The sequence below is a fragment of the Hibiscus syriacus genome, unplaced genomic scaffold (assembly GCF_006381635.1).
Source record: "Hibiscus syriacus cultivar Baekdansim isolate YM2019G1 unplaced genomic scaffold, ASM638163v2 tig00110482_pilon, whole genome shotgun sequence".
Taxonomy (NCBI): Eukaryota; Viridiplantae; Streptophyta; class Magnoliopsida; order Malvales; family Malvaceae; genus Hibiscus; species Hibiscus syriacus.
Genome location: NW_024062758.1, coordinates 730 through 289,087, shown reverse-complemented (window position 1 = coordinate 289,087; position 288,358 = coordinate 730). Strand labels below are relative to the sequence as shown.

Here is a 288,358-nt window from a genome sequence, read left to right as displayed (position 1 = left end):
GCAGTCACCATAACCACTACCCATCAACTCTGACTAGGAACCAAACGAACCTTTAACGACCATTTCCTAACAAAACGATTTAGATAGTTCAATATCTAGACCCATAACCCATAAAAGAAACCAAAAACAGTCTTTCACCGACCCCTCAAGCAATCCTAACTTAGTTTAACAAAGAGAACAAAAGCTACCTTTGAAGGTTCTTGACTCAGATGAATGACGACCATCCTCTTGGAATGGAAAGGTAAGTTTTTACTTGGCTTTTTTCTTTTCTCTAGCTTTTTATCTTCCGACCGAATCCGCCTTGGTTATAAATCGATCCATGTTACGACCTTTGACTGATTCTATACTCGTCTCCGGTTACGCCATACCAACGACGACGACTCCGGCAAAACCACCTACAAAATCTTTCAAAAATGTTTTCTCTGTTAACATGTATTGCTTGGTTTTGCTTCTGTGTTGGATCATTTGATTTTCTGCTCCTGGATTGTTATATTTTCTATCGTTTTTTTCTGGTTATATTCTGTTAACGTTTTTGTATAGAAAAAACATAAATGGAACAATTCTCCATTGCTTTTTATTGATTTCCAAAAATGAAGGGAGGAAAACCCCTTTCTTTACACTGTTTTTCTTTTTCTTTTGGTTCTTCTGGTTCTCTCGGGTAATTGTTGATGTCTCTCGGCTGGTTCCTTTTTTCCTTCTTTTTTTCTTCGCTCCCCCCCTTTTCCAGTGGTTAATACTCTCTAAAAAACTGTCCCGTTGATAGTGGTCTTTTTCCAATAAACCAACTCCCCCATTTACAGTTTCTAGTGGTTAATTCCTAATAACTATTTTTTTGTTTTCCAGGACTTCACGTGGAATGCGCTGTCGGGTCATTGGTTTGGACCTTAAACTGGTTTGAGTTCATCTAGGCTCTCATTGCTTCGGGTCTGCTCCGACTTGGCCCCGGACAAATCGGGTATCTACAAAAAGTAAACATTAAAAGTAGGAAAATGGTCATTTCAATAATTTAGCCAAAGAAGAAAATAAAAATAAGAAAAACGAACGGATAGGAGATTAAATTATAATGTGAAATTTATGATCCGTTAAACTATGCAAGCCCAAAGACGCTAATTAATGAGCATATTTCTTTTACGAAACCTCTACTTTCAAAGTCTAAAGACTTTGCAATAACAACCAAACTTTAAATAAAGCAAGAAAGGAACTACTTCTAATTATCAACAATGTACAAATTAATTTATGTACGCAAGTCTTTCAAATGTATAAGACTCCTAAAGTTACCCAATAGGATAAATGATTCAAATATCCTACAAAAATAAGATAATTTGAAATACAATTAAAACTATAATATCCTAATAAAATAAATAATTTTCTAGCATAACAAAATTCTAAATGCTTGAATTCTTGTTCATATTTTATTGAGATAAAACTTGAATTCTCATAAAATAGTTTTAAGAATGAATTTAAATAAATTTCAAGATCTTGTGCTCATATATTGTTATTTGATTCTGAAACCTTATGATCATGCATAAAATTATACATAATTATGGATGCGTCAAATATTAATATTTTTCTTCATTCATGGAAAAGCAAAGAGAATGAAGCATATCCCATTTAAGTGAAGAAAACAAGTTTAGGAATAGATGACAAAAAGTTGATTCTGAAATATGTTTTTTTCTGCAATCTGCTGAAGCATCCAACTTTGATTTTTCCATAATTTCATCCACTTTTGGTGCAAATTTTGCATCAATTTTGGGCCGGCTTAGCTAAAAGATAATAAGAAGCACGTCCATTTGGATCGGATATATATCAACTCTCGACCTGGTCCTTAAATTGTAAGGTTAATGTCCTTATTGCATGTCATTTCTGTCTGACTTTATTCTTGAAAAAGAATATTATTTATGGATTTCTTGGTTTAGGGTTTTTTTCTAAGAAGTGCAAGTGTGGGCATTTCTGCAAACCACGTGGTTTCTTCAAATCAACCTTTATCAAACTGAATTACGTCCATTAGCATTACCACAGAGAGGAATTTAAGCTATTTTTTCAGTTTTCTTCATATTCATATTTATATTTTTTTATAGGGATATTCATATTTATATATTTTTTTTATAGGGATATTCATATTTATATATTTGTAAAAAAAAATCAACTTCCCAATGTTTGTATATATGGATAGAGTGAGGAACGATCAGGGCGATTGTTACATTTTAAAATTTTATATATTTTAGATATTTTTTATATCTTTTATTGACAATCTATTTTTATCCTTAAAATTTAGAAGTTTATCTTTCTCTAAAATATTATAAATTCGTCTCTGTTTGTATATAATTATATTATTTGAAGTTTTTTGTTTTTTTAAGAATACTTATTCTCCTTTTAGATACACTTATTTTAAAAATAAATGAATATATTCATATCAAAAATTTATTTTAATTAACATTTTTCACACCAAGTTAATATATTGACATATAAGATAGGATCCAATTATATAGTGTAAAGTTCTTTTAGTTTTACATAAATTTAGGATCGGTTGATGAGTGAAAATAGACAGTTAAGATTAATGGTAGGAAATGAGAAGATATTCACCGAAAAAATAAGGAGTTAATCTCAGTTATCTATTTTCACTTATCCAACGATTCTAAATATGTGTAAAAACTAAAAAAAATACATATTGTAAGTGGAACCTAACTCTTAACATATTCTTAAATAAATAATTATATTTTAAACTTATTTAGTGACCTCAGTAGTAAAAAATATTATTCTCTTTAAAGAAATTTCAGTTCGAGCCGTTGTTGTATTTATAAGATACGTACGTATCAATAGTTAAAAAAATTAAATAAACGTAGTATTACTTTTAAGCACTCAGGTTATTCACATATAAGAATCATATTTAAAAAAAAGTACAAGATTAAATAAATAGAGCGTACAAATTTGGGTAAACCCTAAGCTAATAAAGCTTGAACTGAGACGTGACTTTTAACACGAAAGCTTAATGCCAGCGTAACACTGTCTTCTCAAATTTCAACACTACCAGTAGGTCATGTCCTCCCCTAAAAGCAAATATTTAGGCTACTCCAAATCATGTGGTTTAGGAGGAGTATTTATTTTGTAAAGAAAGAGGGCTTTGCATGGATTTGTGGGGGTTTACAATTTAATCATCTTCAACGACATATTAGAATAATATGGATGGCAACAACTTTCATGATTGGAAGTTAATCACATGATTAGTTTAAGTTGAAGCTAATCATATGTTATTGTTATTTTAAATGATTAAATAATGATGTGCCATCGTTTTCTTTTCTCATTCTCAATTATATTGCATCTCCACCAACCAAACATGCTTCCCACATAAAAATCCTCTCTAATAACAATTCCGATTCTTTTTCGAATTCCAACCCTTGTTTTTATTAAGTTATAGGCTAAATACACAAATGGGCCGGACTATAGGACGTTGGTATGTTGAGTTACCGACTATTAAAAGTTACAAAACGATCCCTCGATTAGAGGGTGTTGCTTTGTTGAGTCACTGACTATTAAAAGTTACAAAATGATTTCTCGATTATATGGCGTTGATTTGTTGAGTTCATCAACCATTAAAAGTTACAAAATGATCACATAACTATTTATATATTCCAAACTCGTCCTTTTCTGTTTAAAAATTGATGGTCGTTTGAGTTAGATATACTTAACATATTGATTGGGATATGATAAAATCTGATCTCATAATCGTTTGAGTTGTATTTTATTAATCAACTCTCATTTTACACTATGTCATCGAGTAAGTTCTTGAAATATTATGTCGTCGAGTCAATGCTTGAAAGAAACGATAGTTTCATTAGACATCATTAAAGTATGATTTTATCATATCTTAGTTGGTAGGTTTAACTTCTAGCACAAATGACCGCCAATTTTTTAACAGAAAATGATGAGCTTGAAATAAATGAATAGTCAGACATCTATTTTGTAAGTTTTAATAATCGAGATACAACTCCATATAATCAAGGACCATTTTGTAAGTTTTAATGATTGGGGGACCATTTGTATATTTTATCCTAAATTATAATAATTAACAGTGGTTGATTAAAGATAGATACGTCATTTCAGTAAATCCGTGCTTCTAAACACGTGCATTACAACACGAAGTTAACTGAAAAAACTGATTAAAACAATAATACAACTTTGCTTAGCAGTTAATCACATGGTGACCAACTCATCCGGTCACGTTGGTCGACAATGCAGGACCCACTAAATGCTCCTACAAACCAGAATACTGAAAGCAATGAAGAAAAAAAAGCGAGGGGAAGCTGGCTTTAAACAATGTTTAAAGCACTTTCTAGGGGAGAGAGACAGGGTTTCACAATCACATCTGAGGAGTCGCATGATCTACGACTGGGATTCATCTTTGATGAACATCGAACGGGCGGGAGTTGTTCCGACATTTGATCACCGATCACCCAGGGTAGGGGTGAGTTTAGATTGAATCGAGTTGAATTAAAAAAATTTGAGTTATTCGAATTGATGCGTCTCATTTCATAACTTAAATTTTATTTAAAATATTTTTAAAACGAATCAAATTTATAAAATTTGAGTTGAGGTGAAGATTTCGAGTATTTATTTAATTTTAATTATAAATATTTATAATAGTATGATACTATAATATACTATTTGATTCTTATTTAAATAATTTTTATAATTGCATACAATATATAGATATATATTCATATCTTTTTGTATGAAATATAAATATAATATATACAATTGAGAATTGAGAGATTTGATTTAAATTTAAAAATCAATTTAATAATTATTAAAAAAATTAAATTTTTCAAATTTTATTTTATAACTTAAATTTAATTTTTTTTAAGTCAATTAAGTTTATAAAATTGTGAGTTGAATCAATTTAATTTTTTTTGAATGGAGTGATTTTAATTTTCCTAACCGAGGGAGCCCGGTAAAGAAGGTGGGGGAAGGGTATATTTGGCATGGGAAATCAAATAATAGAAGGAATAATAATAATTCACTAATAAGGAAAATGATTTAGGTTTGACCGTTGACTAGGATCCAGCAAAGGAGAGGTAACTTTGTCCGAGAGTGCACGTGTGAGCAAACAATATCCACGTGTCTTTGCTGTCTGTCGGTTGCAAGGAAATTCGTGCGCCATTGTAGATTCCACATGACTTGTAACAATGGATACGCAACTTGGGTTATTGATTAATCACAATTTAGAAGATGGTCGATTTGAATATCAAGAGTGGTTATATTAATTTATTTTAAATAATAATTTTTAGAGTAAAGTACACATGTAGTCTTCGATTATCGAGTGTTATTTCATTAAATTTTTTTATTATTAAAAGTTATAAAATGATTCTCTGATAATATAATATTATTTTATTAAATGTATTCACTATTAAAAAGTTACAAAATAGTCACTAGACTATTCATTATGTTTTAAACTCGTTCTTTTACGTTAAAAACTGAATATTGTCTAAATTAGACGTTAATATGATGTTTCAGATATAATAGTCGATTGAGATTCTATGATCATATTTTATCATATCACGGTCAGCATGTTCATGTTCAGCTCAGAATACCATTAATATTTTAACAGAAAATGATGAGTTTGAAACATAATAAATAGTAGAGTGACCATTTTATAAATTTTAATAGTCGACAGGCTCAACAAAGCAACACTCTATAGTTGGAGGATTATATTGTAACTTTTAATAATCGAGGGACTTAATAAAATAATATAGTCGAGGGACCATTGTGTACTTTACCCTAATTTTAATAACATTTATTTATGACCTTTTTTCACATGTTTTTGTGGTACATTTTTTGTTTTTTGACATATATTTTTATCGTTTGATCATTATTTTCATTTTTCTGTATAGTTAGATTTGATGTCGTCACAACTAATCAAGATAGTAATTATTTATTATCATGTTGATATTCCTTATTTTGGGCTCTCAAATTAGATTTGAATATGCGATTTGTGTTCATGAATATTTTCGCACTTCTTTCACTTTTGATTTGCGGTTTCTTATGATCTTTTAATAATTTGATATCCTTTTATGGTTCATTTTCTAATTGATCGCGTGTAAATAGATAGTCATGTGGCACGTAATTATGCGTAAGTATACACAATCAACCAAGTAATATAGTGAGTGAGTATCGTCTCCACATGAATTGGAGGGTTTTTAAAAATATGTTATAGCAAATAAATGTCACTAGGTAAAAATATAAAAGGTATGCACAGTGAGGAAATTTATGTCTTTTGCAAGAAATGGTATGAACAAATGGAAAATTATGTCGTGGAAAGAAATTCTATAAACACTGAAGCAAGTATAATAAAAATATGCCACGATAAGAATTTATCTGAGCTTTGGAAACACACTAATAATCTCACACAAACAAGCTTCTATGGAGTAAATGGTTGTGTAACATCCCGAAATCTGGGTCAGCGAATAAAATGAGAAAATTTTAAATTTGGGGATCAATTTAGGAAAATTAAAAAGTTCAATAACTTAAATAGGAATATTTCAGTATTGGATGAAATTGTAATCGGGAAAAGATTGAAAGGGTATTATGATCTTTGTCCTTTAAAAGATATTTTTCCCCTTATATAAGAGTGAAAAACATGGGAAGAGAGCTATCTGGAAGCTTTCTTCTTCTTATTCTTTTTGCTTTATCTTATTCACGTAGGGTTTAACTACAAAAGGTGAGCTTAAGGAAATTTTAAGTGGAATGTGTATTATATGGTATGTACATGCATTTATTAATTACATATGTATTTACATATCTCACTAAGTCTATAACTTAGCGTGTAAGTATCTTACGCGTAGGTGTTGATAAGCAAGAGGATAAAGCCTAGTACCAGCAGAACAACATATCTCCACTCAAAGATCAGATCAGAAATATTTTGTAAAGTATGTTATGTTATGTAAATTAGTATGTTGGCATGTAAAATAAATTATTAAGTATGTATGCTCTGATGGATTTTGATAAAGTTTTGAACATGTTTTATGTAAAAAGAATAACTTTATAGAATGGAAGTTTTAATTTTTCTATGATTTTTATAAAATTACATGTTTTGATTAGTCAATGTGACATCTCAAATTCGTATCCGAATCGGATACGGGTTGGGGGTGTTACAGGTTGAACTTGCTATGGCGATAAATTATTCTATGCCTGGATGACCGAGTACCTTATATGAATGATGCCCGACATGATTTTCTAAAGTGTGTTCCTAGGCAATCTCTAGTAAGGAACCTGATAAACTTTTGTCACGACAATACCTCTCAGCGTAAACTATGAACCTAGCCTATCGGTTAAGTGTTATCCCTTTTAGTCGATTGAAACCACCTCCTTATCTCTAAGTCAGATTAGAACCTTACCATCATGGATTAGTTCATTTGTTCACGTAGATTTAACTAACTCTATCGATATTAGGTATAAACACTTATAAAACAACTATCTATCAAAAGCTCTTACAATGCCTAAGCATGTTAGGCTATGGCAAATGACAATCTCTCAAAAGCTCTTACATTACCATGGTATAAAGTTAAAACATTGAATAAAACAACAACTTTAAACATACACATACTAAAAAACATCCATTAACATGAAATAAAATATCAATCATAATAAATCCAACACCAAATAGATTAGTTCATGGTGTGGTTAAGTTCAAGCAAGATAATCCTTAAAAACAATCCCAACAAAGATAAGAAAATGAAAAGAAAAAGAGAATGAAACTCCCAAAATGGGGATTCTACCATGACACTTAAACCACCACCATGACTGCTCCAGCAGGCTAGCCTCTCTCGAGGGCCTAGCGGCTACCCCGATAAAGCTCGGCTATGGAGGTTACCACCAAAAAGGGAAGAAGGAATAAGATAAAGAAAATTGTGTTGTTGCCTCCAAAAGCTCAAAATATGGAAATTATAGGGACCCTAAAAATATAGGCATCATTTTTTAATTATAGTGGGGAATTTCTAGGGTTTTATGCCCTTGAAAGTCCCTTATTTACCCTTGTAATCAAGCCCAAAATGTGATTTTAAGGTAGCTAGCGGTGGTCCCAAAATATCAGTAGGGACAAGAAATTCACGTGAGGTTCTTTGGACTACTGGTCGAACGACGTCAGCTACTTTGTCTTGTACTGCTTCCAGACTTGTAAGAAAAACTTGTCGCGACTAAAAATTCCTTATGGTCATCATCTTCAGTTCTTTTGGCCCTTGTACAAAATTTGTTTCGATAAATATTTTACTCCTCGATTATTTCCTATCACCTGCATCATCATAACCAACACACAACACTTCTCATTGGCAACATCAATTATATATATATATATATATATATATATATATAACTAGTCGATGCAAAACTTTTCCATCACATGCAATAAATATCCTAAATGCAACTATATGCAACTAAAACGTTATGTCAATGGCTTTTAGATAATAAATAACTTAAGTAAAAAGCCCCAAAATATAATTTTTTTTACGGAGTTATCTGCAATCAGATATATTCATATTGTCCAAGTTTGTTAATTAAATTTTTAACATCTTTTTATATGGTACTTGCATATTAGGTACTTGTATATTATTAAACAACTAATTTATTAAATCAATGGTTATAAAAGAATGTTTTCTTGCATGAAGTGTCTTCCACATACATGACACAAACTATTAAAACTCTTTAATTGAGACTGAAATAAAACGAAAAAATATGAACAAAAATTGTACACATTTAATAATAATAAAACATGCACGATAAGATGTTTTGTTGAGTCCCCAACTATTAAAAATTATAAAATGATCATTTAACTATTCATATTCTCCAAACTCATCATTTTTCTATAAAAATTACAATCTATTAAATTGGACATTAACCTGATAACTGGGATATGATCAAATATGATTCAAAATCTCAAACGACTCTACAACTCAATGGTTATGAGATCAAATTTTATTGTATTCAAGTCAGCAAGTTAACGTCTAACTCAGACGATCATCAATTTTTAATGTAAAACGAAGAGTTTGTAATATATGAATAGTCAGATGACTATTTTGTAACTTTTAATTGTCGAGAGACCAACAAAATAGTATTCTATAGTTGTAGACCATTTTATAACTTTTAATAGTTAAGGAATTCAATAAAACGTCTTATAATGATCATCTGTGTACTTTATCCCATATTATTCATCAACAAAAAAGTATATACTAAAAAAAATCAAACACAATAACTAAGTCATTACAATCACCTATTGAATCACGAGTTAATTTTATGTTTTAATAATTGTAAAAAAACAATAACAATGGTAACTGGATTTCATTAATAATGAAATGAATGAGAATTAAAATACATCAAAATATAAAGAGAAAATTTGAGACAATAATAACCAAAATACTCGTAGAAAAATAAAACATTAAACCTAAATATATGAAGACGAAAAAAGCATTCCATTTAGAATGACTACCAACATCAAAAGAATCTAGTAAACTTCATAAAAGTTTTATATATATGTCGAATGAGACATTTTACGAAGTGATAAATGAACGAGGAACAAACCAAACAATGTGACAGGTTGTTTCTCTACAAAATTATGATTATATCATCAAACAACCTTTTACCAAATAGAGGATCTGACTATACATGACCACCGATAAACCAATCAGAAAATAAATGTCGTGATACTTTTTGTAGGATCACCAAATCAACCGCAAATGTATGCAAAAAACATATTAAAAATCGAAAGGATCGTGCCACAAGAGTAAAGAAAATGTGTGTCATAAGAGCAGAGAAAAAATTGTCACGAGGATAGAGATTATTATTCAAAATTAAAAAGACTAAAAACATAGTATAAAAAATAAGAAAACTAATAATCATCGACGATCGACAACCAATACTAAAATTAATACTACTGTCAGTTAAACAAAAAAAAAAGAAAAAGATCACAGAAAATATTAAAATAAAAATTAGGTTAAAAAAAGAATTGTAACAGTTTTTTTGTTGGCAAAAAGAAGTATATAGAGGAATTCGATAGCTACACTGTGGGCAGAAGTCTTCCACTATTATTATGTCTCTTGACAAAAGCATGAACATGCATCAAAATTAAAGTGGTATGCGGTTGTTTTATTATTGAAACAAAAGATTTATCGTTGAGATCCCCCCCCCCCAATTTTTCACCTCATTTATTAAAGTAAGCAAAGCATTGATTGCAAAGACATGAAAAGACATAATTTCACCTCTTCCTCGGCACATGTTGGTTAATTTGTCAACCAATATGGTGAGGATGTCAAGAAAACAAATGATGACACTCATCTTACCATCAACCTTATTTTCCATCATCCATCATCCATCATAACAACTCTGGTCACTATGAGATATAGTCCAACTTTATCATCAACTTCAAAAAAATCTAATTTAAAATATTAATTTTTACCCAAAAATTATTATCTACCAAGTTAACCCTTTGAATAATATTTATAAAAATGTCACAATTTCTAATGAAAGCAGATTAAAACAATATACATTGAATAAAATCATAAACATACTACTTTTAATTGAAAGTTTTAGTTATTGTAATCAGAAGTTTTAGTCATTGTAATCAGTAAAATCGTTAGAAATAATATTAAATTCTTCAATTATTCATGTTTTTTATTCATGTTTACCGTAGATAAATTGATACTATGCTTCCGGGTCTCTATCATCTATTTTTGTTTCTCATTCATCTACCTTTGTTTCTTCATTATCTACCTTTAGTTTAGTATTCAAACTAGAAGCACCATTATCAACCTCAACGAACTCTACATACAACTCCACATTCGATATAGAATGAGATCTGTATGTGTCAACCATATCAACAATGTCAACATAATGGTTTATAGAAAACTTTGTGTGTGACATTGACAATTTAAAATGTAACGAAGATAATCTTCTATTTTTTCTCGGTTAAATCTTTCTTTCGATCTTTATGATCAATTAGTCTAATTGAATGTTTTTCAAAAACATGTTGAAAGATTTAAAATCATAAAAAACAATTGCAATAAAAGTAGTCATGTAAAGAAAAAAAACTAAAATTTAGAGGTGAATGACAAATTTTTTTAGATGGTTTATTCTTCAAGTGAGAGTAAAGCATTTCACACCCATTTATAGCCCCTCATGTAAAATAACACGTTTATATTTTTATTCCCTAAAAATATTATATTACTATTATTTTGGCAACTTAATCAATACTTTACAAATTAAGTCCAAAATTTAATGTTAAAAGTTGTGTTGAAAATTTTCGAACATCTTATTGGTGTTAAAAGTTTTATTCATATTTTTTGGATGATTTTTAGTTCATGAGTTCAAGTACCAACAACAACATGTCATTTGAACCTAAACCTTAAATCGCTAATCCTAATCCTACCCAACTTGTAATCACCCTAAACCTTGGAAAACAAATAAAACATTAAAATTTAAACCCTAAAACTAGAGTGGTGTTATTAGGGGGAAGACGTGGTCAGTAGAATGTACCTTTCACGTGGGCTTCCAAATCATTATAAGATGCGTTCTATAAAACGTGTCTTTAATTACCATGTATACCTAAGGTGTCTTTTATAAAACATACTTCACTAGAAAACGTGTCTTTACCATGTATACCTAAGGTGTCTTTTATAAAACATACTTCACTAGAAAGGATAATATTTTGATAAATATTGGTCTAAGGGTGTTAATTAGATAAATAATAATTTTATGTTAAAATATAAAATTATAAAAGAACGAAAATAAAATTTTATTCATAAATATAAAAATATATAAGAATTTAAAACTTTTTAAATGAGATATCATTGTCACCCGCTCCCTTTTAATCAATCCCTGTGCCGTTTCCAACCAGCTCTGTCCTTTGCCTTGTGGGACTTTTTTAACTCAACATTAAACCAACAAATTATGTCTACTCTGACCACTGATTAGAGTATGCATGTTACTTTTGAATTAGGATCGTTGGTACCGCACAATATAGGTAACAAGTTATTGGTTTACTACTGTAATTTGTGCGACTTTGGAAACCCTATATATTCTTTTTAAAGTTGGAATTAAAAATTACAGGAGTAAAGAATAAAAAAATTTAGATTTTGAATTAATTGAATTAAATTATATAATTTGTTTAGTTTTTAGATTGAATTATTTAATTTTCTGAGTTTAAACTAAGTCAAATTAATAAATCAAACAAACTAAATAAAAACTACTATAAATACTTATTTTTTTTAATAGTGTCAATTGACATGAACCAAGTGAGCTTATTGGTAAATGAATTGTTGTTATTTTTTAAGACCCAGATTCGAGCACCATGAATGTCAAATGTGTGAGTGTTCAATGTCAAAAGGTTGAGAGTTATCTTTGAACAAATATTGTCTTGTACTTACCTCAAATTAATTAAAATAATAATATTGTCAATTGGTCTCTCTAAAAAATTAATAATAGTTTAAAATTAACAGAAAATCAATTTTTTTATTAAAAATATATAAATTATATTTAAAAAACGAAATTAAGGGCTTTATGCAATTAAATTATTAAATTATATTTATTATATTAATTCATCCTGTTTTTGTCTTGTTCTTTGAAATGGTTTTCAAATATATACCGACTTCAAGTTATGTTTTTAGCCTGGAATTTAATTTTTTTTAATAAGGTTTTAAAAAACAAAATGGCATTCACGTAATTTTGAATAGTGGTGTTTGAAGTGCTGGGAAGACAATGCTAGGGATCAAGTTGCATGGAAACCTGGAGATAGAGAATGGTGATGCCGCGTGGGAGAAAGTGAAAGGGGAGGGGGAGTTTCAAATGATTGTGAGGGGAGAGTGTTTGTCAGGGGGTGAAGGGACACAGTGAGGCGTGTGAGATGGGGTCCACATGAGCACGTGTCCCCAGGCAAGATATGTTGGTTCAGGTGAGTTATGAGAGAGAGTTTTTCTATCGCACCACGTGTAGAGATGGGAAAGATATTATTTTTCGACACGTAATAATAAAAATAATTTTTATTTAGTAAAATAGTGATTTAATTAAAAAATAATATATAAAAGAATATTATTATAATTATTTTTAAATATATAAAATAAAATTATATATTTTTTGGATCAGGTCAGGTCAGGTCAGATATTTTTACCTTAAATCTAAATCTAATTTTTTAAAAATCTAACTCAATTAATTCAAATTGGATAGAACACGTCAAGTTTGAGTCTCATGCCCATCCCTAACCACGTGAACTCCACTCTGCCTGTCTCTACTCTCTTCTTCACTTGCCTAAATACAATTGGGGCCAATATGATTAATCATGGATAAATCTTTAAAATTTGTAATATTTATTTGATAAGATAATTTATTTAATAATTTATTTTGATATCTAACATTAATAATATAATTTTATTTGCAGAATTTTCCAATTATTATTAATTTTCAAACTTTTCTAAACAAATCAGAATATGCCAAAATCAATAATTGGTGTTTTGTTGATAATGAACCGACTTATATTGACAGCCACCAAGCCGCATCCTCAAGTTTCATACACAAGTATTAAGGACCACCATATACTCCTACACTCCGTACCGACGCACTCGTCCCCGCGTCAGATCACGCTTCAGTGTCTCGCGATACGATCAATATTCGTTTCATCGAGCGTGAATCTTACGCTACATGGTGCGCATCGGACAACAATAGCAAAAAAGAGGAAAAAAGAATGAAAGAGTTTGTGTTGTAATAGAAAAGGTTAAGAATGCGACGCCGTTGCCCACCTCCCATGAGAGCGTATTAGATTTTTCTGAGAAGGATAATGGGTGGTCCTGATAATAAATGGATGGATTTGATCTGTCTGGTTCCAATCATGACCGTCCACTCACGTTTTGATGGTTGTCCGGAGAATCACATCTGAGAGGCTGGCTTTGATTCCCAAACAATGCACAGTACCGCAGAAGATAACATGCGGCCATTCTATCAGGCAATTACCCAAATAACACCTAACAACAAAATATTATCTGTCAGACACCATTTCTCCAAATATTATTAATCTAATACCATTTCTGACAAAATATTGATTATGAGACGCGTTTTCGTAGAGATTTGTATGAGTTGGCATCTCGGTGCAAAAACGAGGATCATGAAGAGCGTCTTCGCGGGATTTTGTTCTAGTTGGCACCATGTAGTGAAGGCGTGGATCATGAAATGCACACTCGCTGAGAAATCTAACACGTTGTATTATTTTTATTTTATTAATTTTTTATTTTTATTTTTTACGATTGTAAAATGAAGGCGAAATCATATCTCGATATATTTTGTTGATACAGTAATAATATTAAATTATGTTATTTAAATTATTATAGTTTTTTTATTTTTAGTATTAGTTTATATTTTAATTCGTATACTATTTATTTAATTATATTATTTAAATTGTTGTGAATATTTTTTATTTTTTAACCTTAATTTATATTTTATTGATACTATTTATATAATAAAAAATGTAGCTTTTAAAAACTATAAATATAATTATCTAAAATTTGATAGAATGATATATAAAAAGAAGAAATAAAATATTTTTTATGTGATATAATTATCGGATGAGAGGTATTTATAGGGAAGGGAACTGGCGATATTTAAGGTTGGGATTTAAATGAATAAGATTCATGGTGATATCATTCTACATATTTCCTGCTCTGGTCTTTCTAGTTGGGATTCGGAAAGACAAATAATGAGAGTAATGCCCCTTGCATTTACTTTCTTGGTTGGTTCGCTGCCTACCAACACAATTCACCCCTACCCTCGTTATTGTATCAAATGAACTTCAATAATTTGTTTTTTAATTTTAGTGGTTATAATATTTGTTAAAAATTTCTCAGTTATTTAAATTAATGTTTATATCTTTGACATGCGTAATATTTAAATTTAAGATCTTAAGAGATAATTATAAATATTTTAATCACTGAAATCATTTTATTATTGTTTGATTTATGACTTTTTAATATCAAATAAACGTACAGATTTAATATAAATATGATCATGTTTTAAATGAGATGAAAAGATTTATTAATGACATTTTTAAATTTAAAATATATAAATCTTTAATGATCTCTATCAATTTGGGTAGATGATGTTCTTTCAATCATATTGATATTGAAAATGGTAAAGGAGAAGTATGTGTGTAACATATGTTCTTGAATTGAAAATGGTTAGTTTTGAATCTATCATGTGATTTTAATATTAAAAAGAAGTAATAATTTTTTTTTTGAGATTTTAGTTTTGAGATGTTGGGTTTGTAAGCATGAATGAATCAAAGGGATTGGGTGGGGACATTTACCTTCAGAAAATTTAAAATTCTTATATATTTTTTATATATTCTATTAAAAACATTTTTCACCTAATAAAAATTTATGAATATACTTTTTAAAATTTTATATATTTGTCCATTTTATCATCAAATCATACGTTTGATTTTATTTGTAAAGTGTGTGTAGGCCTGTAAACAAATCGAACCGTTCGGCGAGAAGTTCGTTTATTTATTAAACGTACGAACATGAATAATATTTTGTATTCGTTTAATTAAATAAACGAACATGAACAGAGGGCTCGTTCGTTCATTTACGTTCGTGAACGCTCGGTAATATGTTCGTTTATTTATGTTCACTCGTTTATGTTCGTTTATGCGCGTTCATTTATATTTAGTCCAATCTCTCTAGACCCATTTAAAATATTAAATCCCAATAAATTTTAATTTGATACCTATAAATATTTTAAAATTCAATTAATTTTAACTACAAATAAAAAAAGGTCAAAACAATTAAATAAAATATAATCCTAATATTGTTAGGAAAGAAAAAAATATATTTTCATTTATGTTCGTTTACATTAATTTATGTTAGTTTATTTGTGTTCGTTTACATCCGCTCATTTATGTTCGTTAATTTGTGTTCATTTATCATTTAAATGAATGAACACGAACAATCCACATTCTTTAACGAAAGAACACAAACAAGCCACATTCCTTAACGAAGGAACACGAACAAGAAATTTTTCGTTCGTTTATGTTCGTGTTCGTTCATTTATTCGATTAAAATTAAACGAATGAACATAAACATACCCCATTTATGTTCGTTCGATTCGTTTACATGCCTAAGTGTATGCGTTATCAATTTATTATAAATTTTAAACAGATTTTAATGTATTATAAATTTTAAACAGATTTTAATGGACCACCGAAGGTTGTTTTAAAAAATGAATTGTTCATATTTTGACTTCATGAAATTAAAAACTAACATCATTATTTTAAAAGACCCATCACATTTATAGTAGTCAATGTTGCGAATCATGCCATTAATAATGCATTTATTTGCCAAAGATTTTAATGGGCCACCGAAGCGTGTTAAGTGCCATCCCCCGATAAGAATCTTGCATGAATTAGAATGGAAAGTTACTCCAATTAAGTTTGGTTGTCAATTAGGTAGACAGATACTCAATTAATTAACTTGCCAAAAATTAACTAAAAAAGCTAAAAATATTTACTTTTTTGTGATTTATTTTGATTTTTGATTTTTTGTATAATTTAAATTAAATATAAGATATTTTTTTATTAATTTTTATTATTATTATTTAATAATAAAATTTTATGTGATATTCAAAATCATGATTTTAAAAAATAACAATTACCGTTTAGTCACTAAAATAATTTGAATTTTTATTAATATAATAATGGGATAAATATGAAACTGCAATAAATGGAATGCAAATCGTATTTATAATAAATAGCATTTAATATGGTAAATTGTTAAAAGGTGAAAGGAGAAATAAGGTAGGTATTATTGTGGGGGCAAATGCTATGAATAAGATAGTTGGCCTTGGCCTCCTCAGTGATATGTCGTCATTGGACTTTCACTTGCACTTCATTCTATATAATACCCCTTTCCTCTCACATCCACAACTCATCATTCTTTTCCCTCTCCTTTCCCAAAGCTTGAATATTTTTCTTTTCCAGGAAAAAACTGTTTGTTTGGCAGGAAAGAAAATGATGGTGGGAAAGGAAGATCTGGGTTTAAGTCTCAGCTTGGGTTTTCCCCAGAATCAACAATCTCTGCAGTTAAATCTAAGGTCTTCTCTGATTCCATCCTCAACTGATTCTTGCTCTTCCCCTCCGAAATTCTCATGGAACGATGTTTCTGCTCCACTAGGTTTGTTTTCGTTTTCGTCTTTTATTGATTTTCTATGGTTCAACTCAAAACATATTATTACTTTCTTGTTTGCTTTTTTCATCATGTTTCAATTAACTTTTTTGACAATCGTTTTCATAATCTCTGTTATCATGTTCACATGCAAAAAATAAAAAAATGGCTTTAAATCCGTTACTTTATATCTAGATCTAAGTGTGAAAAATCATTTATCTTTTCAGAATCTTTCCGGGCCGAGACAAGATCGTTTCTTAGAGGAATCGACGTGAACAGTTTGCCGTCGACGGTCGACTGTGAAGAGGAAGCCGGAGTTTCGTCTCCCAACAGCACGATATCGAGTGTGAGTGGGAAAAGGTCCGAAAGAGAAGGCACTAATGGAGATGAGATCGATATTGAAAGAGCTTGTTCTCGTGGTATCAGTGACGAAGAAGATGGTGATACTTCAAGGAAAAAGCTTAGACTTTCTAAGGATCAATCTGCTATTCTCGAAGAAAGCTTTAAGGAACACAACACTCTCAACCCAGTAAGTAATTTAAACATGTTTGGTTCCAGAACGCAAGAAAAATATTTTCCGGGTAACCAAACAGAAAATATTTATGTCTGCAGAAACAAAAGATGGCCTTGGCTAAGCAGCTGGGATTACGACCCAGACAAGTTGAAGTGTGGTTCCAAAACAGAAGGGCAAGGTAATCCAACTTTATTACATTCCGAAATGAATTTACTTTTATGCCCCTTTTGCATGTTTACTAAATATGGGACGTTGACTCCGTTCTGAAGGACCAAGCTGAAGCAGACTGAGGTTGACTGTGAGTTCCTGAAGCGATGCTGTGAGAATCTGACGGAGGAGAACAGGCGGTTGGTGAAGGAGGTTCAGGAGCTGAGAGTACTGAAACTTTCCCCTCAGTTCTACACCCAAACGACCCCACCAACTACCCTCACCATGTGCCCATCATGTGAGCGTGTGGGCAACTCATCCTCCACCGTTGATCCGAGATCCCACAATCTGACAGTACCGATCAACCCTTGGGCCCCTGCTGTCCCCATCTCTCATGGACCGTTCGATCGTGATTGTAAGTGACACAGCAGGCTAATTTTGTCGATGTATAAAAGCATCATTGATGAGTAGTATCAAGGGGGCTTTTGTTTAGAAGGTCTAAAGATATGGTTGTTAGCGTTGTGATTTTGGTGGGGCATCATGTTTTGTATTATTTGACTCACCCCTAATATTGACATATTTCGTTAGTTTAATTTGAGTCTCAACTAATTACTCTTATTATATCACTTCAAATCAAATATCGTTGATTTTGGTTCTAAGGGGAATTTCAATTCTTAATTATTAAATTTGACTTTCAAATCAAATATTGCTTTTCCAATTCAAGTCTCTGTTTTATTTTAATTAACGAACCAAGAGTTTTGGGATTGAGTGGGGCAATTACACCTCTGTCTGAACAAGATTTATATGTTTTACTTCTCGGATTAAGCTCGTATGAGCTTCTCGAAAATTGCTAATTTGTCGTTATGATGTAAAAATTGCTGAGAACCTGGTCAAGCTCACGTCCTTTGTTCTACTTCTAATCCTCATTCTATCCAACTCCGTAGCCACCACGAACGGTGAAAAGTACCAAATGAACTTGGTCATGCTTCGTTACGTATGGTGCATGTATTTAAGGTTAAAGTAGAGACTATTGGCCGAGGAATGAGCGGAACAATCCTCTGCAAAACAACATGAAACCCAACAATAATACCTCCAGAAAAAGAAAAAGAAAATTAAATCTTTGCGACTTGGGTTGAAAAAAAAATCACTCACTCGAAAGGAACGTCAAATTACCCCCATAAAATAATAGGTGAGAGATTAAATAGGTAATTTATCTTTTTTAATTATATTTGAATTTATAATTTTAGGTCGCAAGTGCCTCTGCAATTTTGCCTAGGCTCAGGACTGGACTGCTAACGGTTTCATTTGGCAGTTCCTATTTCTCCAACACTCGCACCACTATGACCGTGCAGATTTAGGAGATGAAAGCAAAGCAACTAATAATTAAACCATCTGAATATTTGGTGATACTCCTAACAAATCTAAAACTTTGCACACTAGTAATGGAATAAGTTGGGCGCATTAAGAATGAAAATGAAGTCAACAGCATCACAAGAGCTCTGACATTAGTTGCAGCAAAAATCACAATAGCACATAGCCCTCCAGACTACTGCTTTTAGATCGATCACGGTGGATCAAGATCATACTATGAGCAAATACATAATGAAAGAAACGAAACATCCGAATCGTTTTCAAGCATTTGCGTGAAACTTGTGAAAATCGATAAACCTTTGAGACATGGTTGCCAGAAAATGCTTACCAGAACATGCTGGATGATCAGGAAGATGTCCAACTGCAATAACCTGAATGCTTTCTGGAAGTAGACAATAACAAAAATATTTGAAGAATGCATTATAAACCTTAAAAAATCGAATATGATACTTTTATAACCATGCCATAGGAGTATGCAATCAAGAGCCGTTAGAAGTCATCTTGTTCGGTAAATTAAGCACAATACAGCTTGTTGGATTACACTAAAGTGAAAGCAGAAAGTTTCATCACCTAACTGAGCCAGCCTATTTACCCATCTTGGAATAGGCTTTCCAGTTAGTTGGATGCACACTTCGTTGGAGAACTGGTTGCAATTCTTTGCGATCAAATGATAAGTATCCCCGGCCATGGTATTTCTGCGAAAGCTGTTCCATAAGTGATCGAAATTCTGAACGAGGCAAGTTAGTGCTGCCCAATAATATCGATCGTCTGAAGATGAAACCGGAACAACTTCTTGGTTCCACTTCAAATACCCCACTTGTGGGGTACTCATGGGCTCCAAATTCATACTCCAAGCCATGTACTGATAAGCAAAGAAGGCAAAACATGTTAAAACCACAGAAGTTGCAAAATCAAAGATTAACATTTGTGGACATTAGTCGACCACTAGATCCCATTTCGATGTATATAAACAGTTGTGGAACAGAAAACAATATCCCATGCCTGTATGCCGAAAGCTACTTATCAAATAACTAAACTTGGTGTCCGAAACTAACAATGCCACTCCACTGAACAGTTATCACTATCCGGTATCCACATATATCTGAACAGCACGAATGAGTATAACTACAAACAATCCAATTATAAAAAAAATGATACCTTCCCCGAGTGGAAGATCCCGATTCCAAACCATTAAAGGTAGTTATTTATAGGTGTGAGATGTTGGTACTTGGTAATGCTAAAACACTATCTCACATTGAGTGGGAAATACCACAAGCTTGGGTATTTATACTGTTCATTATTCTTTTCTTTGTTGAGAGATAGAGAATGATTGGAAATCTCACACAACTATCCATGTTGTCTTGTGGCTGTTAATAAAAAAAATTTAGAGAAAATTCGTAAGAATTTTTCTCAAGCATAAAAAGATTTGTGAAAGAATGTTTTTTTTATTTATAGGCTGATGTAAGATTTAATTTTCAGAGGGTAACAACTAATTAATCAGTTGTAATTTTGATTTCTGAAAATTAAAATTTTAAATTGTTAGTCTATGAATCCATATCTGTGAAACGTTGAATGAATCTTGACAATTATTCAGCTCTGTTCAGAGTGTTTATTGAGCCAGTTACAGAGTGATTACAAGAGTTACGAAGTTAATTACCTGAAGTTACAAACGACTGAGTGTTAAAGCACGGACCTAGACTGAATTGAGGTTAAATTCATCCGCTTATTGCAACAGTTTCAAATACGATTTTATTTCAGAAATTAATCAGATTTTATATCTGATTTACGTTAGACAATTTCACCCCTGAAACTTAGCCTATAAATAGAGAGCTTCATATCACTCTCAACTCACAGTCAATACTATCATATCCTCTCATCTAAAGATATTTTGAGTTATTCTCTCTACTGCTATTAGAAGAGCAGTACCATCGACAGTCCACTTTGATATCTGGTGTATGAAATTTGGAGCGACCGTGTTAAACTCAGGGGACAATCCGCCTGAAGCAGCGATTACACACATCGGGACGAATTTTTTTCAAAGGTAGTGGTTTTCACTACGACACGGTTTCGATTGTTTAATATATTTTGAGTTTCGATTGTTTCTAAGTAGTCCTAGATTCGTCGAAGGGGATGGGTTTAAAGCCCATTGGTTGAGGAATTCACATGGATACCTAACTTAGTTATCTAAGTTCAGTGATGAGCTTGATTGCTTTTAATGAATTCATACCCAGGGTTTGGGTGGTCTTAATGAGAAAGACTTGATGAATTTATCGATTTTAGCTGAATATCTATTCTTAATAAGTTCATAACCCAGAGTTGAGTGGGTAGTCCTAATTGAGAATGACAAGATGAACTTACCACCAGAAAATGTTGTGTTTTTGAGGAAAACTCTTAATGAATTCAAATGCAAAATTTGGATGGTCCTAATGAGAAGGACACATTGAATTCACATACTAAAGAGGTTGAATATTTATTCTTAATGATTTCTTATCCTAGAGTTTGGGTGGTTCATTGTAATGAACTCAAAGAAAATCACCATAACCTTTTAGAGGTTGACCTCTTGTAAAAGGCTCTTAATTATTCCATAACTCATTTTAGTGTGGTTAATGTTGAGATAAACTTGATGAAATAACCTACTTAAGTGATAAGGATTAGCCACCTTCTATGAAAAATGTTGGGTTGTTTTTCTATAGCACTTACTAGAATCCTGAGGTAAGTTGGCCAAATATACACTCATGTATATATATCTTACACATTGAGGACTTTGGTGGATGAAGGTGTTAGTTGTGTGTTATAAGTTTACCCTTATCTTAGAAAGTTCAAGACTAGTTTTACTTATCTAAGAGATGGATTTTTCATCATCACTTTGTACTAGTTCAAGATAAGTTCACTAGTGCTTAAGCATATAATTCCGTTATTGCTCTTCTGAGAAGGTTATATTTCGAGTTTCAGAAGAATTCTTTCGCATTAGTGGAGGACTATTGTTGGTAATGCTAAAACATTATCCCACATTGAGTGGGAAATACTACATGCTTAGGTATTTATAGTGTTCATTCTTCCTTTCGTTGTTGAGTGATAGAGAACAAAGGGAAATCTTGTGTGCCACCACTGTCGTCTGTCTCGGATCGTGCTCGAGGTCGAGGTTGAGGCTTGTGGAAATATGTGTCTTTGACACATCCGCACGGATATTATCTTTTTAGATAAAATTTGAAAGGATTTTTGTCTGATATTTATATAATGTTGTACAATTTAATTTTCAGAGCGTAACAACTAATTAATCAGCTATCGTTTTGATTTGAATGAATCTTGACAATTTTCCTCTGTTAATTACCTGGAGTTCCAAACGGTTGAGTGTTAAAGTACAAACCTAGACTAAATTGAGGTTAAATTCATCTGCTTATTGCAACAGTTTCAGACACGATTTTAATTATGAAATTAATCAGATACTCTCAACTCACACTCAACACTCTCATATCCTCTCATCTAAAGATATTTCGAGTTATTCTCTCTGATGCTATCAGAAGAGCAATACCACCGACAGTCCGCTCCGATTTCAGGTGTACAAAATTTGGAGCGACCGTGTTAACCTTGGGGGACAATCCACCTGAAGCAGCAATTACACACATCAAGACGAATTTATTTTTAAGGAAATGGTTTTCACCACGACACAATTTCGATTGTTCAATATTTTTTTTATTTGTCTAGTCAATTGCCAACGTCTCATTTTGCCGTTTATATTTGCAACATGAGGTACAACAAAGTTTGGTTGCCTCCGTCCTTATTCGAACTCGAATTTGAAGGAAACAACCACATTGTTCCCTTAAGTCCAACCCGGATATATCACATGCTCCTCATCCTCTACACCAAACCAAGCAAAACAAATATATGGATTGAATAAACAAGAAGTCAAAATTAAGTCATTAACAAATAATTCTCGACTACTTAGAAATCTAAGCATATGAACCTTAGAAAGTTGAAATCCCCAAGGATTAATTATGGTCACAAAGCAAAACAAATGAAAAGCAACAGCATTTGAGTGTTGGGGTTTTCCAATTTGGATAAACTCATGTATTTTTTCAGTTAATCCGAAAAGAAGATACGAGCAAATCAACCAACGTGTGCATGAAAAAAAAAATAACTGCAAGAAATGAAAGCATAAGTAATAAAATCTTAGGGGAAATGATTGAAGCTTGGCGGATTACCAGACAAAGGGAGCTTAAAGGATACAGCTTTGGGGCAGAGATGGATGAATGTTTCACAGTTAGAGTGAAGTGGAAGCTTAATTGGTAAAAGTAAAAAACTCTGGACTTACAGATTCTTTTACTATTAGTATTTTTTTTTTTTGAAAATCTTTTACCATTAGTGTTATTTTTTAAGATATAAATTATCAATTATTTGTTTTTTTTAATGAAGGGACAGGTAAGGGTGTTCAAATGGTAGGTTTGGACACCGAATTGATCAAATATCTATTAACCGAATTAATTAAATTTTTTAATCGTTAATTGAATCGTTTTTTTAATATTAACCGAATCAAATAAAATTTGATTAATTCAGTCTGTGATTGAATTAATAAAAAAATTTATATTTTTTAAAATTATATTAATACGAGTTTAATTTTTTTTAGTTTGGTTAATATTTAGTTAGGTCTTGATAATCTAATGAGTTTAATTTGGTTAAAAAATAATTTGGTCTTGAACATTGGTTCAAGTGGTAAGCAGTTTGATATTACTTAAGCAATGTCTCAGGTTCGAGTGTTTTGTGTACGCAGAAAATCCCCGAGGAGACTCACCTACCAAAGCTAAATGTGAGACTCAGGTCGGTGCACATATTAGTCAGGGCGAATCACTTGAACCGGAGGGCAACCAAAAAAGAATAATAAGATCTTAATTCTTAATGGATTTTAGCTTAAAAATGTGTATTAATAATAATTTGGTATCGATTCTTATTGGGTTCGATTAAATTCGAACAATGAACACCCTAGGGACAAGTAGACTAATCGGGATTAAGAAATTAATCGATGGTTTTTTCTAACTTATAGGGTCAAGCCGTCAATGGAAATGATTCTTATATTTCATGAAATTCAATGAAAACTATAACGTTAGGTTTTTACATAAAATTTAAATATTTTTTATTATTAAATTTTTTATATTATATACAAGTTTTAATGACATGTGATAGGATTATATTATACATTAATGTATAAAAATATAATTAGATAATATTTATCATACTATATTAATATAAAACTGTGTACCATTATGATTCGGAATGATTTTAACCAGCGTAGAAATTGCTTCAAGGAAATGACAACATCATTTTTGAATCGTAACAAGTAAAATCAACTCATACGTGTGGAATCATCAAGAATGGTAATAAATAGTGTATGGCCAAAACTTATAGGGTTCCCAGAGGTTTACGTGGAAAAGGCTTATCACACCCGCAGGAAATGGTAACCTAACTTAAATAGAGCAAGTATGAAGGCCCTCATCGTCAAGTTTAATCGATCCTAATAAAACAGCTTTATGTGGATTTTTAATGGACGCATGACCTAAACGGGCATACTTCCAAGTGCCTGCCATTGCATTCGGAGGATCTTTCTAGTGAACTTAAAATCTGGAGGGAAGCCAATAAGCCGGTTGCAATTTTCTTTCTTGTGTCCCTTCACTTTACAATGCTCACAAACACCGCCAAATCTTCGACAATTGACGCTACCAGAAGCATTGGAAAACAGATCAGTTGCTTCTGAAAACAAGGTGCCCTCCAGCCAAACGCGACTCTTCCTACACAAGCATGGAATATGCTTGATTAACTGAAGGTGTGCAGAAGGTGGCATGGTGAGAGAATTTGACTCCGGAATGATCCATAAGTCTCGTTGAGACCTATGAGAAACTAAAATAATTGTTGTTGAGCAAGATGTTGCCAAGTCCTTTGAATAACATCACAATTTCAGGTTGCAAGAGGAATCAAAGTGTTATACTCGTGTCGTCCCACAGAAGTTTGAACAGAGTCGAGTATGTTGAAACAGTAGCCTCTCCTTGACTCATCAAGGCAATTTCTCGGTTAAGAAAGAAGAACCGAGATCCATCAACCTTATCGAACCTTTCTTTTAGATATCGCCAAACACATGCAGCGCTGGAAGCAAAAACTATGCCGATCGAGAGTTCCTTGCTGACTGTGTTCAAGATCCATGAAAGCACATCGCTCTCACCGGGATTGCAAAGCTTCAGGATAGACTTCCTTCTTGCAATCACCATCAACTAGACCGAATTTGTTCTTCGCAAGCAAAGCCATTCGTATCGTTCGACTCCTAACATTAGTGGAACTAAAGCATCTGGAAAGTATTATCTCACATTACTTCAAAGAGTACAGTAATTCACATTTCGATCCCGAAGCTGTTCATAGTTCGCAAGGCTGGTTCGATGCCGTATCCCTGTCAGAGAAAAGTACAACAAATGTAAACATTCCCTGGAAACTTCAATTACATCTCATGATCTTTCATTCAGAGTCATTAATATTTACATTACAAATATATGTGTAATTACAGGTTATAGATCTGGTAGTTCTCATTTCTCAAGCCCCCCATGGATGAGGAACACATTCACAAGACAATGTTTGCAGTGACATAGAATTGTTTCAGTTGCCTATACAGTTGTTATGTTGCGAGTCAATGACATTATAGTACAGAGACGATATCTTTCCATCAAATGTCGAAGCCAATTGATGTACCGATAGTCCGCAATAACGCTTTCCCAGACACGCAATGCAGATATCGATTACTTTCTTGAACATACAATCTTGTTGAATCAATGGTTGCTCCACAAACTCAACTAGTGGCATCCACTGCAATAATACTCTAATATTAACACAAGTTAACTGGTTTCATAGAAGTAAACATCTCGTTTCGGATACGTAGATGGAGCAAGCATTGTATAGAATAAGAAAACAGACAATGTACATAGGTACTTACTTTGGCTGCTTCAATTTCATGATCATCAACCATAATCTCAGTAGATAGAGGCTTTAGTATGCAGATGAAGAACAAATCAGACTTTTCAAAGGCTACATTGTGCACATGCCTGCCAAATATCCACAAGTTTATTACATGGATTAGAATACAAAAATTGTTCGACCGATTCGATTACATAAAAAATATCAGTAGTAATCTGTTACCTGAATGCTACTACTTCCACAAACTCAGTGTCGATCTGCAATGTCGAACAAGTGCAATGCATTATTAGCAAAATCAGACTCTATGCACTTTGAACTGAGATTAAGTTACTGATATTGATACGATTAAATCTTATTGAGTTGAAAATACTTACCCCAGTTTCTTCCTTGACTTCCCTTACAGATCCTGTAAATATCTCCTCTGACTGCCAAACCGAAAGTAAACGTTCATTAATTGAAAATTTGTTGCTTTGATTTTAGTTCTAGTTTCCTTGTTTGGTTTAAAACTTTAAACCTATTCAATCAAGTTTGAATCAGATAGCCATATATACCTCAACAATGAAACCTGTTGGTATTTTCCAAAGTCCAGAAAACGGAGGAGCACAGTATTTCTCTTGTACTACAAGAACCTGTAATTGATCATTTGCTAATTACTGAATCATAATTCAATTTATAACAATAGTGCTTCTCTTCCTCAGTGTTGACTGGAGCTCGAGTGATTTGGTACCTCATTTTTGTCGTTGATGACAAATCCTCCAACGCCTACTTGATGTGAAGCATTAGCAGGAAGCATGCTGGGTCCTTCAGGTAGCCAGTAAGTTAACATCACGTAACCTCTCTCCGCATGGTGATATTCGAATCCTTCCTGCATCAAAGAGTAAATATGGGGTATGATCATCCGAAAACGCTTCAAAAGTATTAAGTACACTCATGGAAGTCACAGGTTCATATGTCACACTTGGTGAATCCGGTGAACTATATATGCATACATATATATGTCTGCAGACATGATTTAATGTATGGAGCTTGAAGATACCTTGACAGCAACCGGAACGAGATCTGATTTTTCGATGGGCAACTTAAGCCAAACTCCCTTCTTTCCCTGCAGATTGATGGCTTAATATCAGTAACATCCTAAATTTAACTCTTCTGTTATGCCATCAAGAGTTAATTTGATTCATTGGTACCTTTGCTTTCCAGTGAGAAACTGAGAACCTAAGCATGGAAGCAAAGACATTTGGATTAGCCGGTAATCGTTCCAAATCAACAATGACTCCACCATATTCATCATCAAAAGCATCCAGCATCCTCAAATTCCTTGAGAACAAACTCGAATTCGTTCCGTTAATCTGATACAATAAATTCCCTGCTCCAAGTTTTTGTCCATCAACTGAATCCATGGATTTCTTTGGCACATAAGTGTTGTTGGGAGTACTTGAATGAGATGCCTTTGCATACATACCTGAAAAACAGAATCAAAATATGCAAATTTGTTTCTTTGACCATGAAAAAAAACAGGACAGATGATCCTCAACTTCATGTTCTGTTTTTACAACAAATATTGAACTGACTGATCATAATCTGTTTAATTACCTCTGTAAGAACAGAACAGTGGGGTGGATTTAACTTGGACCAATTGCCTGACACTGGAAAACTGGCTTGAATATGTCTTTTCAATCTGGGACATTGTCATACACTTTGAACTAGAAAATCTACACTCCATTTTAGATGACTAATCCTGACCAGAAACCCCACTGGTTTAGGTAAAGATGTGTATAACAGAACAAAACAATTGTAAAATAATGTATGATTCCAGAAAAACAAGAAGGATTTATAGAATTTAACGTCGGCAAAGACAAACGGATTGACCAAAGAGATTAAAACATCAGGCTGATAATGAAGTAAGGGGATAAAACAAAGAGATGAAGCTTGATGGATGGAATCCTTGAACAAGTTTTAACAAGCCTATAAATCTCTACCTAAATTAAGCAAACCAAAAAAGAAAAGTTGAAAATAATTAAGGGTGATGTGTTGGTGAAGATGTGGTGAGCAATGGGTGACGGATGAAAAGCTAAAGATTATATGAAGATCTGCAAATTGATTCACAGCTAAATATGAAAGAAAAAGAGGGAAGTGCATGTTTAAAACAACAATAATTAATATTAAGTTGTATTGTTTTTTGGTCCTACACACGCCTTGCGAGGAAAGCGTGGAAGTGATGCGGTTTTTTGTGGGGGAGGAAAAATAGTATATTTGAAAATCATTTTATCTATTATAATAATAAAATATTATTTGAATATATTTTTTAATATACAATATCATGTTTAAGATAATTATTTATCTTTTCGGAACACGTACTAACAATAATATTAAATATTTATTTTTTTGAAGAAACAAATATTTAAATCTTAAACTAAACTTTTTGAAAGTATTGTTTAAATCAAACTTAAATTTGTGATTATATTTTTAGTTTCTATGATAGAAATTTACTTCATTATTACTTTTAGGGTGCGTTTAGTTCACGGAATGTAAGATTACTAGTGGGAATAAAAGATTACCAGGGAATAGGATTACTGAGAATGTTGTATTTTTGTGTTTGGTTGGTTTAGCAGGAATGTAAGATTACCATGTTTGGTTAAAGGAATAAAAGATTATTGGAATGTATATTTGACCAAATTATCCTTATTATATATTTGTATAATATTACAAATTGTAAAATTTTTATATATTTTCTTTAAAAAATTAAATTCATAATATTTATATATTTTTTTATACAAAATTAAAAATATAAAAAAGGTTTAATGAAAGGGTAAAAAAAATTTTAACCCCTGAACTTTATATAAAATTTTAATTATAGATTTTTTTTGTAAATCTAAAATAATTTAAGGATAAATTTGTAATTTAACATTCGTAGAATTTTTATTATTCAATGACAGAATAAGGATATTTTTGAAAAAAAATAAAAATTTAAGGGCATTTTAGTCCAAAACGCCGGTAATGTTGCAATACCTAAGGGAATGGAGGTAATGACATTCCCGGTAATATACCCTAAAAAATCTACTATTGGTAATAAAACATTACCGGGAATGAGATTCCCGGCCAACCAAACATAGGAATGTGGGATTCCCATCCCACAATCCTTGAACCAAACACCCCCTTAAAAGGAATGTTTATAGAAGTGCTTTTGACTAAAAATTCCGTTTGAAACATAAAACATTTCTCAAACAATTTATTTTCAGTTAAAAATTTACGTTTAAAACGTGATTATTGATTCAAACCAAAAAGCTAGAAAAATGATATTTTTGTGTTGAAAAAAGCTCATTAAAATAACTCGTTTGGAGAATCATTCTTATAATCTATCATTCAATACTAGTTTTAGATGATTTAAAATTTAAAAACAATTTTAAATATTTTAAGTTAATAACTAAAATGTTAATTTATAAAAATTATAAATTAATAAATGAACATAAGTATATACTCAACGAAAGAAAAACTTGCAAAATTTTAAGAAGCCCAAAAAGTCAACTTTAATTTTATACTAGTTAATTAATTAATTATTGTTAACTATTGAAATAATAAAGATAATATTATTTTCATTATGCTTCTGAAAATTTTGGAATTAAAATTGAATACAAAGTTCGTTAAAAGTTATCATTTAAATCGTTTAAATTTTGATATCTACGGATTAAGTAAACTGAACAGAGAATTGTTCCTACTAGATCTATATAATATATGATTCGAATTAATTAATTAATAGATCAAATATCAATAATTATATTAAAAATCATTATTTAGAAAAAAATCAATAAAAAGAGAACTAATATTCAACATTGAGTTATATAACAATAAATTTAGTTCAGTTTTAATTGAGAGGCGTGACGTGATAATTATTACTCACATTGACAGACGAAGCCATGGTTTAGCCGAAGGGACTACTGCCCCCTAAGAAAATACATTAAAAAATTATTTATTTAATCCTTCTAGTTTTAGTTTAGTTTGATTTTGTACCTCCCAACTTATATTATTAGTTATAGTTTGCCCATTGAGCTGCTCCTCCCTTGATGACGAGGTTGGATAATCCATTCGGTGAAATTTCTAAAAAATCACCAGTGATCGGTATATTTATCGATCTAACACCGGTCAGATTATATTTCTCGATCTAACACCGGTAGCAATAAAGCGCGTCCCCTGAACCGCGCTATATGTTGATTTGGCGCCACGTGGAGTATAGCGCGCCCCCTGCACCGCGCTATACGCTGACATGGATTACACGTGGGTATAGCGCGCCCTCTGATCCGCGCTATACGCCACGTAGGGGTATAACGCAGATCAGGGGTCACACTATACCTGGTTATCTGACACGTGGGATATAACGCGGTACATGGGGCGCGCTATACCTTTAATTACCCACCACTCCACACCCCAATCCTCCCTATAAATACCCTCATCCTCAATCACTTTCATCACACCAAATTCTCTCAAATTCTCTCAAATACTCTCTCTGTTTAATGTATATTTTATAATATTTTTAATATTATGTATTTAATTTATTTAAGTATTTTACTTTATTTAATATTTTACTAATATAATTCTTTTGCAGATATATAATAGAAGGCAATCTACTTCGCTTGGATGGAAATCATATATCTCGACACTTTGTTGATACGATAACATTTTAATGTTTTAATTTAATTTAAATTATTAGTAATAATTAGTTGATTTATTTAATGGATGATTATTAGATTAAGAATTAATTTTTGTAATTATTTATTTTTAGGAGAAGGACCGTGTATTAGATCCTTTTATTAGGAATTTTAAGTTAATGATACCTAGCCGTGTCTTGCCGTATTTAGTAGAGGTTGGATTTGGTTACATAGGTAGATATCAGGGTCACTGTAAGATAGAACCAGACCTTATTTATGCCTTAGTAGAGCGGTGGAGGCCGGAGACCCACACATTCCATTTTTCGTGCGGAGAGTGCACAATCACGCTTGAGGATGTTTCTATGCACCTGGGGCTTCCGGTGGATGGAGATGTGATATCAGGGATAGCTTCCAGTTTTTGGACTACTTTGTGTTGGGATAATCTAGGACGTGTCCCGGAAAGTTTTATCGGAGGTAGGATACCGTTAAATTGGTTAGATGCCAATTTTCGGGAGTTGAGCGCAGACGCCTCTGAGGATGAGGTTAAGATGTATGCACGGGCATGCATATTACAGTTGATAGGAGGGTTGCTGATGCCAGACAAATCACGCAACCTAGTTCACTGCATGTGGTTGCGACATCTTAGCGACATTCGTCTCGCCAGATCATTCAGTTGGGGCTCGACAGTTTTGGCCTTGTTATACATGGAGATGTGTGGAGCCACTGACTACAGGCGTAATGCTATCGGCGGATGTCTCCTACTGCTGCAGTCTTGGGCATGATATCGATTGCTCTTTTTATGTCCCGTTGTGAAGAACACATTCGTATTTCCACTTCTTCTGAGGTAATTATAAAACTGATTTTGTATATTAATAATTTTATACAACGTATAATAAATTTTTTTCCTTGAATAGCTGGTCTACTGATAGAAAAAATCATCAGGAGCTACCTGATGATTTAGAAAAAAATTAGGGTGCTAATCGATCAAAAGGCTGGCACACAGGTATGAATTTTATTGTTTAAAAATCGATTTTAGATTATAGTTATATAATTAGATTATTATTTTGATAAAAATTATATATTATTTGTTTTAGTTTGAATGGGTGCCATATTCTACTGATAATGTGAGGGCGGTGATCCCACCTGAGTTGAGGGGTCCATCAGATGTTTGGACGGCGATGGTCCCTCTGATCTATTATGCGACCGTCGAAGTGGCACTCCACTGATCACGTGCTCCGGCAGTTTGGTTGTTTTCAACCAATTCTAGAAGCACCTCGCAATATGGACAAGTTGCATAGCTTATATAGACGCATCAAGACAGATACAGATTGGCTGGTGAGGCATCATGAGTGGGTCGTGTTGTAGGAGGATCGATATCGGCGTCTTTCCCGTAGAGAGCCCATTTTTGATGACCTCTTGATGTATGCTGACGGTTATTATGAGTGGTTCAACAGTAACAGGAAACTGTTTCTACTTCCCGAGGATGCACGAGGGCAGACCTTTCTGCGACGTCGACAGAGATGTGATCCGACACAGCACCATCGTCCCCCGACTCGTGGACGGAGAGCAGGTGCTTCCGGTTCATCCTCAGCTGCACCAGCAGGACCTTCATAGCAGCCACCACAGCCATTTATGATGTCGCAGCCCCATACGATGCCGCCATCACCTTTCCATTACCAGATGCCGCCGCCACCGCCTTCACCTGGTTTTATGACCCCGTCGCCGCCACCGTCACAGATGACCCCTCCTGGAGGCTATTATGAGTCTATGTTTGCATATCCAACTTGGGGTTCATATGCTGGATATTTGACGGGTTCAGCCTCATCACCCATGGCCGCAGCATAAACACCTCATGTACAGTTTTCACACTCAGCGATGTCTGGGTTTTCCCAGTTTTCTAGTTTTCGCAGGCCGGTGGGATAGTCAGTCATACACCTCCAGGGTCCTTATTCTATGGAGGTATTTCATCGTCATCAGCTCCTCATCAACCTAATGTACCTGCTCAGGACGACGACGACGACGACGACGATGATGATGAAGGTGAGGAGTTAGAACCAGTGATAGGAAGAAATCCTCCTCGAGACCGACAGCCACCGCCATGCGGAACACATTCGTGACGCATGCATCGATAGATTTTTTTATTATATTTGTATTTACTTTATTTTGTTTAATTTTAATTTTTTATTATTTCTCATTTAATACTTACTTTATTTTGTTAAATTTGTTGGACTTTTTTTTAATATATTTCAGTTAATTTTGTTTATTACCATTTAATATCAGTTATTGTAATTTGGTTATCATTTACCATTTAATTCTTATTGTAAGTTTGTTGTATTTAAATACCAAATTGTTATTAGTTTGATAAAATTTAATGATTGTGTTCGTTTTTTTAATCTTCATCAGCGATTATTGAATGACATTAACTTGAAGTAAATACAAATTAAAATACAAGAATTATTATTTGATAAACAAATACATCATTTCCTCATCAATTGTTACTTGATGACAACAGAAGTGGACATGTTTTTCTAGTGTGTCATGGGTTTCTACAATGACCACATCTTCTGTCTTGTCTAGATCATTCTCGAATATCCATATCGCAATGAATTCGATTGGATTTTGGACGACCACGCTCCCTCAATAAACTCATATTTGGTACAATCGGAAACCAATCTTGAATCTCATCAGGGTCTTTGTCATTACCTATGGGGGGAAACTCAAATTCGTATACCTTAAAAACTTCAGATAGTAGGTATATGGGATCCACAAAATGGTTATAGTCTTGACGTGTATGCGAGCAAGCTGCTATCACATGAGAGCATGGATACTTCAGAGCTTGAAAAAACCCGTAGTCGCACGTTCTGTCCCTTAGATTTACTCTTAACGACACAGCTTCAATCACTTGAAGAGGTCGCGACAACTCTGTAACACGAAACATTTCATGCCTTCTAGAGAAGCTTGTTACAGACATTCCATTTGATGCAGCAATTTTTTTTCTGTAGATATGTAATTAATTTAGGGTGATAGACATGACCGCCTTGTATCCAGGTTTGAGCTTGTCCCTCGAGCATCGTAAAAAATGCCCCAAACGAAAATATGTAGTTTTTACCAAAGCCGGTACAGGTAAGTGACGTGCACCCTTTAAGGTTAAATTGATTGCCTCAGCCAAGTTGGTCGTCATGTGTCCATATCGATATCCACCATCATATGCGTTCGTCCACATTTCTTTATCGATGAGGCTGGTGTAATCATATCCTTCCTCGTTCTTCGCCCGTAAATCTTGAAGCATTGATTTAAACATTCGAGGAAGTAGTTCGTAACCTGATCAAAAAATGTATAACTTACTAACTTACTTTCACTTACCCATGCGCACAATTAATTGACGCTCATCATTCTTCTTTTACCTTCCATGATAGTTCGCAACAATGTGTCGGAGACAATACCTATGTTGGACAAAGGGTGGTTACCACATTAGACCCAAAGACTCTATTGCTTCTTTGATCCCAGCTCCGCGATCTGAAATGACACAAATATTTTCCCTCGTGATAACATGTGCACGTAAATTTCGGAGGAAAAAAGCCCAAGAATCTGTATCTTCTCCTTCGACAAGAGCAAAAGCAACTGGAAGTAGGGATGGCAAACGGGTACAGTTTCGTGAATTCCGCACCGCATCCGCTCCAATTGGGGCGGGGATGGGTATAATTTTAGCGGGTAGTGGGCGGGTGTGGATTTAGAAAGTGGTACTCGTCGCGGGTGGTGGGCGGGTAATGGGTTTGAGACATTACCCGCCTCGCATCCGCCCGCCCCACATCCGCCCGCCCAGCTAAATATCCATTAAATTTTGGACCATTATGAATTTAGGTGTAATTTTAGAGACTAATTTATAAATTCTAATATTGTATAAGATATAACATGTAATTTATCCAACTCTCCAACAAAAAGAAAAGGATATTTTGGGCATTCCTGTCCCCACTGTCCCATCAAAATCTGCATTCAGTATAGGTGGAAGAGTAATTGGCCCTTATCGTAGTCGACTACTTTTGGAGACGATTGAAGCATTAATGTATGCTCAAAATTGGGTTTGGGCCGATATTAAAGGTAATATTATTATTTAGTTTATATTAGTTGTCAAATTGTGCTTAATTATCTTATTAAAGTTTAGTTACTAACTTATATTAGTTTTACTTTCTATTATATATGTAGGTAGTAGTGAATTTAAATTGGAGCGCTCTCAGTTGGAGGAAATAGAGAATGATGATTGTAATACTGGAATATTATATGTCACAAATATTGTCTGAAATTTTAGAATGTTGTGCCAAAGAACAAAAACATTATGTGTTTGTCATTTATGTTTCTAGACTTTAATTATGTCATTTATTATGGTGTTTTATGTATTTTAAGATCTATATTAACACTTAACTTAGATAATCCTTGGATTATTTTATTATGTTTCTTAATGGACATGTTTTTTTTTATGTTTGTTGCTTATGTATAACTTAAGTTTGCTGTCAGGCGGGTCCAGACGGGTACGTCGCTAGTAGGTAGTGGGTGTGGGGATAGATTTGAGAATGTACCCGCGTGGGCGGGTGTGGATTTGAAAATTTGTACCCATCATGGGTGGTGGGCGGGTGGTGGATTGAAAAATATGAGGTGGGTATGGGGATGGGGGAGGGGGTATCCGCACCCGACCCGCCCGTTTGCCATCCCTAACTGGAAGAATGTTGCGATTGTCATCTTGGACAACTGCCAATAATAAAACTTGCTTGTATTTTCCATACAAGAAAGTCCCGTCGATCTGGACCACAGGCTTGCAGTATTTGGCAGCATTAACGCACTGTGGGTAACTCCAAAAAACCAGGTAGAATTGGCTTCGATCGTGAAGAACTCGATCATTATGTATGCATAGGAGGTTTTGAAGTCCATAATTGTCCTAGGATTCAACGTCCGCACCAGCCTAAACCAACCTGGAAGTTCGTTGTAAGATGCATCCCATTCGCCATGAAGTTTGACAATGGCATTTTGTTTTGCCAACCAAGCTTTTTATAGGATACAGTGTACCCATACTGCGATTGTATAACTGAAATCAACAATGCAACAACTATATGAGAGCTTGCTTTTACCATGGGCATGATGGCTTGGCATATCACTTCAGAGTCTAAGTTGGGATGATCTTGGTTGACCTCTCCAGCACAACATGTGTGAGGACCGTTATATACTGTTAGTTCTCATATGTTATTTTTCCTCTTCCTTTTCGATACGCGAACCATCCAATTGCATCCGTTTTCGCGTCGGGCATAGTAGCATACATATTTTTCGGTTGTGGATCGGTTGACTCTGGACTGAACAGAATTACGGATATTGTAATTTTTTATAGCCATCACCGCTTCTTCTTTGCTTGAGAACTCCATGCCTAAAGATAACTCACCATTATTTATTGATGAGTAATATCCATAGTCACCGAGATGAGGCATATCCGCAAATTCTGGCCCGTACATTGCACCATAATCAGCTTCATACATATGTGCAGGAGGGTCAGTTTGTGCCATATTTCCTGGAACTTCATCATCATCGGAGTTGAATTGCGGTGATTCTGGGTGAATGAATAGTCCAGTCTCAGCACCATCTGCACCAGGCTCACGAAGCGGTTCTTCTGATGGAGATGATGGTTCCTCCATGCTCTCCACATTTAGGTCGAAGAACCTACTACTTGCACGCATTCCCTTTGAACTGGAAGGCATATCAACATTGAGATCGAAAAAGCTCGCAGTCGAATGCCTCCCCTGGAGCTTGAAGCCATCGTGTCAAATGGAAACTGCACAGATGGTTGCGTCGAGGGCATCTCCATATAGTCAAAGAAATTTGCAGATGAATTCCTTCCCCTTGAACTGGACGCGCTGTTGCCATACGGATTGTTCGTGGACCCACCTCGGTACATATCGTAAGGAGTTGCGGATGAATGTCTCCCCATTATGGCATTAAAATCATTACACATTACTGTAGTCGGGCTGTCAACTTGATCAACTTGTTCAGCCAGCCCATAGTGTGAGCTTAAAGATTGACCCCGAACAGAACACACTTGAACAAAATGTGCATACATCTCAATGGTGGCGTCTGAATAATTACTTTGAGCTTCAACCATCATTTGAACATCATCATTGTTCGAAAGCTGTATAAGTTAATGGCAACAATGATGTTGGAAATCTGTACTGCAACGTCGACATTCTTCTACTACTTCCAACATGAATCTTCCTCGAAATCTTCGTTATCAGCTCCTCAAGAGTTATATTTCTCTTGAAAGATATTTTAACACGCTCATTTGATACGAAAATAACACCGGTTTCATCTTCTCGAATTTCATCATCATAATAAACAATAGCTGAAAGTCACGCCATTCTTTGAGTTTAAAAGTGCAGCAATATTATATCTCTAAAAAAATAACTGAAACAAACCTGATTAAATAAATTATATATGAACAAAAATATAACACAATAATTTTTTTACACATCAACGTAAATAATTTAAATAATATAATTTTATATTATTACTTGCACCGCATAACTATTTCGACGTATGCTCCCGCTTTTCAATTTTACAAACATAAAAATTAATTGAAAATAATTAATATAATATTTTTTCATATAATGATAATAAACAATAAGTATAATTAAAAAATTATAACAAAATTACCTTATAACGAAAAATCGCACTAACTTCTAAATCAAATATGAAAAGATTGTCAGAATTATTACTCGTTGACGGAATTGTTATATTAATTTATAAGTTGAGAGGAGAGATGAGAGGAGATGTGAGAAACTTAACCGGCGGAGAAGGGTATTTATAACATATAAGGCGCGGTACTTGCACCGCGCTATATGTAATTATTCAGATAAAAGATATAACGCGGACCAGAGACCGCGTTAAATATAATTCACCCCTACGTAGCGTATAGCGCGCCCCCTGATCCGCGCTATACCCTACGTGGCGTATAGCGCGGATCAGGGGGCGCTATACACACGTGTAATCCATGCCAGCGTATAGCGTGGTGCAGGGGGCGCTATACCCCACATGGATCCAAATCAACATATAACGCGGTTCAAAAGGCGCACTTTACTGTTACGGGTGTTAGATCAAAAAATATAATCTGACCGATATTAAATCAATAAATATACCGATCACCGATGATTTTTCGAGAAATACACCAATCTATTCAAGGAAAATGAAAGACAAAATAGAGTGGTATTATATAACCGCGTGAGATGCACAATCTCCTGACGCGTGGGATAGTTGATGTCTGTTTAATTTTTAATTATTTATTGCCTTTGGTGTGTAAAAAATGCGTGGATAGCATTTCCGCACGTGAATTTCTGATGTCTGGCTGAAGCTTTTGAGTGGATGGATTTCTGGACTCATGTCCAAATTATCAAAGAGTTCTGATCCCATACGGCTGCAACATTCTATTATAGTGTACACTTTGCATTTACTCATCCCAATTTCTGATGAATCTCATTAAAATTCAGGTATCTAAACAAGCAGTGCTAGATTCATTTTAGGAATTTAATATTTAAACAAAATCATGAAAATTATAAATTTATTATTTCATTATATTTTAATAATTCAATTTAATAAAAAATTAAAATCATTATTCATCCACTACAAGTGTGGAAATTACAATTTATTTAATTATGAAATAATTGAAGCTTTGTGGAACTACATAAAAATTTGGATAAAGTAGTTTGTCGAGCTCCACACGTAATCATCGATGGTGACCATATACAAAAATAAGTCCATAACAGCTAAAGTTTAGGAATGTGCTATATTCATCTACCTAATTATAATCTATTTTTATTATTTTAAAATTTTAATATAGGTTGTTTTCAGCGATAAAAGAGAATATTATTTTCTTTAGAGATCTTGAGTTCGAACAATTACGTCTACATGATGTATCGTCGATATGTTAAGAAAGTTCTGAACAAATACTATCTTATAATCACTTACGTATGAATTATTTTTCAATGATATTTTTAACGTATCTTAAAATGTCTTAATCGGATGTCCAAAATTCAAGATATAACATTTTTAAAGAATACAACACGAATAGAAAATTAGATACTCGTCTAATACAATATTTTTGAACTATTACAAAATTTTAATTGTTTTATTAATTATTTATAATTAAATTTAATATAAGACTTTTCATTATTTATTTTTAGTTAATTCAGGATCATGTTTACTATATTAAGATTTATTTTATTAATCCAAAGTAGATTTACTTTATGTTAAAAGAATATTGATTTTTGTCTAAGACACTACTTTTTTTCCAAATAAATTTAGTATTAATATAAAAGAAATCAGTTTTTTATATTTTAAAATATTTTTGAAGTCTATAAATAGACAATCTTCTTATTTAATATAATAATTCAATAATCAATAAACAATTCTATTGTAACACCTAATCTAATCCAACTTGAAGATCAATGGATTAAAACATTACACGAAACCACTGATGTGACTAACTTAAAATTTTATTTTAAAACGACATCATAATCATCATAAAATGTCATCATTTGAAATCATATATAGAAAGCATAAGCATAGCAAGTTTACAAAGCGGGGAGCTCCCGAACACATCCCAAAATAACATCTTAATAATTGTATCAAAATATAGTTATGACTCAAATACACAAAAGTCTATGAATAGTACATATCTTCTAAAATGACTTAAGACGTACTCTAGTGCCTCCAACGATCTAGAACACAAACTAGGCAATAATATCTTCCATGAACCTCCTAAAAATCTACGCATGAAAACAAACTCCAAACATTGAGCTCACAAGCTCAGTGCCCCACAAATAACTCTACTATACTATGTGCATTCATCACATGGACATGCTAACATGTATTGTCATAAGCATACAAGAACGTTAAACATAGAAACTAAGGTAAGCGTCACAGTGTGGTTGGAGGGTTTACTGCATCTCGAGACCCACACCCCTCTAGTCTATCTATGGTACCCTCATGTACCTAAGGTGAGATTTGGAATTTCTACATCGAAGATGTACACCCGATTAACTTACTCCTTGTGAATACTCGAGGCATCTACAATCAAGTACAGATTTAAGTGCCTTGGCACTAATTGAGGTATATCTAGATATTTCCAAACAAGCAAGACGATCATCATACTTACTAAAGTAAGTCGGTGTCATTTATGTTTCCCAAGCATTACACAAGGAATAAGTTTTATGACATCTTACTTCATAACGTTCTTATGCTTGTATCTGATTTATTTTTTTGTTCTCACTTGCAAGCTTATTAGAGAAGTTTTGGTAATCCTAGACCTTTTTCCCGAGCCCTTAAACTAAAACTGGGATTCTTGTGAAAATATGTATGATCGTACAAATACTAAGTCTTTCAGTATCAAAGCTAATCCTTGGGTATCAGTACTTACCCTTGGTATCTCTATAATTTTTATATTCGATGTTTTGAAAAAATCTTACAGTATCGATACTCTTATATGGAGTATCAGTACTTCTCTCTTAGGACCGATACTGTCCTAGATATTGATATCAAATTTAGATTCGATGTTGGAGAAAATAATTAAATATTGATACCCTTATTTAGTGTATCGATACATCTTATTTGGAGGTATCGATACTATCCAAGTACCAATATCAAAATTGGTTACTGAAATTTTTAATTTAGTGATGATATTGATACCTCACCCTTTGGAATCAATACCTGAAGAACAATATGATACTCTATGAACATAATATTGATACTTCCCAACCAAAAACTCCTTGTTTTGGTTATTTGAAGAACACGACTCTGTTCATCCAATATCGTACCCAAACCTAGAAATGCTCTAGTTTTCACGAAAATGTCAACACTACAACAAATTTACTTATTTATGGCATTTGAAATATTGTCATTAAAACTTACAATTACATCACTATATGAAATTTATAACATAAAAGTTGATGTCATGATGAACGTTACCATAGGTGTGTCATTAAATGTCAAATGTGACGATATAAATATTTTCGTCACATATTGTTAAATGTACAATGACGTTAATAAATAACGTCACAATATAATTTGTATTCAATGACAATTAATTACGTCGCAAAATAATATAAAATTTCATCATTAATTGTTCATATTATCATCAATAGAACAATATTTTTTTATTATATAGATGGAGAAAATAATACCGCCACAATTCTTTATTGAAATTTCAAAAAAAATATTACAAATTAAATCATGAAATTACAATAAAAGTATTTTTACAACATATAATAAATGTATATTTTTTTTATAAATTACAATAAAAGAATAAAAAATTTATAAATTACTTTAACGGACCGAACTTTTATAAATTACATTAAAGTAAAAATCCTTTATAAATTACAATGAAGGCAAAAGTTTTTCATAAATTACAATAATAACATACTTTTTTCAAATTATAATAACAACCATACTTTTACAAATTACAATAAAGATCCAAAATCAAACAATCATTACATTAAAATTATTTCAGATGAGTAATTTGTTCATAAAACTGAAGTAGACTAAAAGCGGGGAATGAGTTCAATACTTGAAGATCAACATTCTACATTCAACCCTCGTTTTCGAAATCAGGACCAACAACAGCTCTAAGGACATGTCATGGACTTAACTTGTTAAAGTTGAAGCTTTTGTGCTACTTATGATGAGCCTTTTTAGACTTATTAGTAGGCAGGTGAGCATGAACCTTCATGTAGAAGGACTCGGGTTATCTGCTTCGATTCCTCTCTTGAGAATCGCCATAAATGTACTTATCCAAGTCTACAAAATAACAAAACTATAAACTATGCCAAAGAAAAGGGATGGATAGTGATATCATTAAATTCAATAAAAGAGAAGTAACGAAATGGATAGTTTTTTATATGAAGTAACTTGACCACATAAATATTTGTTTACTTAAAAGGGTTTTTTTTTGGTCGATGTAATGAAAAGGGCCTCATCACCTAAATACCATTTCGTATGCTGAAACCCCAAAATTCGAAAAAAAGCCTGAAGATTTTTAGGACCAGGCCAACATTCAACATCCAACCGATACATGCTTTTTGTGTTTGACTATGTCCATTAACATATTTGTTTCAAAGTGCTTTCTTATTTACCACGTCAACCCTTCAATATATAATATTTATTCGAACGTAATCGAGGGTTTGATGCAATGTATGACGTCGATTTTGTCGGAACCGTCTTTCGGGTGGGCCCGAAATTGGTTGATCGGATACCTCGATTTCTTACCTGATCTGCATATTACCAGCGATATGTTGGATTCAAGAGTCGGTTTCAGTCAAGGAAGGGTTAGCACCCTTGAACTGCTCTTTCGGTACTACGTAATTTTCAGTTGTCTTTAATTAAGAAAATTATAATTTAAATTATAAGGTAAAAGAACGATCCAAATTACTTACCTTCAATGAGTTTACGAAAATACCCTTAAAAGATCAAAACAAAGTGTTAAAAAATAAATAAAATAAATAAAAAGTCTATAATAATAATAATAATATGAAAAAAAGAAATAAAAACTAAAACAAAGAAATAGATAAAACAAATAAGAATAAACAAAAAATAAAAACTAAAATAAAACAAATACGAAGAATAATAATAAAAATGAATAAAATAAAATACATGAAGATAAAATATATATACAAAAAATAAATATAAAAAAGTAAAGTGTTAAAAAATAATAATAGGAGAAAAAATTCAAAAACAATAAGAATAAATAAAATAAAATAAATAAAATAAAATAATAATTATATATATATATATATAATAAAAAATGATATAAAAATATATATAATAGAATAAAATACTAAAAAATAATAATGAATAAATAAAAAACAGAAAGAAAGAGAAAAAAGAATAAAACGAATAAAAAGAATAAATAATAAAAATATAATTAAATGTATATAATAATAATAAGGGATTAAAATTAAAAAAGAATAAAAAGAATAAAAAATAAAAAATAAAAAATATAATTAAATGTATATAATAATAATTGAAGGTCGATTTTAAGAGAAATTTTGGACAAAAATTGATTCTGAGGGGTCAAAATGGAAGTTATAAAAATGGGGGACCAAAACTATAATTCCCCCCTTTTTAACAAAATCGCGCGGATCCAATGTGGGTCGGAGCGAGTCGTGGGTCGACCAACGGGTCCAGTATATAATTCAATAAGTACAAACAACATTTCATTTTTAAAACACTCCCAAAACTGATTGAAAAAGCCCTCATTTTCTCTCTTATGTTATTCAAGAACGAAGAACATCCACCACGGTTTCCAGAAACTGGTGGCCCGCCGCCTCGACGGAAAAATTAAAAATTTATTTTACCATTCGAAAGCCCATCATTCCCTTATTTCGAAAATCACAATGGTTTTCTAAAAATCGCCTCGGGGAGAGTAGATCTAAAAAAGAAGTTTTGAACACCCTCATTCCTTTTCATCGGCATGTATATTTTTAAAAAAATAGAAAATAGAAGAAGAGGATCATGCAAGCAAATCAACCGAACCAAAGGTAAAAATTATACCTTTTTTTATTTCCTTGCTTTTGAAAACCTTACAAAAATTGCTTGTATTTCCTTGCGTATTTCACCAATAATTTCTTTTGGGTGCTCGTATTTCTCTTGTATATTTATTTCGAATGTTACATGCGTATTTATAATAGAAAAACATTATTAGTTAGATAGAATCCTAATGGAACTAAAACTCGTTGTTGTTTGTTGTTGGTTGCTGGTTGTTGGTGTCCCATGCATCCACGTTTGTTGGTGACCGAGAAAGGTGGTAGTTTGATCGAGACAAATGGCCGGTTGAAAGGTCTTCGAAGATGGGTTTGTGGTGCTGAGGATTAGGGTTTGAAAAAAAAGCCTAATTTGCACCGGGTCGGTTCAGGCTCCAATGGACTGGTTCGCGTGTCACTGGTTCGGGTTGGACCACTGTTTTCGGGTCACGGGTTGTTCCTTGGACTGCTGCATATGGGCTTGGCGTGTTTTTATTTGTATTTGGGCCTAGGGCCTGAAAATGTAATAAAATAAACAATGAATATATATAATTATATAATATAATTTGTAATATTATAACATAATAATATTAATTAAAACGGACAAAATTAGGTGTTTTCAGATTTCATGTCAAGAAATCACTTTAAAATTAATACATCTTTTTCAATATTAGAAGATTATCAGTTGAAAATAAAGAGTCAGATTGATTAATTAATATCAAATTTTAAGGATTTCTTAGCCTTATAGTATATGTTTTACTTTCGAAGTATCTTATTATTTTAGGGAATCTTTGTTCTTACATTCCCCTATAGTGCTTCTTGTCATCGGAGTTCGATTTCTTCGGCTCTAGCCGAGCTAAATCTGGTTTATCGAACTAAATCCATTCCACCTAATGTGGTAAAGAGATTTTTAGCGACGACTTTCGAATCTTAGAGTCAGCCATATATTAAGTCTGCCACACGTGATCATTTCCCATAACTCGAGGGAAGTTCTACGGTGCGACACCCTTAATATACAACTAAAAAAAGGTGTTATCGGTTTTGTTATTATTTAAATAAAAAAACCGGTAGAAAATTACCTAAAACATTATTATTTCTACCTAAAACATCAATGTTTTTTAACATTTCCGGTAAAGTGTCCAACAATAACAAAACCGATAGAAAAAATAACAAAACTAGTAGCACTTTATCGGTTTTGTTAACAAAACCGGTAAAACACCTAATAATAATATAACTGGTAGAAATAATAATGTTTCCAGTAATTTTTTATCGACTTTGTTATTTAAATAATAATAAAACCGATAACGCTTTTTTTAGCAGTATATTAAGGTTATCGCACGTTATCATTTCCCATAACTCGAAGAAACTTGAGTGATTTGAGGTTTGGCTTCAAATTATAGGGAAATTACGTTGGATATTAGAGGCGTAGTTGTGAGATCTATCGTTTGAGGTTTTGACTCAAATTCGAAAACAATAATACTGTTTGGCTAGAATCCTGGGAAATTGGGAGAAAATTTAAATAAATCATCTTCTTCAAGACAATTAAAATTAGCTTCAGTGAGAGAGGAACCTGTTATGGTTGGAGAAGAAGAGTGACGAGGAAACATCGAAGAAGAGGGACGAGGAAGCAGTGAGGAATAATTGGGAAATGAGGATTGAGGGTTAGGGATTGGGAATTAAATCACGTGAGATGCACGGGGAAACTTACCACAGCAGAGGAACAAGCCTGGCAAGGTAAATGTATGTTGGAGCAGCCCAAACACGAAGACCCAGTACCTGAAGAAGAAAGGAAAGAGAAGAATCATTCTGTTAGTTAGTTGTTATGAAGCATATACAGCTGGTATGAATTGTGTGGCTATTGTAACTAAATAATTACCAGCCTAGATTGTAAAACTTCCTTATGCAATGAATGAATGACTACTTCTTCTCTAAATTCTCTCATTCTCTTCTCGAATCTCACTCTATTTCTCTAATTCCATAACAAATTGGTAATCAGAGCTTCGATTCGGGCAAAAATTTTCTTGTGGGCATGCCAAAGAAGAGCCAATCTATGGAGGAAACTAATTTATCTGGGATCCAAAAACATATTGAAGACCTAGCTGCATTGGTGAAGCAGGGGCAAGATGAAACTAATCCACCTAAATGGTGGGAGACTCAAGAGAATAGAATCACTGCATTGGAGTCCAGAATAGCTACTAATCAAGGTTATGTGGCGGAACTGTTAAAGATTCTGATAGGCAGAAATGGGGAGCAGGAGCATTCTACTGATGAACATGTACAATCTCATGATACTTCTAAAAATAAGGAGAAGAATCTTGTTTTAGTGACTGTGGTGAATGACAAATCCAGATTCACTTACAAAACAAATGAACCTGAGATATTAAAGACTAAACCTGATGCTTGTTTAGCTTTTAAGAACAATTCTAGGCCTGAAAATCAAATGGGTGAAAACAGTGAATCTAGGCCTATTATGTTGGGATTGGAAGTTGAAAAAAGGGGTCCAGGGGGTTCTTTTAGCAGTTCAGGAACTATGTGGCACAGACCTAAAATAGAACTTCCTTTCTTTGAAGGGGTTAATCCTAGAGGGTGGATTCAGAAATGCTTGAAATATTTTTCTATTTTTAGTGTGCCTGTGGAACAGAGAGTGAAGGTTGCAATACTCCAAATTTTGGTTAATGACCAAAATGTAAATTTTGAAAGTTTGATGGTCAAAGTAGTAATTAGGAAAAGTTTGAGGAAATTAAGTGATAAAGTTTCTAAAAAGAATTTTATGTCATAAATAGATAGTTTACTTTTGAAAGTGGGGTTTTATGGAAATTATATTTTGGATAAGAGAAATTTGGTCTGGAAATGTGCAATTTTTCAGATTTAATCGAAACAGTGGAATTTAGTGACTAAAATGCAAGTTTTGAAAATTCATGGGAAATTTCTTAAATCAAAGTCAAAATAATTCATCTTTGACTTTGAAAGATGATAAGGATGAGGTGTATAGGTTTTATGGTGAATATGGAGAATCATTAATGGCAAAAATGGAATTTCATATTGATTTGAATAAAAAATGCCATTATGTGATATTATGCCATGTGATGGATTATTTTAATTAGACTATCAATAATGGAAGAGTATTTTCAGCTTCTTCCTCATCCAAGCTTGTCGTGGGTTTTCTCTTAAGGTAAGAGAAAACTTCAACTCAAATTTCAAGTAATTTACTTAGGATTTTGAGTAAGTTGTAAATAGAAAATTGTTATACGTGAAAACTCCATCTTTTGGTACCAATATTGCATGGTAATCTTGTTGGTGTTCAAAGATCCCAAATTTAAGGAATTGTGTTCATATAAGGGATCATGAAATTGATGATGAATAAGGATGTTTGTGAGGTAGTTTATTCATATTCAAGCATGTATGATGATTAGAACATGTTTAATATTTCTAGAACTTGTTCTTTATGTTTTAGTCATGGATTGTTTGAGTGAGAAAAATTATGGAAAAATTATATATGGGTTGAAATGATGAAGGAAGTATTCAACAAGTTTTAGAAAAATTTGAGGACTATTTCATAATTTTTGAAAAGTTAGAGATCAATTCGTAAATTTTAGAAAATTGAGGGGTTGTTGTGTAAGTGTTATATAACTGATGTACTATGCTGGAATTTTTGGTATTAAGAATATAAGTGATAAAATGGTGAAGGACCATTTTATATAAGTTGGAAAAATTGGTGACAAGATTAAAGAGAATTAATAAATGTTTAAATATTTGGTGGAAATTGAGTTCAAGTATATCATGGAGTTGTTATGGGATATGTTTATGTTAGTATAATACTAACATATGTATCGTATGAATTTGTGATTTATTCAGATCGTGATTGATTTGTGATCGAAGCAAGTCAAATAGAAAGGGTTTATTGTGGACAATAGTGAGGCACATATTTTCAAAGATATAAAGTGTCAAGGTGAGTGCAATACATGCATGAAATTAAACAAGGATGCTTATATCAGCATGATACTATGTTATATTTTTATAAATTGACATGACATTGATATGTCATAGTATGAAATTATAATGCATTGATTTTGGAAAATGTGATATTTTACCATGAATGTTTTCGGGTATGAACTGCCCAATGTTAAATATTGATAATATATTTTGCCATGGATAAATCGAATAAAATAGAGTATATGCTCAAGTAAGTCATTGAGGGACATGGTATAGTTGGCATGCCATAGAGTATAGCAGCTGCAGGTTTATAATACACTTCAGTGTATATGGTGGGCACGACCTTATGTGTAATACACTTCGGTGTATATGGTGGGCACGACCTAATGTGTAGCACTACGGTGCAAATAGTACTTGAATACCCAGGGTCCTCAGGGTTGTATATTGGGCTATTGTATATGGTTTTATAGATTATTGGTTAATGAATGGTAAGCATGAAATTAAGCTTACGATCTTAAGGAAATAATGGCAAGTATATTGGTAAGGAATTTTATACTTTGTTATATTATTTTGATCATGGTAAAATATTGGATATGCTGATAATATGATTTTAAGGTATTTGGTTTTTATAATGAAATTATGCATGAATTGTATTGCACTGTTTATTGTTTTAATTGCCTCACTAAGTATATACTTAGCGTGTGATGATTTTCACGCGTAGGTAAAAAGCCAGTAGTGGAATAAGGAGTACAAAGTGACATCAAGCATCAAAAAGTATATTTCTATATCATTAAGACATCCTAAGATGTAATGTTGACTTTATTAGTGGCATGTAACTATTAATGTTTTAATTGCTTTGTTGAACAAATTTGGAAACAAAATGGTATTTTTATGAGTTTTGTATAATGCTGAAAATATTGTAACAATTACTGTAGTACTGTAGCAGTGCATCGATGTACAATTATATTTTGAAATGTGGTGCATCGATGCAGTGCATCGGTACACTGTTCATCACAGTTCACGGTACTGTTCATCACTATTCATAAAAAAATCTTTTGAATAAAATTTGCTCTAACAAAAATATAAATTATATGATATGATATTTTTATAATATCAATTACCATTTTGAGAAAATAAATTTTAAATCGCTTTTAAATTGGAAAATGGTTTTAAATAATTCGGGTGACATCTATAATTTGTATAAGTATAATTATACGGGTTATGGATGTTACAGAGGTAGCCACTATGTATTTAACATGCAAAGCAGAAATATGGTTTGATGGTTATATAATGCAGAAACACCATGTAACATGGCATGAATTTGAAGCTGATATCTGTCATAGATTCAGTGACATATCATTTTCTGATATTGTAGAGGAGTTTACTAAATTAACACAGAAGGGGTCTGTAGAGGATTATCAGGAGAAATTTGAGGAGCTACAACTTCATATGCTTTTACAGAATCCTACTTTGACTGAAGAATTTTTTGTGTCACTTTTTATTAGTGGACTCAGAGATGACATTAAGCATAGGGTCAAGGCTTTAGACCCTAAGAACTTGTCTGAAGCATGTAAACAAGCCAAGCTCTATGAACTATCAGTGGAGTTTGAAAATAGAAGATTCAGGCCTTCTTTTAAACTCCCACCCAACCCAAACCCCGTAACTACATCTAAGACAACTACACTGCCAGTAACTACAAAGCCTACTTCAATACCAAATCCAAAGCAAAATCTTATGGATTATAGAAGGCAAAACAGTCTCTGTTTCAAATGTGGTGAAAAATATATTCCAGGTCATCAGTGTAAGACTATGTAGTTAAATATGATTACTGAAGAAGTTGACACTTCTCCATTAGAAGTCTGTCCTACTGATGCTGAGCAATCTCAACAACAAGAAGATGAAAATCTGGAAATTTCTATGAATGCTATTACTGGTTGCATTGACCATAATACATTAAGAATCCAGGGCACTATTCAGGGAAAACCATTGAATATCCTAATTGACAGTGGCAGTACACACATTTTTTTGACTCCTAAATGGGCTGATGCTGGCATACAGCTTATTACTGCTTATCCTTTGGCCATTAATGTGGCTAATGGCCAACAATTATTTAGTTCTGCTAGATGCAACAAGGTAAAATGGGAAATGTAGGGACATACTTTCTCACATGATTTTAGGTTGCTTAAATTGGGAGGAAGTGACATGGTCTTGGGAGTTGATTGGATGAAGTTATTCAGTCCAATTTTGATGGACTTCAATAATATGACTCTAAGTTTTGACCATGAAGGGGAACAAATTTGTATTCAAGGTCAACAGCCCTCAACTGAATTACATCAAATATCAGGAGCTACATTACTTAAAATGAGTGCAAGGGATTTATGATATTATGGGCCATATTGTCCTATTGACTATGGCTGGAAACTCTCCTTTTGTTCCTATTGAACTGTAACCTATATTGGATAAATACAACAAGGTTTTTGCTGAACCTGAAGGCCTACCTCCTCAGAGGAAACATGACCATGTAATTCCACTAATACCTAATGCCACACCTATTAATCTAAGGCCTTATAGATTTCCTCACAATCAGAAGGCTGAAGTTGAAAAACATATAGCTACTATGCTTTCTTCTTCTGTTATTCAGCCAAGCAGGAGCCCTTTTGCCTCTCCATGCCTTCTTATTAAAAAGAAGGATGACACTTGGAGGTTTTGTGTGGAATATAGACAACTAAACAATTTGACCATCAAAGATAAGTTTCCTATTCCTATAATGGAAGACTTATTGGATGAGTTACATGGGTAATTTATTTTTTTAAGATTGTTTTGAGGTCAGGTTATTGGCAGATTAGAATTAAACCATAAGATATTTACAAGACAACCTTTAGAACTCGTCAAGGGCATTATGAGTTTAAGGTAATGTCTTTTGGAATTACTAATGCACCTGCTACATTTCAGGCTCTCATGAATGAGTTGTTCAGTTCTTTTCTTAGAAAATTTGTTTTACTCTTTGATGACATTTTGGTATACAACAGCAGTATGCAACATCATGTTAAACATTTATAGCTTGTTTTGGAAGTTTTGAAAGTGAACCAGTTATTTGCAAAATTGTCAAAGTGTTTTTTTGACAGACTAAGGTGGAATATCTTGGTCATATTATTTCTGCTGCAAGGGTGTCAACTGATCCTAGCAAGGTAGAAGTTATGCAGACTTGGCCTCAACCTAAAACCCTTAAATATATCAGAGGGTTTCTAGGTCTAACAGGATACTACAGGAGATTTATCAGAAACTATTGTATTATTAGCAAGCCATTGACACAGATGTTAAAGAAGAATGAATTTCACTGGATTTTTCTAAGACATTTTATCTAAAAACATATGCTAGTTCTGGAGGTATAGGGGTTGTTCTGTCCCAAGAGGGAAGACCTATTGCTTATTTGAGTAAAGCTCTATGCCCTAGACACTCGGCATTATCTATTTATGAAAGAGAATATCTTGTTATTCTCTTGGTTGTTTCTAAATAGAGGCATTATTTGGAGAGTGGAACATTTGTTATTAAGACTGACCATGAGCCCTTAAAGTTTCTATTGGAACAAAAGTTGACTATAACTATTCAAAAGAAAGGCTTGACAAAATTATTGGGATTAGACTATACTATTCAGTATAGAAAAAGGGAAATCAAATGTGGTTGTTGATGCCTTGTCTAGAAGATGGGAGGATCAAGCTCAATGTTTGACTATGGGAGTGACAGTTTTGATATCTAGTTGGGTTCAGGAGATTGAATAAAGTTATAAGGGTGACTTTTTAGCTCAGATTTGGATTTCAATTCTAACTATTAATCATGTGGCTGACAGTAAGTGGAAGTATTCTAGGGCTGTTCTTAGATATGATGGGTGAGTTTATATTGGAGCTACTAGAAGCCTTAGATTACAGATTATACAGTATTTACATGACTCTCCTCAGGGGGAAATTCAGGGCTCAGGCTACATATTATAAGATTAAGTCCAATTTTTATTGGCCAAATCTCAAATCTATGGTTGTTGCTTATGTTAGATGTTGTCAGACTTGCCAACAAACTAAAGTGGAACATTTAGCAAAGCCTGGATTACTACAGCCACTGCCTATTCCTAACCAGGCTTGGGAAATAATTACTATGGACTTCATTGAAAGTTTGCCTACTTCACTCAAGAAAAACTGTATTTTGGTAATTGTGGATAAATTTACCAAGTACAGTCATTTTCTACCTTTAGCTCACCCCTATTCTGCAGCAGAGGAGACTAATCTCTACTTAGACAATGTGTACAAGCTACATGGCCAGCCTAAAATGGCCATTTCTGATAGGGATAAGACATTCACAAGTATTTTTTGGAAGGAATTCATGAAACAGTTAGGCACCAAGACACTGTTCAGCACTGCTTACCATCCAGAAACAGATGGTCAAACATAGAGAGTTAACCAGTGTTTGGAGCAATATTTAAGAGGGTTTTGTTTCTATCAACCTAAACAATGGGCTAAGTGGCTACCACATGCTGAATGGTGGTACAATACCACTTATCATACTGCCCTCAAGTTAACTCCTTCAGGTTTTATATAGGTATAAACCACTTATTATTGTTTGGCCCACAGAGTCTACAGTACACACTATTGCAAAAATTATGAACAGTAGAGAGGTTACTAGACAATTACTTAAAACTCAACTACAGATGGCAAGTAATCGCATGAAGTAACAACAAGATAAAAACAGAACTGAAAGGGTTTTTGAGGTTGGGGATATGGTTTACCTGAAATTGCAGCCCTACAGGCAAACATCTATCACCCTACAAAAGAATTTGAAATTAGCAGCGAAATATTATGGGCCTTATCGAATTCTGGAAAAAATTAGAACAGTCGCTTATCGATTAGACTTACCAGAATCCTCTCGATTGCATCCAGTTTTTCATGTGAGCCTTTTAAAGAAGTTCATCGGCGATTCGATGATTGATGTCACTGAACCTCCTACAATAGATGAAGACGGAATGTTACAAATCAAACCTTTAAAGATTATGGCCAGAAGAATCATAAATAGAAAGGGCAAACATGTGACTCAACTTTTGGTTCGCTGGGAGAATATTGCTGAAGAAAATGACACTTGGGAGGATTATTCGACTCTCAAGGGCCAGTTTCTTGCGTTCGATCCTTGGGGACAAGGCTCGTCTCGAGGGGTGGGTATTGTTATGGTTGGAGAAGAAGAGGGATGAGGAAACATCGAAGAATAGGGACAAGGAAGCAATGAGGAATAATTGGGAAATGAGGATCGAGGGTTAGGGATTGAAGATAGGGATTGGGAATTAAATCACGTGAGATGCACAGGGAAACTTACCACAGCAGAGGAACATGCCTGTCAAGGTAAATGTCTGTTGGACCAGCCCAAACATGAAGGCCCAATACCTGAAGAAGAAATGAAAGAAAATTCCTTATGCAATGAATGAATGACTACTTGTTGTTCTACCTAATTTGTCCATTGATTTTTATTGGAAAACTTGCACAATCCCATTGGAGGAAATTCATCAAGTAATGTTTGATATATTGAAGCGCGGCTGATACTTCACTGTTTGTTTTCATAGTCAATAAATTAAAGGGTAAACTACATGGTATACCACTAAAATATGGTCAAAAATCAATTTGACCATCGAAGTTTCAATTAAATCAATCAAACCACCCAACTATTTAAATGTTTCAATCAAACCTCCCGCCGTTAATTTTTAACCGAGGTGGTGACGTGGCCATTAAAACGTTTTGGTATAATTCACAATTGATCCCTATAACTTATATATTATTTTAATTTGATCCTAATTTTAATAAATTAAAATAAATTTAACCATCGAATCAGGAAGTGCCACGTGTCATTAGTGACACCTTTCATGATATGTCTTTATTCGATTGGGTGACTAATTTTTTTTTAATTTTTTTTAATTTAAAATAAATTCGCACAAAGGATGGGTGAGAGGAATTAAACCGAGGTTGCTTGGCTGGAATATTTGAAATCAAACTATTAACCTAAGGCAACCATTTGATATGTTTTGGACAACAATAATATATATATTGTACCTTAATATAAAAATGCTTTACTCAAAACTAAAGAATATTTTATATATCTTAAATTTTAAAATTATATTTTATTTTTGTTTTAACTTATTAATTTTTTTTCTTAGCTTATTAAATATATTTATTTTTATTTTAATATAAATATATATATTTTATCTTTATCATCACTTAAAATATATTTTTTAAAATATTTTAACTTAAAATATATTTTTTAAAATATTTTAACTTAAAATATATTTTTTGCGTTTCCGATTCTTATTGACAAAAAACGCAAAAGAAAGCGTCTACCAACATAATCCCTCTCCTAGTTAACCGGCGCGGACAAGAATCCTACTTGGAATAACCTTCCAAGTGAAGGCTTGCTACCTTAGGCAGAACATTTACCTCCCAAACATACTTCCAAACTTCGTCCTTCGTCGCAACATGATCAACCTCGCCAAGACAGAACGTTCTAGGAGAATAGATGCCGCTAGGAGAACCCTTCCAAACCAGCATATCCGAAGAATTACTACCAAGAGTGGCTCGATTTAGAGTTCCAATAAAATCTTCCCAACATAGAACTTCGGCGTCCGAAAGTGGTATGCTAATTTCTATGGACCAACGCCATACACCATGAAATTTGCTATCAAACTCATTAACGTAACCAGCTTTGTTTAAGGCCAAATCATAAATCAGCGAAAAAGATAATCTCAACGAAGGAACTTCTGTCCAGAAATCATTCCAGAAGTCTACCCCTGAACCATCTCCTGCTAGTAATCAGAATCTGCTTACTGTTGGATTACTTGGGTCACCCACCAGACTAACTATACTCCTCCACACCCAAGACATCTTCCTAATTAGGATATGCGAAGGTAGCACGGCATTATGTTGATAATGGTTTTTTGCACTCACGACCACTCTCCAATAATTGTTTGGTTCATTGCCGTACCTCTACACCCATTTCTTTAGAAGGGATCGATTTTTCAACCGAAGATCGACCAAACCAAGTCCCCCTAAATACTTAGGTTTGCAAACTTGCTCCCAACTCACCCAATGAATAGGCCTTCCACCCGACGATCCCCATAAGAAACTTGAAATAAGGGATCTCAACTTTGTTTCCACAGACAAAGGCATTTTAAACATAGATAGAAAGTAAAATAGAAGATTGGCTAGCCGAACGGATAAGTGTAATCCTTCCCCCAAACGAAAGTAGCTTACCTTTTCAACCTACTAGCCGAGTTTTAACTTTATCAATTATGGGATTTCATAAATCTTTCGAATTCCTTTGATTACCTACCGGAAGACCAAGATAGGACATAGGTAAACTATCTTGCGAACACTGTATGAGAGAAGCCCATTATGCTGAAATTTCTAGCGCTACATAAATTTCGACTAGCTTTGCTTTCTTCAGATTGAGACTAAGACCAGCTGCCATTTCAAATATTCTTAAAATTCTCTTCACATTCACTAGCAAGCCTTCATTAGCCTTTCAGAAAACCAGCAGATCGCCCGCAAACTGAATGTGTGAAACTACTACATCTGAGTTGCCCACACTAACGCCTTTAATTAGATCTACATCCAACGCTTTCTTGAAGAGACGGCTAAGAGCTTCGCTAACCAAGTTGAACAGCAAGGGGGACAAAGGACACCCCTGCCTCAACCCTCTCTTGGATGAACTTCTCAAAAGACAATCCATTCACCAAAACAGATATAGTAGCAGAAGAAACATAATACCTAATCCACTTTCTCCATCTTTTACCGAACTTCATTCTTCTCTTAACGAAATCAAAAAAATTCCAGTCAACTGAATCATAGGTCTTTCTGAAATCCACTTTTAATATGGTTGTTTTCCTCTTCCTTCTAATAACATCATTAACAACCTCGTTTGTAATTAGATTGCAATATGATATCTGTTTACCGGACATAAAGGCAAACTGAGTCACCCACAACTTCTTTAACATAACCAGCTAGTCTCCTTGACAACACTTTTGTCAGGATCTTATACAGGCTGCCCACAAGGGAAATCGACCTATAATCCTCTAAAGTTTCTGAAGTAATTCTTTTTGGGATTAAAGCAATGAACAAGTGCCCCAAAGAATCATCAAGCTGCTTCCCTTTGTAGAATTTTGCTAAGAAGAACATAACATCTTCTTAGACTTCGTTCCAAAATTTCTTGTAAAAATTGAGGTTAAAGCCATCTGGACCCGGAGCTCTCGATCCGTCCATATAACTAATGGCATTCCATACTTCGATCTCCGAGAAAGGGACCTCCAGCGCACGCTTAGATCTTGGCCGAATAGTACTCAACCCAACATTCGACTTCTTTACTGGAATGGTTTTGACCTCATTCAAATTACTTTTAAAATGGTTCTTGAAAGCCTTAGATATCTTTTTCGGATTCTGGACCACAATGTTCTTGAGTCTTACTCATGTTACCGAATTGACACGGCCTCTCCTTGCTGCAGTAAGATGGGTGATCGCAACACGAAATTTTTCCATCTTACTGCAGCAAGGAGAGGCCGTGTCAATTCGGTAACAAGAGTAAGACTCCAGCCACAATGACTGGGGAACTCAAACCTGAGATAATTTCTGTTAGATTCATGAACAGTACCCTTCCGGTTGCTTGATCCGAAGGAGCATAAATGTTAATAAAAGTGATTGACACCTCTGATTTCACTAACGAGTCTTCCAAAACAATAAAAATATTGTGCAACAGTTGCCTCTCCAACCTAAAGAAGTGATAATCCCACATCGAAATGATCCTCCCTGCATCACCTACTAATGGAACAAAACAGAATTTATCAAATCTGTCGCCACAAAGACTCTTAACCAACGTTTGCCTCTCCTCTGCCAGTTTAGTTTCTTGTAGAAATACCATTTTCGAACTACTGGATCTAACCAATTTGCCTGTAGCTCTCGTTTTTACTCCTTTCCCCACATTCCATGAATCGGATTAAATATTTTTTCCCATAAATTCAAACTCGACTCACTTTTAGAATAATTTTTAAAAAATTCAACCCGATTTGAACCTATAACTTCTTTAAAAATTTTGATCTAATAAAGGTCATATCAAAATTTGTCGTATTCAAGTCTTATACTCATCCCTATGTACAAGGCTGATGGATGAATAGGATAGGGATGCATAGAAAAGAAACACGTGGATCTGCGGTGCTTTCCTTATGGGTGGCTTCAGCTAGACCCTTCATTTCCCCCAAATTTGGCTAAACAGGTATATTTAATTTTTAATATAATTTTCAAATTAATTAAAATTTTATTTATAATTACTTCAAATGTCATTCTCGCAGTGAATTTTAAGTGATAGGGGAAACGAGTAAACCAGTAAAAAAATCAATTCTCTCATAATTGTTATAATTATTGTCCTTTTCTAGTGATTATTCTTATTAATATTTTTTTCGTGAAAGAAAAATGCAAGAGCAAATAATAAACCTATTGAAGCATGTTAAATATATTATTATATGAATGTTATTTAAAAGAGTGTGTATTATTTGAATGTCTAATTTTTTAACTATTTATCTCTATTAATCAACCTTTCGTGTCTTAATTCCATCGAACTGAGATTAATACCCTCATGCGTGCAAATAGATCATTCTTGTCGTCAATAGTTTGAAATGTAAACCTTTGAAATTAGCTGACCCTTATTCTTAAAATGTAATGGGATAAGGAGGAGGTAGGATAGTAGGCTGCCCTCAACGTCAGGTTGATTCTTTAATATTTTTTCGTGAAAGAATGCAAGAGCAATAATAACTATGAAGCATGTTAATATATTATATGAATTTTTAAAGAGTGTGTATTATTTGAATGTCTAATTTTTTAACTATTTATCTCTATTAATCAACCTTTCGTGTCTTATTCCACGAACTGATTAATACCCTCATGCGTGCAAATAGATCATTCTTGTCGTCAATAGTTTGAAATGTAAACCTTTGAAATTAGCTGACCCTTATTCTTAAAATGTAATGGGATAAGGAGGAGGTAGGATAGTAGGCTGCCCTCAACGTCAGGTTGAGGACAGCTTTCGTAGAAGACCTCCGAATTATGAAATATCCTCCGCGGGGCTCGATCTCACGACCTCAAGCTTAAGAATCTTGTGCTCTACCAACTGAGCTGGATGGTCATTCCAAACATGTCGTCAATAGTTTGAAATGTTGAACCTTTGAATATATCACAAACATGTTATTTATATATAACGATATTTGTTTATACAATGTAAAATTTTTAAATAAATATATTTTTATAAAAAATGAATTATTCTCAATTTAAATATTTTTAATATCAATTAATAAAATTAATTAATTTAATGATTTAAAAAATTATATAAAACTTAAAAGTTGTATAAGTATAATGTTGCATTACATTGTTAAAGTTTGGGTTCATTCATAATTTAAATAATAATAAAAAAGTCTTGGGCTGCTGTAAAGTAGTCGTATTCGTATAAAGAGAGAATTGAATAATCAAATAACAAAGCAATAATTAATTGGAAATATTAGCGACAAATCCTTTACTTTTATTTATATATAAATATACCTTTTGATTACTATGCACTGCTCATTGGTTTTCTCCTCCTCCATTTGTTTAATAGTTTCGAAATTCAAACATCGATTTTAAAATATTAATCAATTAGGAAAAATCCAACCTCAATAAGCCGCAATATTTGAGAGCTTAGATTAGACACAGATGATTTAAGCCCTTAATTGTTGTCAAGTTAATTAACAGGGACCTACTTAATTTCAAAGTTTAGGGCATTATTCAAATATTAATTAAATCATAAACGCCGCGAGTACAAAGATTATTCACACCTGGATTTTTTTTTATATAAGAAAATAATCTAACGTACGCTCCTACTATTTTTAAATGATAATTTAGTCCATTTTTCGTTAATCCTGTGATGCAATGCTGATTATTAATATGCATCATGTGTCCGGTTGTGAAACAAGCTTCCTATCAATATATTTCTCATCTCATAATTACAATTCAGACATACTATGAAATGTTCATTTTTAATGATAAAATTGATATTTTATAAATTTAAAATCTTAAATTTTAGTCGTGTTATAGATAGGTTCTTAATCTATATTTTATTTTTATTGATGTGAATGCTTGTGCATTATAATAAATAATTTTAATCATATTTATACAAATATGTTCACTATAATTGTATTTTCATTTGTACATTATAATTATACTTTCATTTATAATTACAATTGCCACGGGTCATCAAAAATTTATAATTAGCAAAGAAACCATGAATAAACATATTTCTTATTCTGTAGAATTAATAATGAAACAAAAATAGCACTCTCTCTTGCAATCTCGGTTTTCTTTTAATATTTATGTGTCGTTTTTTTTTCTTTGATTTTCGTTTTTTCGATGACGACATCAATCTTAATGTTGGTTGTTAACTGTGGGTGATTATTATTTCTCTTGTTATTTCATACTATATCCTTTGTTTTTCTTTTTTCTTGAGTTTTTTTTTTCAATTTTAAATAATGATCTTTATCCTTGTGGCACATTTTTTATGCTCTTGTGACACAATTCTTATGACTTTTGGTACATTTTTCGCATACATTTAATGTCATTTTTGTGCTCTCACAAAGACCCTCACGACATTTGTTTTCTTATTGTCTTATCGGTAGGGCTGGCAATGGATCGGAGATGGGTCGAGTGGAGCTTCATCCGCCCCATAACCCGCGGTCCAAATCTACATCCACACCATCCATCACCCACAAAAAATTTCATCTATATCTGCTCCATCCATCATCCGCGGGTGGAGCGGATGAGAAATGGATGATACTATGAACAAAACCTATTTTTACATCCTAAGCTCAAATTCTTCTAACATTCATAGAAACCAAACATTGATACTCAAACATTCATAGAAACCAAAACATGAACAAATAAATTTTGATCAAATTCAAACAAAAACAAAATGGAACACAGTTTATATAGTCTTGTGCACTATGTTTGTGATACATTTTTTAAGTGAATAGATGAATCGTGTATAGTCTTGTACACCAAATATAATCTTCAAATGTTCATCAACAAACTATCACTTCTCAAAAGTCCTCTCCATCCTAGTATCAATAGGGATAAACCAATATTAAAAAATTATACATATTTTCAATGGGATAAAAGTTAGAATTAAGAGAATAAGAATATTTACCGAGTTAGCATCTGCATCAAGCACTACACTTGATGAACTTCTCTCGTCTTCCACATCAAAATCCTCCAAGATAGTAGCACATGCATGTGCATTCTCAATAGAAGCTTCTGAAATCATATATCAAACAAGACATCTGAAAATTCAAAATTAAAATATTAAAATTCCTATGTATGATTCTAAATAATCACATTAAAAGGCTATTCTACATAATAAAGTAAAGGCCATGTATAATAAAGTAAAGTATATTTACCTGCATAATGTCCATGGATCCAATTTTGAATACACATAAGTGCCCCCACTGTGTCAGCATGAAGGCTCGAACGATGGGGACTCACTTTGTAACACCCCCAACCCGTATCCGACCCGGATACGAGTCCGAAGTGTCACATTGTCTTTTCAAACATTTATTCATATAAAATAGTGAGTAATTTAAAAACTTTTATAACATTGAACTTATTCAAAACGTTTACAAAACTATTCAGAGCTTATACAATATATTCTTTTGATTACATGCCAACTAAAACTTTATTTATTAAAATATGTATTATTCACCTCTTTTCTGATCTAACATTTGGTAAGGAGAACTGACCTGTCTTGCTCCATATTGCTCTTTACTCTTCTCGAAACCTACGTGTAAAACAATCACAAGCTAAGTCGTTGACTTAGTGAGGCATATAAACATATAATAAAAACCATAGAACATTTCATATAACAAAACACATACATGTACAAATACTATCATTATCATTAACATATCTATCATATAATATCATACATTTTTTCCAATCAATACCCATTTCATCTGATGAATATGTATTCTAAATATTTGATCATGACATTTCAATATGCATGTATCTATTACACTATAACATATATAATCATATCATGCACATACGAAACTTACCTTCTTGTACCACTTTCACTTTAAAGTTTGTATTTCAATTGCCCATGTATATTATTGAGAATAGAGGTATGTAAGTACATTGAGGTTGTGCACTAATGCTGTCACCACAGCTCGTATCAATTCCCTCATGGGGCACCGAACCTTAGTTCATATTCGTCCCGTAGGACACTGTATGTCTCGTAGGACCACTATGTCCTGAAGGACTACTTCTTAAGAACCACATACATAATACAATAGCTCCAATAAGTGTACCGAAGTACTACATATAGGTTCCACATAATTACATACATGTCCCGAAGGACCACGTAGAACCCTCGACTCTTGGCATGCCAACTATACCTATAACTCTCATATCATATACTATGGGCATTATTCTTATGTTTCATATCACTTGTTCCTTTTCTTCTGTCACATACCATATGTATGTGTGAACATACATCTCATATCATATAACCTTTATCTCAAGTGCATGTAATCACGTATTACATGTAATCACGTAGATCATTTCATATGGATTATATCATTTCTCATTTTTCATGTAAACACACATGTCATATCTTATTCACATATGTTCATATATACATCATATATCACATAGAATAACATATAAACTTAAACATATATTCATGTACATACTTTCATATAGTTCGTATATCAATGCCCTATAACTTATCTCACATTATTTATATCCTAGTTTCATATATTTACTTAATTCAATTTCACATAACTTGTACCTATATATATTCTTATAACTTATCATCACATTAATCCCTTTTACTTACCATATTCATATCAATACACATATACCCATGCACACATATAAATCATAACAAACACTTTTATGAATTCATGTTTTTCACTATTGGAAATAGACTTATCACAAGTCTTATTTTCCCTTGAACCTCATATACTAGAGAATGTGCACTCACCTTAGCTTTGCTTTGATTCGATTATAATCCTTCAATTGATCCGGAACGGAATCACGTTCTATATCATCATACTAGATCTATATTAGTATTATAACTAATATACTCTAATGGTTCACTCTTTAGACCAAGAGAAAAGTCAATTTCATCTTTTAATGAAGGTATGCATCGATGCACTACTGATGCATCGGTGCAAAATGTATTTGATGTTGTATTATTACTGGGATGCATCGATGCATGACTTATGCATCGATGCACTAATTGCATTCGATGTTTCCTTATTAATGGGATACATCGATGCACTACTTATGCATCGATGCACAAATTGCATTCGATGTATTTATTTAAAAGAGTGCATCGATGCACTACCAATGCATCGATACACCTTCAAATATTTCTGGGTTTTTTAACATTGATGCATCGGTGCACTATGAATATGCATCGATGCACTCTGCCCATACCTCTTTTTGAACCCGAAAAATCCTTCTTTTTGAATTAAATCCTTCATATTTCAACCCCTTTCATATTCCTAACTTTCATATACATAATTAAACTCATTAATATTCATTATCTCATCTTTAACCTTAATATCCTCTCCTCTTTAGGAATTTCAAGAATCATACCCTATTTTCCACATGTTTCAAATCCAATTCTAACACTTAATACTTCTTAATTAAGCTGATGGCAAGTCAAATCCAACTTTAGAACTTCAAAACCTTTCTATAACAAAAGTTTATTTATAAACCCTTAATAGAAATTCCTTTCTAATTCTATCTCTTTGGTGGTTTAAACTTATAAGCTTTCCTTAAGCTTATACCCTCAAAGACTCAAATCCAACTTAAAACTTTCAAGAAATCAAAGCTAAAAAACTTACCTTTGCTCTTGGCTTCCACGTGAAGAAGAAGAAGAAAGGAGAAGAGACTCTGGAGAATTCTCTCCCTTTCCACGTGTATATAATTCCATTTTTTTATTCCTTAAATGATCAAATGACCATTTTACCCTTTATTTCCTTTAATAATTACTAAATAACCTTCATCATATATATCCAATAATCATTGAACTACTTCATTCTTCTACTTTAGTCATCAAATTCTGAAACTTTACAATTTGGTCACTAACCCATAATTTGGGATGTTACAAATCTCCCCTCCTTTAAAAAAAATTCGTCCTCGAATTTTCACTGCACATCCTGAAAATGACATATCTTCTAACGTTCTCATGCTGCTTTCTGAACTTAATCTTTTGTATCATCTTTAATAACTTGGTTCTTATCTTTTCAATTATTCGACTACCTTTTTACTTTATATCTCCTACCATGTCACTTATCAGATAGACATAACATTATTCTTATTACTCAAACTCATAAATCAATCAAATTCCTTGTCAATCTTCAATTGTCTTTCAAGAATCACCAAACTTTTATTTCATCCTTACTTGACTGACTCCAAAACTTCCTTAATACATATAAATCTTTATTAATTTCTCTAACTACATCCACTTGACCAAGAAACATAACCTTAAATCTTCATCATAACTGATTAAACATACACTTTGCATAACTAAACAATTTCTCATATTACCTGACATGCCTTTCTTACTTCTGGTTAAACTTATAACCTATATCTCAACATAATCTTTATCACATCTAATTATTTAAACTTCATCCTTTCATTTTCTTCATAACTCAAAATATTCTTATACGCCAATCATATCTTTCTTTCATGTTCACATACTCTTTTCCTATCACTTAAACTTATCTCTGATTACCAGTCTTTATTATATCTTTATAATTTTTCTAATCAATTTCACTTATACAAAACCTCATTCTTATCGTATCTTTCTTGTATTTTCTTCCTTCAAAATTTTCTTTAAAACACATAAATATTTATCTCCTTGCCTATATCATATCTATATGATCAAAATATACAACCACATCCAGATTTGTATCTCATTTGATTAACTTAGTTTATGTTTCCTTCAAATCTGATAATTCTAACATCCATGCCATTACAGCTAATTAATAACAACTTTTCAATCTAGGGCGTAAGCCCTGATCAAATTAATCTTACACATCATTTCAGTTAAAATCAACCCAGTGTAATTCACTTATTGAACCCATACTCTCATTCATATACAGTATTATGCCTTGTCTCCTTTATTACCTTCATCGAGCCCACGCTAACTCTTTCCATCTTAAATACAAAAACAGTATCTACCTCACTTGATACCTTTAAAATACTTCTTATCCTTCACATTATTTAATTTCTAGCAAAACACTTAATCCATTCCTTGATCTTTATCCATAACTATCACTCCTTATCACATTTTCATTACTTTGATAGTCAACTTTACTCGCACAAAACCTTATTCTTTACCATTCTTATACTTATGTTTTCTCCACTTGTTTTAAAAAAAATCACCAGATTTCAATACTTTTTCTACTTCAATTATAACTTCTAAAAGAGCTTTAACCAATTCACAAGGGTTGCTTAACCCTAACTTATCTCATTAACTCTTTGTTTAATCTTTCAAGATCAACCCTACTGTTGGAGTCTGTCGAACTCTCATCTGATTTGATTCTCTGACGGAGAATACAACTAATTCATGTCTGGTTTAAAGTTGAACCATAATCTCTACCTTTCTTTTATGGTGCTAAAATTCTATGAAGCACTAATTCTCTTAATCATCTAAGATTTTATTTCTCCAAACTTTTCGTTCTGAGCTTTTTTTTTCTCTTAAAGCTTTAACACAATTAAACATTTCTTGAACGATAACAAATTCAAACCAGTAACACTTTTTAATTTAAGGCGCAAGTCCTAACAAAATATCACATGTATCATTTTCAGTCGGAATTAACTCAGCATCAATTCTGCTTAGCTTAATAAACTTATAATCATACTCATACAAGGTGTAATTCCCTTGTTTCAAGCTCGTGTATTCCAGTTTCATCTGTTTTATAAACTAGTCATCAATGCACTTATTCTTGAACTCTTATACAATTCCAATCACATCATTTAATCTTTTAACGTTCTTATGGTGACAATTGTCCACTATACTCTAACTTACCAAAGTAGTAACAAAACTACTCAATTCAACATCTCCACTTTGAAGAAATGAAACCTTCTATCATCATTCAACCAAAGGTCTATAACAATAGAACCTTCCTCAAATCTACCCTTGAACTTGGGTGCTCGCAACTTTATCAACTAATTTGATACATTCATTCTATGAGTTAAAGAAGTATAAATTGAAAACACATCAGAACATTCTTCAATCATGAAGAATAATTTTCCAAATTTTATACAGGCATTTCCTGAGGTGTTCGCTCTTCTCCCTGCCTGGCCAAGGCAGGTGAATGCTATTACCTTCAGATTTATTACCTTTCACTTCATTCGAAAGCTTATTATCATACTTCTATTATCATAATAATCTATTTTTTTTATTAGCAAGACAACATACTCCTTACACTATCATATCAGAATTTTTCACTTTGAGTTGGCATGTACACTTTTTAAAACACTTCTAACTTCGATTTAAGCCTAGAATCGGCTAAACCGTAGCTCTGATACCATTAAATGTAACACCCCCAACCCATATCCGACCTAGATACGAGTCCGAAGTGTCACATTGTCTTTTCAAACATTTATTCATATAAAATAGTGAGTAATTTAAAAACTTTTATAACATTGAACTTATTCAAAACGTTTACAAAACTATTCAGAGCTTATACAATATATTCTTTTGATTACATGCCAACTAAAACTTTATTTATTAAAATACGTATTATTCACCTCTTTTCTGATCTGACATTTGGTAAGGAGAACTGACCTGTCTTGCTTCATATTGCTCTTTACTCTTCTCGAAACCTACGTGTGAAACAATCACAAGCTAAGTCGTTGACTTAGTGAGGCATATAAATATATAATAAAAACCATAGAACATTTCATATAACAAAACACATACCTGTACAAATACTATCATTATCATTAACATATCTATCATATAATATCATACATTTTTTCCAATCAATACCCATTTCATCCGATGAATATGTATTCTAAATATTTGATCATGACATTTCAATATGCATGTATCTATTACACGATAACATATATAATCATATCATGCACATACGAAACTTACCTTCTTGTACCACTTTCACTTTAAAGTTTGTATTTCAATTGCCCATGTATATTATTGAGAATAGAGGTATGTGAGTACATTGAGGTTGTGCACTAATGCTGTCACCACAGCTCGTATCAATTCCCTCATGGGGCACCGAACCTTAGTTCAGTATTCGTCCCGTAGGACCATTGTATATGTCTCGTAGGACCACTATGTCCCGAAGGACTACTCCTTAAGAACCACATACATAATACAATGGATCCAATAAGTGTACCGAAGTACTACATATAGGTTCCACATAATTACATACATGTCCCGAAGGACCACGTAGAACCCTCGACTCTTGGCATGCCAACTATACCTATAGCTCTCATATCATATACTATGGGCATTATTCTTATGTTTCATATCACTTGTTCCTTTTCTTCTGTCACATACCATATGTATGTGTGAACATACATCTCATATCATATAACCTTTATCTCAAGTGCATGTAATCACGTATTACATGTAATCACGTAGATCATTTCATATGGATTATATCATTTCTCATTTTTCATGTAAACACACATGTCATATCTTATTCACATATGTTCATATATACATCATATATCACATAGAATAACATATAAACTTATACATATATTCATGTACATACTTTCATATAGTTCGTATATCAATGCCCTATAACTTATCTCACATTATTTATATCCTAGTTTCATATATTTACTTAATTCAATTTCACATAACTTGTTACCTATATATATTCTTATAATTTATCATCACATTAATCCCTTTTACTTACCATATTCATATCAATAACACATATACCCATGCACACATATAAATCATAACAAATACATACTTCTATGAATTCATGTTTTTCACTATTGGAAATAGACTTATCACAAGTCTTATTTTTCCCTTGAACCTCATATACTAGAGAATGTGCACTCACCTTAGCTTTGCTTTGATTCGATTATAATCCTTCAATTGATCCGGAACGGAATCACGTTTCTATATCTACATCATCATACATAGATCTATATTAGTATTATAACTAATATACTCTAATGGTTCACTCTTTAGACCAAGAGAAAAGTCAATTTCATCTTTTAATGAAGGTATGCATCGATGCACTACTGATGCATCGGTGCATAAAATGTATTTGATGTTGTATTATTACTGGGATGCATCGATGTATGACTTATGCATCGATGCACTAATTGCATTCGATGTTTCCTTATTAATGGGATGCATCGATGCACTACTTATGCATCGATGCACAAATTGCATTCGATGTATTTATTTTAAAAGAGTGCATCGATGCACTACCAATGCATCGATACACCTTCAAACAATTTCTGGGTTTTAACATTGATGCATCAGTGCACTATGAATATGCATCGATGCACTCTGCCCATAACCTCTTTTTGAACCCAAAAAATCCTTCTTTTTGAATTAAATCCTTCATATTTCAACCCCTTTCATATTCCTAACTTTCATATACATAATTAAACTCATTAATATTCATTTATCTCATCTTTAACCTTAATATCCTCTCTTCTTTAGGAATTTCAAGAATCATACCCTATTTTCCACATATTTCAAATCCAATTCTAACACTTAATACTTCTTAATTAAGCTGATGGCAAGTCAAATCCAACTTTAGAACTTCAAAAACCTTTCTATAACAAAAGTTCATTTATAAACCCTTAATAGAAATTCCTTTCTAATTCTATCTCTTTGGTGTTTTAAACTTATATAAGCTTGCCTTAAGCTTATATAACCCTCAAAGACTCAAATCCAACTTAAAACTTTCAAGAAATCAAAAGCTAAATCAAACTTACCTTTGCTCTTGGCTTCCACGTGAAGAAGAAGAAGAAAGGAGAAGAGAACTCTGGAGAATTCTCTCCCTTTCCACGTGTATATAATTCCATTTTTTTTATTCCTTAAATGATCAAATGACCATTTTACCCTTTATTTCCTTTAATAATTACTAAATAACCTTCATCATATATATCTAATAATCATTGAACTACTTCATTCTTCTACTTTAGTCATCAAATTCTGAAACTTTACAATTTGGTCACTAACCCATAATTTGGGATATTACACACTACCCTTCCACCCATACTAAAAGCGCTCTCAGAGGCCACTGTTGATGTAGGAATGCCTAAAATATCCTTAGCTCTTTTTTCAAAGTTGGATATTTCAAATCAACTTTCCAATAATGAAACACGTCAAATGCACTACTCTCTGGTAATGCATCATCCTCAGGATAGTGGTCTAGCTCACATCTCACATTTACCTTCTTTTTCTTATTGTTCTTAATTTGGGTCCATGTATCACCTTCATCACCACTACCGAAAGAATCACTTCCAGCTTGTCGTTTCCCAAGTGACACACCATCATAACTAGAATAAGAATGAAAAGAATCTCTGCTTACTTTATCCCGGTACTTATGAAGAAGATCATATAATAATCTTTTAATCCTTTCAATTTCAACAGATGCGTCATTACCATAAAATATGTTAAAATAGTGCTCCACACATTCTAACTTATTTATAGGGTCCAAAATAGCTGCAATTGCTAGAATTCCATGGGTACTTATCCAATACTTGTCGAACTTCTCTATCATCTTTTCACCCATATCCTTAATAAGTTGCTCTTCTTCACTATCTTGCCACTTCTTCGATGTCATTTTAATCTCACATACTTGTCGAAAAAACAAATTGGCAGTAGGATATTTCCTACCAGAGAACAACTCAGTGATTTTGTGAAACCTCTTTAACTTATCACATATTATTTCCGCCAACTCCTAATCACGTGGAGTAGGAACAATAAACTTAAGCATGGGGTTTTGAATTTTCAAGTTACCAAAGACATTCTTATATGACATAACACTAACAAGCATCAAATAGGTCGAATTCCACCTAGTTTTACAATCAAGTTGCAACTTTCTAGAACAATCAATTTTCGAGGCTCTAGCCTTATCCTCAAACTTTTAAACTCTACTAGGAGTGGTTGTCTAAAATACAACACAATTACGAATCTTTTCAATTCCACCAGCAATTACTTGCAGACCATTTTGCATAATGAGATTTAGTATATGCACACTACAACGTAAATGCAAAAACTTACCATCCAACAAAAAACTATCAGGATCAAATTTCTCTTGTAAAACATCAATCATTGCATCATTTGTCGAACAATTATCAAGAACCATAGAAGAAACTTTCTCAGTTATATTATACATATTCAGAGTATCCACCAAAACTTGGGCAAGCATATTGTCAATATGTGGACAAGGGACATAAACAAACCTATGGATTTAACAAATAAAAAATACAAATCAATTGTGACTCAATGAAACAAATATAGTATTTTAGAACAATAGTGATTGGCTGCAATATTTATAAGAGTAAAATAGCATAATAATATAATGTAATCCTAAAAGCACCAACTATGTTAGAATAATAATGAATGTCTATTGTTAATTTACGAGAAACTATCTTATTCACCATTAGAAGTTGTAGCCAATTAATTATATTACATGATAGTCTACTGTTGTAGCCAATATAAATAATTAATTCAGTGACCCATGTTAATTTTTTGGGTAATTAGAGTTATTAAATTAAGACTTAACTCACTTAAGCATTATGATAGTCTACTGTTGTAACCAATATTTTAGCTAAAAAATGTACGCCATTAGAAGTTGTAGCCAATTATCAAGGTTGTCGAGTGTTTACTGAATAAAATTATATTACATCTGCAAACATGAAAAGAAGCAAAACCACTATAAGCCATAAACTATAAAAAATGAATACCTCATAGTCTTGTTCTGCAAAATCCAATGATCGTCAATGAAATGTGATGTAACAACCATGTATCCCTTTTTCTGATTCGACGTTGTCCACATATCACTAGTAATAGCCACTATTCCAACATGACCATCAAAGAGCTTCTTCAAGCTTGCTTTCTCACTGTTAAACATCTTCATGATGTCGCTTTTTAAGGTATTACGGGTAGTTATCTTAAAGCTTGGATTCAAGCTATTGACGAATCTTCGAAACCCAATATGATCAACAATGGATATTCATGTAGAATAACCATGTTAACGAGCTCCTTTCGTGATGCCTCTTGAGAAAACACATGGTTCTCAAGTTGTGATGTTGAATTTTGTTTACGATTGATACACAATAGTTTTTGGCTCAAATCAACATGTGCACTATGCTTTCTACTGAACCTTAGTTCAATATGATCTTTCAGATGAGAGGTACCATTTTTGCCTTTGGCATAGTAATATCGGCTACAATGCACACATTTTGCTTTCTCTTCACCATTCACTGTCACCTTCTCGAAGTGATTCCAAATTGGTGATGTAAATTTTCTGAAAATACGAGGTAGTATTTGAGATGGACCCATGGTGGCCATTGAGGATTTGTTTTGAGCATCATCTGGAGCCACTTTTGTTGCAGTTTCAGGTACCTCCTCAATTAGTTTCGGTTCAGGGCTTACACTAGGAGTTGGAGATGAATATGGCATGAGAGTATGGATGTCAGGAGATGAGCCTTGAGTTAAAGGAGAGATGGCATAGGATTTTGAGGTGCTACTATCTGATGTATCTCCCATATCCATGACTAAAAAAACCAAAAACAAAACTCAAACTAATTACTAAACAATTGCATATTGAACTTACATGAATATAAAACTACAGATTGAACTCAAGTGAATTAATAAAAGAGGAGAGAACTTACATGAATGTGTGTGTTGAGAAAGTGAAGCATTGAAGCTTGAGAATATCAAGTTTCAAACTTGGTAAAGTGAAGCTAACCAGGAGAGAGAGGCGGCTAAAGGCATTAAGGCAACAGAATGAAAAGATAAAAGATTAAAATTAGGGCTTTCATTCTTTCAAACCTAGTCATGTGACAATCATGTTTATTTTTTTAATATAATATATATATATATATATATATATATATATATATATATGGATGGATATATTAATGGGTGAATGGATGCTGCGGGTGATTGGTTAAAAAAATTTCATCCATATCCATATCCGACCCGATCCATCCATCACCCGCAAATCATCCGTTTCACAACGGGTTTTCATCCATTTATTCGGGGCGGGTGGATGGATAATCCACTCACCCATGGATAATTGCCAGCCCTACTTATCGGTGGTTACATATAGTTACATCGTTTCTTTGATAAAAGATTACTTATCAATATAATCAAAATTGTGTAACGAATCAGCCTACCACATAGTTTGGTTCACTCACCACTCCTTTATCACTTTATAAAACATCTAGTTCAACAGAGACAACGAGTTTTTATGAAGGTTACTGAGTTCTTTTGATGTTAGTCGTCGTTTTTAAGGGAATGTTTTAATTGTTTTTGTATAATTGGGTTTAATATTTTTATTTTTATGTGAGTTTTTTTAGTAATTATCGTCTTCATTTTTCTCTTATATTTGGATGCATTATAATTCTACTTTCTTTAATTATTTTTATTAATAAAATCAAGTTATCATTGTTAAAAAATAATGAAACACAAATATTAATATTATACTATAATTAAACAAAATAAATATTTTTAAATATATTTTATAAAAAACATCAGTTCTAAATAAATAAGCTTAATTGTTAATATAAATAAATCAAATATATATATATATTTCAATTCGTTTATTTGATTAAACAAATATAATTTATATGGATTATAATTCAATTAATTTAACTATAACAAAATTGATCGATAATATATTCATTTACAATTCTACATGTATGTTGAATGTCGCATTAAAACCTTATCTCATTTACAAACATTCGGTTAGTCTAGTGGAATAAGACATTAAATTTTTTAAGTAAAGTTAAAAATTCAATTCATGATAATTTTCAATAGAGTATATTTAAATACTCAAATCCCTGAAATTCAATTTATTCCTCATCGGTCACTTTCCCTTTCGTTAAAAATAATAATGCTTATAACGTTATATATCTGAATTGATTAAAAAAAAATTTAATCTTCTAAATAAAGAAAGAGTATAATTTAAATAATTTTTATATATATTAAATCGTAAATTAATTGCTCAGTCTTATATTATTTGGAAGTTGAATAGCAGTATTAGGGAAAGGGGCTGATTTTGTCGTGTAGTAGCCAAAATGACTCAAACGTTGCGGTGGAAAGTGGAAAGGCGCACGTGGAGATGCTCACATTCACTGCTCTCGCCTTTGTTTTTTTATATCCAAATTTAGAAAGTTGACTTTTTCTTCACCCAAATTTGTTCAATTTCAAAGGCTGTGGCCATCTTCAATGTAATCAAAACTCATCCCTCTCTTAACATTATCCATACCATTGGAATTTCACTATCAAATATCTTCATTGTTCTTCCTAATCTACGACTTGGTGAAAACCTTTTCCTACCTATATTTAAACTCAATGGTTCACTTTAACCAATTGAGAGGACGTTTATTAACGATTATATGATTTAATGTGACGAGATAATAGATTTTTAAATGAGATTGAGACTTGAATCTTAATAATTACGAATAAAATAAACTAAATTGCGAGGATCATTATCATAATTCTATAAAATTTGATCTAAATTAATTAATTAACTAATTAATCGTTAATTTAAGAAATTAAGAGAGTGTTTAATTAAGTGGGGGCACTATAAAGTAACCTCACCTTCATGGAAGGAACATAAAAATGCAAGTTGAGAGGAACAGTGGGTCCATTCCCAAATATGTTATATTTATCCAAAAATTATAATTTGTTATTATTACTTTTCAGTTTCTATTTGGTTTAGCCTAAGACCAACGTATCCCTTTTGGACAAGGAAGATCTAAGTCTTAATATTTTTCTTCTTTCAATGCCAAGCGTTTTATAATTCATCAGATAATAATCCTTTAAACAATGTATAAATTTTAATTTATTTTGCAAAAATAGTTTATTGAATCTTGTTTAGTTAATAAACTAATATTTAATAAAATTTTAATTTGTACTCTGCGATTGAGCAAGTGGGCAAAAAGGCCAGCAAAACGACAACCGTCAAAATTATTCATCACGTGTCTAAATATGAAGTTTCAAAGAAATTCATAATTAATCCATAAATAAAATCCCACCTTTATTATAATATTAAAAAGAACAGGCAGATGAGAAAAACCGCCGATCCAAATTCGTGTATCTAATTCCCTATATAAACCCAATTTCTCTTTGCCATCCAAAGATTCAGACTCCCTTTTATTCGTTTAATCTTTTTTCCAAACAAATCCCATAAATTATTAACTTAAGATTTAACAGTTTTCGTAATGGAGATGTATCCAAGTAGCAGCAACGATTCCGATTTAGCCATTTTGGACTCAATTCGGCGGCATTTACTGGGTGACTCATCGGACTTCCGATTCGATGCTTCTACCGATTGTACCGCCGCCGCCGCCGTTCCTCCCATGTTCTGCAGGAGCTCGAGCTTCAGCCGCTTGTACCCTTGCTTGACTGAAACCTGGGGTGACCTCCCTCTTCAAGAGAACGATTCCGAGGACATGCTCGTTTTCGGGTTCCTCCGAGATGCTTTAACCGTCGGCTGGGCCCCCTCCGACAACTCTTCAATGAATTTCCCGCCGGTTAAACCGGAGCCCCAAGAGATTTTAGTCGAGAGGAAAGTGGATACGGCTGTTCCCGCCTTGGTTCAGCCCAAAGCGAGACATTACAGGGGAGTCCGGCAGAGACCGTGGGGGAAGTTCGCGGCTGAGATAAGAGACCCGGCTAAAAACGGGGCCCGGGTTTGGTTAGGTACTTTCGAGACGGCTGAGGACGCGGCTTTGGCTTATGATAAAGCGGCTTATAGGATGCGCGGGTCGAGGGCTTTGTTGAATTTTCCACTGAGGGTGAATTCCGGGGAGCCTGACCCGGTGAGGGTAACGTCAAAGAGGTCATCGCCGGAGCCGTCTAATTCTTCTTCCTCCGGCTCGCCGAAGAGGAGGAGAAAAGTGGCAGCGTCGGCGTCGGCCCAAGCCGAAGTTAAGTATGAAGTTGGATCGTGTAAAAATGAGAATCAGCTATTAATCAGTTATAGATGACGTTGTAGTTGATTTTAGTAAGTTGCCCGATTTAGGAAGGAATATTAATAACTTCAAAACGAAGAATGAGAGTTGTTTGGCTGTGTATACAAAGGTTCTTTATTGTTTCATTCGTACACCTTTTCTTAAATGGAAACTTTTTTCTTCTTCTTTCGCATAAATTGGGTGATTTTGTGGTACAACTTAAATTCGGTTAAAAAATAATAAAAACAAACTTCATAAAAATATTATAAAAAACCTAACATTTTAGATTTAGATTTTATGAAACCTAAAATATTATCTTGTTTGTAATATTTTAGACATAACATTTTAGAATGGACACAACCTAATATTTTTAGTTAGTGTCGTAACGGCTTTTGAAAACATGAGAGCCACCACCAATCATTTTTAAAGTGAGATATGAACACTTAAAATCGAGTAATTTTAATAAAATATTTTTATTTTATTAAAAATTTACATGTTTCGGTATGTGAAATCAGAATTCATGTTAGAGAGTCAGTTACGCGTGAGGATGGATTAACACCCAACAACACTAAAAAATTTGTTCCTAGTCGATTATTCTATGTTTTAAAATTTTAAAATATGAGTTCGAAGTTTTATTTAATTTAAAACATATTATGTATGCAAATTTAAAAAGGATATTAATTTATTATGAATAATAACGAATACCCTCAAGCACAATTAGAAGTTTCATTATTAACCCCAATAAATAAATATTGCCTTAATAATTTAAAAAACATGATACAAGATTTTGAAAAAGATGTTGATTTACTTCGGGAATCAACAGTGGTCACCCCGAGAATAATGCAGACAAACAATCAATTATTGAACCTAATTAAACTAAGTTAGTTAATTAAGGCTTCCCTCCAACTAAAGTGTCAAATTATAAATTTTAAAAGACCTAATGGATTAAACCTAAAATGTAGGCTCTAATTTTAGCACCTTATTGAATCAATTAGTTAAAATGGAACCTCCATAAAAGCGATGACCATATTAAAAATTCTCTTAAATAAAAGGACTATGATGAAATTAGACCCTATATGAAGGCTCTAATATTAAACCTAATCAATTTTACAATTTGTTTAATCGAATAATTAATGCGGAACCTCGGGCATAAAAGCAATGTCAAATTAAAAATTCATCTAAATTACAAGACTAAGGTGAAATTTATCTAAAATGAAGGCTCTAACTATTAATCCTAACCAAATTTAACATATGATTAGATCGTATAATTAATATGGAACCTCAGATATAAAAGCGATGACCAAATTAAAAATTCACTTAAATTAAAAGACTAACGTAAGTTTAAACTAAAATGAAGGTTCTAATTATTAATCCTAACCAATTAAACTATGACTAAATTAAAAGATTAGTAAAATACATATTGAAAGGAGAAAAATTTAAACATAGCAAGGATTAAATTAAAGCAAATTAAAAATACAACTGAAATTAATAAAAATGAGTCTAAATAAACCCTAAACCCTCTAAACCCTCGATTCACAGCCTTAAACTTGGATTTAAAGCTTGAACCACCAAATAAAGCCTTCAAAGACCCCCCGGACCACCCTCGACCCTGAACCAACAAATTCTTCAATAGTTATCTAAATTTACTAGAATCATTTTAAATTCAATTATAATATAACATTTTAGTGACATATCTAAAAATATTTCTACGACACGAAAGCAATAATATAGAGTAAAACAAATTGAAGCAGAAGACCGTAGCATCAGATAAAGAACGGATTTAATAATGTATAATCATTTATGTTGATCGCGTAGCAATGACATAAGAAATTAAACAGATGATAAAAAAAGAAGAGCACGTCGACATGGAAAGAGCATAAGGCGGCGTCAACCTGCCTGAAGGAAGGCGCACGAGCGTTGTACGGTCAAACGACGGTTCATATTTTGCCTGTAAGTACCGCCTATCATTTATTCTAAGTTGACTCTTACTTTCATATTTTCACGTTCCAAACTTCAACACTATATTTTAAAAGTTGTGTCATAGAAATAGAGAAAAATATATCATAAAAATATAAAAATAAAGATTTTTTATTTTATTTTAATACTTGTTGTTAAAAACTTAAGTCTATGTTTCATTTTAGATGTTAAAATGAACAAAAACTTATATTTTAGATAACAAATGCGTTAAATTTTTAACAAGATACCAAAATGAAATGAAAGACGAAACATTATGATTTTGAAAAAAACTTAAAAGTTTAGATACTAAAACGGAAAATTGATATCTTATGTACTAAATGCATAGTTTAGCCATAAAGAATAATACCATTACCAAACAATTCTTAACATTTTTTTTTAACATTTAAGATGAACAGATGATATAAATCAGGGAAATTATATGATAAAGGCAAGCCAACATCCAACCTTGTTTGAATTCCAAAAGATGTAATGAAAGCTGGGAATTTAATAATTTGCAGTTTTCTCTTGCAAATATTATTCATTTATAGAGGAAGCAAATTCTAATATCCTCTCCAAACATTAACACGCATTGTTGAGAAACAAAAACTCAAACTTTTGATTCACCAAGTTTCATACTATGCTGCAACAGTTTTGAATTGGTGACTAAACTGTAGCTGCCACCTTCGTAAGTGCAATGACATTGAAGTTGAGCGACTCTGGATTTTTCTGGATCATCCCCTTTATCACTTTCGCAGCATCCTGTTGTTATCACACCAGTTACACTCAAAACACACTCCTCTATACCAATATATTTGCCATTCAACTACTTTTGAAGACGCAAATCGAATTTACTTTTTAACATCGACACAAACCTGCAACAAGCTACTCGGCGAGGAAGGACCGTGGGATACTGGTCCAGACTTTCTTCCATCAAGTTCATAAAGTTCCCCTACGTTAACGACACAAAAAAGTTTAAGACCGAAGCACTGTAAACAACTACAAGTAAGATCAGAATCAACTCTGATCAAGCAATTCAAATCGTCTTTTCCATTCATTTTCTGTTTCTTTATATTTGAAATGAGAGACGATATGTACCATCAACACATGTGAAGCAGATAAAGTGAGTGTCCACATTGTCAGAAGCCTGTCGAAAAATTGGCAAGGCAGAACAAAGGACATGGGATTAGACAAAATACACAAGCGTATATAAACCGTATTGCTCGAAAATAAAAGAATCTTGATTACATATTGTACAGAGCTATATCTACCCAAACGTCGAAAAATGTACTAATTTAACACTTAAAAGGAATCAAGCAGAGAAAGAGATTACTTGGAATAAATTTACCTCTGTTTCACCAGCAGAAGCTGCTACCGAGTGAGCAACTTCCATTTCCACCTGTGTTTTAAAAGGCGTGAGGCGCTCCAAGGCGATTAGCTACCCGAGAGCCTCAATTTTTTGAGACGCTTTGAGGCGAGAGATTCACGTACGCGAGGCGCTTAATTTTACAAAACATTTATAAATATTTTATAACCATATCTCAAACACACAAAACAACTTAATAAGCAAAAACACCAAGTAGCATAGGTATACTATATTTCCTCCTCGGATCAATTGCATCATCAGCGGAACCGATAGCATCGTCGGTGGCCATTTTAGAAAAACAATCTAACTATCTAAATAAACATAGCAGCAATCTATAAAAACATAAAATACAATACATAGCAAAAAATACATAACAACAAAATGTATCAAAACAGAAAACTAACAAATTATATATTTATAAACAGAATTTATATGATGTGTATGAAGTAAAAACAGATTAGCAATAGACTGAAAACAGAAAACTAACAGATTATATATCTATAAACTAACAGATTAGCAATATAAACAGTAAGCTTTTTTTTTGGAAAAGCATAAAAAACAGATTATAACTAACAAATTAGCAATAAAAACAGTAAACTAACATATTATAACTAACAGATTAAAAACAGAAAACTATAAACAGAATCTATAAATTAAACAGAATGCATATTGAGCAGGATTATCTATAAACAAATTACATATTTACATTGTGCTTAAAAGCCTAAAATGAGTAAATTCTATATTTCTATGAACAGATTATCTAAACAAATACCTTAATGGCGAAAACCTTAATGATTATATATTTAAATTCTAAACAGATTACCTAACAATTAAACATATTATAGATAAACAATTAAACAGATTACCTTAACAAAAATAACAAGTAAGCAGATCGCCTTAACAATGAAGCGGATTATATATCTACAGCTGTGATAACCGATAAAGAAAGCTTGTGTCTTCCAATATATAAACAATTAAACAAATTACATTGAAGATGAAGCAATTAAACAAATTACAGTGAAGTAAATTAACCATGTAGGAGTGGAGGGGAAAAGAAAAGCAAATTGTACATACACTACAGTGATACAAATTTTAAAATTAAGACTTACCTTAATGGAGAAAATCGAGAAAGGAGATAGGAGAAACTGAGAAAGGAGTCTGCTTTCAACTTCAACGTAGAACATTCGCTGAATTAAGCATGAATGGAGGAGGGAGAGAAAATTTTAGGAGGGAAAAGAAGCTCCAGGGTATGCATCGGAGAAACTAGAGAGCTTGGATCATGATTTATGGACATACAGTAATTAAAAAATTGGACGTTAGAAGGTCAAGAGACAGTTCAAAGTTCCAGGAATACATTAATGTAAGTAATTGGAATTTAAAAGGTCTGACTGTTGGAAGATTAAAAGGTCTGACTGTTGGAAGAAAATCGAGCCCAGACCCAAAATTTAAAAATGGGTCATTGTACGTGAATCGCTAAAAGCGTCGCCTCGTCGCCTCTCGCCGCCTCCGACGACTGAATCGCCGCCTCATGTACTCGCCGCCGCCTTGGTGGTCAGAGGCTTTTTTCTAAACGCCTCGCCTCGCCTAGCGCCTCAGGCACGCTTTTTAAAACACAGATTTCCACATCTTTCTCAAGAAACGCAGCACGCTGTGGAAGCATACACCAATTTGAATTCAGCAATCAGATATCACATAAACATGCAGGGAAAAGCACACACCCGCGTGTATGCAGAGATCAGAGAGAAGTAGAAGTAGAACCTCCAACGGATCCATGGTTGCTGTAGATTTAAAAAACCTATCCAAAAAGGATCCCTCTTCTGAAAAAGACAAGAAAAAATAGGATAATAACTACCAAGTACCCTTAAGTTCAGGGTTCACAGGAAGCATTGATGTTAATACTACATGCTTTGTACCTAGAGGCTAGAAGAACTCAATAGAATTCAGTTCTTCATTTTAAGAAGAAAAATGAAACAGTAAAGAAGTCTACTCATGGACAATGGACACAACATGTCTTAAAAATATCAAACTTCCATCAACGATTATTCCATCCCATGACAGCATGAAAGCAGACACATCCCTATTAAACTGATATATGTAAAAATGAGCAAACATCACTAAGCACGCTTCGTGAATGACAATAAGACGAATATGAAAATGAGCGTTATTCCTCAATAAACAGCGAATATTAGACCCGACTTACGGAGCTTGATTTCTGATGTAATATTTCCAACACTGTGAAGAAGCCCAATTGTTCCACAAGCGTTTCCCACAGTTTGTTTCATGAAATAAACTTTACTGCTAACATTCTACAACCAAAACAAAAAAGATAAACAGATATAATTGTATCATACATAGTTCTGAAAAATGACAAATCATGTAGTACATCTATTATTTTTGTTTTAGGAAAGTCAAGAAAAAAAAATTAAACTTTGAACTTAAAATTTTGCATTCTCTTAAGAAAGCTTTCCTATTTCTCTTTTTCAGTTCAGCACGTTGTATCATCTAATAGTGTAGCCAGTCTAAATATTGTACTTGAGTGATCTTTTACACGAAGAGACCATAACCTCTAGCAATTATAAGGCATAACTAACAGTTTGTACAAGATTTTCATAGTCTGGGATGATTACAAGGTAGTATATGTTCATAATCTTACTTAGCAATTGACAATGCACAGAAGCCATGTAGACGCAGCTGCTCAAACCCAGGAGAGAACAAAAATTCCTTTAATCACTTAGGCCATTCAATGAGTTCCAGTTTGTACAATTTAAATTACAATAATTCATGGTCTAAATATTTCTGAATTCGGAACCTCATAGAAACAGCTAGATACAAAACTGGAGCTAGAAAAGAATATCAGATTATAAAACAAACCGCATTGCACTTACCCTTTTCTCATTATCTTGGTGCAATCTCTCTTCTTCAGTCTGAAAAAGAGAACCACAGAAACAGAAAAAAATATTGTATCGTAATTAAGTGTATAAGTGAAGTTATTTAGAAGAAGAAATGGCCCGACAACTAAGCTGGAGGAAGGAAATAATTTTTTCAAATGAAGACACCTGAGAAGTTATTGGATAAAGAAAAAGCACAGCAAGAACAGGCTGAGGAACAATTGCTAAGAGTTCATCATCCAAGCCGTAAACATCGCAGCACTCTGTCACAGTCTCTGGTATACCCAGATTCCATAGAAACTGCAGAAATACAAATACTATGATTTTCTTGGAATTTACACTAAATGCAACTATCAGCGTAGAATCGTAAAACCCTAACTCCCTATCCAGTTGCCGCAAATCCAGAAAAAAAAAAGAAATACGTGTTCTTAAATGTTCACTTCATTTTCCGATCTTTTCTCGGTAACCAAACATTACAAGTAAAAGAACCTGGTTCATGACATCAGGGTTAGCTTCGAGAGGAAGCCATCTCTTAGCAGCAGGACTTTCTTCTGGAGTTGCCATTTTCTTAGCTAGTGGTTTCTGAGTTTTGTAAGCGTTTGAGAGATGGAGATGAGATCGAAGAGAACGGGAAGTCTGGAACACGAGTCGGTTGATTCTTTTTCTCTTGCTTTATATATTGTTTTTTTCGATTTTCATCATCTGCCCTGCCTGGTTTTTTAATCTTATTAAACGCTATTCAACTTAAAAAAAAAAAAAAAAACTTTTAGTTTTGAGTTATTTAAATCAACTTAAGTTATTTAATTCAGATTATAAATTTGATTCAAGTTAAAATTTAAAATTTTTGAATGACGCAATAAATTAAAAATCTAAATTAATATTTTGACAGTTTTACGATTTATTTTTTAATTTCCTTATTTCTTCAATTACTCTTTTAATTTAAATTTATTTTATAAAATTTGACACATACTTTTAAACTATCGTAAAATATTTATATACCTTCAATTACTTTTATTGATGACAATGATTTATTTTTAATTTAGTCCTTCAATTTTTTATAATTTTCTTATTTTTCAATTCATCATTCGTTTTAAGTTTGTTTTGATTAAATTCGAACCATATGCTCCTATATCACTATATAATACCTATTTAACTTCAATTTCTATTTTTACTAGAATGTACTCTTTTTATAGTTCAGTCATTTAATTTTAAATTTTACTTAATTTGGTCTTTTGATTGTAATTGTCTACATATTCTTTTTTCCCATCAATTCATTGACTCATTTATACTCTCATCAATATTTTACTCTCAAAATATCTTTTTTAAAATATAATATTGTAAATATATTTTGTAAATTTAGATTCTATTTTATACATAAATAACATTATGATGTGAAAAGAATATGAAGTTATATATATCGTATATGGTTAGAGTCAGAGAATTAGAATCGATTTGTTTCATAATATTATAAATAGTTATAATTAAATTTATATAGAAACTCAAACAACTCGATTCGACTTGAAAATTTTCAAGTTACCTTTAAGTTATAAAATAAGACTCGTCAACTTGAATGAATCGGATGCTCACCCCCAATTACAAGTGAAAGTGAAAACATAATGGTAAATTACTAGATTGGTCACCCATCTTTTGGCTAGTTTCATTTTCATCACTCAATTTTTTCCTATTTTCTTTTCCATTTCTCATCCAGAACTTTCAATTTGTTCATAATTTAACACACATCTATTCATGAGTTATATTGACCTTGCGAAGTAATCATTTGGACTTACATGATGTAGACTGAAATAATAAGTAATTAAATTCTGACTTTTGGTCTATTAATTACACTTTTGTTATTTAATTCAATGAGTTATTTCACTAAAGTATCATGATTGAACTTCCAAACATATGAAATTATTAAAAAAAAAATTACTTGTAACTTTTATCTAATATCTTGTCATAAAATATCTCTTTGGGTTTCATATGTGCATCTCGTGTGATCATTTTATATCAATGTTCCATTATAAACCACAAAATAAAAACGTTTTTTTAAAAAAAAAATAAAAAAATGCATAATAAAAAATGGTTATGACAATAATAATTACATAATTTTTCTTTACAAATGACTCATAACCACGTTTCTTTTCATAAATAAAATATAATTTCATTGAGATTATACTTTTTAACTCTTTGATTGAGTTATAATTTCATATCTATAAATACATCTACTTCATGTATGGATTATATATCCAACATACAAACAATCAACTTATTACTTCGAGAGCCATCGTTTCTTAATATATGAAAGCATGCAAATCACACATGCATACTTCTACATCTACTCAGGACTAAGGTAAACATAAATTAAGACTTCCAAATAAATGATTCTCTAAAGAGACAGTCTTTTAAAAAGACAAGATTAAACTTGATGTCTAGAGAAATGATCTTAAGAAAGATGAGATCGAGGTCTCTAAAGAAATAATCTCTAAAAGAGACAAAATTAAACTTTCTAGAATACAAACCCCAAGAGAGTCGATATTGAAATTACCAGGAGACATGTTCTAAGAAAATCAAGAATGATGTTCCTTGAAGAAAAATCTTAGAAAATACAAAGCTAAGGTTTCTATGGAAACAATCTTGAGGAAGACTAAATTGAACTTTATAGGATAAAAGTCCTAAGAAAGTCAAGATTGAGGTTCCTAGAGGAACGGTCTTAAAAAAGACCAAGCTGAAGTTTATAGGGAAACAATCCTGAGAAAGACTAAAATGAGTTTTCTAGGATACAAGTCCTAACAAAGTCAAGATTGAGACTCCTAGTAGAATGATCTTAAAAATACAAGTTGAAGTTTCTGGAAGTCTCTATAAGAAATTTTAAGCGTGTAAGAAAATCTTTTTATGACATTCTACCCTCAAACAAATAGTCATTCGAAAAAAGTTTCTCAAATAACTTCTTTAGCAAGTAACCCTTATTTTCCTTAGAATTCTGTTTCCAAATTTAAGTTTCTTTCAATAGATTATGAAAGATATACTTAGATCTTACGGAACCAATTTTGAGTCAAGAAGAGAGAAATTTGAGCCTCTAATCAAGTTTCAGTTTCAAATGTTTTGTTTCAAGTGCTTTATTCATATTAGTGTTAGATACATCTCTGTTAATCTGAATTAAGAGAAAACCAAATGTTAGGCTTGAATCTCTTTGAGAAGCGAAAGAGAAATTTCTTTAAGCCAATGATTAGTTAAAAGTCACCTTTGTAACGCCCGAAATACTGATCCAAATGGGTTATGGATTAACAAGGTAGGCTACAAGAAAGCACTGAGCTAAGTTTGGGCTTAATTGGATTGAAAATTGAGCCAAATAGTCGTAAAAGAAGATTTTTGAATTGAGATTAAATGAGGAAGGACTAAGGAGGTAATTAACTCGTTAAGACTTGTAAAGGCTGGTCTCTAAGTTATTAGCTAATATCACCTGTTAGAAAGACCATAACCCTTGTATTCTTCTTCATATTATCTATTCTTCATTCTTGTGGCTGCATCAAAGGTGAGAGCTGTGTTGTGGGTGTTGAACGAATTATGGAAGGTAAGAGCTGCAATCTATATTTCTAGACCTTCCATTCAAGCTCTCATTCTCAAAGTTTAGTCATGGTGGCCATCGTTGAAGTTTTAGAGAAGTTTTGAGTTTTAGGGTCTCAGAGTGATTTCAAACTCGTTTTTAATGTTTAGAATTCATTTTAATACTTCCCTTGAATTCCTAGATGAGTTAGTTACTCATTCCTTGCTATGTGATTAGTGAAAGACGTGAGGGAAAACTCTAAAGGCAAGAGTAAGGAAAAACTTATACTTCGTTGAGCTTGAGGTTGTTTTCCAACAGTTAGGAGTAAGATAACACACCTCTAAGGGTGTGTTTGGTTGGGGGAATGTGAGTTTCCCATGGGAATGGAATCCACATTCCCCCGTTTGGTTAGCCGGGAATGTCATTCCCAGTAATCATACATTACCAATAGTGGATTTGTTGGGGTATATTACTGAGAATGTCATTACCTCCCTTTCCTTAGGTATTATTGGATTACCGACGTTTTGGACTAAAATGCCCTTAAATTTTTTTCTTTCAAAAATATTCTTATTCTGTCATTGAATAATAAAAATTCTACGAAGGTTAAATTACAAATTTATCCTTAAACTATTTTAGATTTACAAAAAAAAAATCTATAATTAAAATTTTATATGAAGTTCAGGGGTTAAAATAAAATTTTATCATTTCATTAAACCTTTTTATATTTTTAATTTTGTAAAAAAATTATATAAATTTTATGAATTTAAATTTTTAAAGAAAATATATAAATATTTTCCAACTTGTTCAAAAAACAAATATATAATAAGAACAATTTGGTTAAATATACATTCCAACAATCTTTTATTCCTTTAACCAAACACAGTAATCTTACATTCCTTTAACCAAACACAGTAATCTTACATTCCTTTAACCAAACACAGTAATCTTACATTCCTTTAACCAAACACAGTAATCTTACATTCCTGTTAAACTAACCAAACACAAAATACAACATTCTCAGTAATCTTATTCCCTGGTAATCTTTTATTCCCACTGGTAATCTTACATTTCGTGAACCAAACGCACCCTAATTATTTTATAATATTTGTAGATCAACATGTGTAATTTGCTTGCTTGTATGACTGCATGGAGCACAATATGTGCATGGATGAAATATGATGTTTTTGATGTTATTCATGTATGGAAAAGACATATTATGATCCATTTTAACTCTCATAAGATTTTAATATCGTTTGAGGGATTATTAGAATTTATTGGAGTAATTTTCTTGTTAAAAATAAGATATTTATGAGTTTGAGTATCGATATTTAACAAATAACATTGATATCTTTCTTGAGAAAGTCAATAATGGGAGTTTTGATTGAGTAGTATCGATATTATGTTCATAGGCACCGATACTTGATCAGCAGGTGAGATGTCACCGTGATTAGTGCAAGCGTACACCCGTTGACTACAAAATAGTGATAATCTTTCGGATAAGGATGTCAAATCCCATATGAAACGAAGCTATTGAGTCTAAATTTTAAAAATTGTTTAACCAAGTGAACCATTATGGTAAAGTTCTAAATGGAATATTTATTATGGCAGCCAATTTATTGATAAATTCTATTTATGGAAAACAAAATTAGGGTATGTTTGTTTGCGTAAAATGAATTACGGAATTTGTTTTTTTTGAAATCTCGTGTTTGTTTCACGTAATTTATTTTTCGGTTTCACGTAATTCATTTTTCGGAAAATGTTTTCCAGTGTTTGGTTGGAGGAAAACTGGTTGGTCAACGTAAAATATTTTCCTGTTCAACAAAATCTCCTTTGTGTTTTCTGGAAAAAGACTTACGGTCTGATTTTCCGTAAGTCATTTTCCGAACTTTTCACTTCAAATAATAAATACTTAAAATAATTTATTTTATGAATTTAATATTAATAAAATATTTTAATATCATTTTCATCAAAATATTAATTATTAAAATATTTAAAATATATTTATTAATATTTCTAATAATATAATATTATATTTTTAATATTATAATAAAATAATCAATTATATTATAATAATATAAGATATTATAGTTTTATTTTAATAATATATAATAAATTATTTATATATTTAATGATGAATAATATTATTTATATATTTAATGATGAATAATATTATTTATATATTTAATATTAATATAATAATCTAATAATATTTTAATAAAGATATTTAAAATATACTAATTAATATTTTTAAAATATAATATAACACTATTACTTTAATAAATAATTAATATAATTTATAATATTTTTATTTCACTAAAATATACCAATATTAATATTTTTATTAATAAAATTTTAAAAATAATATTTAATAATAAATATTTTAATTTAATATTTTAAAATAATAATATTAAGTTTTATGATAAATAATATTATTTATTTTATTTAATATTTGTAATAAATAATTTTTTTAAAAAAAACTTATCAACTAGTGGAAAAAATGTTTAAACAATATATTCCAAACATCGTAAAATGTTTTCCAGATGTTTTTTCAGAAAAATGTAATTCATTTTACGGAAAAATATTTTTCTAAAAACTTTTTCCAGAAATGTAATTCATTTTCCAGAATTCAAATTTCAGTAATTCATTTTCCAGAATTCAATATCCAGAATTCAATTTCCAAAAAACCAATTATAGCCAAACAAACATACCCTTAATTCCATTGGATAATACCATATTTCAAATAAAAACATATTAAAAAAGTAACTGCTTTTCTATCAAAGATAAAATATTTTTTCTCATCTAACTTGGAACAAAAAGCCAAACAAGATTGAAGTCCCTTCTTAGTAAACGCTTTCACAGTTGTACATTAGGTTATGAGAAAAATGTCACATTTTTTTCCAAAAAATAATTTAATTTTATTTAGTTAAAAAATTAATTTTTAAAAGTTAAATATTTTTACATATTTCATTTTTAATAATTAATTGGCAATAAAATGACAATAATAGTGGTAAAATTATTGTTTGTTGGCACTAGCAGTCATGTTCAAGTTTTTTTTCTTTCAAAATTTAAAAAAAAAATACGTTAAGTCGATCAATAGATCGAATGCCGATGATTATATAAAAAAATTACATTATATTAAATAACTTATTTTTAATTTTGAATGGCGACACTATTTTTTTAAAATCAACTAACCCTACATATAAAAATAAATTTTTAATGATTGTCGCTAATTTTTTTAAGAATTTTTATTTTCTTATAATGGGCAATACTTTCAATAAAATCGCTGAATCCAATTTTTGAAGGCATTGACTTTTTCCAAGAAAAGATCTCTATGATTTAGTAAAATTGAAACACTTTGCAATATATAGTTACATGCAGTGTAACGTTATTGCCTCGTGCTGGTTTTAGTATCTGAGCAGCTTCAAAGGACGATCTTTCTAAAGTTTAAACCCTAACTCAAATTTTCATCAAAAGAGGTAAAACATGTATTTTTGAGATCTTGAATCTGTACAATTTTATTATTTTCTGTTAGATTTTAATTTATATTCATGTTGAGATTTTTATTTTATTTTCTTAGCTTGTAAATTTAGGCAATCGCAAAAAAAAAAAAAGAGAGTTGTGTCTTAATTCCTTAAAAATTCCTTATGGACATTTTTTTAATTTGTTCTCTATTTAAAAATTCCTTAAAAATTAAAAGAAATTTTATAATATCCGAATAAAAAGGAAGTCGGGATTTCAGGAAGAACTGCCGTACGATATCCTTATGGATCTAGTACTTCCAAGTCAAAAAGTAAATTTGGGTCTATAACTATATATATTTGTATAAATATATGTGTTTTATGATTCATATATTTACCAATTGTGTCTTAATTCGACTAATAATTTTGTTACAATATGTTAAAAGTTGTCTTGGTTGATAAGTTTGGGTATAGTTTTGGAAAATGAAGTGGTCTGGCATGTTGATGGACCGTCGGGAAATATACTTGGTGAAGGGAAAGCTAACGGGGAGGAATCACATGTAATTGCTGTTCTCTTCTGGTTATGGTGGGAGAGTTTGAGGTTCATGCAGGCAGGAAAACCAAAAAGCCTTACCAGCATGTAGTTCTAGCAGGGTCTCAGCTTTCCTTGTTGGACTGCCAAATCGAAGCTTGGGAAGACGAGGATGAGCAAGAAAGGCACAAATTCAACGACATTAAGCCCGCACCGAAAGCGACGATGCCTGTATGATTTGTGCTGATGGAGGGGATTTGACCTTACCAGCATGTAGTTCTAGCAGGGTCTCAGCTTTCCTTGTTGGACTGCCAAATCGAAGCTTGGGAAGACGAGGATGAGCAAGAAAGGCACAAATTCAACGACATTAAGCCCGCACCGAAAGCGACGATGCCTGTATGATTTGTGCTGATGGAGGGGATTTGATCTGCTTTGAAAAATGTCCCTCAACATTTCATCCCAAGTGTATTTTCATGCAGAGTATTCCGCAAGATGACTGGCTATGCTTTTATTGTGTCTGCAAATACTGTGCCACTGATGCTGGCATTTTAAACAAGTGTACCCAATGTGAAAAGCTATGTATGTACTTAATTCAACCCAAATGTATGATAGGATTTCAATTTTTGGATTCATAACTTGACACTGATTTTACAGATCATGGCAAACGTGGAGGTGAAAAGCTGGACCTGATGAACACTCCAGCTGCCTTGTTCTGTGGAAAAAGCTGCAGGAAGGTATCCATTTGTCTTGAATTCAAACACATTTCCCACCATCGTTTTCTCAACTGATTAACATTGGTTTTGCTTTAGATTCTTAAAAAGTTGCAGAATTTGGTCGGCCTTCGAAACGATCTCGGTGACGGCCTTTCATGGACTCTAGTCAAAGGCACGGATCAGCCATTGGATGGTTCCAATGAAGATGATGAGTACACCAGAATTGAGTGCAATTCCAAGGTTGCTATCGCCTGGCTGGTAATGAAAAAGTGTTTCTTGACAACCATCGACCGCCACACAAGAGCCGATATCGTCCAGAGCGTCGTCTACAACCGCGGCTCCTACTTTACCCGAATCAACTATATTGGCTTTTATACTGCTGTGCTAGAGAGGGAAGAGAGATTATCAGTGCTGCATCAATAAGGTCTCTTTTAACTTGATTCAAAGCTATCAACTAATTAACCATTGGGATTCACTTCACTCAAACTGCTTCACAGGGTGCATGGGAAAATGTTGGCCGAGATGCCCTTCATCGGAACCCGTCGGCAATATAGGCGTCAAGGGATGGCTCGAATACTGGAAACCTGTGTCGAATCGGTAATTAAACCAAACCATTATTAAATCAATGGAAAGGATACTGACATTGATACGTAGTTGATGAATGTTTCAGGCTCTTAATTCTCCGGAGATTGAGGAGCTGGTGATTCCATCGATGAATGAACTTACAGGGATGTGGATGGGCAAGTATTTGTTCCAAAGGGTTGAAGAAGAAAGCTTGAAGCAGGCACTGAGCGTGTACAATACACTGATGTTCCCAGCTCGAGTAGCGAAGCTGCACAAGACCTTGGCCAAGCTTCCAAAAAATTTGTGGGTTACAACTTACAACCCGGCACATTGATAGAGGTGCCTGTCAATGGGGATGATTTGGAAGTGTTGGAAGAGTTTGAGGACCACCTGTCCGGCATAGGTTTCCTTAATGTTTACTTGAAATAGTAAAAGGTCCAACACATATATTTCATCAATGAGAGCATTTAATAGAGCGAAAGAAAGATTAGAGTGAATTCGTTAAAGCATATATCGAAAGTATAGCATACTTGGAAAGACGTTTTTTGTTGTTGAAAAGCTTATAAAGTAATAAAAAAAAATAGTAAAGATTGTTAAAGTTCTTACTAAGCCGACTACATGTTTAGTTTTTAGATTCGAGTCTAAATTAGTGTTGATCTGATCTCAAGTTGGACCTAATAATTTTGGATCTAAACCCGACGTGTATCCGACCTGAATTTAAATTGAATCTGATAATGTCATAATCGAATCTGACCTGCATCTGACTTGATATGAACTCGAACTCGAGATTGACCGATAAACATTTGAAATTATGAATTTATGATAATATAGTGTGACAAAATATTTTTTTACTATTTAAGGTACATGATTAACTATAATAATTAAATTAGTATGTTCACTTTTTATATTTATAAAATTATAATCTATAAATATACTTAAAAGTTCTGTTCAATTAATAACTTATGATTGATATAGTTATTAAAAATATTTTTTCATAATTTAAAAAAAATTATTAATTATAATTTTTTGATTAGTAAAATTAGTTATAATCATTATATTAATAAATTTGTTTTCTATATTAATTATGATCATTAAATTATTAATTATAATTATGATCATTTGATAAATTTTTTATTTATAATCATTAAATTAATTTTACTAAAATATTCATTTATTGATTATTTTTTATTATAAGTACAAGTTAATATTTGTTCAAAGATAATTCTCAATCCTTTGACATTTAATACTCACACCCTAGCATTTCTGGTGCTCGAACTCGGGACCTCAAGGAATAACAACAATTCTTTTACAACTAAGGTCACTCGGTTCGTGCATTAATTATTAATTTTATTATATTAGAAATTAAATTATATAAAATGATTTTAAATATCAATACGTTTAAATCATTATTATGATGTAATAATTTCACTTAAAATTTTAATATATATATATATATTGATTAATTTGAGGTAAATACAAAACACTATATGTTCAAAGATAACTCTCAAACATTTGACGTTAAATGCTCACACCCTTGGCATCTATGTTGCTCAAACCTAGATCCTCAAGGAATAACAACAATTCATTTACCACGGAGGCTACTTGGTCCCAACTTGACATTTACTTGACTTATAAGTTCTAAACTTTTAATTGATAACTGATATTATAATAAGACATCTATCAAAATAATTTTTTATCTTTAAGCACATAATTAATTATGATGATTAGATTAATAAATTTATTTTTATATATTATATATATATATATATATATATATATATATATATATTCAAAAGTTTAATTAAACCAATAATTTATGATTGATAAATATATTAAAAAATAATTCTTCACCATTTAAGGCACATAATTAATTATAACCATTAGAAAAATAAGTTTAATTATGACCATTAGATTAAAAAATTTACTTTCTATAAATGTAAATTGTAATAAATAAATCGTTTATATTTTTATACCACTAATATAATAACTCTAAATTATTAATTCTTTTCCTTAAATTGTTTTAGTTAAAACATTCATTTATTAATTAATAATTTTATTAGATTATACATTAGACTATATAAAATGATTTTTAAATATCAATAAGTATAAACTTTATTAATGATGTATAAAATTTAATTAATGATGTAGGGAGGGAAGAGATAATAGAAGATTTTCATTTTAAAATTTTACTAAAATTTTAAAAATTATGAAAGGAAGAGAGAAAAGAGAAGGTTTTCATTTTAGAAATTCACTAAAATTTTAAAAAGTAGAGTGAGAAGAGGATATTTTTCATTTTAAATTTGACATAATGCAACAAAGAACTACTAACGTTTGACAATAGTGTCAATTTGGGTTCTATTCCTTTTTTGAGCAAATTATCCTAAATATTTCATTTTGGATCAAAAGACTCTTATTAGATGAAAACCACTAGTAAACTGACAGTCAACACATGAATATGACATAACAAGCTTATATAACATCACACATTGATGTAGTAGTGTCGCATATGCAAAGGTGATGACATGTCAAATGCCACGTCAGTAAAAAAAATCAAAATTTTTCTTAAAATAATTATATATTTTTAATAATTGTCAACCAATGCAATGATGACAAATGTCATAATCTTATTGAGTTAAATATAAAATTGCAAAATTTGCATTTGTTGAGTATTGAACTCAAGTTGCTAGGGTTAAAGCCTCTTACATGTTACCACTAAACCAAGTCCGAAACTTGGTTAATTTTTTGTCTGTAAAATTTAATACCCTAAATTTTTCTGAACACGTCAAATTAGATTACAGACAGTCAAAGACCAATTCAAAGACGTTTGTATGTCAATATCAAATATATCCAAGCGGCATTGGTGGTGAGAGTGGAAACTAGTTCTTGGAATTTGATTAATGGGAGCGTTCAGAAATTGTGGTCGTCAATGTTGGATTTAAACCTCTACCTAATTAGACTCAATTGGGTTCGGGACCATGTGTTCATATTTGGAAATTAAAGGTAGAATTAAACCTGATTTTATTGAATATCCAAATACCCAGAATTATTAATTTACAAACCCAATATTATTAATGTTCAAACAATCCATTATACAATTACCAAAATTCATACAATTAATCCGACCCATAAAATTAATGTTCGAAATTGGAGGGTGTTTTAGTCATTTCATCAATTCAGACATATATAGTACTTCCCAATAAGTTGATCTTCAAATGTTTATTCAAATATTATAAAATCTGAGTATCTTGTGATCTCGAAGGCTAGAATCTAGTTATAAGATTTTTCAATAGATCAAGAATTTAAATAGATAAATTAGTAGTTTTAACTGATCAAGTATGAATTCTCATGTCATTTCCACTATTAGTGGTTTAATGAATTGTGTAACGTTCGGGAAACAACAAGGACACCTGAGTTACTCTAGCAGTATGACAATCATCTTGATTGATTAGAATATCCGAATATATATCAGCTAGTTTCAAGGCACTTTAGTTGTTGGATGGGCGCAGATGCCCCAAGACTCTAAGGAGTAAGTTGATCGGGTGTACGTTTTCGATGAAGTTTTGGATCTCACCCCAGATACCCAAGAGTATCATAGGTAGTCTAGAGGGGTGTGTGTCTCGAGATGCAGAACCCTCAGGCCACATCATGATGTCTACCTCAACTATTCATGTTAGTGATCTTGTATGCTTGTACCTCTTCCTGATAGTATGCTTATGTAGTGAACGCACGTAGTACATTACAATTATTAGTGTGATACTGAGTTTGTGAGATTAGTGTTCAGAATTTGTTTCCATGCACCAGTTCTTAAGAAATTCTACGAAGAGCTTATCACTGATACGCTATTTCTTAATTTGTCGAGACACCAGAGTACGATTTGAGTCTTTTAGAGGATATATATATGCTATTCATAGCATTCATGTAATCCAAAGATCTCGGTGTTGGAAACTTTTCTGTGAGAAGAGTGTTGGAAACTTTTCTCTTCGTCTTCTCACTAGTATTCCTTGTATGCTAGCTCAGGTTTGCTTGTAACTATTGAGTAGTGAAATGATAATCTCCGGTAGATTATCCTATCCGTCGGTTTTTACGTTGATAAACAATAATTAGGACTAGGAGTGTGGCATGTGATCAGAGGTATTCCTTGAACTAAATCAAAATTGCTCATTGCAGGATTGTGCCTAGGATAAAGGAGACACATTGTTCCGGAATAATACCTCCAAAGCGGAGGATACAACAAAATACAACTTCGATTACGTTTTATTTCTTCCAACCTTCCTCAAATTTCATTTTCTTTTACTTAAAATATAAGGAGAGAAAAAGTAATGTCCATTGTTTTACTTGGCTTATTTTTTTTCTAATACAAACATGATGTTAGAGTACAAACACTATTAATGATTATATGTAGAAGTAAAATTAGATGTTAGGTTTCGTTTTTAACGTGTCAATTGCAGGGAGAAAAAAAAAACCCAAAGAAGTCGCGATTTAAAAAAAAAGATATGAATACATAGTGGAAAAGTGAAAACATACGTATTTTCGAAATCTTCAAACATGTTTGTTGAGTGAAGCTTTTTCAGTCTCATCAATGGAGAAAGGAGAAGAAATACTTGTGAATGAATGATCACCACCACCAACTTTTCCTTTCTTGTAATGCTTTTCTATCAACCATATGAAAAACGACGGAAAATATAAACACGCCTCGTCGGTGGACGGTATGTACACATGGCAAACACCCACCACTTTCCGTATTATAAATTCTCACTAATTAATGGGCTCTCCTATTAATTTTTTTATTAGTGTAAGATAAATACATGGTAATATCTATTTAAAGATAACTTTTAATCTTTTAATATTAAATATTTATACTTTTAATATCTATGATGTTCGAATCCGGTTCCTCAAAGAATAACAACAATTCTTTTACCATGGTGCTACTAATTTTTCGATGTGAATTCGTTTTGTTTCAACGTGTGGTGTGACTGCTCCAAAATATTTATCACGTAATTATGATAAGCATATATCAGTCTTTACCTTTTTGGTCCCCTCCCACTATAGAATCTAATTTATTAAAGTAAAATCTCATAAAATTGCACTAAATCGAACACCACACCCATAATTTGGTCCCAAAAGAACTGAAGATGAATGTCGTTTTTGTTGCAGCATTTAGATTGTTGTTCTACCGACAACAATTTTATGACAATTGTGGAGCAACAATGTGTTTAAAAAGTTTCGAGTGTGGAATTTATGAAGAAACTTTAATGGTAAAAGGAAATGTTGATCTTTCAAGAGATCATAGATTTAAGCAACGATATTTATAGATTGTATATATATTATTAAAAAATTAAAAAAATTATGAATATATATTATTTTATAATCACATTAAACTATTAAAAAAAAATTTAGAGTGTGTACAACAAAACAACAATCGAATGGCCTACAGTAGCAACCGCTGACAACAAGGATTCACGTTCCCATAGTAAAATGAACAAGTTTAACTACTTTGGTTACTTTCGGTGTTTGATCTCGGTGGAAATGATAAGAAACCTTCTTCATTACTACAATATTGGCATAGAAAGTCTAAATAATTAATTATATCAACATGGACGACATTAGAATGAGAATTGCTATTAATTATAAGGTAAAGTACATTCATGATCATTTAATTAATTTTTTTAAGTATCTCGCCACTTTTTTCATTAATTATTAATGATTAATAACTTGATTAATATCACTTAGATAATTTAGTTTGCACGAACCAAGTTATATCAATAATTAGAGAGGTGGTTGTTATCCTTAGAGGTCTTAGATTCAAGTACCAACGATTGAAGAGAATTTAAGCGTTCACTATCAATTAGTTGAGAGTGTTTAAAACAAACATTGTCACTTGTAATCAACCTAGATTAACAAAAAAAAAATTAATTTGTATAAAAATTTAAAAATAAACAATCAAATGAAAATGTGTACATAATTAATAATGACAAGTGTAGTTTATCCTTAATAATATCAACAAGTTTATTCATTTTTTATAATATATATAACGCGTATATTTTATTCGAAATTCGTCATAATTGAGAATTGCTAGACACAAACCGGAGGGAGTGCTGTTTGACTGCAACTTATTATGTCCATAATTTCAAGGTTTCAATGAGAAAACTCAATATTCCAAATTCAAACTTTTACTGTGCCCACAAGACAGGAAATTTTTGCTTTAGCTTAAACTCCATAATCTGTTTTTATCAAATATATACTCTAAATTTCAGTTAAAAGTTTTGAAATGTACGAACTAAGTGGCATTCGTAATAAATGAATTATTGTTATTGTTTTAGAATTTGGATGTGAGTACTATCAATATCAAAGATGTGAGCGTTCAATGTCAAAAGATTAAGAGTTATCTTTGAACATATACTACATTTTACTTATCCCAGATTAATAAAAAAAAGTTTTAAAAAATAAATAAATATGTTTGAAGGGTCTAAATTATCTTTAGACAAATTCAAAAAGTAAAAACAAAAGACTAGAATATTTCAATTCCAAAAACATGGAGCATTAATCTAAACTTTGGAGCCATATAGTTTATTCCGGCATGTGTAAAGGAAAAAGGAAATCAATAAGTTATATAAATATATATTTGTATGAGACTCAGTATTTTATAATTACAAGGATTTTTATTATATTAAATAAATAGGATTATATTTTAAATGAGATTTTTTTTACATGAATTGCAAATATTTTTATTTATCTGTTTAAATATGATATCTGTAAAAAAATTTAATATCTTAAATTACATTAATGTGAAGTTTAATATTATAAATTCGGTAAAAAAATGTCTAAACCTCCTTAGTTAATATTAGTTCAATTCTCTACTTTGCTTTTTTTTTTAATTAATCAGATAGCTATATTCCTCTTAATTGTTAAGTTAATAATATTCACTCCACTTCCATAAAAAAGATATTGTTCATTTTATGCTTAAAGAAAAAAAATTTAAAAATCATAATATTTAATACAATGGATATGTGACCTTATATTTTTCTATTTAATATTAAATAGTTCTATGTTTAAAAGAAGAAAAAATTAAAAATTATAACATTCATTTCGTCTATTTTTTATATAATTAATCAATTCTATAAATACATGATTGTAAACATAATCAACTAAAGAGACGAAACTAAACCGATCCTTGAAAAAAGAAAATAAAAATTAACTAAGACAGATTGCAAACTCAATATTTGCATGATTCTGTTTTAATCACTTAACTATATTTTTTCAAAATCATATCTAACGTTATGTTTTAATTTTATTTTGGTCATCCATCATTAAAAAATTAACTATGATAATGATGTGTCATCATAAGCTAATGTCACATTATCATTGAAAAGACATAAAAAGAGCCACATTAGCTTTTTTGTTAATTTTTTAACTGGAGGACGACCAAATAAAATCAAAATATAACGTCAAATATGATTTTTTTTTTTAAAATTAAATGACCTAAACAAAACTCCAAAAACAATGGAGTGACTAAATATGTAGTTTATCATATTTTCTATGCAGAAAGTGTATCTTAGGGGCTGTTTGTTTACTTCAGAATGATTAAGTACTGAATGATTCAAAAGCTGAATGATTCAGAGGCTCTGGAAGAATTAGCTATAAATGTGACACGTTGTTTGTTTACTGGCTCTGAATCATTCAGAATGTACTTCTGTGCTGAATCATTCAGCACTGTTTTGCTGAATCAGTCAGCACTGAATCATTTAAATGTGCGAAACAAACGCGCTGAATGCTGAATGGTTCAGCATTCAGCACTGAATGATTTCATTAAGAGGTAAACAAACAACCCCTTAGTCTTCGTCAAACAACATTACACATTTACAAAAGTCTAAAAAAGGAAATAGATTAGAAATTTTCAATTATTTTTTAATTTATATTTTTCAAAAAAGAATACAACCGACAAGTGAATTTCGTAATCTTAATGTTTAAACTTGGAATTTAAACTCTGATAGATGTAACAAGCTGTACATTTGAGATGGGGGGAACTAGTTTATCTTAAGTTGCATACATTACCTAATTAATTAGTCTTTTACTGGTAAAATAAGAATTTGAATCCAAAGTTACGTTTGTTAAAAAGGGGTTTATTTTACTAGTTTATTCAAGTGGTAAGTAGTTAGATATTCCTTAAGCAATATCTCAAGTTCGAGTTCTTGTGTATACAGAAAATCCATGTTGGAGAACTTACTGACCAAAGTCATATGTGCAACACATATCGATCCAAATTAATCAATGCGAAGCCTTAAAATCGATATGGGTAGAAAAAAAGGGTTACATTATGATCATATGAATCACATTTCTACTTATTTATTTATACATTAACCTTTGATTTCAATCTACCAGTACGTATTTTGATAATAAAAAAAATCTACCCGTACATATCAACAAAAGATTTTTGTTAATACAAAAAAACAAGTAAAATAACTATTCATATTTCAGAGTCTTCATTGACTTATGCAAAGTACAAAAACCACAAAAGTCAAAATATTCTCAACCACACCGACCAAAAATATATTCAGAGCAAAAGGGTAAAAACTGAAAATTAAAATTTTATTAGTCAGCTAATTCGTCACCGTTTTAAACAAAATTATAAGTTTTTGTGTGATTATATGGTAATATTCTTAATTATTTAGTGATAAATGTTCAAATATCCATGTAAACATCGTGTGGGAACTCGATATCTCTAGAGACTAGAGATAACAATCATCTCTTAATCACGAATATCACTTAGTTCGTATAGTAAAAAAAAGTTAACTACACCCATAATCATCAAATTATTAATTAAAAATACATAAATATTCAAAATTAAATTTATTATTAAATCACCTATTTGATAATTATATCATCTTATTAAAATATAATAACGAAAATATCATTTTAAAAGTAAAATAATAATTGTATGGGCAGTTAATCCTTAAAGAAGTCAATCTCTCAGTCAATTTCCTTGATCATAATCGACTTTTCTTTTATTTTTTTAAGAAGAAAACCACATGGTCGATTATTCTTTTTACTTGAACAAATCCATGATGATTTTTTTTCAATTAAACGTTCATATTCATGATTAAGAATAATAATTATTTTATTAGTGATGTTTCTTAGTTAGTGCCCATTATGAATAGTGAAAAAGAAATTGTCAATTTTCAATATTGCCATTGTTATTAGGTTATTCATGTAATTATGAAATACAGTATGGGTATTGGTTGGAAATGTTGGGTCTATATGTACTCATAGATCTTGTTTGCTGGTTTGCAGTTTTAGCAATCGCTTCTCTTTAAATCTTCACTGTTTCTTTCCTAGAGTCGTCTCCATGCAGATGGGCATCAGCTCCACTCTTCCCGCACAAAACTTGCACGTCTTTCAAGCCAAAAGGCCAAGTTTCAAGTGCCGAAGATCACCTCTAAACCCTTTAATAACTCCTCAAAAGCCTCTTGTTTCATCAGCTTCGTCGACTGAGTTGACTCGCCAGCACCTTTCTAACCTCGAGAAAATCCTCCAGAAAACAAACCGGACCGATCCACAGCTAGAGCCGGTGACCAAAGCAGGCGGTAAGGGTTTGCTCAAAGGGCTAAATCTTTCGAGGATTTGGCCTGAAATGAGTGCCGCCGAAGAGATGTCTCCTCGCCATTTGAATAGGCTTAAGAGGCTATTGTCGAAGACCATGGAGTATTCTCCTAGGAACAACCTGGGTTCTCGTTGGAGAGAGTACCACGGTTGCAATGACTGGTCCGGCTTGCTCGACCCGCTCGATGAAAATCTAAGGCGAGAAGTGGTTCGATATGGGGAATTTGTTCAAGCTGCTTACCACGGTTTCCATTCCAATCCCACCACGTCAAAAAATGAAGAGGCTCCGTTGCCGAGACACGTCTCATTGCCTGAACGGTCTTACAAGGTGACTAAGAGCCTCTACACTACCTCGTCGGTCAGGTTGCCGAAATGGGTGGACGACCTTGGGTGGATGACCCAACGGTCTAGTTGGATGGGGTTCGTAGCGGTTTGCGATGAAAAGAGGGAGATTCAACGAATGGGGAGAAGGGATATTGTCATTGCCTTACGAGGAACTGCTACGTGGTTGGAATGGAGGGAGAATTTTAGAGCCCAACTGGTTGAAATCTCTGAATCCGATGACCCGACCCAAAAGGTTGGATGTGGGTTCTTGAGTTTACATAAAACACGTGGTGCTCACGTCCCTAGTTTGGCTGACTCAGTGGTTGAAGAAGTAAAAAGGTTAATCGAGATGTACAAGGGAGAGAAGCTTAGCATTACAATCACGGGACATAGTCTTGGAGCAGCTCTATCTCTTTTAGTTGCTGATGAAATAAGTTCATGTGCGCCTCAAGTGCCACCCATCGCCGTGTTTTCCTTCGGAGGACCCCGAGTAGGTAACCAAGGTTTTGTGGACCGACTTAATAAAAAAAATATTAAAGTATTACGAATCGTGAACAATCAAGATTTGATCACAAAGGTTCCGGGTGTTTTCATTGGAGAAGGAACTGAAGAACAAGTTCAATATAAACATGAAAAAGAAGCAAGAAACGAAAGCTTTGCTAGCGTGTTCAACAGGCTTGGAAACAACAATCCACTGGCATATTCCCACGCCGGAACAGAATTACGAGTTGATACTAAAATGTCGCCTTATTTGAAACCCAACGCTGACGTGGCATGTTGTCATGATTTGGAGGCTTACCTGCATTTGGTGGATGGGTTCTTGTCAATGGATTGTCCCTTTAGGTCAAATGCAAAGCGGAGTTTAGCAAAGTTGATTCATTACCAAAAATCAAATGTAAAACAATTGTATACTCACAAGGCCTTGAGTTTGAACCCTGAAAGACGGGATAGCTTTAGCATCCCAATCACAACTTGTTTGCCTAGTCCCTCTCGATAAGCTAAGCATATCAGTAGCACAAATGTAAAGGGACAAATAAAAGGGGGAAAAGCTTGTGTATAATTGAAATATGGCGTTGAATTATCTCGTCTAGCTTGAAACTGAGTAGTTTATATTGTATGAGTGGATTTATTATTTTTCTTACATATATATGTCACGGGGCTAGACTTAAAATTAGTAAATCGTGAGGTCGTAGGCACCAGAGCATGAGTTGGGTGCCTGAGTTAGCCTTCAACCTGGACAAATAAAGCCTAAAAGTCACTTAAGCGATTTGGACACAATGGATTAAATGTGTGGAAGTAGAATAAGAGAAGACTTTGTAAAGAAAGATGACAAGAGAGACTATAGCCCCCCAAATTTCGAATGTATCTTATTTACTCATTAATCAATCAAGATAATTGAGGTGGGGAAAGCTTATATTTATACTTTGTTAAATGGAAGGGACTTCTTGACTTGGGTCCTAGTTTAGGTTCAAAAATCAGATAGACCAATATCACTCTAGTTGCACAGAGTGTCACTAGATTTATCAGGGGAGAATGTCACGGATCATGTGCTCACGACCAGGACCAGTATGAGCTGACCAGTCATGACGCCTCCGACACCATCTTAAGCCACCCTAGGATGCCACCAACACTATCTTGGCGACCATAGGAGCCTGAACACCATCTTAAGTCATTTCATCTAAATTGGCTCGTTCCTTGAATATATCCTTTAGAGTAATACAAATAACATTGATGTAATTCAATCTCAATCATTGGATGTAGGGGACTTCAAATATAAATAAAGGCTTATCATCACCTCATTTCGCATTTTAGATTTGAGGAATACAAAGTTAAGCATTCTCTCAATTTCCTTGCTCTTTGAAATGCATCATTTCCTTTTAGAGTTCTTCTTGCTTCCGCATTTTGATCTAAGCTATTTCGCTTGAATTGTTCAGGCTGGCTTAAGCAAAACCATCGAAAAAGTGTCTAATGCCTTACATTTTCTAGTTTGAGATTCTAGAGCAATGAAACAAGGCACTAGCCCGTATGAATGCTTTATTTAGGGAGAGAGATTCATGCACCCACATGGTTCATGCACGTCTAATGAGGAAGTATGGAGTTGAAGAGCCTTGCATTTGTTTGTTAAGCCTATAAATATGTGGCTACTGACATTTTGTAAAACAACTTATTGATTGATAATATATTGGGAGTGTTGACTCTATTTGTTCCTATTTGAACCCAATTTTACTTATTGTTGAATATTGTTAAGTTAAATTGTAATTAGTTAGGAAGTTTTGCAACTACTTGTTAGTTAGTTAGTCTGTTGCTAGAATACTTGGCGTATAAATACTGTTTGTAATCTTACTTGTGATATATGAGAAACTGCCCATTTAATCATTCATTTTCTTGAATTTAACACTTATCAAACTTCTATGTGCCTATGTCTGCATGGGTCTTGGACCTTGATTCGTGTCCCATGGCATTCTCTGCCACTAAATTCAATAATGTCCGTTCAAAATTAACTTGGACAGGGTGATCATGGATCCCCCTCGAGGGCTTAGCCTACTTCCGATGTCTTTGGACGACTTGCCTTGGCATATATAATTATATTAAAAATTTAATCTTCTTTCTTGCTGCCATTGTTTGAACAAATGAGTTTGACGTTTTGCATAAAATAAATACGAGAATGAAACGACTACCCTAAATTGTTAAGAAAGTAGTTGCCATACATTTTTCACACCCCCAAATCTATGAGCCATAGGAGCATCCGATGCAGGCTTACATTACATGTGGCTAACGCATGCAATAATTTTTGACGTGTTTATTTATATATCACAATAAAGAAAATATTTTTAAATCGATATTTATTAATAAAAGCACGCCATGTCTTCTATCCTACGTGTCAAGAAAGAGTGTTATTTCAAGATTAATCAAGAATGGATTAAGGAAGCAATTTTTTGCTTTACCAAAAATAAAATAAATAGAAATTGAATTTTGTCGTGGTAGGACCAAAAAAAAAACTTGTTCATACGCTAAATAGTCCTAAAGTCATCATCATCAAATTAAAAAAAATAAAAAATAGTTTGAAGTAATGTCGGCAAGTCATAAAATTATTTTATTTAACTTTTAATAATAATTATTAATATAATATATGTTTATAATTTTTCTTGATAATTGACAATACATACACATCCTTCCGGCGTTGCTATTTAAACTCGAGATCTTAATAGAAAATAATATTTCTTTTAATCACTAAAATCTATTCATCAAATTAATATTTTTTAGATGCGATGTTAAAATTATTTATAGCCTTCAAATCGTAAGTTATTGAAAACTTGTAATAATAACTGTACCAAATAATATTACTTTAGTTTGGTACATGTGCTTGGAGGAAACGAAAAAGAAAATGCATAACAAAGCTTATTATTAATATTAATATAAAGTTTCCAATGAATATTTGTCAAAGTTCAATCCAAAGGTTGAAAAGGTATACAATATAAATTTCTGATTATATAATTGTTGGAATTAGCATATGAAAAGCTGTATGGTCAAACGAGATACTTTTAGTAAATAAGTTGTTTGTCAAAGCCTAATAAATTGTTTGGAAAGAACAAAAGAGAAAAAAGGTTGAGGATCTATGTAAAGAATAAGATAAAAAATGTCAATAGAATTTATTTTCTGAACTAAATTGTCAATCACATTTCTTCTTGGTTACACGCTTACAGCTAGCAAATACAAATATTTCTTCCTTGAATTTGTCATTTGTCACACTTAAACCAACCCCAACAAATTGTTGAACGTCAAGCTTGGTGAGGTGTTGAAAGCTGGTTGGAGCAGGGTAAATGTTGAAGATCAAGCTTGTGGTGCTGTCGAAGTTAGTTGAAGTCTGTTGGGTTTGTCAGTTGAATCGGGTTTTGCCCAACTAGCCTATGTTGGGTCAAACTCATAGTGTTGACCCGTATAGCTAGAATGGGGCTATATAAATGAGCTTAATAGGTTAGGGCATGTATCATCTTTGGCCTACATTTCTTTGTTTGTTATTTTTCCCTAATGCTTGACAGCAGTAGTACATTTTTTTTAATACGTTTCATCACAAATATCTTACCATTTTTTAAGGTTGAAGCACATTATTTCACTTAATTATCTTCATATAATTGTTTCTGAACAATAATTAAAAATTATAAAATAATTGTTAAATTTATTAAATTATTATACAATATCATTAATTTTAATAAATTATTACAAAATGAACATTAAACTATTAAACTTTTACGGTTATTATAATATTGTAGTGAACATTTTATAATAGTTAATATCATTACTAAATAATGGATGAAATTAATATTCATATATCAATTTAGAAGTAAAATTTAACAACTTAAGATAAGATGTCTAATTCAAGTATTAATTAAAAAACTCATTTAACGACTTAAGAGAAAATATCTAATTTAAGTATAAAATGTATATGTAACCCATTAAATAAGAAAGTTATATATTTCACATGAAAATAACAGTAATATTTTCTGATATAATAAAAAAAACAGACAATCGTCCCATTCCCATCGTAATATTAGACAATTTCATTCATGATGTGTATAATAACAAGAAGGATAAACTACACCTTTAGTATCTAAACTATTACTTTTATTTTGTTTTAGTATCTAAATTTTATTATTTTTCAAAATCATACTCAATGTTTAGATTTTATTTTGGTACCGATCGTTACAAACTTAACGGTGATTTTGATGTCTCATCATAAATTAATTCCATGTCCACTGAACTTTCAGAAAAGCTGTTGAAGTTGTTGAATGCTGATGTTTATGTTTCCTGAGAATAGTCGTAGAAGATGAAAAAGGAAAAGAAAAGAACAAACCCAGATATGGTAATTGGGTGTGTTCCTCTGCAAGCCCAATAACATGTAAACCAATTGAAGGTAGCCCAACGAAAATTACGGTTAAACCCCAAAAGTATATCTCTGAAATTGGATTGGGGAGTCAAAATTTCTTTGTCAAGCAAGTATCCAAAGATGTAAACTTCAAAAATTTCCGAGCTCAACCAGGGAAAAAGAAAAACAAAACTTTCGATGATAACTACTACTAGATTAACTTAGTATGACAATGCACTTACCAAAAATATCCTACTCCCTGTGCCTGTTACATATATTGAACGGCATATCTTATGATGACAAATGACGCAACAAATTACTTTTATTTTATAACGATTATCGAATTCATTAAGTGATCTCAGTGATAAAATGAAAGATATGTTGCTCAGTCGTAAGCTCGTGAACAACTTGAGGAACAGAGGAAGGTGGTGAAGAGGAATCAAGAGAAGAACCGACCATAGCATCCAAATTGATTGTACGAGTAGCTTGAGGACCTTTACGTTGAGTAAATCTGAAATTCGATGGAAATCTTATAAGCCGATAACATTGACCTGGCTTACGGCCCTTGATTTTGCAATAGTAACGCACCCAGGGAACCGACAATGGCAAATAGTTGAAATCCTATAAGAATTCAAAAACAGGGCTCCCAGGGAGCCGAGAATTCATTGGTTTAGTTATATTTTAGGACTCTTCTAATTTTAAAATGAAATTTTGAGTTCCTTAAATTTTATTGTTTATTCAATTTTAAAGATCCTATTTATTTTAAAGCTAAATAACTTATTCCTTATAATTCAATCCTAGCTCTGTCTTGATTATGATCTTATCATAAGTCATTTCGGAGCATATACATGAGCTAAATATTGTCTGTCAAGTTTACCAGAAGATGTCAAAGCTGATAATTTCCAAAGTTTTTCATCCCGTACATAAATGTGGGGGGACAACAGTGTCGCCATGAGAAGTTGTTTTTCGTCTGATTTCATTCCTCATCACGCAGTCGTGGCAAAAAATAAATGAACCACTTTTGGATCCACGCACCTAAACTTGGATTATACAATTTAATTCTGACTTCATTGCGTTTCAGCAGTTTCTGCAGCCCAAAGAAAAATGTGGTTTCAGTTAAGGTGCAAAAAGAAGAGTATAAAAATCATCAGGTCATGACAATTGAATATGCATAATTCAGTTGAGGCCACAGTCCCAAATGTGATCCGTGGTGGACCAATGGTAGGTTCTGGGCTCACCCTCACAGCCTTTTTAAGCCAGAAAAATCCCATTGATTACGTGTCATCAAACCGATGGAAGACACTGGGTCTTATCTGCATTCCAGAATATGTAGGATCAAAAAAAGCTTTGCTAGCTGCCAAAGATGAAGATGAAGGCTGGACAAGCTAGCCTTGGACACAGAAAATATTCATTTTGTATCTCCACACGTTCAAAGCTCACTAAAAATCTTCTGCCCTAGCAACAGCTCAAATCGCAAAAATCAATTTTAGTAAGGCTAAAATACACCAATAATTCTTTGACCATAAGATATTGTTTGAGTCTACAATTATTACAAGTTGCAAAATGGTCCTCTAATTTTAGGGTATTATTTTATTGAGTCTTCTGATTATTAAAAGTTATAATAAAATCATCTAATTATTAATATGTTCTAAACTTATCATTTTTTTGAGCTTAACGTTAACTTGCTAATTAAAATATGATGTTATCATATTTTAATGATGTTTATTCGCACCGTCGTTATTTACTCACTGGCTCGACGACGTAATGTATACGGAAAGTCAATCCACAAAATACAACTCAAACGGTTTTGAGAACATATTTTATCTAGTTCAAGTCCAACTCATATGACCATCATTTTTTAACGAAAACGAATGAGTTTTAAACATATGAATAGTTGGGTGAGAATTTTAAAACTTGTAATAGCCGGGGACTCAACAGAACATAGGCGGATCATTTTGTAACATATAATAATCGGAGGACTTAATAAAGTAGTACCTTATAGTTAGGGGACCATTTGTGTACTTTACTCTTTTACTAATTTTGTTTCCGTTAGAAACAACCTAGTTTCCCTCTTAAACACTATAAAACCCCCTCCATTCACACCAAATTCTCCATCCTTGAAATTACACTACTCTTTAACTTATACTTGAGACAAGAAGCTACTAGGGTTTTGAGAGAGATGGCTCCGAAAACATCAGCATTGCTTGCCCTCTTTTTCGCTCTCAACATTCTCGTCTTCTCTCTAGTCAGTGCTTGTGGTACTTGCCCTTCCCCCAACCCAAAACCAAAGCCCACTCCGTCTGCAAAAGGCAAATGCCCCATAAATACCCTTAAACTAGGTGCATGTGCTAACGCGCTTGGTTTGGTCAATGTGACCGTGGGTTCACCCCCAGTGCAGCCATGCTGCGTGCTCATCAAAAACCTTGCAGACCTTGAAGCTGCCGCTTGCCTCTGCACAGCAATCAAAGGCAAAGTCTTGGGCATCAACCTTAATGTCCCGGTCACCCTCACCCTGCTTCTCAACGTCTGCTCAAAGAAGGTTCCACCTGGCTTCATATGTCCCTAATCAGTGTTGTATCTTCATTCTCCCCTCTGTGTTTTTCGTGGTTTCGAAGTTATTGTTAATTCCCTCTTCGCGTTGCCAACTTCTTGTTTCCTTTATCGCAGTGTTGGTTTCCTTGTGGATTGATATTGTATAATTGTGTACTACTTGTATTTATTCGAGTGTCGGTTTATGTATCTTTCAGAGTTATAGTTAATTTCCAGTTCGTATTGTGAACTTCTTATTTACTTTATTGTAGTACTGGTCTCCTTATCTTTACTGGCAAAGACAACCATCTATAGTTGTTCATGTATTTAGTCTCTCTTAAATCAACAACTTGAAGCTATGTCGTATCATTCTACTTATCGGTAAATAAAATAGGATAAATTATCGGAATGGTAATTTACCTTTTATATTTGGATTCTTTTGCTCATCAAATCCAAAAAATTTATGTTTTGATCACTTACTTTATCGTTTTATTAAGTTTTGATCTGAGACGTTGAATGTCATAAATTTGATGACGGGACACGTTAATAGAAGGGTTTAATTTTTTATTTTAACCCTTGAACTTTAGATAAAATAATTGTAAGAAATGTGTACTACAAAATAGACAAATTAGCACCAATAAATACAAGATTACAAAATAAATAAGTAGAAGATGTTATTGCTTCGTGGTAGTCCATTTCCTTATAAGCGAGCTCGCCCTGACCGCTATAACCGCAAAAACAGATGATCATCCTTCGAGGTTAACATAATACTTTCTAATTCGTACACCTGAAAGAGAAAGTTGGAACTCAGTTGATTGCCCTTTTCTCTAGTGATGAAAGAATAACCTAAAACTGAAATTTTTGCCGAAAACAAAGAACTCAAAAAGAAACTGGTACTAAGAGAAAATGATGAGAGGAGAAGAGCTAAGCAAAAGATTGTTGGATTAGTGAAAAAGAATTAGCAACAACAACCTTTTTATAGGTATGAGGTAAAGGAAAATCTCTTCTCATTTAGCTATAACGACACTTTTAAAAATTAAATTTTAAAATAATATTTTAATTATTTCAATCTAATCACAATTACATATTTAAAATTTAAAATAAAATAATTTAAATTATATATATATATATATATCCTTTTGTACAAATAAAAGAATATATATTAGAAACAAATTTAAAACATATTAATTCGAACGGCCCTTGTATGAGATATATGCATTTGCATTACTCCTAATTTTTCATTAATGCAAATAAGCAATGTTGTTCGAAAAATAAATTCCTTAAAAATGAGAAAAGAGTAATGTGAAATTATTCGCTTAAGTATTAGCGAGTGCATCTGGAATTGATACATAATAAAACGAGCAATTCGTTTATTTAACAAGTGATCGAATTCAAAATTTGTTAAAATAGGAGTCAACTCGTTGCATACAACTAATTTTTTCGGCAACTAAATTTCGCAATAGATCAATAATATGGCAAGTATACATTGGAATGCCGACAAGTGCTCTAGAAAGACAACCCAAAATATTTCATAGAATTTAGCTAATTCTTTACACTTACGTAAGTAATTTCATCAAGTCTAATGAAGAAGAAGAAGTGAGACGAGTTTTTTTTTTAATTGTTAACTCATACTTCTATTGATGAATTAATGGAAACTAACGTCCGAGATACTTAAACCAAACGAATCGATAACGTATGGGACCAAACACACTTAATTTTTAAACCGGTGACTAAAGTCGATCAGAACGAAAACAAATAGGAGTATTTGTATAGTTTACCCTTATTTTTTTAAAATTAAGTGGCTTATTTAATTTTAATAAAAAAATTAAAATTATTTTAGATTTAAAATATTCAAATATTCTAAAAAATTAAATATAAAATACTAAACAACTATATTACTAAAAAAGATTAAAATGTATGAATATTAAAAATATTTAAAAAAATAATTTAAAAAATTAAAAATATATACCAACAATCAGTTGATTTAGTAAGAAGAAACGTTAAATATTTAAATAAGGTCAGGATTTGAACCTTAACGTTTGCGAATGGAATTATCTTGTGGGATTATCTTCATAACCTCCCCTCCTCCATAAAATAGCCTTGGCTGTTTTGGGGGATTTGGGCTATCATGTTTCCCTTTTCACCTGCTACAAAGACGATTGTTATGTTGATTTCGATAGATGCCTTTGTAATAATTACTGGTATGAAGCATTTTCGGATTCTCTTGTCTGACATTGACTTTGTATAACATCTGATCATCATTTCATTCTTTTGTGTTTATCTGAAGAAGATAACTCTTACGGCCTACCTTTGTGGGGTTCAACATTATCTCGATCAATACCGTTTGGTAAAACTTGAAGTCAAACTTCATACTGACTTAGAATTGTTGCTTGATCATGAGGAATTACTATGGAAGCAAAATTCTATCTCTCATTGGATTCGTTTCAGTGATCAAAACATAAAATCCTTCCACTCTGGGGTTGTTACCAAGCGAAGAAAAGAAAGAATTAGCATGCTCAAAATTGTTTTGGATACTTGGTGTGATGATGATTCTCGTTTAAGAGTTGCTCGGTCCACTTCCGATGCACACGATCATAATGACCACTGGACGAAACCCCTCCCGATTTTGTAAAATTAAATGTTGATGGAGCCTGCCATGGGGGCATTGATCCGGGACACTGATGGTTTTGTACTGGCTGGGAGGGAGAGAAGAATAGATTGTCCTGGGATGGCCAGCTGTGTTGAAGCACGTGCTCTTTGTCATGGGTTGCGTTTGGTTTCAAGAGTTGGGGTATTCTCTGGTGCTGGTCGAAAACAATGAAGCTGTGATGGTTACACAGCTTCTTTTGATCCAAGACATAATAAGACTACGACCTTCCTTATCCCCAAAGGTTCTAATCTAGAGAGCCTTTGCGAATTTCCGTCCAATAAACTTATGTAATGTTCTTTACAAGCTTATAACAAAGATCATAATCTGTTGTCTCCTAAGTATTATTTCACAGCTAGTGGGTGACCATCAAATTAGCTTTATTGTTTGTCCTCTTCAACGATGCAAGTCTAATGGAATGAAGGCCTTTGTGATAAGTTCAGACCGGAAAGGGGCGATAGGGGTTTTTGCTCTCTCTGTATCTCTTTATTCTCACTATGAAACACCTCAGCCATTACATCACTCGTACTGTTAATTTAGAGTCTTGAATCCCCTTTTGTCTCTGTCAAAATGGTACTCCCATCTCACACCTCTTTTTTACCGATGATTTAATTCTTGATGCAAAGGCCGAGTTATCTCAATGATGCCATTGATCATATTCTTGAAGTCTTTCAAAGTATATCAGACCATAAAGTTAACAAAAAGAAAATTGTGATTTACTTTTCCGCTAATATTTCTTTGGAGGTTGCTGATTCTATTAGTTCTACCTTGGGCTTTCAAATGGTTTCTGAAATGGTGACTTACCCCGATTCGACACAACGGAACAAGTTCTCGGCTTTACCAAACTATCATCGAAAAAATCTGGAGAAGACTAAACAATTGGTCTGCTAACTCCCTAAGCTTTGCGGATAGACTTGCAATTACAAAATCTGTTCTTTCTGTTATTCCTATTCATTTCATGGATGCGTGCTTCCTTCCAGTTTGGGTTTGCAGAGAAATTGAGTGCATAATCCGCAACTTCATTTAGGGTGTTAATGATTCCAACAATTCTCTTCCTCTAGTCAACTGGGACTCCCTTTGTCAACCGATGACAAATGGAGGCTTAGGCGTTAAGAGACAACCTAACACAACATGGCTCTCATTATGAAGTTTTTTTATGCTGTGATAAACTCTCCTAGTCGTATATGGGTCCGATTACTGCGTGAAAAGTATAATGTCACAGAAGTGGTGTCAGATTCTCTCCATCAATCCCATTGTTCACCCCTCTGGAGATCACTTGTGAATGTTTGGCCCCTCTTCAAATCACAACTTGCTTGGTCAAGTGGAGTTGGAACTAGTATTAGCTTCTAGTTCGACAATTGGTCCCTGACCTTGGGCCCCTACATATGTTGAAGAAATCCTTGCTCACTCCCTTTGATTCTTCTCCTATTATTGCTTTCTCCCACCCGAATGGTTCGTGGAATTGGAATGCAATACACCAAGCACTCTACCACGAGGTCATCCCTTTCTTCCATAGCATCAGGCCTCCTGCCGCCTCTGTTGGGTATGATAAATACTATGGGAACCATGATGTCCATAAATGCTTCACTGTCAAGAGCGCTTACCTTCAACTGTCATAGGATAACTCTCAATAGCTAGACTTTAAGTGGAAAGCAATTTGGAAGCTTGATGTCCCTGAAGGAGTGCGATACTTGTTGTGGTTAGTTATGTGAGATAGGATTCTGATGAATTTCAATGGCAGCAAATGGCGCATTTCATATGACCCGACTTGTATATCCTGTGGAGAAATGGAGGAAACTACGATACACATCCTCTGGGACTGCCAGGCGATGAAACAACTATGGTACTATGAACTCCTCCATGGTTTTAATGCCCATTGGTTTTTCAACCTACATGTTGAGGAATGGATCTCTATGAATCTTAAAATTCGAGCTATCCACCCGTCCTTTAATATCCCATGGAATTCTTTGTTTTCATATTTGGTGTGGCATGCATGGAAACGAAGTAACAACAAGATCTTTCAAGAGGAATGCTCCAATGCGAGTTAAATACTCCATCAAAGTCTTGCCTTAGCCAAACATTTTACTCAGAGATCAATAGGCCCTTGTACTTCCAATAAAGAAGGTATTCAAGGCATTCAATATGTCCCTTTGGGACATGCCTAATTTGTACCTTTAGGCTCTTTTATATTCCAAAAAAAACTTATTGAAGTCTTGCTTGGAAAGAACCAGTGCAACATCATAGTATTTGCTCTGTTTTCTTCATGTATTTAGATACGATGATAGATACGAGGGGATACCAATGACAGAGTATCGAAAGTTATAGCTATCGAAATAGAAAGAGGCGGTTTTGAATGATAGAGGAGAGCTAAAATTAATGGACTATATATGAATATAATACAAATATATTATATATCTGCTCTACAAAGTGCTACCATGTACTTTTTCAACGGAAATACAAATATAGAGAGCATTTAAAAGACCATTAGGAACTTTTGATATTGTTAGTCAACTTCTTTTGTATAATATGTAGTTAGTTTAACTCAATTGTGGCTTAATGTGACTTGGAACGTTGATAAGCTGTATGATGTTTTAAAGTATGGCATGGATTGTAAATGCATGTTAGTGTTAAGGTGCAGTTTATGCATTTAATGAATGATACTAAGTATGCTTAAGTTGATAAGATCATAAATGGTAAGAATGAAGTGGTTAAATGTTGCATGACTTGACTGTGTTTCAGCAGTTAAAAAGACGAGTATAAAAATGATCAGGTCATGACTATTGAATATATATAATTGTAAATGGAATTCTTTTTTCAGAGTCCAAATATAATCTGTGGTGAACCAATGGTAGGTTCTGGGCTCACCCGTGACAGTCTTTTCAATCCGATGGAAGACACTGTGTCTTAACTGCATTCCAGAATATGCAGGAGCAAGAAATAATTTGATATATGGTACCATTTTATTGATTTTGTTTACGTTAAAAACAACCAAGTTTCCCTCTATAAAACCCCCTCCCTTCACACCACATTCTCTATCCTTGAATTATACTACTCTTTAACTTATATATTTTAGGCAGAGAGATGGCTTCGAAGAGATCAGCGTCACTTGCCCTCTTTTTCACACTCAACATTCTTTCTCTCTAGTGAGTGCTAATTGCCCAACTCCGTCTGCAAAAGGCAAATGCCCCGTAAATACCCTTAAACTGGGTGCACGTGCTATCGCGCTTGGTTTGGTCAATGTGACCGTGGGGTTCACCCCCAGTGCAGCCATGCTGCGTGCTCATCAAAAACCTTGCTGACCTTGAAGCTGCCGCTTGCCTCTGCACAACAATCAAAGTCAATGTTTTGGGCCTCAACCTTAATGTCCCAGTCACCCTCACCCTGCTTCTCAACGTCTGCTCAAAGAAGGTTCCGTCTGGCTTCATATGTCCCTGATCATCTTCATCCTCCCCTCTGGTTTTCGTGGTTTCCAAGTTATTATTAATTCCCTGTTCGCATTGGCAGCTTCTTGTTTCCTTTATCGCAGAGTTGGTTTCCTTGTGGATTGATATTGTATAAATTGTGTACCACTTGTATTTGTTCCAACTTTCCAAGTTATAATTAATTTCCGCTTCTCATTGGTAACTTCTTGTTTCCTTTATTGAAGTAAATTTAGTATAATTATTTTATTTTTAAGATATTAAATTAGTATAAATTTAAGTTAATAAAAATTTGAGGATTGAAATTGTTTTATTAGCCTGGTGCAAATAGGTGAAAATATTTGTTCAAAAATTCTCATCCTTTATATGATAAACGCTTATACTCATGCATACATGGTACTTGAATCTTAAGGTAACTTGGTTTAGAATTAGATCATTTTTTATTATGTTTATTTTATGTTCAATGATTTAAATTTAATTTAACCTATAGATTATTTTAAATTCAAATTATTTATAAATTTTACACATTTTTTTCACAATTAAAGTTGATAAAATCAAACTTTTTAATTTTAAAATAAAATTAATTCCAAAATTCGTTATGCACGAATTTGTTTATAATATTTTTCTATTGATCTATTGTGTTTATAAGTGATAATATGTATTCTAAAGATTTTCATAAATAATATACAATCTCTAATAATAGGAACCTCTAAGAACAACGATCATTACTTAAATTTCGTTCCGTGCTATTTTAATTAAAAATATGTATTTTATTAAAATATTATAGCCCAAATGCCTCCAAGAGAGCAAGAAAAATATGAGTAAAAGCGAGAAATGGTGTTGCGATGTGAGCAAAGTTCTTCGCTGGACAAAAGGACCAATGGGTCACTGGAGTTGAAGTAAAGTTTATTACGCTATTGAAGGATTGAAGATTAATACATTGTTCAACAAATTATTCATGTAATGTTCATTTATATTTATTTATTAAGATAAATAAGTGATTATAAACAAAAATTTTAACTTTATTTAATAAACGAATGTACACGAATATTGGTGTGTACGGTTTATTTATGTTCACGAATAAACTCGTTTATTGACTCATTTATAAGATCATTTATAAACTAGTTTATAGTTTTATTTACACATTTCTCATTTTCCTTTTATTTTTCTACATTTTAAATATTAGTGAAGATAGAGATTGAATTGAAGATAAAATGAACTTTGGAGTTCATAATGTAAAGCCTAAAAAAAATTAAAGACTAATGATGTAATTTCAACATTTTTCTTCAGGTTGCAAATAAAAGGATAAAAAAGGGATAGTTCTACTATACGACAACATAATATAAGGATAAGGAAATACGCTACCGAAAATGTTAATATATTTTTAACATTTCTGGTATAGCACTATTTAAAATGTTATTTTTTTCTAATGAAAATGTTAATTTCGCTACCTAAAATGAATATTTTCGATATTAACATTTTCTGTAGAAAAAATAACATTTTAGGTATTGCTCTACCGAAAGTGTTAAAAAAATATTAACATTTTCAGTAACGCCTTTTCTTAGCATTATATTAGGTTGTCTTTCCTTAGACATCCCCTACAAAGAGAGTATTGCTTGTCAAACATTAAATGAATATTAAACGAACATATTCATGAATGTTAAACGAACATAATCGTGAACATTAAATGAACATGTTTGCAAAACTTATACTAGAGATATAGCCAAAAGTTTAACTTTAACATAGGTCATATTTTTAAGGACTTTAAAGTTTATACATAATTTTTTTTTACCTATTTATTTTAAAAATATAAATGATAACATCAAAATTACACATTAGTTTTATCATTTTTATGAAATAATGAGTAGAAAATTAGAAACAAAATTAAAGTAAATAATTAAAAATGTATGATTTTAAAAAAGTGTCAAAGTCATAATTATTAAATAGTCATAATAAAACATGACACTTCTGGATGAATAAATTAATATTTAATATTGGATTGAGATCTGATTTTGTCTAATGAATTTAAGGTGGGATGAAAAAAACAGTCCGACCAGGGGATCCAATTCAGCTGCAAATGTTTCCATTTTCAGAAAATCAAAACAGATATTAGCAGTCATTGCGATTTCAATGGTGGCAAATTATTTAAGCAGTGAATCGATGCTAAAGGTGAACAATCCGCTTCAAAGTTGAAATGGTAGGGGAGACATTAGACGACGCTTACTGTTTCAACACTCAATGCCCATCGATTTAATACAGCATTACAATCATTGTGGGCAACTCAAATGTACCATCATTATCTGAGAATCAGAAGAAACTTTCCCTTGCCTTTCCTCAAAATTTTCCCACCAACCAAACACCGCCACTCCCCTTTCGCCACTTCCACAATCCGAACCCCAAATGCCAATCCCAACATTGAAGCCGTTCCCTCTGATTTCCCTTCTCCTTCACCGAAAAGACCCCACTTGGTTCCCACCCATAACTTAACAAGCAAACACCCAGCTTTCCATCAAAATAATCTCAATGACATCATTTCTTCTAATAAGATTATCAGTGGCTATATTCGATCGGGTGATTTGAATTCCGCTCTCCGAGTTTTCACAAACATGACTGTTAAAACGACTGTTACTTGGAACGCAATTTTAGCTGGGTATTCGAGAAAACCCGGGAAAATGACACAAGCGCAGAAACTGTTTGATCAAATTCCTCAAAAGGACATTATCTCGTATAATATCATGCTGGCTTGTTATGTACAAAATTCTGGGATGGAAACGGCCTGGTCTTTCTTTAATTCCATGCCCGTTAAGGACACCGCTTCTTGGAATACAATGATATCTGGTTTCGCTCAAAATGGTGCAATGGGGAAAGCAAGGGAATTGTTTTTGGCAATGCCAGAGAAGAATAGTGTTACTTGGAGTGCAATGGTTTCTGGGTTTGTTGAATGTGGGGCATTGGAATTGGCTGAGGAGTTTTTTGAGTTTGCCGCAGAGAAGAGTGTGGTGACATGGACTGCAATGATAAGTGGGTATATGAAGTTTAGGAAGATATATAAAGCTGAGAGTTTGTTTCGAGAGATGCCGGTTAAAAACTTGGTGACTTGGAATGCTATGATCGCCGGTTACGTGGAGAACTGTCGGGCTGAGGATGGTTTAAAGCTTTTTAGAACCATGTTAAGAAATGGTATCCGGCCGAATCATTCGAGTTTGAGCAGTATTCTATTGGGTTGTAGTGAATTGTCCGCTCTACAATTTGGGAAACAAGTTCATCAGCTTGTTTGTAAGTCTTTGTTACGTGATGATACAACAGCGTCTACTTCATTGATCAGCATGTACTGTAAATGTGGGGTGTTGGATGATGCTTGGAAACTGTTTCTCGAGACGAATCGGAAGGATGTTGTTTGTTGGAATGCAATGATTTCTGGATATGCTCAACATGGTGCAGGTGAGAGAGCTCTTCATTTGTTCGATGTGATGAGGAGCGAAGGAAAAAGGCCTGATTGGATCACTTTCGTAGCTGTTCTTTCAGCCTGTAACCATGCAGGGATGGTAGATATCGGGATTCGATACTTTGATTCCATGGTGAAGGATTATGGGGTTGAACCTAGACCAGATCACTATTCGTGTATGGTGGACCTGCTCGGTCGAGCTGGGAAACTCATTGAAGCTGTAGATTTGATAAAGAAAATGTCTTTCAAACCGCATTCCGCCATATTTGGAACCCTTTTGGGTGCTTGTAGGATCCACAAGAACTTGGAGATAGCCGAGTTTGCCGCTCAGAACTTGCTCAATCTTGATCCTAAAAGTGCAGCTGGGTATGTGCAGCTGGCTAATGTTTATGCTGCAATGAACAAATGGGACCATGTTGCTCGGATTCGCCGATCAATGAAAGACAATGGGGTAATAAAAACACCAGGTTATAGTTGGATTGAGACAAAGAGTACAGTTCATGAGTTCAGGTCTGGGGATAGAGTGCACCCCGAAGTAGCATCCATACATCTGAAATTGAATGAGTTGGAGAAGAAGATGAAGTTGGCTGGTTATGTTCCGAATCTTGATTTCGCATTGCATGACGTGGGAGAAGAGCAAAAAGAACAGCTTCTATTACGGCATAGTGAGAAGCTGGCGATTGCCTTCGGCCTTATCAAAACTCCATATGGAACCCCGATCAGGGTGTTTAAGAACTTGAGAGTCTGCGGCGATTGCCACCGTGCCATCAAGTACATTTCAGCAATAGAAAGAAGAGAGATTATTGTTAGGGATACCGTCAGGTTTCACCATTTTAAGGATGGATGCTGTTCTTGTGGAGATTACTGGTAGGTTTAAGGATTCCCCTCGAAAGCTATTTTTCAGCATTTTCCTTTCATTGCAACTGTTGTACACATTCATGTGAAGAATTCAAATTTCACCATTTATATCATTTCCATATTCCTGGTTGGTTTATTTTACCGAAAGCATTATCCGGAAAATATATTTTGTAAAATGAATTATAAACAGAACCTAAAATTGTCAGCATAAATGACCTGAGCCAAACGGTACAATTTTATGAACTTCCATGACCTTGTTATAAACATAAATTTAAAACCTGATATTACTATTTTGTACGAGCGTATTCTTTATAACCGAATTCAATTAAAAGAAAGGAAATTTAACAGAGTAATAACCGATGACGAGAATAGGACATATATTGAACCATCTGAAATTCATATCAAAAGAATTTAGAAGACACTAGTTTTACATGCAACAAAATAAACACAAAAGAGCATTATGAGCCCTACTTAAAAACTATTTTTCTTTAAGACGAGCAGCAACCAGACTTCTGCTCGATTTGCTGTCCTCGAATATTCACTGTTGCAGGTCTCGCGCTGTTCATAGCTGGTTGGCTTGCCATCCTGCCAACAACCGTAAGGAAATAAGGACCGATAAACTCGAAAAATGAGTGCCTCTCAATTAAAGACATAAATTCATCTACCATATATACGTACCTATTCTTGATTGAGGCAGCCATGGCCATGAAAGCTTCTTCAACATTCGTGGCACTCTTAGCACTTGTTTCCATGAAAGGAATCCCGATTTCATCTGCAAAGGCCTGTACAAAGAAAATAGCTCATGAATGAGGAATTCCAGAAGTTCTCTGATACCTGCACCTCTGTATAAATTTGCAAAAAATGCGTCCATTCAATTTACCTTGGCTGTTTCATAGGCCACGGCTCTGTTTGCTGTTAGATCACACTTGTTCCCAACTAAAAGCTTGTTTACATTATCACTGGCATAGCGGTCAATTTCATTTAGCCACTGCTTGACATTGTTGAAACTCTCTTGGTCTGTCACATCGTAAACAACCTGCCAAGAGGTTAGCAGCATGAGTTCAATCCTGATACATGCATAAAGAAAAATAAGGGAGAAACTACATGGAAAACATGCAAAATATGGCACTTACTATGATACCATGAGCACCACGATAATAGCTACTAGTTATTGTCCTAAAACGTTCTTGTCCAGCAGTGTCCCACTGATTATACAGAGACAAACATGGAAAGGCAATCAACAATGATCAGAACAGAAGATGCAGTCATAAAGATTTTAACTGTAATAAAGTCAATTGAACACAAAATAAAAAGGAATTTGCAAAATTGAAACTGAAGGGAATTGTGAGAATGAAGAAACACACAGTTAAAGCAGGCAAAGAACAGGTGCAATTGGATTATGGATTCCAAAAATATCTTGATTAACAAACGAAATGATAGCCAACCAATTACAAACTTACTATTTGGAGTTTGATGGTTTTCCCATCCTGTTCCACGGTGCGAATTTTCTGCAGATGGGAATTTAAATTGTAATTAAGCTACCATTCGAAAACTAAAATGAACAAACTACTGCTATGAAAGTACTGAAGCAAAACTTACAAAGTCAACACCAATGGTACTGATATAACTCTCCAGATATGAATCATCCTTGTTTGCAAAAAATTAAAGAAAATGAGTTCAAACGCATACACCTAATTAATAGAAACATCTGAAATCATGAAGCTATGTTCAGAAGGCATGAAACTCAAAGATTAACCAAGAACTTACAGCAAACCTCAAAAGTAAACACGATTTCCCAACACCAGAATCTCCAATAAGCAAAAGCTTAAACAGATAATCACTGCCATAAACAAAAAAAATTCAGAATAAACATTGACAATAGTGAAAATATCAATCTATAAGCAAACATCAGATGAAAGCTCCTAATCAATGAAGATTCACTTTTCTCCCTAGCAGTATAAACACTTTTATTTGACTCAGAACGATTCATCAAAATTCATTTGATTACTTCTATCTTAAGTCCTAAATTTCTTTGATATATCTTGAATTCCTCCCTAAACTGTTAACTAACTTAAGAACTCACTTCTATAAGTCGCGACTTGCAGCCACAATTATTATTTATTATCAAACTTATCATGAGAAAATCAATAAACACACCTAAAACTTCAAATAATCGGATCTGGTAAATAAGGCTATGAAAGAAGGAAACACAAATATCTAGGAGAAATAAACAACGCAAATTCGAAAGAACAACAATGATAAAACAGATCTATGGAAAATAAACTAAACACGAGTGATTAACATAAACTAAAATAAAAGAAATTAATAGGTAAACATTTTTTTTTTCAAAAATTTAAAGAGAATAAAAAAAACTTACTATTCGGGATTCATGACGGCGATGAGTTATAATAAGCCGAGTCACGGGATGTCGAAGCAGATGATAGAGGGAACCGGGAATTGTACCTTACGGCTAGAGTTACCGGTGATTTGAGATGGCCGCCGGAGAAAGCGAAAAAGGGAGAGATCTTTCGTTGCCGTGAAATGGAGGAAGCTAAAAAGGGTATGTACGCGTTGTTGTGATGTGATTTCTGATGCTATAAATAAAGAGCCAGACTTGTTGGAATTTTATTTAATTACTTTTACTCAAATTTAAAATTCGGGAAAACAAATGGAAGCCACCAATACACTTTCGTCCTGTTAATTACAAATGAAGGCATTTTCTTGAAAATAATATTATTCTCAATAATATTTTAACTTTATTTATATACTAGCTTTCTTTCAAATTATTTAAATTGATAAATCATGTTTTATAATTTAAATTTTATTTAAAAATTTTTGAGTTGAATTGAATATTCAAAATTTTGTTTAAATTTAAGTATAAATATTATGGTACTATTTGATTTTAATTTAAACGATTTTATATAATCATATACAATAAATATATATTTCTTCATATTTTTTAAACATGATATACATATGTCACACATAATTAAGATACTTAACTCAAACTTAAAACTACTCTGAATTATTAAAATTTTAAATTATTCGAGATAATTGAATTTTGTTTTATAACTTAACTCGAATTTAATATTTTTTTAATAAAATCAAATTTATAAAATTATGAATTTTAATTTACATTATTTTAAATCAAAATTTTGAATTGATTTTACTCCAACTATTGCTAATAAATAACTCCAATGAAAAATATTTTATCAAAATTATGCATTTACCCAGAGTAAAAGTGATGACAGATTTATCAGAATATCGGAGTCATGTTTAAATTTTGTTTAATAATTATATTTCAAATATTATGTATATTTATATAATTTACATTACAGTGGTGAATTTGAAATCGAAAATAACTTTGACGATTCAGATGGAGCAGTCACGCGCCTGCCAGCCTGAAACCGCGGTGGCTGGCTGTATACGACTACGACCAAACTTGCAAACGCAAGATCAACTGAATGGGACAAACATGTGATTCTCGATTATCAAATTTTACTTTGACCTTTCCCATTGACGACGCTCAAGTTCAGGCGCGTGTATTAGCTTCCTTAGGAATTAAGTCAAACATTTTTCATTTTTTTGGTTTTAAGTTGGAGTTATGTCAAACATGACAGCTTAGAATGTTCTTTGGAAAAGGATAAGTTGAATTTATAATGGAAGGGTTCATGCAGCATGCCCCTTTACGAGGTCATTAAATAATGGAAATTTATAATCGATTTTGTACACTAAAATACATCGTTAATGTAATACATTGATACTTATAACTAAATAAATATAAAAATATACAACATATTCAACATTAATTTTTTTATTGTTTAGTCTGAATTTTAATAAAAAAACAATTAAATTATTTAGTTTTCAAATAAATGACGCACACAAAGAGCAAGGAGTGTATTATCTCATACTGTGTAACAAAAGAAGTCTTCTCTCTTATCCCCGTCACTCTTTTCCTTTATTTTTGGATGATTCTATTGTTCCTCTAGCCTCTCAAACATTATTTTTATAAAATTAAATAAAAATACATTTTTAATTAAATTGATACTCAATTTTTTTTTTTGAATTTGATGGCACGAATCAAATAATCTCGGTGGTAAAAGATGTATTATTATTTTTTCTTGAGGTTTTAAGTTTGTGCACCAAAAATATTAAAACTGTGAGCCTTTAATATCAAAGATGGACGCCCCACGATCAACGTTGGATCCAAACACAGCTCTTGAGGATATCACGTTGCCTATTTCCTAGGTTTTTCTTCTTGCATACTCATGGACTTCTAATCTTAATAACGCTGTGCTTTAAATGTAATGCAATAAAAGTTACAGCAAACATTTTTCTGGTTGCCAAGTTCTTTTTGCAGAAACGGAAAACTTTGGCATGAATTGAAGAATTCATGTCCCTAGAATGAACATAAATCCTCTACCCCTTTCTGTGCTCCTATTTGTGCCCTATCAGTAATAATTTTACACGTGTATTCTTATTTTTTATGACAACACTGCGTAATCTTCTAAATATTAGTTTCTTCTTTTACTTCATCTTTCCCAACCCACATCTCCTGCTATGCTTGTAAACACTGTACATAGTTTCTTTAACTTTGCACTTAACATTCTTTAATTTCAAAAGTAAATTAATCTCCACCACACTGTTACCTTTTGTCTCTATCACTATCGATATCAGCAATGCACCTCTCTAAATCTTGCATTCTCTTCAATACTACCGTCTTCACTTCATCGTCTCCCTTCCTTCTCTAGCGCCACACGATCAGTTCACTGAATTGTTCGAATTTGTTGATACTTCCCTCAACCTCATCCTTGTTAACTTTATTAGACGACGCCGACCCTATCCAAAACGAATTTTAGAAGCTGATTCCATGGAAATCCCATTAAAAAACTTAGCTAGCTCTTTAGTCAACATCTTGCGACTTTTCAAAAATGTAGTGATCTTCGACTCGTCTTTTCTTCTTAGAGTCACCCTCGTCATGAGTTGCTCTTCTTTGAGTTAGAAAAACGATGTTTGGAAGATCCCGTAAACATCGACAAAACGTAGGAATTTTTCGAGGAGTTTCTCGACCCATTCTTGGGTCTGTGGGAGCTGAAGGATATCATGGAGGGAATCTTGAGGGTCCTTTAGGCGGCTCAAATCATCACAAAGCCAAGTCGAGGTACGGTTATCAGGTTTGGACAACCACATTTTGAGCTGAGTGATTTCATCTTTGAGTTGGGAAATCAAAGGGTGTGATCTGCATGGAAGAGAGATAGATCTCAAGTGTTGAGAGATGGACGGTTTAGATAGACGTTTATAAGATTTGTTTGGGAAAGAGAGCGAGTTAGTGAGTGCCTTAAAAAGCCAACCAACTAAAGAAATCATGTGCAGTGTTTTCAAGCATAACATGAGATGTAGGTTAGGGAAGATGAAGTAAAAGAAGAAACTATCTTTTATGCAGTGTGGTCCTAAAAATAAGAATACACGTGTAACATTATTACTGGTGGGGCACAAATAAGAGCACATAAAGGGGCAGAGAATTTCTATTCCCCTAGAACATAGTTTTTCATAATTTAGATAAGGATAAAATAGTTTCGTAGTGAACATCCAAAGTCTAAAATCTAGACTTCGAAGTGTGGTTTATAGGTAGTCGATGAACCCTCAATATAATATTCGAGGTTCGATCATATCATGCAAGTCAGATTCGATCATAACGTGCGAGTCAGATATAAAAGTTACATATCCTATTTGTTTTAGGTTGCACTCTGCAAGTTGTGTGATTTTAACTTTGTTAATGATTCGGATTGTTTTGATATACGAAAGTGCCATTTTTCAACCTTGAAAGGCTGGGTTAGTTATTCATTATTTTTATCTCTTGGCCATTACAGCACTGTAAAAGTGACAGACACATAAAATCACACAGAAACAACAATCAAAGAACCGAAAATTTTGTACGTTGAATTAATTGGCCGGAGGATGTGCATTACTCCTACGAGCAAAACTAATCAGCCGAGACAGCACGTGCCTTGTTCATTTTGCTAAAAAATGTAGCTGTCGATTAACCGGTCCCTAAACCCAGTGCATATGGTGAAGAATTGAAGCACATATCCTGAAATAGAGATAGATTAGTAGAAAACATTCAAATTCCTTGTGATGGAAGTTACGTCCGCTTTGCATTTTCTTAGCAAAACTTCACATTTATGACCTGCACATGCAACTGCCGTAGTAACCATTAATCACATGGTTTGACTTGCATCTTTTTTCTCAAGCCAGAACTGTGTGTGTGCTTGATGAGTTGAGGCCCATGATATTAAATTTCTCAACCAACTTGCCCATATATTTATATTCTTCGTCTTACTTTTTCTCGAATCATAAAGTATCCAGATTCTTGCTATCTCCTTATCCCATAAAACCATCAAGTTTAGTCTGTTGTACTGTGCATCCATGCCTACTACTAATCGTCAATGGTCGGAAGACCTCTATAAAGAGACCTCTCATTTTCTTAAGCCTAGATTTAGGGTTAATTTTCTCTAAAGAAAAAAAGTTTAAAATGTCATAGATCTAAAAGATACTGCCTGGTGGCCTAAAGGCTCTGCTGGTATGTCTGTCGTGGAGATGTCACTGGAAACTTCTAAAGTTGATCGGACGTGGGTGGTCTGGGGCACTATAGTGGCGTACGCCGCTGTCCCCTGCCACAAACCATTGTCTTTGTTTATTTTTATTTTTTATAATATAACAAAAGTCTAATATCTCAACCCCAAACTACAATAGCCCAAACGATCCATTTGATGAGTTAAAGGCTTAAAGACATAAATTCAAATTAAAGTCAAAAATCAATTTTATAATTCCTGTATACACACACATATTTCGATAAACCTTAAATCTAATCTTAATCTTATCTTTAAAAAAAAGAGAGAAATATAAGATTTTACGAGAAAGAAGTAAAGTATTCCTAATAAATTTAGGATCCGTGACCTAAAGGAATATGAGAGAATAAAGAAAAATTAACGAGAAAAGTACTCCTAATTAATTGAAAGTAATACAATTCAAATGGTTATAAGATCAAATTTTATCATATCTCAATTAATATGTTAACGTTTAGCTCAGACAATTGCTACTTTTTTAACAAAAAATAACGAGTTTGAAATATATGAATAATGAATATATATTTTTATAACTTTTAATAATCGAAAAACTCAATAAAACGTCGGTACTTAGTTTCCTTCTAGTCAAGCAATATAACACGTGGGCAGTAGGATGGAAGAGAGAAGGCTTTAATGAGTGCGTAATCCTAGCTGTATATTAATTGGAGACAGGTAGCGGTTTAGCGAACAACTAGAACTGGAACTAGTTGGTGCGGACAATTAGACGTTAGTGGATGCTTTGTTTGAAGAATTAAAGTAAAGGAGATTTGGAGGTTGGGTATTTTTTTTTTACCCAGAAATCAGTAAATGAAACCACCAACCCTTCATTAATTCATTTGCCGCCCTTTTTATTGTCCAGTGATTCCTTCGCCCCCGCCTCTATTTTCTACTTTTAAACGTTTCTTTGATTACACGCCTTCTTTAGCTGTACATGCGTCTCTATATATTCCCATTGGGATTCAGCAACCCCTTCAGACCGAACCCCCAAAGATGGCCAACCAAACCCCTGCCCCTGTCCCCAAACTGTCCATCGAGGCAATTCAGACAGTAACTCCGGTGAGGATAACCGAACAACGACAGACACGACAAGTGTTGGCGGGCGATGGTCTTGTCGGTCCCGGGATTTTCCAAAGCTGCTTCAACATGGTCCAGTATTACACCCAGGAAAGAGAAGAAGATTCTGGTTGGCATCTTGCCGGGTGGATAAAAGAAACACTTGGGATAGCTTTAATGGAGCAACCAATGATTTGTGGACGTCTTCGAAAAGGGGAGAAAAACAAACAACAATTGGAGATCGTTTCCAATGATAGCGGCATTAGACTCATCGAGGCAAGGATTCAAATCAAACTGTCTGAGTTTCTCGAATCCAAACAAAGGGAAGATGTGGAAGCTCAGCTCGTCTTCTGGAAAGATATCGATGAACACAATCCGCAGTTCTCCCCACTGTTTTATGTTCAGGTATCAGAAAAAAAAACCCAGAATATATAGTATAGGGACCATATATAGACAATTTGACCCTGATTGTTCTTTTCTTTGCTGATCTTATTAAAAGGTTACTAATTTCGAGTGTTGTGGATATTCGATTGGGATTAGCTGCAGCATTCTTCTGACAGATCTTTTGTTAAAGAAAGGGTTCCTCAAGACATGGGCTGATATTCACAACAATGTTATCAGCAACAACAATAACCAAAAGTCCCCCTTGTTCTACCTTCCTGGTCTGAAAAGCACCAACGGTTCATCTCCGGACTTAATCACCTCAACTTCAAGCAAAAACTCAGCCAAAACCATGATCTTCACGATCAATACCGGCACCGGGACACCGGGGAGCGAATGGTGCAGAAAAATGGCGTTAGCTTGTCTCGAGGAAGCCGAGAACAACCTAGCAAGTGTTGTGGGTGGTGAGTTTTGTTTGATATTGAATGAATCGTTAGAGGTCATCAAAGTGGAGAGCTGCTCAAAACAAGGGGTGTTGATGGGACACGACAAGGAGATGAATCATGCGGGATGGGATGATTTGGGAGCTAATGCACTTTGTTTCGGAGACGGTAATAAGCCTGCGCCTGTTTCGTGTTGGCTTACATCCATGTTGGGTGCGTTTGTCATCCTTATTCCTACCACATCCACAACCAATGTCATTGTCACAATTCCTAATGACAACACTGGGAAAATATGATTTTCATTTCGCCCCCCTTTTTTGCTTCAATCGCCAATGCTAATAATATTTTTAGGTACCTAAATTATTAATTTTCTTCCATTTTGGTACTTAAATTTTATTTTTCCCAAAAAACATATTTAACATTTAGTTTAGGTTTCAGTTTAGTACTCACCGTTAAAAAAATTAACATAATTGTTGATGTGATCTTTTTTTATTTTTTTCACTAATGATGTGACATTATCTTATTGTGACACGTCAACATCACCGTTAAAATTTTAATAGTAAAATACAATAATGAAACATAAATTAAATGTTAGATATGATTTTTAAAAAAAATAAAATTTAAATATCAAAATAAAACAAAAATAATAATTTAGATATTAAACGTGCAACTCGTACGCTCTATATCTATTTAGTGTTTCATTGCCATGTTTTACATATCCTTCATCTTCCTAAACCATATGCTTCCGTAATTTCCTTCTTTCAAGTTACCCACAAATTTTATCTATTTAATTCCGTATTAACGATTCGTTGGTCCAAATAAAGTAGGGGACGTTGTGCCTTATTGAATATTGATCGGCCAATAAAAACATGTGCCTTAATTATATGTAACAAATAGTTTGTGGGGGTTGAATTGATTAAGTTGTTGATACTCATAAATGTGGGCGACGTTTGGCACTAAAATACAGTATCATTGGTCCTAAAACAAGAAATAAAGTCTCATTTTGGTCATTGTACTATAAAATATTGTAATTTTGTTTAAATTATTCAAATTAAATTTCTTTTAATTGAATTATTATATCATTAATCACATGATAATATCATATGTTGTTATGTTTTTTTTATAAAATTCTGCCGATGGTTATTCTTAACTTAAATAATTTACAAATTTTAATACTAAACAAATTAAATTACTTAAATTAATTATTATGTTTAATAAAAAATCATAATTTAAATGTAATTTTATTAAAGTGGGTTAAAAATAATTTATCATTGGACATTATTTACATCAAAACTCATACCAAAATATTTGTGTTTTTCTTTTCAATCTTCTCTCTAATTTTATTTTACATGAAACTCAAAATCGATGAAAACGCATCTAAAACTTCAATTTTTCAATAATTCAATTTTCAAGTCCTACGAGATTAGTTTTAAGATATATTTCTCGTCTTCCTAGACGAATACTTTTCATTGTTTGATTTTTTTAATGATATTTAAAACTAATCAAATCAAACAAAATTTCAATATCATCTAAACGATTGATTTATTGTATTTAATTTTGTGAGTTTTCAATAGGTTTTAGGAAAATCTAAACCAATAGAATGATAGAGGTCAATTGAGGTAAGTTCAATAGTCATAACCCATATATAAGTTAAAATCTACATACATATCGTAAAATATTTAGTTTTATATATTCTTAAGATCGTTAGATGAGTGAAAGTAGACTTACAGAAATTATCCTTTTACATTTATTTTTCATAGAATATCTTCATATTTTTTACTGTTAATCTTATTCGTCTATTTTCACTCATCTAATTATACAAAAAATATATAAAACTAAAAAAAATTACACTTGAACAAATCCTACCCCTTTCTCTATATAATATTGTCAATTATAAATTAGTTATCGGTTTTGATTTAGTGTTTAAGCATTGTCTTAACTCTACAAAACATCTAGACTATTTTTTATTCTTATTTCACTTATGCAGGGACGGAGTCAAAATTAAATATTGTCAGAGGCCGAAATATTAGACTATTTAAGAAAAATATAAAGACTTATTAGGTATTTAAACTCGAAATTCTGCATGAATAAGCGACCTTAGTGATTAAGGGGATTGTTGTTATCCTTGAGGTCCAGAGTTCAATCACTGCGTATGTAGGGATATAAGCGTTCATTGTCAAATAGTTGAAAGCCTTTATACATATACTACCATTCACCTTAAATTTATAATAAAAAAACTCAAAATTCACAAGACAACTTTTAATTTGTCTAATATTTAAACTTACAATGACCTGATAATTAGACTAAAAATTTGAGAACACGTACTTATCATTATTTAGTTCGACCACTACTTGATTAAATATTTAATAAAAATTTTATATTTTTTAAATTTAAATATTTATTTTTACATGAACCAAAATTATATCAAATATACAAATTTTAACAGGGGCCGAGGCCCCTTGGACCCTAAGGGAGCTCTGTCCCTGCACTTATGGTTAATAATTTGATTAGAAAATTAAATTTTATTTTAATTAAGATTAAAACTAAATTAATATAATAAAGAATATACATATCATTATAACAAAGAATATAACAATTTTGTTAATAGTTAACGGGAGATAGTTTGTTTAAAATCAAATCAAGTTTAATGACCTAATTGATAAAAGTTTTAGCTCAGTGATCAAAATGGAATCTAACTAATAATTTAATGACATTAGGTTAGTTTACCCAAATATCTACAGCCGTCTATGTTTTAGTTGCAGAGAGACGAAGAAGAAACGGAGACACAATCCATACCTTGTTCAAATCAAACAGAAAAGAAAATGAAACAAGTTGTCATATGAAACAGAGATTTCTTTTGGATTTCGGTGGAAGAGGAGGAGAATTTGTAGACATGGAGAGTAATATAAAAAACGGTGGCACTAAAATGGAGGCAGCGACCAATCAAAGAAAGGGCTTTGGAGGAATGAGATTGGAGAATCCGTTTACCTTGAAAGTGGGTCAAGTATTTACTGGCTTTGGCATTGGTTGTGGTATTGGTATAGGCGTGGGTCGACCTATAAACCTTGGTACTGCTCATTAACCTCTCTTTGCATATACACAACAATTCATTTATTTTTAGCACATTTTTATGCAAATATGAAGAAGAAGAAATTGAATTGTGAGAATGGAATGGGGTGGTTTGTTTGGTCCCTAGATTGATGGTGTTTATCCCAATTTTCTTCCTTTGGAACTTTGTACGTATCAGTTCATTTATCACTTCTTCTTCATTTGTTTCCTATGGCTAGTGTTTGGAATGAGGGACGAATGGAGTAAAGACAAAACCTTTTTGATTGATTAACATCTTACGATGATGAAATACACTCTATTATTGTTAGCTGACATGGATTTCGCTTGTGTTTCGGATTGTGTTTGCATCATTTCAAGGATATTTTATTAACCTGTGTTATATACCAGGTGGGATACCTATGGTGGGCGAAGTTATGAGTGCAACTAGAGGTGCAACTGACGTGTTTTCTGGTGTTAGCAGACATGTAAATGTTGTTGTAAGTCGAATATATAACTTTCATACTCTTGCTGAGATCTTTTCTTGTTTAATTTTGTTTGTTCGACGATTCGCAATTTGCTTGTCTTGTATTTCTCTTGTATTTAGTTGAAGAAGTTGGGGGCTAAGAACATTGAAGCAGGAGTTGGATGCGGAGTTGGTCTTGGCCACGGCTTTGGCATCGGTATGCAATAATGTTGAAAGTAAATAACTCAACAAGTATTGCTATGTTGATGCATTTTTATAGGTAGTGTATCTTATGAATTTCTTGTGAAGTTTGAGTCCTACTGTTATTGAACATTGCAAACTTATGCTCAGTGGTGCTGGTATGTTTGATTAAATATTTCAAGATTAGATGAACCACTGATTATTCTCTCTATTCCCTTGTTAGTTACTTCATGTTATTCCTTGCAGATTGTTTAGTTTTGCCACTTGCTTATATGATCATAGAAAAATAACTCGTTGCGGTGGTAGGGATTCTAGCTCAGAAGATGTCCTTTTGCAGTGACATGAAAATTTGTTTGGTCTTTTTGAATCTTTTTACTTTTGTTGAAATACAAGTAATATGTACTTTAATGCTCTGCCTATCGATATAAATTAAAATTTCCTTTATGACCAAAAAAGATTGTATTGCAGGACTCGCTGTTAAGCCTGGAGTATTGAATCAACTTCAATGTTGTGTTACAGTATGTATAACTTATATAATATCCATATCTCTTTTGTTTTGCTTTACTTGTAACCATGTTTTTATCTTAAATTTATAGCAAGGGATGACAAAATTGATGAACAAGTTTGGAATAGCTCCCGATTTCCCCTTCAGTGAAGGTGCTTTTCCCGAATCCTTTCAAAGTGGTTTGACCACAACAAATGAACCCTCTGTCCATGGCCTGCGTGGAAACTTGAAGCAGGTGGTGTTGAAGCCACCACTTTCAACATCTCAAGGCTTGTCTCAACCTGTAAAAATGAGCAGTGGTTCAGCTAATGAGAAGTTTTCATCAGAAACTCCCAATGAGACATCTTTTGGGAGTAGAACAGAAAACGTTCTCAATAGCTTTTCGCAAAGTCCGTTTTTGAAGGAAGATGAAACTAGCCTAAGTGAACTGGTAAGCAAAGATACCTATATGTTTGTGCACGTGACTTTGTTATTTGTCGATTGAGAGTTTTTGTATTTCTTGTCAACATTCCAGCATTGAACTTGTATGTAAAATGTCAGTTTATAAAATATTATTGGATGTCTATTGGTTAAACTTGTTCAGTATAAGTCTTGAGACTAGCTCATTCTATACACTTGATGGGAGTGAAAAATCATTTCACTCTAGATACCGATTCTAGAGATGATAAGCTGTCAAAAAGAACATGCTTTAACGTGAACAAGCAGTTTTTTGCACTGATTTTGGTCACCAGTAATAGCAATGGGAAGCAGCAATAATTCACTTGGTTTTGGTTGTTTTGTAGGCTGGAAAGTTGCGATCTGAAAACAACATGCTTCAACTGGTAATGCTGCTTCTTAGTTATTACTTTATCCACCCGATTTTAAGCCAATTTTTATGGTTTCGTGAACAAGATTATTGATCATTTAAAAAAATGAATATTTGCTGAGAGCAATGATAATCAGATGTAAAAGAAGTTTCTTTATGTCCGATTTTATTGGTTACCATTTTCTAAATTTGTGTCGAAGGATTTATTAATGCTATCTGCTGCAAGGTTTTCAAGATTCATGAGGGCTCTCATCCATAATAGCACATTGCTCATGTTCTTAGTCATCTCTTTTTGTTAGGACTGTGTTAGATCATACTGAAACTTATATATTTTTCATTTAGTTGCTGAAACATGAGCGAATGATCGAGGAGCTTATGGAGGAGAATCAGAAGCTTTGTCAGATACTCCTGGAAGACCTGAAAATACCACCCAGCAAGCTCCAAGCCAGTTACTCGAGTACAATGAAATCTCCATGTTTGGAATGCTTCTATTGCCGAAGGAAACAAAGGAGAAGTAGATGATGATAACGAATGATAAGTAAACTAAAGACCATTCAAGTGCCATACCAAAGTTCTTATTTGACAGCACATCCGACCGAATTTTGAGTTCTGGTGAGGCACTCCAACCTGATAATGCTGAAGTGGTGTTAGTCATCATCAAGTTTGAGCCAGAGGAAAAGGTTCTGAAGTAAGTCAAATCCCTCAAATACTAACTCAACAAGCTGATTAAACAATAGATATGATTTCTCTTGTTGTGTTTCGTTTGCGGATAGTCAGATTATGCTATTTCACTTGCATCTTTTTCCCCGTTGATGTGCAATTCTTTGTTATAATTTGCATGGTAACTGGTCATGAAAATTGTACACTAATGTTGACTTGAATACCAATTAACAGAAGTTAAGCTTGAGAGATACAATAGACTAGAAGAATATGTATTTGTTGGTGGGGGCAAAGCAAGCACCCCATGTGCACATCACTTTCATGCTACAATTGATTTTTCTTTTGAGTTTTAGGCCCACATCGTACATCTATTTCTTTCTCCCTCAAGCCACCGGTATCATAATAGTATCTATATGAATTTTGATTCATTAATCATTTTTAGTATATAGTTTTTGATATATTTGTAGCATTTTTCCATTTTACTTTCAATAAAGCAAAGGCAATTTGGGCTCAACTTCTCAACAAAAGTTAATGGGTAAACTATACGTTTAGCATCCAAATATCACTTTTGTTTCATTTTGACACTCAATTATAATATTTTTTAAAAATAATACCCAGCGTTACGTTTTAGTTTTATTTTGGTCACCCGTTATTGAAAAATTAACAAAATTGTTAACGTGAATTTTTTTAAAGTTTTTTCAATGATCATGGTATTACCTTATGACATATTAGAATCATCGTTGGATTTTAATGGTGGGTGATAAAAATGAAACAAAAACATACTGTTAGATATAATTTTTAAAACAAAACACAGTTAGATGATCAAAACGGAACAAAAGTAATAGTTGAGATACTAGACATAAGTTTACCCAAAGTTAATTACACTTCCATATGTGGTCCACACAAAGTCTACCATTACAGCTAGCACCTAGGCTTTTTCTTCCACTGCTGATATTCATTGGCATCATCCATTCACCACCACTTATTGCTTGCACTTATTCCTTCTATCCACCCTCCAACCCATACTCAACTAACTTTTAGCTGCAGGATGGGTTTTTAATGGATTCATGGAAATGTACATTTCTTTTAGGTTATTCAAATTCGGGAAGAATATTGGACATTTTTGTATTAGTTCAACATTGAGTGTACCAAAATTTACATATATTTCGAGGATCAAATTCCTATGGGAAAGGGAATTGTTTTTTTTCTAGAGATTTTAGGTTGCTGTCGTTTGTCTGTGGAGTGTATATCCATCCATTAGTAATTAATTGAGAAAATTATGAACAAATAATTCTTTATAAATCCGACTAATAAAACATTAATGTGCGCAAAGAAAAAGAATTTTTTTAACCAAGTATTGTAGTAACAGAAACAAGAATCACAGAGTCTCTCCTTATTAAGCCAAGTAAAAATGTTACATTCAAAGTAAATATCTAAAAGAGAGAGCCTTGGGTTCCTCACTTTTCACAAATGAAGCAGCTCTAGGAAGAGACAGAAAATGGAACAAGAACAAAATGAATGCACAAATAAATAGCTCAATCTACATAAAAAGTAAACGAAAACATTGTTCTAAACAAAGAGTGCAACCCCTCCAAGCAATGCTAAGAAGGACATGCTGTATTCACGTGTAGAAGCAGCAAAATTTGGTGGTGGCGGCCCTGGCGCCATCGGCTCGTCAGGAGAAGCTGCCGAAGGTGCTGAACTAATTGATGGTCCTGGTGCCGAAGGAGCCATTGTGGTAGTTGGAGGGCTGGCCATGGTCGGTGTGGGCGACGAAGTCGGCGTCATAGCCGGGGAAGGAGTCATAGCCGAGGGAGGCGTCATGCTGGTGGGTGGTGATGACATTGGAGTCATGGTGGTGGGGGGTGGTGATGACATTGGAGTCATGGTGGTGGTGGGTGATGGAGTGGAGCTTGAACTCGGTGGCATTACTGGCGGCATCGATGGACTCTGAGCCATCGAACATAATAAAGAAGCAAGCACCAAAGTTAGCATGAGCATTATGGCACCGGAACCAGCCATGGTGGTGAATGTGTGAGCCGAGGAATGAAGGCTGAAAATGGTGAGTTTTGGAGGTCCTGAAGTTGATATATAGATAAAGGCAAAGAGATACTAAAGTTTTGAGGACCATTTCATGCTATTGGAAACAACAATTGACGCGTGTCCCCACAGGAATTTTATTTTTAATTTTGTGGTCTACATTTATATGCATGCACGGAACAATATGGAGATATTTTCTATGATTTTAGAGCATTTATGCACAATTTTAATTAATATGGATTTTAGAACATTTACGATAGATATAAATTTGAAATATGTTTAAATTTATTAATGGTTATCAATTTTATTTTATGTTTGATTTTGAATTTTTTTATTTAAAAATATTTTATTATTGTTAATATTTTTTAGAAAAAATGGTTAAAAGCTCTCAATTGACAACTCCTTTCTCTCTTAGGTTGTGGGTTTTATAATTATTAAGAGTAAATTTCTTCTTCTTCGTGTAGGAATTGTTCAAACAAAAACCTCATATTAATTTGGGTAAACTATACACATTTAAAACCTCAATAATCACTTTGGTCATCTAATTATTTTTTTCAAAATCATACGTTATGTTTTGATTTCATTTTAATCATTGACTGCTAAATATTTAATAGAATTATTGGCGTGATATTTTTTAAATTTTTTCAATGATGACGTGGTATGGTGATACATCAACACCACTATTAATTTTTTAACGAAAGGTGACCAAAATAAAACCAAAACTAAACGTTGCAAAATTTCACAAATGATAATATTGGCACAACTGCACAAGAAACACATGGTGGTCCAATGTAGGGAACCGAAGTCAGATGTATGATATCGATCCCTACTCTTATCTCTATGGAGTGTACCTTCAATTTGTTGGGTTCCCCCCCCTTAAATCTAAATCAGTATAATCCCTGCCCATTGACATTGTATTGTTTATTTAACACTCACAAAAAAAAAACCTATAACTTGATGAAGAAAATTTGTACAAAAATGGAAAAATATGGAAGCAGACACACTGTAATTCTAAATTGAAACACATTGAGGATCACTTAAACACGTTGAAAATGAAATTGTTACTATTATTTTTCTTAAAGAAACATATATATTAGGAAAACAAATCAATCATAGTTAGAGAGAGAAAATCACGTGACAAACAAGGAAGAGGAGGACAGAGAGATTTCGATTCCAGCAGACTATAATGGCGATTGATGGTAATGTCTGCTTTGGAGCTATGGAAATAGAAAGACACAAATTAACTTATATCAGTAATTAAATGAATCGTTATTATTCCTGGAGGTCACGGTTTGAGCGCCAGAGGCTGCAGCAGGGTGATTGAGCTTTCACTGTCAAATGGTTAAGAGCATTTAGAACAAATACTACTTTGTAATCACATTAATTTAATAAAAAAAATAGAAAGCTTACCGGTATTACTATTTAAACAGTCATATGAAAATGTAAAACAATATAGTTTGAAACATCAACTAAACAACCACATTTGTTGATCACTGCATCCAACTATGCCTGCTGAAACCGAAAGGCATGAATGAGAGCATTCATAGGATGAAAAAGCTTAAAGTATTTTTCATATGTGAATTCAAGATAATATATGTTCAGAAATTCTCAATCATTTAAAATTGACGACAAACACTCTTCCATGTGTACTTAAAACATCTACCCTATAATCAAATGAATGTATGCACAAAGAAAACGGGAAACATAAAATTTAATAGAGTTTCATTATAATCGTTCTTACGATATAAATTTATAAGATGAGAACCAGTTTCATAGTGGTAATACGATCCCTAAATTTTTATGGGGAATATCTTTAATTAAAGGTTAGTATGTTCAATGATCATTTTTTTTTTCTTTAACATGTTCTCTCGTAGCTAGATACTTGATGTTGATATATTTGCTTGAACTTTCGCTATATTTATTCTTAATCATAGAGAAAACAGTTGAATTATCGTATATATCATTAATAATTTTGAATTCGAATTCACAAGTCTAATCCATGTGAGATTATCTCAAAACATGGAACAAATACGGTCGAAGTGAAACTAATAATTAAGATATGCTTAACGTTCCTTCAAGATATAGCAATAGCACTACCAACAAACATAAATACATAACTTGATACTGATTTACTTAAATTAACACTGCTAACAGAGTTTAAATTGGAGTATCCAATTACCTACAAACTATGTAGTTGTTTATACATATCCATGTAGTCATTCGTCCCTTTTAAGGTATCTCAAAGTTATCTTTGCGTCTCTCTAGTGAGTAATACTTAGATTATTCTAATATCTTTCCAACATTGAAATTGCAAATGCAATGTTATGTCTTGTGCATTATTGTTTATTTCATTTCTAAAATGCATTTTATATATATATATATATATATATATATAACCTTCAAATCTTTCTCGAACTCTAAAGGCTCCGACTTTAGTGGCGGTATTATGATGACTCCGGTTACCACACCCGACAGAGAGGGGGAAAAAAGGGAAAACCAAAGAAGAAACCTCGGATTTTGACCGATTCAGTTGCAGTTTGCACCACATGTTAGTTCCGCGCATTGATATTGACTGAATTCCTCTCTCTTCAAAACAAAACAAAACAAAACAAAACTAGAAACCCCTGTTGGATAATTGGTTTTTCTATGTTTTTGGGGTTCTGTTTGAAGCTTTATCATTCATCTCTCTCTCTCTCTCTCTCTCTCTCTCTTAAATTTTGATTATTTTTTTTTCTGTTTTTTCCAAGAGGGTGAAGATCTAGTGTTGGCGGTGGAGTTTGGTGGACCCAGTCATGAGTGCAGATGGGAATAATCAGTTGATAACTGTTCAACCCAATGGCCTCAAGTTCGTTTGTATGTTCCACCCTATCTATGTTTATATTTGATGCAATGCACTTCTTATGTATCATGAAACTGTAAATGTGAAGTGAAAATATAAGGAACGACAACCTCTAAAAAACGACGGATTCATGTAAAAGTTCCTGATTCAATCCTATATATTTATTTGATCAACTTGTAAATGGAAAAATATAGGTGCCAAAGATCAATTTTGGTTTAATTTCAATTGATAATTGGTAGGGATGCAATGCATTGGAGATGGATTTAAATTTGTGGAGATTCTAGCGACTTATTGTTGGATATATGAACTGCAAAACTACACCGTTAGCACTGACTGGAAATATAAACAGTATTTAAAATGAACAAATTCGTAAACCGCGTCGTGGTAAAAACCATTGCCTTAGAAACGAATTCGCCCCGATGTGTGTAATCGCTGCAGTAGGCGGACCGTCCCCTGAGGTTAACACGGTAACTCCGAATTCCGTGCACTCGAAACCGGAGTGGACTGCTGGTGGTATTGCTCTTTTGATTGGAGAGCACTCAGAGAGAACTCACAGAGAGAACTGTAGAAAACACTTTTGTAAGTGAATTGTGAATGTTTGAGAGTGAGTTGAGAAGCTGAATATAACCCTCTATTTATAGGCTAGAAATAGGGTTAATATCGTCCATAAAATTTCAGGATTAAATCTCTTCTTTTGTAACAGCTGAAACGTCTAGATGAACCTGACTCAAAAATAGTCCAGGTTCATTGCATCATTATTCAGCTGTTATAACTCCAGAAATTATATCATGTAACCCCTGGAATTAAATCAAATAACTCCTGATATTAACAGCTTGTCTTCTCTGTACAAAGCTGGAAATCAGTCCAGATACATCTTAACGTTTTTGATTTAATTTAGGAAAAAGCTGTTTAATTTCTGATAACTCATAAATCATTTGTTATCCTTTGAAATTTAAACAGTCCTCAACAGCCTATAAATATCAGTTGAAATCTTTCACATTTTCCATTTGTTTCTTTCAAAGAGAAATTCCTCAAGAATTTTCTCTAAAAAGATAGTATCCGCGCGGACGTGTCAAAAACACGTATTACCACGACCACGAGCCGAGTCGTGCCGAGACGAGACGGACGGCGGCGGCAGCGGTGCGCGAGAGTCCCTCTTGTTCTCTATCACTCAACAAGGAAGTGGGAAAGTCAAGCCTTAAATACCATTCCCAATAGTGTTTCCAATACTATGTGGGATTGAGAATTACCAACATTCCCCCACTAGTGAGCGTATCTGGAACTAGTACATAGTGATGATGAGCAATCCTTCTCTTAGATAAGTGAAACTAATCTGGAACTTTCTAAGATCAGGGAAAACTCATAACACACAACTAACCGCTTCATCCACCTGAGTCCCCGATGTGTAAGATATATATATACAAAGTATATATTTGGCCATCTTACCTCAGGATTCTAGTAAGTGTGCTAGAAAAATAGCCCAACATTTTTCATAGAAGGCGGCTAACCCTTCTCACTTACATAGGTTATTTCATCAAGTTTATCTCAACATAAACAACCCTTTAAAAAGGGATATGAAATAATTAAGAGCTTTTATAATAGCTCAACCTCACAAAGGGTATGGTGACTTTCTTCAAGTCCTTCTCACTCAAACCATCCAAATACTTGGATTTGAATTTATTAAGAGTTTAACAAACTCAACCTTTATGTAGGTAAGTTCATCATTTCATACCCACTCACTCTGGGTTATGAACTTATTAAGAATAGATATTCAGCCAAAATCGGTAAATTCATCAAGTCTTTCTCACTAAGACCACCCAAAGCCTGGGCTATGAATTTATTAAGAACAATTAAGCTCATCCTGGGCATGCACATTATTCATCATAGGGATAGGCAGTAGGAATGTGCACTATGAGTCTTTCCATGGTTTCGTTTGACCACATGGAACTTAGATGACTAAGTTGGGTATCCACCATGAATTCCTTAATCAATGGGCTTTAGACCAATCCCCCTCGACGAATCTAGGACCAGCTTCCGACTTAACCCTTTGGTAAGTAGATCTGCTAGGTTCCTTTCCGACTTCACATACTCTAAAGAGAGCACTCCATTCTTTATTAAGTGTCTCACTGACTCATGTCTTATACGAATGTCTTTTCTTACCATTGTAAGCTTGGTTCTTAGCCACACATATCGCATCTTGTGAATCACACAATAATGAAACTGGAGGAGTCAGTCTTCCCCACAACAGAATATCTACTAACAAACTTCTGAACCACTCGACTTCTTGCTCAGCTAGGTCAAGAGCTATAAACTCTGACTCCATAGTAGAATGAGCAATACAAGTCTGCTTTGATGATTTCCACGAGATTGCTGCTCCACCCAAATTAAAAACATACCCGCTCCTAGAGCTTACCTCATCATTATCAGAAACCCAGTTGGCATCACAATATCCTTCCAGTACCGCAGGAAAGTTAACAAACTCAAGTTTCCAATCCAAAGTACCCTTAAGATACTTCAGTAAGCGTTTAAGAGCAATCCAGTGCTCACCACTCGGATTATGAGTATATCTACTCAGTCTATTCACAGCATAAGCAATATCAGGCCGAGTATAGTTCATTAAGAACATTAAGCTTCCGATTAACTTAGCATATTCAGTTTGGGAAATGCTACTTCATTTATTCTTAACTAGATGTATGCTAGGGTCATAAGGAATTCGAACAGGGACGACATCAAAACTGTCAAATTTCTTTAGCACTTTCTCTATATAATGTGCTTGACATAAAGAAAATCCATTCTCAGATTTGGTAACTTTGACTCCTAAGATTACATCTACTTCTCCCAAATCTGTCATCTCAAACTTAGTGGACAAGAAATTTTTAACTTTGTTAATGGACTCAATGTTAGAACTGAAAATCAACATGTCATCAACATAAAGACTTATGATAACACATTCAGTGTCAAACATCTTCGAATACACACAAGCATCCAAACCATTCATAACAAAACCAAAACTAAGAATAGTTTTATGAAATTTCTCATACCACTGTTTAGGAGCATGCTTAAGTCCATAGAGTGACTTTTTGAGTCTACAGACTTTGCCTTCCATACCAGGTGCTTCAAAACCTAGTGGCTGCTCCATGTAAATCTCCTCATCTAGATCTCCATTCAAGAAAGCAGTCTTAACATCCATTTGATGTACCTGCAACTTATGAATATAGGCTAGTGCAAATAATGCACGAATCATTGAGATTTTTATAACGGGAGAATATGTATCAAAGTAGTCTAAACCAAACCTTTGAGTGAACCCTTTGACGACTAACCTTGCCTTGTACCGCTGAATCGAACCATCTGGCCTTAGTTTCTTCCGGAAGACCTATTTGTTGGAGATTGGTTTGAATCCCTTAGGCAAGTCAACTAATTCCCAAGTATGATTAGACATTATCGATTCTAGTTCATCATTAACAACGCTTTTCCAAAAACTAGCATCGATAGATCTTATAGCTTCTTCAAAAGTTTTAGGATCCTTATCTAACAGAAAAATTTGAGCTATAGGATCTGAAATGGAGTCTAAATCGTTTATCTCAGAAATAAAGGAAGTAATAAAGTCTGGTCCAAAAGAGGTTTCAACTCTTTGCCTTTACTTTTGTATATCTTGAATAATCATCTACAAAAGTTATGTAGTAGTGTTTTCCTCCTTTACTTTCAGTGTTTTTAAAATCTGCTAGATCAGTATGAATGAGTTCTAACAGTTCAGTCTTTCTATTAGAAACAGTCTTAAAGTGAGGTCTAGTATGCTTAGCTTCTACACAAATCTCACATTTGTTAAAGCTAGTTGTGTCTAGTTTAGGCAGAACATTCATATTCATTAATTTCTTTAAAGCATGAATATTCATATGTCCTAATCTAGCATGCCACATATCAATGGATTCAACAATATAAGCAGAAATGGTAGCTTTATTTTCATAAAATTGAGTTTCTATGACAAATAAACCATTGCTTAAAAACCCTTTCCCCACATAATCACCATTTCGGGAAAGTACAAGTTTATCTACCTCAAAAACTAACTTAATGGCTGCCTTATTAAGAAGCTCACCACTTATCAAATTTCTACGCAAGGCAGGTACATACAGAACATTATTTAAAGCCAGAGTTTTACCAGAAGTCAGCTTGAGTAAAACCTTGCCTTTGCCTAACACTTCAGAACTGCTAGAGTTCCCCATGTACACACGTTCACCAGTGTTCCCAACCTCCAACTCGGTGAAAAACTTCTTCCTTGAGTAGAAATGCTTCGAAGCACCAGCGTCAACTACCCATTATGAACTGTTCTCCACCAGATTAACTTCTGAGACCACCGCAGCAATGATCTCATCATCTTCTTCTACAACTTGCATCTGTGGCTTATTGTCATTCTGGCGGTCTGAGCGGTGTTAGTATTGGTAAGCTTTGTGGCCGGGTAAATCGCATACATAACACTTGAACGTCTTTCCTTCTGGTTTGGCCTTTCCTGACTTCTTAAAGTTGGTAGCCTTCTGTGGTTTCGTCTTCTTGTCTTGATTCCCACGTTTCATGATCTTCTTAAATTTAGACTCAACCAAGTTAGCTTTAAAAGATAAATTACTCATAGAATTAGTAAGCTTATATTTTAAACAGTTGGCTTCTTCAATCTTCATATGGCCCACAAGTTCTTCAAGCGAAATGTCTCTCATGTTATGCTTAAGATAGTTGCGGTAGTTGGACTAGGACTTGGGCAGCTTCTCAATGAGTACATTGGTTTGCAGCACCTCACACATTTGCATCCCTTCAGCGATGATGTCAGCGACTAAGTTCTCATAGTCATGGACTTGATCCATTATTGGCTTGTCGTCTGTCATCTGGAATTTGAGCCATTCGCCAACAACGTACTTCTTGATGCCCGCATCGTCCGCACCATACTTTTTGTCGAGAGTGTCTCATATTTCCTTGGCACTCCTTTCTCTAAGGAACATATCAAATAGTTTATTTGACATGTGGTTGAGCAGATGTCCTCGCACCGTCTTGTTGTCTTTCTTGTATTTCTCGTAGGTAGCGAGAGCGGCGACGGCGGTTGCTAAGGCATCATCATTGAGGACCACATCCGCATCATTATCGGCAGTTGGGGTTGATGGCATGGTAGGTGGTGGCTTGAGCAGCATGTAGTCAAGATCAAGCTGCTCGAAGAATATCAGGATTCTTTGGGACCACCTTCTATAATTCTTTCCATCAAGTGCATCGAGCTTGGAAAGATCAGGGATTAGTTTGCTCAAAGGTGTTGTCATGATTGCAGTATATGGAATTCGTTTCTAAATTGTTGGATATATGAACTACAAAACTACATCGTTAGCACTAACTGAAAATATAAACAATAATTAAAAGGAACAAATTCGTAAACCGTGTCGTGGTAAAAACCACTGCCTTAGAAACGAATTCGCCCCGATGTGTGTAATCGTTGTAGTAGGCGGACCGTCCCCCGAGGTTAACACGGTCGCTCCGAATTCCGTACACCCGAAACTAGAGTGGACTGCTGGTGGTATTGCTCTTCTGATTGGAAAGCACTCAGAGAGAACTCACAGAGAGAACTGTAGAAAATACTTTTGTAAGTGAATTGTGAATGTTTGAGAGTGAGTTGAGAAGTTGAATATAGCTCTCTATTTATAGGCTAGAAATAGGGTTAATATCGTCCATAAAATTTCAGGACTAAATCTCTTCTTTTGTAACAGCTGAAACGTCTAGATGAATCTGACTCAAAAATAGTCCAGGTTCATTGCATCATTATTCAGCTGTTATAACTCCTGAAATTATATCATGTAACCCCTGGAATTAAATCAAATAACTCCTGATATTAACAGCTTGTCTCCTCTGTACAAAGCTGGAAATCAGTCCAGATACATCTTAACGTTTTTGATTTAATTTAGGAAAAAACTATTTAATTTCTGATAACTCATAAATCAGTTGTTATCATTTGAAATTTAAACAGTCTTCAACAGCCTATAAATATCAGTTGAAATCTTTCACATTTTCCATTTATTTCTTTCAAAGAGAAATTCCTCAAGAAAAGATAGTATCCACGCGGACGTGTCGAAGACATGTACTACCACGACCACGACACGGACGACGGCGGCGGCGGTGCGCGAGAGTCCCCCTTGTTCTCTATCACTCAACAAGAAAGTGGGAAAACCAAGCCTTAAATACCATTCCCAATAGTATTTTCAATACTATATGGGATTGAGCATTACCAACACTTATATGTTGATTTATTTGATTAAACACTTCATTCCATTGATCTCGGATTGTCCATCATTCCCAATGTTTTTCGGATTCTAGCACATACCAATTCAGCATCTCTTACAACCAGAGCCACCGTGAATTTTAATTTGGGAAGGTTGACATAGTCTGCTTCACAAGATGCTGGGAAAGAAAAGCAGTTTGTTTGACGGCTCTTAATCTTTTTAACATTTCGTCAATGTTTAGCTAGTTTTAATTTCGCTCTTAGATCCTGGTTCATTTGAAATGCTTGAGAGTTAAATGTCATTATGATTGTAGTCTTCATGTCGTTAGCATTTTGTTAATCCTTGAAAAGTTCTGTGGATCAAATTTTAAGTTTTAGTTGCATTTTGGTTGTGCTATTCGTGTTTTCAGTTGAGCTTGAAAAGCCAAGCGTTTGTGATCTTAAAGTGGTGAACAACACAGAACACCATGTGGCATTTAAGGTACACAGAGTTCTGTTACCATTGCAAATGCATCCGATTACTTGTTATGTGTATTCTCTTTTCTGTTCCGGGATATTTTTATGTTTGTACAATTTTAATTCTCCCAATTCATTATCATGTTAGGTTAAAACTACTTCTCCTAAGAAGTATTTTGTGCGACCAAATACCGGTGTTGTACAGCCTTTGGATTCATCTGTCATTAGAGGTTTTATCTATAAATCATTCCGTCGTAACACCATCTTATAAATTAAAATTTTCACAATCTGCTTCCATCCATTGCTTTTTCTTGGTTAGTTCGTTGAGATTCTTATATGGATGATACTGATTTTCGTTTATCTGCTTGAATCCCAGTCACCCTCCAGGCTCAACGGGAATATCCTCCAGATATGCAATGCAAAGACAAATTTCTGCTACAAAGTACCGTAGTCCCTTCAAATACTGATGTGGATGATCTCCCGGCTGATGCTGTAAGAATACCGACAGCGAGAATAACTTTTTTCATTTGACTACATTTATGATACTATTCATAGTTGTATACGATCTTTGGAATGTCATCCTTGTCTTTGCATTCAGTTTAATAAGGATAGCACTAGGGAGATACAGGAGTGCAAGCTTAAAGTTTTCTATGTAACTCCTTCCTCTCGAGGAAATTCAGAAGATGAAGAGTTTAAGAGCTATCCAGAACAAGGCGCTGATTCAAACTCCGTGAGTCTAGTCATTGATCTGCTTATTTATTATTATTATTTTTTTGTTTTATGCAATATTTATGTGCACATGCTAGCAATCGCTTAACCTCACAAGACATTTATTTAAGTACAATTTGAGGTTTCCAGTAAAGTTCCAGTTGATTGAGCGGACAATTGGAATAGACCTAGAAATCAGTACTGATATAGGCAACTCAAAGCTCTCCTCCGAACATCCTTGCTTTTAATGCAGTTGTGATACCAATATTGTTTGAAGCCTGGTTTTATTTTATCTGAAATTTTTCATTGGGATGAGGAAGGCATTAATCTTGTCTGGTTTACGTATGCTTATAATTCGAGTTCCTTGCAGACATGTCTGGTTTTTCGCATTTGCATGGTTGATTGTTATAAGCTTGCCGTTTTTGCCTTCTACTTTATTGTTATTTTCTGGTGAAGGTAACTTGAAAACGAAAACCCAGAATCTGGATTTTATGCCTTCATTTTTACATTTCCTTTTTGCATTCATGAACCAGACTGTGCAGCACCTGAAGGATGAAAGAGATGCAGCTGTTCGGCAAACACTGCAGCTGCAACAGGAACTGGTATGTTTTGATTTCAGATTCGCTAACCGCTAAACCCTTGCCATACTCCCTCCCGGAAAAGAAGGCCAAACTTACTCATGTTTTCTTCTTGTTTATATTCTGAAGTACAACATTGAACTACTACAGCAGCCATGATCGATATGTGAACACTCACGTTTTGCTGAAACAGGATTTTCTGAAGAGACGACGGCAACGTAGGAATGACTCCGGCTTCCCTTTAATATTTGCATTTGTTGTGGGAGTCATAGGGATATTGTGTGGGTTTCTGTTGAACCTTTCATTGTCATCGTCACCATTACCACCATCATCACCATTGGTAGATTCATCTACACCATTTCCAGCCCCAGTGCCACCACATGTAGATTCATCTACACCAGCAGCATCCACATCTGTAGATTCACCTACAGAAGGAAGATAGATGCCCCTTTACAAAGTATGGTAACAGTAATTTTGTCTACTTCATTGTACAATGCTGAATGTTACTGTTTGATGGAGAGTGAAAATTTCCTTTAAAAAAAAATCTTTACCGTATTAGTGCTTTTTCCGAATGTATTTTCATTCAATTCATTAGTTGATATGTTGAGTTTTTTAGAAGTTACATAATCCTGAATCCTCATTCATTAATTGTAGAAAACAACAGTTATTAATTAGTTGGCAATTTAAATTTAATACTAATTATAGATGGGCTTATAATACAAAATAATTCCTCAACTTAATAAATTTAATTGAATTGAGTCTTACGCTTTTTTCTTATTTTTTGGGAGTATCCTTTAGACTTATAAATTAATATAAGAGTTTAACTTGACCTAAAAACAAATTAAAGATTCGTCTAACTTAAAAAAATAAAATTTAATTTAATTAAACTTGTTAAATTCAAAGATTATTTAGTATTTTAAGTTACTAAATAAAGGAAGAATTATTACTTATTAAAATATATTTGGATAAACTATACCTTAAGTACATAAATTATTATTTATGTTTCATTTTGGTATTCAAAGTTTATTTTAACTATAGTTTAGATTTCATTTTGACACTCTTTTCAAAATTTAACACAATTGTCGGTGTAATTTTTTTCATTGACGACATGATGTTATCAAATGGTGACCTATCAACATCGTTGTTAATTTTTTAGCAATAGATACTAAAAGAATATATAAACTAAATGTTAAGTATAATTTTTTAAATAATAAAATTTAAATAGTAAAACGAAAAAAATAATTTAAATATTAAATGTATAGTTATATTGTACAAAGGGTGTTTTAGTAACTTAGCCGTCAAGAAATTTCCGCGAAAGTATCTGAAAGGAGACCCTTTAAAAGCTGGCGATCCACAAATGTAAACGATCTTAATACAGATATACAAGACGGTTTGTTTATCTCTGCCGAACAATATTTGCAATTTCTGGTATATCATCTCTCAACTGATAATGGACGCGTTCTTCGATCCTCAATCAAGAAACAATTGGAGTTACGATTCTCTCAAGAATTTCCGCCAGATTTCCCCCATCGTTCAGACGCATCTCAAAAGGGTAATCTTCAATTCGATTTCCTGTTATTTTCATTTCTTTTGAATATATCTCCTATTTCGTAATTTCGGGTTTCGGGCATTTTTGGTTGATCTATTGGATTTCATCTTTCCTCGGTTCTGGATCTGAACAAAGTTAGCTACTTGTGATTCTATCTTCAGTTTTTATGATAAATTTATCTATTCTCTTGTTCCATGTTTCCGAATTTGGTTTTCTTGATTATCTGAATTGAATTGTTTTTAATTGGCAGGTGTATTTGACCTTATGTTGTGCACTGGTTGCCTCTGCTGTTGGGGCTTATCTTCATATCCTTTGGAACATTGGGGGTTACCTCACAACATTTGCATGCTTTGGAACCATAATTTGGCTCCTCTCTATCCCTCCTTATCAGGAGGTAAATAGTCTATCTTGATTTGCCTTGAAATATTATAGCCCTTTCTGCATACTTAGAACTCATGTTGTTTTTGGTATTGAAACATTTGCAGCAAAAGAGAGTTTCTCTTTTGATGGCATCCGCTGTGTTTGAAGGGGCTTCAGTGGGTCCTCTAATTGACTTGGCAATTCAGATTGACTCAAGGTATTTCTCTAACGCTGTTCAATGGATAATTTATGTATTAATATATCCAAATTTCATTGAAGTATTTGGCTTAGGAAATTGGAATAGTGTTAGCAATTATATTTATATTGCCGAGGGTTTTGTTCTTACCTAGTATGATACCTTTGATACTTTTAAAGGTTGGGTGGGGTGGGGGTCCCTTTGTAGTGATGGATGATTATACGTGATTTTTATTTGACTTCTCTTATCTACACCTGTATATTTCATTTTGGATGGGTGACCATATATGTCTTCTTTCTTTCCACAACCAATAAAAAAAAGAAAAAGAATGGATTATGCTTATTGTGTTGTTTCCATAATGGCAGTGTTCTGGTAGCTGCATTTGTGGGAACAGCACTAGCCTTCGCATGTTTTTCAGGAGCTGCTATGTTAGCAAAGCGCAGAGAGTACCTTTACCTCGGTGGCTTGCTTTCATCCGGTGTGTCTATTCTTCTCTGGTTGCATTTTGCTTCCTCCATCTTTGGTGGTTCCACAGCCCTCTTTATGTTTGAGGTGAGTGAATATTAGTCGTATAGTTCGTCTTGTAGTAGTACATGAAAAACCCCTAGTGGCTTTGATTGACATTCCTCGGGCGGGATTTGATTCTTCTTCCAGATCTACTTTGGGCTTTTGGTGTTTGTGGGTTACATGGTAGTGGACACTCGAGACATAATTGAGAAGGCTCACTTGGGTGACCTAGACTATGTGAAGCATGCCCTTACCCTTTTCACTGATTTTGTTGCTGTATTTGTCCGCATTCTGATAATTATGGTGAGTCAAACTAGAATATCTGACTGGACCTTTTAATTTCTTTAGCATTTTGGTCACATATCTGTTCCGATATACCTGAAATAACATGGAACCTACTTGTTTCAGTTGAAAAATTCAGCTGAGAAGAGTGAGAAGAAGAAGAGGCGTGACTAAATCATGGTAAAATAGTAGCTGGGAAAGTTTGTTCATCTCATCTTTTCTCCTTTAAGAAAGATGGAAGTTTGTGATGATGAATACAAGTTGTTTTCTTGCCTTGTGTACTGAAGCACTATGTTAATATACCTAAAAAAGGATGTATCTTGTTGTTTTCTGCATTTTTTTTATGGTTAGTGCTTGGAAGAGTGCGTCAAATTGATAACATGTTAATATGTTGGGCATTTTCCGTGGTTAAAATTTATTTATCGCCCTCACTGCATTTCTAGAAGATGAATCCCATATTTGTTATCTTTTATGGTTTTCTTGGTTTTTTTTACTCAGATATATCCCATTTTGAAATAATTTCCCAATCCCCCATACATTCAAGATTATTTTTAAATCTACTATCCTTTTATGTCATGTAAGAAGGGCTTCTTTTTTTTTTGGCGAGAAACACAATCCAAAAGCCGCTTTCTGTGGTTGAGAATAAGAATTTTGTCTAGAAGGAATAAACGGCCGCGATGTATGTTAAAAAAATGTAATGCACAAATCAGGAAGAAGGGTGGTGCTCGTGTGTTTAATCTCGTTAATTAAGTTAAAAGAATTGATTTAACGATTATATTTAATCTCAGTCATACCATGAAGTTATGAGAAAGGGTGACATAGACTAGGTTGAGATAGGTTACTAGGGTTTCGGAAAACCAATTTGGTTTTATGCCAGACAGGTCTACTACGGAGGCGATTCATCTACTTCGACGGTTTATGGAGAAATATAGTGGGGGAAATAGAGATCTTCACATGGCGTTCATTGACCTTGATAAGGCGTATGATAGCGTACCCCGCGATACGATCTGGAAGACATTGGAAACGAGATGGATCCAAAATGTTTATATCCGGGCGATTCGTGATATGTACTGTAGATCTACTACGTACGTCAGGACTACAGTTGGTGACACCGAGGCATTCATGGTGGAAATAGGACTCCACCAGGGTTCGACTCTTAGTCCTTACATATTCGCCTTGATTATGGACGACATCTATTGTGCGACACCAGACGGTGTTCCATGGTGTATATTTTTCGTTAACAACATTGTCCTAGTTGCTGAAACAAAAAATGAGCTAAATAGTAGACTGGCTACCTGGAAGACTGCTTTGGAAGAAAAAGGTCTAAGGATCAATAATGAAAAGACAGAGTATTTATGTTCAAACTTCAGTGGGAACCAAAACGATGAAGATGTAGAAGTTTGCATCGAATGACATGATCTCCCCTCAAAGGATTGTTTCAAGTACCTAGGGTCTATGATACATAAAGATGGGGTGTAGATGATGACATTACACACCGTATAAAGGCGGGATGGCTAAAGTGGAGGGCTGCTACTAGAGTTTTGTGTGACAAGATTGTCCCTCTAAAACTTAAGGGAAAATTTTATAGAATGGCGATAAGACCAGCGCTGCTGTATGAATCAGAATGTTGGGTTATCAAGAAGGATTACATAAGGAGGATGAAGGCCGCAGAAATGAGAATGCTTCGATGGGTATGTGGTATGACTCTGTGGGACATTACACCAAATTCTGCAATTAGGATGTCCTTGGGGGTGGTGTTTGTATCCGAAAAATTGAGGGAGGGAAGACTACGGTGGTTTGGGCATGTCCTTAGGTGACAACCGTCGGATGCGATCAGGAGGGTAGAGTCGATTACAACCGACGATGCCAGAAGGAAATGACGACCAAGGAGGAAGTGGGTAGACTTCTTGAGATCTGATTTGAAGGATTTATCCCTTACCGAGGACATGACCTCTGACAGGAAAGTATGGAGACTTAAGACCAGGGTAGCCGAGTAGTGTGGATCACAGCCATAGGGTGTAGCATCTCTGTCTTCTTTTTTAATGTCTTTTGTAGTAATTTCCATGACTTATACTTTTTATACGGTTCTATCATTGAAATTTATGAAGACTTAGAACTAGGGTAGCAGAGTAGTGTTGCCTTAGTTTAGGTTTTAACCCATTTGACTTTATACCTTCTCATAGCTTGCTATCGCTGACTACTGGGTATCATTCTCTTCATGTTTCCTATTTTTAAATTTAGTCAGAAATTACGTTTTCTGTCTATATGCAGAGATTTTTACGCAGGGATTTATTTGCAGGGATTACTTCCCATTACAGATGCACATTTGAAGACTGCATATGAAGTATGTTCAACTATGTATTTATTTATTTATACATGCATTGTATTTTATCTTTATTTTTAATTTTTTGACTGCTGGAGGTCTTCCACGGAAGCTGCTCTCAACCTGGTGTTGGGGGCAGCCTACTACCCTACCTCCCCCTTACCCCATTGCATATGAGAATATGATTTTGTTGTTGTTGTTGTGTATATAAAAAATTAAAAATAAATGTAAAAGTAAAAAAGTAAATCTAATATAAAAATATAAATCTTGTCATTTACTTTTTCTTAAAAATTATATATATATATATATATATATATATATATATATAAAATGTTATAAAATCAAAAATGTGTATTGATCGGTTGGTTAGGTGGCCCATACTCCCCTTTCAAATTCTTAGGTTTGAGTCTTGTATTATAGGTATGATTTGTGAATATATTTTTTTTATCTAAATTTAATATATTTCATTTAATTTTTAAAATATATTTATCTTACTAGTCTGTTTAGATTTTAGGTTCAATTTATTTGGAATTTTAGTCAATTTTATATTAAATTTATGTATGAAATCTTGAGGTTGAATCTTTAGTTTGATTTTTTTCTTAATTGAGGTATTGACTGTGTATTTTTAAAAACGAATTTTAGTGAGTATTGTGAAATTAGTTTATTATTAAGTTATATGGATTTATTTGATTTTAAGTTTAATTTTGATCTTGCATAAATCAAGTGATCTCATTTGTCAAAAGAATGATCGTTATTCTTCGAGATCTTAGGTTTGAGTACTAGTGATGGTAAAGTATTTGAGCATTCATTGTCAAATGGTTGAGAGTCTTTGTAACATCCCAAAAGATGGGTCAGTGACTTAAATGCAAATTTTGAAAACTTAATGCTCAATTTTGAAATAAGTTAAAAGTTCAGAGATTTAATTGGAGAATTTTTTATGTTGGATTTAATAATGAAGTTTGAAAATAATAAGGGTAGTATGGTCATTTTGCAAGGAAGATTTTTATAATTCCTTTATAAGGAATTAACTCACGTGGAAGAGGAAAGAAATGCCAAGTTGATTCCAGAATTTTCTTCTTCTCCCTCTTTCTTCCTCATACGTGAGAGCTTAAAGAAAATGTAAGTTTTTTGGGTAATTGATTATTTTTTATTTTAAGAGAAGGTTTTGAACCTTAGGTGATACTTAAGCTTAAGGAAAGCTTAAGTCATCTTAAAATCAAAGAATGAAGAAGTTATGAGAGATTAAGTAAAAGGAGTTTTTAAGTGAATTATTGAAATAGAATGTTTAAATGAATTTGGAAGTTGAATTTAACTTGTCATCTATGAGAATAAGAAGTTATAAGAATTAGAATTAAGTTTGGATAACATGGAAAATGTGGTAAAATTCTTGGTTTTAAGGATTTGGGAAATATATGGAAGAAAATAAGGTATTGGAAGGATAGAAGTTGGTTAAAGTGATCATAGTTAAGTTTGGTAGTATAACTAGGGCTTTATACTAGAAAATAGGGTAAAGTGTTGATAATTTTCGGGTAAAAATAGCCTATTCTGGGAAGGTGCATCGATGCACTATGAATGTGTACCGCTGCACTAAGAATAATTTTGAAGATGCATCGATGCACAATGGAAGGCATCGATGCATGGTAATTTCGAAGCTATTTTGTGTACCGATGCACCCATAGAGCATCAGTACACCCCTAAAGAAAAAAGTGAATTATGGTTCATTAAATTCGTTTAAGCTATCAATATTAAATTAAAAGGTTTAGACTGTAACATCCCAAACTATGGGTTAGTGACCAAATTATAAAGTTTCAGAATTGGGTGACTAAAGTAGAAGAATGGATTAGTTCAGTGATTTATTTAAAAGTATTTCCTAAAAGTTGTTAGTAATTATTAAAGGAAATAAATGGTAAAATGGTCATTTGATCATTTAAGGAATTAAAAATGTGATAGTGGGGATATATATATTTACATGTGGGAGTATAGGAAACCAAAAACAATGTTTCCAGAATTCTCTTCTCCTCATTTCTTCTTTGTGCGTGAAGCTCCAGCTCAAAGGTGAGTTTCTTAATTAGTTGGTTATTTGTTGAATTAAAAGTTGGGTTATGATTCTTAGGTGATACTTAAGCTTAAGGAAAGCTTAAGTTATCTTAAAATCAAAAGATAAATGAGTTAGGGAAGATTAAAGATTTGGAGTTCTTGAGTGAATTTCCATAATGGAGTTGATAAGTTGAACTTGAAGTTAAATTTGACTTGTCATCAGCTTAATTAAGAAGTATTAAGTGTTAGAATTGGATTTGAAACATGTGGAAAATAGGGTATGATTCTTGAAGTTCCTAAAGAGGAGAGGATATTAAGGTTAAAGATGAGATAAATGAATATTAATGAGTTTAAGTATGTATATGTAAGTTAGGAATATGAAAGGGGTTGAAATATGGAGGATTTAATCCAAAAAGAATGAATTTTCAGGTTCAAAAAGAGGATTATGGGCAGAGTGCATCGATGCATATTCATAGTGCACCGATGCATCAAGGTTAAAACCCAAAAATTGTTTGAAGGTGTATCGATGCACAGGTAGTGCATCGATGCACTCTTTTAAAATAAAAACATCGAATGTAATTAGTGCATCGATGCATAAGGCATGCATCGATGCATCCCAGTAATAAACAAACATCGAATGTATTTTGTGCACCGATGCACAAGTAGTGCATCGATTCATCGGTAGGGAATGCATCGATACACTGTGCAGTGCATCGATGCATACCTTCATTAAAAGATGAAATAGACTTTTCTTTTAGCCTAAGAAGTGACAATTTAGAAGATATCAATTAGTATACTGATATGTATCAATGTATTATTATGATGTAGATATAGAATGAAACTTGTTCCGGAACAATCTAAGGATTAAGATTGATTCAAAGCAAACAAGGCTAAGGTGAGGTTCAATGGAAAATAAAACTTGCGATAAGTCTAATTCCAATAGTGAAAAGCATGAATTCATAGAAGTATGTGTTTGTTATGATTGATATGTGTGCATGAGTATATGTGTTATTGATATGAATATGGTAAGTAAAAGGGATTAATGGTAATGATAAGAATAATAATAAGGATAATGAAATGATAGGTATATGTGAATATATGTATTGATGTGTGTTTGTATGTATTGTAAGATTATATGTTTATGTGATAACATGATAAGATGACAATGATTTACATACCATATGAACACATGAGAAATGTTATGAGCTATATGAAAGAGAAAGTATATGTGATACGTGAAGGTAAATCATATGTTTATATGAATATGAACTCATATGAGAATTGACATGAACTACGTGATTACATATATATGTGAATGAAACCATGAGCTTATATTAATATATGATATGGTTACATGAATATGTAAAAGGATATAAAAGATAATGCCCATGTTATGTGTCATGAGAGCCAGGGGTATAGTTGGCATGCCAAGAGTCGAGGGTCTACGCGGTCCTTCGAGACATATATGTATTCTTTGGAATAGGTGTGAGGTCTTTTGAGACACATACTTGATCCTTGGCATATGTATATGATTCTTAAGGAATGATATGTGGTCCTTCGGGACATATATGTATTCTTTGGAACATGTGTGAAGTCTGGTGAGACACATACTTGATCCCTAGTATATGTATATGATTCTAAAGGAATGATATGTGGTCCTTATGGACATTATTATATGGCACTACGGTGCAATTCTACGTGGTACTCTGGTGCAATTATATGTGGCACTTCGGTGCAATTATATGAGTTGTGGTGACATCATTAGTGCACAACCTCTATGTACTCGCATATCTTTAGTTCTCACATGTGTATCATGGGCTATTAAATAGATAATATTAAAAAAAATGAATGATAACATTATAGTTGCTTGGGTGTACGTGTTTTATGATAGTATATATGGTATATGTTATATGATATACATGAGTACAGGTTAAGATATATGTGAATGAGTATAATTGAATGAAATGATGATATAATAATAAGTCTATAAGATATATGATATGGACATAAGAGAACATAGGAACATGAGATAAGAGATATGAATGATAATGACATATATGTATGTATATATATTTGTTACATGTAAAAGTATGAGTTATATGAAATGATAGTAGTAATTGTTTATGTATGATTATTAGTTACCGTTTACCTTATATGTTTATTGCCTCACTAAGTCTTTGACTTAGCGTGTAAGTGATTTACACGTAGGTTTCGAGAAGAGTAAAGAGCAATGTGGAGCAAGACATGTCAGTTCTCCTTACTAAAGGTCAGATTAGAAAAGAGGTGAATAATATGTATTTTAGTATATAAAGTTCTAGTTGGCATGTTTTCAAACGAATATATTGTTTAAGATATGAACAGTTTTATAAATGTTTTGAATAGTTATATGTAAATAAATAAGTGAAATATACACGCTCTGATTTGGTTTTGTAATAATGAAAATGTTTTTTTTATGTAAATTAGTCATTTATACGTTATAAAAGTTTTAAATTACTCACTATTTTATACAAGTAAATGTTTTAAAAGGTCAATGTGACACCTCGTATTCGTATCCGGGTCGGATACGGGTTGGGGTATTACATTTAATGGTATCAGAGCCACGGTTTAGCCGATTCTAGGCATCAATCGAAGTAAAAAGTGTTTTAAAAAGTATACATGCCAACATAAAGTGAATAATTTATGATATGATAGTGTAAGGAGTGTATTGTCTTGCTAATAGAATTAAAATGTTATGTTATATTAGATGTATGATCATGAGAGTTTCCAAAGTGCAGCACAAGGCAATAGACTGAAGGTAATAGCATTCACATGCTCTGGCCAGGTAGGGAGAAGAGCGAAAAACCTCAGGAAGTACCTGAATAAACTTAGGGAATGCCTTCACCATGTTGAAGAATATTCTAATGAATTTTCAATTTATACTTCTTTAACTCATAGAATGAATGTATTGAATTAGTTGAAAAAGTTAAGAGCACCCGAGTTCAAGGATGGATTTGAGGAAGGTACTGTTGTTACAGACATATGGTTAGATGATATGATAGAAGGTTTTCATTTCTCCAAAGAGGAGAAATTAAATTGAGTAGTTTCGTTACTACTTTGGCAAGTTAGAGTATGTTGGACAATTGTCACCCTGAGAATGTCAAAAGATCAATGATGCAGTGAGAATTGTAGGAGAGTTCAGAATCAGTGCATCAGTGACAAGAGTATGATATATATATGAAGTCAGAGTTTATGAATTTGAGGCAGAGGGAAATTGTACTGTGTATGGATAAGAGTATAGTTTGATAAGTAGAGTGAAAGTTTGTGAAACTAATTTGAGTGAAAATGATGTTTATGATTAATTTGATCAGGGCTTACGCCCTAAATGGAAAAGTTGTTACTAATTAGCTGTAAGGGCATGGATGTTAGAGTTATAAGCTTTGAAGGAAAGATAAAGTAAGTTAATCAAATGAGATATGAATCTGGATGTGGTTGTGTATTTTGATTATATAGATATGATATAGGCAATGAGATAAATATTTATGTGTTTTAAAGAAAGTTTTGATGGAAGAAATACAAGCAAGATGCGATAAGAATGAGGTTCTGTATAAGTGAAGTTGATTAGTAAAGTTATAAAGATATAATGAAGATTGGTAATCAGAGATGAGTTTAAGTGATAGGAAAAGAGTATGTGAACATGAAATAAAGATATGATTGGTGTATAAGAAGATTTTGATTTATGAAGGAAATGAAAGGATGAAGTTTAAAGAATCAGATGTGATAAAGGTTATGTTGAGATATAGATTATAAGTTTAACTAGAAGTAAGAAAGGTATGTCAGGTGATATGAGAAATTGTTTAGTTATGAAAAGTGTATGTTTAATCAGTTATGATGAAGATTTAAGGTTATGTTTCTTGGTCAAGTGGATGTAGTCAGAGAAATAAAGAAAGATTTATATGTATTAAGGAAGTTTTGGAGTCAGTCAAGTAAGGATGAAATAAAAGTTTGGTTATTCTTGCAAGACAATTGAAGATTGACAATGAATTTGATTGATTTATGAGTTTGAGTAATAAAAATTAATGTTATTGTCTATCTGATAAGTGACATGATAGGAGATATAAAGTAAAAAGGTAGTCGAATAATTGAAATGATAAGAACCAAGTTATTAATGATGATACAAAAGATTAAGTTCAGAAAGCAGCATGAGAACGTTAGAAGATATGTTCTTCTCAGGATGTTCAGTGAAAATTCGAGGACAAATTTGTAAAAGGAGGGGAGATTTGTAACATCCCAAACTATGTGTTAGGGACCAAATTGTAAAGTTTCATAATTGGGTGACTAAAGTAGAAGAATGGATTAGTTCAGTGATTTATTTGAAAGTATTTCCTAAAAGTTATTAGTAATTATTAAAGGAACTAAAGGGTAAAATGGTCATTTGATCATTCAAGGAATTAAAAATGTGATCGTGGGGATATATATATTTACACGTGGGAGTATAGGAAACCAAAAACAATGTTTCCAGAATTCTCTTTTCCCCCTTTCTTCTTTGTGCGTGAAGCTCCAGCTCAAAGGTGAGTTTCTTAATTAGTTGGTTATTTGTTGAATTAAAAGTTGGGTTATGATTCTTAGGTGATACTTAAGCTTAAGGAAAGCTTAAGTTATCTTAAAATCAAAAGATAAATGAGTTAGGGAAGATTAAAGATTTGGAGTTCTTGAGTGAATTTCCGGAATGGAGTTGATAAGTTGAACTTGAAGTTAAATTTGACTTGTCATCAGCTTAATTAAGAAGTATTAAGTGTTAGAATTGGATTTGAAACATGTGGAAAATAGGGTATGATTCTTGAAGTTCCTAAAGAGGAGAGGATATTAAGGTTAAAGATGAGATAAATGAATATTAATGAGTTTAAGTATGTATATGTAAGTTAGGAATATGAAAGGGGTTGAAATATGGAGGATTTAATCCAAAAAGAATGAATTTTCGGGTTCAAAAAGAGGATTCTGGGCAGAGTGCATCGATGCATATTCATAGTGCACCGATGCATCAAGGTTAAAACCCAGAAATTGTTTGAAGGTGTATCGATGCACAGGTAGTGCATCGATGCACTCTTTTAAAATAAAAACATCGAATGCAATTAGTGCATCGATGCATAAGGCATACATCGATGCATCCCAGTAATAAACAAACATCGAATGTATTTTGTGCACCATTGCACAAGTAGTGCATCGATTCATCGGTAGGGAATGCATCGATACACTGTGCAGTGCATCGATGCATACCTTCATTAAAAGATGAAATTGACTTTTCTTTTAGCCTAAGAAGTGACAATTTAGAAGATATCAAGTAGTATAATGATATGTATCAATGTATTATTATGATGTAGATATAGAATGAAACTTGTTCCAGAACAATCTAAGGATTAAGATTGATTCAAAGCAAACAAGGCTAAGGTGAGTGCACATTCTTTAGTATATGAGGTTCAATGGAAAATAAGACTTGCGATAAGTCTATTTCCAATAGTGAAAAGCATGAATTCATAGAAGTATATGTTTGTTATGATTGATATGTGTGCATGAGTATATGTGTTATTGATATGAATATGGTAAGTAAAAGGGATTAATGGTAATGATAAGAATAATAATAAGGATAATGAAATGATAGGTATATGTGAATATATGTATTAATGTGTGTTTGTATGTATTGTAAGATTATATGTTTATGTGATAACATGATAAGATGACAATGATTTACATATCATATGAACACATGAGAAATGTTATGAGCTATATGAAAGAGAAAGTATATGTGATACGTGAAGGTGAATCATATGTTTATATAAATATGAACTCATATGAGAATTGACATGAACTACGTGATTACATATATATGTGAATGAAACCATGAGCTTATATTAGTATATGATATGGTTACATGAATATGTAAAAGGATATAAAAGATAATGCCCATGTTATGTGTCATTAGAGCTAGGGGTATAATTGGCATGCCAAGAGTCGAGGGTCTACGCGGTCCTTCGAGACATATATGTATTCTTTGGAATAGGTGTGAGGTCTTTTGAGATACATACTTGATCCTTGGCATATGTATATGATTCTTAAGGAATGATATGTGGTCCTTCGGGACATATATGTATTCTTTAGAACATGTGTGAAGTCTGGTGAGACACATACTTGATCCCTAGTATATGTATATGATTCTAAAGGAATGATATGTGGTCCTTATGGACATTATTATATGGCACTACGGTGGAATTCTGCACGGTACTCCGATGCAATTATATGTGGAACTTCGGTGCAATTATATGAGCTGTGGTGACAGCATTAGTGCACAACCTCTATGTACTCGCATATCTTTAGTTCTCACATGTGTATCATGGGCTATTAAATAGATAATATTAAAAAAATGAATGATAACATTATAGTTGCTTGGGTGTACGTGTTTTATGATAGTATATATGGTATATGTTATATGATATACATGAGTACAGGTTAAGGTATATGTGAATGAGTATAATTGAATGAAATGATGATATAATAATAAGTCTATAAGATATATGATATGGACATAAGAGAACATAGGAACATGAGATAAGAGATATGAATGATAATGACATATATGTATGTATATATATTTGTTACATGTAAAAGTATGAGTTATATGAAATGATAGTAGTAATTGTTTATGTATGATTATTAGTTACCGTTTACCTTATATGTTTATTGCCTCACTAAGTCTTTGACTTAGCGTGTAAGTGATTTACACGTAGGTTTCGAGAAGAGTAAAGAGCAATGTGGAGCAAGACAGGTCAGTTTTCCTTACTAAAGGTCAGATCAGAAAAGAGGTGAATAATATGTATTTTAGTATATAAAGTTCTAGTTGGCATGTTTTCAAAAGAATATATTGTTTAAGATATGAACAGTTTTATAAATGTTTTGAATAGTTATATGTAAATAAATAAGTGAAATATACACGCTCTGATTTGGTTTTGTAATAATGAAAATGTTTTTTTTATGTAAATTAGTCATTTATACGTTATAAAAGTTTTAAATTACTCACTATTTTATACAAGTACATGTTTTAAAAGGTCAATGTGACACCTCGGATTCGTATCCGGGTCGGATACGGGTTGGGGTATTACATTTAATGGTATCAGAGCCACGGTTTAGCCGATTCTAGGCATCAATCGAAGTAAAAAGTGTTTTAAAAAGTATACATGCCAACATAGAGTGAATAATTTCTGATATGATAGTGTAAGGAGTGTATTGTCTTGCTAATAGAATTAAAATGTTATGTTATATTAGATGTATGGTCATGAGAGCTTCCAAAGTGCAGCACAAGGCAATAGACTGAAGGTAATAACATTCACCTGCCCTAGCCAAGCAGGGAGAAGAGCGAAAAACCTTAGGAAGTGCCTGAATAAACTTAGGGAATATCTTCACCATGTTGAAGAATATTCTGATGAATTTTCAATTTATACTTCTTTAACTCATTGAATGAATGTATTGAATTAGTTGAAAAAGTTAAGAGCACCCGAGTTCAAGGATGGATTTGAGGAAGGTACTGTTGTTACAGACCTATGGTTAGATGATATGATAGAAGGTTTTCATTTCTCCAAAGAGGAGAAATTAAATTGAGTAGTTTCGTTACTACTTTGGCAAGTTAGAGTATGCTGGACAATTGTCACCATGAGAATGTCAAAAGATTAATGATGCAGAGAGAATTGTATGAGAGTTCAGAATCAGTGCATCAATGACAAGAGTATGATATCTATATGAAGTCAGAGTTTATGAATTTGAGGCAGAGGGAAATTGTACTGTGTATGGATAAGAATATAGTTTGATAAGTATAGTGAAAGTTTGTGAAACTAATTTGAGTGAAAATGATGTTTATGATTAATTTGATCAGGGCTTATGCTCTAGATGGAAAAGTTGTTACTAATTAGCTGTAAGGGCATGGATGTTAGAGTTATAAGCTTTGAAGGAAAGATAAAGTAAGTTAATCAAATGAGATATGAATCTGGATGTGGTTGTGTATTTTGATCATATAGATATGATATAGGCAAGGAGATAAATATTTACGTGTTTTAAAGAAAGTTTTGATGGAAGAAATACAAGCAAGATGCGATAAGAATGAGGTTCTGTATAAGTGAAGTTGATTAGTAAAGTTATAAAGATATAATGAAGATTGGTAATCAGAGATGAGTTTAAGTGATAGGAAAAGAGTATGTGAACATGAAATAAAGATATGATTGGTGTATAAGAAGATTTTGATTTATGAAGGAAATGAAAGGATGAAGTTTAAAGAATCAGATGTGATAAAGGTTATGTTGAGATATAGATTATAAGTTTAACTAGAAGTAAGAAAGGTATGTCAGGTGATATGAGAAATTGTTTAGTTATGCAAAGTGTATGTTTAATCAGTTATGATGAAGATTTAAGGTTATGTTTCTTGGTCAAGTGGATGTAGTCAGAGAAATAAAGAAAGATTTATATGTATTAAGGAAGTTTTGGAGTCAGTCAAGTAAGGATGAAATAAAAGTTTGGTTATTCTTGCAAGACAATTGAAGATTGACAATGAATTTGATTGATTTATGAGTTTGAGTAATAAAAATTAATGTTATTGTCTATCTGATAAGTGACATGATAGGAGATATAAAGTAAAAAGGTAGTCGAATAATTGAAATGATAAGAACCAAGTTATTAATGATGATACAAAAGATTAAGTTCAGAAAGCAGCATGAGAACGTTAGAAGATATGTTCTTCTCAGGATGTTCAGTGAAAATTCGAGTACGAATTTTTAAAAGGAGGGGAGATTTGTAACATCCCAAACTATGGGTTAGTGACCAAATTGTAAAGTTTCAGAATTTGGTGACTAAAGTAGAAGAATGGATTAATTCAATGATTTATTTGAAAGTATTTCCTAAAAGTTGTTAGTAATTATTAAAGGAACTAAAGGGTAAAATGGTCATTTGATCATTTAAGGAATTAAAAATGTGATAGTGGGGATATATATATTTACACGTAGGAGTATAGGAAACCAAAAACAATGTTTCCAGAATTCTCTTCTCCTCCTTTCTTCTTTGTGCGTGAAGCTCTAGCTCAAAGGTGAGTTTCTTAATTAGTTGGTTATTTGTTGAATTAATAGTTGGGTTATGATTCTTAGGTGATACTTAAGCTTAAGGAAAGCTTAAGTTATCTTAAAATCAAAAGATAAATGAGTTAGGGAAGATTAAAGTTTTGGAGTTCTTGAGTGAATTTCCGGAATGGAGTTGATAAGTTGAACTTGAAGTTAAATTTGACTTGTCATCAGCTTAATTAAGAAGTATTAAGTGTTAGAATTGGATTTGAAACATGTGGAAAATAGGGTATGATTCTTGAAGTTCCTAAAGAGGAGAGGATATTAAGGTTAAAGATGAGATAAATGAATATTAATGAGTTTAAGTATGTATATGTAAGTTAGGAATATGAAAGGGGTTGAAATATGGAGGATTTAATCCAAAAAGAATGAATTTTCGGGTTCAAAAAGAGGATTCTGGGCAGAGTGCATCGATGCATATTCATAGTGCACCGATGCATCAAGGTTAAAACCCAGAAATTGTTTGAAGGTGTATCGATGCACAGGTAGTGTATCGATGCACTCTTTTAAAATAAAAACATCGAATGCAATTAGTGCATCGATGCATAAGGCATGCATCGATGCATCCTAATAATAAACAAACATCGAATGTATTTTGTGCACCGATGCACAAGTAGTGCATCGATTCATCGGTAGGGAATGCATCGATACACTGTGCAGTGCATCGATGCATACCTTCATTAAAAGATGAAATGGACTTTTATTTTAGCCTAAGAAGTGACAATTTAGAAGATATCAATTAGTATACTGATATGTATCAATGTATTATTATGATGTAGATATAGAATGAAGCTTGTTCCGGAACAATCTAAGGATTAAGATTGATTCAAAGCAAACAAGGCTAAGGTGAGTGTACATTCTTTAGTATATGAGGTTCAATGAAAAATAAGACTTGCGATAAGTCTATTTCCAATAGTGAAAAGCATGAATTCATATAAGTATGTGTTTGTTATGATTGATATGTGTGCATGAGTATATGTGTTATTGATATGAATATGGTAAGTAAAAGGGATTAATGATAATGATAAGAATAATAATAAGGATAATGAAATGATAGGTATATGTGAATATATGTATTGATGTGTGTTTGTATGTATTGTAAGATTATATGTTTATGTGATAACATGATAAGATGACAATGATTTACATATCATATGAACACATGAGAAATGTTATGAGCTATATGAAAGAGAAAGTATATGTGATATGTGAAGGTGAATCATATGTTTATATGAATATGAACTCATGTGATAATTGACATGAACTACGTAATTACATATATATATGCATGAAACCATGAGCTTATATTAATATATGATATGGTTACATGAATATGTAAAAGGATATAAAAGATAATGCCCATGTTATGTGTCATGAGAGCTAGGGGTATAGTTGGCATGCCAAGAGTCGAGGGTCTACGCGGTCCTTCGGGACATATATGTATTCTTTGGAATAGGTGTGAGGTCTTTTGAGACACATACTTGATCCTTGGCATATGTATATGATTCTTAAGGAATGATATGTGGTCCTTCGAGATATATATGTATTCTTTGGAACATGTGTGAAGTCTGGTGAGACATATACTTGATCCCTAGTATATGTATATGGTTCTAAAGGAATGATATGTGGTCCTTATTGACATTATTATATGGCACTATGGTGCAATTCTACGCGGCACTCCGGTGCAATTATATGTGGCACTTCGGTGCAATTATATGAGTTATGGTGACAGCATTAGTGCACAACCTCTATGTACTCGCATATCTTTAGTTCTCACATGTGTATCGTGGGCTATTAAATAGATAATATTAATAAAAATGAATGATAACATTATAGTTGCTTGGGTGTACGTGTTTTATGATAGTATATATGGTATATGTTATATGATATACATGAGTACATGTTAAGGTATATGTGAATGAGTATAATTGATTGAAATGATGATATAATAATAAGTCTATAAGATATATGATATGGACATAAGAGATAATAGGAACATGAGATAAGAGATATGAATGATAATGACATATATGTATGTATATATATTTGTTACATGTAAAAGTATGAGTTGTATGAAATGATAGTAGTAATTGTTTATATATGATTATTAGTTACTGTTTACCTTATATGTTTATTGCCTCACTAAGTCTTTGACTTAGCGTGTAAGTGATTTACATGTAGGTTTCGAGAAGAGTAAAGAGCAATGTGGAGCAAGACATGTCAGTTCTCCTTACTAAAGGTCAGATCAGAAAAGAGGTGAATAATATGTATTTTAGTATATAAAGTTCTAGTTGGCATGTTTTCAAAAGAATATATTGTTTAAGATATGAACAGTTTTATAAATGTTTTGAATAGTTATATGTAAATAAATAAGTGAAATATACACGCTCTGATTTGGTTTTGTAATAATGAAAATGTTTTTTTATGTAAATTAGTCATTTATATGTTATAAAAGTTTTTAATTACTCATTATTTTATACAAGTACATGTTTTAAAAGGTCAATGTGATACCTCGGATTCGTATCCGGGTCGGATATGGGTTGGGGTGTTACATAGGCATCTAATAATTGCCTTAAATCTTATATTTATGTAGATATCGAGCCTAGACAAGTTCCGGAACATTGGGCAAGTAAGATCGATCGAGGAATGATAAGAGATCAGTATTGATTAGTGAGGCCAGATGAGTGCTTATTAGTTATTATACGAGGTTTAATGGAACTAAGACTTGCGACAAGTCTAGTTCCTCTATTAGAATGCATGAGTTTATGATTAAATACATGTGATTGATCTGGGTATATGTGATATATGTTATGGTATGTGATATAATTTATGTGAATACATGTAGTGCGATAAGCCATATGAACTAATATGAATGATCTATATGATTAAATGAGAATAATGATATCAGTGATAATATAATCATTGTTATAAGATATATGATATGAGTATAAGAGAATGTATGAACATGAAAGATGTGAGTATGACTAAAATATTAAGTGTCTATATTAATGTGGTAAAAGCTACATGATATAATGAATGTGAAATATTGTAGTGTGAACAATATGACAAGAAGGGATAAGAGCATACGTTTATGAGAAGACATAAGTGAATAATTATAAACTATGAAATCATATGAAAAGATCATACGAGATATGTGACAAGAAACTATGTGAAAGAAGTCAAAAGCTTATGAGATATGAATATGTGAATTATGTGAAAGTGAATTACGTGTATATGTAAATCTGAGATATATAAAATAAGTGTAGTGATTATATGATCATAAGAGATTAAGTGATATGAGCTGTATGAGCATACAAAAAAATATATGAGTTATATGTGCTACATGCCACAAGTGATTTCATAAGAAATTATACGAGATATGTGATACAAAGTCATGTGATATGTAAGATATCAATGTGTACTTGTGAATATGTGATAAAAATAAATGATTATGCCCATGTATAGAAATTGAGAACTAGAGGTATAGTTGGCATACCAAGAGTCGAGGGATTTACAGTGGTCTTTCGGGACATAGTGATCCTTCGGGACAAAGTGGTCCTTCGGGACAAACATTCAGTGCCCCTAATGGGAATTTATACGAGCTGTGGTGACAGCATTAATGCACAACCTCAATAGACTCACATATCTTTAGTTCTCCACAGTGTACATGGGCCAATAAAGATATAATATAAATAAGAAGTAATATGATTTTTATATAATTGTGTAGTTGTACATGAGTATGGGTTAAATATATTGCATATGTTATATGAGTTAATGTCATAGTTTATGATGGATTGATATATTGGATTATAAGTAAATAAATTGAATTTATATGATATATTATGAGTAAATACTTGAGATGTGTTATGAACTCTATAAGTAATAGTATATAAATGTAGATGATGTGATGATGTATATGTATGCATATGTTCATTATGTGAAATGCATAATATGAGTTATGTGATGATGTGTGTTGATTGATTAATAAGATTATATATACGATTACATGAATTAGGCATAGTAGGAATGAGTGATGGTATGTTATATTTAAGTTTATCTATGCCTCACTAAGTCATAGACTTAGCGTGTGAATGTTTCACACGTAGGATCCAGAGAAGCAAGAAGAGGAGCTAAGAGGAGCAAGACATATCAGCCACTCGTTTACGAAGTTCAGATCATAAAAGAATTTATGAATTATATGGATTTGGTTTTATTTAGTTGGTTTGTACTAAAAGAGTTGTATTGAGTATGCTCTGATAAGTTTTGAAATACACATCGTTTTAATTTTATGTAAAATAACGGATTTTATTTAATGAAAGTCAGATTTTCATGATTTTATGCAAGAGACAAGTTTTGAAAAGTCAATGTAACACCTCGGACTCGTATTCGGGTCGGGTACGGGTTGGGGTGTTACAGTCTTTAGTACAAATACTACCATTTGTTAACACCCTAAATTAATCAAAAGAACGAAATTTTTTAACGGTCGTGACAAATCAAACACTTAAAATAATGTCTATGACGTTAGGTACATATATTTACCGGGAAAAAAGCTTAGGCATCTAAATGAGAAAAGATGTATAGTTTAGAGTTTTTTTTATATTAAGTCAAAAAAAATAAACGTAAAGTTTTGCATTGTTTCGGAGTTATACCATACCAGTATGAACAGAAAATAAATACAGAGTGAAAGCATTGGCTGAAACTTTCATATATTCATTAATGCTAATATAACGCACACACTAGGCATATTGAAGGTAGTCAGATTTCAAGTTGTGTTTCCTCACAAAAACAGCATTGGTGAAAAAAAAGTAAAAGAGACGAGAATTGTTAAGACAAGGAAACTGCAATTGAACTAGTTACTGTTGGAAGTGGTGTCATCTTGCCAAGTTGCTTGCCATTGCTTGTCATAAAAGGTTGTCTCTTCAATCAGCTTCTTGATGTTATCTAAATCTTCATTCTTCCTGATTAAAAGCACTCCCGAAACAGCTACAAATAATAGAGTCTTGCAAATGAAGTTTCCCATTTGGTCAACCAAACCTACCCCGGTCAGGCTATCGACCAGATATGCCATGAAGAACCCTATCATTGCTGCACGGCCTGCATAAAGCTCATAACAATGAATCAAGACTAAACAAACCGGTAATTCGCTTTCATGAGCAGCACTGTCAGACTGACATAGATTTGCACTAACCATTAAGCAATTCAGCTTCAGGTAGATGAAACCTTTTCATCCATGCCCACCAAGGTATGATGGATGTATCAAACATTATGGGGTCGTCGTTACTGGTAGTTTCTGGATTATCCTGGAGCCATTTTCTCCTCCGGATCTCTGAGAAGGAGGTCAAGTTTGTTAAGTCGAAATGAATGATAGAATCAACATATGCTTGTATTTTCTTTTCCCCTAATGACTCTAATTGATGAACCTAATATATGCAAGCAAGCATTGTGTTTAGTAAAAACACAGGAGACACGAACACCCGGTCCATGTTTTTTCCCCTAGTGACTCATTGATGAAGCTAATATATGAATTCAGTGAAGTAATGGGAACTCAGTTAGTTAAACTCGGCAAGAGCAAAAGAAAATCGTGGTACACTCACAAAAAACCTGTCCGGGCCGTAAGATCTAATCACAAAAGGATTCCTGCTCATCTTCAGGCCTAGCCACTAACCAATGTCTTTCATTTCATGTTGGTGGTCTCCAAGTAGGGTTCTTTTGATGAATATCATTTTCTATTTAGATGTTGCTAGAGCACAAGCCCACAAGAGCTTTTCTATAACAAAAGAAAGTGTCGTTTGAAGTAATAGTTTGAACTAATTCAGTTTCAAATGGGGAAGTAGAGCTTGCAATGAGTACAACAAACCCATAGCACATAACAACTACCAAATATCCATATCTAACCCTTCAGAACTTTGAGAATATACAGCCTTTATGGAAAATCTGTTCAGAATCAATTCTCAAACACTTAAACTTAATGCATATGTGAACAGACAATTACCGAGGAAATCCACCATTTGCACCACCTCCCCATTTTAGCTAAACACCAAAGATGGCAACAAAAAGAGAAAGCTTTACACATTTTGAACTGCCATCACAACAAGTTTCAAATGTCTAACTTTATGGAAATATTGCCTTTCAGGGAAATTTCAAATAAATATTCAACTACCATTCCCATTACATCAAAATGTATTTCACATTAGTTTGATAAATATCCTTTCAGGCTTCCAATAAACAAATTAACAATTGATTCAGGTGTTGCATGCAGAAAAAGTGTAAAAGATGAGAATTCATAAAACTTAATACTTCATATTAATTTCTTTTCTTGAGCTGTAAACAAGAATTGGCCAATTCATCCATGAAAATTATAAATGACAAACTAAAATTAAATAAAAAGAAGAAGTTACCAGCATCAATAACGGCATCCCAGTCAGTGCTCCCATTTTTCTCAAACTGTTTCAAGTCCCAAGTTCCAGCAATCCACCTAGGGTCCTCAAACTTGCTCAAAACCTCGACTTGTGCGCTCGTAGCAGCTCCGTTCGGCACGGAAGATCCCTCGACGGCCTTTCCAAGAACGGGGTCTTCCTGGTTGGGCTTTGAGCCTTCCTCAACGGCAGCAACTGAAGCTAGAACTCCAGCTCCACTGTCTGGTATAGACTTTGGAGTGGAAAGCAAAAGAAAGGGTCTGTTAAGAGAGAGAAAAGGAGTGGATTTGTGGGCGAAATTGGGTTTGACGGAGAAGGGTGTAGGAGGAGGAGGAGGAGGAGGAGAAAACAAGGCCGTGGATATGGACATTGTTTCGTATTTTCAGTTCTGTTTTGCTTTGGAGGTTTGGGGATTTGATGAAGAAGTGATGAGTTTACCTTTTTCAGTTTCAGTTCATGGTTGAGTTTCTAGTTTGTATGGACAAGGGTGTGTTATTTGAGGCTATAAGCCATATAAGAATTTTTTTATTAACCCGTGGTAGTGAAACTCGGAATATTGTTAAAGATAATTTCAATAATTTTTTTTATTACCAAAGTAGATTGGTTGGTTCATTATTCATCTATTCAAAAATTTAGCTTAAAATTAGGAGCGAATTATTATTCAATTATTACTTTTATTTTAGCTTTAAATGTATCATTATCCTATGAACTATATTATTTGTGCCGAGTTTTCCTCCTAAAGTATTTTTCGAGATATTTTGTTCCCTTAACTATAAATCGTTGCATCATTTGTCCTAAATCATTAACTCTGTTAAAAAAATCACATACCAATTAGAATACGAGTCATCGCTTTAATTTTAGGTTATGTGAATATCAATTCATATCAAGACAGTTTGAATCTGAATTAATTAAACATTATGTTTATTCAAATTTGATTAATTTTAAGTTGAATCTCGTTCAGGTCGAATCAAATTGACAATAAAATTTAAATTGGTTAATATCAATTTTGATTGAACTTTAAATTGAATCATTTTAAATTAATTATTTTTCACTTTTTACGAAGGTCTAATTGTGTTGTATATATAATATAGGTTAAAAATATAAATTCTAAACAAAATAATATAAACATAACATTCAATAACACCATTCAAAATAGCTGTTAGACTATACCTAAAAGCAAATATATTTAATCGGTGATTAATTGTTTATTTTTATTTTATCGTATTTGTTTAAGTTATAGATTTATTAAGAATATTTTTATTCCTTCTCTAAGAATTTTCTTCTCTTTTCTTTCGGATAAAAGTGGGATTAAATTTAGAAATTGTGGAAAAAAAACAAAAATAAAATAAGCAACGCGAAACAAACGGAACTTTTAGTTAATTATAATTAATAATCCTAGTTGCCAAGGAGTGCTTCGTCTCAGTTTCTCCCCTGTTCCCATAGTCAACGCTCTCTCGCGAAACCAAATCTCTTTTCTCATCTGACGATCGAAAGTTTGCTTTCTGTGTTTTTCTCTTCAGCACTCAATCTCAGATGGGTCGTAGGCCTAACGACTCGGAACACTCCCGTTTCGCCTCTCTCGTCCTCCTCTTGGTGGCTCTCTTCTCCTGTCTTCTGGTCTATGCAGTCGTTTCTACACTATTGAATCCCACCGTAAATTCTGATGATGCCAGCTTCGAGTCTTCGGGATCGGCGGGCGGTATTGATGTGGGGGAAAAGAAGGGTGAGTGTTGCAGAGGCATTGATAATTTGGAGCTGTGGGGTGCAGCTGTGAAGTGGGGGTCTGACTTCAAGTTTAATTCTTCCGTGGAATGTTGCGAGGCTTGTAAGGCCATGTGTACTGGAAATGATGGCCCTTGCTTGTGTGATACTTGGGTTTTCTGTGGGAACAAGGAGGCTTGCGGGTCGAGATTTGGAGAGGTGAGTTCTTCCTTAGCTTTCCCCTTTTTTTTTATTGGATTTTAAAGGTTTCATTTTTAGGTGAATCTGGAATGTTGAATTCTATTGTTAACTGTTTCATTTGATGTTTCTGAGTGGTTGTTTGAGTTGACCTGGTGAATAGATTTCTCTTGGTTATGGTTTGCTTTATCTTGTGTTTAATTTAGTCTGATAGAATGATCAACAGATTTACTCAAGCATTTTTACCTGTTTATTAAAAAAAGTCAATATCGGCTTATGTAGTTCATAATTTTGAAGAAGTTAAGCTGGAACAACCTCATATTCACATTACTAAATGCACTTTTAAGATGTCATCTTCTATTGTTTGCATAAGTTAACGCAAATATCTTGTTAAATTTTGAATCAAGATAACCATATTCTTATATTTATCATTTTGTTTCCCCAGTGTTGGTTGAAGAAACAAAAGGATGCTTTGTCTCCTGATAGGCAAGAGGCAGGGAAATCGGTCAGTTGGACGTCTGGGATCGTTTTCGGAAAAGGAGAGGTATATGATATAAGTTTCACTAGTTTTTTACTTGATCTTTTTGTCACTGGCTGCAAAGTCTGATAATCGAGTGCTTTTTTCTTCTATGGACTATGTTTACGAGCTCAAATTTTCTTTAAACGTTCTACTGTTGAAGTTTATCATATCAAGCACATTTCTTTGGCACTGGTGATCATTCTTGTACTATCTTATTCAGGGCGTTGTCGAGATGGAAACAGAGTATGGTACTCTTCATATAAAAGTGAGTACTTTTACTCTTAGAATTCTATGATTCTATTGTTTTATCTTGTCAAATCTTTTGGCACTTTTAGTTACAAGCTCAATCAGAAGCTATTTTCTTTTATATTGCTTCACCGCTTTCTGCCCGTTTTCGGTTTTTTGTGTTAGTTGTTGTTGGAAGAAAAGTAAAAATGAAAGACGGACGTAAATGATCTTAGGATTAACATGTTTCATCTGATCAGCTCTTGGGAGTTAGAATTTGTTGACATGTTCAATTTACAATGAAGATGATTCTTGTTGTGAAGTCACTGACTTAATAAGACCTTTTCGGAACAAGGTTTGGATAAGTGAATCAGAAATAAATGGAGAGCATCTCAGAGAAAAAAAAGATCCTTGGAGTCGCTAATTATTCTTTTTTGATGCAGCTTTTTCCAGATTGTGCTCCACATTCTGTGACCTACATTCTTGAGTTGTTGAATTTGCGCCATTGTGCGGGTTGTCAAATATATCGTGCAGAAAACCGAGGACAATCTTGGGATACACAAGGAAATCACATAAAAGATGTAAGGAAATCATTCATAACAAAAGCTTCTAGATATTGAAGATCGATATGTTTTTAATACGAAGTTTTCTCTCATCTTTACAGGCTCCTTATGGTCCTCCATTCGCACTGATTCAAGGAACTCTCGAAGCTTTAGGAACCCCATTCAAGAAGATACCGATAGAGGCTTGCCCTACCATAAGAAGGGGATCAGTTGCCTGGGTCGGCTCTGGTCCAGAGTTCTTTATAAGCCTAGCGAACCACGAAGAATGGAAGAACTCATACACCGTATTCGGTTCTGTTCTCCCAGAAGACATGGAGATTGCAGAGAAAATCGCACAACTTCCTACGAAATCTGATATTTGGAACAACATTAACGTGTCTGTGTTGCAAAAGCCTATTCCCTTGGTTATGCGAAGGATGAAGAAGAGTCTTGGAGATGTTGACACAAATGTGAAATCAGAGTGAAGACTGGTATACACTTGTATTTTCTTGTTTGTACACTATGATATCTATTATTCATATTTGCCTTTTCTTGCCTCCTCAAAACAGCAACACGAAGGCGCGGCCCATTTTGTTGTTGTCGTTAGTTTTCTTTATAATAAAGTTCCATCTATTAATTTGACAATGGATGCTTATACTTCTGCAGATGCGATGTTTGAACCCAGAGCCGCAAAAAATAATAATAAACCCCTTAACACTAAGATCGTTTGGTTGATGTAAAAAAAAAAAAAACTTTGATCGTCTTCCTTAGGATGATTCTTGCTCCTTCTCACAATGGTTATGGTTATGCTGTAGCGTTTAAATATGCCCTACTTCTTATACTCTTTGAACTTTAGAAATTTATTCATTCTACTGGATTTAGTCCCACTTCCAATTGATAACTTTGTTAATGGATTTTTCATTAAATTAAAATAGCATGAAGCTTTAAGTTTCGATTTAAAAAATCAAAGAACACATATAATAGAGGTTTAATGATTCATAGGGTCCTTAAAACTTTTTCAAAAAAAATTATATGGTGTTTGAAATATTTTCATAATCAATGCGATCCTTTGACCAAAGATATTTTACCAATAATACTCGTTGTTGACCTTAACAATTCATGCCAATGTTGACATGACTGTGCACAACAATTAATAACGTGATAGATGAATTAGATTATTTTTTTGGTCGAGAATAGAGAAAGTGTCAAAAGCTTGGCGATAATTTTTATATCGGGAAAGTAGAAGGATTAAATTCCTCGAACTAAAAGAGAATGGAGTAAATGTCAAAAGTTTCGAAACTCTAGGGATTGGGGCAGAAATAGACATCGTTTAAAGTTATCCCAAACGACAGCGTTTTATAATCATCCTTTTTGACTAAGTGAGTTGAACAGTGTGTTGCTGCCTTTATCCAAAGTTCAAATTAAAAACCCCAAATCGTTCTATTATGACCATTACCGTCCGATCCATCGTGTTCCCGCCAAACCCTAGAGCTGAAATATGGTCCTAAAATTCCACGAACAAATAGTCTCCGATCTCCTCGAAGGCCCAAACGGCGGCCTGGTCGTCCTCTCCTCCGGCCTTTCCCTCCCTAAACTCCTCTCTTGTTTCCTCTCTTTTCACTCCCAATCCAACGGCTCCCTCCTCCTCCTCCAACCCCCTCACCTCTCCACCTCCCTCAAATCCCTCCTCCTTTCCCTCTCCCCGGACCTCCCTATCTCCGAAATAACCGCCGACCTCCCTTCATCTAATCGTCTCTCCCTCTACTCCTCCAATCGCATCCTCCTCCTCTCCCCTCGTATCCTCATCGTCGACCTCTTAACCCAAAAGGCCCAGACTTCCTTAATCTCCGGCATCATTTTTCTGAACGCCCATTCGCTCTCGGAAAGCTCAACCGAGTCTTTCATTGTGAGGATCATCAAGACTTTCAATAAGAATGCCTCCGTTCACGCGTTTTCCGACAAGCCTCACTCTATGGTTTCTGGGTTCGCGAAGACGGAGAGGACGATGAAGAGTTTGTTCATCAAGAAGCTTCATCTTTGGCCTAGGTTTCAAGTGAATGTTTCGGAGGAACTGGAGAGGGATCCGCCGGAAGTGGTGGATATACGGGTGCCGATGAGTAAGTACATGTTGGGGATTCAAAAAGCCATTGTGGAAGTCATGGATGCTTGTTTGAAGGAAATGAGGAAAACTAATAAGGTTGACGTTGAGGATCTGACGGTGGAGAATGGGTTGTTTAAGTCGTTTGATGAGATCGTTAGGAGGCAATTGGATCCCATTTGGCATAATCTGGGGAAGAAGACGAAGCAGCTCGTTTCGGATTTGAAAACTTTGAGGAAATTGTTGGAGTATCTTGTTAGGTACTAAACAAAAAGACCCATTTTCTTTATTTATCGAAATTCATGTTAATTATGATTTTGTATTGCATTTGAGTTGATAGCTAAAGGGTTTTGTTTATGAATTTGGGATTTAATTTCTTATATATTTATTTGGGTAGGTATGATGCAGTGAGTTATTTGAAGTATTTGGATACACTTAGAGTGTCAGAGAGTTTTCGATCCGTTTGGATATTTGCAGAGTCCAGTTATAAGATCTTTGATTATGCAAAAAAACGAGTTTATATGTTTGCAAGGTCAGATGATACCATAATTAATAAGCTTAGTAAGAACGTGTCTGGAAAAAAGAGAAAACTGAAAGAGGATGACAATAACAATGATGCAGGTCAGTTGAATTCATTCTTCTGTTTTCATTAACGTGGTTTTCATTTCAAAATTCAAACCATGTTATACCAAAACAAAAGGTGCATTTATAAGCTTTTTGAATCTGTAACCCCTTCTCACTGAATTGTACATGTAGCAATTGTTGGTACTTCATCAACAATTACAAATAATGGACTGGTTCTTCAAGAAGTTTTGGAAGAGTCTCCGAAGTGGAAGGTGTTACGTGTGAGTGAGTTCCATTATCTGTGCGTCCTATGCTTTCTCCAGTCACTTCAATCTGGGATGATACTCTTCTCTCCTGTTCTCTTTTATAATTTTAATATTTTATTATAGGAGATCCTTGAAGAGATAGAAGAGGAAAGACAGAAGCAAGCATCATCGGGAGAAGCATTGTTGGATGTTGAGGAGGACAATAATGGCATTATTTTAGTGGCATGCAAAGATGAACGCTCATGCATGCAACTTGAAGATTGCATCACTAACGGCACACAGAAGGTTTTATTATTTCTTTCATAAATTAGTATAAAATTATTCAGGAACTAATATAAGGTTAGAATTGCACTTCCGTAGATATAAACTTTAACCTATATATATATATGCTGAGTTGGAGGGGAGGGGAGGGGAGGGGAGGGTAAGGTGGGGTTTACTTCTTATACTTCCAAAAATCACATTAGTTATATAATATATTGTTTTTTGTTGAATGGTACAGTGGTATAACCTTTGATGCTAATTCCAGCTTGAGTATCTAAGCTTACGGAGAGACCATTAAGGTTTTCACATTTGCTAGTTAGAATTGACAGTGGATATTTTCTTTTGAAGGTCATGAGGGATGAATGGAAGAAGTACCTCTTAAGCAAAGTAGAACTGCGGGGGATGCAAGTGCCTCAGAAGAAAAAACCTAAAGGTCCTAAAGGTTATGGTATTCTTGATGGTGTTGTTCCTGTAACACCTGCCCAGAATGCTGAAATTAGCAGTGCATGCAAGCAGGAACATGAAGCATTACTAGCAGCAGCAGCAGAGATAAAAAGAAACCAGGCTAAAAAGGAAAAGGATGCTGCTGAAGATCCTGAACCTCAAGTTGGGAGCCACGGAAATGGGAAAGGGAAGGGAAGAGGAAGGACTAAAAAAGGCACTGCACGTACAAAGCATTCTAGGAATAACGATGCCTTCAATGACACCGAGATAGCAAAAGATGAAAGACCTGAAATTCATGGTTCAGAAAATGAAGGCCAACTAAATGAAATAAACCCTCCTGTTATTGGCAATGGGGTCCCTGGAAAGCATATTGACAGGATTGATGATACAAAAATGGACAACACTAAGCAATTACCACCCGTTCACTTTCATGCTCTGGAGAGAAATCAGCCTATACTAGATGTTTTGAAGCCATATGTAATTATTGTTTACCATCCTGATATGACTTTTGTTAGGGAGATTGAAGTCTACAAAGCAGAGAATCCTGGGAAAAAGGTGAAGGTCTATTTTCTATTTTATGATGCTTCTACTGAAGTCCAAAAGTTTGAAGCAAGCATCCGTAGAGAAAATGTAGCATTTGAATCTTTGATCAGGCAGAAATCAATGATGATGATCCCAGTTGATCAGGTATGGAATTTTTATATTATGTATCTGTCACCTATAGCGGGGCCAATTTGGACATGCATTCATTTTGAATGATCAGCCATTGCTAAACTTTATAATGCTATATGTAAAACTAATGGGTAATTACTGAAATATTTAGCATACAATGCAAGTTAATATATATATATTTGGGTAAATAGTGAGAACTCATTTTTCTGCCTTTCATGCTTTCCCTATTATATTCAGAATGATTTGTGCCTTGGTGTAAATTCTTCATCCGAGTTACAAGGGTCAAGCTCCCAGAACTCAATCACCAGAAAAGCTGGTGGAAGAAAGGAGGCTGAGAAGGAAATGCAGGTGGATGGTTTTTCCTCTCCTAAGTACTTCATCTTTGAACTAAAAGAAGGTACTTTTTTCTTGTTGCTTGCTGGAAAATTTGTTTAATTCGGATTCACTTTATCTGCAGGTAATAGTGGACATGAGAGAGTTCATGAGTAGTCTTCCTAATGTTCTTCACCAGAAGGGCATGCGTATAATTCCAGTAACCCTAGAAGTCGGTGATTATGTACTCTCCCCACTTATTTGCGTTGAGAGGAAAAGCATTCAAGATCTTTTTATGAGTTTCACATCAGGCCGTCTTTACCACCAAGTGGAGACAATGGTTCGTTATTACCAGATACCTGTGCTTCTAATTGAGTTTTCACAAGACAAAAGCTTTTCGTTTCAGGTAACCTGAATTAGATCTTCTGCAATGACTATGATAAAAAGAAAAGCCAGGGGATTTCCCTTTAATGTTTATTGGATGGATTGGTATATGCAGTCTGCAAGTGATATAGGTGATGATGTAACACCAACAAATATCATATCCAAACTATCATTACTTGTTCTGCATTTCCCTCGCCTACGAATCATCTGGTCTCGCAGCTTGCATGCAACTGCCGAGATATTTGCTTCGCTCAAGGCGAACCAGGATGAACCTGACGAGACAAAGGCCATGAGAGTTGGTGTACCCTCGGAAGAGGGTATCATAGAAAATGATGTTAGGTGAGTTGATGGTCTTTTTTCCCCTTTCCTTTTTCTGGATTTAGTTCATCTTCCAGTATAAGAAACTTACCGAGTTCCCCTGTTACAGAGCTGAAAACTACAATACAGGTGCCGTTGAGTTTCTGAGAAGACTACCAGGAGTTACAGATTCAAACTACAGGACGATAATGGATGGATGTAAAAGCCTGGCTGAACTTGCACTTGTTCCTATTGAGAAGCTAGCTGAACTAATGGGTGGCCGAAAAGCTGCCCAGACTCTAAGAGATTTCCTTGATGCTAAGTATCCAACCTTGTTGTAACCCATCATGTTTAGTCGAAAAGTTTCTCCATAACTTTCATGGGGAAAGAAAGATGTTCAAATTGTTATTGTTATCATTACCCATTAGAAGAATGTCCCACTACATTTCGGAAAATTAAATTAATCTTTTGAATATAATATTTGTAATAATTTATTAATGAAGTATGTGCCATAAGCTAATTTTGTCAGAAATCTACCCACCGTCGGCGACACTTTCTTTGTCGGAAAATCACAAATGGTTGTTGGCGATTGATTTCCGAGACATTTTACAATCGGTGATGGGAGAAGCTTGATTTTTAGTTTAGTTTTAAAGTAGAATTAAAGTGTTGTATTAATTATGATCTTTAGTAAAAATAAATGATTTAAGTATAATTATATTATAGTTAAAATTAATTTTTTATAAAGGATTGGACGATTTATTTAATGTTTAAGCGTTGTTCGTCCGGTGCTAAGTTTAATCTAAAATCTATTTATATATGTATTTTTTTATTTTTACGAATAAAATAACATATATTGACATTTTATTGAATGATTAAATAATTTGTAATTGTAATAAAAATATATTAAAATAATTTATAGACATTAAAAGTTAAATTTATTATATAATTTTTAATTAAAATTAATTTTAATTGAATGTGTGATTATATAAAATTGAAAATATATTATTTAAGTGAGAAATAGGCACTTTACCTAAAATCCATTACAAGAATCTTCATTTCCTAGCACCATTTTCTATTTTTCTCATCTCTAATTCTGCTCCGGCAATCAACACTGGGGAGAAGCATGGCCGTCGCATTATCTGGCTCCGCTAATCTCACCACCCCAAAATCCTCTCTTCTCGGTACTACCACCCGCCTCCCTCTTTCTCCGTCCTTCCACGTCAACAAAAGACCCAATGCCACCATTGTCGCTTCCGTTTCCGCCTCCTCTTCGCCTCGCACCGGTCAAACCCAGTGGTCTCTCGATTCCTGGAGGTCAAAAACAGCCCACCAACTTCCTGAATATCCTGACGCGGTCGAGCTCGATTCGATACTCAGAACAATCGGTTCCTTCCCGCCAATTGTGTTCGCCGGGGAGGCAAGAAAGCTCGAGGAAAAGTAGCCAATGCCGCCGTCGGGAAAGCGTTTCTGTTACAGGGCGGTGACTGTGCTGAGAGTTTCAAAAAATTCAACGGGACCAACATTAGAGACACTTTCAGAGTCCTTTTGCAGATGGGCATTGTCCTCACTTTTGGTGCCCAAATGCCCGTCATCGCTGTCTGTCTATTTAAACAAAATCCTATTTTTCTCCAGCTATTTTGACCCATTTTAAGACGATTTAAAAAAAAACTTTGATTTGTTTTTGCAGGTAGGCCGGATGGCAGGGCAATTTGCAAAGCCAAGGTCAGACCCATTTGAGATTAAAGAAGAGTTAAGTTACCGAGTTATCGAGGAGATAATGTAAATGGCGATGCTTTTGATGAGAAATCTAGGGTGCCTGACCCTCAAAGATTGATTAGAGCTTATCTTCAATCTGTCGGTACGTTGAATCTCCTTGGAGCATTTGCTACCGGTGGTTATGCTGCTATGCAAAGAGTCTCACAGTGGAATCTCGATTTTGTTAAGCATAGTGAAAAAGGAGACAAGTAAAATTCTTTTACTTTCCGAGTTTTAGTGTTATATTTAAGCTTTTATGTTTGTCACTTGTCGTTTTCTTCAGGAATCTGACTTTTGATTTATAATTAGGTACATGGAGCTTGCTCAGAGAGTTGATGAAGCTCTGGGATTCATGGCTGCAGCCGGAATAGCCATCGACGACCCTCAAATGAACACAGTTGATATTTGGACATCCCATGAATGCCTCCATTTACCATATGAGAAAGCCTTGACCAGAGAGGATTCTACTACTGGCCTCTATTATGACTGTTCTGCACACTTGCTTTGGGTAGGTGAGAGGACTCGGCAGTTGGATGGAGCACATGTGGAGTTTCTTCGAGGCATATCGAACCCTCTTGGCATAAAGGTACATGGTGCTTATAATCTTTTGGAGCCTGCAAGGCATTTCCAATTGTTTATAATCTTTACTTAGATACTTTGGCTTCCTTTATATTAAAATGGAATTTGTTGTCATGTAACAATGAAATTTGATTCTAATAGAGAACCAAATGTTAATTGATTTAAAACCTTTGTTGGAAAGGTAATAAGCATGTGCTATTCAGCATGATTAATAAGTATGCCATCTGTGCATAAAATACTTGATCATTCATAACAATTGTATGGATCTTGCTGTTTTTGAGACTCATTGTGGCATTAACCTTTTTTTCTGGATCTTCTTGGTGAAATATATTTCCTTTCTGTGTACTATTAAGAATTAGTAAAGACGGAAAAAAACTTGTTCCGAATAAATCGTGTTTATTTCTGCTGAATATGGCTGACTTAAATAGAGTTTACAATGTAACAACTTTACATAAAAAGATGCATAAAATTAGCAACAGAATAAAAATGATTCTATCTAATTAAAAATGATCCTATCTAATAACTAATAGAATAAAAAACTGATTCTATCTAATTAAAAATGATCCTATCTAATAACTAATAGAATAAAAACTGATTCTATCTAATTAAAACTGATCCTATCTAATATTTAATTTAGATATTCTCGACACCCCCCTTCAAGCTGGAGAATAGATATCGATCATTCCCAGCTTGGACAGAAATCCTTCGAACATCGTAGTAAACAGTCCCTTGGTGAGAACATCGGCGAGCTGCTCTGATGATGGAACAAACGGTATGCAGATATCGCCATTTTCCAACCTCTCCTTGATGAAATGTCGATCTATTTCGACATGTTTGGTCCTGTCATGCTGTACAGGATTATGAGCAATACTGATTGCCGATTTGTTGTCGCAATACAACTTCATCGGTTTATCTCCTTCAACCTTCAGCTCCTCCAAGATCCTCCTAAGCCATAACAACTCACATACTCCTTGCGCCATGGCTCTGAACTCGGCCTCCGCACTGCTTCTAGAGACAACTGGTTGCTTCTTGCTCCTCTAAGTAACTAAGTTGCCCCAGACAAAGGAGCAATAACCGGTAGTAGATCTTCTGTCTGTAGAACTTCCGCCCCAATCAGCATCAGTGAAGATCTCCACTCTTCGACTTCCATTCTTCGAAAACATGATTCCTTTACCAGGACTCCCTTTCAAGTAATGAAGAATCCGGTAAACAGCCTTGGAGTGTTTTTCTGAGGGACAATGCATAAACTGACTAACCAAGCTCACAGCAAATGCAATATCTGGTCTCGTATGAGCCAAATAAATCAGTTTCCCCACCAGCTTCTGGTACCGATTCTTGTCCACAGGCTCAGCACCATCTTCTTTTTCGAGTTTTTGATTCGGATCAATAGGAGTCGCCACTGGTTTACATCCGAGTAATCCGGTCTCTTTCAAGATATCGAGGACATATTTCCTTTGAGAGATAATTATACCTTTTGAGGATCTAGCCACCTCCATTCCAAGGAAATATTTGAGTTGTCCTAGATCCTTGACTTCAAACTGGTTGGATAAGAAGTTCTTCAACGACTCCAACTCTACTGTGTCATCTCCTGTCATAACAATGTCATCTACATACACAATTAAAATAGCAATTTTACCATTATTGTGTTTGTAGAAAATAGTATGATCAGACTGGGCCTGCATGTAACCATGTTGTTTCACAGCTCTCGTGAATCTCTCGAACCAGGCTCTCGGAGATTGTTTCAATCCATAAATGGATTTCTTTAGCTTGCAGACCCTGCCATCCTTCTTCAATTCATCAAAGCCTGGAGGAACTTCCATTAACACCTCTTCCTCTAGCTCACCGTTTAGGAACGCATTCTTCACATCAAACTGTCTGAGAGTCCAATCCAGATTGGCGGCTAGTGAGAGTAGGACACGTACGGTGTTTAGTTTGGCCACAGGTGTGAAGGTCTCCTCGTAGTCAAGGCCGTATGTCTGAGTGAAGCCTCGTGCTACGAGTCTTGCCTTGTATCTCTCGACCGAGCCATCTGCATGGTATTTGATGGTGAACACCCACTTGCTGCCTACAGATCGTTTCCCCTCAGGTAAAGGAGTTAGATCCCACATGTCATTCTTCTTCAGGGCCTTTAACTCCTCAAAAACTGCCTCTCTCCATCTCGGAACTTCTAGAGCTTCATGTATCGACTTAGGTAGTGCATCATCCATAATCCTGGTGGAAAAAGCTTTGAAATCTGGAGAGAGTTTATTATAAGATAAGAAATTAGATATTGGATGTTTTGTTGTACATGATCTAACACCTTTGCGCAAGGCTATGGGTTCAAAGAATTCTGTAGAAGACTCTAAATTTGGAGAAGAAATAGGAGAAAGAGAAGTCGTACCTTGGACCATAGTCGAGTCTAATGGTTGGCATACCTTGGGGGCCGGTGGAACATTACTTGGTCGAGTCATCCGTCTAGAATAAAACGAAGTTCAGTAGGTGGTTCCAAGTTGGTTTCTACCTGAGTCTCACGAGGTTGTGAATTTATAGGTTGTGAAATCCTAGGATTAGTTACGGAAATATGAATCGGTTCCACTGAGCTATTTACAACCGATTTTGGCAAGGATGTTTGTTCCCAAAAACTCATTTCAGAGTCATTCTCCCCCGGAAGAGAGTTTTTGTCAAAAAAATGTTGTTTTTCAAAAAACGTGACATCCATACTCACATAATACTTCCCAGATTTAGGATCAAAGCATTATACCCTTTTTGTGTTGGTGAAAAACCTAGAAATATGCATTTATGTGCTCGGGGATCGAGTTTTCCTCTAGGTGTTAAATCAGTGAAAGATCTATTTTCAGGAAACATATTCTTTAGAGCTTGCAAAGGAGTAATATAATTAAGAACTCTTGTAGGCATTCGATTTATCAAATAAGACGCTGTTAAGAGTGCTTCATTCCAAAAACGATTAGGAACATTCATAGCAAACAGTAAAGCCCTAGTCACCTCTAATAAATGCCTATTTTTTCTTTCAGCAACTCCATTTTGTTATGGAGTATCAACGCAAGAACTGTGATGAATAATTCCTTTTTGTTTCAAAAAATCACCTAAGATTGCATTAAAATATTCTCGACCATTATCGTTTCTAAGAACTTAAATATTTGCTTGAAACTGAGTATTGATCAGTGAGTGAAAATTTTTGAAAACACTTGCTGCCTCGGATTTTTCTTTTAGTAAATAAATCCACGTGACTCTAGTGTGATCATCAATGAATGTGATGAACCATCTAGATCCTGAGGCTGTTTTTACTCGTGAAGGGCCCCAAATATCACTATGTACAAGAGAAAAAGGTTTTGATGACATATACTTTAAAGATGGATAAACAGATCTATGATGTTTTGCCAATTCACAAGCTTCACACTGAAAAGAAAAACCGTCCTTTTTTTTGAAAAGATTTGGAAACAAATATTTCAAGTAATTAAAACTAGGATGGCCTAACCTATAATGCCACAACATTATTTCATTCTCACAAGACAAGGTAGTAAAGCATCTCGGTTTCTGAACTTGTTTATCTGAAGGATTGTCCGTGACCAAGTGATAGAGTCCATCAACCTCCTTAGCATTGCCAATCATCTTCCCGAACAAGGGTCCTGAAATTCAAATCCAGCAAATTTATTGTAGCAATGCATTTGCAATCATGAATAATACGATTAACAGAGATGAGATTGCAAGAGAGCTTTGGGACATGTAGGACATTTAGTAATGTGAGATGGAGAAAATAATGATAGAGCCTTTTCCAGCTATAGAGGTTAGGGAGCCATCAGCAATTTTACCTTCAGATTACCAGATAAGGAAAATCAGATTAGATGAGATAAAGGAAAAAGATGAGAATATGGTCATACTGGTCATGTGAATGAGAACTCATTAGTTGATACAATTGCTCTAGTTGTTCTTTGCTGAAGGCAGACAGTTCTGAGGCAGGTTTCGGCTCTTCAGATCTTCAGATGAGGCATGGAATCCCTTTGCATTACGAGAATTTCGATTGGCTGAAAAATTCTCGGCTGGCTTCCCGTGTAGCTTCCAACACTTGGCTTTAGTTTGTCTCGGCTTGTTGCAGTGCTCGCAGATTGGCCGATCTCTGTCGTTCCGACGATCGTTGCGACGTGGTGGCTGACCCGAGAACAAGGCAGAAGACTCGGTGGGATTTGGTGAGTGGCCTCCAAGCATGACTGTCCGCCGGCTCTCCTCTCGTCTGACTTCGGAGAAGACTTCTCTTGTGCTTGGTAGTGGTTCACGACCAAGAATGCGCCCTCTGACTTCATCCAATTCCTTGTTAAGGCCGACAAGGAATTCAAAGACGCGTTCTTTTTCCACCATCTTCTGGAATAGAGCCCTGTCCTTAGCACAACTCCATTCGTAGTCGCTGAACATGTCAACCTCTTGCCACAAGGTCTTGAGTTCAGTGTAGTATTGAGTGACAGTTTTTTCTCCTTGTTTTAGCCTCCATAACTGAGTTTTTAGTTCAAACCATTGTCCTGCGTTCCCGAGATCAGAATAGGTCTCGTTCACAGCATTCCAAATGTCATGAGCAGTAGGTAAGAGATAAGTTCTCCCTACACTCGGATCTATGGAATTTATGAGCCAAGACATAATCATCGAGTTTTCTGCCTCCCATCTTTCAGATTCTTCATCTTCTTCGACAGGTTTCGTAGTGGTACCTGAGAGATAGCCGAATTTTCCACGGCCACGAATAAACAGTTTCACAGATTGTGACCTGTAAGAAATTATTTCCATTCAACTTGTGAGAAGTGATGGATATGTTTGGAAGGATTCAGTGTTTAGGGTGATTGAAGGTGAGCGAGTAGAACTCATAGAGTCGATACCAGAGGTATCATCGTATGGTTTGGCCATTTTGGCTCTGATACCATAAAGACGGAAAAAAACTTGTTCCGAATAAATCGTGTTTATTTCTGCTGAATATGGCTGACTTAAATAGAGTTTACAATGTAACTTTACATAAAAAGATGCATAAATTAGCAACAGAATAAAATGATTCTATAATTAAAAATGATCCTATCTAATAACTAATAAAAAAAAACTAATTTTATCTAATTAAAAATGATCCTATCTAATAACTAATAGAATAAAAACTGATTCTATCTAATTAAAATTGATCATATCTAATATTTAATTTAGATATTCTCGACAATTAGTACATGAATTTGAACTCTTCGGTGCTTTCATGATTTTGGCGCTTCGGTTGAAGTGATTGAATATGTCCGATCGGTCCTGTTTGAGTATGGAACTGTGCAGCTTTAGTTTTACATAGTTTCTACCTTTCTAGTTTATGGTGTCAAGATGTTAAACCTTGAAAATTTTGTGAACAAGTTGAGGATTTCATTATTCTAAGTTTCTAACTTATGAAGTTGTTTAGTTGATTTGACTAGGTGAACCCCAAGTGCACGTCATTTTTTAGTTTTGGTACGCCTAACCTTGGTTTTTTTTTTTCGTTCTCCTTTTTCTTAATCAACGACTCGAGGGAGAAAGAGATTGACATAGTTTTAGTTATGCTGGAATAATACTTGTTGGTTGCTGATATCTCCATGCATGATGTAGGTGAGTGATAAGATGGACCCGAAGGAACTTGTCAAATTGTGAGAAATTCTTATACCTCAGAACAAACCCGGAAGACTGACAATAATCACCCGAATGGGAGCTGATAACATGCGGATAAAGCTACCACATCTTATTAGGGCTGTCCGCCAGGCTGGGCTTATTGTTATCTGGGTCAGTGATCCCATGCATGGAAACACAATTAAAGCTCCATGTGGTCTCAAAACTCGTCCGTTCGACGCCATCAGGGTAAGAACTCTTAAAATTGAATCTTTTCGCAAACACTTTTTGGACCATGACAAAGCCAAAATGAGACATGCTTTTGTCCTTTTTTCTTTGTTGCTGTTAGGCTGAATTGAGGGCGTTCTTTGATGTTCATGAACAAGAAGGGAGCTTTCCCGGGGGAGTTCATCTGGAAATGATGGGACAGAACGTAACAGAATGCATTGGAGGATCAAATACCGTGACTTTCGACGACTTGAACTCTCGGTATCACAGGCATTGTGACCCCAGGTTAAATGCATCGCAGTCGTTAGAGCTAGCCTTTGCCATATCAGAGAGGTTGAGGAAGAGAAGGCTCAAGTCTGCTAATGAATTTCTCAATGCGAGCAAAGTTAATTAGTTGATCTATAGGATAAGCCAGTCAATTGATCAAACCTTGATTCTCTCTTGAGAAAATATTTATTTGGTAATTTTGTTTATCGGTGTCTTATGCCTGCAAAGAAAGCTTTCAAGAACTATTATGAATAACTCGCCTTCTCAAATGGAGCTCTGAACTATTATCCTCGTTTGATAACAAGTAGCCTATGGTTGTGATTTCTGAATGTAGGGTTTTATATTCAGAATTTGGTGAATTCATTGGATAAAAACTTGTGTAACATTGAAAGTACAATCTAAAGTGATAATCCATTGTTTTATAGCATATGGAAAAAGGCTGTTAAGCAACTTACGACGATGTTGGTCGACTGGATTGATTGCAAAGTCTGTTTGTAATATTGTTAGCATCCAAAGCAATGCAAAACAATACAATGTTTCACAAAGTATGCAATCTACAATAAGAGACATCCATTAACCATATTGTACACACACAAAGGCAATACAACACCCATCCGTTCAGTCTGCCACTGACATCATGTTCTCACACAGTGGCATCAAAGTCACCACTGACATCGATTTCAGATTCTAAATCCCCTTCAGCGTCATCGGGGTCGGAGGAACCAGCAACAGCTTGTTCACCAACTTTGGCTCCTTCCGCTGTTGTCGTCTTTGCCTCTTGTATGATACACATTATTTCTTCTACGCTTTGAGACAGTTGGTCACGTTCTGATTCCGCAAAGTTTGTTTTTTCGATTTCAACCAGTTCTTTCGGTAAATTTTTCAGAAACCAAGGATGCTGCTTAATCTCCGGGATGCTAATCCTCTGTATGTAATCAAAATGTGTATATCATTTAAATCAGATGCAACTAAGGTTTTTGTTGAACTACGAAGTTTACAAATAAGAAGAAATGATACCTCGGCATGATTGGCAACGAAGATACGGGAAAGAAGATGTCGGCAATCCGCAGACACCCGTACATAGTCAGGTATAGTGTATTTAACACTCATTATTCTCTGTTTCAACAAAATCAATTGAACTTCGCATCAAGAAGAAAACTGGAAATGATAGCTCATGTAAGAGCCAGATTTGAGAACTTACTCCGATGGTCTTACGGAAATTCCGAGGATCACCGGGATCCTCAAAAGGGTATGATCCAACCAACATCACGTATAATGTCACACCACAGGACCAAACATCTGCAATCTACAACAGCTATCAAATGATCAAATTAACCAAATAATAAGGGAAGAGATTATCTATGCTACAAGCACAAATTTATATTCGAGGTTGAATGTCTACATTTGATTAGAAAACAAAAAGAAAATTTATACCTTTCCATCGTATTCCTTTCGTGATAGGACTTCCGGGGCAATATACGCTGGTGTTCCAACAGTTGATTTTGGTTGTGAATGCAGCACCGCAGACTGTTCAGTAAAGAAATTAGAGAACTGAACATTGAAAAATAGAGTAAGAAGAGTAGATTCCATCAAAGATCAGGTTTATTTCGAATTCGGAATAGAACCTTGGAGTATCCGAAGTCACATATTTTAAGTCGCGGTGTCGGACTTCCATCGAGGAGTGTGTTTTCTAGTTTCAGATCCCTGTGACAAATTTGCTGCAGCAGAACTATAGAATGAGGGATGGAAGTCACCATCAAACAGAATCTCAAAAGGTTACTTATATTTTCATAACTTACCATTGAATGACAGTAGCTGACTCCAGATATTAACTGCTGGAAGAAAAACCTTGCCTTTCAACAAGAAAAATATCGTAAGTAAACATGAATTCAAAATAATTCCAAGACAGGTGAGGAAGAAAGATTAGCTCATTCAATTGAATGTGGATAGAAACACACTTCATCTTCGCTAAATCGACCAGCGCTGCATATTCTCTCGAAGAGTTCACCTCCGGCAGCATACTCCATAACAATAGCTAAATGTGTTGGAGTCACCAAAACCTGCAGAGAAATGTGAAGTTTAGTATAAAGCTAAGCATATAATGTTCGAACCCAAAATTCCACGAGTATAGCTACTAACATTTAATAAAACAAATTTCTCACCTCTTTAAACCTGATTATGTTTGGATGTCTTAAAGATCGGTGGTTAATGATTTCCCTCTGAACATTTTCATCAATCTGAAATCAGAAAACAGAAACGGTACATTAACATGTAGTGTGAGAATGTGATTCCAATACATTCAAAACACAACACTGTTTCACACATAGAAAACCGAAAAGACAAGCACCACGACCATTGAGGAAAACTGCGAAAGAAAGACAGACACTTTTGTAATGGCAGTAGCAGATAGGAAGAGAAAAACATCATAAATCATGTCAAGAAGAATATGAAATATCATGGACTTGGACCTGAGGACATTCACCATATATTGCTCTCATTTTGCTTGAAGTACTGATCTCCAAAGCATATTGGACATGAGCGTGATGATATGACCTTCTAAGTACATGGGAAACCTTGAAAAAAACGGAACAAACCCTTGTCGCAGCTAAGTTCAAGTAGCATAGTTCACCATATGAACTTGAGTAACTTGAAATTCCTTTCAACGATAATCATCTCAGTTCTTTTCATCCATAACTCAATGTACAGATTCTAAAACACGAACCAAATTACTCATTGACTCCCCTTCAATTTTACATATTCCCCATTGGTAAAACTGTTCACACCGGAATGACATTGACAAATGCAAAACTGAAACTAGAGCTTGTTAAAAGTAGATTTATAAGCAGCAAAAGTAAACCTGGGAATTTTCAACAACCCATCTTTCTTTCTTCACAAGAAAAACTTCACTTTCACTATGAAATTATGGTCCATTATTAGAAAACTACAGTCCATTGAAAAGCATAACACAAGCATGATTTAACCAATCTCCAGACATGGAGAAATCAAAACAACTTTCTCTGAAAGACCAGAAGTTAATCAATTAGCAAACCACATCTATAAACTGCAAATCTCTCATTGTAATATATGCAAGCAAGTGGTCAACCATATTCAAAATCAAACATAAACAATTTTCCATGTTCAAAAACCGATCACCGGACATCAAATTTCCCCAGATTTTATGATCCAGGAATTGCTGCCAATTCAGATAAAAATGAAGAATAAGATTACCTTCTTTCCTCTTTCAATATATTTGACCGCGACAAGCTCCTTTGTTTTCTTATCTTTTACCAGCCTTGCCACTCCGAAATTCCCTGATCCAAGCTCCTTCAATGGCTCGTATATATCCTCCATCACCACCGAAAAAGAGGGAAAATTATAAAGAAAATGTGAAAACAAGACCCCAGAGATGAAAAGCTATCAAAGAGAAATAGTTCCTTTTAGGAGTTGTAATATATATATATATATATATAAACCAGAGAGAAAATTAGGAAGAAATAGTCCTTGAAAGCAAGAACACTGCATAACCAGCGAACTCTTTTGTTACAAGTCAAGCCATTTTATACACTTCATGTATTTATCAAACAAACAAAAAATATCACACAACCAATAAGATTAAAACAAAAACTATAAACGTTTCAGATACTCTAAAAGCAAACAAACTTAGGAAAGGTAAAGGACACAAGTGTTCTTCGCTGTGTCACGTTGTTTTATTGAGTAAAACTTATAAAATGATAAATACATTATAAAATATTATCTTATTCAGTTTTAATTATTAATAATTATAAGATGATGATTTGATTATTTATGTCTTTTAAAATTTTCTTTTGTTAAAATTTTGATAATCATCTGAGTTGAACGTCAACCTACTAACTGAGATATGATAAAATTTTATTCTAGAACCATTTGTGTCGTATTTCATGAATCGACTCTATATTTACATTCTCAATCAACAGATTAACGTTCAAATTAGATGATCTTCAACTTTTTAACGAAAAATATGAGTTTAAAACATATGAATAGTCAAATAATTATTTAATAACTTTTAATAATCGAGATTTAATAAAACACTATTCTATAATTAAGAGATCACTATATAACTTTAATTTGAAGGACCATTTATATATTCACCTTTTAAAAAGTGGGTTATTTTTTCTTAAATAAGGATTTTGAAGGACATGTACAAGATGGAGGGGTGGTGTTGTAATTTTGTGAGGTGTTGGATAATGGGGACAAAGACATATGTAATACGAGAGCGGCTTCGGTTGAATGAAAGTATTATTGTTTTATATTTAAAAAGGAAATACTACTTAGGCTAACGTCAGCATGGGGCCCTTGATAAATGAACAAAGTTTGAATATAATCTAATGTATAAGTTTTGTAAGAACATAAACGGAATATTCTTTTCTAGGATAAACTAATTATTTAATATTTAATTATCAATTTTAGTTTATTTTAATATTTTATTTTTTTAAAATTATATTACGTTTAGTTTTTGTTTCATTTTAATATATACCGTAAAAAACTTAATGCATTTAGTACTTAAACTATCAGTTTTAATACATAAACTTTTCAATTTTTTTTAAATCTTAATGTTAAATTTTAAACAAAAATACTAAAATGAAATAAAATTAAACATTAGGCGTGGTTTTGAAAATTTGAAAGTTTAAATATTGAAACATACTAAATCTAACAGTTTAGGTACTAAACTCGTAATTTACCTCTTTTTCCTAATATGAGGATGCCTCTCCCGAAGCTGCCCGTAGTTAACGTCTAGGGAGAGTCAGATCGGTTTACGTGCAGTTGATCTCCTCAATCTTCGTCAAGGCCACCCTCTATTAACTAATTAAAGTTTTAAATAATTTTATTTTAAAATTTTATTTATTTGTTAAAAAATAAGTGCATGTTAACCAACAATCAGTTGATCTAGTGGGATGAGATATTATGTCCCTTAAGTAATGTCAGAGGTTCGAATCATGACGTTTGCGAATGGAGCAAACTGAGTTGGGAGAGTCGCCCTCACCTCTACAGTACCCGATCTAGATTAGTCGGTTAATAGATCGGATACCAGTGAATAATTAAAAATAATAATTGTATGTTAAATTTTACTCAATAGAACAAAAGGTTAAATTTTATATTAATTATTTATTTATATTTTGTATTAGAAATTCATGTTATGGTTTTCATTTATAAGAATTACAAAATAATAAATTGAAATTTTTTATGCGAGTAAAATGATTTTTTGAGATATATAGAATTTAAATTTGACCCCGATTTAATATCACACGTTATATATTTAAATTATAATTGAATTTTAAACGTGTGACTTTTATCCTTATTTTAAGTAATTTAATATTTTTAATACATTTTAAATATTTTTTAAAATAATAATACGTTATTAACACATGACATAATTTTATTTTTAGTATTATTAAAATTAATATTATTAATAAAAGTATCAAAACTATGTATAAAATACAAATTTTAATATTAATTTAACAATAAAAGTTATTTAGATATCAACTTAAATGAAGATATCTAATTTAAATATTTATATTCATATTTTGAAAATCTTAAACAGAAAACTAGTCTACTTCTTCAATGGTACGTAAATCAGATTAAATGCCTAATCACTTTCGGTATAGGGAACCTTAATGATGCATTAATTCCCGAGTTGGAAGGATTACCAAATAAAGATATTATAATTGAAGGAATATAGGTCTTGATTCAACCAATCTTGAGTAGAAAAATGAGAGATAAGGTAGGTGTACCCAATCTATGGTGCCACTGCTATATTATTTTATTATATCATCACTAATTTTAAATATTTGAAGATCTTAACCAGGTTTTTGAACAGAAAAAACAATTTTGAAAAATATTAACAATAACGCAATTTTCAATAAAAAATAAAATATAAAATACCAAAGTTTTACCTATTTTATCTTTAAATATATTTTTAAATAACATGAGATGGTTATAAAATAATATTTGTTTATAATTTTCTTAATCTGTTAATAATATATACGTTTCAAATATAATTCTTTTAATCTTTAAGGAGACATTTTTTCCCCTTTTATCATTAATGTGTATCGTTACATAGATAGACAGAGCGGAGGAATTAGTGTAGACAATTGTTTCATTGAAGTTTTTAAATTATCATATATTTTAGATATTTTTTTTGTTTTCTATTGATAATATATTTTCATTCTTAAAATTTTATAAGTTTATTTTCTTTTTAAAATTATAAAAATTAACTTCTCTTCATGTAAAATCACACATTCACCATTATGTATAAGAGGTGAGCACGAATAAAGTGAGTGGTCTTCGTGGTACATAAATTGTTATTCTTCTTAAAGATCCGGTTTTAAGCACTATCTTATATTTACCCTAAATTAATAAAAAAATTAAAAGAGGTGAAATCTAATGTTGCCACATTGTACTACCAACTTGCCAGCAAATTCGGTCTCTTTATTGGTCATTGGTGGTTCATGGGCCTTAAGGACATTATATGTTTATGTATTTCGTAAAATATAATATAATATACGTGTATTATTGAACTTGTAAATCTTAACTTTCGAAATTTTTGTGTGTGCATAAATTATTATCTTCTTTGGTTCGTGTTGAGACAACATCATAACGAGAAGAAGTCTTAGTTAGACTGATCAATGTATAATAATTATTTATTTTAATGAGCAAGTATATTATAGAATCTTAATGACTCAAGTTTGTAACTCTTTAGGAACTTTGGTTTCAGCTAATAAAATTATTAACTTTAGCACCAACACGTGGTTTCGTGAAAAATGAATTATTATTATTATTTTTTGAGGACTCGTATTTAAATATCATAGATGTTCAGAGAATGAACATTTAATGTCAGATATTCTTTGATTTATTCTTAATAATACTATATTAATGTGACTTCTCTGTTTCCCATTTGTCAACTTATGTTGTCTTGCCTCATTTTTTTTAAATTTCTCATTTAATGAGAATTTTATATATTTTATAAGTATCAACTCGGAGACGTGTCAATTATTTTCATAATTGCATAAAAGAAATCGTTTCTCTAATATTTTTAACAATTTCCCAGCGTTGAAACATAGAAATATTGTTTATTAAGATGCATGTATACATCTTCCTTATCCACTAATTTTTTCTCCATTGACGTTATCATGAATAATCTTCATTGACTTTATCGTGAATAATATATAAGGATTGTACATTTTTTTTTCACAAAATTTAAACAATTTTAATCATTTACATGATATATAAATAACGTTAACTTGATAAAAATATATAATTAAACTTTTTTATTAATTTAAAGTGGTAACAAGATTATATATGTTCGAATTTTTTCAATCTAGTAATAAATAGGCATACACACTATAGATCCCGCTATTCAAACTCAAGATCTCTAAGATAGCAACACTCCTTTTAACTATTAAAGTTGATTAATAGGTTTAAAATATATAATTAGACTATCATTATAAATCATGTAAAACATATGTTAATATGAAACTTTTTATAAATTTAACGCATACATGTATACATAGATATACAAAACTTAACTTATCAAGTAATTTTAGTAATAAAATAAAATATTATTTTCTTTAGAGATTCTGAATTTTAATAACTACATTTATAGGATGTGTGTATGTTATTTATAAATTAAAAAAATTATAAATAAATACTATCTTAAAATTATCTCAAGCTATTCAATATATATATATATATATATATATATATATATAACTTGTAACACGTAAAATATATGTTTATAAAGTTAACTACGTCCTTATAAAAGTATAATTAAAAATAAATTTCCTTTTTAATAGAAGATTGACAAGTGGCAAATGATGAAGGTGTTTTGACGTGTTTCCATTCCACGTTAAGCACAATAACTTCTAGAGAGATAAAAGATAATAAATATTCAAATAATTGTGTATTAAGAATTCTTAGTGTCCAAACAAAATGATATTTTGGGTAAACTATATTTTAGTACTTAAGTTATTATTTTTGTTTTTGTTTCAGTATTCAAATATTATTAACTATTAAAATCATACCTAATGTTTAATTTAAGTTTTAGTTTGGTATCATACTATTAAAAAATTAATAGAATTATTGATATGATATTTTTTATTTTTTCAATAATGATGCGACATTATCTTATAGTATTACCGTTAACTTTTTCAAAGCTTGGTACAAAATGAAATCTAAAGTAACCAATAGGTATGAATTTAAAAAACAATAAAGTTATATACTTAAACGAAATAAAGTAATAGTTTACGTATTAAATATGTAGTTTACCCACACATTTTTCAAATTTGTCCTTTTAAAAAGTCCCGACCGACCTCTCCTCTTCCTCCTATATTATACTCCTCCAGTTCCAGACCCGAACCAGAAAATTATTATATAAGGTAAGTTATGAGAACCTAAACTTTCCACTCTGATTCATCTGATTCTGAGTTTTGGTTCGATTCATCGCCGCTTTTGATTGTGAAGTGCGTTGAAAACGCTGTTGAGATCTTTAGTGGTGGCCGATGCTGCCGTTACCGCGACATCGCTACTCCACCGCCTGTTTTAATTCATTCTTATGTTTTCAGCACAATTTCGATAAATTTTATGAAAAGCTGTAGGATTGTATTTTATTTTCTTTGTTTTGAATTCAATTCTGGGTATCCCATTTTTAATTAACGTTGTTAATAAATATGCATGTTTATAATGTCTTTGCAGGGAGAGCAGAGTAAATCCTTGAAGCTATAGTCTAGAACAGCCTTTTTGTTTAGATTTTTTTTTTGCTTTAAATGGGCTGCTTTCATTCTAAAGTAACAAAGAATATCCAGAACACGAAGATCCCATTGTACTCGCTTCACAAACTGCCTGTAAGTTAGCAAATTATAACAAATTTCTCTTCATTGGGTTTACTCAGTTATTTTATTTGTTTCACGAGAGCATTTTTTTCAATCATCAGTCAAAAAATATGCGAACTAAGGAGGAGAAATTCAAAATTATTATTGGTTTCTTGTTTTTCTCAGTTGGTTTTGTTTGTATACGCAGTTAGTGTTAGTGAAGTTGAAGCACTCTTTGAGCTATTCAAGAGCATCAGCGGTTCTGTGATCGATGATGGGCTGATTAATAAGGTACTGTTCCGGGCTTCCTATGTGTCAACCAGAGATTTTCTTTTCTGTAATGTGATTTAACATAAAGATTATTGTATTTGACGTGTTGCATGGTTTTCATGACATTGTTGTTCAATTTGCAGGAAGAGTTTCAGTTAGCTCTGTTTATGAATAGGAAGAAGGAAAACATTTTTGCAAATCGGGTAATTTATTTTGTTGCTTTAGATCCTTATGGGAAATTAAATATTATTACTTAAAAGTTTTGAGTTCCACTATGCTTTTGTGTAAATTATGTTTGAGGGGCATGTGATGGCTAGCAACGAGTGATCTAGCTGCATAATAAACTATAGAATCGATTTTTGTTTTCAGGGCATATATTTATCACTTTTATCTCGGAGATTTTTTTTTGTATATAATTCTATGCTTTATAAGAGATGCCTCTCAGGCCAGCTTCTTTTAACATTGTTTATAGGCAACCTTCTTATACATGCAGATCTTTGATTTATATGATGCCAAGAAGAAGGGAGTCATTGATTTTGGCGACTTTGTTCGTGCACTTACCGTCTTCCATCCAAATGCCTCTCAAGAGGTCAAGACTGATTGTAAGTAAACAGTTGGTATAATCATCTTGAGTCACATAAAAAATGTTAATCTACCAGCTCAATTTTAATTTGATTGTTCTACATTGCAGTTGCATTTAAACTTTATGACTTGGATGGAACGGGTTTTATTGAGCGTAATGAGGTATTTTGAGCCTGATAAGCCTTTTATTTATATATCACACAAACTTCTTTGCAGGCAACTTCGTTTTAAGTGATTTTTGCAGGTCAAGCTAATGCTGATTGAACTTTTAGGTGAATCAGAAATGAAAGTAGCGGATGAAATCATCGAGGCTATTCTTGATAAGGTGAGAATATGTGTGGTAAAACTGAATATTTCAGTGGTCTTATCTAATACGATTAATTGTTTCCCAATGCAACCTTTTACTGAGACATGGGGATTTATGAGCAGACATTCTTGGATGCTGACATTAACCACGATGGAAAGATAGACATATTTGTCTCCCATATCTCACGTATGTATTTACCGATATTATTCCCAGCTTACCTAGAAACATTACTTTGCCTGAAAGCTCATCCATCCCGTAAATACGAATCATGCAGGGACATAACAACAACATTTCCATGCTTCATATTCAATTCGAAAGTAGACGAGGTTGTTACGTGATACCGGGGTATGTACCCGGTTGGTGCATCGAGTCAAAAGACTTTTTGCATGATATGTTGACACTGATTGTCTCTATGTGAATGAAGTAAAAGCCTAGATTTTGTTTGCTAAGTGTAAGAGAGCCAGAGGCTAAATATGATTAGGATTGGTAGTTTTTATACCCCTGTATAGGCATTCAAGTTGACCTCTTTGGGTCTTTCCCATTTGTAATAATTGATTGATTTTATAGTGGAAAATGTTAGATTTGGTTTTCATGTTGATGGATTGCTTGAATACTTGACTTGGTCAAATAAGTCAACCTATCCTATTCTGATTGATCATGTTGTGGACTTGGTTAAATAAGTTTGTTTGACTGTAAATGGTTCAACAAATTCCAACTAGATGTGAATGTGCCAAGATAAACATGGGTTTGTCTTAATAAGTTTGTCTTAAAGCTGTAAGCTTCTGGGAAGTTGAGTACAAAGCCTATTTCAGCTGGTTGTTAAAAAGCTGTTGAAACTTCGTGAGGAGGCTAGGAACTTGTTTATTCCTTGTACTAATTGGAGCCTGATTAAGGGTAAATGGCTTTGGGATCAGATCAGAGTTCGTGCAGCGAAAGTTACTTGGCACAGGATCATTTGGTTCCCTGCTCATATTCCAAAATTCTCCCTTATTGCCTGGATGGCCACCCTTGATAGACTGCCTACGAGAGATAGGCTGATTAGGTTCGGTCTGGTCTTGGATCATGGATGTGTCCTGTGTGGGTCTGGGATTGAGTCCCGGGACCATCTCTTTGCTGATTGCTTCTTTGCTCAAGAAGTTTGGGATGCTGTGCTAGTCTCGTGTGGGATTCGTCTTGTTTCGCTTAATTGGGACGATTGCCTTCAATGGTTGATTGTTAACTTGAAGGGCAAATCTCTCAGGGTGAGGATTCTTAAGCTTGGCTGGACTGGTTTTTTGTATTACATTTGGGAGGAGCGTAACCATAGAAGCTTTAGGGGTGTTTCGCGTTCTGCTGATATGATTGTAAGTAGTATTAAAGATGCTGTAAAAATCAAATTGTATAGCTATAGTTTACAGGAGATTGATGATGCAAATAGGCAAGTGGGTATAAATTGGGGGTTGATCTAGTGCTGATTTTGCCTTGTTCTTGTAACAGCTTTGCTGTACTCTTTTTTGGATGAATATAATTTACTTATCCAAAAAAACAAGATAAACATGGGTAAACTACAAGTTTAGTATACAAATTATCACTTTTTTATATTTTGGTTATCTATTTTTTATAAATCATACTTATTATCTAGTTTTGGTTTCATTTTAATCTACCGTCGTTAAAAAGTTAACGGTGATGTGTCAATAGGTTATTTTAGTCTTTGAATGAAATTGAAAAATTACATCTTTGATCCCTTATTTTTAAATTATCACTTTTGCTTCAGGTTAATTTTGATTCAGGTTGTTTTCGATTCAGGTCAAATTGGATATGAGTCCATATTAGGTTAAGTAAATTTTGGATCGAGTATGATTCGGATTTCGAATCAAATTTGATCATGTTTGGGTCGGGTATTAGTTCAAATAAATCGGGTTCGGGTCGAGTTTTATTTAAATTAATAGTTACAATTTTTTATTAAATGAAAAAATTATTAATAAAACTCCTTTCAAAATTTATTGAATAAAATATTGAAATATAAAAATAAATAATAAGTATTGAAATTAAATCAGTTTTATATTGCAATACGATTAAGTCCTCATCTTGGCCCAATAATGGCCCAAATATGCATAGTAAAAGCCCAACAAAGATGTAGCACTGTGGTAAAACTGAGTCAACTCGGTTGATATGTCACCGAGTCGACACAAAAGGAACTGTTAAAATCAAAAGGGCCAAAACCTCAAAAGCAGAATTTCGCTTTGCTCCTTTTGTTTTTGAGAGAGCAGAAAAGGAAGGGTAAAGCACAATCTCCGACATGGATTTCTCAGAACAAGACGTCGACCTCTTTGGAGAAGACAACAACAACGACAATAGTGATGGCTCCCGCGAATCATCTTCCTCTCATTCATCTTCGTCAACGTCTTCCGCTTCATCGTCGTCTTCGGCTTCTTCTTCCTCCAACGGCAGCGGCGGAGGCGGCGGAGACAGCAGCAGTGCTAGTGGAAGCGCTAGCAGCGGAGGAGAAGAGGAAAACGGTGAAGAAGTAAGCAATGTTAATAGCACTAATTATGGTTATAATGAGAATATCGAAAGGAGTATTTTTGGATATGAAGAAGATGAAGAAGAGGACGGAAACGATCTTTTTGGGTCTTATAATGAAGTGTACTGTAAAACCCCTGCCACGAGCCCTTTCTCTATTCCTGGTAATTCTTTAATTGATTATTTCTCTATTAGATTCACTCATTTTGACCTGTAATTGGGGATTTTGAAGTGTACCGATTCCTTGTATTGGAGATTTATCTATGATATATATAAAACAGAAACCTTTTGGCTCGAACTCTGAGATTTAAGTTTTATGGAGTAATCTCAATGTGCAAGTAATTTAAAGTATACCGGCAGCTAGCTATTAACAGCTAAATTTAATATATAAGTTAAAGAGGAGTTGTTATGGAGTCCTTTTCGTCTGTTTACTGAATGTTTTTAAATTCTAAGATCACAAGAATGAAATGTGACCTATTATATTGCTTTATTTGATGAAATGTGACAAACTGACAATGTTATGCAGGAATATTTAAACTAGCGCCTGCCATTCTTGTAATATACACTGAATAGTTGAATTGATCTTTGGTTGAACCTTTTGTTTCCTGATTAAATGGTTACTAATCTTCTTTATTACTATTGTTTTGCAGTATTGCCTGTTATTCGTAATACTAATAACCCAGGCAGAGGAGGTTTTGGACGTGGTCGCTGGCACAATGATAGAGGAGCTGGTATCCTTGGCCGTCCTGGTTATCCTCCTAGGCAAGGTTATGGCTATGGCAACAAATTTGGTAATGGATATCGTGATGACCGCTTTGTTTCTGAGCTAAAGTTCTTAAAGAGTGAAGAGACATTATCTAGAAAATGCATTGCATTTCAGGAAGTGAGTGGATTACTTTTTCTTTTTTATTTAATGATCCATCAAATAATTATAGTTTGATATACCAAAGTAAGGCAAAGTTGTTATACCAAATTATATTTTTCCCTTTTAGATGTAGTGAAGGTGGTTGTCAGGATATTTCACATTTTTTGTTTTTGTTTTATGTTCATTTTTATGACCTTGTTGATGTGACTTGTAGTGTTTGTTTGGAGTTATTTTATACCTATAGATACCCTTTAAAGCCTGTAAATTATTTACTTCTGTGTACATGCACATACACCATGTTGTCAGGTAATTTTTTTGTGGGCTACCTTTTCTTAAATGTGGTACCTAAATTTGGCAGCCATGTGAACTTGCTTGCTATAGTCGTGTAGAAGGTGGAGATGTCTACTTTGATGACCGCAGCTTGGTAAGATTTACGGAAATCAGCATTGTAACTTTCAGTAGGTCTATTGTCCTTGTTGTCCTCCTCATTAGCTCATTTTTTATGCCCTTTTATTGTTTGCATCATCAGAGGCTTTTTAAGCGTCTTATTACTGAAGAGATTGGAGCTGATCTCAATCAAGGTTTTGATACATTTACTGAAAAAAAGGGTATGGTTTATTCATGAAACATTGGAAATTGTTCATGTTGAAATTGTCTTGTGTTGTGGTGATGTACATTATACTAGCATTTCTTATGTTTATTCACATTTCTTTGGTGTTCTGTATGAGGTCTAATCAATGCTGCCAACCTTGTGATTTTTCCTGGACCAGAATTAGGTTCCGAGGGTTTTGGTGACCTTCTTGCTTGCATAAGAGACAAAAATATCCCTCTTCAAAACATTCATTTTGTGGTATGGAAAATGATATTCTTTGACCTATGAATTTGTCATTTAATTCTTTTACTAAGGATATCATCTAACAATATTCCCTAATTTTTTGTAGACTTTTCGCAACAATCTTAATAAGGTAATTGCTTCTAATAAGAATGCACACTCCTTTCTTTTGATTGACTTGAATTACACAAGCATAGAGAATCTATGTTCTTCTGTCCTTTTACCTTTTATATGAACAATCTCAATACCACTAATCTTTTTTCACTAATAAGTGGTGATGGCATTTATCTGAGTTTTCAATTATGAACTTGATGGATGATAAACCACCTTTTTTTATGTATTTCGTTGGACTGCCTCTTGTTGTCATGCAGATAATGGCTGCCGCTTACATTAAAAATGAGCCTTGGGAAATGGGAGTGCACAAGCGGAATGGTGTTGTCTATCTCGATGTGCATAAACTGCCTGAGAGACCACGGAGTGAGTTGGATCGTCGAAGGTACCAAAACTTTTATAGCACCCCCTTACTATAATATTTATTATTATTCCCTGTGGGTCAGCAACATGAAGGAATCAAATGCTTTGAGGTGGTGTGTAGCCCTGTTGATTTTTTATATTGCTTATTTAATTGACTTCAAGTTCTAATTGCATTACTTTTGCTTTTTTTTTTTTAAAAATTTAGAGGTTATTGGGGGTATTGTTTTGAGAGCCTTGCCACTGAAGATCCAAGAAGTGATGATGGTGAAGGAATACATCATGTTGATGCCAATGTTGAATACTGTTCGTTGATCAAAACCAAATTAGGGGCTCACCGTATTCTGATGGGTGCTGAAATGGATTGCTGCGATTCAACAGATGAGGGAAGAAGATTTTTTGTGGAGTTGAAAACAAGTCGTGAGGTAAAGATGCAACTAGGTTAATGGTTCATGATGCTCAATGCTTCACTTGCTGCCTTCTCATTATTGTAACAGTTTTTACCAGTGTAATTTGTGAATGTGTCCCTTCCTTTGCAGTTGGATTATCATACGGAGGAAAGATATGAAAGAGAGAAACTGCTGAAGTTTTGGGTATGTTTTTTTGTCCAATGGACTGTTGGCTGTTCCTGGTTTGTTCTTACTTTGAAGTTCTGCATGCAAATTATATATCTTACTTTCAGATTCTTACTTCATTATTTTATTTTATCATAAATTTTTGGGAAATGGTGTTCTTCCTTTTCAAGTTAGCCTTTGTTTGTGGAGAAAATAACTTGATTGTTTTGTCATCACAGATTCAGTCATTCCTGGCAGGTGTTCCTTATATTGTTATTGGATTTAGGTAATTTCAGTTGGCATTTCCTACTAACTTAATTTTCCATAAGATGCCACTCATTCTTTACTTGTGTGACTAGAAACTCACTTTGTTCCAAAACCAAGTTCAGACATAAGTACATAACAGAGATAAAAAGAAGAAACTGTTTCGGGGTGTGTGTGTGCACTCTCTAAAAATGCCGAGCTGTATTTATCCAGAAAACAATGTTGAGCTGCGTTCAGTTCCATGGTTCTGTTTATAGTAGGTTTTTCTCTTTTTCAATTAAAATGAAGTTTTCCATTGACGTGTTTGATCTAGGGATGATTCTGGCCGACTTGTACGCACCGAAAGACTAAGAACCAAAGACATCACTCATCGAGTGAAAATGAAGAACTACTGGCAGGTATACAGCAAATGCATCTAATGAGTTGATTATTCTTGTCTAAAAAAATGTATTCCTATTGGCATAATCAAAGATATTATGCTGTGATAGTGAAGAACTACTCACGTGCAACAAAGATTTCATGGTTTTATACATGCACCAAGCTGATTTTTTTCCCATTTTGGAATTTCATTGATTCATTGTGCTATAAGTAAACTTTTTTCCTTGTTTGAAACTAATCTATAGGGAGGAGTCTGCCTGGCATTTGCTGATGAGGTATTGTGCTGGCTTTACGGAACAGTCAAAGAGAGTAAGATTCTAACTTCCATTTCCCCTTGAAATGTGCTCGAGCTCCTTCTGTTGTTTCTAATTTAGTAAAATGAACATCAATCATGATGGAAGTTTTGCTAGTTCCTTGACTCAGTAATCTATGCAGCTAATTATTTAGGTAATGAGTGATTGTTCTGATTTCTTTTGTTGGGCATTAGACGAGGACTACATACTGCAGTTCGCACCACCATTCAACCGGTTAGAGCTTCTACAAGCGCAGTCTTGCCCCAATGCGATTACTAACCACGTCGAACAATTGTAGCCGTTGGCGGGCATCTTGTTAGTTTGTGATTCAGATAGTTCAAATACAGGATTAAAGAGGATGGTTTATCTTTTTACCAACTCAGCATTGTGCAGTTGAACATTACATCACACATGATAAAGTACCCCCCAAGTTCAGCCTTTTTGAGAAAAATATTTGTAGCATTGTAAAGGCATAAAAAAACCGCAACTTGGTGCTGGTAGATTGAAAAGGAAAGGAAACAAAATTCCTTGGTAATGATCTATTTGCCCAACTAGTTTTCTTTTCTTTCATTCCCTCATTTGGACCATTGATGTTACTTTCACACTTATGATGAAAAATTGTAAAAATGTAAAATTTCCAACATATAAAGAAATTTTGGTTGGAATCAAGGTGTTTATTGTCGGTGGTAGTAATTAATCATTTTTATTATTTGGAGGTAGGCTGATCATTAAATAAATATTTTATTCTTATGTGAGGATTAAGATTAAAATTCCTATCATATGGTTTAACAATCACACACTTTATGATTGTAAAATTGAATCTTTAAAAACTTTAAAGCAGTCCCGAAGCTATCCGCCGCCGATAATCGGCCATTTCACCGGACTTAAGACTTCTGTACCGATTTAACGTTATATCTTTTCTAGAAATTACTCTTCTACCTCTACCCTGTTTGTTTCCACATCCAGCAACTATAAAGTGAAACCTTGCGCCCCCCCCCCACCCAAAAAAAATAATCTACACAACAAATAACCTGTTTACATCCCTCATCCATATCTGATTTTGAAACCAAAAGAAGACCCTATATTCTCGGGGGCTAAGGTTGTTTGCGTCATTTCATGTTTAGCATCGGCGATAACGGAAGCGACTAATACCATCGCCAACGAAAAAAAAGAAGAGATAAAGAGAGAAGATGTACAGAGGGGACAGAGGGATTGGGGCGGTGGATCGGAAGCGGGTCAACGAGGTGCTTGATAAGCAGCTGGAACGATCGTCGCCCTCCACTTCGAGAGTGATCAACGGCAAGGATAAGTCCGCACGTTACCTCCTCACGGGGAAGCATCCAACCGATCATCATCGCGACTCTCGCTCCGTTTCTCTACCCAAAGCAGACGCCCAAGGTATATACGTAACAACTTCTCCCTCCCTCTTTCTATATCTAAGTTCGGATTATTTTGTTAAAAAATGGACTTTTCCCTTTTGAAATGAGAAAATTCGAGAATTTGAGGTGCTTTTTTCCTTCTATATCTAGGTTTTGACAGTATTTTGTATTCGAGAAATTAAGTTATCTATTATTGTTATTAATTTGAATATGTAATGTAATTGGAGCTGGATGTAAATAAAATACGAGTTTTTTTTATTGTTATTAATATGAATTTTGTCGAAAACACATTAATAACGAATAAACATTGAAGTTTATTAATTTGGATGTAAATAAAATTGCCTCAGCTTTGGTGTGAGGAGATCATATGGATGTTTGTTTATAGCTCAAACGAACCATCATTTCAATTCCTTGAATCCTAAGTTTGTTTTTTCTTTCTGCGTTTACCCCTTCATCAAGGAAAAAGGGGTGGGGAGCATTTCCAAAATTAAATGATGTCGAATACATATATGTTTTATGAACCTCTAAACATTCAGCTTTATGAACTGTAACATTGTATTCAAGGTTACTAATTCAGTTGATTCTTTTTTTTCTCTTATGTGAACCATGTTTTCGAAGAGAGGGATGATTAACTTTTGGTGTTCGGTGACATTTCTTTCCCATTTTACTTGTTAGGGACATATGCTGATGCAAATTTTTGTTGCATTGACTGCAGATGAATCTGATACAGACAGTGAAGAGTCGGATGTTAGTGGTTCTGATGGGGATGATACATCTTGGATCTCATGGTTTTGCAACCTACGTGGAAATGAATTCTTTTGCGAAGTAGATGATGACTACATACAAGATAATTTTAACCTTTGTGGGCTAAGCAGCCAAGTTCCTTATTACGATTATGCACTTGATTTAATTTTGGATGTTGAATCCTCCCATGGTAAACTTACTGTTTCCTTATTCTCTTCTCAAGTTGTTACGAATACTATGTGTAAATTTTTGTTACTTGTTGAAGCCTTTTGTTCCATTCTGCTATTTGTTTTTGGAGACTTGAGAGAGTGTTAATGGTAGTCTATTCGTGTTCTTCAAAGCAGAGAGTTTTATGACATGCTTATACTCTAATCTATATGCTTCAAATTTTGATGAAGGCAAAAATTTGAATGTTTTTCTATATTTATGTCCTTGATGATAATAATTCTTTAGTTTAAGTGAAACATATTATTTATGTCATCTAGCAACATGGAACCGTAATGTTGTTGGGGCTGAAATTGATAGGAGATATGTTTACAGAGGAGCAAAATGAATTAGTTGAATTTGCAGCAGAAATGCTTTATGGTCTGATTCATGCCAGATACATATTGACAAGCAAAGGAATGGCTGCTATGGTGAGATGTTTGACATTATATTTGGTGTGATAATTTCATGTTTTGAAATATACGTAAATTCAACAACCAGATTTGACAATATTCTTTTAAAAACTTTTACAGCTAGATAAGTACAAGATCTATGATTTTGGAAGATGCCCCAGAGTTTACTGCTGTGGACAACCTTGTCTTCCAGCTGGTCAATCAGATATCCCTCGGTCAAGCACTGTAAAAATATACTGCCCTAGATGTGAAGATATCTACTACCCTCGGTCCAAGTATCAAGGCAGTATCCTTTTGGCCATTGAACTTATTTGCTTCTTCTTGTTGCATGGATTTTATGGGGGAGATAACATGCATGCCATAAATAGATTTTTTTTTGTCACTAATAAGTTTATGATATTTATATATATATATTTTTTTTTATAGAAGTTGGAGGTCTCATTAAAAACTCTTTTCGTATTCGTCCACACACTAAGAAGTATATTAACGAACATTGGAAGGAAGAAAAGAGTACCTCATAGTTTATTAATAATAATACCCAATACATAAGAAAACACAGATATGATGATATACACCATTACAACAAATACCTTAAACTCTCACATCCTCAACCAAAAACCACAATCGACAAATACCCTATTTCTAAGATACACCTCCAGTATTAGGATAGCAAACAACTCAAAATAACATAACACAAAAGAAAACCAACACCTGCAACCTTATACACTATATCAAAGTCACAATTGAAGAGACGAGATCTAATGAGAATCTACTTCGTCAGGGACCCAAGAGTTTGGTTTGAATGAAGGCTTAATCTCATGCACCATGATTTTGAAGGAGTTGTCACCGACCTTCAATTTCAACGTCTCATTAATTCTCACATGAAGATTTGTGAGGACTTGAATTTTTACCCGATCAAAAGATGATGGTGACTGAAAACTTTCGTCGATTGCTAATAAATAACCCCACTTATTTGCAATGTTTTTGAAATTATCCCAATTCCAAGCATGAAAAGGAACACCCTTGCAAACTAACCACACTCGACGTCGCTCCACTACCAAACTCTCTAACCAAGCTTCAACTCTGGAGAACCACTTTGCAAGTATCTCTGATTTATCGATCTTTACACTTCTCAAATAAGCCGAGTCTTCGAAAACCAATAGAACTGCATTTCCAACAGTTCTCATTATCGAGAAATCGGTGAGGCCCTTGGCTTGCATTTGATTAGCAAGATTACTGATTTTGATAAAGTTCTTACACCACCCACTAGACAATTACTCAATACGAGAGTTTATCGTCGTCCACCACTCCTTCAACTTCACAGTGATTATTCCTCGAAACAACTTCCATCCCAGACTTGCGATGAACAGGTGTCGAGGACTTTCTCCAGTAGGAATGTCGAGGTTTGAATTTAGCGAAAGAAATACCAATTTTGATGCCGTCAATATGAGCACAATTCATTTTTGAGATATCTTTCCTTGCTTCTTCGATTGTTGCGAAGCGAATGAAACCAAAGTGAACTCATTTTGAATTTCTTTTATTTGGAATAAAAGCATCAATTACCCGACCGTAGGTGCAAAATAAAGATCCAAACCTCTTCTAATGGATCTTCTCTGGTAAATTATCAATAAATAACGTGTAGCATCCAGACTTGTCATTGATGCACTCTTTTATAGTGGACTCCTTGGTTCCATCGTGGACAACATCTACGGCAGACTTTTTAACACAACACCCAGATTTATCAGGCACATGAATACTTGGAGATGCTACAGGAGCTGGATTTGACAGTGGCAGTACAAGAGGAACAGGATAACATCCTTACATGTCAATTGCATCAGAATCTGTACTTATTCCTCTTTTAACAACTAGATTCTTCTTTGCCATCTCAATGTGCAAAAGGGACTTTAACTTGGCATCAAAAACCATCTCCTGAAGGGCATCCTTGGCAGCAACTGCAAATTTTGCATTAGTGAAGAGAGCGAAACCCTTAGGCTTTTCTCCCTTGTAGCTCACTTGCGAGACTTCATAACCTGGAAGCCATCTCGGCAAATTCTGCAGCTCTCTCTCTTTGACATCTTCAGGCAGACCTGAAATGAAGATAGTACGAACCTTGTCATGAAGAGAAGGGTGAGATGGCGAAGAAGGCGAGGCTGTAGAGGGCGGAGGAGCTTGGACCGGAGGTCTCTGTTGGTGACAAGGGTGGATTACAGCACCCGGCATATGAGGAAATCTCAGTGACCTGACGATATTTCTTGGTCGCGCGCCCGGCGATGGAGAATGCTGTGACTGTCGGCAAAGAAGAGAAGGGTGGAAGTGATGAAGAGAGTCGGACAGGTAGATCTTGAGCCTTAGAAAAGGTGGAACAGCGGAGTCGTCCTTCAACGAAACCCTCATAGTAGATCGGGATCGTGAAATCTGTGACTATCGGCGAAGAAGAGAAGGGCGGAAGTGATGAAGAGAATCCGACAGGTAGATCTTATGCCTGAGGAAAGGTGGAACTACGTAGTTGTCCTTCAACGAAACCCTCAGAGATGGATAAGATCAGTAGAATAGCTTGGCAGAACCATGGCTTGTTCTGTTTTTGTCGAACCGATCAAAGGCAGATTCACGGAAAATGGCAGCGAGTCTGTACGCTAGGATAGATGGGATTATTTCACGAGTGTACGACGAGCCCGATGGTATGACGGTGTACGGACGATGGTCGGCGGCATAAATCGGTGAAGAACGGCGTTTAGATCTGCGCCGAATGAATGACTTTCTCGTAAATCTAATCTCGAAAATGAAATCAGAGTGAGGAGACGATCTTCCTGAGGAAAAACGGCGGCGAACGGATGACGAAGTGTGGCGGCGGACGGCGATGATTAACGTCAGCGGGCGGCGATGGTAAAGATGTGATGAAATGATGGATGAAAACAAAATCACCTTGAACTGCCTGCATTAGGACCTCTTCTCTCAGCATCTTGCAAAGTTCCTAGGAATAACTCTTCTCATGGCCTCTGAGAGAGGGGTATTGTAACACCCTCAACCCGTATCCCAACCCGGATACTAGTCAAAGATATTACATTGACTTTTAAAATACTACTCATTACGAATAATAGTAAAATACTTGAACTTATATTACGAAAAATACAATAATATACATATGGTAATATAAGTTTACTAAAATATTCAGAGCATACACAACTTAACTCTTTAATTACATGCCAACATCCATTTTCATAACAAAATGACATACTGATTAAGTTGCTTCTGATCTGATAGTTGCAGGAGTAACGTTGTCCAGCTGCTTAACGTCAATCGTCTACTTTATCGGATCCTACGTGTGAAACACTCACACGCTAAGTCATCGACTTAGTGAGGCAATATAATAATAATATCAATAAATATAAAGTAATTGCCAAAATGAGATGGGTTGCAATAATAAGATGTATGTAAACAATGCAATAACCAAAACTATGTTTCTTACACATATACTTATCAAATTCACATTAATAAGTTCGCCTTAGTAAGTTCATTAGCCCATGGTACTATACAGAGAACCTAAGGTATGTGAGTATTGTGAGGTTGTGCACTATGCTGTCACCACAGCTCATATAATTGCACCTAAGTACCACGTAGAATTGCACCGGAGTGCCGCGTAGAATTGCACCGTAGTGCCATATAATAATGTCCATAAGGACCACATATCATTCCTTAAGAATCATATACATATGCCAAGGATCAAGTATGTATCTCACCAGACCTCACACATGTTCCAAAAAATACATATATGTCTCGAAAGACCACATATCATTCCTTAAGAATCATATACATATACCAAGGATCAAGTATGTGTCTCACTAGTCCTCACACATGTTCCAAAGAATACATATGTCCCGAAGGACCACATAGACCCTCTACCCTTGGCATGCCAACTATACCTATAGTTCTCATTTACATAACATGGGCTTTCACAATTTATCTAATTTATATCACGTAGACATATTATTTCCATACCTTTATCATATAACTCATATAACTTTTCTTTCATATTCATGTTCCATAATGCATATGGTATGGATTCATGTCATATATCATCATATGAACTACAATCATGTATCAAAATATTGAATCTAGACTTATCACAAGTCTAGAACTGAATAAAATACATATTCATGTTATGCATATGCACTCATCTAGATTTCTTTGTCTTTCCCTCGATTGATCCTACTTGTCGATGATTCCGGAACTCGATTAGGCTCAATATCTACATAATCAAAATTTTCAAGATGATTATCAGATGCCTAAGTCTTGAACTTAACCTCTAATAGCCTACCAATTTAAGGGATTGATAGTTTAATCTCTCTTCTTTCTTTTCTTTTTTTTTTATTATGGGGGAATCGGTTACCCCCTGGGGGTATCGATTCCCCTCTAGCATTATGGAAATTCATATTCGTTTGAGGGGGAATCGATTCCCCTAGCCCAGAAATTCTATTTTGAGCTCGAAAATCACCTTATTTCAGCTCAAACCTTTCTATTTCACTTCCTTTAATACTCCTAACTTTAATACACATACTTAAACTTATTTCTATTCCATAATCACTTCTTTAACTCCAAATCTAGTCATTCTTATATAATTGCAAAAATTATACTAGTTTTGCTACATGTTCAAATTCCTATTCTAACACTTCCTATCCCTTAATTAACTTGATGACAAGTCAAATCTCACTTCCAATTCTTATTATGAACTCTAATCTAAGATTTCACTTTTCTACTTCCTTTCTTTAATTCTTCATATACTTCTCATCTTGAGGTTTTAAAACAATTTAAACTTCCTTTAAGCTTAACTATTGCCTAATGGTCATGAATCAACCATAAATTCATCAAGAAATTCACTAACAAGAGAATCTTACCTTAGCTTGGGTCTCACGTATGAAGAAGAAGAAAGAAGAAGAGGACTCTGGAAGCTTGTTTTTAATTTCCTATACTTCCACGTGGTTAATATAATATTAATCCCAAATAATTATATTGCTATAAAAAGACCATTTTGTCCTTCTAATCTTCTTTCTTTATAATTCAATCCTACACAAAATAACTCAAATAAGTCATTGAACTCTTCCATCATTCTACTTTAAATCACCAAATGCTGAAACTTTACAAATTAATCACTAACCCGGCATGGAGGATGTTACAGGTATGTAGACTATTTTCTCCAAAAAACATGAACTAGTGCCTGTTAAATATTGTTGAAAGGACTCAATTTGATGATTATAATGATAAGAGAATCAGTGGGAACTAGTTCTGTCTTCAGTAAATGTGAGTTAACTATCAGCCAATACTACATAAATGCTGTGATATACTGTCGTCAGATAAATGTTCATATTTCCAACTTCGTCTTGGCTTGTTTTGCTTTGAGTTTATAGTGACCTTAATTCTACGTAACGTAAGACATTGATGGAGCCTATTTTGGGACCACATTTCCGCACCTGTTCCTGATGACATACGGGCACCTGAAGCCGCAGAAGGCAACACAAAGCTACGTTCCAAGAGTATTCGGGTTCAAGATTCACAAACCATGATATATCAAGAATCAAAGCTCCCTTCCTGGGACACAAGCTTGTATCCCAATCTTCTAGTTTGGAAGTAATGGTTTTGAACTATGAGGTATGGTTTGACAGCCCCTCTCAAGTAAATCATGTTTCAGAGCCGATTTTAAATGTTCAAAAAAGTATTACAATAAAGCATATATTTGCTAGCAGCAAGTGTTAATTAAGCAGCTTTTTACGTCTTAGCTGGAATTGTTTGTGGGTATAGATTTCCCTCCAAAGTAGTTTTAATTGATTATTATTTGTTGGCTGTTTGGTCTGTGTATTACCTTTGTATTCTGTGTTTATCATTACTTATTTCTTTTTGTATCAATTTGTTCACTTGTAGGATGAACGTGTTTTAGTCTTCTAATTTCTGGTGTTTGACGTTGTTAATGACGCAAACGAATGTAATCACTCCGACCTCGAGTTCATAACAAAATAAGTTCATCTGTAGGATATTTGGGTCCAATTTTACTCTTCAGGAAATTTATTATTTTTGGTGTTTGAATAATTGTGTCTGAAAACATTTTATGAATTTTTATATTCATTGAATATGGTATTAGATATTAAATGAGAGGAGATAGGTATTAGCATTTAAGAGTAGGTATGGTATATTCATGGGTTAGCACTTAGCTGAGGTTGGGCGATTCTATATCAGGTCTGAGCTTGACACGTACATACTGCCCATTAAATTAATTTTAATTTACTGTTTACTCAGTTTATCCTAACCATCCATAAATTAAATTAACTTGACTGAATGGATTTGATCGAAGGTTATAAATGAATATTAATCGAATTTTGTTCATAGTTATGGACAAATGGCACTGCCCCAATCCTGTAAGCATTAAAGGATCCAGCAAGGAGGTGAGTGAGGAATTATTAGAGAAGGGCTTTTAAATACTTCATTCGAACAAAGAGCCCACTTCTCTGCGTTTGGATACAGTTTTGTTTGTGTTTTTGTTCACCCGAAGGACCAAAACACAAACAATTAGGTGCCAGTCAATTGGTATCCGAATGAATAAGGGTCCCAATGGTGGTCCGAACCGATGTCCTGTATGATAATTGCCATCGACCACGCCCCCACCTCCCTACAAAAGCAGTGGAGCCCGGTAAAGTTCACAAGCAATCGAGTTGCTTATCTTGGATGATCAAAGTAAAAGTACCTAATAATCGAGTGACTAACTGAATAGTTCACCCTAAACTATTTTACTTTTGAAGCAATCTAGGGTTGTATATGAGTCCAGACAGATCGTGAGTTATTCGAGATCGATTTGGTAAAAAATCAGTCAACACTCGAATTAAATGGGATCAACTAGAGTTCGAACTCTCAAGTTTTTAACGAATCGAAACGAGTTACTTGAAACTTATTTGGAATTCATGAACTACTCAACAAAATAATATATTAACTTTTTATTTATTTTAAATTAAATTATTGATAATATTACATTTATATGCTTTTTAAACTTGAGTTCGAGTTTAAACTTTAATCGAGTTAAGTCTTAGAATGTTTTGAGTTCAAGTTTTTTCGGTTTCGTGCCAAGCTTAATTTTGGATTTAGAGTCGAGTTTTAAAATTTTAAGGTCGTGAGTTTTCGAAACGAGTTTCAATTTTTTTTTATTTTGAGTTAGAATCAAGCTTGACAATTTTAAACTTACAAATTTTTAAATCGAGCCGATCTCAATAATACTCGAACTTACTCGTTTCCATTCCTAAATCCTTCCCTACACCCTTTGACTTAATCCATCAATTTGGGTCATTAAAATTTTTGGTTTTATAAAATTTCTTGAATATGAAATAGCAAAACCCAAAGTTGTCTTACACGGTGAGAAGTATTACCGTGAATACATAAATTTCTAGGTTTTCTTGTATATTTCCATACAAGCTAATCATTTTCATATTGACCTAGACTTTCCTACGTAACCAAATAAGAGGCTAAAATAATAATAATAATTAATGTAATGAAAAATTAAAGACCCATCATTTTTTCAAAAGTGAAGATAAAAATTCCAACTTTTCGGCAGATATTGCTTCATACTCAAGGCTCTCTCAATGTCATCAACTTGTAGCCCTATTTTGACAAGCCATGCTACTTGATTACCATGAATTAATTAATCTTAGACTCTAAGCTACTGATTAAACAACTTGGAAAAGGAGGATCAGCATACATGAATCATCATGATCTCATGTTCTATATGCTCTCATATGTAGACATGGAGTGTATGGTCCCCAAGCTTTCACTATCAGATTTAACTTGGGTTTTATCCCCTATATGATCCTTTTGAAATGAAATAAAATACAACCCCTTCTGTTCTTCTTTCTTTGGGTATTGTATTATTAAACTATTTGGTCCCACGTTTCAAACCTTTTTTCAAATTTATCTTTGAAGTTTTGTGTTTTGTTAACTTAGTATCATGGATGGACATTTCCATTTCAATCACTCTTCTTTTTTGCATAGTTTGAGAACATTGAAACCTATCTATAGAGACCGGAGAGATTTAGGATTTAGACTTTTTTAGATTTGGGTTAATGACACTTTTGGTCCTCAAACTTCTTAGAAAAAAGTAATTCTAACCCTTTTTTATCCTTGGAATATATAAATGACATCAACTTAACAGAACTGTTAATTTTTTCCACTAATTATAGGAAAAATTAAATTAAAACCTCAGGTTTTAAGAAATTTAGACAGGACAGAAAAAATAGCAAAATAAACAGTAGCATTTGATATTGGAGTATTATTAATTATATGGACAGGACAGAGAGGAACGTGGTGGTTGGATAAGAACAAAGGCAAGGCCAGTTACTTGCTTTGTCATTGGATTTGGATTGGATGTGGAGGCTTCACCTCCTCCTCTTTTTGACCAATTATTTGCATTTATTATTTTACATCTTCAGACACTTACAAGCCACCTCACTACACTTGCAATATCTTGTCTTAAACACCTCTTCGTCTTAGATTTTATTAATTTCTTCACATTTTAATATAATTCCGTGTTAAAACTTTGGTATAAACAAGATTAGCACATGTTCATGACCTGACGAAGAGAAGGTTAAGGTCGATATATGAACACTATCGTTCAATGTATTTAGCTGGGGAACTTATGTGTGGATTCTAACTATTTATTATGATTTATTGAATCTTATTTAAAATTATTTGATCTAAATTTATGTGTTAGTATCTTATAATTGAGACTGAAAAGTCTGGAATGCATTATCTTTATATTAATTGTTATATTTAAAAGGGTAAAGTATAAAAATGGTCCCCTAACTATAGAATAATATTTTATTAAGTCCTTCGACTATTAAAAATTATAAAATAGTCCCCAACTATAGAATATTGCTTTATTAAGTCCCCGACTATTAAAAGTTATAAAATGATCACCTTACTATTTATTATGTTTCAAACTCATCCATTTTCATTAAAAAAAATGGCGGTTGCCTAAGTTGAACGTTAACATGATGACTGAGATATGATAGTCGTTTGAGATTATGAGATCATATTTCATCATATCACAGTGAGTCAACATAGAATACTATCAAATTTTTAACAGAAAATGACGAATTTGGAACATAATGAATAGCTGGGTGACCATTTTGTAACTTTTAATAGTCGATGAACTTAACAAAGTAACACTCTATAGTCGAAGGACCATTTTGTAATTTTTAATAATAAAGAGATTTAATAGAGCATTACCCTATAATCAGAGGACCATTTGTGTACTTAATCCTATTTAAAATTATTTGGGTGCTAAATTCAGTAAACTGCCACGTGGAATAAAGTAAGAGGCCTCGTCAGCAACGCTACCCGGCGCTTCCCCCATTTTGAAAGGGTTTTCATACTTGGAGATGTGGCTAAGGCAAAGCGCCTTCCTCAATGAAATTGCCCCTAGTTGTACCCATATTTACAATATTACTTTTCCTGAGATTTTTATTTTTTCAATTCCCCTCTTTTCTAAAATAGAATAATAGTATATTTTAAGAAGCCTTCCTCAATGTAGTTGCCTCACTATTCTATTTCTTCGGAATTATATAAATTGAGAATTTCAAACTAACAGTAATTCATTGGAGAAAAAATGAGGCAGTGGCATTTGAGAAAATAAAATGAAAAGCAGGGCGTTTTAGTTACAGAAGCCGTGTCGGCCAACTAATTTATAATGTTGCTTGAAAAAGAATGGAATGTCGAAATTCAAAAACCAGACATCGAAAAGCCAAAACCAAACAAGCCATAATTAGTAGGCAGAACACACAACTCAATCGGATTCAAGAAACATAGAGTAAATTGCCTTGGAAGTTCAAACCAACACTTTCCAGTTTCACTCGCGGTTATAATAAACACAGAGAAATCAAGGGACGAAGAGGAGGTGTTTGATTTATGTAAATGTATCAGAAGAAATATGACCAACAACAGGAAGAGATCGGAAAAGCAGGCACGATCTCTTCCGATTTCAACAACCCACACTGGTTTTTCTCTCAGTTCAATCATCAAAGCCCTGATTTTGTCATTGAAAGTAAGCCACATCTCACCATCCGAGTACCAAACCCTTCACCAACGCCACCAGCAGCAACAACAACCCATCGTCACAAAGAACCCAACTTTCACCATCAAAAGCCCTCCTCCTCCGATAACCCTTCCCCAACACATGCCCTTCTTTCGACTCCCCATAAGCGACCTATAATGACCCACAATTCTTTTTCTCGGTCCCCTTCTCTTTCTTCTTTCAAGAATCACCGTGTCCACCGCGAAAGGGTCGAAAGACTCACTCTTTTCCAGTATTTCTCTTGTTCTGCTTGTCTTGGTAGGAAACTTGTTCATCATTTGAACCGTGGCCGTTTGCTTTGTTTCCACTTACGTTTCCTTTTTTTGCTCTCTGTCCCTTCGCTTTACTTTTTGGTTTCCGATCCTCGGCGGTTTTTCGTGTTGAATTCCGTTGTTTTGCTTGCTTTCTCGCTTACCCTTTTGGTTTCCCTTAATCTTGCACTCCCTCGCTTGCCTTCGATTCGATTGCTTCTCTCTCGTTCATTACCTGCTAAGTTTAGCCAACTAGGGTCGTCTTCTAAATCTTCGAAAACTGTTGTTTGGTCTATTGGATCCAAGCCGAAATCGGAGAAGAAGCCGAATTCAGGGACTTGGGTGCAGGTTTATAGTAATGGGGATGTATACGAGGGTGAATTTCATAAAGGGAAATGTTCAGGGAGCGGGGTTTATTATTACTACATGAAAGGGAGATATGAGGGGGATTGGATTGATGGGAAATATGATGGTTATGGTGTGGAAACTTGGGCGAAAGGGAGTCGATATCGTGGTCAATATAGGCAGGGATTGAGGCATGGGATTGGTGTGTACAGGTTTTTTACTGGTGATGTTTATGCAGGGGAGTGGTCTAATGGGCATTGTCATGGCTGTGGAGTGCATACTGGTGCAGATGGCAGCAACTATGTCGGGGAGTTTAAGTGGGGTGTAAAGCATGGGCTTGGCCATTACCATTTCAGGTGAATTCTTGATCTTCTTTAGATGTATTTGAGTGAAGAAATAGTATTATATTTTTATGTTGCATTCTCTGGTATGTTTTCAGTCATCGAATGCCGGAAAGAACCGAAACTTTGGGACTCTGGAGTCTGCATTGTTTGTGTTTCTATCAACGTATGATATTGTTAGTTCCAATTACAGATTTTGGAAGTGGTAGTTAAAGCTTGCGTTATTCTTGTCTTTAGATGGTTCTGAATTCCAATTAACTATGTTCGACTAGAAAACTACTGACCTGGTGAAGTTTTACTTTTGCACCTAAACCTTATCTCTCTTTAATCATTTAATAAGTTCATATGAGAAATAATCTTCATTAGCTTAAACCTTGGTGAGTGAAAAAGTGGTTTATGGTTCTTTGCCCTATAGTTACTAGTCATATTCTAGGTGTATGCTTGGTGTATTTTACTAACAGTAACATCCTAGGCAGTTTACTTTTGTTTAAATTTCAACTATTTCAGCTGTCGGTTTTATGATATCTATTTGTTTCTTCATTTTCATAACTTCGGTCTTCCATATCATTGCAATCTTCTTAGCCATGAATGCTGATAATAAGTCACCCCTTCCAGATTTCTACAAACGGCTGCCTTGTGTGGAGTACTATAATATCATGGTTTTATACTTACATGGATACATGCATGCATATAAATCTGGAGTAAATGGACTTGAATCTAGCTATTTGAGCCAGGGGATTAATGTACTTTCATTGAGACTAGTGTTGAGGCGTGCAGATTATTTTTCAATTGAATTGGATGAAAATAATTCCGAACTTTGAGTCATCATTAATTGAGTAGTTGTGGGATATAACCATACGTCCATTCGTATGATGTAGAATTCAGTTTTAGTGACTGGTTAGCTTTATGAATTGAAATGCAGAAATGGAGACATATATTTGGGGGAATATTTCGCTGACAAGATGCATGGTTTTGGGGTTTATCAATTTGGAAATGGACACCAGTATGAGGGAGCATGGCATGAGGGAAGAAGGCAGGGATTTGGCACATACACTTTCAGAAATGGCGAGCCACAGTCTGGTCACTGGAAAAATGGGGTGCTTGATGTTCATATCACGCAAAGCATCCATCTTGGATCTCCCCATGCTGTCACACAATCTCGAGTCCATAATGCCGTTCAGGTATTTTTCATATCATTTATCTGGCATTTACCGGCTTCACTAGCAGTTGATGTGTACGCCTTAGAATTCCGCGGTCATAATCAATGTAAATGTGTTCTCTTATAACATGCTGCCCTGCATACAGGAAGCGCAGAGAGCTGCGGAGAAAGCTTACGGCATTGCAAAGATCGACGAGAGAGTGCACAAAGCAATCTCAGCTGCAAACAAAGCAGCCAATGCTGCCAGAGTAGTAGCCGTGAAAGCCGTACAAAAACGAATGCATCAGCACAACACTGATGATATTGATCCTTCAACTGCAATTGTATAATACAAGGATCCCAAATGGTGCATTGTTTCTGATATTGTTCATCACATGTCTGGTCGTAACAGACGATAACAGTAAAAAGTTACCCGCTTGGAACCATGTTTAATCATTCAAGATGGTTGATCATGGAGCAAGAAATGGCTGCCCTTTTTCCCCTAATGGCTTCAGTAATATGTATATAGGTTGAGCTTATGAGTGAAGATTGGTGCTATGGTGCTTTAAAGAGCCTCCAACTACTTCCTCATGTAAATGCAGTTAGTAGCTACCGGATTTTGGTTAAAGTTTTAACCATTTTTAAATTTTATATTAATTGTAGAAAGTCCAATAATTCACGGGGAATAAAAAATCACCAATAGTAAATGAAAGATATCAAATCAATTGATCTCTGTGGTGGTAAAGGAGGAATATCGATCTTTCTTAAAGATTTTAAGTAGGTGTGTTATTCTTTTATATACTGTAAATAAAGTTCTAAACATTAAAACATATATTATATTGTAATCATGTCGTAAGATGCAGGGTAAGAGAAATTGGGTATGGAAGTTTAAGTATTAAATGATTGAGAGTTTTTTAATTTATATTTATTTTAGATTTAAAAAAATTAATTAATTTAATATATCATATCATTGAATTAATGATATTCAATATCTCAATAATCAAAATCTAAATTTAATAAATAAAATTGTACGAATATAAAAGGTAACCATTTCAGTAGTTTATTCTTCGAGTAAATTTGAAGAAGTGCTCTTAATCCTACTTTGATTGAATTCAATGTTTTTGTAATTGCCCTGGAGAATGTCCACTTTGAATTCGATTGTGTTACCCTGGTTAACAAGTTACTTTGTGATGAGGAGGACATCTCTAATTTGACGTTCTATCTTCAATAAGCTAAAAACCATTTTAAAATATGTTCGGGTTTTCATATTACTTTAATTTAAAAATATTGTAATATTGTTAAAGATAGTTTGACTTAATCGGGTTCATTCTTTGAGGTCTTTGTATTTTGACTCGATTTGTCATGAAATTATTGCTATAAAAGTTACGAATGATGTGATATATATTTGATCTATGTAGTTTGAGATACCCTTTTTCTCTCATACGTCCAACACTTTTTTTTCGTATAGACCACTAATTTTTAATAAATTGATCAATTAATTCAGATTACATACTGCAGATGTGAGAACGACCATTTCAATCTAGTTTATGTCATTCGTAATTATTAAGATTCAAAGTCTTATCTTATATAAGGGATCTAATGTCTCATCCCATTATATTAACATATTGTTGGAATAGGTACAATGCTTTAATGTTGGGTAAGAGAGAGATTTAATAAGCGCTTCAAGTTTAAAAAAAAAGTTGAAGACGTTAATAATTTCTTTAAATGCTTCAAAAGTTGTTGGCTCCCACATCGTCCTAGTTCCTAATTTGTAATTCCAGCAAGCCAGACAACACCTCCCGGCTCTCTCCCAATCAAAAAATCACCCAACGATATTATTATTATTATTATTAAAAAACTTGGAAAATAATTATTTATTTAAAACAAAATAAAAGAATATCTGTAAATCACAAGAAGACCATTGTATTATTTGTATAGTGAGTTTGTTTTAGATCGGGAATAGAAGCAATCTTCTCTAACGTTTAAGCAAACAACAAACCAACATTCTTTTTTTCTTTCATTTTTGTTTTACAAATGAAGAAGCCTTCACATAGCACAAAACCAATGTTGTAAATCTCGTAATTCTTTTCTCGCCTTTCGAATTTTTGTTCCTTTTTGAAATCTCGATGCTGTTTGGCTCTTTGATCTGGATTTAAAAGTTCGTCTCAAGTTTTCTCTTCCACTGGCGCCGCATTCAACGCGTTTCGAGTTTTACTTACCGTAAACCCAGCGGATCGGGTCAGATCTTGGATTTGTATCTGCTGTTTTGGCGAGCGTGTCTTGCATCGACATTCCTTGTAATAAATAGCTGGACGAATTTAAAGTTTCCTTTATTCCGTGAATGCATTTAATGCGTTAAGATTGAATCAAAATTTGAGAGAGAGAAGTTAGCCGGTTACCTCTCTGGTTGAAAGATGGATTTAGCTGCGGTCAGCGAAGAGCTAGCGGAGATCGAAGGACAAATCGCCGACATTTTTCGAGCTTTATCGTAAGAATTTAATTCTTATTTTTCTTTCGTTGACTCTGCAATGTTGATTCCGATCAGATTGTTATGATGTAAACTTTTGTTTTCTTTTGTAAATCTCTATTTGAAGTAGCTTGAGCTTTGGCATTGTTGATTCCATATCGATTACGATTTTTTTTTGTAAATTGCTGTTGTATTTTTATTCAGAAATGGATTCCAGAAACTGGAGAAGATTAAGGATGTTAATAGGCAGAGTAGGCAATTGGAAGAGCTTACCGACAAGATGCGAGAGTGTAAGAGGTATTTCAGACTGCTTTGTGTTTTCCTGAATTATTACTAGGTGAAGAAGTAAAGCAGTGACGAGGCTCGCATTATGTTTATGAAAGGCTCTCTTACTTTAGTTTGAATAAATCTCAAAGATAAAGCTTTGGTTTATTCACTTTTTTTTTTAAAAAAAAGGAAAGAACAAAAAAACTGAACTAGAAACCCCATCTGTTATTGTGTTGTTTCTTAACTAAGAATTTAAGGTTGTAAGAAATTGGTCTACCATACTGTTGACTGTTGTGTGGTTATTTAAAACTGTTTTTCCATCAGTTAGAATCAAAATAGTTTCCACTTGTTCTTTTCAGGCTCATCAAAGAATTCGATACGGAACTTAAGGAAACAGAGAGTAGAAATGATGCAAACACCCGCAAAATGCTGAACGAAAAGAAGCAGTCAATGGTGCTTTAGAACTTTCATTTTATTTTCTTTTTTACTTTTTTTAAGTTAGATACACTAACTTATGTTCAAAGTTTTCTCGACCTTACGGGATTCTCTCGCAGATCAAGGAGTTGAATTCATACGTAGCCCTTAAGAAGCAGTAAGTAGTAGAACTTATCCATTTTGTTTCTTGTGAAATGAAGAGATAACTTTATTCATGAATCATGCTCTTACTAGTTGTATAAATCATTCATATTGAATATTGATCGAGTTTATCCCTTTTCTCTGGATCACAGGCTCCTTTCCCTATTTCCAAATTTTCTCTTCTTTCTGTTTTAAACTTTTCTTTTGATCAATTTTGTGATCTTGTGCTAGTAAACTAAAGTTGTTATTCTTTTGGTGATCCTTTTGATCTCGTGCTACTAAATTAAAGTTGTTATTGGTTGAAAACTGGTAAATTGTAAAGGAAATTACTATAGATATTATTCAATAATAAATTCATTGCTATCGTAAGTGCTACTTTTTGTTAAATGTTTTGTTCTTTTATTGATGTGTAATTTGGCTTGGTCTGACATTGTTTTTCTTATGTTACAGACACCAAAGCAATCTTGAGAACAACAAACGAGTCGATCTCTTTGATGGGCCTAGTGAAGGCTTTGGGGAAGAAAATGTCTTGCTAGCTTCATGTAAGTATATCAGTTTCCTATGATACCTGATGTGGAAGTTCAAGTTGAAAATTAAAATGTGTGTATAATAGTTACATAGGTAGACATTGCTCTTCACCAATCAGTGTTTCTTTCTGAAATTGACAATACACACAGATGCATCAATTCACGCCAAACATTGTTTGCCTCTTTTATTTTCCCTTTTACTTCTGCGCATGCCATAACAATTCAGTCTCTCGTTTATTTTAGAGTGATTGTCTAATGGTAGTGGCTGTAAGATGTGCCAGTAATTCTCAGCATAAACTTTGCTATGAAGAACTATTCGAGCGTTGATCAGAGCTATATCTAATGGCTAATATATTCTGTTGGTATGGCAGCATGAATTTCCAGAAATAATCTTACTATGAAGCTTTGTTCTACTGTTCTGCCTGATCCAATTCTGACTCCTTTACATTGATTCTTGGGATGTTGTTGGAATGTACTGGAAATGGTTTGTAGGTATCTTATTTTCCTTCAATTTTGAACTTCTTCTGAGACAACCTGTGTATGTTCTGCAGCTATGACAAATCAACAGCTAATGGATAGAGGAAACCAGATGATGGATGAGACTGATCAATCCATTGACAGGGCTAAGAAGGTTGGTATCAAAACTTTTTCTGCATCTGATTATATGACACCCGTGCATTTTCTATATAGAGAAATAATTTTGTTTTATATTCAGATCCTTAGATCTTGAAATTTCCTTCTATATTCTTTCTATATTAAACTTAAAATCAACAAAATGCAAGAAGTCTTGGGATGTCCAACGTTTTGTATTAATTCCCCCGTCATTAACACATCCAGATTGATGGGCTATTGAGAATGAATGACTAATTTTGCCTGAACCTTTTTAATATTAGGTTGTTCAAGATACTGTTGATGTTGGAACAGAAACTGCTGCAGCTCTCAAGGCTCAGGTACACAACTTGAAAGCATTAAGAATTATCAACATCATGGTCATCAAGTGTTTTACACTTAGATTGTATTAATCTTTTGAGATTATACAGCGATATTCAAACTAAGGCATGTTATTTCTATCATATCTAGACTGAACAAATGAGCAGGATCGTTAATGAGCTGGATTCTATCCACTTCTCAATCCAGAAAGCATCTAAACTGGTCAAAGAAATTGGCAGGCAGGTCAGTCTCTGAAACATACACTTCCTCTCACTCATATGATCCATATCACGTTAAATTGTATTTACTAATTTTATTATCCATTTGTGAATAGGTTGCTACTGATAAATGCATTATGGCATTGTTGTTTCTTATTGTCATTGGAGTTATAGCCATCATAATCGTGAAGGTAGGATTGTTTTCCTCAACCTCGCTCCAACATTTTGACCACTGAACTAATATTGTATTGTGGATCGTGTATAACTGGATGAATATTAAAATCATTTTCTCTAGATTCCAAGTGAAATTCCAGATTGAAAGCTGCCTAGGTTAATTTATCGTTTCTTGTTGCACACAGTAGCTATACCTATGCTCAATTGCTGGGTTTTCTTTTTCAGATTGTGAATCCAAACAACAAGGACATCCGTGATATCCCGGGATTAGCACCACCTGCAATGAACCGACGGCTACTTTGGACTCCGAATTGAAGAGTTAGAATGGACCACCTGATGACATGTCAGGACTATTTGTAATGTAGAATCATTGCTACCTATACTCTCCGGGAGAAGGGTATGGTTGTGCTGTTTTGATTTTTGTTTATAATAGTTCTGGTGTATCCACTAAGAGTTTGGCTGAACTTCCCATGCGCTAACCTCGCAGTAGTCATTGTTATATTATATCATTGAATAGCATTAGCATGATGAGATCTGTACGACACCGTTTTTTTCTTACTCTAATACATTGTTCTGATTTTCATAATGTTTTATTACTACTACTACTACTGTAACTGTACCCAAGACTATATTCTAATCAGTATGCTCAAATCTTTATTTTTATTTTCTATATTGGAAGATTTTTATTCTAATATTCATATATTAACATCTGCATACATCTCAGTTTTTCTTTTTAAATAATGGTCAGAGTAAAAGATTTTGAGTTTTATGTCATTTCTCGTCAAACGATTTTTGAGGAAATAAGAGTCTAAGATGGTTCACATTCAAATCTTCAAAATTGAATTTACTCTCTGACATAATCATAAGTGAAAAAGAATGAATAAAATTGAAATTTCGTTGGTCTTTAAAATTGGTGTATGAATAAGCAGTATATGGAATTATAATTCTCTCGTCCATAAATCACAGTTTTAATTTCATTCGCATAGAAAAGTATTCATATCGTTAAGAATGTGTCACATCAATTTATACAAATCTAACAAAATAGATGTATTTTCTTTTTAATCAACAGCATAAAAGTTGCACAAACACCAAATTGGAGCACAGAGACAATATATCTCACACATAATTAGTAACGTGAAACGCGTTATTTAAGTGGAAAATATTCTTTAAATTGTAAAAGTTTCATGTAAGGCCAAAAGAAGATTGACTCATAGTAACGAGTTGGTTCAAGTGGTAAGTAATATTTTTATTCGAGTTTTCGTGTATATAAAAAATTTATGTTGAGAGATTCACTCACCAAAATAAGGTGTGATCGATCTCAATTCGTTAAGGCGAAACCTTGAAATTAGAGAACAACCAAAAACAAAGAAGACCGGATTATATTAAATTGGATTCATTTTTAAATACTTTTATTTATGGCTTTTTGTCATTAAAAATTATTGAATTTGAGTTTTAGTTGGCTCATATTGGTTTGGTTATTCCAACAAAGGTGAGGAAAACGAATTGCATTATCAAAGAATTCAAGAGGTGGGTACCGAGCTTAAATTTGTTCGGCGGCAGAAGTTGGGTAATTATGGCTATTTGACCAATTTACTTTGGCAATGTGCGAGGGCAAAATTAAATCCTAAAGCAAGATGGGAAGGGGTAGGACCTAAAATGAGACAAGAGAGATCGTAAATTATTCGATATTGATACGGGCAAAGTTTGATAAATACTCAATTCGAATGGACTTGATTTGAGCTCAATTTCGACTCGAGTTCTTAACGAGCCAAACAAACTACTTAATACTCGACTCGAAAGCTTGCGAGCAGCTCGAAAATATAATATATCAAGATTTTTTAAGAAAAATAAATTATATTAACATTTAAGTGTTGATTTGTTTAAAAGAAACGTAGAATAAAATTTTCATGTATTTAAGGTTTAGGTTGGAGTTCTAGTTTGAGGTTTCAATAGAGTTAAGTTTCAGATTTTTTTTATTTCGAGCTTTAGTTCATAATTTCGAGTTCCAGTCAAGTTTAAAAATTTTAAATTCGGTGAATTTTGAAACGAATCAAGCTTTATTTTAGAATTTTCGAATCAAGTTAAGTTCAACAATACTCGAGCTCAACTCAACTCGTTTACTGCCCTAAGAAGGGTGAAATGCCAGCAGAGAGAAGCGTTAAAGTAATAATATGAATGAAAAAGCATAATTCAATATGATGGTTAAATTTTGATTGAGATGAGATGATTTGAAGACTACTAAGTAGAGGGGAAAATTGTAATTTAAGGGGGAGAATTAGTAGTGCCTATTAAGACTTTTAATTAGATTAGAATAATCAATTTTAAATTTAGGCTTTATCTTTTTGAGATCGGGTAATTTCTTTCCTCTTAGATATTTAAATAAGGTATAATGTTAAAATTAATCTCTAATATTTATCAAAATGATCATTTTGATAAATGTTATTTTTTAAAAAATTTGGTATTTAACGTTATATTGCGAGATAAAAGACCCTTCTATATATAAAAATCGTAGTTAACGTACGATTAACGTCATAAAACATGAGTTTTTAAAATAAATTATAAAGTTTTTTTATGAGAGAAAATAAACAATTTTTAAAATTAACTATACACTTCATTTTTTGTTTAAATATGTGTACTCTCACCTATTTGTTATAATTCAAAAATATTGAAGTGACAAAAACAATCTCTTCAAATAATTATTACAGGTGAAAGTTGAAGTTGAATAGAAATTCTGCTCTTAGCAATTTCCAGTTGCCTTCACTGTTGAAACGACAACAACGTAAACCATTTTGACTATCCATTTCTCCACCGTTTGTGTATGAATTTTGGAATTCTCAAGAAGGTATCAACTTGACGATCCACTCCACTCATTTTTAAACACAAAAAACCAAATTTGAATATTGCAAATTGTTAAATGAACAAAGATTTCATTTAGGTTGTAATATTTTAGGGGTAACTGAAAATATTATCGGTCTTACATACTGATTATGGGTAATATTTGTAAGTTACGACTTAAAATGTTAATCCAAACAATCTAAAATGTCAAATGTGGTTTAATACTTATTTCACGATAAATATCAATATCTGTAACTAAATATCGATACTTATGAGCATCTAAAATTGAGGTTAGCATTTTAGGTTGTAATTGGAAAAGTTATCATTTTCACATGCTTGGTTAAGATTAACGTAATATTTTAGTTTGCAACCTAAAATGTTATATATTTTGGTAACATTCCAATCGCAACCTAAAATGTAAAACACGATTCACGACAAATATCAATATCTGTAACTAAATATCGACACTCTCAAAGATATAAAATTGAGATTAACATTTTAGTTAATTTTTAAAATATGATATTTTATGATAAAGTTTTCAATTACATTAATTTATTCTAGAATAATTAAGTAAGATAATTTTGAATAACGAAACTTATAAGAAGAATAGTCCATTCAATTTATTTCATATTTATCAAAATAAATTAGCTTAGTACGAATATTTCAGTGCGAATAAAATATTTTCAACTTCTTTGTCCAGATGTTAAAGTTTTGTTACTTAAACAAGTTGGAGTATGAAATTTTTTATAACCTCATACCCTAAAATGTTAAGTGGATGTCTTGAGTATCGAAACTCATTTGATGAGTATCAGAACTTGTGTTAATATAACCGAGTTTGAGTGAAATCATGCTGTAATGAAATATTCCATCACATGAGAAATAAAAACCATGAGTTTTTTTTTGTGTTTAAACGTTGCAAATCGATTGTATTTCACGCTAAGTATCAATATTTTTATTTGAGTATCGAAACTTATCGGAAAATAATCCGACATTTACGATTAAGGTAATGTTTTAGGTTGTAATCTAAATTATTATCCAATCCAAACCTAGAATGTTATACATTTTTCTAACATTTTAGGTTGCAGCTGAAAAAAATATTCTTTTTAATATTTTGTTATGATTTAGGATAATGTTTAAAGTTTGACTTAAAATGATTATATATTTTGGTAACATTTCTGATTACAATCTAAAATGTTGCATGAATTTCGAAATTGAGTCAAACTTAAAATCGAGGTTAATATTTTAGGTTTTAATCGGAAAAATTATCTCATTTACATACTTTGTTATTATTAACTTAATATTTTAGATTATAAACTAAAATATTACCTATTCCAACCTAAAATGTTATATACTCTAGTAATATTTTTTATTATAATTTAAAATATTAAATACAGTTTAATATTTATTTCAGATAAGTATCCATGTTTATAACTAAATATATATATACTTATCAATACTTAATATTTCTTGGTTTCACAATTTTTTATTTTACATGCAACGATAACTATTGATTTTTTCCCCTCAAATAATTGATCTAACGGCAAAAAGCAAAAATACATCCACTATTTTAGGAGCAGAATTAGGAATTTATTATAGTGGAGGTTAAAATATTTTTTATTTTTTATAAATAGAAATTCTTTTAATTGAAGGATATTTAAAAAAATATTTATTTTATATTAATTAATAATTAAAAATATAATCGGTGGGGGCCAAAGCTCCATTGCCCCTCCTTGGATCCGCCCTGCACCGTTGTTAAGCTGAAATTTTTTTAGACTCTTCCCCAACAAATGTGAATGTAGAAAAAACTATACCCCATTCTTCACGAATTTTATAATATTGCTGATGACTTGTGCTTTTAAAAGTCCTCCCTTTAAAAATCAAAATGAGCCTTGCCAACGAAGGGATATAACTTTATAGAATAGATTTGTATAAAAGCGTGTGTATTTGCTGTCAGTTTGGTCAAACTGGGTCTCTCCTTTCTTCTCCCGTCCTTTTCATGGTCTTGACTTCAATGACTGAATGCATCATTCACCCTTGTTTTCTTTCTATACTCTAACCTAGGTGTCGTGCGGCAGTGATTTTCCAAACCTTAATCACCCTCTCTTGTCTGGGTTTTGCTTCTTAGCTGGCTTTCGATTTTGTTTCACACACCTATTCTTTTTCTTCTTCTTCATTTTTCCATTGCTTTGAAACTGGGCTTTTCTGGGTATTTTTCTTTCCCTTGTTCCTTATCCGGGTCTAATCTTCTCCTTTTGAAGCAACGATTTTGAGGATATAACCTGAAGAGATTTTGTTTTGCCAAGTTAGAGAAAATGAAGTGTTTTTCTATGTTCAGCAAGGACAAATCAAAGAGCAAACGAAGGGAATCAAGATCTGCTCCTGAATTGAGGAACCAAAGTAAGCCAGATAATCCACTGAGTCGGACAACAAGATCAACTCCTTCTCCTAGGAGCATACCGGAATTGTATAAAGAGAAAGAGCATAATTTGAGGGTCTTCTCTTTAGAGGAGTTGAAGGATGCAACAAACGGGTTCAACAGGATGTTAAAGATCGGCGAGGGAGGTTTTGGGAGTGTTTATAAGGGATCAATTAGGCCTCTCAATGGTCGAGGCGACCCTACTGTTGTAGCCATAAAGAGGCTCAACACGCTCGGTTTACAGGTACTTGCTTCAAGGTTGAAACTTGTTTGTTCTTCCTTTCGCATTTGTGGGATCAGATTCTGTTTCTTCATGGTATTGTGGTTAACCTTGTAGGGTCATAAAGAATGGCTTGCGGAGATTCAATTCCTGGGTGTGGTTAGTCATCCGAACCTTGTAAAACTTTTAGGGTACTGTTCGGTAGACGGTGAAAGAGGGATCCAAAGGCTGCTGGTGTATGAATTCATGCCTAATCGCAGCTTGGAAGATCATCTTTTTAACACTACATCCACGTTACCTTGGAGAACAAGACTAGAGATTATGCTTGGTGCTGCTGAAGGACTTGCTTATCTACACGATGGTTTGGAAGTTAAGGTACAATCTTATATGAAACATGCTAAATTATCACCCGGGATCGTCCTCTGCTTCAGCATCTCTAACAACTGATGCACTAAATTACCTACTTGTTATTGTACTGCAGATGATCTTGTTCAATCTTTATAATGGGCTGCTACTGTTTATTTGTATAGGTGATATATCGAGATTTCAAATCCTCGAATGTGCTCTTGGACGAAAACTTTAGGCCGAAGCTCTCGGACTTTGGTCTTGCAAGGGAAGGGCCATCAGGGGATCGTACTCATGTATCCACTGCGGTAAGTAGATATCGGAGTACACTATTTCTTGTCTCAATTTGTTGTGTGCAACGAATCTAACGAATCTGCATTGCATCCTTGTTTGTTGTTAGTTTACCCTCCACTATCTGCTGACCTTTTTTGTTGACTCTCATGACTCACAATTGCCTCTTAAATAGTTTTGAGAATCATGATGCATTTCATAACATTTGTTGAACTAAGGTAGTTGACTCGTGTTTCGTTTCATTTCGGTAAAGGTGGTCGGAACTTACGGCTATGCTGCCCCAGAATATGTTGAAACCGGTCATCTCACAATCCAAAGTGATATATGGACATTCGGAGTGGTACTTTTCGAGATCCTCACGGGGAGGCGAGCCATCGAAAGAAACCGCCCAACATCCGAGCAGAAGCTTCTAGACTGGGTTAAACAGTTCCCACCCGATAGTAGACGATTCACCATGATAATCGATCCTCGACTTAGAGGCAACTATTCACTCGGTGCAGCTCAAAAAGTGGGAAAGTTGGCCAACAGCTGCCTAAACAAAAATGCCAAAGAAAGACCAACGATGAGTCAAGTGGTAGAGAGCTTGAAGCAAGTAATAAAAGAATCAGATGAGGCAAGTTCTTCGGCCGACAAGTCCGCCGGTACATCTTCCACTAGAAAGGGTGACAGGCAAAAGGTTTGAAGTTCGAACTATGAATGAATTTCTGGATGTCCCATGCTTCCGCCGAGCTGTGCAGCTTAAGGTTTCTCATACAGAGATATGTTTAAAGACAAGGGATGCCCTGAAGACTTGGTCTTTGCATTCCTTTTTTCCCCCTTTTTTTCTTTTCCTTTACTTCCATAATACGATTCATGGATAGAACATATAAGAGATAGTACCTAAAATGGCGAGAATTTTAGAATCTAGGATTAGTGCTTTGTAAATTAAAACTATAAGCCCTTACGAATTGAATAGATATGTGAATGCCATTGTCAATGAATCTACAGAAGTATAAATATATTATTTTTATTGCCAGGCACAAATTATCGAATTATACATCATAAATTGATTTAAAAATTATTTATTATATTAATAAAAAAAACTTTAGATTCAAAATATTGTGTAAAATTTCCTTAATTTAATTATTTTATTTACAATTACATGTGAATTATTTAAAGTATAAATAGTATAACTTATATTATTTTATAATAAATTTTTATTAATTAATTAGATTTATTTCTAACTAAACAAAGTAAAATTGATTGCAGCTAAAATTTTACATTAAATTAATCATATACTACTATTTTCTCGGTTCACGGACTCACTTCAGTAGGAAATATTAGGTAAAAAGGGCTTTGAACTTTGAAAGAGAAATTAAAAATTATTTTTTAAATTATTTTTCACGGACTCCCCCAATTAAAAAATAAAATCAATACAATTTTTTAAACATTTTTTTTGTTGACCGTTAAAATGTTAACGTGACAATTTACGATATTAATACGAAAGTTGACTAATTTTTTCTGTTGACGCTAAAATATTCACGTGATATTAATATGATTAGGAGAAACATATTAAACAGTCTTAAACCGCTAATGGAGAAAGTCAGGGTCAGTTTTACCCGACTTGTTCAACTCTCTGGATAGGTATTTTGGGGGCAAATATATGAAATATTGGCTTATTCTTGGGAAGAATTTGTTTCCAAGTAGGAGTAAAATAAAATTACTTCTTCCATCTCACTCCGTGCATAAGAAAGAGCAGTAGGGTTGATAATCAAAGAATTGACCATTCAAACATATCTATCGGATTCTAATATTCTCAGAGGCCTGGAAAAACAATTGTATGAATCATGGCACATCTCCTGTTGGTTTTTGGCTCGACATCATCACCTTCTGTCTTTACTCGGATTGCAAAGGCTGGAAATCATCACGAACCCTGGTGGGCTTCCACCCGGATTCTTCTTTAGTTTCTCTTAGAGCAACAAAATGAAGAGCGTCACTTTGGACTTGATACACATGACAACCCCACGGGTATGATTCCGGTGCGAACCAAACTTTTTGCTCCTCAAATGTTGTTTCCTCCCCAAGTGTTTCTGCCACACAATGTACCAAATCAGCTTCAGGCTCGGCGAAATCTGCCACAACAACACACCCAGGAGAGATGAACCCCGCAGGAGCCCGTGGATACCAGATCGAGACCGGAGTCGTGTAATCATCTAGACAGTTCCTCCATACCTGCAGAGACTCAATATGAACTCCATTTTCCAAATGGTACACTGGCTAGCAATCTTAAGTCAAATTAGGATATTTATTTACTCTTTCAAGCCGTAATAGACAAAATGGGTATAGAGATAAAATTTCACAACGCCTTTGCTCTGTCTTACCAGGTCATAACCTACAGGAAGCGCAAATAGATTGTCAATTTTCCGGTAAACAGCAGCAACGTTAGGAGGATGGCTCCCGACACGAGCTATGTCACCAATGAACACATACCTGAAGGGAAGATCATGATCCAATTCCAAACTTAATGCAAAAGTAAAAAGGAGGAAAAAAACACATGGCAACTTAAGGTGATGATTAGGATAAAAAGTGAGATCAAAGAAACAAAGCCATGATGCAACAACAAAATTAATGCCAAAATAAGCAATTACGACTTAAGGTGATGATAAGGATAAAAGGTTTGAGAATCAAAAGTATTCCATATTTCATAAAATATATTAATTCGTACACTGTTATTGAGTGAGCTTGTTACAACTCTCTGAAAGCTAAATCTTCAATAATGATGACCTGCTTTTAGCTTTTAAGTTATAATGTGGTTAGAATCTAAGACAAGTCAAAAAGAGTTATCAAAGAACTTTGTAATTACCCTTCCGGACAAATGGGCCTCCAAATGCTACATACTCCACCATCATCGGCGACCTAGTAGACAAAATAAACTATCTATGTTAAGATTGTGGAATGAAGTAATCTACGGTAAAACAAGAAGAGAATGGCAAGGAATACATCACCTGTTTTCTACATAATGCACATCGGCCGTTCACTTCTCTCTCGCTGCTCCAGATCTTCAGAAAGTTTACACTGTGTTCAATAAATTTTGTTCCATCAGATGCAGAAATTGATGCAGAAAGCTCTCCTGATTTAATGATGGATTTCTTCAGGGCATGTGGTGCTTTCTTATCAGTCTCACTCCAAGATAAATGCAGATGCCTCTGGCTTGAAGGAACCTGCACAAGTAAAATCTTGTTAGTGTTGTTTACATGACATCTTTAAAGCGTACAGATTTATACGAAGTACCAACCTTTGGCACAATGCTGTTCGGGTCAGATTGATGTGCTCTCCACATCTTACGCACTACCGAGCAGATCTTAACAGCTTGCGGTTCTGTTCCCTCAACTTCTTCAACACTGCATTTTATGACTCTAACAAAAGCTTCTGATCTCCTAAAATTCTTAAGATGGAGGAGTAAGCAAGAAGGTATATGACTGCCCGCTTTCGCCAACTCCAGCGACATGAGTTCTTCCCATGGAACGTCCCATATGATCTTGCAAGGTTTTTTGTCCATCTTGTCGAGAGATGAACACTGCGGACAACAAGAAAAAAACAGCATAAGAAAATTAGCTGAAAATTTACTTACGAGTCCTAGCCCAAGTCCTCTTGTCTCACCTGCAATAGCATAACTCGTTTATTGGTCACTAGAAGTATCTTTTGGTATGGTACAATAAAATGCTCTTCGTAATAATCAGAGCAAGCAAATTTAGAGGGCTCTTTAAATATCTCAGTACACCCAAAACGTCGACTTGCTTCTGCCAGATAGAGCACCATCTGGAACAAAACCAAGAAAACAGTCAAGTATCAAATTTTCCATTGTTACTCTCAATGCATGAGACCTATTTGCTTTTGTTGGTAGGGTAATATTTGGCTTACATGTGACGGGAGTGGTGTTATCATATCATTTAAAAAATATATATATAGTGACTCAGTTGGGTATTTCCATATAATACCAATTGGTTTTGCTTTGGAAGCTTACTAGTTGAGACAAATTAAGGTTTAGGCAGTCCATGGTCATACATTTCATTCCTAACTACAAAAGTGACAAAAAGTAAAATGATAGCTTTTTCTAAGAAGAAACATCTCAGGAACACTTTTCCATCTCAAAAAAGGCTACAAGATACCTGACCAGTAGCTTCTTTCTCAGAGTACTCTCTAAGAATGCCATCAGCATGAATAGCTCGGGGGTTTCTAATTCTCTGGAAGGTGCTATTGTTAGTCAAAGCCTCCAAACATTTGGAACAACTAGCTTCAATTCCATCAACGGTCAATGAGAAGAAATCTAATGCTCCACTGACTGGTTGAACAATAAATCCTAAGAAAGCACGACCAATTCCATGAGCAAATCCCACAAAACCCTCCTGTCTGGTACTTTCCACTGGTTTTCTCACAATTCCAGACACCCCAAAAGCAACACCCTGTGCAAGGGCTTCTGTTCCTTGAACAATTCCATCTCGTACTCCAGTGATTCTCCTTGATGAAACCTAAAATCTTGAGTTAGGATCAGGTTCTCAAATTTTTTTAATAACCACTTGCTTAAAAAATGAAAGAGACAGACTTACCTGCTTTGAGCGCAATTGGAGAAATTGTCCATCAGTTGAAAGCTCAGCAAATCCTTTACTCAAAGAAGCCAAGGTCGAACTAGTCATACCAAGTACATCTACTGAAAATAACAAATGAAGAGGGTTATGAATCAAATCTCTCCAAATACGGTTTCCAATTGCAGGAAGTATGGAACTTCTCCGCATGAATCTGTCTTTCCGTATTACCCTCCTCAGATGCACCTAAAATTAAAAAATCAGTCAGTAGCCTGATATTTGCAATGCCTGTAGACTTTTCTCCTGAACTCAACTATGCTGTTTTAGCAGGAAGGGTCATTGCAATATTAAATGTTCTCTGACCTGAAATTTGAAGGCATTTCCAATAGCAGAAAGTATAGGACTCCACACACCAAGAACCCCTTGAGGTCTCTGAGCTGGTGCTGTCTCCAGAGACACTTTCAACCTTAATTCCGAAACATCTATCAGGCTGAAAAGTTCAGAAGAGGGAAAAATAATCATTACAACTCAGCTTCAAACTCCTAAATGATATTCTCTTCTAATAAGCATTTGATGATGAAGATATATTTTATTGACTGAAATAAGTGCTCTCAGAACACTTTTCATTGAAGGAGAAATTCTAGTAATGGTAAACGAGCATTTCATAAAATATTACTCATATAACAATATGTGCGCATGGAATTCAAGTGGAGAAAATGGGTTTTGGCCAGAAATGGGTTTCGAAAATATGTGCATAAAATATTACTCATATCATAATCTTAGCTTCGAAAATATCGGAAGATACTGAAAACAAGAACACTAAGACCCTAAAAGAATAACTTAAATAGTTAACAAAGTCAACTCAACTTGGATATAGAAAATTTGTATGTCTTAAAAGTGGATAAATATGTAGGCTGTAGAATTAGAACATATACAAGTGTAATGTGCACGTGTACTTGCATGCACCATCTAGGAGCATATAGCCCAACAGACGGAGGAAAGTCAACAGGAGGAAAGGAGTTACAGAAACTGACATGAAAATATCATAAACACTATCAATAACTTTATGCTATTTTCCTCCCCCGTGATAATGAATAACAGCCATATACGTAGATTCTACCAAGGCATTGACCTTGCCAACATTGCTGATGCCCAAGTGTAGCACTCAAATCCTCTTCAGTCTATTAACATTTCAAGTTTCTAACTGAGAAAAGATTTGAATATTAGTCTTACTCAACACGTATCTCTGGGTCAACTTGAGTGATGCTTGAACTTTGGGGAATGTGATCTAGCTGAAGATTGTTATAGAAATCAACTAATGCCCAGATGATCGGTTCATGAACATTAAGCCTCCAAGACTTGTCAGTCACCTATCAACATAATATGATCAGTTACGCTATTGTCTAAAGAAACCCAGTGTACCCAAATGCTAAGCATAATGCAGATAGAGCTTTACCCGTATATAGACATACGGATACACCTGAATTCCATCAGAGTTCACATTTCGCATTGTAATAGTCGTCTTAAATACGGGATGATGAATATCACTCATCTGCTCAGGTGCTAATAGCACTGGCATCAAAGTTAAAGGAAGCTGGTTGTCAATTTGCAAATGTCCCAGTATGAGCTTGAACCTAGAGGAAAGAAATAGAATCTCTTAGCATATTCATCTGAAGTACCGAGACAGATAACAGATAGAAGATATATATTTAAATCCAAGACATGAAAATATTTTCAAAGAAGGAATGAAAAAGCCAAGGAATTCAGGAAAAGGATGTTAATTTAAGTCATCTCATATTAAGCAACAGACCGTTTCCATTTATGAAACAAGAGTACACCACACAATAGGAATTTTAAATGCAACTGATAAAATTCAAAGAAGTCACTAGATCATAAAGCACAACGTGTTTAAATAACTTTCAACAGGTAGCAGAACATTCTAAGCTGTGTGTCATCAGAAACATTATACTACAATGGCCAAGAATAAAATTTCCAAACAGCTGAAAACTACAATATCATGCCAAACAAAATCTGAAATTGAAGCTCTTACCTGCTGGTGGTTCCACCATCATAGCCTGTAGAATATGATATAAAGGCTCTGTCAAGGTACACGTAAAAGAGCTCTCTTGGCATGTGGTCCACAAGAGATACCCCAACAACTCCCAATTCAATGATGACTTCTATTGGTGTAACATCAACCTGTGGCTTTCCAGCAGCCATCAGAGGCCTATCTCCATGTGAACTCAACTTCCATGTCCGATTATCAGTAAATCTAACAACTTTTATATTACCTATTTCAAAAACATGCAACTGCATTCCAAGATCTCCTTCACCTGTAGGAGACTGCACAAAACTTTCCAAATTGACTTTCCAGATTCGGTTATTGCAATCTCCATTGATTTTAACATCAATGAACTTTTCTCCATATGGATCTTCCCAGGAAAAAATTGTAGTTGAAAGAGCTCCTAAACTGATCCATGCATACTCACCAAATCCAGATTGGCAAATACTTATTGTTCTATCAAAGGTTCTGTTCTCAATCCTGTTTATTCATGTTTTGACAAGTCAATAAACACCAACATAAACTTGCATCGCCTCACAAACTATCAGTATTTATATCTAGGAAACAATGTATACTTGCCTGATAGGACCTTTGGTTGATCCAAGGCGGAATACAACTATAAAACGTGATCCTTCTTCATAGCCACGTATTTCTACATTCAAAAAAGTCCTTGTACCACCATGTCCCCTCAAAACCAATGAGATAGTATCCTCTTTCACTATTTGAACAGGAAATGACCAATCTGTATCTTCTAGTCTTATCTGGAGATTTCAAATGAATCAACACAATAAGGAAGATAAATTTGATGCATCATAGAGTGCAAAAATGAAGAAAAACAACAATCCTGAAAACCATAACAATAAATAGTTTTAAAAACCAAGTAGGCAAAACTATAGATCATTTTGAAAATCATAAAAGCAAATGAAGGCATCGGCTAGTGGAGGAGGAAAGGTATTGTGTTTAAAGTAGATTTCAGAAGAGCATACGAATCAGTTGATTGGGATGTCTTGATCAAAATTATGGAGTACATGGGTTTTTAACGAGGCCTGAAATTCTTATCAAAAAAAAAAAATTATGGAGTACATGGATTTGGGCAGAGATGGCGGTCTTGGATTTTGAAGTGCTTATCCTCAACATCCATTTCGGTATTAGTAAATGGTTCTCCAACAGAAAGCTTCAACATATCTCGGGGATTATGCCAAGGGTGTTCATTATCACCGCTGTTATTTAATTTAGTGGGAGAGCTGCTTAACCTTTTACTGTCCAGGCAGTAAAGTTGGGTTTGTTTAATGGATTTTAGATCGGTTGCGATGATAGGTCTTTCTCGCTCTCTCATTTGCAATTCGCCGACGATTTGATAATTTTTTTTAGCGCTTTAGAAGGTTAATTGAAGTGTAACGTCCTCCATACCGGGTTAGTGATCAAATTGGGAAATTTTAAAATTTAGTGACCAAAGTAAATAAATTGAATGGTTGAAAGATTTAATAGGAATGTTTCATGTAGGATGGATAAGCAAAGAAGGAAAATTAAGAGGGCAAAGGAGTCTTTTAGTAAGAGAAATAATTAAATATTCCTTAAGGTTATTTATAAACCATGTGGAAAGCATTTGAGAGAAAACAAGGTGTAGAATTATTTGGAGTTTAGTTTGAATGCATATCTGTCTGCATGTTAGAGGGCCGAAATTAAGGAAATCTAGAGTCAAACAGATCAATATTCAGTTCCATATATTAAGGGATTCTAGTAGCTTGTTACTATATCCTTATATATTTATTTCCTGTTTATTTCTTTCTGTTTTAGATAAGATTTGATCCTATTCTAGGTAAGTTGTATATATCCCTAGAAATTAGGTGTTTCAGCATGTATATATTTAGGGGATGTGTAACCTGTTTGATTATTGAAAAAGAAATAAAAAAAAGGTATTCCTCTAATTTCTACATGGTGTCAGAGCATTCTCTGAACCCTAAATCCCTCATATAACCAAATACGGGTAGCCATGGCCTCCAGTAACAGTAGTGGAGATAGCAATCCCATGCCCATTACAGGACACAAACTGAATGGGAACAACTATCTCCAATGGTCCCACTCTGTTATGATGTTCATATGCGGAAGAGGAAAGGATGATTATCTCAAAGGAGTGGCTGCCAAGCCAAGCCAGGATGATGAGAAGTTCAAAATCTGGAATTCCGAGAATAATATGGTCATGTCATGGCTCATCAATTCCATGACAAATGAAATCGGAGAGAACTTTCTACTCTACAGAACAGCAAGGGAAATCTGGGAGGCTGCAAAGGAAACGTATTCCAACAATGAGAATACATCTGAGTTGTTTGAAGTGGAGAGTGTTCTCCATGACTTCCGTCAAGGAGATTTAACAGTAACCCAGTACTTCAATACACTCAACCGCTATTGGCAATAGCTGGACTTGTTCGAGGAGCACAATTGGAGCTGCCTAGATGATGGAATCAGGTATAGACAGATCATTGAACGGAAGAGAATATATAAGTTTCTGATTGGATTAAATAAAAATCTAGATGAAGTAAGAGGAAGAATCTTGGGATCCAAACCTCTACTTAATATCCGGGAGGCTTTTTCTGAAGTCCGGAGAGAGGAGAGTCGAAAGAAAATCATGATGGGCTCTCAAGAACCAATGACAAGTCTTGAGAGCTCAGCCCTTGCTGTTAGAGGGAACTCCTACAACGACCCCAAACCAAAGAAAGGACGCCCTTGGTGTGATCACTGCCGCCGACCTGGTCACACCAGGGACACTTGCTGGAAAATTCATGGTAAGCCAGCAGATTGGAAGTCTTCTCGGTCTGCCAACGACAAAGAAGGGCGAGGCAATTTTGCCTCAATGGATGACAAACCTTCACCTGAACCCACTCCATTCAGCAAGGAACAATTAGAGGTTCTACAGAATCTGTTCAACCAGTCTTTGCATGCCCAAACCTCCACTGTGGTTGGTACTGGGTCCTTAGCCCAAAAAGGTAATTTTTTAAGCGCTCTCAGTGTTAAAAAAGAGACGTCAAATCCATGGATTATAGATTCTGGAGCTTCAGACCATATGACTGGAAATGAGGACCTATTTTCTACTTACAGTCCATGTGATAAACACTTAACGGTCAGAATAGCCGATGGTTCACTCTCAAAAGTGGTTGGTACAGGTTCTATTAAAGTATCAGAGAATATTACACTTGAATCAGTCCTTGTGCCAAATTTGAATTGCAATTTACTGTCCATTAGTAAACTTACTCGAGACCTGAATTGTGTGACTAAATTTGGTTCAACCATGTGTGAATTTCAGGTCTTGGACTCGGGGAAGACGATTGGCAGTGCTAAAATGTGCTCGGGACTCTATCTTCTCGAGGTTACAAATCCTCCTCAAGGCACAACTTATCAGTCCGATTGTCTAGTGTCTGGTAATCCTACTTCTTTTTCTGTCAGTTGTTCTAATAATGATAGTGCAATCATGTTATGGCACTATAGATTAGGCCATCCGAATTTCTTGTATCTTGAGAAGCTGTTTCCTTCTCTATTTCATAATAAAAATCCAAATGAGTTCAAGTGTGAAATTTGTCAATTCTCTAAACATGTCCGTAATTCTTATCCCAACCAATCTTACAAAGAATCCCATCCTTTTTCAATGATTCACAGTGATGTTTGGGGGCCATCTAAACTAAAAAATGTGACTGGTTCCCGTTGGTTCATTACATTTATTGATGATCACACTCGGCTTACATGGGTCTTTCTCATGAAAGAAAAATCAGAGGCAGGTCAGATTTTCAAAAACTTCAACACCATGATACAAACTCAATTCCAAGCCAAAATCCAAATTCTGAAAACTGACAATGCCAAAGAATACTTCAAATTCATACTCAATGATTATCTCTGAGTCATGGCATCATTCATCAAAGCTCATGTGTCAACACCCCTCAGCAAAATGGAATTGCTGAAAGGAAAAATCGGCACCTTCTAGATGTTGCAAGATCTCTTATGTTTTCTACTCATGTACCGAAACATTTCTGGGGTGAAGCTATTCTCACTGCAGCATACCTCATAAACGGATGCCATCTAGGATTCTCAACTTTCAAAGTCCTTGTCAAACCTTACTTCAGTTTTTCCCAAATACACGTCTCATCAACACTATTCCCTTCAAGGTTTTCGGGTGTTCAGCCTTTGTTCATGTCCATCAACATAAAAGGGATAAATTTGATCCTAGAGCACTTAAGTGTATCTTCCTTGGGTACTCTCCAACTCAAAAGGGGTATAAGTGCTACTCACCGGTCACTAAACAGTACTACCACTCCATGGATGTTACATTTTTTGAGCACCAGCCCTACTACCCCAAATCTGATATTCAGGGGGAAGACCAATTTTACCCAGGAATATCAAATTTGGGATATTGATGAATCAGTTCAGCTCTCTCCAAATTCTAACTCTATTTCTCCTCAACACATCTCTCCCTAGAATCTTCATACCAAAATCTGGACATTAGTAATCAACAACTAATAAAGAGTTGATTACCTATTCACGGAGGAGAAAGAACCAAAAGGAGATGGAACCTTCAGCACCTCTGCAGCAAAACCAAGAATCTGATCCTAGTCCAAGATCTTGTGAAGATCCAGCACCTCTGCAGCAAAACCAAGAATCTGATCCTGGTCCAAGATCTTGTGAAGATCCTTTAGGTAATCCTAATCCTGAGCCCTCACAGAGTAAACTAACTGGTGATGACAGTGACTATCCTATTGCCGTGAGGAAAGGGGTTAGAACTTGCACAAAACATCCTATATACACCTTTATATCATATGAAGGCCTGTCACCAAAATTCAAGTCGTTTGTTGCCAACCTCGACAGCACTCAGGTCCCAAATAACATACAAGAAGCTCTTGGATCTCCTGAGTGGAAAGCTACTGTGCTTGAAGAAATAAATGCACCGAAAAAGAATGGCACTTGGGAAATATCAAAATTACCATCGGGAAAAAGGCCAGTAGGATGCAAATGGATATTCTCAATCAAGTACAATGAAGATGGAAGTGTTAATCGTTTCAAGGCACGGCTAGTGGCAAAGGGATTCACTCAATCATATGGAATCGACTATGAAGAAACATTTGCCCCAGTAGCCAAGTTAAACACAGTTCGGGTTCTCCTATCACTAGCTGCAAATCTTGATTGGCCCCTTCACCAACTAGATGTCAAGAATGCTTTTCTAAATGGGGACTTAGCTGAGGAAGTTTACATGGAAATCCCTCCAGGATTTGAGACACCGAAAACTGACAAAAAGTTTGCAAACTTAAAAGATCATTATACGGGCTCAAGCAATCACCAAGAGCTTGGTTTGAGAAATTTACCAAGGTAATAAAGAATCATGGCTATTCTCAATGTCAATCAGATCACACCTTGTTTGTCAAACACTCATTTGCAGGAAAACTGGCTATCCTCATTGTATATGTGGATGACATTATCCTAACAGGAGATTATGAGGAAGAAATCAACACTACCAAAGGTCTTCTAGCTAAGGAATTTGAAATCAAGGACCTTGGACAGCTCAAATACTTCCTAGGAATGGAAATTACAAGGTCAAGAAAAGGAATCTGTGTTTCCCAAAGAAAATACGTACTGGATCTTTTAAAAGAAACTGGGATGCTTGGATGTAAGCCAGCGGACACACCTATGGATTCAACAACAAAATTAGGCACTAAAGAAAATTGAGCACTGGTGGATAAAGGCAGATACCAAAGGCTAGTAGGTAAACTTATCTACCTTTCTCACACACGACCAGACATTGGTTTTTCAGTCAGCATGGTAAGTCAGTTTATGAACAATCCAAATGAAGAACATATGGAGGCGGTGTATAGAATTCTAAGGTATCTGAAGCTAACACCAGGGAAAGGATTATTTTTGAGAAGAATCAAAGAAGAGACAGAGAGGTGTTCAGTGATGCAGATTGGGCAGGATCAATACAAGACCGAAGATCAACTTCAGGGTATTGTACTTATGTGTGGGGAAATCTAGTCACATGGAGAAGTAAGAAGCAATCAGTGGTGTCAAGGAGCAGTGCAGAAGCTGAATTTTGGGCAATGGCCCATGGTATTTGTGAGGGAATATGGCTAAGAAGGGTACTAGAGGAATTAAGAATTTCTAGTGGAGAACCTATGAAGATGTTCTGTGATAACCAATCAGCAATCAGCATTGCCAAGAATCCAGTCCATCATGACAGAACTAAGCATGTGGAGATTGATCGGCACTTCATAAAGGAGAAGATAGAGGAAGGGATGATCAAAATGCTATATGTACCCACATGTCTTCAAACAGCCGACATTCTTACTAAGGCTCTACCAAGAAAGACTTTTGATGATCTAAGTTCCAAGCTGGGGTTAATTAACATTTACCATCCAGCTTAAGGGGGAGTGTAGAATTATTTGTAGTAGTTTGAATGCATATCTGTCTGCATGTTAGAGGGCCGAAATTAAGGAAATCTAGAGTCAAACAGATCAATATTCAGTTCCATATATTAAGGGATTCTGGTAGCTTGTTACCATATCCTTATATATTTATTTCCTGTTTATTTCTTTCTGTTTTAGATAAGATTTGATCCTATTCTAGGTAAGTTGTATATATCCCTAGAAATTAGGTGTTTCAGCATGTATATATTTAGGGGATGTGTAACCTGTTTGATTATTGAAAAAGAAATAAAAAAAAGGTATTCCTCTAATTTCTACACAAGGTTCCATATATTTCTCTCTTCTTCTTCTCCAACCGTGAAGCTTGCAAGCAAAGGTGAGTTGTCTTCTTTTGGATTAATTCTTATGAGTTAAGCATGGTTTTGGTTAATGAAGATTTAGGAAAGATGATGGAGAGAAACAAGGACTTAGAAACTCAAAGAATTCTAAGTTAAGAGAGATTAAAGGTTGGGAGCCATTGAATGAAATCTTGGATTAAAGGTCATAATAAGAATTAGAAGCTGGATTTGACTTGTCATCAAGCTAATTAAGAAGTATGAGGTGATAGAATTAAAATTAGAACAAGTTGGAATTTGAGCAAGATTCTTAAATTCTATATGGAGGATTGGTTTTTTTATGTTTTAGAGGTATTGAATGGATAATAATTAGTTTAAGTAAGAGTATGAAAGTTAGGTATATTAAAGGGAGTAAAATAGGAAGGTTTGAGCTTAAATGAGATGATTTTCGAGCTCAAAATAGGATTTCTGGGCCAGGGGAATCGGTACTCATTCAAGGGGAATCGATACCCCCTCAAACGAATATGAAATTCCACAATGCCAGAGGGGAATCGATACCCCCACAGTAGGGAACCGATTCCCCCCTAAAGAAAAAAAATAAAAATCAATTCCTTAAATTTGCTTAGGCTATTAGAAGTTAATTTTAAGACTTAGGCATCTGATAATCATATTGAAAATTATGTTTATGTAGATATTGAGCCTAATCGAGTTCTGGAACAATCGACAAGTAAGATCGATCGAGGAAAAAAAGGAAATATAGGTGAGTGCATATGCATAGCATGAATATAGTATTATATTCAGTTCTAGACTTGTGATAAGTCTAGATTCAATATTTGATACATGATCACATTCCATATTATGATACTTGACATGAATTCATATTATATTCATTATGTGACATGAATATGCAGGAAAAGTTATATGAATTATGTGATAAAGGTATGGAAAATGAAATGTTTATGTGATAAAGGTATGAAAATGATATGTCTATGCGATATAAATTATGTGAATTGTAAAAGCCCATGTTCTGTAGATGAGAACTATAGGTATAATTGGCATGCCAAGGGTAGAGGGTCTACGCGGTCATTCGGGATATATATATATATTCTTTGGAACATTTGTGAGTTCTTTTGAGACACATAATTGATCCTTGGCATATGTATATGATTCTTAAGGAATTTATATGTGGTCCTTCGGGACAAATTCTACGCGATCCTTCGGGACAAAGTTCTACGCGACACTTCGGTGCAATTTATACGAGCTGTGGTGACAACATAGTGCACAAACTCGCAATACTCAGTACCTTAGGTTCTCAGTATGGTATCAGGGGTCAATAATCTTCTTAATACAAATTCGTGAATGCTAATGTAATATGCTTAGGGTAAGGATCATGGTGATATAAACTACATTGATTAAGTATACGATTTCATCTCATTTCATATCATTATGGCATCTTCATCCAGTTCCTTGCTATTATTATTACATTGCCTCACTAAGTCGATGACTTAGCGTGTGAGTGTTTCACGCGTAGGATCCGAGAAAGTAGAAGATACATGTTAAGCAGCTGACAACATTACTCATGCAACTATCAGATCAGAACAACCTAATCAGTAGGTCATTTTGTTATGTAAATGGGTGTTGGCGTGTAACTAAAGGGTTAAGTTGTGTATGCTCTGAGTATTTTGGTAAACTTGTATTAATATGTATATTATCGTATTTTCTTAATATAATTTTAAGTATTTTGCTATTATTTGTTAAGAGTAATGTTTGAAAAAGGTAATGTGACATCTCGGATTCGTATCCGGGTCGGGTACGGGTTGGGGGTGTTACATGAAGAATATTGAAGATTTTGGTTGTCTTTGAGATGTATACACAGCTGCAATTAAATATGTCGAAGAGTAAGATATATGGTATTAATATGGAAGAATCAACAGTCAAAGAATGGGCAAATTCAATTGGGTGTATGTTTGGTGTTTTTCCGTCGGAGTATCTTGGGCTTCCCATGGGTTCCAGGCGAAACTCGGTAGCTTTATGGGAGCCGATTCTTAAGAAATTTTTTCAGAAGCTAGCTGGGTGGAAAACATCTATGTTATCTCTTGCGGGGAGGGCTGTTTTAGGAAAGTCTGTTCTAAATATGTCTTTGTTCAGGATGTCATCTGGTGTTCGAAAGAAGTTGGATTCACTAATGGCTAACTTTTTGTGGGGGAGCTCGGCTTAGAGAAATCGAACCCATTGGGTGAATTAGTCGACAATATGCAAACAAAAGGATTATGGGGGGTTTGGGTATCACGGATTTAAATCTGATGAATAGGGCCCTCTTAGGGAAATGGGCCTTCAAGTTCAATAGTGAAAAGGAGTCTTGGTGGAAGCGGATGGTGTGCTGTAAGTACAGCGTAGATAGAAGGTCGATTTTGCTGGATAAGAATCTACCTTCCATTTCTTCTTGGCTTTGGAAAAAAGTAATTAATAATCATTGGTCGAACGATGCTTTTGGCCTTTGCTTCCACAATCATCTTATTTTGCAAGTGGGGAAGAGAAATTCCATTCTATTTTGGCACGATACATGGATATGCAACATTCCATTGAAGGGAAAATTCCCAAGACTTTTCACTCTGTTAGTAAATCAAGATGGGGTCATTGAGGATTATGGTTGTCTAAACAATGGGAATTGGTTCTGAGATATCCAAATGAGGCGAAATATGCTGGATTGGGAAGTTAAACAATGGATGGAGCTATTGTCAATGTTGGATAGTGTTAGTCTTGGATCGGAGGATGATGATTGTTGTGTCTGGAAGGGGAACAGGTGGGTGTATATTCGGTTAAATCGTGCATTAGTTTAGTATCAAACTTGTCCGTTCCGGATTTATCTTCGTCGAAGCTGGTTTGGGTTGGAATTGCTCCTCTAAATGTCGAAATCAAATGGTGTTTGAGAATGGAAGGTTGGATCAAACTCTTCTTTTCTTTTGGCCAGGTACAGGGTGGCTGCTTAGTTCTCGGTGAAGAATTTGAATTTCTTTGTTTCACTAGATTGTCTTGTGGGAGACTTAACTTTGGCTGATTTGCACTTTTCTCCGATGAAGAAAGTTTCCAAGACTTATGGTTTGTGCCTCCCTCCTCGGGGTTTTCTTTAAAGTGAATGTGGATGGGGCTGTAAGTAGTGACTGGAGGCGTAGTGGTATCAGTGGATTGCTTAGGGATGTTGATCATAAGCAGTTGGGGTATTTCTCGGAAGCGACCGGTCTAGGCCCTCCCGATTCTTGTCGAGTTAAAAGCAATTCAATATGGGTTGAGTCTTTTCTTGGATTCGGAGTGGAGCGACAAGGGGCGTCTTATTGTAGAAAGTGATTCTTCTATTGCTTTGATGTGGATTAAAAACCCGGAGGCAAGCCCGACTTCTTTTGTTCATATGGTGAAGGAAATCGCCAAGCACGTGATGAATTATAATGTGACTATTAGGCATATCTATAAGTGTTTTAATTGTGAAGCAGATAGTTTAGCTAAGTCGGGCATAGGGTAATGTGGGAAGTTATGGATGGGGGGAGGTTGAGCGTTTTGGGTGTTTTGTGAGGATGGTTTGTACTTGAAATGGTTTTACCTTGTTTGTACTATGTTTTAGAAATAAAATTTTTGGGCACTCTTTTCCTCCTTCCAATGTCCGTTGAGAGATATATAGCTCGACGGTTATGAAGGGGGTTTAACGAGGCCCATTTCTTATAAAAAAATCATAACGTAAAACAAAATTGCAATATAGGCCTGTGTAGGTAAACATGAAATGAGATAGGCATAAGTATTATCCCATAATATCACGGCACACCACCAAGACGTGGATAGTTTACAAACACGGGAAGTGAGGTTTTAGGCATCCACTAACCTGAAGTTTATCTGTCCCATCGTTCTCACAATGTACAAAGGAGATTCTTGTATCAGATGCGCGGAGAATATTAGATTCATCTTCACTGCTTAACTTAATGTATATGTCCCGACCGAGTCTGTTTGTAAAGGTCATGTATGGCCGGACAGTAATCACCTACAAAAATTTGATTGAATGAATTTCTTGTATTCCTGGTAACACATACATTTTTAGAGCACTGAGTAATATTTCTACCTTTGTAGGGACAGATTGATAGGGGCAGGGCTTTGCAGAAACAAAAAGGTGCATACATTTTCCATCAGCATTATAAGCATAGAGATCCACAGAGCCATCCTGCAGAGTCGGGAAAAAGGAAGTGCTAAACAAAAAAATTCTTTTAAGATATGGCTTCTAATTACAGTTAATATTTGATCTACCATGTCCACAAGGGGAGAAAGATCTTTAGCGGTCCCGAAGTGCTCATTGCTAGACTCCGTAATTGCTACACACAGACCAAACAAATTAAAGTTCAATGATGAGGCAATTGTGTGACCACTATACATTTCCTCATCAGTTATTTCCTCAATGATTCCTGTATTTTCTTTTTAGCACGAAATGGGAACTCAATCTTTCTTGTGCGTTTCTTCCCTCCCATATCAACAAGCCGGTATGTAAGTGGCGGACATCTGGAAACTGAAAACCAGTAAGGAGCATAGACTCTGATTATTTTTGACAAAATTGTTTGTTCCTTGTCAGAATTATGCTCAATAATGAGTTGAACTATCCTGCATATACCACAAATATTGAAGGCATTAGATCGGGGAAGATTTTGATTTAACATATTCAAGAGAATTCAATTTTTTAGGGTAATCCAGCATATAATAAACCTTCCAGAAATTGAACTTCTTAAGCTTATTGATTTGGATGGAATTTCACAAGGATGAGATATCAGAACAGCTTCCTGTAAATCAGTAGAAGTTAAAAGAGAAAATAGACAACAGAGTACGACAGAATAGACAGACTTGATGGGCACCTTTACATGCATTATAAACAAAAACTATTGGATTTTCCTAAACTCACATTTAATGTCATCCATCCTCTCTGTGGAAGTAGTGTGAAGAACAAAGGATTACGTATATCAGCATTGTAAATATTTACAGTTCTTCCAGGGTGAAATATTCCTCTGGAGCAGGCAATGAAATGACCACTAGGTTGCATCTCAAGGATAGAATATTCAGCAGTAAGAGGAAGATAATTGGAGATAGACAATGGGGATTTGACCACAAGACTCCAGTCCATGATAGAATCGGAACGGATGTCTTTTGATATCTCTGTTGCTTGTATGCCTAAGCAAAACCATAGTTTATGTGCAGAGGCATTAGAAGAGGTCTCAATTAGCTGGTTGCAGCATAGCAATTCCTCAGACTCGGTGAGAGCTGATACATATATCCCAGAAGTGCCCTTAGCTTTTTCAGAAACCTCCCGTTGACCAGGCTTTTCAACTACAGAGCTCCAAGAATACTTGTTAGAACCATCAAATTCTGAAGGTCGCAACTGGAAAACAAATGGTCTAGACTGATTTAAGGCGGATAAGGGAAGAGGTACTGTATCTCCAGGTTTCAATTGGCCCAAAAGTATCTCATTGGTTGTGTGAAGTGATATTTGTTTCCTATTCCTTATCCATTTCCTTTGCCTCGCAGAATTCAAAGATATTGGGGAGTCATCAGACCCGGGCCATTTTAGGCTTTCTACATCTGGAGCATGAACCCATCCACCAGCAGTACTAGCAGATGGTGTATCCAAATGCCAATCATCTAGCCAATCCCAACCCGATGGTAACTTGACACCAAAAGTTTCCTGCAAGGTTGGGGAGGAGTCAAAAACCAAATTAGACCTCATCTTAAAGGATAAGTAGGTCCTTTTTTTTATAGAAATTGAAGGCCTCATTAAAAAACCCCTTCTTGATAGGATAAGTAGGTCCTGAAATATCAAAATACATTTCTATAGACCCTAGAACAAGAACAGGCTTTAAAGCATGTAATTATGAAAGATGTGCAGCAATATAAATATAAAGACTACTCCAGTATCAAAAAGTTATACAGATATCATATTTACGTATTGTCAGGTATTAAGTAACCTTATTATCCGGGACAAATGCAATCAAGTGGAAGGGGAAAAATGTATTGCATGTTCGTAGAATTAGAGACAAAAGCAATACAAGTAAAATAAGATGAATATATATCAAGTGATCATTTTTCGAAAGACAAATTTCTGGAGTACTGCAATGGAAACAATGTTCATTGCTGATGTAGGAAAATGATAAAGGAGGCATAATTCCCATAATTCAAAATACTACCATAGCTAGAGGTTCTTCAAACAAAAACTTCATGTTAAAATAATGAGCATGTTAACATGTGATTTAGATAAGGCAGCAAGAAAAACTAGTTATGCTAAAAAATGAGTTACTTACAGCTAAGAAATTACTAATTAGCTTACCTTCTGGGAGCCTCCGCAATAGGGCTGATCTTGATTCAGTTGAACATTACAACCCACCCACCCAATATTTGGATCATAAGTTTCAGTTTCAAAGAACTCATCTGTCTGAATTCTGCTACAATCAAGTTGAGCACCTTCAGGTATTCTTAAATCAGTAGGCTGCTCCATAATCTGAGTGGAAGACTTTGGTACAAGACATAAATCAAGAATGAAATCTGTGTTATTATGCACAGAAACCAGTGACCTAATATTTACATATCTGTTGCCATCCTTCACACTAACTTCACCAACCACAACATCATTGCCTAAGCGCCAACAAGCAGTGGTGCCGCATAGTTGAGTTGCACAGTAGTCCAAGGTCCTCCCATGCTAGGGCTTATCTGAATGAATCCGAATTTTCTGCCACCGACAAAGGGCTCACTTGTCTCATCAACATCAGATTTTGATGACAAAATTACAGCACATCTCAATCTCCCACTTGAATGTTTCCTGCTCCCATCTACTTGAGTGGTATTCTACAAGAAATAGTCCATTTAGGTATCACAGCTGTTGGAATCCCTTGAAAATATTTCCTCTTAAAACCTTGGATTAGTGATCTCAAGTACCAAGTTACACACACACACACACACATATATATATATATAAAGATTATCTCAACAAGTTTTAAAATAAGAGAATTACATTTACAGTAGAAACTGGCAAGGATAAGTCCATCCACATTAAGGAATTGGAGTAATCATGCGAACCATCGGGAGTATGCATGGCTATCTGATTCAGAGGAGCTGAGAAAAATCCAATAGCATCACCTGTAAAAGAACTTGTGGATTCAGCAATGAAGGTATGTAAAGTAGGAGATTATCTGGTTCCTAGAGTTCCTCTTTTATTCTAGACTACAAAAAAGATACTACTTGAGTTGCTTTTTTTTTTTTTGATAAAAAGGAAGGCCCCATTAAAAAAACCCCTTCATTTACTGTAAATGGACTTACTGTTATCTTTATCAAAACCCCAACAGTTAAATATTTTCATTCCCTTTGATGCTAGCATGTCACTTCGATTCAAAATCATAATTACCTTGGGTCAGGAAAACAGGTTATTTTTTATCCAAAAGTGTCATATATCAACGTTATTAGAATATATACAATCTTTTTTATTTTATTTTATTGTATATGTATTATAATACACAAAACAAGTTCCTGCAGTCATAGAACGTCTATTTGGTGCACAATTCATAAGCTTGAGATAGTAACCTAAAGAAGTCCTGATGCTAGTTGTATAACTATTAAATTTACCACATATTCTCATATCCTTTGTCCCCTTATCACATTTCTGATCGTTCTCTCAGCGATACAACAAATGCAACAACATTAAAATTGTTTAAGAGTTGTGTTTAACAGCTTAATGATTTGGAATATCATATATACATATCCAAGTTAAGTTGTCGCCTGCAGAATGAATAGGTTGGCATATATATCTAATACCTTTTCCTACATCAGCAACAATTAGCTCCACTGTATACGAGTCCTGTGAAAAATCAACATTATAATAAGGGAATATGCAGAAAAGGAGAAGCCACATTACAAATGCACAGGGTCCATTAAAGAAAGATGAAGATTATTCATACGTACTGGGGAGTCAACTATAAAGAAAAATATTTCACTCCAGTCAACCAATTCAATATCAGAAGACATGTTACTTGAGATGCGTCCACATGTCCGTGCACTTTGTTGGTGATGCAGTGATTCACTTGGAAGGCTATGGCTTGGAGAAAGGCGAACAGCCACAGTATACTGATGAGAACTCAATCCCTCAACTCTGGGTAACTTCATCAAAAGCGTGCCAACAGACCATGAAAATGATCAAAGTATTTGTCACATTATAGCTAATAGGAATAGAAAGTGAAATGGAACATAAGTGAACTGAAAACTGTTTCACAGTCAAATTTCTATAACTTGCCACGATATCCCAGAATCTAGAACTTCATAACTTTTAAAATCAATTCAAAAATAACCAAGTATGCCTTCAGGTTCAATCATCGTAATTTTTATTTGTAACTTCTAAAATTGCAAAAGCAATCCAATAACATTCTCAACAAAGTTAACCAAAATAATAGGAAAAATGAAATTTCAATTGAACACTGATTTATATTTGTAAACATTTTCCTTCTTTACATTAGCTCATACATAAATCACAAAGTTTGTAACAAGAACAAAGAAAGTCATAGTCTCCATCAATAGATTGAAAGAGATCAAAAGACTATACCATTGCATCTGCTATAATGATTGTTACCATTGTTCTTATTTTCCTGCACAGCTTTCCTTTCAAGTGAGAGTCCGGCATATTTCTGAAGCAGGAACTTTTATAGGCTTCGTATCACCAGCCGGCATCATAGTAATATCCGAGAAACCTTTCCTCTCCATGGCACGAACAAAAATATCCTGACCAAGTTTATTCTGTGGGACGATGTAATAACTTCTTTTTTGGTGAATATTAACAATCGATCTTGTTGCAGAGGTTGGAAAACGTGCTTCCTATTTAAAGTAATGTAAAGAAGAAACTTTCAAATCCAAAATTCAATATAAAAGAAAATTTTCAAAACTGAAAACAATAGAAGATAAGAAAAGAGCATTCATATCAGCGCGATATAGATATCAAGCACTAAAAAATAGTGTATTATCAGAACATTCCAAAAAATAGCAAAAACTTACTGGTCTTTTATAATATTGATGAATATCACCAAGATTATTCCAGCTTGCATAAGCTTGAATAATCATATTAGCATTGGACACTGAGATATTCAAGTTGAGATCCCTGGTGGAGGTGAAACGTAACTGAGAAGCCGCTCCAGGGGAGCTAGGATCATACTGATACCTGCAAATTACCATAAATTGGGCCAGGAAAGTTAAAAACAACAAAATAGAAGGGTGAGAAAAGTAGTAATAAAAACAGATGAAAGATAAGATAAAGCCAAAAAGGAGCCAAGGATCATTTATTTCATAACTACATGGCTGGGTAAAGGACAACACATTTTTGGTAAATAGGAAGAGGAAGATGGTAAGAGAAGCTTATAAATTCATCCGCTAAATATGAACTTATAGAATTTTTATTACCAAGAAAAGGCTTCAGAAAAACATAAGTACTTAAATATCAAACTTCAGTATTCAAAACTTTAGTAAAATCAAAGATAAATATCAATTGCCAAGGATAATTGCTATTTTTCCAGCCACAACACCATTTCCCCTCGGGTATACTTTGAAAATTGAAAAACATGTTTCATAAATAGAAACAAAAAATTGTTTAATAATGAAAATATGGCAATACGTTTCGTACCTATTTTTTCAAAACAGAAATATGAGAAATAAAATAAAAACATCCTACATTCTACATTAATACGGACACAAATCAAGGTCGGAGATTTGATATTTAAAAAGTTGTTAAAAAATATTTTTTGAGTTTTTATGGGATTAAACCACCTATTTTTTATAATTTAGAGTTAAAAAAACTCTTGATTTCAACTTTTCCAATTTTTCCAAGCATCATTTTGTAAAAATAATGAAACCAACTATTTTTTCTATATTTTTCAGACATTTTCGATTTCCAAAACACTTTAAAATTTTCAATCAAACACGTTTTCTTTAGAATTTCCATTTTCCAAGAAAAATGAAAATGAGCTCGATTTCTTAGAACCAAACGGAGCCTTATGGAACAAAGGAGATATTTTTTTATAAGAATGGGAGGTCTAATTAAAAACCCCTTTCATAACCATGAAGATACTATTAGTATCTCGACAGACATTGGAAGGAGGAAAAGTGTACCTCGATTTTTATTTAAAAAACTGCACAAGGGTACAATGGGGAACAAGGAACCTAACTAGGGAAGGATTCCCACACAACTAATCCAAACTAGGATCAACATACAAAACAAAAAACCAAAAGGAGAATAATCAACCAATCCCTAATTTTGCTAGTTCACCCGCCTCCCAATTAGAACATCTTTGAATGTATTTTACAATAACATTTCGATCCAAAACTAATGCAGCAATCTCTTTCATTAGACCTGCAAAGAGGGTTGGACAAGATCCCGGGTTTTTTATCCAATAAAAGCGTTAGCACAATCATGCTCTAGAATCAGTCTCCCCTTAGACCCCCAAGCCGACTCAACAAAGGAAATCAGACCAGCTTTCACAGCCAACAATTTAGCCAGCCCGGGTGGACCAGGTCCAACATGAACCGGAAAGGAACCCAGCAGCGAACCACCCGAGTCTCGAAGCAGCCCACCAAATCCTTGGGTTGACATACAGTCGACCAATTGACCCAATGAATCCTCTTTTTCTCAACTGTATCACCCCATAAAAACTTGGCCATTATAGAATTTAGGTTCTTCAAGACACATGAAGGCGCTCTGAAAATTGATAAAAAAAAATCGGTAAAGAGCTAAGAACCGATTTAACGAGCACCACTCTCCCAGCTAGAGAAAGGGATGTTGCTTTCCAACAAGTTAGTTTCTTGTGAAACCTTTGTATAATGAAATCTCATAAAGAAGCCGAGTTCTTTTTGGCCCCAAGGGGGAGGCCGAGATACTTCAATGGGAAAACACCAACCAAACAACCAACTGAGACAGCCGAGTTCATCCCACATTCTTAACACCCCCCCCCCACAACACCCTCCGAGGGAGATACAACGATGCCTTGAAGAAACTTTCCACCTAACCTTCTCAGCAATATAGAGCTAATTGATTCTAATTTTGTTTCCTGGAGGAATACAAATGATGGTTTCTTCCCTGCAACCATTCTTCTCACAGCTCTAGCTTTTTCCTTCCTACCCATACCCCATGCATTCCACGATACCACTGAAAACTAAGACATAATAAGATATTATAAATACCTGTCAATAACTGGGGAATTATCCCCCCCCCCAGCCCCCTATCTTTCCCCATCCTAGCCACCTTGTTGACTAAAGCTTTTCCCCGCCACTCGAAATGTGATGCCCAGCATGCTGCTAAAGTTCCACATGGCGTTCACCTCCTCAAAGTCCTCGTATCTTTGTGGTGATACAGAGGACGCGACATTGTCCTATTCCAAGACCCTCGATACCCTTCTGCTTCTTGATCTACTATAGACTTCTCAAAGAATCTGCTTTTGTTTTTCCCCACTGATGGCATGTCTACCTGACTGACAGCTCATGTTTGGAGAATGGTACTTAATGGAGGAAAGGGATCTAGACTGGGATCGACTTTGGACACCCACCGAACACTAGACTCTTCCAGAAGGATTCCTTAAGCAATTGGGTTCACTACCTTCTTCTCTCCTTACATCAACTCCTAGATTATCTCCTCCAATGAGCCAGGATATGATCAATTCATTTAAATTGGGGTCAACCCTTCTAGACCCACCATCTAAATTGTGTATAGAAATTGACCTATCTTGAGCGGGGATTGGGAGTAGTTATTTCCACTGACTGTGTGATCCCTATTTGTATCACAAACCAAACCCAAGCGAGAGGGGTCCACATAATCCTTATGTTCCCCACCCGATTCCACCGTTAATATGTTCTTCCTGTAATCCATCTGAAGAAGTAAATTCATGGCCATTCCCTATGCAACCTACATTCTTGTTCCCCTCTAACCATGTCTCCACCCTCTCTCTTGAGATGCCAAACTTGACTACTGAACTTCCTGACCCTCCAAGAGATGCCCACCTGTAGATTTTGATCACCATTTTGATTATCTTCCGAGGAGTTTTCCTCCCAAAAGTCTGTTGACTCATCCTTTAATTCTTCCCTACAAACATCTGGGACGCTTTCATTTATTTATTTATTTTTAATAAATAGGAGGCCTCATTAAAAAAACCCTTCGTATCCGTCAAACACCAAGAGTGGTTCAACGGACATTGGAAGGAGGAAAAGGGTGCCTTAATTTTTTTTCATAACCACCAAATACAAGAAGAGTACCGTACAACCAGACCCGTTGATGACTACCTCAGCAATGGGCTGCATTAACTCCATAAACACATCAATGACCATACCCTACTCAACATCTACCTCCTAAAAAACATACTACCACAAGCATACATCGAATTACCAGAAATGTGAACAATCCCAATACAATAAATTCAATAAAACAAATAAACCCCTCCAATTAGCCTATCCCCCGCTTAGCAAATTCATTCGCTTCCCAATTGACTGCACTCAACACATGTCGAACAGCGACACCTTTGTCAACCACAAACGAGGCAACATCTTTAACTATGGACATGAATAATGGGATGGAGACAGCAGGATTCTTTATCCAACCCACTGCCACAGCACTATCAGATTCCAAAATGAGCCTTCGGTTCGCCAACAAGCCCGCCTCCACAAACGCCAACCCTCTCTTCATTGCCATTAATTTCGCCAAAATAGGAGGGCCAGAACCAACACTTTTTGAGAACGAGCCCAACACCACCCCTATCTTTTTTTTATAGAAATAGGAGTCCTCGTTAAAAACCTCCCTCATAGTTGACTTTATAAAAGAGCAATTAGCGGAAGGAGTAAAAGAGTGCCTCAATTTATTAGATAGAGAACAATTACATAATACACCAATACACCTAGGGTAGCAAATTAATCAAAAACCATTATAAGCTCCCTAGAAAATACCCTTACAATCAACTGATCCCCTCCTTAGCTAATTTATTAGCCTCCCAATTACAGCCCCTATGAATCAATCTAACAATAACCGCCCTCTCTAAAACTAAGGACACAATATCCAAGACAAGGGAGCTGAAGAAAGGAGCAGACTTCAGCAACATAATCCAGTCAACACCACCCCTTTCTCATCTCTAAGCAACCCACCGATGCCACCCTTCAACCACAATCTATCCGTAACGCCATCCGCATTCACTTTAACAAAGCCTAGGGGAGGCGGCGACCAACTCACTATATTTGAGGGATTCTTTGCAGAACTCGAAACAAGATCAGCTAATGCAAGATCTCCCACTAGACTATTGAAAGACCACCAACACTTTTGGGAATTTTGAGGTAAACCAAGCTGGCACTCTATACCTCGTGAGAAAAGATAACACAGCAACGTGCAATTTCCCTTTGTTAAAAACGATCTCGTTCTACAATTTCCAAATCGTCCACAAAACGACACCTGGGATGAACCCCTATATGCTTGATCGAGGCACAAGATCAAACCATACGGAAATCAAATTTGCAAGACTGTCTGGAATTGTAAAAGATACCCGCTAAAGACACAAAAAACTTACCCATAATCCCCATGATACTTTACACGAGACAGATGAGACATCGTTTCCTGAACCATCCCGCAAAGCGGAAACAATGTGTCTTCAATCCCTTGCACCCCAGGCAACTACCTTTGCATTAAAACCATCACTTAAGATGACCTTCTGTATGAATTCAATATCATAGGAACGTTTTAAAATGCCAATCAAGGATAACTTGATCCACTCCCTCTTCTCCAGAGGAATGAAAACATTTAATGGACCATTCTTCTCCCCTCCACCACTCTTATTCTGGCTCTAAGGTCTCTCCAGCTTTCTACTCTTCCCCACCAGAGAGTCCTTATACGATCTTCCATCATAAAACTTACTGTAGATTATCTTTTTGTCGTCTGAGCTCCTAAGAAGATCATCTTACCTCACTTCAATCCAAAAAACAGTTAACTGAAGACATGGAGAGAGTGAGAGAGCGAGAGTGCAAGTTTTCTGATGGAAAAGTGAGTGAGGTCCATGGAGGGGGTACTTGGTCTGCGTTTGTTGATAATCTTAGTCGGAGAGTAAGCAGAAGAACATTAGGGGAACTTTTTAGTTATCATGGCAAAGTAATTAGCGTGTTCATTCCATTTATCAATAACAGACCGAAATATAAGGATTGCACGTTTGCGTTCGTTCACTTTGCAAGCAAGGAGGATCTATGCAATGCGGTGGAGAAGATGAATAATGTCAGGGTTGATGGGAAGATAATTTCTGTGTCAATAGCTAAATATGACAAGCTATCTGAGATGAAGAGTCGTGAAGGGTTTAGAGCAGGGGGTTCCAAAAGGGTAGAAGCAGGTGAGTTGAAAGGCAGAAGAATGATTTCTCCGGCACAAGTGGCAGAGAAAATGGAGAGGATGAATAGGTTCCTTGATGGGAGAACGTATAGAGACACGGTAGTTGGGGTGAAAAAAATTCCAGAGGGCCTTCAAGTAAGCAGTCAAGGGAATAAAAAAGAGAAGAAATCTTTGGAAGTCTTTATCCCGGTGGAAGATAGAATATGGTTGAAATCTTCACTTACTGGCATTTGTAAAGATATCTTTGAAGTTGACTTTGTGCAGAAAGCCTTAAGGAACGAAGGCTTCAATGCGAAAGTGATAAGGTGGGGTTTTGCAAAGAATGCGTGTCTTGTAGTTTTTCAGTCGGTCGAGGAGAGAAGAATTGCAATGGAAGAAAGATGGGAAGCTCTGTCATTTTGGTTTCAATTATTGGATCCGGTTGTGGACGAGGGGGGCATCCCATTAGCTTATTGTGCGATTTCAATGGTTGGTGTTCCATTAAATTGTTGGTCGGTCCCGTTCTTTTCTAGTTTAGCATCCAGATGGGGCAAGTTAGTTAGAATTCAAGATCAAACTGCACATAGAGTGGATTGCAGAGTGGCACAGTTGTTACTAAGGGTTGAGAGTCCATTTGATATTCCCGAACATGTCATCATCAATACATATGGGAGGAAGTTCATGATTAAAATTAAGGTTAAATGTGTGGAGGATTTTTTTCCTGAGTTAACAGACATGGAGGAAGAAGAAGTTGCAGAAGACCCATGGGAGAAAAGTTCTTCGGAATGGAGCAATGAAGAAGTGCAAAATGGACAGGAAGAGCAGGTGGGAGAGGAGCTGTCAAAATCCCAAAATAGGGTTGACGAATGGGTTAGAAGTTCCCAACCAGGGATACACACAAATACCGAGGGGGGTTTGAATTTAAACATAGGAATGGAAAATACGTTTGACCTGTGCAAAGATGTGACTGAGGCAGGTAATGTCTCCATCCAGCAGGAAAAGTCAGAAGAAGTTAATGAAGGGAGAGAAAATGGGAAACGTCTAGGAGATCCTCCCAATGAGCATGAGAAAGTTGATTGTGGGAGTGGGTTTCTTAGGGGCCTGATAGTATATGTGAGGAGTGGGCTGGATCAAGAGAAGGAGAGATTAAGCAAGGATTATTGTACTACTACAACAGGATTCAATGTTGTCCACTATCATACTTCCCTGCAGGAGGGGTCTGTTTCTGTGTCTGCTCATAAAAATTCTGGGAGTAGAGTGGGAAGGGGTAAGTGCAAACGTGTTTATTCACGATCAAGGAAGGGGGATCTAGGAGCCGTATTGGTACAAGTTCGGAGCATGCTTATAACAATGAGGAAGTGGATGGGGCAGAGGCTTTGGAGTGTTGGAACGTAAGTGAATTGTTAGGGGTCACATTCAGAGGGGGGAAAGAAGCTTTTATGAACAAAACGATTCCTTTGATAAAGGAGAGGGAAGTACAGGGGGGTAATTAAAGGGTGATGGATTTTAGGGTTATAGCTGGATATTGATGACTAGTTGGAATTTAATGTCTTGGAATATTAGGGGTTTGGGTAGGAGGGTAAAGGCTAGAGCTGTTAGGAGGGTTGTGGAGGAGAGAAAGCCTTTAGTTTTATCCATTCAGGAATCGAAAATGGAAGTGGTGAATCAATCGGTAGTGAGGAAAATGGGAGGAAATTTGTTGACAGCTACGGCAGTTTCAGCAGCTGAAGGTTCTGTTGGTGGTCTGATTACTTTGTGGAATAAAAAAGTGTCAGGTTCAAGAGGAGATCATTCATAGGAGATTTGTAGCAGTTAAGGGTACTATTGATGAGGTACTAGGGTCTTGCTGGTTCATAAATGTGTATGGACCGAGTGTGGAGTCAGAGAAGGAGGCGTTCTTCGGGGAGCTGCTTTTATTTCTGGAGAATTTAGACAGTCCAGTCTGTCTCGGAGGGGACTTCAACGTGTTTATGTCACAGGAGGAGAAGATTACAGGTGCAGCGAATTTAGCTTCAATGTTTGCTTTCAGAGAATTTGTGAGTAAAGCTAATCTAGTGGATTTGCCTATGGTTGGAGGTCGATTTACATGGTGCAACAATAGAGAAATTCCAACTTATGAGAGACTAGATCGGTTCTTAGTGGATCAAAGTTTTTTATCAGTGTTCCCCATGATAACACAAAAACTCTTAGAAAGGTTTGTTTCAGATCATAACAGCATCTTACTGGAAAATAGGGGATGGAATTGGGGACCGAACCCGTTTAAATTATTTAACTATGTCATGGAAGAGGAGGGTTTTTGTAGAATGATGGAGGGAGAGCTGCACAAGCTATGTAGAGTGGAGAATAGACAGCCGATTTCTACTGTATTAAAAGAGGTGCAGGAAGCAGTGAAGAAATGGTCTAGGAAGGGGTATTTAGAGTTTCCCGGGAGAATAAATAGGTTGGAGAAAGGAATTCATGAAAAGGAACTTCAATTGCAACAAGGTCTCCCCATGGTGTCTATGAAGAATTTAGTGGAAGCAAAGAAAGAGCTGTGGGACTTGTATAAAAAAGAAGAATCGATTTGGCTACAAAAGTCAAGATTGAAGTGGAGTTTGGAAGGGGATAAGAACACTAGATTTTTCCACCAATGTGCAAGAGGTAGAGGAAGGAGAAATGGTATCAAATCCATCAAAGTAGACAATGAAGACATTTCAGACCCAGAATTAATTAAAACTTCAGTGGTGCATTTTTTCAAGGGGTTGTTTAATCAAGAAAATATATTAGAAGTGGAGGAACTGGACCTGGATTTTTTACAACTCTCGGAACAGCAGAGATTGGCCCTTGAGAAGCCTTTTTCTGAAGAGGAAATTTGGGGTGTAATTGCTAACTCGGATAGTAACAAAGCACCTGGCTCGGATGGACTGAATTTAGGTTTTTTCAAGAAGTTCTGGTCAAGTTTGAAGGAAGTTCTGTTGCTGTTTTTTAAGAAATTTTATGAGGGAAAGGGCTAGGATAATGACACCAATCACTCTTTCCTTTCTCTTATTCCTATGAAGGCCAATCCGGAGGGGTTAGAAGATTTTAGGCCAATTAGCCTAGTTGGGGGTTTCTATAAAATTCTTTCAAAAGTACTAGCGAGAAGGTTAAGCTTGTGTATTAGTGAAGTTATTAGTCCATCTCAATTTGCATTTATACCGGGGAGACATTTTGGATTGTTCGTTTATAGCAAATGAGGGCATTGAGTGTTGGAGGAAAAAAGGATTGAAGGGAGTTGTTTTTAAGGTGGATTTCAAGAGAGCCTATGATTCGGTTGATTGGAGGATATTGGTGAAAATAATGAGCAAAATAGGGTTTGGAGATAGATGGGGTTTTTGGATGTACAAGTGTATCTCAACAGCTTCCATTTCGGTTTTGGTAAATGGCACACCTAGAGAGATATACACTACTAGAGGATTAAGATAGGGCTGTTCATTATCTCCTATGTTGTTCAATTTGGGAGGCGAACTGTTACATCTAATGTTGGTGAAAGCAGTGAACAAAGGGTTGTTTTCGGGTTTTGAATTAGGCTCGATGGGTCGGTCTTTCATGTTATCACATTTGCAATTTGCGGATGACTTAATAATTTTTAGCAAGGCATCTACTCATGATTTGGTGAATATTAGAAGGGTGCTTTTAATTTATGAATTGTTGGTGGGGCTGAAGTTGAATTTGAATAAGAGCAGAATTTTTGGAATCAATGTGGGGGAGGAGTTAGCTTCTTGGGCCAAGGAAATAGGTTGTGCAAGAGGAGCTTTTCCATCGGAGTATTTAGGTCTACCGTTAGGGGCTAAGAGGAATTCTTTTTCTTTGTGGGAATCGGTGGTACAAAAATTTTATAATAGTTTGCCTGGGTGGAAGGCAAAGTCTTTATCTTTGGCTGGACGGGAAGTTTTGGTTAAATCAGTGTTGTGCTCTCTTCCAATTTATTACCTTTCTATTTTTAGGATCCCTATTAGTGTTCTCAATAAATTAAATTCTATCATGGCGTCTTTTCTTTGGGGGGGATTGACAGAAAAAAAGATCCATTGGGTTAAATGGGAATTGGTGTGTAAGCCAAAGAAGTTGGGGGGTTTGGGAATTCCAAATCTATTGCTTTTAAACAGGGCTCTTATGGGGAAGTGTGGAAATTTGCTGCAGAAAAATCCTCTTGGTGGAAAACAGTGGTCTGTTGTGTAAACAATATGGATCCAAATTCAATGATGATCCGGAATACTTGGACAACACGTACTTCTTGGATTTGGAGAGGAGTTGTAAAGAAATTCTTTTCAAGTGATGCATTTGGGGATTGTTTTAGGAAAAGTTTGTGTGTTAGAGCTGGGAATGGAGAATCAGTGTAGTTTTGGCATGATGTATGGTTGGGTACGGTTCCTCTGAAAGATAGGTTTCGAAGGTTATTTGCTCTGTCGAACAACAAAGGGGGGAAGGTTGCAGAGTTCAGGCTGTATAATGATTTGGGTGGGGTCTGGGATATTCAGACAAGAAGGAATCTGGTGGATTGGGAGGTTGAACAGTGGCTGCAGCTTATCTCTCTCTTGAACAGTTACTCATTATCATTAGTTGAGGAGGACTGTTGGGTTTGGTTGGGAACTGGTGAAGGCTGTTTTACAGCAAAATCATGCATGCAATTGTATTTTGATAGAGAGGGTAATGATGAAGTAGAAGGTAATTGGGAAAGATATGTTTGGAAGGGGGTAGCTCCACCACGAGTGGAAACCTTTGTTTGGCAACTTGCTCATCACAGAGTAGTGGTGAAGGAGGAACTGCTAAAGAGAGGAGTTACTGGGGTGGAAGACACTGTGTGCTCTTTGTGCAGGAAGTGTAATGAGTCGGTCTCACATTTGTTTCTGCACTGTGATGTGGTGTGATAGAGAGGGTAATGATGAAGTAGAAGGTAATTGGGAAAGATATGTTTGGAAGGGGGTAGCTCCACCACGAGTGGAAACCTTTGTTTGGCAACTTGCTCATCACAGAGTAGTGGTGAAGGAGGAACTGCTAAAGAGAGGAGTTACTGGGGTGGAAGACACTGTGTGCTCTTTGTGCAGGAAGTGTAATGAGTCGGTCTCACATTTGTTTCTGCACTGTGATGTGGTGTGGGACCTGTGGGTTAAGTTCTTAAAGTACTGGAATGTTTGCTTTGTGGTTCCGGCTAAGTTGATGGAATTCTTAATTGTGTGGGATGAGTTAGTTCCAAGATCTTTCATATGGAAGTTTATCCCTAGGGTTGTGTTGTGGTCGGTTTGGAAATGTAGGAATGAGGTGATTTTTTAGCAAGGGAAGGTTGATTCTGCGTTGTTGTTCTTCATTACAAGCTTCAGAATTGTTTCGTGGTTTGGAACTTCATTTAAGGATGTCCATATTCCTTTCGATTCCTTGATGGGGGACTTAAAATTAGCAGACTGTAATGGTAATTTGAATAAGAGGACTTCTCCTCCTTCTAGTTGGAGTCCTCCTCTGGAAGGTTTTTTAAAAGTAAATGTTGATGGTGCAATGGTCAAAGGTTGGGATAAGGGGGGAATTGGTGGATTGATTAGGGATGGGAGTGGTTCGGTGCTTGGGTCGTTTTCAAAGAAGGTAGGGGGAGGTCCTCCTTTACTTGCAGAGCTTTTGGCGATCAAAAGAGGGTTGATTCTTACTGAGGAAGTTGGTTACAGTCCAAGCCAGAGGATTATTTTGGAATCAGATTCGACTAATGCTCTAATATCTTTCTTTAAAATGCCTTACAAAGTTGGGAATAAATTAAACTCCTTAAAGGCCAGATTTTTATGGGGTGACAGTGCGGATAAAAGGAAGATCCACTGGGTTAGTTGGGGTACAGTTTGCAAACCAATGAACAGTGGTGGCTTGGGGTTCTTGACTTGAATGTTTCTAATCGGGCATTATTGGGGAAATGGGTGTGGAAGTTCGCAAATGAAAAGGAATCCATATGGAAAAGAGTGTTATGTAGTAAGCAAAATATTAGTAGTAATACTATGTCTATTAGTAAGGTCATTTCTCCAAAATCTTCTTGGAATTTGAGAAGTATTGCTAATAATTTTTTGAAGAATGATTCGGCGGGTGAGTGTCTTAGATCATTTTTGAAGTTGCAAGTAGGCAATGGTAAGTCCATATCTTTTTGGACTGATCCATGGGTGGATGAGGTTCCTTTAAAAATTCTTTTCCCTAGAATTTTTGCACTCTCTACTAACAAATAGGGTAAGGTTGTTGATTTTGGAAGCTTTGAGTTGAATGGTTGGCAGTGGAACATTATTACTAGGAGGAATTTGTCTGATTGGAAATTGGAACAATGGTTGGATTTGATGATGAAATTAAAGGAAATAAAACTCACTGATTCGGTTGAAGATTTTCTCTCTTGGTCTGCAAGTGGTGATGGGTTATTCTCAGTAAAATCGTGCAGGAAAGCTCTTGGTAAGGAAGTTGGGGGTATTGATTTGTGATCAAAAGGGGTGTGGTTGGGTTTGTCTCCGCCTCGTGTAGAAGCTTTCCTATGGCAGTTAGCTTACCAGAAAGTTGCAGTTAAAATGGAGTTAGTGAAAAGAGGAATGTCCTTAGAAGAAGATATTCTCTGTCCTTTCTGCATGGAACATGAGGAATCTGTGCAACACTTATTCATTTCGTGTTTTGTAGTTTGGGAACTATGGAATAAACTGGCAAGCTTCTGGGACTTGTCTATTGTGCTACCACAGGACCCTCCTTCCTTACTTAATTTGTGGGAGAGTTTGAGGTTGAATTCATTGATTTGGAAGTTTATCCCGGGAGTCATTTTTTTGGTCTATTTGGAAAGCAAGGAATGCGATTGTGTTTGAAGGTTTAAACCTTGATAGGCTGTCTCTCTTTTTCCTTGTGAGATTTAGGTTATCTAAATGGTTCCTAGCCAAGTATCCTAAATTCCCTATTCAGGAAGATCTGCTAATTGGGGATCCATCACTTGCTGATGGTATTTCTGTTCCTAAACCTAAGGATCATTCTGTTATTGGTTGGCTTCCTCCACCTGTTGATTTCTTAAAGATGAATGTTGATGGAGCTGTGAGGTTAAATGACTCGATTGGAGGTATTGGAGGCATTTTAAGGGACTGGAATTGCTGCACTCTTTTGACTTTTTCAGAGAATATTGGTCAAGGTCCCCCACCAGTTGCAGAGTTAAAGGCTATTAAAAGAGGCATCGAAATTTTTCTAGCTTCAAGTTGTTCTGCTGCCAGTAGATTGGTTGTTGAGAGTGATTGTAAGTCAGCAGTGGAGTGGATTCACACCCCGTCTTTGGCACCAGTTTTCATGTTGCCTCTTGTTAAAGAAATTTTGTTGATCCTTTCTGAAAAGGTGGTTTTAATTAGGTTAATTCCAAGGTTTTGTAATGGGGAGGCAGATAGTTTAGCAAAGCAGGGGATCGGTTGATTGTATGTTTTAGTTATAGTTTATTTTTCTATGGCTGTAGGTTCTTGAAGTAGTTGAAGTTGTTAAGTCTAATGTAAAATCATCTGTTGTATTGTTAAGTCTTATGTAATTCCGGTTTGGTAAAAATGAGGCACTCTTTTCCTCCCTCCACTACTTGATCCTTTCTGTTAGGAAAGGGTCAACTATGAGGGAGGTTTTTAACGAGGCTTCCTATTCCTATAAAAAAAATCATTGGTGACGGATATAGCTACTCGTGTGGAAATGAAGGGTATTATTACAAGGCATATTCCGAGAGCTGCAAATTGGGAAGCGGATGAATTAGCAAAAGCTGGTATAGGTTGATTTTTGGGTTTCTATTGTGGTTAGAGGTGTTATATCTTGGCTGTTTTTTAAGGGAGTTGTTAGGGTGCGTTATGTATCCACAGTTGTGGCTTAAAGGTTATATTGTTAGTAGTTAGTCATGTAGGTGTGGAGGTGTATTATGGTTCTCGTTAATAAAAGTTAGAGACACTCTTTTCCTTCTTCCTATGCCCTTCATGTTATGTTTATATTATAACATGTAGGGTATGAAGGGGGTTTTTAATGAGGCCTTTTTTATAAAAAAAAAAAAGCCCTTTTGATACTTTGCTACCCCTGCCGAAATTCTCTTCCCATAGATCAAGGCATTGTTTGCCTGGTCAACAAGGTAGAGCAGATCTTTCTATCTCGCAAAAAAAATGAAAGCAATAGTTACATCCCTGTATTTGGGTCTCTTGTTGACAAGGGGATGAAAACCTTAATGACCTTACCATGGTGGTTAAAGAACTCATATTATCAATGAAAGCTATCCAGTTCGCTCCAGTGGGAAGCGAACCATTTATTAGACTCATGACGTATTGGAGCTCTTATTTGCTGGCAGTTACTTATTGTCAGAATCAGCCGTGTAGAAGTCTCATTTATTAGACTCATGTTGTATGTAAAAGTGTTTTTAAGTCTTATGTAACTTGGCTTTCATTAATAAATTGAGGTACTTTTCCTCCTTCCGCTAGTTGGGCCTTACCTTACGGATAAGATCCACTAAGAGGGAGGTTTTTAATGAGACCTCCTATTCCTATCAAAAAAAAAAAGTCTCATTTGTTGTTTAGAAGCCTTTTATGATTGGAGCAAAGGAGATCAAGCTAGAAAACTCAAAATTTAATAGAATGAACTTACAGAATCTAGAATGGACTATCACTTATATCTTATTCACCACAAGAGAGCTAAAACACAGTCCAAAAACTATATTTTTTGGATAAGTTAACTAAACATGCCAGACAGCCGAGTGATGCTAACTGTGGTATTACATTTGGTTAGATCACTAGATGCATCATAAGAAAAATTACCTTAAAAACCCATCCATTGGCTCGACAATCGGTTCCCATGATTCGTATTTATCATTATATGACCTGGCAGCCAAAGAGAAGCTAACAGTAGTATTTGAGTACTCAGGTCTTCCATGTAAACTGAATGCGATTCCACTCAATGATATATTGAACAATGGAACCACCTGCATCATGTCACGTATATAACCGTTTGAATTAAACCAGAAGTAAATTTATCACAGATAGTGGTGGTTAATACTTTGGCAAGTCCAATTACAACGTGAGAAACTTATTTATTGGAAACTGGAAGGGTTTGGGCTTAAACATTTTCAGAGCTAAAAAGAACCATAGATCACCAAGCTACCATAGAGGAACTTCAAATAAAATAACCTACCAGGCCACCATAGTCATCAAAAAGGGCAGCAGAAAAGGTCCTTATTTCAGCATCAATGACAGTATCATCTGAACCACTGTGCAAATATGGATCTGCTAGCTTTAGAGCAAACCTTCTTGGAGGTTTTCTGGATCCAGCACGGACAAAAAAAGTCCCCAAGTCATTAGCAACAACCCAGATGCTAAATGGTACTGTGCCAAACTTGGCATCTGTTGGGTCCAAAACACTTTCTTCCAAAAATTGATCACCAGTTACCATATCACTCCGCATGCATCTTAATGTGCAAAAATCTTGTTGCTTTGGTGTCCCCTTAGATGCAATACAACCTAACGAAACATAACCTGGAGGGGCTTGAGGCAACCAAAAAGAGACACTCTCCATTCCTCTCTGTTTCTTTATCTGTCCAACTGGCTGGAAGCCTGAAGGTGCTTTGAAAAGATCTTCATCTTCAGCATCATGAAGAACAATGCATGTATTTGGAGGCTCGTACCTGACACACAAAAAATTAGCAATCATCAATGTTTATAAATTATACAACACATCCAAAATCAATCCATTATTAAATATCACGAACCCTTGAACAGCAATATCGCCAAAATACACCATTCCTTGGGGAACCAATGGACGCCATATGGATAGTTCTTCCTTGAGCTTGAATTTCTATTCCACCACACCAACCTAAAACTAGCAACAGCTTCAAACCGCCGACCAGAATTTACAACAATTGAATGATCTGACTGTTGATTGCTGATGCGACCAGATACAGCAGTTTGGATATCTGAACTTCTAGATGCTTTTGGGTATACTTCAGGAGACATAATAATTACATGGCGTAATTCATATGGTCTAGCTAGCAAACTAAGATTCGTTGGTTCTGCTGGCAAGAAGGTCCCAAGAGAATTATCCACGCGCCAAAATGCCAGACTGCATGGATATTCGCAATACACAAGTAGCATATTGGAAGTAACTTCATTAGGAAATTTGTTAACATAACAGTACTAGCAATCCATCAAAAATAAATAAAAAACATGTGCCCATTAGGATATACAGGTAACTGAATTCATGATAGAAAGAAGATTTATTATTAAACATACCAACTGGTATCACTGGTGGTAATGCAGTCCCTGAGTGAACAAGGAGAAACAAGAATTCAAGATGCAGAAAATTGAAGATGGTGGTGGTTGCAACTTCCCAGGGGAAACCACAAACCTAATGCAACATAACCTTCAGGTGCTTCAGGGAACCAAACAGAACAGCAGATTTCTCCCTCACCAAGCACCCCATTTGACAATGTTTTGGAATCGAGTTCAAATTCATCAGAGATGCCTCCAGAATCTAAAGGCGGCCAAATTTGTTTAAAGGATGTGGGTCTCTTGACTGGCACATAGTTGGTGTTTACAGCAAGAACTCCTTTTGTAGGTGGTTTGTCCCTGTCATGTGAAGCCCATCAGTATCAAAGTACAAAGAGAAGTACAATAACTTTAAAAAAAGGCATAGTTAAGAGTCCACCGACAATGGTGTCAAATAGTCGCCAAGAACAGCAAAGCCAACAGGTGCACGAGCTCTCCAAAAGGCATATATCTGGTCATTGTTGGGATCTGTAAAGCACGCTAAGGCAATAAGTCACCATGTGAAACTTCAAACAAATTCAGTTCGTTCAACATTGGATTTAAGAAGAGAAAAAGAAATGGGCATACTTCTAATGTTCCAACTCTGTCGAACTGGGAACAACAGACAGTCATTTCCCTTGACGTTCTCCTTAGAAAGGCCAAAATATCTTCTTCAACAGCTAAAAACAGTCTAAGGATGCTGAATGAAAAATTCATGAATATGTCTGAAACAGATAAATGAATATTTGTCTTTCCAGATGCATTAGAATACTTAATGGAGGTGTCAAAAGGCTCCAAAATTCTGACTCCATTACTCTCCATTGTCAAGCCAAGAGCATTTGAAGTCATCTCAACAGTATCACCTTTCAGAATAAGCCTGCAGAAGTATGTGGTATCAGAATATCTACTGTCATATTGTCAAGAGTTCATTACAAGTTAAAGCTTCATTCCTAGGCCACATTACTCTTGCTCTACATTTGATATCGAAGGAAACTAAAAATTCTATTTTGATGTCTGAACACTTTAAGAAGTGCTTACAAGCATTCAAATTTCAACCACCATTTGATCATGAAAATTATACCAGCTACAAATTTTATACACCAAAAATCATACAATGATCATGCTATTATTCTGAGAATAAAGGGATTTAACACAATTTATATTGAAAAAAATGGTTATCAAATATGAACATTGAATATGCACTATAGTTCAGACTTTAGAATATAAACAAATCTATAGAGAGAATGAAGTAGAGTCTGCATTGAGCATTGAGAAGAAATAAACATAAGGCTTGTGATTGAAGATGAGAAAAGTAAAAAAGAACCACCTTCCAAAAGCATCCAACTGGGTATGCAAAAGTTTGTTAGACAAGACTGAAGATTCTCCCACATCTTTTGATGCATTATAAAAGGTCAGTTCTGGACCAATTGCCTGCACAAGGTAAAATTATTCATGGGCACCTATCGAAATTTTAATGTCATAGAGATTAAATGTCACTTTAAATCAATCATAACTGATAGCAATCATGTCACATTCAGAATATAACATGTGAAGCATATGTGAGCAGGGGGAACAATAACATATGATCACTTCATTGGAAGCCTTGACATCAATTACAGTACACAAACGCAAGTCAGCATTTAGACTTCGACAATGAAGATGATTCATAGTCAATCATAAACAATAGCAAGATACACACATTCAGTCATGCTTTGCAATAGTTGCAACCAACATCATGGTATCATTATGCCAGAAGCGGCCATGTTAGTCGTCGTCATCTCATTTTTTCAGGTGTCTTTTTTTTTTTTGATAAGAATGACAGGCCTCCTTAAAAACCTCCTTCTTGATCAAAGAAGGAGGAAAAGAGTGCCTTAGAAACTTTATTACTCCTCCGAAATTACATAAGATTTAACGTAGACACCATACTGAAAAAACACAACAGACTAAGCTACTCAACATAACCGAAAACCTAAACTCAAACGATAAAACGCACTGGAAACGACTAAACATCAACCAATTCCCATCTTTGCTAAACTATCAGCCTCCCCATTACACACCCTTGGAATCAGTCTAATAGAGTGCACCCTGTCCGTGATAAAAGATGAAATCTCTTTAACTAATGGGAGGATAAAAACTGGGGCCATAGCTGGTGTATGGACCCATTCCACAGCCGACTTACAGTCACTTTCCACAATCAACCTTCCAACCTTAACCCAACAAGAAGACATATAGATTTCAATGCCTCTCTTAATAGCCTTTAACTCAGCAACGGCGGGGGACCCTGACCTACATTTTCTGAAAAAGTCAGAAGGGAGTTGCTATTCCAATCTCTCAAAATACCTCCTATACCTCCATTTGAGCCATCAAGTCTAACAGCTCCATCGACATTCATCTTCAAAAAATCCATAGGGGGTGGAATCCAGCGAGAAACCTGAAAATTGTAAATGTTGAGAGCTTTAATACCATCTGCAAGAGATGGATCACCAATCAGCACATCCTCCTGAATAGGACACTTAGGATACTTGGCTAGAAACCATTTAGATAACCTGAATCTAGCAATAAAACAGAGACATCCTATCCAAGGGGGAACCATCGAACACCATTGCATTCCTAGCTTTCCATATCGACCAAAATACTACTCCCGGGATAAATTTCCAAATCAACGATTTCCCCCCTCAGCTCACCCCAAGAACATAGCAAAGAAGGTGGATCCTTTGGAAGGACTAAGGCTATTTCCCAATAGCTTGCTATCTTGTTCCAAAGTTCCCAAACAACATCACATGAAATAAATAAATGCTGAACTGATTCCACCTGTTTTTTACAAAACGGACATAAAATTTCATCCCCTAGCTGCAAACCTCTTTTCACCAACTCCTCTCTCACTGCCACTTTCTGATGAGCTAGCTGCCACAGGAAGACTTCAACACGAGGAGGAGATAAACCCTGCCACACCCCTTTTACCCATAAATCGGACTCCCCAGACACCTTGCCGAGTTCCTTTCTACAAGATTTCACTGAAAACAGTCCATCCCACTTGCAGACCAAGAAAGAAAGTCTTCAACTGAATCAGTCAGTTTAAAGTCCTTCAGTTTTGTCATTAAATCCAGCCACTGATCCAACTCCCAGTCACACAAATTCCTTCTGGTATCGATGTTCCACACCCAACCGTTCGAATCTGAACTTCCAAACTCAGCGACCATACCCCATTTATTTGTTGACAACGCATACATCTAGGGAAAAGATATTTTAAAGGAGACTCATCAGCCCATGAATCCGTCCAAAATGCAATAGACTTTCCATTTCCCAGTTTCAACTTGGAGTTAGATCTGATACGTTCACCCTCCGAGTCGTTCTTCAAGAAATTGTTGGCAATCCCTCTCCAAATCCAAGAAGATTTGGGCGAAAAAACCTTACAAATAGACATGGAATTACTACTTACCTTGTGCCTGCAACATAACACACTTTTCCACAAAGTATTTTTTCATTGGCGAACTTCCACACCCATTTTCCCAAAAGAGCCCGATTAGATATGTTCACATCAAGAACACCAAGGCCACCACAATTTAGAGGCGTGCAGACTGATTTCCAATTAACCCAGTGTATCTTCCTTTTGTCCTCATTATCCCCCCATAGGAAACTGGCCATTAAAGAATTAAGCTTCTTACCAATTTTACAAGGCATTCTAAAAAGAGATAAGAAGAATATTGGTAGGGATGTTAACACCGACTTTAATAAAACTGTCCTGCCCGCCAATGAGAGACAATTAGCTTTCCAGCCGGCTAGTTTGGAACTAAAATTCTTGAAAACTGGATCCCATAAGGCTTCTGAGTTTTTCTTAGCACCTAGAGGAAGTCCCAAGTAATCTGTTGGAAGAGAATCAATAGAGCAGCCCACCGAAGATGCCCATTCTGATAAAACTTCCTCTTCCACATTAATACCAAATAGCTTACTCTTAGCTAGATTAAGATGCAACCCTGTCATAACACTAAAAATCCTCAATACTCTCTTGACATTTTTAATCTGGGAGAGAGATGCTTGACAGAAGATGATCAAGTCATCTGCAAATTGTAGATGTGTCAATCGAACAGAATTTTCAGATTCCCCAATAACAAAGCCTTGAAACAGACCCCTGTCCACTGCTTTAGATATCATCAAATTAAGCAGCTCACCTACAATGTTAAACAGTAGCGGAGATAAACTGCACCCTTGCCTAAGTCCTTTGGCCATGTGGAACTCTTCCGATGGAGACCCGTTTACGAGAACTGAGATTGAAGCTGTGAAATACACTGAGATATCCACGACAACCATCTCTTACCAAAACCCATCTCTGACATTATTCTAATTAAAATTGGCCATTCCACGGAATCATAAGCCCTACGAAAATCTACTTTGAAGGCAACCCCTTTTAACCCTTTTTTCCTCCAGTAATCAATCCCTTCGTTTGCTATAAAAGCACAATCCAGCAACTGTCTCCCTGGTATAAACGCAAACTGAGAGTGACTAATAATATCACCAACACAACAACTCAGTCTCTTCGAAAGAACTTTAGAAAGTATCTTGTAAGCTGCCTACAAGGCTGATTGGTCTAAATTCCTCTACACTGTCCGGATTAAGCTTCTTCGGAATAAGTGTGATAAAAGCATGGTTTTACCGTGCTCCCATTTCCTTCCAAAATAGAATCTTCAAAAAATTTCAACACGTGCTCCTTTAAAATCGGCCAGCAGTTTTTAAAGAAACCCATGGTGAAACCATCTGGTCCTGGAGCTTTAGAGCTGTCTGATGAGACTATAGCTTGCCAAATTTCCTGTTCTAAGAAGTGCTCTTCAAGCTTCTTAGACTGATCCCCTGATAGCTTAGCAAAATCCAGTAGTAAATCCTCCGTTTCCAATGTTGAATTGGAATTATAGGCTGCCTTGAAAAATTCTGAAATATGTACCTTTAATTGTTGAGGATCTGAAACCACACTCCATTATCTTCAAGCTTAAGATTTCATTTCTTTTGCTTCTGTTCAGAGCAGACAGATGAAAAAACCTTGTGTTCCTATCCCCCTCCTTGATCCATCTTGCCCTTGACTTCTGAAACCAGATGCTTTCTTCTGTCCTATACAACCTCCATAGATTTGTCCTACACAGCCTCAACTGATCCCACTCCTGCTTCGAAAGAATTCCACCTTGAGCTATAAGATCCAATTCATTAATTTTCCTCTCTAAATCAGAAATCGACTCAGGGATCCCAGTAAATTTACTGCTGGACCAATTTCTGATTGAATTTTTAGTACCTTTTAAGATACTGAAATACCCTTTTATTATTTCTCCCCCTCATAGCAAGCATTGAGATTTAACCAATTCCTCAAATCCTTCCTCCTCTAGTAAATAATTAAAAAACCTGAATGGTTTCGGTCCCCAATTAACAGCTTTGTCCTCTAATGAGACAGGATTATGATCAGATAGGGATTTAGGCAAGAGACTTTGCACTACATTTGGAAAACATGACAGAAACGTCCCAGAGATTAAGAACCTGTCTAGTCTTTCCCAAGTCGAGTCTTCTCTATTATTGCACCAAGTATACCTTCCTCCCACCAACGGTAGATCAATTAATTTTCAGGTGTCTTTTATGATTAGAAAGATAAGTCTTATGAGTATATATAATCTAGTCAAGATAGCATAGTAATCCAAAAAGTTATGAAACTTTTTTTTTGGGGGGGGGTGGTGGTGGTGACTGCAATTTTACCTTTCTTTCAAATACATATGAAACATAAATGAAGACCTTATATTTAAGGGGAGAAGCCAGGACACCTGCTTGGCCCCCTTAGCTTCATCTCTGAATAGTACTCGGATTTATCACATTGAAACCAATAAAGTTCTCTATACACAAGCCTGGCGGCTCAAAGATTGCAACATGTTGATTTGGTAACTTTTGAAACGTTAACGGAAGCACCAAGAAATATGCCAAGAACCATACCACATATGGTTTCAACCACACCCTTTTGGCGGATAAAGAGGGCACCATACCTCGAAAGCCTAGGATCTCTATCCAAAACCCACTTCATCCTTGCCACTAAAATAAAGTGAAATCTAGTGGCTTTTCTACCAACCAACTGAAAACAGGAATATCCTTTCGGTTTCCGGCAAATCATTGACCAAAACACACCTTGATAACTAGCTAGCTTTATGAACAAACTATAAAACACAAATGGAAATCCAAAATATAAATAAACAAAAAGGGAAAGAAACAACCAACCAACCAACCTGAAACTCAATGATAAACTCTGCAGATCTGTCAACAACGGCATTTTGAGGTGTGATGTGATTAGCAATTTCCCTTGAAGTATCCACTTCAAGATCTTCCTCTCCTCCCTCTAAGTAGACCAGATCATCCTTCGAAGCACAGTAGCCACTGTTGGTTCCCAGGGAAATACATGAATCTAAATAATGCCCATTCTGCACCAAGATAATGGTAGTTAAGGATTAGTCCATTCTCAGAAAAGATGTTCATTCATTACGACAAACAAAAAAAGATGTGTTCAAACATATACCTTGATAAGAACATTCTTAAATTGCAACTTTTTCCCATTTCCCACATATATCAAAGCCTCATTACTAGGTGCAGCAAGATCAACTCCTTCCCTATCTTTTAAATGCAATACCCACCATTACCATCATAAATAAAATGATCGAACTTTTCATCATCAGCAACTAAAGGTTTCAAAGGAGAGAGTGAGAACTGAGCAGATGGCTGTGCGTATGTTGGTTTATCTAGAATAATAGCATCTGCCATATGCAAGGACTTCTTATCTTCTTCATTTGTCATCATGGTGCCAACTGTTGGAACAAAGAACTCGACAAGTGCCAGCAGAAAATCAAGTGCTACAAGCAACTGAGGCTTCTGGATACAAACGGAAACAGATGTTGACAATTTACTAAATTTCGCATCAACAAGAAGCATCGTAGGACGTGGTTTGATATAATTCTCTTTTGTATTGTTTGCATTGGATATGTTCTGGTCATTGGTATCAGCAACAGAAAATAGAGGGTTCTTTGGCATTGCTATTGCCAACTTAAACTCTTCTCTGGTTCCCACACGGTTATCAATCACAGTGAAACCCTTAAGACTTGCTGATAGAATACCTTCGTCTAAAGTATTAGACATGTAGAGAAGCCAGGCATCACTTGCCTGCATGACAAAGAGGAAAAAACAACCAGGACGTGCAAACAATTTACTATAGCATGAACAATTAACTCAAAAGCCAGATGTCTTATTCACTTTGAAAGCTTTAAAACTCAACATTCATCAGAAAGAACAAATGAAATGATAGAACTACAGACTGTAACAAAAAAATGTAGAAAATTGAAACTTACCTGCACAGTGGCCAGAGGTGAACGCCATTCTTCCCCAACATATAAGCCCATTTCAACAAGATTGATGACAACTGAGACCTTCATGACAGTCCAAGTTTCACCATTTGGAGTCCTAGGCTCAACACCACTTTCAGGAATAACATCTTCTACAGCGTCCAATGATGATTTCAGAAAATCACTGCTTAATGGTGGCACAATATGCGGAGTCTCAGATATATTAGACAATGCACACTCAGTAATAATCATGTACTCCCTGTTCGTCAACTCTGCTTTCAGTTCCTCTATCTGAAAATCATGTCAAAGAAACATAAAACTCTTCTCATCATATAAACGTCAAGAAGACAACAAAGCATTTTGGTTGCTGTACCAGCACATAAACACACGGTGTGTTACCTTGATGGCAGCTTCAATACTTGGTACTTGATGCATTAAGTCTCGAAGAGACCTCCGGATGACAATAGAAACCCCTTTGACATCCTTAATAATACTTTCACTTAAAACTGATTCAGTACCAACATTTAAATTGATATCCTCAATCTGCATCCCATTAGGAAAAACAGAGTAAAAAAATGCATAAGAAAGACGAAGTTAGCCAGGTTAATAGTTGAATTAAATCATTGATCAAATCAAATTGGTCCCATGTGATGTGGTGATAATTAATTGGTGCATCTAGAAACATCTTATTTACAAAATTCATAGGCCAACCTTGAACTTATTAAACAAATTAATCCCAGTCTAGAAGGGAATATTTGGACAAAATTGGTGCAACATGTATCATTACCCATCAAAATTAGCAATAGATAATTGATTGATTATCCTTTTTATACAATAATCTGTAAAAAAAAAATACACAACTTCCAAGGAAATGTTGAACATTGTTGGAGTAAGTCAAATAAAGTACAAAGAAAAGCCTCAAACAAATGATAGCTTTAAGAAGAGTTCATGATATCCAAGTTAAAGGGAGACACAATAAATGTTTCTGTGACACTTTTATTCCAATTTCTTAAATCTACCAAGTTGGCCTATCATGTAAATTCCAGTCACGATCCTCACCTTGATTGTCATTATATCAAAATGGACAGCATTCAAGTCACTTTTAGTGCCACATAACCATTGGAAGGTATTCTGAACCGTAATATGAACGACATCAAGCTTCAGATAACTGCCAAGTTAATTTTAACATGTCATGATCAATGACAAAAATAAAGATAGCACACATAGGCAGAAAACAAAGTAAACTTGAGTAAAGCTGTATTCCAGACTCAACGTACTCGAGGCTGTCTGTCTTGCGAGGCATCAAAATTATAGGTTTCCTTAGTGAAATATCCAACCTTAAAGCTGGTGATCCTTCAATTTCACTAGTGGTGAACCACTTCTCCGAGTTTGAAACTTGATCTTTAAATTTGACTACACTTTTTGAATCGTTGGGAACAAGACCCATAAAGTAACTAATAACCTACATTATCAAATTTGAAATACATGAGATAACAGAAACTGCACTAAGTAATTGCTAAGAATTAAGAGTTACATTACCTCCTGCACAAAGCGATTCAAGTAAACAACGCGTACTTCAGAAAGTTGGCCAAACAGGCTATATTCATAACCTTGGTAATCTTCATCATCACTGTTGAATGAAGTAAAAACCAGCTTCACAACAGCAAAAAGAAAACAATGATTAAACATTTCAAACATTATAAACTAAACTCAAGCATACTTGGTGCAACAATAGAGAGTCTCCTACTTGGGTAAGGCTTGATCGGTTTATTATCAGTGGTTCATTCCTAAATCAATTTCCTAATGTGATTCAGAAAATGTTATCAAAATCCCTTTCGGACCATAATCCCGTGGTGTTAATAGAAGAATGCAACAATTGGGACCTAAACCTTTTCGATTATTCAACTGCTTGTTAGAGGAAGAGGGGTTTGTTGAGTTGGTTGAAAATTCACCGTCTAAGGTGAAGAAGGATAATGGTCGATGGGGTATATTTTCTTTACTTCAAGGAACAAAACAGAAGATCAGGGATAGGCCATTTACGAGTCAAAAGGAGATTTCTGAAGAAATTTCTCAACTAGAAGGCAAGATAAATGGTCTGGAATTGAAGTTACAAGGAGGGATTTCCATTCAAGAAAGGGATTTGTTGATTCTGTCCAGAAACGAATTGTGGAAGTTGCACAGGAGGGAAGAGAGTATTTGGTTACAAAGATCAAGACTGAAGTGAATCAAGGAAGAGGATAGGAATACAAAGTTTTTCCATTTAACAACAATGAATAGAAATAGAATGAATTCAATTTCGGCTTTGAGAGTGGCTGATGAAGAAATTCTGATCCGGATAAGCTGAAAAACTGTCTTTGAGTATTTTAAGGAGAATTACAGTTCAAAAGATACGCTAGAGGTAGAGGATATTAATCTTAATTTTATGACATTATCAGAGGAGCAGAAGAATGGACTTGAGGTACAATTTTCAGAACAGGAAGTTTGGGAAGCAGTGTTTCATTCGGACAGTTCCAAAGCCCCGGGTCCAGACGGTTTCATGATGGGTTTTTTAAAAAAATTCTGGCTTGTACTGAAGGATCATTTAATGAAGTTTGTGGATGACTTTCACAGAGGGAGGAGTTGGGAACATGGGGTCAATCATGCTTTCATTACTTTGATTCCTAAAAAACTAAATCCTGAAGGTATTGAAGATTACAGACCAAAAGAGATTTTTTTTAATGAGAGAGATAGTTAGAGAGAGAAACAGAGCGAGTGCATATGGGAGTCCCTCCTCAGATGAGGAATGGACTGTCTTTGTTGACAACCTTAGTAAGAGAGTTTCTAGAAGTGAGCTTTAGAGAGATTTTCATCCAGTATGGCAGAATAGTCAAGGTTTATATTCCAAATTTTATTTTTAAACCGAACTACAAATCGTCCACGTTTGCTTTTGTGCAATTTGCGTTAGAGGAAAGTTGCAATAGAGCAGTTCAGAATGTGGAACTCTGATTGATGGGAAGCGAGTGACAGTGGGGGTGGCAAAGTACAAGAAAAATAGGAGAAGAGGTAGTGGGGTATAAACGTCAACCGGAAGGTATCAAATCAGGCACAGGGGTCAAAGGTAGGCAACAGATGCAAACGGAAAGAGCGAGTAGTCTAAGGAATGGCAGATCGTACGAGGAAGTGCTGAAGGGGGATAGCGCGAAGAACATGGAGTTTGAACTAGTGGAGAGAGAAGGAGGTCAGTCTGTGAAAGCAAATGGAGTTAGGAATGTATGGGATATGCACATTCCTACGGATGATTATGGTTGGGTGAAGTATTCATTAACAGGGGTAGTCAAATATTCCATGCAGCTGGACATGGTGAAGGAGGCATTCGTAAAGGAGGGATTTCAGGTAAAGATAGTAAGTTGGGGTTTCGTAGGGAATGTTGTCATTGTTATGTTCAAGTCAAATGAAGATTTCGGTAAGGCGTGGTCGGAGTACCGTGACAAAATGTTTTCCTGGTTTCAATGGTTATCTCCAGTGTTAAGTGATGAAGGTGTTCCAATGGCGTATGGTTTGGTAGAGTTAGTATGGCTACCACTTCTTTGCTGGAATGAACTATTCCTGGAAAGATTAGCAGGAAGGTGGGGAGACCTTGTTTGTATATTGGATGAGACCAGAAATAAAGAGGATCTCTCATCGGCGAGACTATAGATGAGGGTTGCAAGTCCTTATGACATTCAAGAATCCATTATTGTATGGTCTTATGGAAGATCTTTTAAGGTCAAAATTACTTTGGGGGGAAGTTATTATACACCCCCGGCTATAATCGGAGAAAAGTTGCAGAAGAGGTCTGATGATGGTAGTAGTTCAGGGAAGGAAGTAGGCATTCGGGGATTGTCAGCAGTGGTAGTGGGGACAGAGGGGAACACGTGGAGACAAAGAAATTTAGAAAGTGGGGGGATTAAGGAAGGTGGGGAACAGTTCCCTGAAAAGACGTCCCACACGAAATCCAATAGTGATGGGCTGTCAGGGAATCTGGAATGTGAAGTGGAGCCAGTTTTTAATATGGAATATGCGGGTCTTGGGCTGAGAGCAGTGGTGGATCCGAGCTGCTCAGCCCAATCTGATTCAAACTGGGATTCCTTTTCACCAGTTACTAAAATTATTCCTGCTGGGCCGGCGGTTAAGGTGAGGTGGGATGATGTAGGAGAGAATAACAAGTTTCAGTCTCTTCATGATTTAGTAGAGGTGGATAGCTGCGATTTAATTGGAAAAGCAGGTGAGGGTGTCCAGGTAGTCGAAGAAAATAGAATGGAGATGGAAGTGGTAAGTCAATTGGTGCAGGAGGAAAACAAGGAGGTAAGTGTAAAGAGTGTTAAGAGGTGGAAGAGGGGATTTCCTGTGTCTGCTTGTATGACTATTCGATCAACGTAGGATGGGAGAAAGAAAAGAGGTCAATATGCTAGAGTTTATAAAAGGTCGAGGAACAAGAAAATATGGCTAAATTCGTGTAAAGAAGCTGATTTTATTGGTTCAGAGGCTAATACGATTCAAGAACAGAAGGGATCAGATTGCAGAATATTACAACAGCCGTCGGCAGTAGTGTCAGAGTGTGCGGCACCTGATGTGTTTTCATCTCCAAAGTTAGGAAGAGTTCGCAGAAAGAATAGAAGAGGTTTAATTTATCAAGCCTTGGAGTTGGTTAATATTCACACAGCCTACTCTCCTCTTTTTTCTAAGCTGGTGGAGGAAGCTATGGCCATTTGGGAAGTATGTCTGATGTTAGGCATCTCTTTCAAGGATGGGAAGGAGAAATTTATTGAAAAGATTATTTGCTTTTAGAATGGTTCGGAGGTTGTAAAGGATGATGGATATGATGGTTAGGTTTTTCGGTTGGATGGGTTTGATTGGGGCGTTTGGGAGTGATACATTTGTATGCAGAATTTAAGAATTCTTTCGTGGAACATTAGAGGTTTAGGGAGGAGGGAGAAGATCGCTTCTGTCGCTAGGCTTGTAAAGAAGGTCAAACCAGTTCTGGTGTTTATTCACGAATCCAAGCTAGAACATTGTAAGGAGTATATTCTAAGGAGGTTAGGAGGGAGTATGTTGAAGGGAGTGAAGTTGTTTCCAGCACAGGGGTCTAAGGGTGGTTTGATTAGTATGTGGAATGAGAATATGTTCAAAGTCACCAATCAGCATGTACACAGCAGGTTTTTGGCATTGGTGGGGTATTTTTTGAATGATCAAAAAAAGTTCGTATTTATACGGCCCGGCTATTGAAGACGAAAAGGAGGATTTTTTTGGGGAGTTGTGTTTTGTAGTTTCGTTGAATTTACCAGTTTGTATAGGGGGGATTTTAATGCGTATATTGATCCAGAAGAAAAGCTAGGGAAAGCTCAGAACTGGCATACTTTAAATATTTTCAGAACATTTGTGCAGAGAGCTAAGCTCATTGATCTGCCCATGTCAGGAGGGTCTTTTACATGGAGTAGTTTTAGAGAAGATTCAACATGGGTTAGGCTTGATCGGTTCTTGTTAAGTGACAGTTTTCTCAACTGTTTTCCTAAGATTTCACAGAGACTTCTTTCGATCTCTATGTCTGATCATAAACCGGTTTTGCTGGAAGATGTTTGTATAAATTGGGGCCCAAAACCTTTTAGATTCTTCAATTATCTTTTACAGGAGCAAGGCTTTGATGATTTTGTGGTTAATCTTGTGGCAGTTGAGAAGAATAAGAGTAATTTTGGGGGAATTTTCAGAATGCTTCAGAACGCTAAAAACCATATTAGAAGTTGGCCTGGAATCAGCAATGTTGGGCTGTCAGACTCCATTTCGGTTCTTGAAGGGAAGATAGAGAATTGGGAAAGGAAGTCGCAAGGTGGAATCTTGTCCAAAGGGGAGTGGGATCAGATGGTAGAATGTAAAAAGGAGTTGTGGAGGCTATTAAGGAATGAGGAGAGCATTTGGTGTCAGAAGTCCAGGAGTAGGTGGATCAAGGATGGGGACAGAAATACGAGGTTCTTTCACTTGAGTGCTTTGACAAGAAACAGGATCAACACTATTCATTCATTGAAAATTAAGGGAGAATTTATCTCGGACTCAGGAAAAATTAGAAGCAGTGTGTTCAATTTCTTCAAGAAGGCTTACAACACTAATTCAGCAATGGAGGTTGAGTACCAAAATATGGATTTTGCACAACTTTCTGCAATTCAGAGTACATCTTTGGAGGTGGAATTCTCTGAGCAAGAAGTGTGGCAAGTAATCTCTTCTTCGGATAGTGCAAAAGCCCCTGGCCCGGATGGTTTTACCATGGGTTTTTATAAGAAATATTGGGAAAATCTTAAGGAGAAGATCATGGAGTTTTTCTCTGATTTCTATCAAGGTAAGTCATGGGAGCATGGAGTCAATCATGCGTTTATAACCTTGATTCCTAAGAAAGGTACTCCCGAGAGCATTGAAGATTATAGACCCATTAGTCTTGTGGGCAGCTTGTACAAAATCCTCTCAAAAGTTCTATCAAAAAGACTTATTTCTTGTATCAAGGATATCATTAGTCCGTCTCAGTTCGCTTTATTCCGGGTAGACAATTGTTGGACTGTGCATATTTAGCTAATGAAGGAATTGATTTTTGGAGGAAGCAAGGACTTAAAGGGGATGTTTCAAAGTGGATTTCAGTAGAGCTTACGATACTATTGAATGGCAGATTCTTCAAAGGCTAATGAAGGAGATGGGGTTTGGAGAGAGGTGGTGTTCTTGGATCTCTAGCGCTTCTATTTCGGTTCTAGTGAATGGGTCTCCTACTAAGGAGTTTTCTATTGCTAAAGGCTTGAGGCAAGGGTGTAGCCTTTCTCCTCTTTTGTTCAATTGGTCGGGGAATTACTTCATAGGATGTTGACTAAAGCAGTGGATTTGGGTCTGTTCGAAGGTTTCTCCTTTGGTAGAAATCAAAATTCATTCTCTTTGTCCCATCTTCAGTTTGCAGATGACTTGATTATTTTTTGCCGAGCATCAATTACGCAGATTAAGAATGTTAGAAGAATTTTGAGGATTTTCAGCTTAATGACGGGGCTCCATCTAAACTTAGCCAAAAGTAAACTTTTCGGAATTAATGTGGAGAGTGACATCCTTGAAGATTGGGCTAAGGAGATTGGTTGTTCTATTGGTTCATTTCCCACGGAATACTTAGGCCTTCCTTTGGGGGCGAAAACAAATTCGGATAAGTTATGGGATCCGGTTATTGTCAACGTTAATAAGAAATTGGCGGGTTGGAAAGTTGCTTCTTTATCTATGGCTGGTAGATTGGTATTAATAAAGTCGGTGTTGTCATCCTTACCTATTTTTTACCTTTCTATTTTTAAGATGCCTTCTTCTATTTGTCAGAGGTTAAATTCATTGATATCGGATTTTTTATGGGGGAGTAGGGGCGACAAGAAGAGAATGCACTGGGTGCGCTGGGACTATGTATGCAAGCCGTTGAGTGGAGGAGGATTGGTAGTGGTGGATTTGAAGGTTACAAATCGAGCGTTATTGGGCAAGTGGGTTTGGAAGTTTGCCAATGACAAGAATTCGATGTGGAAGAAACTATTATGCAACAAACACAATGTGAGCTGTCAATCCATGGATATTAATAGAGCTTGCTTTTGTAAAGACTCTTGGATATGGAGGGGAATTGTAAATAACTATTTAAAGGAGGATGCCATTGGAGGTTGCCTTAGATCTCATGCTAAGCTTCAAAAAGGTAATGGTAAATCTATTTCTTTTTGGAGTGATACGTGGATAGGGGTTTTCCCTTTAAAACTTCGGTTTCCTAGAATAAATGCCCTTTCTTCAGATAAATTGGGTAAGGTAGCTGATTTTGGGAGTTTCGATTTGTCTGGATGGGTTTGGAATATCAAGACCAGGAGGAACCTTTGTGATAGGGAGGTTGAGCAGTTCGTTGAGTTGTTGGACACCATAAAAAATATTAAACTAATGGAGCCTTTGGAAGACCGTTTGTTGTGGGTTAGTTCGGGTGATGGGCAGTTTTCTGTTAAAGCATGCATGAATGCTCTGTCTGTTCCTCTTAAGGACTCAGTTCAGTGGGAAAAAGTCGTCTGGCAGGGTTTAGTTCCTCCTCGAGTGGAGACTTTCCTTTGGCAATTGTCACATCAAAAAGTAGTTGTGAGAGTGGAGTTGTTGAGAAGGGGGTTGATTTAGGGGAGAACATTCTCTGCCCGTTGTGTAATCAAGGGGTTGAATCTATTCAGCATCTATTTATTCATTGTCATGTATCCTGGGAACTATGGATGAAAATTATTGGGTATTGGGGTATTCGGCTTGCTCTGCCGCAAGACCCTCCTAATTTACTCAGTTCATGGGCCGAATTGAGGCCATATTCTGCTATATGGAAGTTTATTCCAGGGGCAATTTTTTGGTCCATTTGGAAGTTAAGGAATGAGATCATCTTCGACAAAGGAAAGTTGGACAGTAACTCTTTGTTTTTCACGGTTCGATTCAGAGTAGCTAAGTGGTTTGTAGCCAAGTATCCACTTTTTTCAACTCAGGTTGATTTCTTAATTGGGGACCCCTCTGTGGCTGACAACCTTTCAGACTCTAAGGTTTTGGACAGTAGTGTGGTCTGCTGGATTCCTCCTCCACTGGATTTCTTTAAGATGAATGTGGACGGGGCGGTGAGTAGTGTGGGGATGGTGGCAGGTATTGGGGGAATTCTAAGGGACTGGAATCGGGTTGTTTTGTCTTCATTTTCAGTAAATGCAGGTCCTAATACTCCTATCCTAGCAGAATTGAAGGCTATCAAGAAAGGCATTGACATCTTTGTTTCATCTGTATGGGCTTCGAAGGGTAGGCTCATTATTGAAAGTGATTCAAAGACAGCAGTGGATTGGATTAAAGATCAGAGTTCAGTCCCTATTTACTTGTCTAATTTTATGAAGGAGATTGCGTCTGCTGTTTCTGGAAATCAGTTCATTATCAGGTGGATTCCTAGGTGTTGTAATTATGAGGCGGACAAGCTAGCGAAGGAGGGGATTGGCTGATTGTACTGCTTTTAGTTGGTTTGTATGTTTTTGAGGGGAGGTCTTGCAGGAGTGTATCAAGCCTTATGTATTTTTATAGGAGTGTTTTTAAATTTTATGTAATTGTATTATCATTAATAAATTGATGTACTCTTTTCCTCCTTCCACTAGAGGGTCCTTGCCTTAGGGCAGTGGACTTCTTAGAGGGAGGTTTTTAATGAGGCATCCTATTCCTATCAAAAAAAAAAGATTACAGACCAATAAGTCTTGTTGGCAGCCTGTACAAAATTATCTCCAGAATCTTATCGAGGAGATTGGTTTCTGTTATTAAAGATTTGATCAGGCCATCGCAGTTCGCCTTTATTCCAAGTAGGCAGCTACTTGATTGTACTTTTATGGCCAATGAATCTATAGATTATTGGAGGAAAAAAGGAAATGAGTTGTTTTCAAAGTGGATTTTCGTAGATCCTATGACTCAGTGGAATGGCCAATTGTTTTGAGATTATTGAAGGTAATGGGTTTTGGGGACAAATGGATTTCTTGGATTGATTATTGTATCTCTTCTGCTTCAATATCGGTTCTAGTTAATGGATCTCCTACAGAAGAATTTCATATGGACAAAGGGTTGAGACAAGGTTGTAGTTTATCACCTCTTCTGTTTAATATTGTTGGTGAGCTCTTAAATTTATTGAGTAAGGCTGCTGCTCTTGGTCTTTTCGAAGGGTTCAGTATTGGTAAGGAAGAGAATCTTTTTAATTTGACATCTCCAGTTTGCAGATGATTTAATCTTATTCTGCAGAGACTCCTCAACACAAATCCTTAATATAAAGAGAGTTTTGAGGGTGTTTAGTTTAATTTCAGGGCTACACCTTAATCTGTCCAAGAGTAAACTGTTTGGTGTTAATATGGCAGAGGACAGTTTGAAAGAATTTGCACTGGAAGCAGGTTGTGGGGTGGGATCTTTTCCTATGACTTATCTAGGTCTACCGATAGGAGAAAAGAAAAATTCAGAGCTATTGTGGGAGCCAGTATTACAGAAAGTTTACATCAGATTAGCAGGTTGGAAAGCTGCCTCTTTATCGATGGTTGGATGATTGGTGTTGGTAAAATCGGTGTTGTCTTCATTACCTATTTTCTACCTCTCTATTTTCAAAATTTCGTTTAAGGTAAATCAGAAACTAAACTCAGTAATGGCAAGATTTCTTTGGGGAGAAGAATCAGACAAGAAAAGGGTTCATTGGGTGAATTGGAGTACGGTATGTCAACCATTGGAAGAAGGAGGCTTAGGAGTCTTGGACTTGAGTTTGGTTAATAGAGTTTTGCTTGGGAAATGGGTTTGGAAGTATGCAAATGAGAAAGACTCTCAATGGAAAAAATTGATTTGTTTTTTTTTTTGATAGGAATAAAAGGCCTCAAAAAACCCCCTTGGTGGTTAACGGAACTTAAAAATAGTTCCTTAATCCACATAAGGAGGAAAGGAGTGCCATAGGATTCAATAAATTCAAAAAATTGATTTGTTGTACGCATAATGTCAGTAAGTTATCTCTGTCTATAGGCAAGGCTGTTTCTCCTCAAGATTCTTGGGTATGGAGAGGTATTCTGAGTAACTACGAGAAAAAGGATGAGATAGGGAAGTGTTTGAGGTCCAATTCGAAGATCCAAGTGGGGATCGGTAGGTCAATTGAGTTTTGGAATGATATTTGGGTTAATGGATCTTCTTTAAAGATTCAATTCCCTAGGATTTTTGCTCTGTCGACTAACAAAAGGGGAAAAGTGGCTGAATTTGGTGGATTTGAAAATAATGGTTGGGTTTGGAACATTCAGCTAAGGAGAAATCTTTGTGACTGGGAATTGGAACAGTGGATTTCCTCAATGCTTTTGATTGAGAACATAGCCCTGAATGAATCTGTGGATGATTTTCTGGTGTGGTGGGGAAAGGGGATGGTTTGTTTTCGGTAAAATCTTGTAGAATAACTATTTCGAGCAGAACTGGAGGTTCTTTTGGAAGAGGCGGTTAGAGTGAAATTGAAGAAAGAGGGGTTAATCTAGAAGATGTTATGTGTCCTTTTTGTCACAAATATGAGGAAACAATTCAACATCTGTTTATTTCTTGCTCGGTTGCATAGGAGTTGTGGTATAGATTTCTAATTTGGGATATCTCTTCAGTTATGCCCCAAGATCCTTCTTCCCTACTTTGTTCTTGGTCTTATCTAAGGGAGTGCTCTACTATTTGGAAGTTTATTCCAGGTGTTGTTCTATGGTCTTTATGGAAAGCTAGGAATTCAGTGGTGTTTGAAAACTGGAATCTAGACACTTCATCTTTGCTCTTCATTTCCAGGTTTAGGTTGGCTAAATGGTTTTAGCGAAATTCCCTCAAGTTAATATTCAGGTTGACCTACTAGTAGGGATCCAACGCTTGCAGACAGATTACCTATTAAATCCTATAAAAAGAATAAGGTTCTTTATTGGTCTCTGCCTCCTAATGATTTCTTTAAGTTCAATATTGATGGAGCGGTAAGAGGTGATGGGCAGCAGGGTGGAATTAGAGGAGTCTTGAAAGATTCGAAATGTTCTACTTTAAAAACATTTTCTATTGTGGTGGGACCTGGTCCTCCTTTGTTAGCTGAGCTGAAAGCTATTAAACAAGGAATTGGTTATTCCTTTCTTCTAAATGGGCTTTAAAGGGAAGACTAATCCTAGAGAGTGACTGTAAAACAGCAGTTGATTGGATTTTGATGCCATTTTCTGTCCCTACATTTTTCTATACTTTGGTTGGGGAAATTGGGGCCTTAGTTTCTGCTAGGGGTATTATTGTTAGATGGATTCCTAGGAGATGCAATTGGGAGGAAGACAAGTTAGCTAAGGAGGGATAGGTTGAGGTTTAGAGCTTTATGGTTGTTTTGGTTTGTATTTTATTTCGGGCAGTTTATTATGTAAGCTGTAATCTTATGTAATTATGGTTTATTAATAAGATGAGGTACTCTTTTCCTCCTTCCGCTAGTTGCCTCTTTCACAAGAGTCAACTAAGAGGGAGGTTTTTAATGAGACCTCCTATTCCTATAAAAAAAAAAGACATACACCAACGAGTAAAAATGAAAAGTACAATTGTTTGTGTTTTTGTTGTTTAGGAACGAGACCCCACTTTATTTTAAAAAAACATGAAACCAGTTACAATTGAAAAGACAAAGGATCCTGTAGCAAACTTGAGAAACAAATCCACAATACAACAAATAAAGAATTTTCTTTTCAGGTTAGTAAAAGATGATAAAATTAAATACCTCGACAAATGAAGTGCCTCCAGGATCTCTCATATCACAGATCCAGAAGTACATATGATTGCCAGGGAGGCTGTCATCACTTATTCGCAAATTTCCTAATGCTGCGTTTATACTAAAGAGGATGGGAACACCTTTAAACAAAAGAAAAACTTTTGAACATTAAAACTGTGAACATTAAAAGGGGGGGAAGAGGTGCAGATGAGAAAGGGGGAGGAAATTAACAATGAAAACTAAGAGAAATTCAGCAAAGTGCAGAACAGGTAGGGCAGACCTTTATATCAGTAAGCAGATTTTCTTGCGACAAAGTAGCGAACTTAGTTTCATTTTCATTCATCAACAAAATCTGAGCATGAGCCATATTTAATGTTAAGTTGAAAATAATCTGGATTTTCCTTTTCCTAGCAGACCTTTGACCACAGGCTCCTCCACCCTGGTTGACTGTGGATTGTCAGTAGGATCTTCACTGGAAATATCATGTTTCACCAACTGCAGAAGAATTATCACTAATAGACTCGCAGCTATCATCCTCAATAGTAACAGCATTAGCAAATTCCATAATGGCAAGGATTGGTCTACGACAGAAAAATGACAAAGTAGCCAGAGTCACAGTGACCTGAAAACAGCATGTTATTACTCCAATGAAATATAGAAGACCAAGATAATGAGGCTGAGAAAGATTCAAACTGAGAGAAGAACCTACCTTCATGTCGACATTGTTGTACAGAGGAGAGTTCTGGTCATAAATAACAATTTGTGCTTTTACAAAACTGTTTAATGTATCAATTAGTTCAACATCCTCCCTTCCCAGAAGAAGTTCATCATCAGGGAGTAAACCAGTTACTCGACTAAAACTCTGAAATTTTTGCAAACTAACTAACTCAGATGATTTTCTAGGTGTGGATGTGCACTCAGCAGAATCAATCAAATCTTCAGGGGCTTCATAAAATTTTTCATCTCCTTCACTTGGGAACAACTCAATCCCACCATCGTCCAATACTGAATGTACATCTGCACTTCGTATAAAAGATCTTGCCAAGTAGCAAGGCTTCGACACAGTACTGCAGCAAATCAAATCTTCAATTTCCAAAGATTCAGAACAGTGCCAATAAAAATATCACTCCCTTTTATTGAAAGCTCAACCTGTTTTGAAAGAGGTAAAAAATTATAAGATCAAAAAGTATCAAAACAAATTGAAATATGAACTATCATAAACAAGATAATGCTAAACTACTTGACCACCTGTTGCTCGAAATTCAATAGTGGATGCTCTTCAGCAAGAAGCACCTTATTGAAGCTCCGCTCATGCTAGAAACGATGGACAGTAAATAAAATTTCCTAAGCAGTTCAAATTTAGTTTAATTTCATGACAAAACAGTCCAGGCTTACCTGATGATTATAACTAATACTGATCTTAAGCTCATCAAGAACACCAGTTATAAAAACACTTTCTATCATCGGCAAATCAAATGCATCATGCTTCTCATTGGGTTCTGTTTCCGAGTCTGATGAAGTTTCAGAGATAGTAAAAGGTGCAGAAGCCTGCAGAGAGATTATTATTTAGAGTAATTTCTTTCTTTGAATCAGAAAATATCATGTGAATCACATAAAATGCTTCCTGCTTAATTAAAACTTTCATGCCTTTTAAGATTATGCCCCTTGATTTTATAGAGCATTATCCTGAAAGAATGTGATGCAAGTGTGCTAATAGAAACTTTATCACTTCAACATTTCCATTTCATTACTAGTATGTAGGACTTCAAAATTCCAGCTATTTTTATGTGCAAATGGGAATTATTTGGTAGATTTATTTTGTACGAATCATTTTTCTCCTAATGGTAAGATTTTAGGATCCTACTCCAACTAATTGCCTTTTTATATCTCTATGTATTGCAAGACTTTGTGAAGTTCATATCTATTAAAGATTCAAGTTACCAAGAGACTAAATTTTCTATCATTTGGCTTTGTTATTCTATCTTTTCAGACAAGACCAGGAGCAAAAGACCTACTGATGAATGATATATAGCTCCTTGCAGGCGGCTTTGCCATGTTTTCCTTGAATCATCATTATCAAACTGTAATATTAGTGCATTCACATCTTCCACCACCTAGTAAGAAAATTACACAGATAAAGCAATATTCGGGGGGGTTTGAGCAAGAATCAAAATTTAATGTACAATCTCACTGAATTTCATAGAAGATAGTGTTTTAATAACTGAAATGCTCTTACAGCCTTGCTATTTGACAGTGTGGCATCACAAACAGCCAATACAGATTCCATTACCAGCCAACTCTGCCGGAACTAGATACGCCTGTTTCCTCTCAAGCTACAGAGCAAGTAAACAGGGCATAAACATAGAATAGAAATACAAATAAAAACCCACATGAAGCATGAAGTAAACTAGCTGATGCAACTCTGAACATGCAAGAAGTCCTTGAAAACTTTAGCATAAAAAAAATGCAACTTTTTTTGTGCTTCCAGCCAAGTTTGAAAATATCCATCCTCTTCAAATTCATAATCCTCCAAGATGATTACAAGAGGTGGTGTTTTAAATTTAAGGATTTTCACGACGAAACCGATGGAGAGAGAGAGAGAGAGAGTTTTCGAAATACAAGGGGGGAGATTCTTGGTCGGCTTTCGTTAATAATCTTAGTAGGAGAGTGTGTCGTAGTGCTTTATGGGATTGTTTTAGTCATTATGGAAAGTCATTAGGGGTTCATTCCATTTATTAACAACAGACCGAATTATAAGGTTAGTACGTTTGAGTTTGTCCATTTCGCAAGCAAGGCGGATCTATGCAATGCAGTGGAAAAGATGAACAATGTCACGATCGATGGAAGGAGGATTTCTGTGACAGTAGCGAATATGAGAAACTTCTGGGGCGAGGAAGCAGATTGAAGGAAGGGTTGAGGGTTCAAATAACAATGACAAAGGAGGGGCTAAGCATGGAAGGTTGTCTTCCAGCTGATGGGGTAAGGAAGATGGAAATGTTGAATAGGTTCCATGATGGGAGAACCTATAAAGATACGGTGGTTGGGGAGAGCAAAGATCCTGTGGGTGTTCAAGTGGGTAGACATCGAAAAAAGGAGATGGAAAATCCTATGGAAGTCTTTATTCCGATGGAGGAGGGCTTGGTTGAAATCATCACTTACGGGTATATGTAAAGCAATTTTGAAGTGGAGTTTTTGCAGAAAGCTTTAAGGAATGACGACATCAATGCAAAGGTAGTTAAGTGGGGATTTGCAAAAAAATGTTTGTTTGGTAATTTTCCAAACTGTGGAGGAGAGAAGGATGGTGATGGAAGAAAAATGGGAAGCTTTGTCCTTCTGGTTTGAAAGATTGGAACCTGTTCTGGATGAGGGAGGTATTCCCCTGCCTTATTGTGCGATCTCCATGGTTGGAGTTCCATTAAATTGGTTGGTTCCTTTCTTTACTAGTTTGGCATCCAGATGGGGAAAGCTAGTGAAGATTCAAGATGAAACTGCTCATAGAGTGGACTGCAGAGTGGCTCAGATGCTTCTCAGGGTGGCCAGTCCATTTGAAATTCTTGAACATATTATCATCAATTCGTTAGGGAGGCAGTTCTTGATTAAGATTAAGGTTGAATGTGCTGAAAATTATTTTCCTGAGTTATCAGATATGGTTGAAGATGCTATTTCAGAGGATCCATGGGAGGAGAGCTCCTCCGATTAGAGCAAAGGGGTTGTTCAGTTACAGCAGGATGAGCACGTGGGTACTCAGGAGGTGTCAGATTCCCAAAATAGGGTACAGGAATGGGTTCAAGGATCCCAGCAAGGCAAAAACACAGAAATCGAGGGGAGTTTGAATTTTTGCTCAAATTCAAATAAAGCTGTTTCGGTTGACTTGTGCAAGCGTGCGAATGTTGCACGAGCTGCCTCCTTACTGCAGGAAAATTCTAAAAGCACCAAGGAAGAGAGAGAAACTAGGAAGCACATGGGGGATGTTCCCCGTGAGTATGCTACTGTGAAATTTGATAATGGGCTTTGGGAAGGCCTGCCTAGACAAGTATTGATGAGCAGAATAAAGAGAATGGCAGGAAATATTGTGGGGGTCATATTCCCACAGTAGATTACATTGAAGAGCAGTCTCGGGCCTCTTTCAGTGTGGGTCTGTATTCGGTTCTTTGCAATTACTAATGGAAAGAGTGAGGTTGGAAGTAAAGTGAGAAGAGGCTCATGTAATCGGGTTTATTCGAGATCTAGGAGGGGGGAGCTAAGAGCTGTGTCGATGTAAGTTCAGATTTTATTTATTCCAGGGAGCCGTGCTGGAGGGGTGGAGGCTCTTGAGTGTGGAATGTAGCAAACTATTGGGGTTAAATTTAGGGGGGAAAACAAAACTTTTTGGAAAAAACAGGTTCTTTGGTTAGGGAGAGAGAAGGAAATGGGAGTAATTAAGGGGTTTGGGATTGAAGGTTATTCAGTAAGATAAGATGTCTAATTGGAAAATTTTGTCTTGGAATATTCGAGGTCTAGGTAGGAGGGTTAAAGCTAGAGCGGTAATGAGGTGTGTTGAAGAAAAGAAGCCATCAATAGTTTTTTATCCAAGAATCGAAATTGGAATCAGTGAGTCCTTCATTATTGAGAAAATTGGGAGGCAAATTTCTTCCTGGTTCGGCAGTATCTTCAGCTGAAGGTTTTGCTGGAGGCTTATTACTTTGTGGAATGAAAATGATTGTGTGTTCAGGAAGAGGTAATTCACAGCAGATTTTTGGCGTAAGAGGAATATTGAAGAGTCTAGACCTTGTTGGTTTTATTAATGTGTATGGCCCGAGTGTGGATTTTGAAAAAGAGCGTTTTTGGGAGTTGCTTTCATTCCTGAAAAATGCAGACTGCCCAGTGTGTCTTGGAGGGGATTTTAATGCTTTTCTGTCACTGGAAGAGAAAGCTGGTGGTGAAGTTAATTTGGTCTCAATGAATGTTTAGACATTTTGTGAACAGTGCTAATCTGGTTGATTTACCTTTGGCTGGAGGAAGATTTACATGGTGTAATAATAAGGAGTCCCACTTAGTGAGATTGGATCGATTTCTTCTGGATCAGAATTTTCTGTAACTTTTTCCATTGATTTCCCAAAGTCTTCTACAAGGTCCATTTCGGATCATAATTTGATTTTGCTGGAAAATAGGGGTTGGAATTGGGGTCCTAAACCTTTCAGTTGTTCAACTATGTCATGAAGGAAGAAGGATTGGTAATATGATGGAGGCCGAACTACTCAGTGGTGTAAAACAGACAAGAAAATTCCATTTTCCAGCGACCTAAAAGGGTACAGAAAGCTGTTAAGAGTTGTTCAAATAAGGGCTACTTAGAATTTCTTGGAAAAATTAGCAGTTTGGAAAAAGAAATTCAGAAGTGAGAGATTGATTTGCAAACAGACTTACCTGGGGTGTCTATGAAGCAATAGTAGAGGCAAAAAAAACAATTGTGGGACCTTTAT

The 288,358-nt window shown here is 34.6% G+C and overlaps 25 protein-coding genes, 1 long non-coding RNA gene and 2 pseudogenes across 36 annotated transcripts; 20 read left to right on the top strand and 8 right to left on the bottom strand.

The window, feature by feature from the left end:
• The first annotated feature begins 10,015 nt into the window (after window positions 1-10,015).
• On the top strand, window positions 10,016-18,370 carry LOC120128822 (homeobox-leucine zipper protein HAT4-like). The gene is made up of 5 exons (XM_039146445.1): window positions 10,016-10,021; window positions 17,027-17,187; window positions 17,406-17,712; window positions 17,796-17,875; window positions 17,967-18,370. The coding sequence occupies exons 2-5, from the start codon at window positions 17,030-17,032 to the stop codon at window positions 18,265-18,267; spliced, it is 846 nt and encodes a 281-aa protein (XP_039002376.1). The 5' UTR covers window positions 10,016-10,021; window positions 17,027-17,029; the 3' UTR covers window positions 18,268-18,370.
• Window positions 18,371-25,662: 7,292 nt separating this feature from the next.
• On the bottom strand, window positions 25,663-28,139 carry LOC120128840 (nudix hydrolase 8-like). The gene is made up of 9 exons (XM_039146462.1): window positions 27,757-28,139; window positions 27,351-27,625; window positions 27,200-27,265; window positions 26,891-27,028; window positions 26,715-26,792; window positions 26,538-26,588; window positions 26,386-26,420; window positions 26,183-26,291; window positions 25,663-26,055 (listed from the first exon to the last, which is right to left on the bottom strand). The coding sequence occupies exons 1-9, from the start codon at window positions 27,884-27,886 to the stop codon at window positions 25,849-25,851; spliced, it is 1,089 nt and encodes a 362-aa protein (XP_039002393.1). The 5' UTR covers window positions 27,887-28,139; the 3' UTR covers window positions 25,663-25,848.
• A 41,384-nt stretch (window positions 28,140-69,523) lies between these two features.
• Window positions 69,524-70,114, bottom strand: LOC120128600 (zinc finger BED domain-containing protein RICESLEEPER 1-like). Its single transcript, XM_039146268.1, has one exon. The coding sequence runs from the start codon at window positions 70,112-70,114 to the stop codon at window positions 69,524-69,526; it is 591 nt and encodes a 196-aa protein (XP_039002199.1).
• A 2,602-nt stretch (window positions 70,115-72,716) lies between these two features.
• Window positions 72,717-73,575, top strand: LOC120128841 (ethylene-responsive transcription factor 1A-like). The gene has a single exon (XM_039146463.1). The coding sequence runs from the start codon at window positions 72,793-72,795 to the stop codon at window positions 73,558-73,560; it is 768 nt and encodes a 255-aa protein (XP_039002394.1). The 5' UTR covers window positions 72,717-72,792; the 3' UTR covers window positions 73,561-73,575.
• A 2,541-nt stretch (window positions 73,576-76,116) lies between these two features.
• LOC120128842 (ubiquitin carboxyl-terminal hydrolase 3-like) lies at window positions 76,117-80,327 on the bottom strand. The gene is made up of 10 exons (XM_039146465.1): window positions 80,221-80,327; window positions 79,900-80,031; window positions 79,729-79,767; window positions 79,044-79,149; window positions 78,602-78,660; window positions 78,468-78,491; window positions 76,826-76,876; window positions 76,576-76,624; window positions 76,353-76,429; window positions 76,117-76,239 (listed from the first exon to the last, which is right to left on the bottom strand). The coding sequence occupies exons 1-10, from the start codon at window positions 80,293-80,295 to the stop codon at window positions 76,144-76,146; spliced, it is 708 nt and encodes a 235-aa protein (XP_039002396.1). The 5' UTR covers window positions 80,296-80,327; the 3' UTR covers window positions 76,117-76,143.
• Window positions 80,328-97,844: 17,517 nt separating this feature from the next.
• Window positions 97,845-99,475, top strand: LOC120128806 (phospholipase A1-Ibeta2, chloroplastic-like). The gene has a single exon (XM_039146434.1). The coding sequence runs from the start codon at window positions 97,886-97,888 to the stop codon at window positions 99,458-99,460; it is 1,575 nt and encodes a 524-aa protein (XP_039002365.1). The 5' UTR covers window positions 97,845-97,885; the 3' UTR covers window positions 99,461-99,475.
• Window positions 99,476-105,365: 5,890 nt separating this feature from the next.
• LOC120129017 (14 kDa proline-rich protein DC2.15-like) lies at window positions 105,366-105,946 on the top strand. The gene has a single exon (XM_039146621.1). It carries the CDS (start codon window positions 105,507-105,509, stop codon window positions 105,891-105,893), a length of 387 nt encoding a protein of 128 aa, XP_039002552.1. The 5' UTR covers window positions 105,366-105,506; the 3' UTR covers window positions 105,894-105,946.
• Window positions 105,947-114,176: 8,230 nt separating this feature from the next.
• On the top strand, window positions 114,177-116,335 carry LOC120129015 (pentatricopeptide repeat-containing protein At4g16835, mitochondrial-like). The gene has a single exon (XM_039146619.1). The coding sequence runs from the start codon at window positions 114,208-114,210 to the stop codon at window positions 116,236-116,238; it is 2,031 nt and encodes a 676-aa protein (XP_039002550.1). The 5' UTR covers window positions 114,177-114,207; the 3' UTR covers window positions 116,239-116,335.
• Window positions 116,336-116,605: 270 nt separating this feature from the next.
• On the bottom strand, window positions 116,606-118,737 carry LOC120129016 (GTP-binding protein YPTM2-like). Its single transcript, XM_039146620.1, has 8 exons — window positions 118,603-118,737; window positions 117,993-118,065; window positions 117,825-117,872; window positions 117,686-117,733; window positions 117,359-117,430; window positions 117,106-117,261; window positions 116,904-117,007; window positions 116,606-116,810 (listed from the first exon to the last, which is right to left on the bottom strand). Exons 1-8 carry the CDS (start codon window positions 118,614-118,616, stop codon window positions 116,714-116,716), a joined length of 612 nt encoding a protein of 203 aa, XP_039002551.1. The 5' UTR covers window positions 118,617-118,737; the 3' UTR covers window positions 116,606-116,713.
• Window positions 118,738-123,819: 5,082 nt separating this feature from the next.
• LOC120129028 lies at window positions 123,820-125,098 on the top strand. The gene is made up of 2 exons (XM_039146627.1): window positions 123,820-124,309; window positions 124,404-125,098. The coding sequence occupies exons 1-2, from the start codon at window positions 123,842-123,844 to the stop codon at window positions 125,022-125,024; spliced, it is 1,089 nt and encodes a 362-aa protein (XP_039002558.1). The 5' UTR covers window positions 123,820-123,841; the 3' UTR covers window positions 125,025-125,098.
• A 2,365-nt stretch (window positions 125,099-127,463) lies between these two features.
• Window positions 127,464-130,646, top strand: LOC120129030. Of its 3 annotated transcripts, XM_039146629.1 has the most exons (8): window positions 127,464-127,796; window positions 128,185-128,273; window positions 128,381-128,456; window positions 128,909-128,958; window positions 129,037-129,375; window positions 129,728-129,769; window positions 130,096-130,280; window positions 130,350-130,646. In XM_039146629.1, the coding sequence occupies exons 1-7, from the start codon at window positions 127,568-127,570 to the stop codon at window positions 130,270-130,272; spliced, it is 1,002 nt and encodes a 333-aa protein (XP_039002560.1). In that variant the 5' UTR covers window positions 127,464-127,567; the 3' UTR covers window positions 130,273-130,280; window positions 130,350-130,646. The 3 variants fall into 3 exon arrangements, with proteins under 3 accessions (XP_039002560.1, XP_039002561.1, XP_039002559.1); XM_039146630.1 differs by having other exon boundaries at window positions 129,728-129,766; window positions 130,093-130,646; XM_039146628.1 differs by having other exon boundaries at window positions 130,096-130,646.
• A 1,223-nt stretch (window positions 130,647-131,869) lies between these two features.
• LOC120128772 (proline-rich receptor-like protein kinase PERK2) lies at window positions 131,870-132,478 on the bottom strand. Of its 3 annotated transcripts, none has more exons than XM_039146404.1 (2): window positions 132,264-132,478; window positions 131,870-132,218 (listed from the first exon to the last, which is right to left on the bottom strand). In XM_039146404.1, exons 1-2 carry the CDS (start codon window positions 132,430-132,432, stop codon window positions 131,980-131,982), a joined length of 408 nt encoding a protein of 135 aa, XP_039002335.1. In that variant the 5' UTR covers window positions 132,433-132,478; the 3' UTR covers window positions 131,870-131,979. The 3 variants fall into 3 exon arrangements, with proteins under 3 accessions (XP_039002335.1, XP_039002337.1, XP_039002336.1); XM_039146406.1 differs by having other exon boundaries at window positions 131,870-132,216; window positions 132,298-132,478; XM_039146405.1 differs by having other exon boundaries at window positions 131,870-132,208; window positions 132,290-132,477.
• A 2,403-nt stretch (window positions 132,479-134,881) lies between these two features.
• LOC120128739 (vesicle-associated protein 2-1-like) lies at window positions 134,882-143,789 on the top strand. Of its 3 annotated transcripts, none has more exons than XM_039146368.1 (8): window positions 134,882-134,998; window positions 135,207-135,303; window positions 141,944-142,014; window positions 142,138-142,219; window positions 142,366-142,481; window positions 142,588-142,728; window positions 143,231-143,299; window positions 143,469-143,789. In XM_039146368.1, the coding sequence occupies exons 2-8, from the start codon at window positions 135,243-135,245 to the stop codon at window positions 143,715-143,717; spliced, it is 789 nt and encodes a 262-aa protein (XP_039002299.1). In that variant the 5' UTR covers window positions 134,882-134,998; window positions 135,207-135,242; the 3' UTR covers window positions 143,718-143,789. The 3 variants fall into 3 exon arrangements, with proteins under 3 accessions (XP_039002299.1, XP_039002298.1, XP_039002300.1); XM_039146367.1 differs by having other exon boundaries at window positions 134,888-134,998; window positions 135,198-135,303; XM_039146369.1 differs by having other exon boundaries at window positions 134,888-134,998; window positions 135,198-135,303; window positions 142,588-142,719; window positions 143,469-143,787.
• Window positions 143,790-144,591: 802 nt separating this feature from the next.
• Window positions 144,592-146,498, top strand: LOC120128740 (bax inhibitor 1-like). The gene is made up of 6 exons (XM_039146370.1): window positions 144,592-144,827; window positions 145,075-145,218; window positions 145,310-145,401; window positions 145,746-145,932; window positions 146,035-146,190; window positions 146,296-146,498. Exons 1-6 carry the CDS (start codon window positions 144,726-144,728, stop codon window positions 146,341-146,343), a joined length of 729 nt encoding a protein of 242 aa, XP_039002301.1. The 5' UTR covers window positions 144,592-144,725; the 3' UTR covers window positions 146,344-146,498.
• A 17,858-nt stretch (window positions 146,499-164,356) lies between these two features.
• On the bottom strand, window positions 164,357-166,565 carry LOC120128794 (light-harvesting complex-like protein 3 isotype 2, chloroplastic). Its single transcript, XM_039146423.1, has 3 exons — window positions 166,056-166,565; window positions 164,846-164,983; window positions 164,357-164,751 (listed from the first exon to the last, which is right to left on the bottom strand). Exons 1-3 carry the CDS (start codon window positions 166,441-166,443, stop codon window positions 164,507-164,509), a joined length of 771 nt encoding a protein of 256 aa, XP_039002354.1. The 5' UTR covers window positions 166,444-166,565; the 3' UTR covers window positions 164,357-164,506.
• Window positions 166,566-167,488: 923 nt separating this feature from the next.
• On the top strand, window positions 167,489-169,877 carry LOC120128715. Its single transcript, XM_039146344.1, has 5 exons — window positions 167,489-167,993; window positions 168,418-168,516; window positions 168,713-168,757; window positions 169,161-169,298; window positions 169,382-169,877. Exons 1-5 carry the CDS (start codon window positions 167,607-167,609, stop codon window positions 169,742-169,744), a joined length of 1,032 nt encoding a protein of 343 aa, XP_039002275.1. The 5' UTR covers window positions 167,489-167,606; the 3' UTR covers window positions 169,745-169,877.
• Window positions 169,878-170,711: 834 nt separating this feature from the next.
• Window positions 170,712-175,006, top strand: LOC120128832 (DNA repair endonuclease UVH1-like). Its single transcript, XM_039146457.1, has 9 exons — window positions 170,712-171,617; window positions 171,755-171,978; window positions 172,114-172,202; window positions 172,311-172,472; window positions 172,797-173,579; window positions 173,802-173,912; window positions 174,022-174,282; window positions 174,376-174,599; window positions 174,688-175,006. The coding sequence occupies exons 1-9, from the start codon at window positions 170,758-170,760 to the stop codon at window positions 174,896-174,898; spliced, it is 2,925 nt and encodes a 974-aa protein (XP_039002388.1). The 5' UTR covers window positions 170,712-170,757; the 3' UTR covers window positions 174,899-175,006.
• A 659-nt stretch (window positions 175,007-175,665) lies between these two features.
• Window positions 175,666-183,191, top strand: LOC120128834 (annotated as a pseudogene).
• Window positions 183,192-183,378: 187 nt separating this feature from the next.
• Window positions 183,379-186,377, bottom strand: LOC120128835 (serine/threonine-protein kinase SAPK3-like). 2 transcript variants are annotated; one of them, XM_039146460.1, is made up of 9 exons: window positions 186,204-186,374; window positions 185,138-185,212; window positions 184,934-185,035; window positions 184,775-184,828; window positions 184,601-184,693; window positions 184,410-184,502; window positions 184,177-184,281; window positions 183,993-184,091; window positions 183,379-183,900 (listed from the first exon to the last, which is right to left on the bottom strand). In XM_039146460.1, exons 1-9 carry the CDS (start codon window positions 186,324-186,326, stop codon window positions 183,619-183,621), a joined length of 1,026 nt encoding a protein of 341 aa, XP_039002391.1. In that variant the 5' UTR covers window positions 186,327-186,374; the 3' UTR covers window positions 183,379-183,618. The 2 variants fall into 2 exon arrangements, with proteins under 2 accessions (XP_039002391.1, XP_039002390.1); XM_039146459.1 differs by having other exon boundaries at window positions 184,601-184,828; window positions 186,204-186,377.
• A 5,068-nt stretch (window positions 186,378-191,445) lies between these two features.
• On the top strand, window positions 191,446-193,535 carry LOC120128836 (annotated as a pseudogene).
• LOC120128599 lies at window positions 193,325-194,425 on the top strand. Its single transcript, XM_039146267.1, has 2 exons — window positions 193,325-193,333; window positions 193,790-194,425. Exons 1-2 carry the CDS (start codon window positions 193,325-193,327, stop codon window positions 194,423-194,425), a joined length of 645 nt encoding a protein of 214 aa, XP_039002198.1.
• A 756-nt stretch (window positions 194,426-195,181) lies between these two features.
• On the top strand, window positions 195,182-199,514 carry LOC120128833 (NAD-capped RNA hydrolase DXO1-like). The gene is made up of 13 exons (XM_039146458.1): window positions 195,182-195,643; window positions 196,130-196,362; window positions 196,703-196,768; window positions 196,874-196,952; window positions 197,115-197,194; window positions 197,286-197,309; window positions 197,548-197,672; window positions 197,856-198,072; window positions 198,187-198,240; window positions 198,441-198,487; window positions 198,779-198,863; window positions 199,089-199,152; window positions 199,331-199,514. Exons 1-13 carry the CDS (start codon window positions 195,256-195,258, stop codon window positions 199,432-199,434), a joined length of 1,566 nt encoding a protein of 521 aa, XP_039002389.1. The 5' UTR covers window positions 195,182-195,255; the 3' UTR covers window positions 199,435-199,514.
• Window positions 199,515-200,175: 661 nt separating this feature from the next.
• LOC120128830 (casein kinase II subunit beta-1-like) lies at window positions 200,176-207,610 on the top strand. Of its 2 annotated transcripts, none has more exons than XM_039146453.1 (5): window positions 200,176-200,534; window positions 201,231-201,449; window positions 201,785-201,894; window positions 201,997-202,162; window positions 207,304-207,610. In XM_039146453.1, exons 1-5 carry the CDS (start codon window positions 200,327-200,329, stop codon window positions 207,432-207,434), a joined length of 834 nt encoding a protein of 277 aa, XP_039002384.1. In that variant the 5' UTR covers window positions 200,176-200,326; the 3' UTR covers window positions 207,435-207,610. The 2 variants fall into 2 exon arrangements, with proteins under 2 accessions (XP_039002384.1, XP_039002385.1); XM_039146454.1 differs by having other exon boundaries at window positions 200,177-200,534; window positions 201,800-201,894.
• LOC120128827 (junctophilin-4-like) lies at window positions 204,897-214,586 on the top strand. Of its 2 annotated transcripts, XM_039146451.1 has the most exons (4): window positions 204,897-204,904; window positions 212,050-212,930; window positions 213,838-214,096; window positions 214,221-214,586. In XM_039146451.1, the coding sequence occupies exons 2-4, from the start codon at window positions 212,116-212,118 to the stop codon at window positions 214,401-214,403; spliced, it is 1,257 nt and encodes a 418-aa protein (XP_039002382.1). In that variant the 5' UTR covers window positions 204,897-204,904; window positions 212,050-212,115; the 3' UTR covers window positions 214,404-214,586. The 2 variants fall into 2 exon arrangements, with proteins under 2 accessions (XP_039002382.1, XP_039002381.1); XM_039146450.1 differs by lacking the exon at window positions 204,897-204,904 and having other exon boundaries at window positions 211,666-212,930.
• A 1,539-nt stretch (window positions 214,587-216,125) lies between these two features.
• LOC120128831 (novel plant SNARE 11-like) lies at window positions 216,126-219,784 on the top strand. Of its 2 annotated transcripts, none has more exons than XM_039146456.1 (10): window positions 216,126-216,541; window positions 216,725-216,817; window positions 217,147-217,240; window positions 217,342-217,379; window positions 217,823-217,905; window positions 218,442-218,521; window positions 218,784-218,840; window positions 218,971-219,063; window positions 219,155-219,229; window positions 219,438-219,784. In XM_039146456.1, the coding sequence occupies exons 1-10, from the start codon at window positions 216,468-216,470 to the stop codon at window positions 219,525-219,527; spliced, it is 777 nt and encodes a 258-aa protein (XP_039002387.1). In that variant the 5' UTR covers window positions 216,126-216,467; the 3' UTR covers window positions 219,528-219,784. The 2 variants fall into 2 exon arrangements, with proteins under 2 accessions (XP_039002387.1, XP_039002386.1); XM_039146455.1 differs by having other exon boundaries at window positions 217,814-217,905.
• Window positions 219,785-224,242: 4,458 nt separating this feature from the next.
• LOC120128828 (probable serine/threonine-protein kinase PBL19) lies at window positions 224,243-226,299 on the top strand. Its single transcript, XM_039146452.1, has 4 exons — window positions 224,243-224,707; window positions 224,801-225,058; window positions 225,214-225,336; window positions 225,573-226,299. The coding sequence occupies exons 1-4, from the start codon at window positions 224,360-224,362 to the stop codon at window positions 225,999-226,001; spliced, it is 1,158 nt and encodes a 385-aa protein (XP_039002383.1). The 5' UTR covers window positions 224,243-224,359; the 3' UTR covers window positions 226,002-226,299.
• A 709-nt stretch (window positions 226,300-227,008) lies between these two features.
• On the bottom strand, window positions 227,009-285,189 carry LOC120128825. Its single transcript, XM_039146449.1, is given in 56 exon segments — window positions 227,009-227,530; window positions 227,680-227,788; window positions 228,162-228,214; window positions 228,304-228,519; window positions 228,594-228,875; window positions 228,959-229,117; window positions 229,468-229,827; window positions 229,906-230,127; window positions 230,245-230,371; window positions 231,115-231,251; window positions 231,338-231,515; window positions 231,932-232,423; window positions 232,523-232,704; window positions 242,548-242,632; window positions 242,747-242,880; window positions 242,964-243,118; window positions 243,121-243,311; window positions 243,414-243,487; window positions 243,607-244,195; window positions 245,207-245,345; window positions 245,348-245,537; window positions 245,719-245,828; window positions 246,501-246,543; window positions 246,648-246,842; window positions 247,282-247,370; window positions 247,373-247,550; window positions 247,728-247,890; window positions 261,819-261,982; window positions 262,192-262,681; window positions 262,766-262,832; window positions 262,835-263,115; window positions 263,286-263,336; window positions 263,338-263,398; window positions 263,401-263,621; window positions 263,705-263,789; window positions 263,885-264,177; window positions 264,628-264,731; window positions 269,549-269,740; window positions 269,836-269,945; window positions 269,948-270,473; window positions 270,659-270,943; window positions 271,052-271,195; window positions 271,712-271,820; window positions 271,930-272,114; window positions 272,192-272,305; window positions 282,909-283,039; window positions 283,167-283,289; window positions 283,292-283,385; window positions 283,387-283,521; window positions 283,609-284,000; window positions 284,003-284,048; window positions 284,140-284,165; window positions 284,168-284,213; window positions 284,295-284,447; window positions 284,915-285,013; window positions 285,136-285,189. Coding segments are annotated over 56 exon segments (9,966 nt in total). The 5' UTR covers window positions 285,187-285,189; the 3' UTR covers window positions 227,009-227,194.
• LOC120128826 lies at window positions 237,236-246,275 on the top strand. The gene is made up of 3 exons (XR_005516669.1): window positions 237,236-237,343; window positions 238,841-238,847; window positions 246,266-246,275. It is a non-coding gene; the product is annotated as an uncharacterized LOC120128826 (long non-coding RNA).
• Window positions 285,190-288,358: the final 3,169 nt, after the last annotated feature.

Coding starts and splice junctions, on each gene's coding strand:
- LOC120128822 (XM_039146445.1), top strand. CDS start 17,030: ATGATGGTGGGAAAGGAAGATCTGGGTTTAAGTCTCAGCTTGGGTTTT. Junction 17,713..17,795: donor AACACAACACTCTCAACCCA/GTAAGTAATTTA, acceptor TTATGTCTGCAG/AAACAAAAGATGGCCTTGGC. Junction 17,876..17,966: donor TTCCAAAACAGAAGGGCAAG/GTAATCCAACTT, acceptor TCCGTTCTGAAG/GACCAAGCTGAAGCAGACTG.
- LOC120128840 (XM_039146462.1), bottom strand. CDS start 27,886: ATGGAGTGTAGATTTTCTAGTTCAAAGTGTATGACAATGTCCCAGATT. Junction 26,589..26,714: donor CAACAGGTTTCATTGTTGAG/GTATATATGGCT, acceptor TCGGTTTGGCAG/TCAGAGGAGATATTTACAGG. Junction 26,421..26,537: donor AAGTCAAGGAAGAAACTGGG/GTAAGTATTTTC, acceptor TCGACATTGCAG/ATCGACACTGAGTTTGTGGA.
- LOC120128600 (XM_039146268.1), bottom strand. CDS start 70,114: ATGGATATGGGAGATACATCAGATAGTAGCACCTCAAAATCCTATGCC.
- LOC120128841 (XM_039146463.1), top strand. CDS start 72,793: ATGGAGATGTATCCAAGTAGCAGCAACGATTCCGATTTAGCCATTTTG.
- LOC120128842 (XM_039146465.1), bottom strand. CDS start 80,295: ATGGCAACTCCAGAAGAAAGTCCTGCTGCTAAGAGATGGCTTCCTCTC. Junction 79,768..79,899: donor TTTATCCAATAACTTCTCAG/GTGTCTTCATTT, acceptor TCTCTTTTTCAG/ACTGAAGAAGAGAGATTGCA. Junction 76,240..76,352: donor CGCCGAGTAGCTTGTTGCAG/GTTTGTGTCGAT, acceptor TGATAACAACAG/GATGCTGCGAAAGTGATAAA.
- LOC120128806 (XM_039146434.1), top strand. CDS start 97,886: ATGCAGATGGGCATCAGCTCCACTCTTCCCGCACAAAACTTGCACGTC.
- LOC120129017 (XM_039146621.1), top strand. CDS start 105,507: ATGGCTCCGAAAACATCAGCATTGCTTGCCCTCTTTTTCGCTCTCAAC.
- LOC120129015 (XM_039146619.1), top strand. CDS start 114,208: ATGTACCATCATTATCTGAGAATCAGAAGAAACTTTCCCTTGCCTTTC.
- LOC120129016 (XM_039146620.1), bottom strand. Junction 117,873..117,992: donor GTTTACTTTTGAGGTTTGCT/GTAAGTTCTTGG, acceptor TTTGCAAACAAG/GATGATTCATATCTGGAGAG. Junction 117,262..117,358: donor GTGGTGCTCATGGTATCATA/GTAAGTGCCATA, acceptor ACCTCTTGGCAG/GTTGTTTACGATGTGACAGA.
- LOC120129028 (XM_039146627.1), top strand. CDS start 123,842: ATGGCCAACCAAACCCCTGCCCCTGTCCCCAAACTGTCCATCGAGGCA. Junction 124,310..124,403: donor CCCCACTGTTTTATGTTCAG/GTATCAGAAAAA, acceptor TCTTATTAAAAG/GTTACTAATTTCGAGTGTTG.
- LOC120129030 (XM_039146630.1), top strand. CDS start 127,568: ATGAAACAGAGATTTCTTTTGGATTTCGGTGGAAGAGGAGGAGAATTT. Junction 128,274..128,380: donor GCAGACATGTAAATGTTGTT/GTAAGTCGAATA, acceptor TCTTGTATTTAG/TTGAAGAAGTTGGGGGCTAA. Junction 129,376..129,727: donor AAACTAGCCTAAGTGAACTG/GTAAGCAAAGAT, acceptor GTTGTTTTGTAG/GCTGGAAAGTTGCGATCTGA.
- LOC120128772 (XM_039146404.1), bottom strand. CDS start 132,432: ATGGCTGGTTCCGGTGCCATAATGCTCATGCTAACTTTGGTGCTTGCT. Junction 132,219..132,263: donor ATCACCACCCCCCACCACCA/TGACTCCAATGT, acceptor CGCCTCCCTCGG/CTATGACTCCTTCCCCGGCT.
- LOC120128739 (XM_039146368.1), top strand. CDS start 135,243: ATGAGTGCAGATGGGAATAATCAGTTGATAACTGTTCAACCCAATGGC. Junction 142,015..142,137: donor AACACCATGTGGCATTTAAG/GTACACAGAGTT, acceptor TTATCATGTTAG/GTTAAAACTACTTCTCCTAA. Junction 142,482..142,587: donor ATGATCTCCCGGCTGATGCT/GTAAGAATACCG, acceptor CTTTGCATTCAG/TTTAATAAGGATAGCACTAG.
- LOC120128740 (XM_039146370.1), top strand. CDS start 144,726: ATGGACGCGTTCTTCGATCCTCAATCAAGAAACAATTGGAGTTACGAT. Junction 144,828..145,074: donor TTCAGACGCATCTCAAAAGG/GTAATCTTCAAT, acceptor TTTAATTGGCAG/GTGTATTTGACCTTATGTTG. Junction 146,191..146,295: donor TCCGCATTCTGATAATTATG/GTGAGTCAAACT, acceptor TACTTGTTTCAG/TTGAAAAATTCAGCTGAGAA.
- LOC120128794 (XM_039146423.1), bottom strand. CDS start 166,443: ATGTCCATATCCACGGCCTTGTTTTCTCCTCCTCCTCCTCCTCCTCCT. Junction 164,984..166,055: donor GGATGCCGTTATTGATGCTG/GTAACTTCTTCT, acceptor CCTCCTTCTCAG/AGATCCGGAGGAGAAAATGG. Junction 164,752..164,845: donor TGAAGCTGAATTGCTTAATG/GTTAGTGCAAAT, acceptor AGCTTTATGCAG/GCCGTGCAGCAATGATAGGG.
- LOC120128715 (XM_039146344.1), top strand. CDS start 167,607: ATGGGTCGTAGGCCTAACGACTCGGAACACTCCCGTTTCGCCTCTCTC. Junction 168,758..169,160: donor ATGGTACTCTTCATATAAAA/GTGAGTACTTTT, acceptor TTTTTGATGCAG/CTTTTTCCAGATTGTGCTCC. Junction 169,299..169,381: donor AAGGAAATCACATAAAAGAT/GTAAGGAAATCA, acceptor TCATCTTTACAG/GCTCCTTATGGTCCTCCATT.
- LOC120128832 (XM_039146457.1), top strand. CDS start 170,758: ATGGTCCTAAAATTCCACGAACAAATAGTCTCCGATCTCCTCGAAGGC. Junction 171,618..171,754: donor TTGTTGGAGTATCTTGTTAG/GTACTAAACAAA, acceptor TTATTTGGGTAG/GTATGATGCAGTGAGTTATT. Junction 171,979..172,113: donor TGACAATAACAATGATGCAG/GTCAGTTGAATT, acceptor TTGTACATGTAG/CAATTGTTGGTACTTCATCA.
- LOC120128835 (XM_039146459.1), bottom strand. CDS start 186,326: ATGGAGGATATATACGAGCCATTGAAGGAGCTTGGATCAGGGAATTTC. Junction 184,829..184,933: donor GTCGATTTAGCGAAGATGAA/GTGTGTTTCTAT, acceptor TCTTGTTGAAAG/GCAAGGTTTTTCTTCCAGCA. Junction 184,092..184,176: donor ATTTCCGTAAGACCATCGGA/GTAAGTTCTCAA, acceptor TTGTTGAAACAG/AGAATAATGAGTGTTAAATA.
- LOC120128833 (XM_039146458.1), top strand. CDS start 195,256: ATGGATTTCTCAGAACAAGACGTCGACCTCTTTGGAGAAGACAACAAC. Junction 196,363..196,702: donor AATGCATTGCATTTCAGGAA/GTGAGTGGATTA, acceptor TAAATTTGGCAG/CCATGTGAACTTGCTTGCTA. Junction 197,673..197,855: donor AGTGAGTTGGATCGTCGAAG/GTACCAAAACTT, acceptor TTAAAAATTTAG/AGGTTATTGGGGGTATTGTT.
- LOC120128830 (XM_039146453.1), top strand. CDS start 200,327: ATGTACAGAGGGGACAGAGGGATTGGGGCGGTGGATCGGAAGCGGGTC. Junction 201,895..201,996: donor GCAAAGGAATGGCTGCTATG/GTGAGATGTTTG, acceptor AAACTTTTACAG/CTAGATAAGTACAAGATCTA. Junction 202,163..207,303: donor TCGGTCCAAGTATCAAGGCA/GTATCCTTTTGG, acceptor ACGTAACGTAAG/ACATTGATGGAGCCTATTTT.
- LOC120128827 (XM_039146450.1), top strand. CDS start 211,819: ATGTATCAGAAGAAATATGACCAACAACAGGAAGAGATCGGAAAAGCA. Junction 212,931..213,837: donor CTTGGCCATTACCATTTCAG/GTGAATTCTTGA, acceptor ATTGAAATGCAG/AAATGGAGACATATATTTGG. Junction 214,097..214,220: donor GAGTCCATAATGCCGTTCAG/GTATTTTTCATA, acceptor CCCTGCATACAG/GAAGCGCAGAGAGCTGCGGA.
- LOC120128831 (XM_039146455.1), top strand. CDS start 216,468: ATGGATTTAGCTGCGGTCAGCGAAGAGCTAGCGGAGATCGAAGGACAA. Junction 216,542..216,724: donor GACATTTTTCGAGCTTTATC/GTAAGAATTTAA, acceptor ATTTTTATTCAG/AAATGGATTCCAGAAACTGG. Junction 217,241..217,341: donor ACGAAAAGAAGCAGTCAATG/GTGCTTTAGAAC, acceptor ATTCTCTCGCAG/ATCAAGGAGTTGAATTCATA.
- LOC120128828 (XM_039146452.1), top strand. CDS start 224,360: ATGAAGTGTTTTTCTATGTTCAGCAAGGACAAATCAAAGAGCAAACGA. Junction 224,708..224,800: donor TCAACACGCTCGGTTTACAG/GTACTTGCTTCA, acceptor TTAACCTTGTAG/GGTCATAAAGAATGGCTTGC. Junction 225,059..225,213: donor ACGATGGTTTGGAAGTTAAG/GTACAATCTTAT, acceptor TTATTTGTATAG/GTGATATATCGAGATTTCAA.